At 39.6% G+C, this 288,358-nt stretch overlaps 1 protein-coding gene and 3 non-coding genes across 6 annotated transcripts; 1 reads left to right on the top strand and 3 right to left on the bottom strand.

Annotated features, from left to right (window-relative positions):
- Positions 1–24,999: 24,999 nt before the first annotated feature.
- Positions 25,000–25,064, bottom strand: LOC115837401. The gene has a single exon (XR_004032445.1). It is a non-coding gene; the product is annotated as a U7 small nuclear RNA (small nuclear RNA).
- A 37,165-nt stretch (positions 25,065–62,229) lies between these two features.
- On the bottom strand, positions 62,230–62,336 carry LOC115837467. The gene has a single exon (XR_004032499.1). It is a non-coding gene; the product is annotated as a U6 spliceosomal RNA (small nuclear RNA).
- Positions 62,337–72,762: 10,426 nt separating this feature from the next.
- Positions 72,763–72,868, bottom strand: LOC115837478. The gene has a single exon (XR_004032510.1). It is a non-coding gene; the product is annotated as a U6 spliceosomal RNA (small nuclear RNA).
- An 8,503-nt stretch (positions 72,869–81,371) lies between these two features.
- Positions 81,372–286,057, top strand: SLC25A13 (solute carrier family 25 member 13). 3 transcript variants are annotated; one of them, XM_012510470.2, is made up of 18 exons: positions 81,372–81,574; positions 106,784–106,837; positions 127,057–127,199; positions 169,846–169,961; positions 196,739–196,878; positions 212,449–212,595; positions 214,380–214,518; positions 215,908–216,001; positions 216,215–216,299; positions 220,571–220,655; positions 221,146–221,304; positions 234,051–234,103; positions 235,451–235,531; positions 259,097–259,237; positions 274,408–274,546; positions 284,277–284,435; positions 284,529–284,619; positions 284,902–286,057. In XM_012510470.2, exons 1-18 carry the CDS (start codon positions 81,560–81,562, stop codon positions 285,086–285,088), a joined length of 2,028 nt encoding a protein of 675 aa, XP_012365924.2. In that variant the 5' UTR covers positions 81,372–81,559; the 3' UTR covers positions 285,089–286,057. The 3 variants fall into 3 exon arrangements, with proteins under 3 accessions (XP_012365924.2, XP_003252575.2, XP_004089611.2); XM_003252527.2 differs by having other exon boundaries at positions 220,568–220,655; XM_004089563.2 differs by lacking the exon at positions 169,846–169,961 and having other exon boundaries at positions 81,384–81,574.
- The last annotated feature ends 2,301 nt before the right edge of the window (positions 286,058–288,358 follow it).

Raw genomic sequence — 288,358 nt, 5'->3', positions numbered from 1 at the left:
GTAGCTGGGACTATAAGCATGTACCATCATACCCAGAATTTTTTTTTATTTTTATACAGACAGGGTCTCACTATGTTGCCCAGGCTGGTCTCGAACTCCTGGGCTCGAGCAGTCCTCCTGCCTCAGCCTTCTAAAGTGCTGGGATTACAGGTATGAGCCACCACTCCCAGCATTCATTCTTATTTATATGTAACACTAAGTTTCACTCATTTCTTTGCCCACAAGTGTTCCTGTATCCCATTACTTATTACTGAATTTATTTTTCTTCTTTCTGGAGTAAACTCTCTGTGAGAAGGTCTGGTAAATTTTTTAAGTCTTATATGTTTCCATTAAAAAACTTTTGGTTGCAAGTAACAGAGAAATCCATACTCAAATGTTTTTTAAAAGGCAGCTCCATGCACAAAGGTATCAAGTAAAGGAGAGGTCCTTTTCATCATCCCACCCTGCCATCCTCCACTTTTCTATTCTGCTCTGGGGTTAAGTCCTCTCTTGGCAATGGATGTCACAGTCCCAGGAATCACAGTCAGTCATGACAATGTCCAATGGAAGCAGACTCTGCTTCTTCTTCTCTTGATCTCTTTAAAGAAAAGAAGACCTTTCACATAAGCCTCTTGGCAGACTTCTCACATCTATTTGGTCAGGACTAAGTGAACCAGCCCTTTCTATAACCAATTACTGTCAAAAGGAATGGGATTACTACAATTAGAGTAGCCTAATTAAGATTTACCCTTTATTGGGCCAGAAGGTGGGACAAATGCCACTATCAATTTGGGATATGGATTATGCGTGGTTGGTTGGAGAGCACTTGCACAAAAGGCTCTCCAGAATGCCCTTAGTCTCTACAGAGAGTTGTGCTTGAAACAGACAAAGCAGGCTGCAGCATGGGTAGTGCCCTGGGACAGAGAGCTTGTGCTTGTACTGTGTTCACATTTATGGGGAAGCTAGGGCAGCACGGAAATACTTAACCAGTCCTGTAGCAATAGGAGTTTCCCATCAGGGCAATGGCCTTGTTGGTGAGAATATGTGGAACTTGGACAGCAGCCATCGAGGGGAAGTTTGCTTTCCAGTTCTGGTGTCCCAAAAGACAAAGTTCCAAACAGCATACTCCCAAATGTTGAAATCTCAAAAGATCAAAATCTCTGAAGTCCAAACTTCCTAATGTCTTAAATCCAAGAAATCACTATCACAGAATAGTTGTCTCATGAAGGGCTAGCTCTTATGGACTTTCCAATTCCCCAAAATCTATCCTTGAAATGTGTTTTTTCCATAAGTCATATTTTCTCCTTAGTTTTTTTCTTTTTCTTTATTTTGTTTTTTTTCACTATTTTAAACTGTCAACACTATTTTTTACAATTTCTAATGCTCTGTATTTAATCTTCACATTATTTCCAATATTGGAACTATGAATTATGTAGAAACTTATAGAGAATTCTAATGTTTTATGCAATTTCTTTGCAAATTTGACTTCATGAAAGTGTTTTATCACAATGTTTACTTTGTGTGTAAACACTATGTGTATATGTGAAAATGTTGAAACTTCCTCAATAAATGAAGCACTATTCTTTTTGTAACTCCTCAGTGAAAGAGAAAATTTCTCAAGATCTCAGCTCTTTGGATGACTGTATAGCCAGTGGTGACACATCATGATTTATGATCAATCTCATCAAAACACTTAGGTGGTTCATCAAGGTATTTCAGATGACTGCAGTTATAAAAGTGGGTGTACACAACTAGCACTATAGTGATATGTGTTTAGACATTTTCCTTTTTGACCTATTTATGAATACAGTTTATCTGCTCATAACTGTTATACCCATGCAACTGTCATTGGTATATACCTGAGTGTTTATGCTTGCAAAATTATGTATGTTATTATTACCTATTTTATGGGGTAAAGTGGCCTATGAAGTGTTCTGACATGTTTTATATGTTTCTCAAATAAATCCCATTTTAAGAATGTAAATAAATATCTTTTTAATTTTTTTTAAAATTTTTTCCAGAATTATAGTTTGGGGATGTTTATTTTTCAGAATTTCAACATTCAAGGTTTTGGTGTTCAGAATTGTGTCTTTTAGATTAAAATCAACACCCACCTCATAGGTGTCCCTGGTGAGCCAGCCTGTTTGCTAGGATGCCTAAGGAAGTAGGCACCAAGGCGTGGGATGTGTGACCAAGTTTGTCTCGCCTCATCCCTGAATCACATGTACACCTCTATCAAAGAGGACTCTACCAGCAGCAAAGAATACTCGTTTGACTGGACTATGGGGTGTAGTCTATACCATAAATTCTTGAAACCCTTACCACCTATGGCCAAATCTTTACTCTAAACTCAAAAGTTATTTTCCTTCAATATTGAAGATTTTGCTTCATTATCTGTTTTCATCCAGTATTGCAGATGAAAAATCTGTGGATTTTCAGTTTAATTATCTAGAGTAGCTTTTTAATTTTCTCTTTTCTTGAATGAGCCAAAATGTCATACATTTGCGTGCATTTGTGAAGTTGTTTCATTCTGTTTGGCACATAGTGTTAGCTTTCAATCTGAGAGCTCATTTCATTCTTCAGGTGTTATTTCTTTTATTTATTTAAGGATCTGCTTCATTATCTCTATTTTATTCCTCCAGACCCACCTTAGGTAACCATATAACATTAAAGAGACTTCAAAACATGCAGACATTTCATTCAGGTTTCTTAATTTATTTTGTATATTTATCATCTATTTATTCCTTTGTGCTCTATTCTATAAGAATAGAATACTTGGCCCCAATTTTTTTTTTTTTTTTTTTTTTTGAGACAGAGTCTTGCTCTGTCGCCCAGGTTGGAGTGCAGTGGCGCAATCTCGGCTCACTGCAAGCTCCGCCTCCTGGGTCCACGCCATTCTCCTGCCTCCACGCCATTCTCCTGCCTCAGCCTCTCCGAGTAGCTGGGACTACAGGCGCCTGCCACCATGCCCAGCTAATTTTTTGTATTTTTTAGTAGAGACGGGGTTTCACCGTGGTCTCGATCTCCTGACCTCGTGATCCACCCACCTCGGCCTCCCAAAGTACTCGGATTACAAGCGTGAGCCACCGCGCCCGGCCCCCAATTTCTAACTCACTACACTTAGCTCTTTAGTTTGACCTTTCTAGTGCTCACCCTAATATATTTTTTTTTTTACTTTATTATTGAAATATAACATAAATACAGAAAAGTGCATGAACCCAAACTATACAGGTGAGTAAAGAATCACAAAGTGAGCCTGTATGGCATCTCACATCTGTAATCCCAGCACTTTGGGAGGCCAAGGTGAGAGGATAACTTGAGTCCAAGAGTTTGAGACTGGCCTGGGCAACATAGCAAGACTCCATTCCAAACAACAACAACAAAAAAAATCATAAAGTGAACCCAGCTGTGAAACCCTCACAGCTGAAGAAAGAGGTCTGGGCCAGGAATGTTTTCTTTGCTCCATTAGAATATAGTGTACGTTTCTGATACGGCAACTTAGTGAAGTGAAAAAACAAAGAGAAAGTGGAAAGTACTACTAGAATCATCTTTAATTTAGTTTGCAATTAAGGCAAGTGCACATTCCATAGGAGCAGACATTCTGGTCCTGAGACAAAGAGTTTGTTCAAATGACAGAACCCTGAGATCCTCTATTTCTACAAAGATCTAGTTCATTCTGATATTGCTGACAACATTCCTAATTATCTCCCTTCACTTGTATGGTTACTTTCTTCACCCCTTTTCCCTCTCTATCCTATCAGTTCATACTATTTTATGGAAAAACCCAATCAAGGGAATATTTTTCTGAAATGTCAACCTAAAAGTAAGAAGCTGAGACAAAATTAATACAGAGTTTTTTCAGGCTAAGGTTGAAGACTGCAGCCCTGGACACACTTTCAAATTGCTTTGGGGAGTCATCCAGAAAATAAAATAGAGGTTCAGTTTTAAGGAAAAAAGGACAAATCAGAAGAAGGGCGATTACAAAAGTCGTTTGTCAAAAATGTTTATTGGGACAAGGCAGGGCAAGATGGCTGAATAGAAGCCTCCACCAGTTGTTCTCTCCACAGGAACACCAAATTAAACAACTGTCTATGCAGAAAAGCACCCTCATAAGAATCAAAAATCAGGTGAGCAATCACAGTACCTGGTTTTAACTTCACATCTCTCAAAGAGGCACTGAAGAGGGTGGAAAAGAAAATCTTGAATTGTCGACACCATCCCTCCTCCATCCCCTGAGCAGCAGCCATGTGACACACAGAGAGAGAATCTGTATACTTGGGAGAGGGAGAATGCAGTGATTGTTGGACTTTGCATTGGAATGCAATGCTGCCCACGCCAGCCAGAACTCAGTCTGCACCCATGGAGGAAGCATTGGGTCCAGCCTTAACCAAAAAAGAATCACCCATCCCAGTGGCTGGAACTTGAGTTTCGGCAAGCCTTGCCACTGTGGGCTGAAGTACTCTCGGGTCCTAAATAAACCTGAACAGCTGTCTATGCCACAAGGACTACAACTCCTAGGCAAGTCCTAGTGTTGTCCTGGGCTCAGAACCAGTGGACTTGGAGGGTATGCAGCCTAGTGAGACACCAGCCAGGGTGGCTAAGGGAGTACTTGAGCCACCCCTCCCCCAATCCCAGGTAGTGCAGCTTGCAGCTCAAAAAGAGATCCCCTCAGGCCGGGCGCGGTGGCTCACGCTTGTAATCCCAGCACTTTGGGAGGCCGAGGTGGGCAGATCACGAGGTCAGGAGATCGAGACCACGGTGAAACCCCGTCTTTACTAAAAATACAAAAAAATTAGCCAGGCGTGGTGGCAGGCACCTGTAGTCCCAGCTACTCGGAGAGGCTGAGGCAGGAGAATTGCTTGAACCCGGGAGGCGGAGCTTGCAGTGAGCCGAGATTGCACCACTGCACTCCAGCCTGGGCCACAGAGCGAGACTCTGTCTCAAAAAAAAAAAAAAAAAAAAAAAAAAAGAGATCCCCTCCTTCCTCTTCAAGAGAAAAGAAGGAAGGGCAAAGAGGTCTTTATCTTACAACTTAGATCCAAGCTCAGCCACAGTAGCATACAGCACTGGGCAGAGTCATAAGGCCCCCATTCCAGGCTCTAGCTCCCAGATAAAATTTCTAGATACACCCTGGGCCAGAAGGGAATCCACTGCCTTAAAGGAAATGACCAAGTCCTGGCAGGATTCATCACCTGCTGAGTAAAGAGCACTTGGACCCTGAATAATCAGCAATGGTAAACAGATATTACACGCCATGGGCCTTGGGTGAGACTCTGAGACATGTTGGCTTCACATGTGACCCAGCACATTTACGGCTGTGGTGGCTATGAGGAGAGACCCCTTCTGCTTGAGAAAAGCAGAGGGAAGAGTAAGGGGGACTTTTTCTTGAGCTTAGGTACGAGCTCAGTCTCAGTGGAGAAGAGCATCAAGAGGGCTCTTGGGGTCCCCAGCTCGAGGCCTTGGCTCTTGGATGGATCTCTGGACCTACCCTGGGCAAGAAGCAAGCCCACTTCCCTAAAGGGTGAGTCCTGGGCTTGGCAACATTAATCCCAAGCTGACTAAACAGCCCTTGGGCCTTAAGTGAACATTGGTGGTACCCTGACAGTACTCCCTGTGGGCCTGTGGTCGTTGTAGAAACATGGATAGACTCCTCTGCCTGAGGAAAGGGGAAAGAAGAATGAGAAAGACTTTGGTGGTTTTGGTCCCAGCTTAGCTGCGGTAGAATACAGCACCAGGTAGGCTTCTAAGGATTCTGACTATAGGCCCTGGCCTCTGGACCGCATCTGTGGACCCGTCCCAGGTCTGGGGGAAGTTGGGATGCTTAAAGGAAGGACATAAGCCTGACTGGCTCCACCACCTGCTGATTATAGAGCCCTAGGGCCTTGAGTGAACATAGGCAGTAGTGAGGTGGTGGTTACAGTGGGCCTTGGGCAAGGCCCAGTGCTGTTCTGGCTTCAGGTCAAATCTAGTGCAGTCCCAGTGTTGGTGGCCACAGGAATGCTTGTGTCACCCCACCCCCAGCTCCAGGTGGCTCAAAGAAGAGATAGAGACTTTGTTCATTTGGGAGAAACTAAGGGAAAAGAACAAGAGTCTCTGCCTGGTAATCTGTAACATTCTTGCAGATATTATCCAAGAGCACCAAGGTGGTACCTCTACGAGTCTGAAAAAACCACAGCATTACTGTGCTTGGGGGTGCCACTTAATGCAGATATGATTGCAGTGAGCAAAAACTTAGATTGCCACACCCAAGTCTCTTAGAATACCTGGAAATCTTTCCCAAGAAGGACAGGTACAAATAAGCCCAAAGTGCAAAGGCTACAATAAATACCTAACTCTTAAATGCCAAACACAGATGAATATGCACAAGCTTCAAGACCTCCAGGAAAACGTGGTCTCACCAAACAAACTGAATAAGGCATCAGGAACCAATCCTGGAGAGAAAGAGATATGTGAACTTTCAGACAGAGAATTCAAAATTTGAGGAATTCATATTTGAGGAAAGTCAAAAAATTCAAGATAATACAGAGAAGGAATTCAGAATCCTATCAGATAAATTTTAGACAGAAATGTAATTATTAAAAATAATCAAGCAGAAATTCTGGAGTTGAAAAATGCAGAAGAATGCATCAGACTTTTTTTGTTTGTTTTTGTTTTTTTGAGGCAGAGTCTCACTCTTTGCTCAGGCTGGAGTGCAGTGGCATGATCTCAGCTCACTGCAACCTCCACCTCCCGGGTTCAAGCGATTCTCTTGCCTCAGCCTTCAAAGTAGCTGAGATTACAGACATGTGTCACAACGCCTGGATAATTTTTGTATTTCTAGTAGAGATGGGGTTTCACCATGTTGGCCAGGGTGGTCTCCAACTCCTGACCTCAGGTGATCCACCCAACTCAGCCTCCAAAAGTGCTAGGATTACAGGCGTGAGCCACCATGCCCAGCCTAGAGTATCTTAATAGCAGAATTGATCAAGCAGAAGAAATAATTAGTAAACTTGAAGACAGGCTATTTGACAATTCACAGTCAGAGGAGACAAAAGAAAAAAGAATGAAAAAGAATAAAGCACACCTGCAAGATCTGGAAAACAGCCTCAAAAGGGCAAATCTAAGAGTTACTGGCCTTTAAAAGGAGGTAGAGAGAGAGAGATAGAAGAAGAAAGCCTATTCTAAGTAATAATAACAGAAAATTTCCCAAACCTAGAGAAAGATATTAATATTCAAGTATAAGAAGGTTATAGAACGCTAGGCAGATTTAAACCAAAGAAGACTGCCTCAAGGCATTTAATCATTAAACTCCCAAAGCCCAAGGATAAAGAAAGGATGCTAAAATCAACAAGAGAAAAGAAACAAATAACCCACAATGGAGCTCCAATACATCTGGCAGCAGACTTTTCAGTGGAAACCTTATAGGCTAGGAGAGAGTGGCATGACATATTTACAGTGCTAAAGGAAAAATGCTTTTATCCTGGAATAGTGTATCTAGTGAAAATATCCTTCAAAAATGAAGCAGAAATAAAGAAGACTTTCCCAGATAAACAAAAGCTGAGGGATTTCATCAACACCAGACCTGCCCTACAAGAAATGCTAAACAGAGTTCTTTAATCTGAAAAAAAGGACATTAATGAGCAATAAGGAATCATTCAAAGGTAAAAAGATTCACTGGTAATACTAAGTACACAGAAAAACAAAGAATAGTATAACACTGATTGCAGTGTGTAAATGGCTCATATTTGAAATAGAAAGATGAAAAGATGAATAACATTTAATAACTACAACTTTTTAAGACATAGGTCATACAATAAGATACGAATAGAAACAACAAAAAGTTAAAAAGCAGGGGTATGAAGTTAAAGTGTAGAGTTTTTATTAGTTTTTTCTTTGCTTATGCAATCAGTGCTAAGTTGTCATCAGTTTAAAATAATGAGATAAGATAATATTTGCAAGACACATGGTAACCTCAAATAAAAAAGAACACACAATAAATACACAAAAAACAAAAAGCAAGAAATTAAACAGCAACCTGAGAAAATCAGATCAGAAAATCACCTTCACTAAAAGGAAAACAGGAAGAAAAGAAAGAAGAAAGAGAAGACCACAAAACAACCAGAAAACAAATAACAAAATGGCAGGAGTAGTTCTTACTTATCATTAATAATATTGAATGTAAATGGACTAACTGACCAATTAAAAGACACAGAGTGGCAGAATGGATTTTTAAAAAAGACCCAATGATCTGTTGCCTCCAAGAAACATATTTCACCTAAAAAGACACATATAGACTGAAACTAAAAAGATGGAAAAAGATATTCCATGCAAATGGAAACCAAAAGGGAGCAGGGGTAGCTATACTTATATCAGACAAAATAGATTTTAAGACAAAAACTACACAAAGAGACAAAGAAGGTTATTATATAATGATAAAGTGGTCAGTTCAGCAAGAGGATATAACAATTGTAAATATATATGCACCCAACAGGGAACACCCAAATATATAGAGCAAATATTATTAGAGCTAAAGAGAGAGGCCCCAGTACAATTATAGCTGGAGACTTCAACACCCTACTTTCAGCATTGGACAGATCATTCAGACAGAAAAGCAACCAATAAACATTGTACTTAATCTACACCATAAACCAAATGGAACTAATAGATATTTACCAAACATTTCATCCAATGGCTGCAGAATACACATTCTTCTCAGTACATAGATCATTTTCGAGCATACGCCATATGTTAGACAATATGATCATTTCAATTGATACTGAAAAAGCATTTTATAAAATTTAACATCACTTCATGATAAAAACCCTCAAAACACTGGGGATAGAAGGAACATACCTCAAAATAATAAAAGCCATATATGATATATCCACAGCTAGTATTATATTTAATGGGGGAAAACTGAAAGCCTTTCTTCTAAGATCTGCAAGACAAGGATGCCCACATTCACCACTATTATTCACATATTACTGGAAGTCCTATCTAGAGCAATCAGACAAGAGAAAGAAATAAAGTGCATCCAAATTTGAAAGGAAGACATCAAATTATCCTTGATTGCAGAAGATATGATCTTATATTTGGAGAAACTTGAAGACTCTACCAAAAAACTATTACAACTGGTAAATTCAGTAAAGTTGCAGAATACCAAATAAACATACAAAAATCAGTAACATTTCTATATGCCAACAGCAAACACTTCTGAAAAAGAAAATGACAAAGTAATCTCATGTACAAGTTACAAATAAAAGGCCGGGCATGGTGGCTCACGCCTGTAATCCCAGCACTTTGGGAGGCTGAGGTGGGCAGATCAAATCAAAATGGATTAAATACTTAAATTTAAGATCTAAAACTATGAAACTACTGGAAGAAAACTTTGGTGAAAGTCTCCAGGACATGGGACTGGGCAAAGATTTCTTGAGCAATACCCCCACAAACACAGGCAACCAAAGCAAAAATGGACAAATGGGATCCCATCAAGTTCTGCATAGCAAAGGAAACAATCAACAAAGTGAAGAGACAACCCACAGAATGGGAAAAAATATTTGCAAACTACCCATCTGGCAAGGGATTAATAACCAGAATATTTAAGGAGCTCAAACAACTCTACAGGAAAAAAATCTAATAATCTGATTTAAAAATGAGAAAAAGATCTGAATAGACATTTCTCAAAAGAAGACATACAAATGGCAAGCAGATATAAGAAAAGATGCTCCACATTATTGATCATCAGAAAAACACAAATCAAAACTACAATGAGATATTATCTTATCCTAGTAAAATGGCTTTTATCCAAAAGACAGGCTATAACAAATGCTGGCAAGGCTGTGGAGAAAAGGGCACGCTTGTATGCTGTTGGTGGGAATGTAAATTAGTACAACCACTATAGAGAACAGTTCGGAGGTTCCTCAGAAAAATAAAATTAGAGCTACCATATGATCCACCAATCCCACTACTAGGTATATAAGCAAAATAAAGGAAATTAGTATATCAGAAAGATATCTGCACTCCCATGTTTATTGCAGCACTATTCACAACAGCCAAGATTCGGAAGCATCCCAAGTGTTTGCCAACAGACAAATGGATAAAGAAAATATGGTACATATATAGAATGGAATACTAAACAGCCATAAAAAATGAGATCCTGTCATTTTCAACAACATGGATGGAACTGTAGGTCATTATGTTAAGTTAAATAAGCCAGGCGCAGAAAAATAAATTTCACGTGTTCCCACTTATCTGTGGAAGCTAAAAATTAAAACACTTGAACTCATGGAAATAGAGAATAAGACAGTTACCAGAGGATAGTAAGGTGGGGCAGGGGCGGGGGCCGAATGGGGAGGGAGGGGGGCAGAAGAGAAGGAATGGTTAATAGGTATAAAAAATAGAAAGAATGGACAAGATCTAATATTTGACAGTACAATAGGTTGATTATAGTCAACAATAATTTAATTGTACATTCTAAAATATCTAAAAGAGTATAATTGTACTGTTTGTAACACAATGGATAAATGCTTGAGGTGATGGATACCTCAATTACTCTGATGTGATTATTACACACTGTATTCCTACCTGTACTAAAATATCCCATATTCCCCACAAATGTATACACCTACTACGTACCCACAAAAACTAAAACTAAAAATATTAAAAAATTAAAAACAATTTTTTATTGGTTTATAAAAATGACATTGGTTAGTGATTGGCTGTGCAGTGGCAATTTTTAAAGTATGCTATGGAAAACAAGACCACAGGTGCCAAATTGCCATCCCTTTGACTTGAACCTTATGCTGTGAGACAGAGATGGAAAAGTCCTTCACCTGAATCTCTGGTCCTGAGGGAGAGGCAGAAAAAAGGCAGTTTTTTTCCCTGCAACCCAAATCTCTTACCCACAAGATAAATACCAAAAACCTTTGTTCTAGAGAGAGTTTGAAAGAATAGCCCAAGTAAAGTCTAGACTTTAATCAACGAGTGGAAGAATTAAGTCTGGAATTTTAGTAATATCCACCACTTTACATCTAATAATTTCTCTCAGAATAGGAAGAACACAAAGGTTTCGAAGGCTGACCAGGGGTCAAGTTCGGGAAAAATGTTAGAGGATGGGATGGGTTGTTGTGAATCTTGTTAACGGCACCAGAAATGTTGACCTAAAAGGAATAAGTTGAGGCAAAATTAATATGGAGAATTGGGCCAGAGTTGAGGACTGCAGCCCAGAACCCACTTCCAAGTTTCCTTGACGGGGTGCTCCCGAGAACAAAATAGAGGCTTAAATTTTTAAAGAAAAAAGGACAATTAGAAACGTTATCAGGAATTCTCATTGGTTAACAGAAATAACATTGCTTCGTGATTGGATATATATTCTTACACGGTAAGGTATATGACATTATAGTTATTTAGCATCAGTCTAGAGCCTACATAGTAAGTGTCTTCAAGAGATAATTATTTGGCTCAAGGGAGAGTGAGATGTAACTGCTGTTACATTTTAAATGCCTTTCTGGGCCTAATAATTTAAAAGGGCTCACATTCTTCACATTAAAAGGTTTTTTTCCTTCTCAGAACCACACTTCTAGAAATCCAAGGGCTCTTTCCTGGCTTAAGCTCCGCCCTGAACACAGGGGTTGGGAAGGCTAAAAGGAAACGAATATTCCCACTCAGTAAGAGAGATATGGAAATGACAACTCTCCCTGGACCATCAGGTTAACTCAGCCAGCCTGCCTATTCTCAGGAGTGACCTGAGAGAGGATGGTAGAGAGGTGTACTGTTCCCCGATCTGATGCTCTGCCTGCTGCTCTCAGTCAGTGTCATTCATTCTTCTTATTGGGGACTGACTGCCTCAGAAGAGACTTCCAAAAGGAAAAAGATCTCAAGAAGTTGATCAAAATTTGCAGCACTCACGTGGGTCCTATGAAGTCTCAAAAAATATCTAGATTCTTCAATGACTGGAAAATTTTGTGATTAGTTCACTCTAAAAGATGCTTATTGAGTACCTCTCATTTGTTTTCATTTATTCAACAAATATTTATTGGCCACCCACTCTGTAGCAGGCTCTGTTTTAGGAGCCATAGCAGATACAGTAAGTAAGATAAGATCCTGCTTTGAAGGCAGTTCTCATTTATTTGGAAGGGAAAGGCATACAGAAATAATAAAAGCAAATAACAGAAAAAGGTATGTAACCTATAGCAGTATAAACAAATGACATTGTGAGGGAGGGGTGAAAACAGAGAAATCCTACTCAGATTAGTAAACCAGGATGTCTTCATGGAAGATAGCATTTAACATGACCCTTGAAACTACACAGAAATTTGACAAAGATGGAGTAAGAAAGAGCATTCCAAGAGAGAAAACTGCATAAAGAACAGGGTAGTCTGAGCGCGGTGGCTCACACCTGTTATCCCAGCACTTTAGGAGGCCGCGGAGGGCAGATCACTCGAGGTCAGAAGCTCGAGACAAGCCTGGCCAACATGGTGAAACCCCCTCTCTACCAAAAATACAAAAATTAGCCAGATGTGGTGACAGACGCCTGTAGTTCCAGCTATTCAGGAGGCTGAGGCAGGCGAATCACTTGAAACTGGGAGGCAGAGGTTTCAGTGAGCCAATATCTCGCAACTGCACTCCAGCCTGGGTGACAGAGTGAGACTGTCTCAAAAAAAAAAAAAAAAAAAAGAACAGAGTAGAACTAAGGCACATAAAGTAGTTGGGTGTGGCAGGAATGATAATAGAGACAAATAAGCAAAGCACGATTATTTAAGAAAAAAAAGGAGTTGGTCTATGTGCACCATACTTACAGAACACAACTCTAGCCAGTAGCTAGTGGAAGCTGTAACATCCAAAACAAGCTATTTTGTAGACTTCTGTAAGGTTCCTGAATAAATATAAATGATATTTTTGTTCATGAAGTTTAACCTGGGTCAAATGCTGTAAGCCAAGGCAAAGTGCTAAGCTGAGCCCTTTCCTTAAGGAGTCTTCTTTTTAGTGGTTAGATTCGAGGAAACAAAAACATGCTGAGTTTTCCTAAATAAAAACATGGATAAGCTAAGGTAAACATTGATGATTAGGGTTAGTTCTGACTGAAAGGAACGTGGAAAGCTTGTGAAAAATACCCATTTAAATGGATTTTGAATCGGGGGACAGGGACTGGAGAAGATGGAAGTGGGAAGATCAAGGTCCTAGCTCAATTTTAATAGAAAAATCAGCACAGAGCTCCTGGAGGTGTGAGTGCTTCTGATTAACTTGCAATCTGACCACAGAAGCAATCTGACATAGCCAATTAACTGTGGATGTTAAATTAGCTTTTCATTAGCATTAATTGTTATGATGGATAGATAATTTATGAATTCTGAGGAATACTCCACACATTCAAACAAGGGCTTTATCTTTTAAAAGCATCATTATAACAAAAATAATATTATATGTGGTTACTATTCCCTCAATGTGGGGAAAGAAAGAGGGGGTTGTGGAAGGGTTTTGGAGAAGTGGATGATGACCTTGAGATCTAAAAGATAAGATATAGGGAGGCCACATAGAGAAGGAGGTATAGGGAGGATATCCCAAGCAGAGACAGCAGCAAGCGAAGGGGGCAACAGGGAATTTAATGGAATCAAGAAATGCCAGTAGTTGTGAAGGGCTGCAGTACAGAAGGGTTAACAGAGAGGAGTGACCATAATGATGTATGATCCACATCTTCTAACGACTCATATACCACATGAAGTTTAGCTCTTATCCTAAAGACAACGGAAGTCACCCAAGCATTTTATACAAAGAACGGACTTTCACTTTAGAAAAATCCCTCTGGCAGCTGGAAGAAAAGGAGAAGAGTAATATGTAGGCAGATTGAAGGCAGAAAGACCAGTCCACATTCCAAGAGACGAGTTGGTGGCCAAAACATGGTGGGGGCCCCTAGCCGAGTGTATAACTAAGGCTTGTTCTGAGGAGCTGGAGAAAGAACCTACATTCAAACTGCCTGGTTATATCATTAAAGTCTCTCGCCACCCCTTGTTTGTCAGAACATTGCTTGAGCCAATTTTTTAAACCATAAGCCTGAGGAACAAGAATATCACGTACATTGAGGAAATTTTAATTTAACTTTCCTGAGAGCTGGAAACCAACTTCTTGCAAAGTTCAGCACATTCCTCAAAGCTGCTCTCACTTCCCTGCCTGGCTGAGTCAGGGAGGAAAAGGGCTTCGTTGCTAAGACAACTCCATCCAAGGCCTTCCACATTGCCTGCCCTCTGCTTAAACCCTCTGGGATTGCTTGGAAAATTACAGACCTAAATTATAAATGCCTCTTCTTCACTTATCTTTTCCAGAAACACCACTTAGATACCGCTTTCTAGCAACCATTTTATTTCTGTTACCAGTTTCACCACCCCCAGACTCTCTCTTTCTAAGGAAACCTGGACTTTCCAGTCAAATTGGATTTTATTTTCTGAAATTTTCAGACTTCATTTGCTATTATTCTATTTGTTTGAAAACCATTCTAAGAAGTAGATAGGGAAAGAGAAAGGATGCTTCTGATCTAATATATTGCTCAAGTCTAGGTGCTATGAGGCATACAAGTACCAAATCTACACTCATTTCCTTGTTAAAACATATGACACCATATATTGAGTAATAGCAATATTATATACTAGCATCTGGATTTCAATAAAGTGTTTGGCAAAGTTTCAGGATAAGGAACAAGGTGAGGAAATGAGGACTGGATAAGGTTGTATGGTTAGCATGATTCAAATCTGACAGTATCCACAAGGTGTTGATTAATGAATTGCTGTCATATTGTGGGAAGGTTTCTAATTTTAACCCTTTCCTGTTCCTCAAATTTATAGTCACTTAGCAACATATGCGGGTTGGTTGTGCAAATGACCCAATTCATTTAGTGCAACGCTAGGCACTTAGCAATTGTTCAATAAATGTTTGTTGAGTTTAATGGAGAGGAAACTGTTGATACTTTATGTGACCAAATCACAATTGTAAATGAGTTCATTAGGCTGAAAGTCAAAATACAAATAATGATGATACTGAAAATGGATAAGTGAATTTTGTTCTTTTGGACTCAAATAATCAATGGTACAACTATAGCAGTTGGGAAGCCCAATTTAACATATAAATTAAAACATGTCTTTAAAAAGTTAGCACTACAGGCTAAATATGAATTAATAGGCTGTTCCCTTCTCCTACAAAATTAATATAAGTTACAGAATGTCATGTGCTGATCAAGGGCAATCATAGCCTGTTGTTCTCTACACTGTTTAGATAACATCTGAAAACTGTGTTTCATGATAGGCACTGCATTTTAAGAGGATTATTAATAAAGAGACCATAATGCCAAAGGGATTCCTATAAGAAATGGGTAGAGATATTTGGATAATATGCCTAGGTTATTTTTTAGAAACTTTTTTTTTTTTTTTTTTGAGACAGAGTATTGCTCTGTCACCCAGGCTGGAGTGCAGTGGCACGATCTCGGCTCACTGCAACCTCTGCCTCCCAGATTCAAGTGAGTCTCCTGACTCAGCCTCCCAGGTAGCTGGGACTACAGGCATGCACCACCACACCCAGATAATTTTTCTATTTTTAGTAGAGACGGGATTTCACCATGTCAGACAGGCTGGCCTCAAACTCCTAACCTCAGATGATCCACCCACCTCAGCTTCCCAAAGTGATGGGATTACAAGTGTGAGTCTCCACATCGGGCCTATTTTTTAGAAACTTGAGCAGGAGTAGGGGTGGTAATGGGAGTCTTCATGATAGCTACCTCCACATATCCAAAAGCTATCATCTACAAGCAAGATTTATTCTTAGTAGCTCTAGCTTAGCTCGACTAAGCTAAATTTAAATTAGCTTAACTAGGAGCTTGAAAAAAAAAATGACAAGCAAATTTTTGGCTCTAGATAAGAAATATTTCTTTATCAAACAAAATGATTGACAAATGAAGCAGTGACTACCCCAAAGTAATAGTAAAATGCAGATAATTTTTAAAGCAAATTGTTGCATGAAATAGTTTCACGGGTTTTTTAATGTTTGTAAATTTATTAGGTAACCCCCACTCAACCAGAATAGGTTCAAAGCAACTCCTTAAAGTACTCCATATTTTGAGGTTCCATCCACCTCTAAGACTGTCTGATTGTGATCACAGTTGTGTTGCCAGAAAGCCAAGAACAAAACAGAGTTAAATCACTGTCCACCACTATCATCATGCAGACTAAGAGACACAGGGTTTAAGAAATATTAATTCAAGGCCAGGCGCTGTGGCTTATGCCTTTAATCTCTGCACTTTGGGAGGCCGAGGCGGGAGGATCACGAGGTCAGGAGTTCGAGACCAGCCTGACCAACACGGTGAAACCCGGTCTCCACTAAAAATACAAAAATTAGCTGGGTGTATAAAAGCGCCTGTAATCCCAGGTACTCAGGAGGCTGAGGTAGGAGAATAGCTTGAACCCAGGAGGCAGAGGCTGCAATGAGCTGAGATTGCACCACTGCACTCCAGCCTGGGCAACAGAGTGAGATTCCATCTCAAGAAAAATAAATAAATAAATAAATAAATAAATATGAATTCAGTTGAATTCCACAAGTGTTTTTGGATTTCTTCTTTTGTACTAGGCACTTGTAGTTACTGAATTTATAACTGAATAAGACATAGTACTTGGCCACAGAAAGTTTATAGTCTTACGTTGGAAAACGTCCTGAATAGATAACTTCAAGATGCTTTCTATAACAGTGCCTGCCATAGTTGGCACTTGTGTTAGTCTCTAATTGCTGCTGCAACAAATTACCAAAATTTAGCACCTTACAACAGCACAATTTTTTTTTTTTTAAATCTTGTTCTGTTGCCCAGGCTTGAGTGCAGTGGCATGATCATGGCTCACTGCAGCCTCGACCTCACAGGCACAGGCAAAGCTCCCACCTCAGCCTCTTGGGTAGCTGTAACTGTGGGTATGTGCTACCATGCCCAGCTAATTTTTGTATTTTTTGTAGAGATGGGATTTCACGCTGTTGCCTGGGCCAGTCTTGAACGTCTGGACTCACGCGATCCACCAGCCTTGGCCTACCAAAGTGCTGGGATTATAGGCATGAGCCACTGCACCCGGCCAACAACGCGAATTTATTATCTTATGATTTTTGGAGGACAGAAATCTGAAATGGCCACAGAGGTGGTATCTGCGAGTGAAGTGAGCCAGCTGGGACCTAGGGCAGAAGGGCCCATGCCGTGTGTATGTGAGGAAGCTGCAACTGAGCTCCAGCCAGTTTTAGCCATGTAATATTTAGCCCAGTGTTGTTACATATTTCAATTTTTCAAGAGGAGCTGCAAATCTGGCTATTTATATATAAATAATCAACAACTTTAACACTGGCAACTCCTATCAAACACCTCTGTGGACCAATTTGGCCCATATTCTACTAGTTTGCAAACTCTAGTTAAAGACAAAGAGAAGACTTGGCTAATTAATCAATAGTTCTAAACCTGGAGTCTGGAAGAGAATTCAGGAGTCTATGAATATGAATGGGAAAAAAAAGTGTCTTATTTTAATTTATAGAACATAATTTGTATCTGTCTTCCTACAACTGTATATTTAAACATAGAAAATAAATACTATATCTTTATTTTACTAACCTCTAATAGAAATTTAGCATCTCCTTATTTATGAACATCAGTCATAGACCACAGTACTATTGGGAATACCTGTAAATATCACCCATAGAAATCACAAGTATTTTCATATTACACTACAGTGTTGCAGTGTCTCAAAATGTCTTCTCTGCTCATCATCACTTTGAAATGGGCAATTTGTAGATCTACTCTAGATCTTGTGTAATATACTAATGAAGAATCACATACAACACCATCATCATGGATTTGCTTTTATTTTAATATTTCGATAACTGTATTTCATCATATTTGCTTACCTTTGTAATGATATTTTATTTAATAAACTTAGAAGGATTATTCTGAGATTTCAATAGATGTCATAAGACTACAAAGGGATTCATAGCACACGTGCCTCTGTCTGTCTCTCTCTCTCTGTCTGTCTCACACAAACACACAGACACACACGCACATACAGACACACACAAACACATATATGCACCAACTCTTGAACCAACTGAGGAGAATGAAGAAGAAAGCAAGACAAAAGACTCCTCAAAAATCTTTGATTAAATGTGTGTGTGTGGCTACCTGGCCCTTGTCAATCTGTAACTGTCACTGACGCATTCTTATTAATTCTTTGAGCCTCTCAGGTGCTGCAGTTAAATCTAATTTCAGTGACTAGGAATAACTGAGCCTTGGTCAAAAACAGAAGCCTGCTGTTGTTAAACTATATTATTAAAGTGGGCTACCCTAGGAAATGCATTTTATTCAGTAAGTAAGTCACACAGTAACTTAGGCTGTATAGCTAGAGATGCTGTTCTTTTGTTTGAGATCTTGCTGGGCTGTATAGTTAGAGATGCTGTTCTCTTGAGATCTTGCTGGGCTGAGGCGCTTCTGACGGCTTGCTCACCATCCCATTTAACCAAAGACTCTCTCTCTCTGCTGATGGATGATCACTGGTTTCTTTGCAGGTCTGGGAAATGTGTTTGGCTTGCTCCCTGATATGACATGCCTGCTCAGCTTGCTGGCTTTTGCAAAGTTTAGCTCAGTTGTGGGTTTTTCTTGCTTCCAGGAGACTTGGGTTGGCTTTTCACATTCCTAGGTCTCCTGTGTCTGAAAACCTTCAGTTTGGCTTTACAAATGATCCTATAATGTAACACTAGCTCCTGAATGGTAACGTAAGTTTGGTAATAATAATAAAATAGAAATAGGGAGCAATCAGAGATTATTAGCATGGGCATATGAATTAAGCCATATTGCAACAAATCTGTTTCAAGAGTAATAATCTTAGTTTGGACAGAATTGAATTCAAGACCTCAGCCTTGCTGGCATTTCCCACATCCACTTCCTCTAACTATGAAACTTTCCAGATATGTACTTGAATGATATGTGTTCCCAACTAGACTTCATGTGGTCTTCTAAAAGAAAGTCTCCTCTCAACCTCTTTTTTCAAATGCCCTGATATTTTTTGAGTCCTAGGTAGCTGAATATCCTTTAAAGTTATATATAAGAAGGTCCTCATACCTCTATGGTCTCCAAGAACAGAGATTATTGTTTCTTTTGTTCATCAGGTATCTCTAGCCTGGCACATGAAAGATGTTCAAAAAATATTAGTTGGTTTAACTAATAAATGAATAAATGCAATATGAATAATTATAATTACAATTATAATACTTTCCTCAAAGATTATTGAAAGAATTATTTGAAAACATTCATGAACTTTTAAATCTTATGAAAGTGAATAAATTGGATTTGCTAGTGCCATAAACCATGGTTAATTCCACACCTTCTCTTTATGTTATGTCCAATAAGAAGTGCAGAAAGCACATTTACACAACTCTAATCGTCTTTTGTTTATATAAAAACCTGTTTCTAAGCAAAATTATACAAGTGACATATTTCATGTTTGCTGCCATTCAAACCTCCTTTTGTCAGTGCTACTCTATTTTGAGGGGGTATCAATTTCCAGGGGCCCAAGGCCCTCAGAGAATCTTGTACATTTTACATAATTAGTTTTGAAGATTCTCTCATCCTTACTGCAGACACTGAGCATTTGCTACCATTGCCTCTTCATCATCACAACTTATCTTTCCTATCTTATATTCTTTTTTATTTTTTATTTTTATTTTTTGAGACAGAGTCTCACTCTGTCACCCAGGCTGGAATGCAGTGGTGCGATCTCAGCTCACTGCAACCTCCACCCAGGTTCAAGAGATTCTTCTGCCTCAGCCTCCCGAGTAGCTGGGGCTACAGGTGCACGCCACCACACCCAGCTAATTTTTGTATTTTTAGTAGAAATGGGGTTTCACCATATTGGCCAGGCTGGTCTCAAGTTCCTGACCTCATGATCCACCCACCTCGGTCTCCCAAAGTGCTGGGATTACAGGCATGAGCCACCATGCCCAGGCTCCTATCTTATATTCTTTCTCAGCAGTAAAAAGCCAACCTTAAAACTTTGTGTATGTGGTCATGTTATCCGCGGGTTACTACTTAATGCGATATTTCCCGCGTGGTGTGTGTGTCTTTCATTAGGAGCAGCTACTTCAGCCCTCCTGGCAAAATGGCAGGAGAATATTGGCTCTTCCAAGAACACTTCATATGGTGCCACATTGGCAGCTACCTATTTTATCTGTGCATAAATCCTGCCCCAGTAACACACACTAAGGTGTTTCTCATCTGTGCTCTAAGTGGATGAGAAACTAGGTTCAGATGGTGAACTAGGAGACTCGGGCAAATTGCCCCCTCTCTCTCTGCCTTAGGTTCTTTACCTATAAATTGAAAAGTGGGAAAGGTAGTGCCCCAGATTTTCTCATCTTTTCTGCACCTAAAACAGTAATGATTCTGAGATTCATTGGAATATGCTTCATATAAAATAAACCAGGTTAAAAGGGAAATCCTTAAGAGATACTGCTGTTTTTCTCACGCTTGCCATTAGACTCTTTATGATAATAGAATAATTTAGGAGCCAAAAGGATAATATATATTTTTTGCAGTACATAAGCTTTATGAAGACAACAAAGTGATTTTTGAAGAATGACCAGCCAGGCGCTGTGGCTAATGCCTGTAATCCCAACACTTTGAGAGGCTGAGGCAGGCAGATCACTTGAGACCAGCAATTTGAGACAAGCCTGAGCAATATGGCAGAACCCCATCTCTACAAAAAATTCTACAAAAAAATTAGCTGGGTGTAGCGGCATGTGCCTGTGATCCCAACTACTCCGGAGGCTAAGGTGAGAGGATCACTTCAGTAGGTAAGGTTGAGGCTGCAGTGAGCTGAGATCATGCCACCGCACACCAGGCTGGGTGACAGGGTGAGACTCTATTAAAAAAAAAAAAACGAACAAATTCATTCTCCAAAGAGAACTGAAGAATACAAATTTTACTGAACTATACAGAATATATTCCACAGTGCATTCTGATAACTGCTTTTATTTCCTCTGCTTTCAGGATCTTGTGACACCTAGAATGATTCTTCAAGCCACTTATTCTTTGTGATAACACATTTCTATGGTAGATCCTAGTATATCTAGCCTGAGCTGAGTCTTCAGCCTTATCAGGACTATCATCTTCAATGTGAGAAACAAAGATCTAAATTTCCATTTTTTTGTGGAGGGATTACTTCCTAGTTGAGATTCTTTCAACACACAAAAGCGGGAACACCATGAAATTTTCTCTTAAAAAACATAAAATATGCCTGTTGCAAGATGCGATTGTAATGCTGTTATTCAATCAGTTTGTGTCCTGCATAGTGAAGGCACATGTACACAGATATGTTCATCAGGGTAAGGCTAAACTGCTGCATCAAAGAGGATCTCCCACAACCAAAGCTTACAGGCTTAAAGAAACAAATAAATTAACTTTTTGGTCATGTCCCAACCTGAGATACATGTTGCCAGATGGTACCTCTGCTGCATGCTGGCCATTTAGGAACCCAAGGTAAAGGTGGCTCACCTGTCCTCAATATGTGTTCCCTAGTAACAACCTAAATTCCACGTGTGAACTTAAAAATAGACCACAAGCTGGTAATTTTATCACTTTGTAGTTTAAAATGTGATCCATAAATCCTCTTACCTCTTCGCCATATACGTTTGCCTCTGTTTTTTAAAAAGTCATGGCATGGTGACTACTTTTATGCCATCATATGTAGTGGGTAAACTGTTGATAAAATGTAATACAATTCTCACTTTTTTTAGGTTCTATTGAGGGAATTAATGAATCTGAAGATTTCCTTGTATGGTATGTATGATTCTCCTGTTCGATAAAAGATGTCAAGGATTCATAATAAAGATCTAGGTTTTCTAACATCTTATTTGCCATTGTGTTGATACACCAATATCAGGCTGTTGTTTCTGCAGCAGTGACCAAACTTCAAAATATAAAGGAATGTGTTCTTTTGTGTTCTGTTTTTGTTGACACTGGATTTTTGTTCTGAACAAAAATAAAAACTTTTCTTTTTTTTGGTTAAGTAGAGACTTTGACCAAAAAGAAAACATAAAAAGACAACAATGTGTTGGTGTAAGCCCGGAGACAGTGGTGACTGTTTTTATTTTTATAGTGCATTATGAAAGACAGTTTTCTAAAAAGTTTGAAGGCAGCTAAGAATGAAATACTTTTAAAGATCTATGGCTCTTTTAAAGATATGACTTGGATGATCAGCATTCGTCTTTGAGCAATGAAAAGTAAGTCAGTTTATACAGTAGCATATTTACCGGCCTAGAAAAGAAAAAGGTATGCTATTCACATTCATAGAATCCAAGTTTCTTTTCGCCATGGAGAACCAAGATGTTTTATTGGTTCAAACTGTCACACAGTTTTTTCGCAGGGCTAGGTCTCTTGGGCAAGGAGTCCCACAGCAACTGAGCAAACACTCTGGAGTTATATGTAGCTCAAGACCACCACAAGGGTTGCTAGAGGAGGGCAGGCCAACCACTCTGTGGGATCTGAGGGAGTGGCTTCTGAGAATTAGATGGTCTCAGGGGCATCAGAAGCCTGACGGTGCATGCCTGCCTTCAGCCTGGTGATAGATCCCTGCTAGGGTGCTGAGGCTCCCAGATCAGCAAGGTCTCACAGCCCCCCAGCCCCAATCAGGTTAAGCCTGGGATCCCCTGCCATGCCCGGTCAGACAGCCAAGACACTGACACTCGACACTTGGCCCTACCTCCCAGAAAACTGCTTCTCAGGCCTCCCATGGCTGTCCCACAGTAGTTTTGGCCCAAATCATTTCCTGCTACATTTCCTTTCTTCATTGCTGTGTAGAGAAGTGTGACAGGGCATGAAAAATAGAACTGTGAGCCAAATAACACACTGTATTTGAAAGGAATGATCTGGTATCCTTCAATAAAAAATAATTGTGCTTGTAATATCAAATGTGTGGCTACAGACTTGCAAAAAACCCAAAAGACCATGGGATGGAGTGGTATAGTGGTAGAGAACAGAGAGACAAGAGATCAGAAGCACCTGGGAAGAGAAGGTTCCTAATTAGAAGATGTGGCTTCAGTGTTCTTGAAGGCACTCAGCTATAGTCAAGGCCTGTCCATGACACAAAAGGGTGAGGTGAGGTTAGTGATACATATAATTTCTGCTTACATTAAGCCTATAAAATTAATTAGCCTAATTGGCTAATAATTAGTTTGTATTATTAAGGATGGTTAGAAACCAGTCTCATATCTTGTAGTATATCATTATTAACAGAAATATTTATAAACTAAGATTACCATGTATATGAATGTATTATTAGTTCTAAATATTCTTGGAAGGTAATTTAATTGGAAAGCAGACATTCTCTTCACTAGCATGTGCACTCATGTGCACACACAGAGCACTCAAGGAAGGACTGAAAAGAGAAAGACAAGTAAGGAAAAACAACTAAGGAAAAAGTAAAGCAGAATTGGAAATCAAAACAAAATTACATCTGAAATGATGTGATTAATAAAGTAGCCAAAGAAGGGCACTCAAATATCAAAGTAATACATGAACAGAGGCATTTTCCAAAACTCCAAGTAGAATAAGGGAATCATTTCACTGTACAACTACAACAATATACACGCAACTAGTCTTCCTTTCTAGTCATAACAAAAATTACTTGAAACATATACAGAATGAAGGAAAGAATTCCGGTTTTATACTGAGAATTCAAGGAGAGAAAAGTTATTTTCTCCAAAGGCTGAAAATCTTATATATATATATATATATATATATAGTGTGAATATATATATAATCAGTAGTTGCTGTATATATATACATATATACATATATACACATATATATATACATATATATATATTCTGTGAGCATATAGGTAAAATTCCTTTTATCTCTTTCATCTCGAGAGCCTGAAATAATTTAATCTTCTTGCAAAGTTTCTTAAAAAGAGACTGTAAATGTTTACATTATTAAGCATGTATTTAATGGAGAAAAACGAACAAGAACAAAAATTTCAGCTGAGGTATTTTTGCCAAGAAAAGATCTCCCAGAGTGAATTTTGTGACGGCTTGGAAAAAATAGAATAAGGTAGGTTCTGTGTAGAATAATGCTGTTTGGAAAATTATAACTGGATTTTAAATCCATTTTATGATAGTAACAAGTCACTTCAAGTTTTTCCTTACATGGTGTTAATTAAGCTACATAAAATCAGGTTCATAAAATAAACTTTTCTTCTTTCACAATAGAAGAATCAAGCAGTTATCACTTTAACCAAGTGATCAAATATATGATCCCCAGTAATGGAACACATTGTCATAATATGACTCTTGGTGTGATGGTATTGGAAGTACATAACATAATCTATATTGTATTTTCCCAAAAATGTTTAACCTAAATATTAGCACAAGAAAACAATCAAATCCAGATTGTGGAACATTCTCTGAAACAGATTGCTCTAACCCTTCAAAAATGTTAATGCCGTGAAACATAAACAGGAGAGGGAACTATTCTAGATTAAAGGAAACTAAAGAGACATGACAACCATATGCAATGTGATATGTGTTGGATGTTTGTTCCCTCCAAATCTCGTATTAAACTATAATCTCCCATGTTAGAGGCGGGGCCTAGTGGGAGGTGTTGGATCACAGGGGCGAATCCCTCATTAATGCCTTAGTGCCATTCTCATGATAATGAATAAGTTCTCTGTGTTTGTGTGAGACCTGGTTGTTTAAAAGAATATTTCTCTCTCTCTCTCTCTCTCTCTCTCTCTGTCTCTCTCCTGCTCCTGCCATGTGATGTGCTGGCTCTCTTCACCTTCTGCCAGCATTGTAAGCTTCCTGAGCCCCTCACCAGAAGCAGTTGCTGACACTAGGCTTTGTATATAGCCTGCAGAACCATGAACCAATTCTAGTATATGGGTTTTCATTGTACTATTCTTTCAACTTCTCAGCATGTTTAAGATTGTTTAAGGACACTGGGTTATTAAATAGTAAATGAGGACTGTTTCTCTCTTGTTTTGTGGGGGAAGGGGAAGTTTCCTGTGAAGACCAAAAAACCTGCTAGACAAATTCCATTAAGAGCTGTAACACTCTGTGTTTCAGGTAATAAGTGAAGAAGGGACAATACGCTATCTCCATTTTGCAATTTCTACTATACTCTCATGGATCTAAGTGTTGAGCATCGCTGGTTATAAAATAAAAGATAATCAGATACTATATGCCTTTTAAAAAAATACACCATTACTATGAAGTAGTCTTGCCAAAAAAATCAAACCTAAAATGGACCAAAGACCTAGGTCAGTCATTTGCAAACATCAGTGGGATTAGGAGAACCCAAAAGGCTTGTTAAATCAGATTGCTGGACTGCAAGTCCAGAGTTTCTGATTAAATAGGTTTAGGGTAAAGTCCAATCATTTTCATTTCTAACAAGCGGGAGTGCTGAGGCTACACCCCATGATCATCTTTTGAAAGCAAATTTTCTAGATTAACCTGCTAATTTACAGAAACTCCAAAGGACAGAGAAACATGTTAAATAATACCATGGGGATGTTATCAACAAAACCAGACTGTGGGCAAGTCTAAAAGAAAAAAACAGTCTGTGTGTCTTAAATAAATAAATTGCAATTTAAATAAAGATGAAAGGGGAATATATAGGTTAAAAGAGATTTAGGCCAGGCCCCATGGCTCATGTCTGTAATCCCAGCACTTTGGGAGGTCGAGCAGGTGGATCACTTGAGCTCAGGAGTTCAAGACCGGCCTGGGCAGCACAGTGAAAACCTCTCTCTACAAATAAATACAAAAAAGTAGCAGGGCATGGTGGTATGCACAGATCACCTGAGCCCAGGAGGTCAAAGCTGCAGTGAGCCAAGATCATGCCACTACACTCCAACCTGGGCAACAGAGCAAGACTCTGTCTCAAAAAAAAAAAAAAAAAAAAGAGAGAGAGAGAAAGAGATTTAAAAGATATGCCAATCAACTGCAATATGCAAAATTCTACTTAGATTCTTATTTAACATTACTTTTTTAAAGCGTATTTATTACATTTAAGAGAAAATTAGAACTTTGGCAATTGACTGGATGAATTATTACTTTTATAGATGTGTTAGTGGTATTTTTATTTTTTTGAAAGAGAGTTCTTCCAGCACTTTGGGAGGCCAAGGCAGGCAGATTGCTTGAGTCCAGGAGTTTGAGAGCAGCCTGGGCAACATGATGAAACCCTGTCTCTACAAAAAGTACAAAAATTAGCCGGGCATAGTGGTGCACACCTGTAGTCCCAGCTATTGGGGAGGCTGAGGCAGGAGAATCACTTGAGTCTGAGAGGCAGAGGTTGCAATGAGTTGGGATTGTGCCACTGCACTCCAGCCTCGGTGACAGAGTAAGACCCTGTCTCAAAAAAGGAAAATATCCTTTTATGTTGATGTCAGCATGTCTTCCAGGCATATTCAAAGTACACATGTATGTGATGATTTCTTCATTATTTTGACATTTGAGATGTCGAAGTACTAAACCACCAAACACACACATAATCAGTATAAGTTCTATTTTAATCACAAGCAAAAATATCAAAAATGATTTCATTTAATTGTGAAAATATCATATATAAAGAATACATTATAATAATAGCAGCATTGGAGCCAGGTGCATAATGTCATGAGAAATCGTGTCCAGCTCATGAAATAAATATCCACAATCCTAGGTGGCAGAAAGGAATGTATTATCAATGTGTAGCTTAAAGAATAACAATAAAATAAAGACCTGTGCGTCCATCACCCAGCTTAAGAAATATAATATTATCAGTACCCCTAGAAGATCCTGAGGGCTCCATATAAATCACCTCCCCATCACTGCCCCTGGAAGTAACTACTATGCTGAAATTTGAGCTAACTATTCCTTTGCAGAACTACATGCCTTTACTACCTAACACTATAGTTTTATCTGTTTAGATACTTATATAAATAGAATAATACCATATGCATTTTTCTGTGTATTACTTATTGTTGCCGTTGTACAACCTTATATTTTTGAGATTCAGCCATATAAATGTATGCATCAGTAATCCCTCTATATTCACTGCCATATAGTATTAATTTGAACAGATATTCCAAGATTTATCAGTTTTTGTGTTGATGGATGTTTCATCTCTTCCTTTCCAAATTTTCAAATGTTCTATTTGATTGCACTATTACCTCCATTACAAAGTTACACTAGAATAGTGATGGAGATCAGTTCTTCCTGACTTCAGTGGAATGTTTCCCATTAATCATGACGCTGGTTTTTGGGCTGAAATATACATTTATATCATGGTTAAAAAAAGTATTCATATATTGCTATTTAATCGAGTATTTTTGTCAAAAATGATTGCTGAGTTTTGGCAGGTGCCTGTTCAGCATTTACGGAGATGATGGTGTGATTTTTCTCATTAGTTCTTCCAATTTAATAATTTTTTAATATAGAAGTGTCATTGATTCATGAAATGAATTCCCCTTGCTAATGACACTGGAATCTTAAAATTTGTTCCTAGAACTTATTTAGGAGTTTAGTATCAATATCTACACGTCAAATTGATCTGTAGGTCTTTTCTTTAAAACAATATGTCAGAATTTGGAATCAATGTCATCTTCATGTCATAAAAATAATTTGGAATAGTACTTTTTTAAATGCTGCGGGCTGTCTAAATAGCACTAATATTGTCTTCCCTTTAAAGACTTGGTATAACTTCTCATAGAAACAAATGGGCCCATAGCTTTTCTTTATTAATTTTCTGTTTCTTCTAAGGGGATCATTTTGTTTAGATTTGTCTATATCTTTTCTGATTTCAGTGTGGATATGCTATATTTTCTTAGCTAAAAGTTATCGTTGGCCAGATGCCATGGCTATGCCTGTGATCCCAACACTTTGCGAGGCCGAGGCGGGAGGATCACTTGATCTAGGAGTTGGAGACAAGCCTGGGCAACATACAAAATCCCGTCTCTATGGAAAATACAAAAATTAGCCAGACATGGTGGCTGGTGTCTGTGGTCTTAGCTACTTGGGAAGCTGAGATGGGAGGATCGCTTGAGCCCAGGAGGTGGAGGGTGCAGTGAGCTGAGATTGAGCCACTGCACTCCAGCCTGGGTAACAGAGCCAAAACCTGCCTCAAAAAAAGAAAAAAACAAAAAGTTTCTCTTCTCATTCAGATTGCCAAATATATTTTCACAGAGCTGAGTGAAGTTCTCATGAGTCTTCTAATTTCCTGTTTCTGTCTTTATTTCCCTATGATCATTTTTTCTTTTATTTATTTGGGATTTTTGTTGCTTTTTTGATTAGTTGACTTAGTGTTTTATCTATTTTATTGTTGTTTTAAGGAACTTTTTATATTTAGTTATTAGTATTATATTTCTATGTTCTAAATCACTAATTATTTTGTTATTAAATTCTTCCATTTGCTTTGCTTAATTTTTATCTTTTTCATCCAGATGCTAAAACTTTATTGGTTTTTCACTTTTTTAATTCTAAGAAAATTATTTAGAGCTATTGAATTTTCCTCTAAATGTTGCTTTAGTTCTATCCCATATATATGGATATTTACTATTCCCATTATTGTTCTTTTATAGAAGTTCTGTGATACTAGTTTGTGCTTCTTTGTTAATCCAGTTGTTTAAAACTGAACTTAAATTTTTTCATGAATTAATTTGTACTTTATAATTTTAGTCATTGTATTACATAATGTTGGTTGTATTATTTCTACATTTTGGAGTTTATTGAGTTTTTTAACTGACGTAACAGTTACTTTTTTGTAGATATTGAGAAAGCAACTAAAAAGATAGATTTTATATTTTTGGAGTACAAATTTTGAGAAATACATGTGTATATATACCTTATCTATCCTATTAACTATGTTTCTTTTAGTTCTTTATATCTTTATTTGTGGTCCTTTTGATCTACATTGACTGCTTCTTCCCTTCCACACATGGCAGAAATGCTCCTCCCCACCCCTTTTAGGTTAAAGATAGCTATATTAATTGCTTTGCATGATGAAATGTAAGCAAAAGTAATGTTCATCACTTCCAGGTAGAAGCCTTTACAGGCTGATGCACAATTTATCATGTTCCCATTTGCTTGCCACAGTATCCAAAAGGGAACATTTCAAATGAAGGAGGAGCCATCAGCTTGCATCCCTCAGTAAAGAAGACATTGAAAACAGGTCCCTGCTGAACCATGATGGACATGTAGTATGAGCAAAAATTACGTCTTTGTTAGTTTAAGCTACTGAGATATAGGGAGTGTTTGTTATTTAGCAGAATAAACATAACCTACCCTGCCCTATTATAGAAGTAAGAACGCAACAGTCTTCAAGTTAGATTGATTCAGCAGCCCAATGACATTTATCAAAGACTCCATTTTTCCACCATTCACTCTTGAGTTCAGCTTCCTGCTGATAACAAGAGATGCATCAGTTCTAGAACTCATATTCAGACAAGAAACAGCAAACTCAAGAAGAAAAAGCATCTTTTCTCCAATTTTCTCTTAGGAGCAGGGAAACTCCCTGATGTATTCCAGCAGATAGCCCTTTATACCTCATCAAGTAGAATTATGTCACATACCCATTTCTGAACCAATCACTAGTAAAGGGGATGGAATTTTCATGATTGACAATGATCTAGGATTAAATAGATGTTGGGGTGCTAACCTCAATGACTTCTACCAATAGTAAACAATATCTATGAGTATGTACACACATATGGAGGAGCTATTATTTTTAAATATTTTAATCATAATAAGAAATACACAATAGAAGCCAGGCATGGCCTGCACTTGTAGTCCCAGCAACTAAGGAGGCTGAGGTGGGAGGATCACTTGAGCCCAGGAGTTCGAGCCTACAGTGAGCTATGATCACACCACTGCACTCTAGCCTGGGCAACTGAGCAAGACTATCTAAAACAAAAATAAAAATAAATTTTCAAATAAAAAAATTTTAAATAATAAAAAAATATAATTGCCTTGATAAATATAAGACATAATCTACATTTACCATTCCAGAGTCATTACTTTTCCCAAATTCTGAATTTAAAATTTTTTTGGTTTCCTTGGGGATAGTTTCTACATTTTGATTTGTATCTTTCTTTTTCTCTTTTTTCTATTTTATTATTATTATTATTATTATTATTATTATTATTATTTGAGACAGGGTCTCACTCTGTCACTCAGGCTGGAGTACAATGGCACAATCTTGACTCACTGCAACCTCTGCCTCCCTGGTTCAAGGGATTCTCCTGCCTCAGCCTCCCGATTAGCTGGGATTACAGGCGCCTGCCACCACACCCAGCTAATTTTTTTATTTTTAGTAGCAACAGGGTTTCACCATGTTGGTCAGACTGGTTTTGAACTCCTGACCTCAGGTGATCCACCCGCCTCAGCCTCCCAAAGTGCTGGGATTAAGGTGTGAGCCACCACACTTGGCCTGATTTGTATCTTTCTTATGTCTTTTATTTGTAATAATAGTCCCTTATATGTCATCAATAAAAACAGAGGCAAGGTTAGGCCGGGTGCAGTGGCTCACGCCTGTAATCCCAGCACTTTGGGAGGCCAAGGTGGGCAGATCACGAGGTCAGGAGATCGAGACCATCCTGGCTAACACTGTGAAACCCTGTCTCTACTAAAAAAAATACAAAAAATTAGCCGGGCGTGGTGGCGGACACGTGTAGTCCCAGCTACTCTGGAGGCTGAGGCAGGAGAATGGCGTGAACCTGGGAGGTGGAGCTTGCAGTGAGTCAAGATGGTGCCACTGCACTTCAGCCGGGGTGACAGAGTGAGACTTCCTCAAAAAAAAAAAAAAAAAAAAAAAAAAAAACAACAACAACAAAAAAAACCAGAGGAACGGTTAAAATATGTAAAATTATAATCCAGAACAACCAATGACTGAAGTTTACTTGTAAATTGGCATGTATCTGAAAAAGCCGTAAAATATCACTTTAACCAAGGTTTCCAAACTTTCTGACTGACAAGTCAGCTAAGTTTGGCTATTTTGTTTTACTTGGCTGAAATAAATGCTGAAATACTTGTTCTATCTAGACATCAATCAATTACCATGTATATTATCTCCTTGCCAAACACTGCTACTCCTGTTCTATTATGTACTTATTTATTACAAATGGTACATGATGTCATGATACTGAGTTATTTTCATAACTTAATGATCTTATATTACAATTTGCTTATAGGTAAAAATGTTTGTTCTATTATTTAAAGTACAATAAAGGTATTTAAATGCAATATCTTTTCATGTGGGTGATATATTTTTACTGACTAAAATGCAAATCAGAGTTTCCTAAGCATTTTAATGCACTAAATTTATATTAGAATCTAACGCTTAGGATAAATCAATCATTCCTAAACCAGATTACAAGGTCTTTGGGGATAAAAATCAAGTCTTTCAAACCATATTATCCGGTACACCGATTAAGGCTCCAGAAATACTTATTGATAATATAATCTAATGAGAAATAGTCAAATTTTAAAAATTAATTACTTATTGAAATAGCAATCCGTGCTCATAATTTTGAAAATGAAGCAAGTCAGTTTTCAGTCTGGCATATAAAAAGCTTGAAAATTGCTGCTCTAATAACAACAAACAAAAATATGAACAAATCGAAAAATCAACAATTCTTAGATCTATAAGAAAATGAGGTCACAGGGAGAAACACTGCCTCTCAAGTTGGAGAAACCAACAGGTAAAACAGAAAATCACAACTTACTGGAGGAGAAACTCATGAGCTGAAACTTCCGTGGGAACCGGCACCATGGTAGGAAAATCTAAACTTTAATTGGCAAATTACTGGAGGCTTAGTGTGGACATATCTGAGAGATAAAGACTCCAGAGGGATTCAATCATCAGAGGGCACTTGAACTTTTGTAAGTTTTATCTCTTGGAGCTCTGTTAAGTTCTCATAATGAATAGTAAAGAAAAATCCATTTATGTTTCTGGCAAGAGCAGGGGACAATAAACAACTGCGGAATACGTCATTGTGTTCCGTTCTCAGTAAGACCTGTCTGGCCAGTCGCAGTGGCTCATGTCTGTAATTCCAGCACTTTGGAAGGCCAAGGTGGGAGGATTGCTTGAGCCTAGGAGATCAAGACCAACCTGGGCAATATAGAAAGATCTCATCTCTACAAAAAAATAAAAAATTAGCTGCACATGGTGACAAGCACCTGTAGTCCCAGTGACTTGGAAGGCTGAGGTGAGAGTATCATTTGAGCCCAGGAGGTCAAGGTTGCAGTGAGCCATAATGGCACTACTACACTCCAGCCTGGGCAACAGAGCAAAACCCTGTCTTAAAAAAAAAAAAAAAAAAAAAAAAAAAAAAAAAAAAAGCCCTGCCCTCAGGAGAAACCATTTAACCAGAGCCTAACCTGCTGGGGTTTTATCAGAGCCTAACTGATCTGGGCTGGGGAGGATCACTGGTGGGGGCTAAGAGGCATGTGTGAAGTTCATAATTTAGAGGGCTAAGATTTAATCATGGGACTATACAATGCTTCCCTTCCTCCAAGACCTTAGCACCATGTTACTGGAGGCCTATTTACAGAAATTCCTTTTATTCAATACATTATGTACAGCTATCAAGAAATAATTACAAAACATACTAAAAGGCAAAAAAAAAAAAAAAAAAAGACAGAGAAAGTATCAGAGCCAGACTCAGATATGGCAAGGATGTTGGAAGTATCAGATCAGGAATTCAAAACAGCAGGGATTAATATGCTAAGGACTCTAACGGACAAAGTAAATGGTATACAAGAACAAAAACAGATGGATTGTGTAAGCAGAGACAGCAATGTTGTGAAGGAAATCAAAAAGTAATACTACAGAATAAAAGCACTGTAACTGAAATGAAGAATGCCTTTGGTGGACTGATTAGTAGAATGAATACAGCTGAGGAAAGAATCTCTGCACTTGAGGATATCTCAATAGACCTCCAAAACATAAAAGCAAACAGAAACCATACTGGAAAAAAAAACCCAGAATATAATATCCAAGAACTGTGGGACAACTATAAGAGGTGTAAATACATCTAATGGGATTACAGGGAGAAGAAAGAAAGAAACAGAAGAACAGACGACTAAGAATTTCCCCCAAATTAATATCAGATACAAAACCACAAATCTAGAAGCCCAGAGAACACCAAGTAGAATAAATGCGAAAGAAAAATACAAAAAAAAAAAAACAAAAACAACAAATAGGCACATCATTTTAAACTACAGAAAATCAAAGATAAAGAAAAAATACTGAAAGAAAGAAGCACAAGGGAAAATCATTACTTATGGAGGAGAAAAGAGAATTCCATCCAACTTTTCCTCAAATACCAAAAACAAACAAACAAACAAAAAACAGAAGAGAGTGAAGGTAGATATTTAAAATGTTGAGAGAAAAAACTACCAACTGTATTCTGTGAAATTATTCTTCAGAAGTGAAGGGGGAAATAAAGACTTTCTCAAATAATCAAAAACAGAGGGAATTTATTGCCAGTAGATCTGCTTTGCAAGAAATGCTAAAAGTTATTCCCTTTTTTTTTTTTTTTTTGAGACAGAGTCTCACTCTGTTGCCCAGGCTGGAGTGCAGTGGGGCCATCTCAGCTCACTGCAACCTCCGGCTCCCAGGTTCAAGTGATTCTCCTGCCTCAGCCTCCCAAGTAGCTGGGATTACACCTGTGGGCCACCATGCCTGGCTAATTTTTTTGTGTATTTTTTTTTAGTAGAGATGGGGTTTCACCATGTTAGTCAGGCTGGTCTCAAACTCTTGACCTCAGGTGATCCACCTGCCTCAGCCTCTCAGAGTGCTAGGATTACAGGCATGGCCACCACACCTGGCCAAAAGTAATTCTTTCTTTTTTTGAGACAGAGTCTACCTCTGTCGCCCAGGCTGGAGTGCAGCAGCATGATCTCAGCTCACTGCAAGCTCCGCCTCCCGAGTTCACACCATTCTCCTGCCTCAGCCTTCCGAATAGCTGGGACTACAGGTGCCCACCACCACGCCTTGCTAACTTTTTGTATTTTTAGTAGAGAAAGGGTTTCACCATGTTAGCCAGAAGGGTTTCAATCTCCTGACCACGTGATCCACCTGCCTCAGCCTCCCAAAGTGCTGGGATTACAGGCATGAGCCACTGTGCCTGGCCGAAAAGTGATTCTTAAAAATAAAACAGGCTTGGCATGGTGGCTCACACCGGTTATCCCAGTACTTTGTGGGGCTGAGGTAGGAGAACTGCTTCAGCTCAGGAGTTCAAGACTAGCCTGGGCAACATAGTGAGATTCTGTCTCAATTTAAGAAAGAAGGAAGGGGCTGGGTGTGGTGGCTCACACCTGTATTCCCAGCACTTTGGGAGGCCGAGGTGGGCGGATCACGAGGTCAGGAGATCAAGACCATGGTGAAACCCTGTCTCTACTAAAAAAAAACAAAAACACAAAAAATCAGCCGGGCATGGTGGCAGGTGCCTGTAGTCCCAGCTGCTTGGGAAGCTGAGGCAGGAGAATGGCTTAAACCCGGGAGGCGGAGCTTGCAGTGAGCCGAGATCGTGCCACTGCACTCCAGCCTGGGTGACAGAGCAAGACTCTATCTCAAAAAAAAAAAAAAAAAAAGGAAGAAAAAAGGAAGGAAGGAAAGAAGGAAGGAAGGAAGAAAATGATAAATGTCAGAAACTCGATCTACATGAAGAAAAAAGCATTGGAAAAGAAACAAGTGAAGGTAAAATAAAAACTTTTATTTTTCTTATTTTTAATTGATCTAACAGAGAAGAATTTTCTCTAATAATAGCAAAAATGTCTTCAATTATGTATACTTCTGCATATATATACATATATCTTTATTATACTCATGCAAAATGAATGACAGCAATGATACAAAAGGGAAGGGAGGAAAGAATTAGGATTATTTTGTTATTATAAGGCACTTACACAATCAGAGAAGCTGTAGAGTGTTATTTGAAAGTAGGCTTGGAGATATAAATACACATTTAGTTGTAAATTCATATTACAAACTCGAGGGCAACCACTAAAAAAAAGTAAAAAAAAAGAAGTATAACTAATATGCTAATAAAGGAGAGAAAGTGGGATTATACAAAATGCTCAATTAAAACCATAAAAGGCAGAAAAAGAGTGGAAGACAAAATAGAAACAAAGAACAAAGCCAGCATATAGGAAATAGTAACAAATATGGTGGATATTAATTCAACTATATCAATAATCACTTCAAACATTAATCGCCTGAATACACTAATTAAAAGACAGAGATTGTCAAAGTGAATCAAGAAACAAGATTCGACTATATGTTGTCTACAAGAAACTCACTTTATTAAGTTACAATAGATGCTGGCATGAAAGCAGTGAAAAGGGAACACCTACACACTGTTAGTGGGAATGCAAATTAGTACAAACTCTATGGAAAACAGTATGAAGATTTCTCAAAGAAACCAAAAGTACATCTACCATTCAATCCAGCAATCCCATTACTGGGTATCCAAACAAAGGAAAAGGAGTCATTACATCAAAAAGACACCTGCATATGTATATTTATCACAGACAATTCACAACCGCAAAAATTTAGAACCAACCTGCGTGCACATCAACTGATGAGTAGATAAAGAAAATGTGGTGTATAGGCACCACTGTAGAATAATAGCCATAAAAAAGAACAAAATAATGTCTTTGGAGCAACTTGGATAGAGCTGGAGGTCATATTCTAAGTGATGTAACTCAGGAATGAAAAACCAAATACCGTATGTTCCCAGTTATGAGTAAGAGCTGAGCTATGGGTACAAAAAGGTATACAGAGTGGTATAATGGTCACCGAAGATTCAGAAGAGGAGAGGGTGGGAGGGCCGTGAGGGATTAAAAAAACAACATATGGGGTACAATGTACGCTACTTGGGTGATAGGTGCACTAAAATCTCAGACTTCACAACTACACAATTCATTTATGTAATCAAAAACTATGTGTATCCCAAAAGCTGTTGAATTATTATTATTATTATTTTTTTGCCAGAGTCTTGCTCTGTCACCCAGGCGGGAGTGCAGTGGCGCCATCTCGGCTCACTGCAAGCTCCGCCTCCCAGATTCAGGCCATTCTTCTGCCTCAGCCTCCCAAGTAGCTGGGACTATAAGCGACTGCCACCACACCCGGCTAATTTTCTGTATGTTTTAGTAGAGACAGGGTTTCACCGTGTTAGCCAGGATGGCTTCAATCTCCTGACTTTGTGATCTGCAGGCCTTAGCCTCCCAAAGTGTTGGGATTACAGGCATGAGCCACTGCGCCTGGCCGAAATTTTTTTGAATGTTAAAAATAAGATAAATAATAAATACAAAAATAAATAAATAAGAAACTCACTTTAAATAAAGACACATATAGATTAAAAGAAAATGGATGGAGAAAGATGTATCATTCTAACAGTAATCCAAAGAAAGCAGAGTAGCTCCATTAATTTCAGATAGAGTAAACTTCAAGTCACAGAAATCCATTGAGAATAAAGAGGGGCATTACATAATGATATAGAAGTCAATTCTTCAAGAAGACATAATAATCTTTAATGTGTATGTGCCTGACAACATTGCATCAAAATACTTGCATCAAAAACTGATAGAACTGCAAGAAATGGATAAATCCACTGTTATCATTGGAGACTTCCACACTCCTCTATCAGAAATGGACAGATCCAACAGGCAGAAAATCAGTTAAGAACATAGTTGAATTCAACAATACAATCAATCAAGTGCATATAATGAACATCTATAGGCTATTTCATCCAACAACAGCAAAATGTACTTTTTTCAAGCTCACATGGAACATTCACCAAAATAGGCCATACTCCGGACCATAAAACACATCTTAACAAATTTAAAAGGATGGAAGTCATGCAATGTCTGCTCTCAAACCAAAATGGAATTAAATGATAAATCAATAACAGAAAGCTGAAAAATCCCAAAATACTTGGAGATTAAGCAACATAACTCTAAATAACACGAGTCAAAGAAAACTCAAGAGAAAGTTAAAAAATACTTTGAACCAAATGAAAATGAAAACACAAATTATCAAAATTTTGTGGATGCAGTGAAAGTAGTACTTAGAGGAAAATTTATAGCATTGAATGCATATATTAGAAAAGAAGGAAGATCTAACATCAGTCACTCAAGCTTCTACCTTACGAAACTAGAAAAGGAAATGTGGAATATATACACCATGGAATACCATGCAGCCATAAAAAAGGATGAGTTCATATCCTTTGCAGGGACATGGATGAAGCTGGAAATCATCATTCTCAGCAAACTATCACAAGGACAGAAAACCAAACACTGCATGTTCTCACTCATAGGTGGGAATTGAGCAATGAGAACACTTGGACACAGGGTGGGGAACACCAGGGCCTGTCAGGAGGTGGGGGGCTGGGGGAGGGATAGCATTAGGAGAATCACCTAATGTAAATGATGAGTTGATGGGTGCAGCAAACCAATATGGCACATGTATACCTATGTAACAAACCTGCACATGTGCACATGTACCCTAGAACTTAAAGTATAATAAAAAAATTTAAATACTTGTAAATATTTGATGTGTGTATGCTAAACACAGAGCTGATCCACATAAAGATTTACATAAAGATGTTAAAAAATAATAATAATATTAACCCTTTATGTGTAATATTGTGTGGAAAAAAAGGAAAAGGAGGAGCAAATTAATTCCAATGTAAGCAGAAGAATAAAAATTAGAGCAAAAATTGATAAACTTGAGGACAGGAAATTAATACAGAAAACCAAGAAAACCAAAGTTTTTGCTTTGAAAAGATGATAAAATCAAATAGCCTCTCACCAGGCTAACTAAAAAACAAACAAACAAACAACAACAAAAATAAGACAGAATACAAGTAACTAATATCAAATTAGTAAGCCTCTACCCAAGTTAAGAAAACAAAAACAGACGACACGAATTACTGTAATTCCTAGAGGGGATATCACTACAGATTCCACAGACATTAAACAGATAATAAAGAAATACCATAAACAACTATGCCCACAAAACCTAGAAGAAATAAACCAAGTCCCTGAATGATACAATCTGCCAAAACTCACGTAAGAAGAAATAGAAACTCTGAATAGGCTGATATTTAGTTTAAAAATTAAATTAATAATTAATAATGTTCCAAAACAGAAAGCACTAGTCTCAGATGGGTTCTTTGGTGAATTCCACAAAACATTTAAGAAAGAATTTATACCAACTTTGGACAATCTTTTTCAGAAGATAATAGCAGAGGCAATACTTTCAAACTCTTTCTATGAGGCCAGGTTTGCCCTAAACCAAAACCAGACATAGATATTACTAAAACAAAAAACTACAGATCAATATATCTCATGAATATAGATGCAAAGTCCTCAACAAAATAGTAAATTTAATCCAACAATGTATAAGAAAATTATGCATCCTGACCAAGTAGGATTTATCCCAGGCATGTAATTCTGGATCAACTTTCAAAAATCAATTAATATAATCCAAAATATCAACAGGCAAAAATTACATGATTATATCAATAGATGCAAAAGAAGCATCCCACAAACTTCAACACCCATTCATAACAAAAATATTCAATTTTTGGAATGAGGAGGACTTCCCCAACTTGATACAGACAATCTGTAAAAAACCTTATTAAAAAATAAAAAAAAACCTACAGCTAACATTATACTTAATGGTGAGAAACTCAGTGCTTTCCCACTAAGATCAAAATGTTCCTGCCTCACCATTGCTTTTTAACATTATACTAGAAGTATTAGCTAATGCAAGAAGATGTGGAAAAGTACACAGATTGAAGAGAAAATTATAAAAATTCTTTCTTCACAGGTGACATGATTTGTTCATATAGAAAATCCAAAGGAATCAATCTACAACCTCCTGGAACTAATAAGCCATTATAACCAGGTTACAGGATACAACATTAATACACAAAATTCAATTGCTGTGTTATAACAGCAGTGAACAAATAGAAACTGAAATTAAAAACACAATACCATATACATTAGCACCCCAAAAATGAATTAGTTACATATAAATCTAACATAATATTTACAAGATATAGATGAGAGAACTACAAAATTCTGATGAAAGAAATCAAAGAAGAACTAAATAATTGCAAAGATATTCCATGTTCATGGATAGGAAGACTCAGTATTACTAAAATATCAGTTCTTTCCCATTTGATCTGCAGATTCAATACAATCTCAATTAAAATCCTAGCAAGTTATTTTGTGGATATTAACAAACTAAATAATTACTACTAGTAACAAACTAAATGATTATGAAAATATCAGTTCTTTCCAATTTGATCTACAGATTCAGTAAAATCTCAATTAAAATCCTAGCAAGTTATTTTGTGGATATTTACAAACTAATTCTAAAGTTTATGTGGAGCAGCAAAAGACCAAATAGCCACAAATTTGAAAAGCAGCAAAATTGAAAAACTGACACTGACTTCAACACTTACTACAAAGCTACAGTAATCAAGACAGTGTGGTATTGACAAAATAATAGACAAAATGGAACAGAATAGAGAGCCCAGAAGAAAAACCCACATAACTGTAGTCAACTGATCTTGGACAAAGGAGTAAAAACAATACAATGCAGCAAAGATAGTCTTTTAACAAATAACGCTGGAACAAATGGACATATACATGAAAAATTGAATCTAGATACAGCCTTCACAAGACTTAACTCAAAATAGATCACAGATCTAAATGTAAAATGTAAAACTATAAGACTCCTAGAAGATAACCTAGGAGAAAATCTAGATCTCCTTGGATTTGGTGATGACTTTTTTGATGCAACGCCAAAAGCATGATCCATAAAAGAAAGAATAGAGAAGCTGAATTTTATTAAAATTTTAAAAATTTCTGCTTGCAAAGACACTGTCAAGAGAATGAAAAGACAAGTTATAGAGTAGGAGAAAATATTTGTGAAAGACATATAAAGAACTGTTATCTAAAACATATTAAGAACTCTTAAAATTCAGCAGTAATAACATAAACAAATGGATTAAAAAATGGGTCAAAGACCATAACAGACCCTTCATCTCACCAAAGATGAAATACAGATAGCAAATAAGCATATGAAAAGATTTTCCACATCATGTCATCAAGGAAATATGAATTACGACAACAATGAGATATCACTACACACCTATTAGAATGGTCAAAATTCAAAACACTGAAAACCAAATGCTGGTGAGGATATGGAGCAACAGGAACTCTTATTCATTGCTGGTTAGAATGCAAAATGGTTAGGCTGGGTGCGGTGGCTCACGTCTGTAATCCTAGCACTTTGGGAGGCCAAGGCGGGCAGATTGCCTAAGCTCAGGAGTTCGAGACCAGCCTGGGCAACATGGTGAAACCCTGTCTCTACTAACATACAAAAAATTAACCAGGCATGGCAGCGTGTGCCTGTAGTCCCAGCTACTTGGGAGGCTGAGGTAGGAGATTTGCTTGAATCCTGGAGGTGGAGGTTGCAGTGAGCCAAGATCATGCCACTGTACTCCAGCCTGGTGACAGAGCGAGACTCCATCTCAAAAAAAAAAAAAAAAAAAAGTAAGAGTAAGACTGTGTCTCCAAAAAATAAATAAATAAAATAAAGAATGCAAGATGGTTATGGCCACTTTGGAAGACAGGTTGTTATAAAACTAAACACCCTATGGTTTACCGTATGATCCAGCGATCACACTCAATGGTATTTACCAAGGAGTTGAAAATATATGTCCACGCAAAAATCTGCACACAGATGTTTATAGCCACTTTATTCACAATTGGAAAAACTTGAAAGCAACCAAAATGCCCTTCAGTAGGTGAAAGAATAAACTATGGTACATTTAGACAATGGAATATTATTCAGTGCTAAAAAGTAATGAGCTATTGAGCCTTGAAAAGACACAGAGGAAACTTAAATGCATTTTTCTAAGTGAAAGAAGTCAATCTGAAAAGCCTACATACTATATAATTCCAACTATATGTCATTCTCAAAAATGCAAAACTATGAAGACAGTCAAAAGATGAGTAATTGTCACGGGCCAGGAGGATAGGGAGAGATGAACAGGTGGGCACAGAGAATTTTTAGGACCGTGAAAATACTCTGTACAATGCAATAATGGTGGATACATGTCATTATTAATATGAGAAACCCATAGAATATATAATATCAAGAACGAGCCCTAATGTAAACTATTGACTTTGGGTGATAATGATATTAATGTAGGCTCATCAGTTGTAACAAATGTACCACTCTGGTGGGGATATTATAATAGGGATGTTATGCATGTATGAGAGGCAGGGAGTAAATGGGAAATCTCTGTACTTTCCTTTCAATTTTGCTTTGAATCCTAAACTGCTCAAAAGATAAAATATATTAAATAAAAATTATTTAAATGAGGCGACTATCACTATGGATACCTTGCATAGCCTTACAGAGATAATGTACGCATTCAGGTAAAAGCCATTTGTTTACAATGGGAACATAGTGTTTGCACTATGGTAAACACTTGGTAAAATATTTTAGAGATTATTTTGAAACTGCTTTTGCGGAAATTATAACAGTAAAAGAAATCTGACATGGCTGACTCCATCTTGTCTCAAGCCTCACAAGTTGGCTATCTTTGCTCATTGCTGGGCATGAGCCAACCTAACTTTAGGAGAAATTTGGTTTATAGTTTAAATAATAGCCCTTCCCTCAAACTAAACTGTACTTGTAAAACTAACAAAAGGTCACCAAGTTAGCATGAGAGGGGCCTGAATTCTAAATCATTACCAGCCATTATTTGGAGGTCATAAGATTTGCAACTTCCCCAATTACTCTGGAAAATATCGTTATTGTAGATCCTAAGATTGACCTTTCGAGATGTCTTTGCAGATTTTTGCATTTCTGACTACTGGACAACCCCACATGGACCTGCCAACCAGTCCCAAGTCTTCCACCAGGAACTGACTCAGCACAAGAGAACAGCTTCCACTCCCTATGATTTCATCTCAGTGCCAACCAATCAGCACTCCCAATTCACCAGCTCCCTACCTACCACATTATCCTGAAAAACTCTGATCCTCAAATTCTCAGGGAGACTAATTTGAGTAATAATAAAGCTCTAGTCTCCCATACAGCCCCCTCTGCGTGAATTAAACTCTTTCTCTATTGCAATTTTCCTGTCTTGATAAATCGGCTCTGTCTGGGCAGTGGGCACAGAGACCCTGTTGTGGGGTTACAAACTGGAGAACCTGTTGGACAGTTACAATTTTCCATTAGTACATAAATCTTTTTAACATTTGCATTTTATTGTTTTGTATGAATGCATCTTAATATAATCTGTCTATTCCCTGCTCCATTTATGTGTATAGAAGTTATTTTCAGTGTTTTGTTAATATAAATAATGTTTAAATGAGGACCTACTTTTGCACACTTATGTAATTATATCTGTAGGATAAATTCTTAGAAGTGAAGAGTATGTTTCCATGAATTTACGTATACCAATGATGTATAAGTCAGGCTTACCAACTTTAAGACATTATCCAGAGTATACATCCTCAAATAAATGGCTATAAGTAAGAAGAGATAAATGTTGAATTAACTTTGTCCTTGTATAAAAACACATCTCTGTTTTTAATTTACCACTTTTTAGGGTGAGTTTAACCAGTTGACATTAACACATAATGATTTATTCGCAATTTTCTAAGCAATTTAATTAATTTTTAGGTTTTATAGATATTTCATAGACTTTCAAATACGAGAGCAAATGGCTGTTAAAAATAGCAGGAAAAAAGCTATCAGCAGGAATCTGTGAGCAAAAAGAGTAGTTTGAAAAATTATACTTTCCAAATTTTCTCCTATTTATTTCAAAGCATATGTTATTCACAGTACCTTATCGTGTGTTAAAATGTTTTATGGGTCCTTTGTGAAATACCAAAAGTTACTGAATATATGACTTATTTTTGCAAATCAAATGTTTCTTTAAAATTCAAAAAATTTTCAATGAGGTTTAATTAGGCAGAGAAGTGGTTCAGAACTCATTTGAAAACTTGCATGATAATTAGGAAACATCAAAGAATATTGTTATACTCTAAACTGTAAACAACCCTTAATGATTTCATAAATTCCAAACATTATCCTACAGCACAGAGAACTGAAGCTTATTTTTTAAAGGCGAGTGTAGATTAAGCTAATGATTGACTCAATTCCTCTTCTCAACAAATAGTTTAATCAGAAACTGCATCTATCACTGCAAGGGTCAAAGTTCATGGAATTTTGGAGCTGGGAGAGACCTTAGGTATCTTCCTATCCAGCAGATGAGGAAACTGATTTAGCCAATGTCAGATTTGGTTACCAACAGACTGAATGCGGACACAGTTTTCCTGACTCTCCACCTGGGCATTCTCTACTATATATTGCTGTATCTGTATTGACATATATAAAAGCACTCACAACAGCATCTAATAATTTTAGCATGGCATTTTTTTATTGATATTTTAAAAATCTTTTATGTTGGATGGGTGTGGCGGTTCATGCCTGTAATCCCAGCATTTTGGGAGGCCGAGGCGGGTGGATCACAAACAAGGTCAGGAGTTCGAGACCAGCCTGGCCAACATAGTAAAACCCCATCTCTACTAAAAATACAAAAAATAAATTAGCCAGGCCTGGTGGCAGACACCTATAATCCCAGCTACTCTGGAGGCTGAGGCAGGAGAATCCCTGGAACCCGGGAGGTGGAAGTTGCAGTAAGCCAAGATCACACCATTGCACTCTAGCCTGGGTGGCAGAGAGAGACTCCATCTCAAAAAAAAAAAAATCTTTTATGTTGAGAATTTCTGTGATAAGTAATAGGGATACATCAACGGGGAAGAAAATTTTTCTCTCATTCAGGAATCCATATTCTGGTGGGAAAACCATATTTCCATAATTAGACAATGTTCTAGAGAAGAATAGGACAGTCTGCTAGGATTGATTAGCCTTTCTCCTTGGCTTGTTGAGAGTGGTGGCATGTCCCATATATGTCATGACTGCCCTAAAGGAAACCTAAAGGAAAAAAAAAAAACCTGAGTGCAGTGGCTCACACCTGTAATCCCAACACTTTGGGAGGCCAAGGCAGGCAGACCACCTGAGGTTAGAAGTTCAAGACCAGACTGGCCAACATGGCAAAACCCTATTGAGAGACAGGACTAGCTATAATTCCTAGGCCGACTAAGAATTCCTAAGCCTAGCTGGGAAAGCTGATCACACCTACCTTTAAACATGGGGCTTGTAACTCAGCTCACACCCAACCAATCAGGTAGTAAAGAGGGCTCTCTAAAATACAAATTAGGCTAAAGCAGGAGGTAAAGAAATAGTCAAATCATATATCTCCTGAGAGTGCAGGGGGAGGGACAATGATCAGGATATAAACCCAGGCATTGGAGCAGGGAGTGGGCAACCCCCTTTGGGTCCCCTCCCATTGTATGGGAGCTCTGTTTTCACTCTATTAAATGTTGCAACTGCACACTCTTCTGGTCCATGTTTATTAGGGCTCAAGCTGAGCTTTCGCTCACTGTCCACCACTGTTGTTTGCCGCCATCGCAGACCCGCCCCTGACTTCCACCCCTCTGGATCCGATACAGTGTCGGCTGTGTTTCTGATCCATCGAGGCACCCATTGCTGCTCCTGATCCGGCTAAAGGCTCGCCATTGTTCCTGCACGGCTAAGTGCCCAGGTTTGTCCCAATAGAGCTGAACACTGGTCTCTGGGTTCCATGGTTCTCTTCTGTGACCCACGGCTTCTACTATAGCTGTAACACTCGCCGCATGGCCCAAGGTTCCATTCCTTGGAATCCATGAGGCCAAGAACCCCAGGTAAGAGAACAAAAGGCTTGACGCCATCTTGGGAGTGGCGGCCCCATCTTGGGAGTGGCCTGCCACCATCTTGGGAGCTCTAAGAACAAAGACCCGCCCATAACACCATCTCTACTAAAAGTAAAAAATTAGCCAGCCCTGGTGGCGGGAACCTGTAATCCAGCTACTCGGGAGGCTGAGGCAGGAGAATTGCTTGAACCCGGGAGGCGGAAGTTGCAGTGAGCTGAGATCACGCCACTGCACTCCAGCCTGGGTGGCAGAGCACAACTCTATCTAAAAAACAAACAAACAAAAACCCTGAGGCAAAATTAATGTAAGTAGACAGTTCATTTGGGCCAATTATTCAAATTGTCCTGAATGTAGATTCTAATTAGCAGCAGTTACAAGTGGGTTTTTAAAAGAAAAAAGACCAGACATGGTAGCTCGTGCCTGTAATCCCAACACTTTGGGAGGCTGAGGCAGGAGTATCATTTGAGTTCAGGAGTTAGAGACCACCCTAAGCAACATGGCGAAACCCCATCCCTGCTAAAAATACAAAAATTAGCTGGGTGTGGTGGTATGCCTGTAGTCCCAGCTTCTGGAGGCTGAGGTGGGAGAATCTCCTGAACCTGAGAGGTGGAGGTTGCAGTGGTGCGGTTGCGGTGGCACAGTTGCAGTGAGCACTGATGGTGCCACTGCACTCCAGCCTGGATGACACAGTGAGACCCTGTCTCAATATAAATAAATAAATAAATGCAAGCAAAGAGGCAGTTCCTAAGTTGTTCACCAAGAATTTACATTAAAATAACATAAGCTATTGATTGGTTACACATTGTGATATTCTTTGTATCACATGTCCCAGGAACATGAAGATAATGGGTGAGGCAGCTAGTCAGAAACAAAATGTCTTTAAATAATTGCCCCAGACATAGGTTGGGACAGGGACATGACTGATGTCCCATACCCAGGTCTCTCTAGGGCTGATACATTTTTCATACCTCACATATCTCTCTCTACTCTGAGCTATTTTTCTTTTCTCACATTTAAATTACAATGTTAATTTTTTACACTTTTACTGCCCTTTATAAGTTTTGTTTTGTTTTGTTCGAGACAGAGTCTTGCTCTGTCGCCCAGGCTTGAGTGCAGTGGCACCATCTTGGCTCCCTGCAACCTCCACCTCCCGGGTTCAAGCTATTCTTGAGCCTCAGCCTCCTGAGTAGCTGAGATTATAGGCATGCACTACCATACCTGGTTAATTTTTGTATCTTTAATAGAGACGGGGTTTCACCATATTGGCCAGGCTGGTGTCAAACTCCTGACCTCGTGATCCGCCTGCCTCGGCCTCCCAAAGTGCTGGGAGTACAGGTGTGAGCCACTGTGCCTGCCGCGTAAGTTTTTAAAGCATGTATCCATTACTGTACCTGATCCTTGCAGTAACTAGCTAGGCTATATTATTGTCTCCATTTTTCAGTTCCGGAACACATAGCTCAAAAGGGTGACTTCCCCAATGTTTCACAACCAGTAAGCTGTAGAACTGGAACTAGAATCCCAGGCTTCTGCCTTGAGTCCAGTGAGTTTGTGATAATATTAATCAACTTGAATCTCTCAAGTCCCAAATATTTAGTTTTCTGGGAATTCTGAGGTCACTTTAGAAGGAGATCCTTCTGTGGAAGTTTGGGTAACCTAAATATCCAAATTATAGCATGCTTTCTTGGAAAAGGAAGATAGTAGCGCCCAAAAATTCCATGGAAGTGCTTGCGGCTGTTAGTGAACTGTGAGGATGGTATTTTGCTAGAAGCATGAAACCACAGTCCTCAGTTTGTTTGTTCCATTCCTTGTCATGGGGATAAGGAAACTTGAACATAAAATATCATTGAAATTAAATGAGTCTGGAAAGAAGCATACCAAAATATTACCAGTCTCTGGGTGGCTGAATTACAAGTTAATTTTATTTTCATTTTCTGCATTTTCCACATTTCCTACAATAATTGTGTTACTTTTATAACAAGAAATTATGCAATTCATCCGTATCTGTATATAATTCTCAGGCTATTCAAAAGAAAGAAGTTCAAACTTTCTTAAGCTTGATACTTGGACAGACACATACTAGGAACTGCCTCTGATAAATAAATGTTCTTTAAAAAAATTAGCCTGAGTTGGCTAAAGAATTCCTTCAGGCATTTGTACGTTCTTTTAACAAATAGTTATTGAGCACCTACTGTGTGCCAGGCAGTTTTAGGCACTTGGAACACAGCACTGAACAGAACAGATAAAAATTCTTGCCTCTGGACCTTTCACCCTAAAGGGGGAGACAGACCAAAGTAAAATAAAATTTAAAATCACCGTATGTATAATACAGTATGTTAAATAACGGTAAATGATTGGAAGAAAAATAAAGCAAGGAGGAATAGAGTGCTTGGAGGGTGGGGCATTTTGCATAGGGTATTCAGGGAAGACCTCAATAAGGAGGTGACCTGAAAGAGGTGAGATGTGAGCCCTGTGGGTTTCTGAAGGAAGAGAACTCCAGGTAGCGAGAGCAGCAAGTGCAAAGGCGTGAGGCAGGAGTGTGCCTAGCATGTTCTAGATACAGCAAAGTGGCCAAGTCTGGAGGACTATGGGTAGCAGAAAGAGTAGCAGTTGCCACCAGCAGGCAAAGAACATGATCTGACTTATGTTTATGGATCATTTTCGCTACTGTGGTAGGGACAGATTAAAGACAGGCAAATAAGATGGTGCAGGAACACTTTTGTAGGGGCCTGTGGGCCACAAGCTTGGAAATAAAAGGAAATCTTGAGTTCTTTGAAGGGAAATGGCAGACACCTAGCTAACCCTGGAAGTAAAGAAGCAACTTGATAAGCAAGGAGGTAATAGTAACCTAAAATAATAGCCAAGAAAGTTAGAGTCAGGAGAATTTTTATTCTCCTATAGAAACTAAAGATAATATCTTTTTTTCCTTACTTTCTTTCTTTCTTTCTTTTATAGAGACGAGGTCTCCCTGTGTTGCCCAGACTAGTCTCGAACTCCTGCATCCGCCCCCTTGGCCTCCAAAGGTGCTGGGATTACAGGTGTGAGCCACTATGTCTGGCCAAGATAACATCTTAAAAGATGTCCTGAGTTGTTTTTCAGAAACCTGGACCCCCACTGATATGGCCTAGCTCTGTGTCCCCACCCGAATCTCATCTCAAATTGTAATCCCCACGTGTTGAAGGAGAGGGGTGATTGGACCATGGGGGTGGCTCCCCCATGCTGTTCTTGTGATAGTGAGTGAGTTCTCACGAGATCTGATGGTTCTATAAGTGTTTGGAAGTTCTTCCTTCATGCTTCTCTCTCCTGCCACCTTGTGAAGAAGGTACTTGCTTCCCCTTAGACTTCCACCATGATTGTAAATTTCCTGAGGCATCGCCAGTCATGTGAAACTGTGAGTCAGTTAAGCCTCTTTTCTTTTAAATCACCCAGTCTCCGGCAGTTCTTTATAGTGGTGTGAGAATGGACGAATACACCGTTCAAATGGATTCACTGGCAGGTAGACCTCAGATAAGAGAGAACTAAGGCTGAACTCTGACCATTGTTCTTTGTTATTAAATTTCGTCCTGAGGGTCCTGGAGGGAATTACTCCCTCTCCTCAGCCTGAGCTAGTATTCTTTTCTGTTGATCCGAAATTTTTGAACAAAATTTCTCTTCCTTTACCAATTGTAAATCAGAAAAATCTTTGAATCGGTCTATGACCTGTAAGCCTTCCCCCTTCAAGTTATCTTTATCTTGCACTTTTAGGCCAAAACAAATGTATAAGCTCCATGTATTGATTTACAATTTTGCCTACAACTTCTGCTTTCTTGAATTTTACCTGTGCCTTTAAAACCTCTTACCTGTAAGCCAGGGGGAGGTCAAGATTTGGGCATTAGCTGCCTAGTCCTCCTTGCTTGGCACCCTGCAAATAAACACCTTTTTTTGTACTGCTGCAAACTCGGTGTGGATATTTGGTCTTAGTGTGCCAAGCAAGCGGGCCCCAGTTTGGTTCTATAACGCAAAGGCAGAAGCAGGGGAAAAACAGTGGGAGATTATATATATATAAAAAAAAAAAAAAAAAAAAATATATATATATATATATATATATATATATATATAGCTCACTGCAGTCTCAACCTCCTGGGCTCAAGTGATCCTGCCACCTTAGCCTCCTGAGTAGCCTGGACTACAGGCATGTGCCACCACTCCCAGCTAATTTTTGTATTTTTGGTAGAGATGGGGTTTTACCATGTTGCCCAGCCTGGTCTTGAACTCCTGAGCTCAAGCAGTCCTCACACTTTGGCCTCCCAAAGTGCTGGGCTTACAGGCGTGAGCCACTGCACCCGGTCACCTCTGGATATATTTTTTTAAGATGGGGCTGCTTATGGATTGAAGGAGGGTTGTAATAGAAAGAGTCAGTAGTAACTCAAAAGTTTGTAACTGAGCAATTAAAAAATTGGGGTTGTCGTATTCTTAGGAAGACTATGAGAAAAACAAATTTGAGGTGGACAGAATTTGGAGTTCATTTTTGGACATGCCAAGTTGAGCTGACTCTCCTCTATCAAAGTAGAAATGTTTATTTGACACTTGGATATACTCAGGAGTTCAAGGGAGTAGTGAGGTAAAGCTGGGACTTGTGAGCATGTAGATCGTATGTAAATCCATGAGACCAGATGGGAGCAACAAGAGCAAGTGAGAATACATAAGAGCAGAAATCCAAAGTTGACCCTGTGTCCCACCTACATATCGTGATCAGGGAAATGAGGATAACCACCAGACAAGATTATCTTGGAGGCCAAGTGGCAAAAGAAGTTATGATCTGTTGATGGTAAGTGAAATGCAGCTGAGAATGACTGTATTTGGGACCAATTATTTCCCAGAAAATTCTGAGTAGTGTTTGTTCCAAGGATTAACAGGCCATAACAACTATGCCAGAGGAAAAGCATTTTAGAGGCCACAGTATAATGGAAAATGAAAGTTGGAAACATGAATTTGAGGGCCAGCTCTACCGCTTATTGGCTGTGTGATCTGGGGAAAGTCAATTAACCACATCAATCCTAGGTTCCTACATTGTAAGATGGAAGCAGTAGTAGCTGCCTCGTTCTGTTGCTAGGAGGAATAATGGAAATAAATCTTTATCACTGTTTCTCAAAACAATGGGCACTCAATAAATGTTAGCCTTATCTTTGTCATTAAACAGAATAGTTCTTGGTGTCAATGTAATGGATCGTTATAAGCATACTCTGTATTTTAAGTTCTATGAATTTGTTCCTTGGTAATCCAATTCCCTATTTTCACTTTTTCTAATTACTCAGGTACCAAATATGTGCCCCTTGCTAAATTTTTAACTTGTCTTCTCAAGCTAAAAAATCCCAGACTGAAGAATATTTATAGACTAACTGGTCCATGTTCATCAAATTCTTTATGTCAAGAAAAGCTAAGGAGTTATTCCAGATTAAAGTTGAACAAAATGACATGAAAACTAAATACAGTATGTGATCCTGGACTGGATTCTATACCGTTGAGGGCAAAATGCTGTAAACACATAATGGGGACAATTGACAAAATTGGAATATAGATAACTAGGTTTGGAGAAACTTTTTTTCACATACATTTTATATGTTCTTTTACAAATATAAGAAACTTTTCACAACAAAAACAGTAAACACAATAAGAGATGTCCATATGTCTGTATTCATATGGAAATGTATTGTTAAACGAAGAAAAGAAGTTGCAGACCTTTGAATTATGTGAACATCTTTGGGTAAAGAAATACATCACACACACACACACACACACACACACACACACACACACACACGTTATGTTTGGTCAATGTCTGAAAAGATACAAAATAAATTTAAACAGTGATTACCTCTGAGGATTCCAAATGTAATTTTCTTCTATAACTTTCTTGCTGGTTTGAAATGATTATTGCTGTTCTAATTTTAAATATATTTTAAGGTAGATAATAAAAGAAACTTAAAATCTAAGAACCAAATGACACTGTTAGAATTTGTGAGCCAGTAATGAGGGAGTAGGTTTTAAAGAGAGGAGTAGGGTAGTTTCACCTGCTGCAAATAGAAAGATAAGGAAAACTGGATTTCTACAGTCTTTGTCTGTCACCAAAGACCTCGTCGTTCAGGAAACAGAATTATGACTACGCATGGACAATGCAACTGTAATTTGGGACCTCACTGGACTTTGGATATTTAGGTAAATTAGTCTTAAAATTTCCTGGGCCTCTGCAAATCCAGAGTTTCCTCATGATTTCCGCTAATGTCTGGCCTTTGGATCCTGTTTTTCTCTGCATCTCCATCATCAGAAACCACCTTGTTTCTGCCTAGAGTCACTCTGCTGCTTTTCACAAGAAATCTCAACACAGTCATGGTTCAGAATTGAGTAACTTAAGAAAAGAATCGAAGAGTAGTGGAAACACCTTCACTAAGCATTGTCAATCCCTCCACTGTTTCCCCCTCTCACATTCCACTGCCATCCAAAAATGTACCCTACCGCCCTATGATCTTGCAGTTGTGTGCACTCCTCAGATGCGTAGTCAAATTCTGTCCACAGTTTCGTCTCTATTAGACCAGCTGGGCTAGACCAACTTCCCTGTCCCAGGACTCCCCACTTCCCTTGGAATTTTGATAAATAAAGTGCTCATCAATAAAAGCTGAAGATGATAAAATGCTCATCATAGATGATGTAAAGTGATAAAAAGATGACTAAAGTGCTCATCAAAAAATCCTCCCTACCCTTGGAATTATTTATTTATTTATTTATTTTTATTTTTATTTTTTTTAGAGACAAAGTCTTGCTCTGCTGCTCAGGCTGGAGTGCAACAGCGTGATCATAGCTCAAGTCCGCCAGGATTATAGGCAAGAGCCACTGCACCTGGCCTGCCCTTGGAATTCTGATGAATAAAGTGCTCATCGATAAAACTTTTCTTTACAAACCACAATCATGGTTTTTGGTTTTTTTAGACATGAATCTCACTGTGTTGCCCAGGCTGGTCTCAAACTCCTGGGCTCAAGCAATCCACCCACCTTGGCCTCCCAAAGTGCTAGGATTACAGGTGTGAGCCACCATGCCCAGCCAGACAAAATCATGATTTTTAAATGAAACATTCGATCAGGCACTTTTGTGGTAGGAAGTGGAACTGATTCATGGAAGCCATGCTTTAAGAATTGAGTTTGGGGTTACTTTCCCATGGAAAATTTTATAACTCACCCCCTTCTGCAGGCTGATTGTCTTTGGACACACATATTAGTTGAAATCACTCAAATAAGTATGGTGGTTTTAAAGATCTACGAAATACAGAACAGCAACAATAAATAACCGTGGCTAGAGATGAAGGTTACAGAGCCCAGCTGCCAGGCTTCAGTCCTGGATCCCCTAATTAATAATATTCTGTCACTCAGGGGCTTGCTAGATAAGAAGGGGAGAAGAATTACACATATGTCTTTGAGGATTGTGTGGAATATAGTTTATTTTCATATAAAAGAGAGTGTGTAAGGAAATAAGGGAAGTTTATAAGGATATCAATCAACAAAGATTAATATGTCTTCAAGTGAATTGCTGCCCTCACTTCTCATTCTTAAGTATTCCACATCTTTTTTCATTCTTTTCCCAGTTATAGTCATTGACCAAAACATTTGCATGTTTCTCACCAGACCAAAACCAAAAGTCATAAAGATCTTTAAGGACCTGTCTCAGTAGGCATCTTGCAGCTAATCAAAATCCAAGATAAAAGATAGTATCAGCCGAGCTTGGTGGCTCATGCCTGTAATCCCAACACTTTGGGAGGCCGAAGTCGGTGGATCACTTGAGATCAGGAGTTCGAGACCAGCCTGGCCAAAATGGTGAAATCCTGTCTGTAGTAAAAATACAAAAATTAGCCAGGCGTGGTGGCAGGTGCCTGGAATCCCAGCTACTCAGGAGGCTGAGGCAGCAGAATTGCTGGAACCTGGGAGGCAGAGGTTTCTGTGAGCCAAGTTTGTGCCACAGTACTCCAGCCTGGGCAACAGAGTGAGACTACGTCTCAAAAAAAAAAAGATAATATTTACCTCCAAGTTGACATCTGCCCTATCCATCGAATCTAGGGAACTTCTTGCCAATTGTAACAGGTAGAATAATAGGTAGAATGTTGCCCCAAAGATGTTCTCATCTAAATCCCTGAAACCTGTATGTCTGTTACTTTACATGGCAAAGGGACTTTGCAGATACGATGAGATTAAGTATCTTGAGATAATGGCTTGACTATTCTGGATAATCCAAGTGAGCCCAGTGGAATCATAAGGGTCCTCGTAAGTGATGGCAGGAGAGTAGGCGTCAAAGAGAGATTTGAGAATGCTGTACTGCTGGGCTTAAAGATAGAAGAAGGAACTTTGAGCCAAGGACTACAAGTGATCTCTAGAAGCTGAAAAGGCAAAGAAACAGATTCTCTCCTACGGAAGGTTCTCTGCCTATTGCATGAATCTGGTGAGAGAGAAACCTTGCACAAGTTAGGCAAAGCAGATTTATTACTCACAGATAAGCAGCAAGGATAAACAGAAGCCAAGGATCCATGACAAACTGGTACCCCAAGACTCAGGAAAGCTGCTTAAGGCAGATTGTCTTGTCTGCACATGCTTCCTGCTGTACTGCAGCTGAGGGACTCCAGTGGCGCCCCACCCTGGGTTTATATGCCCTGGGTGCCACTCAGCTCACTAAGCTCAAGCATTGTAGGACATCCTGTTCTAGGAGGAATGAGGACACACCCAGGTTGTTCTGGACATTTCTTCCTTATCTCAGGATGTTGTATTCTCAGCACAGTCTGCTTGAGAATTGCAAGTAAGAGAGGATTGTTGATTAGGCCGAGGTCATCTGGGGACCTGTCCTCCTGTACACTAGAGCCCCCCAGAAGGAACAGAACACTGCCTACATCTTCATTTTAGCCCAGCGAGATCCAGTTTGAACACTTCGGATTTTCAGAACTGCAAGGTAATAAATGTGTGTTGTTTTAAGCTACTAAGATTTATTACAGCAACTGGAGGAAACTAATATATCAAGTCACCTATGATTTTCTTCTCATGCTAATCACTAGCTGAAATGCTGTTGTTCAATTTATTCATTAGTTTTCTCCTCACCACTGTATTCCATCCTCCAGGAATACAAGTTCCTCAAAATGAGGTGGACTGTCAGAGTGAGCCCCTTGCCTGTGACACCCGATACCCAATAAATACATGAATTTCTTTGTATTTACATGAGTGCATGAATTGCTAATAATGTTGCTGAAATTTTTTAACATTAGTAAATGGCACCAGAGATCATGAATGAGTATTCATTAGGACTCTGTGTCAGGTAACATGGGAGATGCTGGGCTTTGAGAGAGGTATAAACGTAGGTCCTGACACCCAGGAGATCTCCATCCAGTAACACAGAGTAACGATGTCATATTGATTGTAATTCTGTATTAGGCCATTCTCACACTGCTGTAAAGAAATATCTGAGACTGGGTAATTTATAAAGAAAAGCGGTTTAATTGGCTAATGGTTCTACAGGCTGTACAGGAAGCACAGGGCATCTGTTTCTGGGGAGACCTCAGGAAGCTTCCAATCATGGCAGAAGGCAAAGGGGGAGCAGGCACATCACATGGGGAAGTAGGAGCAAAAGAAAGAAAGTGGGAGGGGCCACGCATTTTTAAAGGATCAGATCTCACAAGAACCCACTCCCCACTTGCAAGGACAGAACGAAGAGAATGGTGTGAAACTATTCATGAGAAATCTATCCCCATGATCCAATCACCTCCCATCAGGCCCCGCCTCCATCGCTGGGGATTACAATTCAACATGCAATTTGGGTGGGGACACATATCCAAACTATATCAACTTCTGAGATTTTACTACATGTAAGATTGTTTTCGAGAAATCAAAATGCTAATTGAATAGCAATGTTTTGGAAGTCAGTGTTATAGAAGGGAGGCACTGTGGGCTCAGTGGTTAACGGCAACAGCCTTGAACTCAGGAGCCTCAAAGTTGAGAATCCTGACTCTGCCACTACTTTGCCCCAGTGTGACCTGAGGTAGTGACTTAATTCCCACAGACCTTATTTCCTTATCAGCAAAATGGGGGCAAGGCGCAGTGGCTCACCCCTGTAATCCCAACACTTTGGGAGGCGAAGGCGGGTGGATCACCTGAGGTCAGGAGTTCAAGATCAGCTTAGCTAACGTGCCAAAACCCCATCTCTACCAAAAATACAAAAAATAGCCAGGCATGGTGGCATGCACCTGTAATCCCAGTTACTCAGGAGGCTGAGGTAGCAGAATAACTTGAACCCGGGAGGCAGAGGTTGCAGTGAGCTGAGATCACACCACTGCACTCCAGCCTGGGAGACAGAGCAAGACTTCATCTCAAAAATAAATATAAATAAAATAAAATGGGGATAATGAGATCCATGCCACAAGATTGTGATAATTCAGTAATAAAATGTAGACAAGATACTTTAATGTAATGCCCTGGCACAAAATAATAGCTCAATAAATGATAACACAGAATCTGATTCATTCCTCAATATGCAGAAGCAATTTTTCTGAAACTAAATGGTTTCCCAACTTTCCCTCACCAGGAACCACTGAAGCTGAGTTATCTTATTTTGAGGAGCCTCACTTCCCACATTCCCACTCCTTTCCCCATTCCCAAATTCATAATTTCTGCTTAGTGTTGAAATGGTGTGCCAAACCAGATTCTGTCAGCTAAGGTTTCCCTTTGCCTATTTTCCTTCAAAGGGTGGGCCCCAGCCAGAAAAAGGGTTTTGGAGGTTAGCTAGGAGCCTTTCCAACTGAAAACGCAAATGTGGCTTTGGGGGCACCATAAAAAGGCAGAAATATAAGAACAAAATAATTCTTTCTTTGTGGTCAAAATGGATCAGCTACATTTGTTAGGACAATTTTGTTTGCCTATGTTCTTTTTTAAAAAACACTATACATTAGCATAAAATCTCTCATTGTTCATTTTCTACAACCGAATCTTTGTCAATACAGTATTTGCTGTTTTCTTTGCAACACCTCACTGCCAAGAAGATGGGAAAGGCAGTAATCCTATTTCTTACTGGTTAAATTGTGAAGTTATACATACATGCCAGATTTTATCTTTATTAACACATAAAATTGCTTTGTCTTATTTCTCTCCCATGTAACTTGACACACACAAATTACTTAATCTCATATTTTGAATACTCAGTAGCTGATGGGAGGAATAATTAAGAATGATCAAGTCCACTGAGTCTTTGGGAGTTTAAATGGTGAATTATTACAATGTGGAAACAGATGTATCTCCTCTCCTTTGTTTCCCAAGGATTAAAAAAAAAATTAAGTAGCGGAGGAAGTTGGAGCTATTGAATAGGGTTTATCACTGTAATGTGCTCACATGCTGGAGTCTTCCAGAGAATCCAACCTTCCCATGGTACAAAGAATCCTTCCCACTGAGTGAAGGGTCTCAGCAAATATGGTGTCTCTCTCCAAATATGGCAGCTCTTCAGGAATCTATAATAGGGTCATATTCCTTTTAGGGAGGTGGGAAATTCTAGGAGAGTAGTCAATGGAGTCATGCTTCAAAGGACAGACCCCTGGGAGGACTCGTATGATTTCTAATGGATGGTAGCTGGGACTGCTGTTGACCGCAGCATGTCCTGCCTGGGAGATCACAGTGACTACTGAGTCAGCCTTCTGGTGCCTGCTGAGACCCACATGGAACCTCGGTAGGCACAGTAGGCTGGATATAATTCCTGGGCTCTCATAAGGCAACAGAAGCCAACTTCAAACCCTTAAAAGAATTCAGGCTGTTTAACAGTGGGGATCTTCTAACAGAAGTGTGTGAATAAATGTCAGCCTCCCTCATGTAGAAATGTAAACCATAGTACATTTTGCCAAGTGAGTGTGTGAAGACTGGAATCTGTCCTATCTCAGCCTACTAAATTCAACTCAATTCATCATAACTATTTATTGAACGCCTTCTTTGTGTCTAGCTCTTTGCTTTACTCTGTAGTAAATACAAAAAGGAGGAATGAAGTCAGAAAGGTAGGCTATACAAAGTCTGTTTTGTATATGTGCTTTGATTTTTTCTTCTTAAACATTTCTCAGAGCAACCTTGAAAGGCTGTGCAGTTTAGATGAAAGGTCCAGCTTCATGTAGTGGAGAGTCAAAGTATTGACTTAAATAAGGTATAGATTTTTCTCTTTATAATCTAAGAGTCCAGAAGTGGTGGGGCGTCCAGGACTAGTATGATGGCCCTGCTCCAGGGACCCACACAATCTGTTCCATTGCTCAGCCTTTGTGAGATGCTGCTTTCAGCCACACCGTCCAAGATGGCACTCCCCCCACCCACAGTCCCTTCCCTTGCAAACATCACTTCTGCTCACAACCTGTTTGCATGGCCAAATCTTTCTGAGAAATAGAGGTTTTGTTATGGGCAGCTACATGTCCAGCTACATAGCATAAATTCATTTATATGAAAGAAAAGAAAATGACCCAGATCTTGCAGAACATAGGTGATTATGATGTTCCCATTTTCCAGTTAGGAAGCTGAGAATCATACAGCTTAAATAACCTTTCTAAGTTCCACAGACGTCACTACACTCCACTGCCTCTCTGTAATACAGTCCTATAGTTGCTTTAGGCTTTTGGCTGAGCTATTCCTGCCAGTATGAAGCCAATATGTGCATTTCTACAGTAAGTTCTGTATCTTTTCTTTTCTCTTTCTTTTTCTTTCTTTCTTTCTTTCTTTCTTTCTTTCTTTCTTTCTTTCTTTTTCTTTTTTCTCTCCTTCCTTCCTTCCTTTTCTCTTTCTTTCTCTCTCTTTCTTTGTTTCTCTTGCCTTTCTCTCTCTCTCTTTCTTTTTTCCCTTTCTTTCTTTCCCTTTCTTTCTTTCCTTTCCTTCCTTCCTTCCTTCCTTCCTCCCTCCCTCCCTCCCTCCCTTCTTTCCTCCCTTCCCTTCCCCTTCCTCTTTCTTTCTTTCTGTCTGTCTGTCTGTCTGTCTGTCTTGCTCAGGTGCCCAGGCTGGAGTGCAGTGACACAATCTTGGCCCACTGCAATCTCAACCTCCTGGGATTAAATGATCTTCCCATCTCAGCCTCCTAAGTAGCTAAGACTACAGGTGTGTGCCACCTTGCCTGGCTAATTTTAAAATTTTTGTAGAGATGGTGTCTCCCTGTGTTTCTCAGGTTGGTCTCAAACTCCTGGGCTTAAGCAATCCTCCCATCTCAACCTCCCAAAGTGTTGAGATTACAGATGTGAGCTACTGCTCCTGGCTCATATCCTTTATAGAAGGGGAAACAAGGCTGTGATGAAAAACTATTTCAGGTAGAGAATTTAAAAAGCTTAAGAGCTCTCGCCGGGCGTGGTGGCTCATGCCTGTAATCCCAGCACTTTGGGAGGCCGAGGCAGGAGGATCACGAGGTCAGGAGATCAAGACCATCCTGGCTAACACGGTGAAACTCCGTCTCTACCAAAAATACAAAAAATTAGCCAGGCGTGGTGGCAGGCGCCTGTAGTCCCAGCTATTCAGGAGGCTGAGGCAGGAGAATGGCTTGAACCCAGGAGGCGGAGCTTGCAGTGAGCCGAGATCGCACCAGTGCACTCCAGCCTGGGCAACAGAGTGAGACTCCATCTCAAAAAAAAAAAAAAAAAGCTTAAGAGCTCTCACTTACCAAAATAATAATAATATATAATAATAATAATATTCTGAGTAAGTGGAAAGCCCATGAACTATGGGGAGAAGTTCAGCAAACCAAGCAGAGGCTGCCAAGGTGGGTAAGGCTGCCTAGAAAAAGATCAAGGAATTGGCCCTCCATTGCTCTGCTTTCATACTGTCATCTCCATCACAGTCACTATCACAACTACTTACCTCTGCCATTGTAACATGAAAGTAGCAATAGAATACATAAGCAAATGGGTGTGGCTAGGTTGCAATAAAACTTTATGATCATTGCAATTTGATTTTCATATGATTTTTCACATTACAAAATAGTCGTTTAATTTTTTCAACGTTTAAAATGTAAAAATAACATTGAGCTCATAAGTCATTTAAAAGAAAATGGTGGATACATCTGTACAATGGAGTACTATTCAACAATAAAAAGAAATAAATTCTTGATACAGGCAACAACTCGGACAGACCTCAAGGACATTAAGTTGAGTCAAAACACCCAATCTCAAAGGTCATGTGCTGTTAGATTCCATTTACATAACATTCTCAAAATGATGAAATTATAGAGATGGAGAACAGATGAGTGGTTAGGGATCAGGCATGACTGGATATAGTGCATAGCTGTGACTATATAGAGGTAGCTTCGGGGAGATTTTGTGATAAGGGAATAGTTCTGCATCTCGATTGAGGTGGAGGCTGCGTGAATCTACACATGCGATAAAATGGCATAGACACAAACATATACTGTACCCATATGAATTTCCTGGCTTTGACACTGTACTATAATTATGTAAAATGTAACCACTGGGGAAAACTGGGTGAAGAGTACATGGCACCTTTCTGTACTATCTTTGCAACTTCATGTGAGTCTATAAACATTTCAAAATAAAAAGTTAAAAAGATGAAAAACAGTGGGTTAGATTTTGTTCCTAAGCTATATAGGTTTTGAACAATTGGAATAGGAAAATTACATTTGCAGTATACATAATAGGGAAAATTAATATGCAGAATAAAGAACATACAATTCAACAAGAAAATAACAACTTTTCTTTTTTCTTTTTCTTTTTTTTTTTTTTTTTTTAATGGAGTTTCACTCTTGTTGCCCAGGATGGAGTGCAATGGCATAATCTCGGCTCACCACAACCTCCACCTCCCGGGTTCAAGCAGTTCTCTTGCCTCAGCCTCCCCAGTAGCTGGGATTACAGGCATGCGCCACCACACCCAGCTAATTTTATATTTTTAGTAGAGACGGGGTTTCCCCATGTTGGTCAGTCTGGTCTCAAACTCCCGACCTCAGGTGATCTGCCCACCTCGGACTCCCAAAGTGCTGGGATTACAGGTGTGGGTCACCATGCCCGGCCACAACCCATTTTTAAAAATGGATAAAGGATAAAGTAATTCACAGAGAAATATAGACAATAAAAATATTTTTAAAATTGCTAAACAGTACAGTTATAAAAAGTTAACTATGGCAAGCATTTTCCCACAGTAACAAAAACATACAAGATGAATATTGTCAAGTATTGACAACACTGTGGAGAAATGTATAGTGACAGACACTGTTGATAAGAGACTATATTGGTGAATTAACTTTAAAAGATAATTTGGTGGTTTATATAAAAAATTTGAGTAAGTCCACCATTCCATATCTCAGAATTTATTCTATGGATATACTTATACAGGATCACAAAGATGTAAATGGAATGATGTTCACTGCTGTTTAGTTTTTTTTTTTAAAAAAAGGTTTATTGAGGTTTAATTTACATAACATAACATTAGCTCATTTTAAGTATGCAGGTCAATGACTTTCAGCAAATTTAGTCATACAATCCTTACCAAAATCCAATTTTAGAACATTTCATCAAAATGATCCTTCACGCCCATTTTCAGTCACTCCCTGTTCTCACCCCTAGCCCTAGGCAACCACTAATTTACTTTTGTCTGTATAGATTTGTAGTTTCTGGACATTTTATATAAGTAATACATTTTAGTTTTAATTGGGGTATGGCCAATTCTCAGCATCATAAATCATCTTTCACTAATGCTGTAGTACCAGCTATGGATATGATTTAAAATCATGCTCAAATTTAGCTTTAAAATCAAGAATACAGCTTCAATAAGGAGGAGATTAGGGAATATTAAGTGGCATGTGATAGAAATTGATATTAATACATTTATATATATACTGACTTTATTCAGAATTTGATAAGCAAAATCAGTTGAACTTTGTCACAGAGTAATTCCGTGCAGCTGTTACATTTTTCCTCATCTGTAGGGGGATACAAAATTGATCTGTGCGTTTTCAAGGCAGGAGGCATTGGTACTTTGACAGAGTTCTATTCTGGCGACAGTATGCCTATTATGCCAAATGTCTAATGTACACCTAATGATTGTATTATACACAGAAAGCTGTTACACACTGATTACCAACTGCTGTTTATAATCTTTCGAATACATTTTTCTCACACTGGAAGAAAATGATGGAAAAAAGTCACACGAGGGAGAAAATGGAAAAGAAAGTGATCCATAAACAATGGGGCTTCATATAGCTCTATGTGGCTACATCAAGCCTCATGTGTTTGAGAATCACTGACAAGTTTTAGGAGAATAATGAATTTTTAGGTTTAAAAGCAATAAAGCAAATAGTAGCCTCTGATTTAATATGTACATAGGGGCCAGGGGTGTGGCAACACTTGATACTATGAGTCCAGTGCTGCTTGGGTCTAACGGCAACTGCTGGGCTGACTACACCCAGCCATAAATCATCAATCATCCTAATCAATGAGACATCAGTTTTCCCATGGGGAAACTGCTGGTTTAAATGTTCAGGGCTGCTTTTTATGTTTGTTATCCAATTATGTTTTCAAATATTTTAGAGGTTCAGTAGAAAAGAAAATAAAGGGATTTGGTTCATTTGAGAATGGTAGGCACCAGGAAATTGAGCCACCCTGGTAGGAAATCAAGAAGGCATGGGGTATTCCCAAATGGGACTAGATCCCCAAAGCGCTACTTTCTTTCTATGTTGCATTAGAAGGCTACCATTTTGGAAGAAAAGTGGAAGGCAGTAAGAATAGATGAGTCGGTTCCTCAAAAACCTGAACACAGAATTACCACATGATCCTGAAATACCACTCCTAGGTGTATATATAAATACACCCAGAAGAATTGAGAGCAGGGACTCAGATACTTGTACACCAATGTTCCTAGTGGCATTATTCTCAAAAACCAAAAGGTAGAAATAATCCTAGTGTTCGTCACCAGGCGAATTGATAACCAAAATGTAGTATATCCATACTATGAGATATTATTCATTCTTTTTGTTTTTTTAAAGAGCCGGGGTCTCACTATGTTGCCCAAAGCTGGTCTTGAACTCCTGGGCTCAAGCAATCCTCTTGCTTCAGCCTCCCAAAGTGCTGGAGAAATACTATTCATCCTTAAAAATGAAGGAAATTCAGATACATCTACAACATGAATAAACCTCAAAAATATTATGCTGAGTGACATAAGCTAGACTTAAAAGGAAAAATATTATATGATTTCACTTACATAAGGACCTAGAATAGGCAAATTCAAAGAAGCGAACAATAGAATGGTAGTTAGCAGAGGCTGGAGAGTGGGAGGAATAGGTAGTTATTGTTTAATGGATACGGAGTTTCTGTTTGGGCTGATTAAAAAATTCCGGAAATGGATAGTGGTGATAGCTACATAATACTGTGAATGTATTTTTTTCTTTAAGAATATGGAACACTTCATGAATTTACATGTCATCCTTGCACAGGGGCCATGCTAATCTTCTCTGCATCGTTCCAATTTTAGTGTATGTGCCGTCAAAGCGAGCACATGAATGTATTTAATGTCACTGAAATGGCTAAAATGGAAACTTTCATGTTATGTATATTTTGCCACATTTTTTTAAAAGGACAAAAAAAGCATAATTGGGCAATAGGAAGATATAACAACAAATGTTACAATTAAACCTTTTGACAGCTGATAGTCCTGTTTTAACCTTCTCTGGGGTCTTAAGAAATTAGAATGCCAATTCTGGCCATTTATTTTCCTAGTGGGAGGAAGAAATGAGCTACTTTAACATTCTTTTTTTTTCTTTTTTTCTTTTATTTTTTTGAGAAAGGATCTCCCTCTGTTGCCCAGGCTGGAGTGCAGTGGTGCGATCTTGGCTCACTGCAAACTCCACCTTCCGGGCTCAAGTGATCCTCCCACCTCAGCCCCCTAAGTAGCTGGGACCACAGGTGCTACACCCAGCAAATTTTTCTATTTTTAGTAGAGACAGGGTTTCACCATGTTGCCCAGGCTGTTCTCAAACTCCTGAGCTCAAGTGACCCACCTGCCTCAGCCTCCCAAAGTGTGGGATTACAGGCATGAGCTACCGTGCCTGGCTCCTTTAACATTCTAGATTACAATTAATTTTTTCCTTTATTGCTTCAATAAATAATTATTAAAGGCTTGCTATGTGCCAGGCACTGTTCCAGTTGTTAGTAAACAGAAAGAAAATGCTCTCCCCCAGCTTAGTGGAAGAGATATAATAAACAAAGAAATATTTATTTATTTATTCACTTATATTTTATTTTTAATAGAGATGGGGTCTTTATGTAGCCCAGGCTGGTCTCAAACTCTTGGGTTCAAAGGATCCTCCCAAAGTGCTGGTACTACTGCCAAATGTGGTGTGAACCACCACACTGGGCCATAAACAAGGAAAGCTTTAAATGAGCAAGATAATTTCTGATAGTGAAATGTCCCATGAAAAAAATTAAACAGAGTGACAGGAAGTGGGAGTGAAAGAGGGAAAGATGCTAGTTTTGAGAAGGAAATCGGAAATATCGAGACCAGAATGATGTGAAAGCAGCAGCAGGTCCCAGACCTAAAAGCGTGCATTTCTGTTAGAGGACACACTTACAAAAAGGCCTGATGGTGGGAAATAGATTGGCATTTTCAGGAAACAGAAAGAATGTTCTTGTGATGGATCACAGGGAGAAAAGAGAGACAGCCAGGAGATGAGAATGGAAAATTAGGGCACTATGTGCTATATTGAGGAGTGCCCAAAGGGAACTCACTGGAGGGCTTTAAGCAGTGTAGTGACATGATGCAATTTATGTTTTGAAAGGTAACCCTGGCAGCTGCATGGAGAATGGAATGACTGAGTTAAGAATGGAAGCATGGAAAACAGTTAGCATGGAGGTCAGGTTTGAGTCTAAGGCAGCAGTCCCCAACCCTTTTGGCACCAGGGACTGGTTTCATGGAAGACAATCTTTCCACAGCCTGGGGCCAGGGGTGGGCGGGCCAGGGGAGATAGTTTTGGTATAAAACTGTTCCACCTCAGATAATCAGGCATTAGATTCTCATAAGGAGCACTCAACCTAGATCCCTGACGTGTGCGGTTCACAATAGGGTTTCCGCTCTGCGAGAATTTAATGCCACTGCTGATCTGACAGGAGGCAGAGCTCAGGCAGTAATGCTCACCAGCTGCTCACCTCCTGCTGTGTGGCCTGGTTTCCAACAGGCCACGGACCAGTACCAATCCAAGGCCCAGGAGTTAAGGACCCCTAGTCTAATGCAATAGTGCAGGTGAGAGATGATAGTAGTTTGGAGCAGGGAAGTGGTGATGCTAATGGAAGGAAGTAGAAGAATTAATGGCAACTGAGAATAAAATGTGTCAGGGATATTTCAAAGCACTTTAAAATATCATTTTCTTTAATTTATAATCTGAATTGTGACTGATACCCTACAGCTTTTTCATAGCATATCAGGTGGTTAATATTTGAAAGTAAGCATACACTTTCATAGGAAGAAAATAAATAATTGGGTATAGTAAATCTCCAAGGCTATGAGATCTCTTTGCTATACACTATTAATTATTAATTAATTTGTTTATTTACATTTTTTGAGATGAAGTCTCACTCTGTCGCCCAGGCTGGAGTGCAGTGGTGCGATCTTGGCTCACTGCAACCTCCACCTCCCAGGTTCAAGTGATTCTCCTGCCTCAGCCTCCCGAGTAGCTTGGATTACAGGCATCCACCACCACAGCTGGCTAATTTTTTGTATTTTTAGTAAAGACGGGGTTTCACCATGTTGGTGAGTCTGGTCTCGAACTCCTGACCTCAGGTGATCCACTCTTCTTGGCATTCCAAAGTGCTAGGATTACAGGTGTGAACCACCGCACCTGGCCACTTGATTTATTTTTACATAACACGTTCACGTAACAATTTGCTATGCACTTTAACAGTTCAACACTAACCAGTGACAATTATATAAATGGCATACATAAGTTCTTAAGGAGATATTTGATGAAGAAGAGAATATGCCTAAATAATTAAATTCTTCTTCAAAGACTTCACCGTTATATTATTCATTCAAATGTGACAGAAGGTAATTCAGTTCCACATGTATTTTGTGTCCAGCTCTACATTAGGTGCTAAAGATGCAAAATTAGATAAGCAAGAGACTTTGATTACAAGGTCTACAGTCTTTGTGGATCCTATTTTGTAATGATGATGATGATGATTCAAGGAAGCTTTTACAGGGCAGATTCCCTTTCCTTCTTTACTACAAATAAGTCCCTTCATGTTTAGTTTAAAATGCTCTATTCTCAAAACAGTTGTAAGACAATTCATTCACAAATAAGTTTAGGAAGTGTGAATTTTAAAAATGTTAAAAGGATTTAACTCTATTGCAAAAATCTCAGTCTATATTAATGTGCAAAAGGAATGTAGCCTGCATACTTATTTAACATTGTAACTCTTTCTCAAGGCACTCCTTTAAACATTCACTTAAACAATGTCCTATAGGACCCAGTTTAGGAAATGTTACTTTACACAGTCACTTTACCTTACGCTCTGCACCATTCCCCTTTTCCTTTGGGACATAATCCAGTCCCCTTCACTCCTTGACCCTTGTGTTAGGGTGTTTCTATTCTTAAGGCTATAGGAGATTCGTTCTTTTTCATGAGTTAGTTTTCTGCTTTTCTGCGAAAGCTTTGCTTCCTAGTAAATAGTTTCTGACTTTTACAAGTTAAATATGAGCTACTTGCTGGATTGGTCAATTCTTATTTTATTATTGGGCTTCAATAGACTCTATTCTAGAAGCATATGCTGGATCTATCTCTGTAGGGTTAATATGACCAAGGAAATTCCCATATTTTTCTCCACACTGATTCATGAGGACCATAACCTTTCAGATCAGGAAAAATGTTCTATGGCACCACTCTCCAAACTTGTCTGTGTTTCCAAGTCATCTGAAGAATTCTGCAATAACACAACTTTCCTGGCCCTATCCCAGGCCTAACAGAATCAGAAAAACATTCCAAAGTGATTCGAATGCAACTAGATCCTAGTCACTCAAATTCAGTTTTATTTCTCCTGCCTTAAATTTAGGAGTAGAGCTAAGTTTATAATAAAGTAACTAATATTTGCTTATTTTATAGATTTAAAAATGTTTTCTTAAATATCTCTAAAACCTCTGAGATGTAGGCTAGGCAGTTACTATAATTTCCATTTAATAAATGAAATCTAGCTGGGTGCGGCAGCTCACGCCTGTAATCCCAGCAATTTGGGAGGCTGAGGCAGGCGGATCATGAGGTCAGGAGATCGAGACCATCCTGGCCAAGAGGGTGAAACCCCCATCTTTACTAAAATGCAAAAAATTAGCCGGGCGTAGTGGCACACACTTGTAGTCCCACCTACTCGGGAGGCTGAGGCAGGGGAATCACTTGAACCTGGGAGGCGGAGGTTGCAGTGAGCCGAGATCGCGCCACTGCACTCCAGCCTGGCAACAGAGCAAAACTCCGTCTCAATAAATAAATAAATAAATCTAAATAAATGAAATGTATAAAATGTCTAAGAGCTCCTGACCAATAGCAATCAAGGCCAAGGTTCCTGACTTTAGTCTTCACAGTCTACCTGTGTCTAATGACAAGCAGTAACAGTAAGAAATGAAAAATGCTGTGATGAGGCAATGGAAGGAGCACAGAGGTATGATGACAGCACATGGCAAGGGCAGCCAACACAGTGTGGGGATAACCAGACAAGGCTTCCGACTCAAAGACTGAGTAGATATTAGACATTAGAGAAGATGTTCTCCAGGTTGGAATGATAAACATTTGAGAAAAACCAAGGCAAGATATTGAGAAAGAGTTTGTTTAAGAAACAGAAAGAGTTCAGAATGTCTAAAGCAGAGGCTCCAGAGAGGAAAGTGGCAAAAGATGAAGATGAAGTAGTAGACAGGAGCCAGGAAGCAGTGTTAAGGTCTTGGAAATATATCTAAGGACAATGGGGAATTATTGAAAGATTCTGAGCAGAAGAGTGGCCTGATGAGGTTTAGTTTTAAGGGTTCACTTTGGGTGAAGGATGGAGAATGGTGTGCAGGAAAGTAAGGCTGGAGGTGAGGAAAACAGTTCAGAGACTCCATGTCAGAATTTCTTAGGAGAGGTGATCATAATTGCACTAGCACAGTGGTGGAGGTGGAGAGAAGAGATAGATGGTGGAGTCTATGCTCCTTGGGCAACGAGGTGGCTAGTGGCACCATTCATTGAGAAAGAGATCAATATGTGAGGAGCTGGTTGGGATGATGTCTAATTTGGACACATTGAAGTGTAAATCTCCATAAAGCAAATACTTAAATATTATGGGTCTGAAGTCCAGGAAGAGAGATAAGGAAAGCAGCAAAGACTTGAGAGTCAGACATGAATGCCATGGGGGTAGGTGAGATGAGAGTATGAGGAAACTGGGACCTAAGAGTAAAGATGTCATGGAGATAATATTATTGGAGCTGGGATCATAACCCAGGTCTTCTGACTGCTATTATATGGTCTTAGCAAAGAAACTAAAGAGAGAATCCCAGCATAATAGCTGAGAGCTCTGACTCAGAGAGCAGAAAGAGAGCAGTCTGAATGCCAACCTGGCCACATATAAGCTAAGTGATATTGGGCAAGTGATCTATTCTCTTTATGCCTTACTTTCTTAAGCTATAATGAGGAGGCAATAACAAGATCAGCCTCAAGGATGTTGTAGAGATTAACTGAGGAAGCATATCTAGGCCAGGCGTGGTGGTTTACAGCTGTAATTCCAGCACTTTGGAAGACCAAGGCTGGAAGATCACTTGAGGTCAGGAGTTCGAGACCAGACTGGCCAACATGGCAAAACCCCATCTCTAGTAAAAATAAAAAAATTATCTGGGCATGGTGACATGCACCTGTAATCCCAGCTACTAGGGAGGCTGAGGCATGAAAATGCTTGAACCTGGGAGGCAGAGGTTGCAGTGAGGAGGGATTGTGTCACTGCACTCCAGCCTGGGTGACCGAGTGAAATTGTGTCTCAAAAAATAAAAAAAAGTTTTAAAAAAGAAAGCATATTTAAAGCATCCAGTTTAGTGTCTGACATATAGTAGGGAATCAATAAATGGTAGTTCTTACTATGATAATCAATAAACAAAAAGTTTCTTTGAAGATTCCTACATATAGATCATGTTGGATAATATTGATTTTAATATTTTAAGTTAAACTTAGTTAACTTGTCACTTTTAATTTTTACTTAAAAGGTTAATATTAATTTACACAAATTGTTGCTTTTCCTTTAAGCAGTAGTTGTACTATCAGGGATTGTTTGACCAAACATCAAAGTTGATGTGGCCAGAGATACAATTTGTGTTCTATTTTAAAGTAGTTCTGCCTAAAGCTGGGAAAGACATAAGAACCACCAACAAAGTCACTCTTATTTACATTAGGGGCTACTGGTATTATATATAAAAATTATATATATGATGTGCAGGATAAAGTAAGGCTGGAGGTGAGGAGAACAGTTCAGAGACTCTGCGTCAGAATTTCTTAGGAGAGGTGATCATTCTTGCACTAGCACAGCATTATAAAAATGGTCAATTTCTCTATAAAGAGTTAAGTATCATGTTTGGAAGGAAAATTGCCTACAAGCATGGGCAGTACTGTTTAATCTCTCTTGGGGAAGAAATGTCCGATATAGAAAGAACATAATAAATATGCTAAGTTTATACAATATGTGCTCAGTGATAAATATTCTAAGCATGTACTTTGATAATTCTCTCATCAGAGCAGCCTTGTTACCCCCACCATCAGCAGATACTGATAATTAATCAACTGAAATGAATAAACAAATCTGTTATACATGAATGATGATTATGTCTCTTTCAGTTGTGAAGGCTTTTCATAACTTATTCATGCCAATGTTACGAAGACTTTTCCCTTAGGGAACAAAATTTCCTTTTGGGTGAGACCTCTTTTTATATTGTTTTTGGCAATCAGTGGTATTTCAGCCATATGCAGTGGCTGTAGATTATGGTAGGGAACATATGGGGGTTCTGGGGTATTCTTTCATTTCATTCCCAAGAGGGAGAGAGTAGGCCCCTTACTCTGTCTCATGTACACTTACAATCTTATTAGAAAAGCAGGGATGGTTTTCCCTGATCTGTGCTTATGGAAATGGACATAACGGCTGTCTTTTCCAGATAAAAGCAGACAGCCCCACTGATAAACTGCTGTATAGGCTGCTTTGCAGACTATATATATATACATAGACATTTACCACTATGATTAAGGAATAGGAAAAGAAAGTAGATATGCCAGGCAAGAACAGGTCTCAGGCTGGTCATGAAGAAAAGAGCATCCATCAAATAGACAAAATACGTGCTATACTCTAATTAGTTCCTAATACAGCAGTTATTCTTATATTAAAGATAATTATCCACAGATGTCTTGCAATTTTTTTTTTTTGCATCATATGTATAGAAGCTCAGATGGCCTTTACTCCAAATTATCTTATCAGGATGTTTACATAACCAATAGCCTTGGACACTCCTGAATAGGACAGCATTCTTAATGTCCACCATAAAAAATTCAGGTTCCCTATATTCAGAGTTCCTCTCCTGTGTTGTGACCTCCCGCATGTACAGGTATCACCTGTTCTTCTTTCTGTCATCCTGTGGGAATTGGGGCTTGAAGAACCCAAGGTGGTATTCTGGCTGTTGATATTGCTGTGAGTAATAAACTGTGCTTTGTCTCTGACCCAGGCATCTCATGTCTCATGTCCCCGTGAGCATCCATGAAACTTGTGAGTTTGCAGCTATGTAGGTAGGGTAAAATCTCAGACCTCTTACAATTCTTAACACTAGATTTCAGTTTGTCTAATATTTGTTTTTAGTTATTTTAACATTTAATGTTCTTTAGCCTAAAAATTTGCCTTTATGGTTCATTCCTTCTAAAATGAAATTTAAGATAGAGAATAGACCTATAGTCAGTACAAAGGGAATATGTTTTTGAAAGTGATATTAAGAGCTAAGTAGTCATAACATGTTCTAAATTATCTACAGTATGGAAAATTAGAAAATTCTTGCCTATACTTAAATGGCAAAAATATAAAGAATGAAAAAAATGGAATAATATTTTCCTAAAGAGTCAACATAAAATTCCATAGTAGAAAGATAGCTTAAAAATCAGTTGCTTAAACTCTCTGCCTCCACTAAAAAAATAAGCCATCTGAGAACTAACTCACATTGAGTTCCTTTGCATTCTCCATAATGGCTTTTATAAACTTCTTCCACTTTCCTTAAAAACCCAGAACACATTTGGTGTACAAATGTATTCATCACATTTTACTTATGATAGATAAAAAATGATAAATGACTTAATCACCCATTCATTAGAGAATGGTTGAAGTGTGGGAAAATTCTTATGATATAATATTAGCTAGCCATTCATAATTATCTTGTTCAAGAACAATGATATAATAAAATACTTATGACATATTGTTAAGTGAAACTGTAAGAGCTAAGAATTGGATATTTCAGTAATAGAACATATCACTATAATACACATTCATGTCAATAAAGAAAATAACTAGAAAAATTACCTTAAAATATTAAATTAGGTATAACTGAGTTCTGGGAGTTCAGATAATTTTTATTTTTCTTCTTTGCTGTCTTCTTTCTGTGTTGCCAAAAGTCTTTTTAATCAGAAATTTTTAAAATTATCCCTTTTGCAATAAAACCAAAATTCTATACTTAAATAAGTAACTTACACTAAAGTGAAGAGGCTCAATCTTTGTTTAATCCACCATGTGGCTCATTTCAGCCTTTTCCTTTCCCATTTGTAACTCTCTTCTCCACCAGTGAGAAACTACACTGTGCAATGTAGTTTTGAAGGGTGGGGTGGGGTTATAGAATCTGATCTGCTCCCTCAGCCTCCTACTCCATCCTGCCCCTCCAACCCAATTCATCATACCTGAGCCTCATGTTAAGTCACATAACCTGAAAATCCCTACAATTTTTACCTCTGGTAATTCCAGTTAGTGCCCTGGCATTATGGAATGTTTCTTACCCTGCTGCCTAATGGTGCAATTGAATCCAAACTAGAGATAAATTAGGAAAAATGCTTTCCTGACTCACTCCCATCTCTATCAAGCTCCTCCTTTGCTATATGAACTCCTCCACCCTCTCTCTCTCTCTACACACAGACACACCCACACACACACACCCACCCCTCTAGCTCTAGATCAGCACCATCCAACAGCAAAATATTGTCAGCTGATAAGTAATTTAAGATTTTTCCAGTAGCCACATTAAAAATGTTAAAAGTGATGCAATTAATTTTAAGATATATTTTATTTAACCCAACATGTCTAAAATATTGCTGTTTCAAAATGCAGTCAATATAAATGTATTTAATGAGTTATTTTACATTCTTTTTTTATATTAATCTTTAAAATTCAATATTTGTTTTATGTTTTCAGCACAACTCAAATCACAGTGGCCACATTTCAAATGCTCAGTGGCCACATGTAGAGAGCAATTATAGTATTGGACAGGACAGTCTGGAGAAATATTTTCTCTTCACTACTTCTGTTCCATGTCCCCATAACCTTGGACTTCTAAAAATGTGAATGCCTAGTGGTGGCTTTTTGAGCTGGCTCCACCAGAAGAACTGTTTACCATTAACCAAGGGCTTTGGGGAAAATTGCCTGTCACAGATTGTGACACCCAGAATGAGGGACATAGGTAACTTTTGTTGTTCTACCACATGCAGCAGGCAGTCACCTACCTATCTGGCTTATGAGTCCAACCAGGGTAAACAGGACCGAGCAGAGGTCTGCCCCCTTATGAAAAGACACTTTGCAACTTCAGGGCAGGGCCATCCCTGTCCTTAATACATACCACCTTGCCCCCAAAGTGAATGACTTCCTATTCCACCTCATGCCTGAAGTTGGCTGGCTATCTAAGTGAATCAGGAGAAGAAAATAGAATGTTAGTTATTTATCTGAGCCTCTTCAAAATCAACTGCAGTCATTTCATTGGTGAAGAAACTGAGCTTTGGAGAGGAGAAATGATTTGCCCACAGTTAGACAGCTGCCAGAACTGGATTGGAACTAGAATCAGGTCAGTCCATTCCATCAAGTCTCAAGTCACTTCTGACAATGTTGACAGAGCTAATGATTCACGTCATTTACCAATAGAAAGTCACAGGACCTACTCCAGAAGTACAGGCCACTCACCTTCCCCACCTAGCCCCAGTCAGGCTTTCCAATGTTGTCTCCTGACAGCAAAGCTAAGTAAACAACCAACCAAAAGTAATTACTCACTGTGATATGTGCTAAAAAGGTCAGAAATGGGATGCAGAGATAATGACAAGGAGGTTCCTGCTTTAGAAAGGGCGGTCAGAGAAGGCATTCCTGAGGACCTGAAGGATGAGAAAGATGATGTAGAGAGGGGCTGATGGGGCTCCAGGCTGAGGGGCTGGCAAGTGCAGAACCCCAGGGCCAGGAAGGGATTGGCCTGCTGAGGAACTGGAGGAACAGAAGTAAGGGACAGGAGGGCCCGAGAGGCAGTAGGGCCACATTATGTGAAGTCTTGCAGAAGGGAGCTGGACATTCAGCTAGAATTTTCTTTCCTCTGTCTCTCTCTCTCTTTTTTTTTTTTTTTTTTTTTTTGAGATGGAGTCTCACTCTGCTGCCCAGGCTGGAGTGCAGTGGCGCAATCTCGGCTCACTGCAACCTCCACCTCCTGGGTTCAAGCAATTCTCCTGCCTCAGCCTCCGGAGTAGCTGGGACTACAGGCCTGCACCACCATACCCAGCTAATTTTTGTATTTTTAGTAGAGACGGGCTTTTACCATGTTGGCCAGGCTGGCCTCAAACTCCTGACCTCAACTGATTCGCTCACCTTGGCCTCCCAAAGTGCTGAGATTACAGGCGTGAGCCCCCGCACCTGGCCAGTCTCTTTATGTTTAATTTTTAATAAAAAATATGAAACGCTTTGTGGATTGCCTATCATCTTTGGGCAGGGGCCATGCTAATCTTCTCAGTATTATTCCAATTTTAGTATATGTGCTGCCAAAGCAAGCACCTTCTGTCTCTTTTGATATAATGGTGAGTTTCATTTCAATCTTAAATTTTGCTGTTTCAAGATCTTCTTTGTTGCATTGCAACCTAAAAAGAATTAGCTCTGCCACCTGCAAGAGTCATTGGAGACTGGATGTGCTACCTCCATTTCTAGCAGTGGGTTCTTAATGGACTCAGGCAGTAGCAGCAGGAAATAAATGAATGTGCTGCAAAGGCTAGCAACCCTGAGGCTAGAGTTGTGATTGTATCCAACTGACAAACAAGTTCAGACATGAATAGTCTGGCCCAGTATCTTCCAATTGGAAAGCTACCGCTAACACTAATAGTTTGTTCTTAAATACTCAAGTGCTTTCATGTTCTCCACTTTTTCCGAGTTTAAATTTCCAGCTTCAAAGGTAGATTTTTCCACTTCTAAAATGGATCTATCTCCCTCCCTTTCTCTGCCCTCCTCCCCTTTCTGCTTTAGAAAGATCCTGGGAAAGCAAGCCTAGGTGTAAATGGTCTTCATCTGTGTAGCAGAATACTAGAAGGTTAGCTGGAAGGCATCTTAAGAAACAGTAGCTCTGACCTCATTCTAGTATTATTAGTAGAATTTATAATAGATTCCTATGTATCAGATGATTTATGTACATTTAATATCACAGCAACTTTGCAAAATGGATTTTTCTAAATCTCTGCTTAACAAATCAGAAGACTGAGGCTCAGAGAAGTTAATAACTGACAAAAGGTTGCATAGCCATAAATAGCAGAGGTGGGCCTCAAATAAAAATCTGTCTGATTTCTAATTCACCATGCTAGCTTAGGTTATTTAGACAGACAGAGATTGATGGGGAAATAATAAGAGCCAGTCTCTCTCTCTCTCTCTCTCTCTCTCTCTCTCCCTTTCTCTTTCTTTTAACATCATGATTAATTGTAAAGGAGAATACAAAAGAGAGAAATAATATTTGAATACAATGTTTTTTATAAAAACACAGGTCTCCTTCCTTAAACCAGTTTTGGTAAGATTATTTTACTTAACACTTAATTTCTTAAAATTTTGTAGGACTTGTGATAAAATTTCAGGAATTCTTACAAAAGGAACTGCTATACTTAAAAGAAATGTCCCTTGCTGTGAGATGGCCAGGGTCCAAGAGCTCACTGTGTACATCTCTGGCTGCTGCTCCTTCTTATTGGTCACATGATGGGCTGCTGAAGCACCTGCCAGTTCTGATATATGCCTCTGAGTGCACTGAGAAACCAGGGTGGCCTAAGCTTGATTTGTCACTGCCTTGAGTGGTATTGCTGGGCCCAGGGACCTTAGCCAGATTCGTAAACACAGACTTAGGCTTGGTGCAAGACCAAGGGGGATTCTGGTTCTGGGCCAAAGAAACTGGGTTTGACCTCTTTAAATACTTTTGCTGTAATTCCCCTGAGGAGTCAGTTTTACTTTACTGGGCTCATATAGGACTGTGGTTAAACCAAATATTCTACTCAAAGAACTAATACTTCTCTAAGGTTTGCTATGGACATTGGCAACATTTTCAGGACAAGGTGTGTTAGGCAAAATAATGGCTTCCCAAATATGTCCATGTCCCAATCCCTGGAACCTATGAATATACTACATGGCAAAAGATAATTCAGATAGCAGATATATTTAAAGTTGCTAATTGTTACGGGTTGAATTTTGTCCTCCTAAAATTCCTATGTTGAACTTCTAACCCCTCAGTACTTTGAAAGGTAACTGTATTTGGAGATAGAGTTTTCACAGAGATAATTAAGTTAAAATGAGGTCATTAAGATGGGTCTTAATCCAGTATGACTGGTGTCCTTATATGCAAAGACTAGGACACAGATATGCACAGAGAGAAGACACAGGGAGAAGATGGCCATCTGCAAGCCCAGAAGAGAGGCCTCAGGAGGAAGCAACTCTGTTGACACTTGACCTCAGACTCTAGCCTCCAGAAATGTGAGACAGTGAATTTTTGTTGTGTAAGCCATCTGGTCTCTGGTATTTTATTTTGGCAGCTCTAGCAAACTAATACACAAATCAACTGACCCTAACATTGAGAGGCTACCCTGGATTATCAGGGTGAGCCCAGTGCAATCACATGGATCCTTAGATGTGGAAGAGGGAGGCAGAAAATGAGATGAGAGTGATGTGATATGAGAACTAGACTCTCTGCTGCTAGCTTTGAAGATGGAGAAAGTGGGTGAAGAACCAAGGAATGTAGACAGACTCTGGAAACTGAAAAGGGGAGGGAAAGGGATTCTCTCCTTGAACCTCCAGAAAGCAACACAGCCCTGCTCTGCTCTCAGGAACTAGCTTGTTCAAGCGTTTGCTCTCAGAGCATTTTATCTCAAAGCTTTGGGTATTTGTTTTCAGTTACACTTTCCCAAGGTGTCTTATGTTTCCTCATCCTGACTCACTTCCTACCTCCCCTTCCTTCCCTCTTAACTCTAAAATGTTGGCGCAGCTCTCTCCTTTGGATCTACTAAGAAGCTAGGTCATATTCATTTCTGATCTACCTTTACTCCCTTCTCAGGGAAGTCTTGTTATGTGTGATCTGACACTTGGCAGGATTCCAGACCCAAATGAATGCAACAGACAGCCTCTCTGTGTCCTTCAGTTGCAGAGTCTCAGTTGTAAGGTCAGAATTTGGGAGCTTCTTATTGACATGGTGCTCTTTTAGCTCTGTCACACCATGTCCTTTAACAGCCCTGGCATTACCTTTGCAAACTGCAATCCACACAAGGAATCATTATTGCAATCCATAGCTAGTTGTCTAAAATTTTGAGTCAATGATGTGCTTGGCAAGCATTGTTGCTGGATATCCTTTCTAGGAATCTAATCTGGGGAGCACGCTGGTAGTAGTAATGGTGACTTTTGTTTTCTTGTTTGTTTTAAATGAAGTTGAAGAGAATAAGATAGCTTAAGAGTATGGTCAAAGGGCATCTACAAGGCACAGGTATTCTGGAAAAGGTGAAAGCTCAGAGCGGGCCATGTTAGTCACTCTTCTGAACTCCCATGGCTTGGGCTCATGCTTAAGCTGTGTGCCTTGTTTGCATATAGCATTCCCCATGATTTGAGTTGGCTGCTTTCCCAGCTGACAAGGTTGGCATATGGTGCTATAAAACACAGGTGGCTTTGGGGCCTGTACTTGTTTCCCAGGGCAGTTTTAACAGAGTACCACAAACTGGGTGCCCTCACACAACAGAAATTTATTCTCTAACAGTTTTGGAGGATAGAAGTCACAAACTGAGTTGTCAGCAGGGCCACGATCCCTCTGAGACTCTGGGTAGCATCCTTCCTTGCCTCCTGCTAACTTCTGGGGATGGTTGTTGATTCCTGGCATTCCTTGGCTTGCAGCTGCATCCCTCTAATCTCTGCCTTTGTTAACACATGGTACTCTCCCAGAGTATCTCTGTGTCTTCTTACAAAAACACCAATTTATAATGGATTAAGGACCCAACCTACTGTGGTATGAAATCAACTAATTACAACTTTAATTTCCAAATAAGGTCACAATTGGAGGCTGGTATAGTTTGGCTATGTCCCCTCCCAAATCTCATTTTGAATCGTAGTTCCCATAATCCCCACATGTTGTGGGAGGGACCTGGTGGGAGGTAACCGAATCATGGGGGAGGTTACCACCATGCTGCTATTCTCATGATAATGAGTGATAATGAGTGAGTTCTCATGAGATCTGATGGTTTTATAAGGGGCTTTTCCCCTTTGCTCAGCACTTCTCCTTTCTGCCGCACGTGAAGGACATGTTTGCTTCCCCTTTTGTCATGATTGTAAGTTTCCTGAGGCCTCTCCAGCCATGCTGAACTGTGAGTCAATGAAACCTCTTTCCTTTATAAATTACCCAGTCTTGGGTATGCCTTTATTAGTAGCATGAGAACAAACTAATACATAGGTACTGGGGGGTTAAGACTTTTGGATGACACCATTTAATCCATAACAGGGCCTTTTCAGTAAAAATTCAGTGCCAGCTACTGTTAATGGTAGGAAAGAGGGTAATCTGGAAATAGTGAAGAGGGACAAATATCAGGAGGGCACGTAAGCCTGTAATGATAAGAAAAAATGGAAGATGCCTAGCCAGTTCACACTTTATCTTCTTAGATGATGTTTCACATCATGCTATTATTTACAGGTGAAATGGAACCCAGGGAGCATCTTTGACTTCTTTATTTCTAGGTTCATGACAGTTTAACATTTTTAAAATTTCATATTTTGAGGAATTCTAGAATGAAGAGGGGAGCTTAATCAACTAAGTATGACTCCAAATGTAAATTGAAATATACTTTTTACAATATGTATCCATAGTGTGGTAGGTTTGGTAGACTGAATGATAGCCCCTCTAAATATGTCCATGTCCTGATCCTAATCCCTGGAGATTTTGAATGGTACTTCATGCGGTACAGACTTGGCAGATGTGTTCAAATTAAGTATCTGGAGGTGGAGAGAGTACTTTGGATTATCTAGGTGGGCTCTAAATGCAATCACACATGTCCTTATAAAAAGGAGGTAGAGGAAGGTTACAGACAGACAGAATAGGCCATGTGATAAAAGCAGAGTCAGAGATATGGTGCTATGCTCATTGGCTCTGAAGGTGAAGAAGGGTGCCATGAGCCCTTAGACAAGACAAAGAAACATCATTCTTCTGTAAAGCCTCTGAGAGAGAACAGTCCTGCTGCCACCTTGATTTTAGCCCCACAAGACTCACTTTGGACATCTGGCCTTCATAATGGTAAGAGAACAAATTTCTATTGTTTTAAGCTACCAAGTTTGTGGTAATTTGTTATGGCAGCCACAGGAAACTAACACAGAGTATAATTCATTATTTTAAATGCAAAAATATGGTCAGGGGGGTGGTTCATGCCTATAATTTCCGCACTTTGGGAGGCCAAGGTGGGTGGATCGCTTGAGTCCAGTAGTTCAAGACCAGGCTGGGCAACCTGGCGAAACCCCATCTCTACCAAAAGATACAAAAATTAGCTGGTGGTGTGTGCCTGTGGTTGCAGCTACTTGGGAGGCTGAAATGGGAGGATCGACTGAGCCCCAGAGATCAAGGCTGCAGTGAGCTGAGATCACGCTACTGCACTCCAACCTGGGCAACAGTCTTAAAAATAAATACATAAACAAAATAGGCCAGGCACAATGACTCATGCCTGTAGTCCCAGCACTTTAGGAAGCTGAGGCAGGAGGATTGCTTGAGCCCAGGAGTCTGAGACTAGCCTGGGCAACATGGCAAAACCCCATCTCTACTAAAAATATAAATTTAGACGGGTATGGCAGCACATGCCTGTGGTTCCAACTACTTGGGAGGCTGAAGTGAGAGGATCCTTCGAGCCCAAGAGGAGGAGGTTACAATGAGCTGAGATCACGCCACTGCACTCCAGCCTGGGCAACAGAGTGAGACCCTGTCTCAAGAAATACAAAAACAAAAAATAAAGTAAAATAAATATGTCTTAATACACACACATAAGCACAGCAAGACATGAAAAAATACAGTAGAATGTTAACAATGGCTAACTCTATTGATAGGATTATCAGTGATTTTTTTGGCCATTACTATGATTTTCTGAATTTTCAAAAATGTCAAGAAAAAGTATAATGGACTTGTGATTCTTTTTCTATTAAAAAAATTAATGGAATATTGTTCAACCTTGAAGAGGAAGGAAATTCTGACACACGCTATAACATGTATGAAGGTTAAGGACATTATGCTACAAAACACAAATACCATATGATTCCATTTATTAGGTACCTAGAGTAGTCAGATTTACAGGAGCAAAGTAGAATGGTGGTTGTCAGGGGGTTGGGAGATGGAGTGGTTGTTTAATGAGTACAGAGTTTCAGTTTTGCAAGATGAAAAGAGTTCTGGAGATCGGCTGCACAGCAATGTGAAAGTATTTCACTACTAAACTGTACATTTAAAAACGGTCAAGATGGTACATTTTATGTATATTTATTACATTAAAAATTTTTTATTTCATTTACATTATAAAAGGAGAGCTTTAGTGATGCCCTTAAAAATAAATATGTGGTACATGATGTAATTTTGTTCTTTACATGAGGTTGTATTTTCTCACCTCCTTTTACACTCCCCTTGTAGCAGCTGGGGCCATCCTCCACAGGAGCTTCAGACTTGTCCCCTTGTCATAATTTTCTCTAACAATTCTCCTGGTTTTCCTTTTGTCTTTTTTTTTTTTTTTTTTTTTTTTTTACTTTTTGCTGATCTTTCTTCTCTGCCTATGAACATGGTCAAGTCTTCCGGGCTTTGTTGAACCTTTTGAGAGTAGGTTAAATAGTTGCTTCTTTCTGTAATGCTTCTTTCTTAAGCTTCTACAACATAATTTGTATGTTGGACATACATTCTCCTTACAGACAGACTCACACACCTCAAAACACTCCTCTTGAATTACCAATCTCAGGTGTTTTTCCAGACACCCATACCACAAGTCTATGTGCAATATGGCACAACTCCCTTTTTCCCTCCCAACCCCACTAATTTTACCTTCTATGTATTCCTCTAGTCCTAGCCCATCCCCAGCCTGTCTCGTCTGGATATCCTGGTAGTTCAGTTGGAAGCCATCCTCCATACTGCAAGCAGTATTTTAGTCCATTTTGTGTTGCTGTAAGGGAATTCCTGAGACTAGAAGAACAGGACAGAAATGTGTTTCTCACAGTTCTAGACGCTAGGAAGTCCAAGATCAAAGTGCTGGCAGGTTATGGCCTAGTCTCTCTGCTTCCAAGATGGCTCTTTGAATACTGTGTCCTTCAAAGGTGAGGAATCCTATGTTCTTATATGGCAAAAGAACAGAAGAGCAAGAGAGAGTGAACCCACTCCCCAAATCTCCTTTTATGGCAGCATTAATCCATTTATGAGGGCAGAGCCCTTGTGATGAAAATACCTCCCCAAGGACCCAACCTTCCAACACTGATGCATTAGAGATTGTATCCAACACATCAAGTTTGGGGGGCACATTCAGACCATAGAGAGATCTTTCTATAACAAAAACCTAGCCATGCTGCTTCCTGACTTAAAACCCTTGACTTAAGGTGCATACCCTTCAGCAAGGCACCTAAGACCCACCATGACACAGCCCCTACCTGCTGGGCCAGACTCCATCCACCAGTCCTGCCACTGCCCCAGTCCCATAGCTCAAGATCAAGTTACCTTTTGATATGGTTTGACCGTGTCACTACCCAAATCTCATCTTAAATTGTAGTTCCCACACTTCCCACATGTCATGGGAAGGACCCGGTGAGAGACAACGGAATCATGGGGGTGGTTACTCCTATGCTGTTCTTGTGATAGTGAGTTGATGGTTTTACAAGGGGCTTTCCCCCCTTTGCTTGGCACTCATTCTCTCTCCTGCGACCCGGTGAAGACGTGCCTTCCACCATAACTGTAAGTTTCCTGAGGCCTCCCAAACCATGCGAAACTGAGTCAATTAAATCTCTTTTTCTTTATAAATTACCTAGTCTCAGGTATTTCTTCATAGCAGCGTGAGAATTCTCAGTATTCTTATTGTGCCCTGGGAGCAGTCTGCTGCCTTAACAGGTTATACTGAAGTAAACATTTATGTGTCTCTTTCCCAATAGCCCTGAAGCTCTTTAACGGTTGGAACCAGCTCTTAAGTCATTTCGGGGTTTCCAGCACCAAGCACAGTGCCTAGCACATAATAGGAAGGCACTCAGTCAATGTTAATGAATTAAACTGATTACTAATAAGTGCTTTTTGCTGACATATTACATCCACAACCTACAATACATTAAAAGTCCTTTTCCCTGATCACCACTGTCTTATAAATTTTGATTACAAGGACAAAAGAATGAAATCTTTTGAAGAGGAATAAGGCCTGGAGGTCATATAAGCGAATTTTCATTAAAATGCTGGTTTATTTATTTTAGTAGGGCCTATTTGGGGGAAGTCTTTTGACCCCAGGCCTTTTGACTTCTACCGTTTTAACAGGTAGGGCTGAAATGGAGTAGTTCCATGAATGTACGTTCTGCACGACATTCACCTGTTGGGTTCTTAAGAGTTTACCGATTTTAATCTAAAAGTAGGCGTGCCAGCAATATTTACAATCTCGCCTTCTAAGTCAATGCTTTTGGATCAAAGTCTTTTTGGATCCAGTGTAAAGTGGAGCCCCTTCAAAGGGAACGCACAGGGGAAAAAAAATCCAGCAAAGTATGTGTCCTAGTGGAGTTCTCAACTTCCCCAGGCTGTGCACCATCTATCGTTACTTGCCCCTCCCATCGGTCCGAGGGCCCAGTAGCCCCTGGTATCAGCAGAAGCCAGCAGCTTCCCTGGTGGGGCCGCCTGCCCACAGGTAACGGGCTTGCACACGGCCAAGGTACCTCTGCCCACGCCGTAGAGGCCGCCGCTGCTGGACAGCTCAGCGGGGCTCACGTGTCCCTGTCCCGCCACTGCCCCAGGCTCTGAGCCCTCCCCGGCTGCAGGGCAGAGGCCGCTGGATCACGCGCACCCAGGCGGCCAAGGCTGGGCCCAGCCAATGGGCGGGCTGCATCCGCATGACCCGCGCCGGCGGGAGGGCGTGGGGAGGCAGGCCAGGCGCGCACGCTGCCGGGCCGTATCGCCGCCCCCGCCGCCGCCGCCGGGACTGGAAGTGAGCCGGCCGGGCCCCAAACGCCAGCCAGCCAGTGAGTGGGTCCCGCAGTCGCCCGCAACCGGGGCGAATCATGGCGGCCGCCAAGGTAACCGCGGGCCCGAGGCCGGGGGGAGCGCGCCTGCCGGATCAGCCTGGGGGCGCGAGAAGCTCGGGCGCTCACGTGTCTGGGTTGGTGCCACAGGCGGAGCAAAATGGGGTGCCGGGCAGCCGTTCCACCTTGCAGCTGCGGGAGGGAGGGGGCCACTCCTCCCGGGCAGCACAGGCGGCCGGTGCAGAGACCGAGGCCCTACCTCGCAGCGGAAACTTTGCGGGCCGGACACTCCCACTTGGCCCGGGAGGGAAGTTGGTGCCTGACGGGGCTGAGCCAGGGCCCACGAGGAGGAGCGGGCGCGACTGGGGCCTGGTGCACCCTGGGCAGGCAAGCGCTGGCGGTCCTCTTGACCTTCCCAGTGCGCTCCTGCTCCTGACCCCGCTGGTTGTTGACTCCGGCTTCTTCCAGGGGCCACAGCCCGGGCTGAAGCCTGATCCTATTACGTTTCAAGGGCTCCGCCCTCCCGCGGGTAGGGAAGTCACTTTGACTTCCGTTTTGGAAACTGCCTGGGAGACTTGGCCTGCGCCTTTGTGAATAAAAAGTCCAGGGACTCTCCCCCTCCCCGTTTTCCCATCATTCCCATCTTCCCCCTCCCTCTCTCCATCTGACAACACTTAGATACCCGCCTCGGAGCATTTGAGAGGCTTCGTTTCGGAAACGATGGAACAGATTGTCCTGGGAGCCTGTCACTCCTGTGAAGTTGTACTTGAAAGGGATTCTGTGTAATGTGAATCATTCACTAACCCAGAGGAAAGGCAACTCCAACACTTGACCTTTCCTCTTTCACCATTTCTTGAAACCTGGACACCATTTCATTCTCTTTGGACTGCATTTTAACTTCTCTGGTAGAATACCATATTTAGTCCCAATCACTTGAGTGATTTGGAATTTATTGCTTTTAATTTAAGTTCACAAAGGCAGCCCTCTAATCAAGCCTATACAACTTCTTAGCTCATTTTAAGTGCAGTGAACTTAAATATACCTAACATTTCAAACATTTGTCCTTAATCAAAACTCTGTGATAACCCTCAAGAGGAAAACATGGCCAACACATCATATTCCTATTTATTCAAGCAAACTAATCACATTTGCAATGGAAATTGTAAGCAGACAAATACATTTAAATGCTGTTCTATGACTTAAGTCTCTCCAGGCTCCCCAAATCCGTAGGCTTCTTCATGTTGTTAGTCTCTGTGGCCTAAGTGGCTTTTCTCTTTTCTGTAATTACTCTGAGTTTCATCCTTAGGAAAGTACTCTGGGTGTGTGGGCTCATATATGTGTGCATATAAACACACAGGTGTGTGTGTGTATATTTTCACCAGTGTCTCTGAGCATCACTAGGATTCAATTTTGGAAGCTACCTTAACCCTTTCAAGCCCAATAGCCCTTGACCTTTTTTTTGCATTAAATTTGCATGCAACCAAGGTACAAGGCTTGGTATGAACTAATTCCCTAGAGTAGGTGGGACTAAGTACCCATTCTTTACTGTTAGTTTTGTATCTGCAGGTGATGTAAATACTTTATTAGGCGATAAGGTAATTGAGGAACATAAATTGAGATGTGTGCATAGAAATGGAGTATAAGGCTTGAGTAATATTAAGTAAAATAAGTGACCTGGTGCTGCGGCTCATGCCTGTAATCCCAGCACTTTGGGAGGCTGGGGTGGGTGGGTCAGTTGAGGCCAGGACTTCGAGACCAGCCTGTCCAACATAGCGAAACCCTGTCTTTACTAAAAATACAAAAAAGCTAGGTGTGATGGTGGGCACCTGTAATCCCAGCTACTCAGGATGCTGAGGCAGAAAAATCGCTTGAACTCAGAAGGCGAAGATTGCAGTGAGCCGAGATTGTGCCATTGCACTCCAGTCTCGGCAACAGAGCGAGACCCTGTCTCAAAAACAAAAAACAACAACAAAAAAAACACAAAATAAGTGATATGGAAGTTAGTTCAACTCTTTGGTTGTACTTCTACATAATAGTAGAAGTATCACATATCAAGGGCAGTTGATTTTTAGCTAAGTATTGAGTCAAGGAAAATGAAATGTTCATTTTTACTACTTGGGAGCTTGTGTTTTTGTTTATGTCTTCATTTGCACTCGCCTCTTTCTGTGATATCTGATGGCTCACATTGTATATACTTATTTTGCAATCCAACAAGATTATAAAAATCAAGTCCAAGTAGATGGGAAAAACAGGACAAAGGGAAAGTAAGACAAAGCCAGGACTAAGGTTAGTGGAACACTATGTGCTTACTAGAGGTGATTGCATTTTCTCCCAGCCAAAGCAAAGAGGAAATGATCAGTGAGGTCATTTACTTGGGAGAGAAGTCTCCTTATACTGTTCTCTGAGAGCAGTTTTGTTTTTGTTTTTTTTTTTTTTTTTTTGAGATGGAGTCTTGCTCTGTCCCCAGGCTGGAGTGCAGTGGCGTGATCTTGGCTCACTGTAACCTCTGCCTTCTGGGTTCAAGTGATTCTTCTGCCTCAGCCTCCTAGATATCTGGGACTACAGGCACGTACCACCATGCCCAGCTAGTTTTTGTATTTTTAGTAGGCCAACATCATGTTGGCCAGGCTGGTCTTGGATCTCTTGACCTCGTGATCTGCCTGCCTCAACCTCCCAAAATGCAGGGATTACAGGCGTGAGCCACCGCGCCTGGCCGAGCAGTTTCTTTTATATGCTGTGAGTGAACTGCATTTGAAACTACCTTGTGACCACAGATATATGTCTGTGGGTTACATAAGGCCATTTCTTATCATGTCCTTCATTATAACTCAATGGCAGTGCAGTAAATGTGGCCTTAAAAGGTCCCTCAATGAAGCTGCTGGTCTAACTTATTCCAAGAATGTCCCTTATTGAGCTGCCTTTGGGCATCATCTTTATCGGTTGATTCTGTTGGCAGCCTGAGTTAAAGGCTGTGTTCCTTGCTTTTTCCCTGGAACATAGCTATTCTACGTTGCCAGCTGAACACAGAGCCGTAGGAATAGGGTTGGCATTCCCTCTTAAAAGGTGAGGAGCCTGGATAGGAGAGGACTTCACCTCAATGGAGTGTTAGGAAATTGGGCTGAGACTCTGGGGACTCAGCAACTCTAGGAGAATTCCAACACTCACTGCACTCACTGTGACAAATTGTTTGAATATTTAAGCAGATTTGATATTTTCTGGATAGATGTAGCCACAACTAGCAATTAGTTTTCTGATCTCCTCTTTTTTTCTTTGGTCTTTATACTTATTTAAATACAACTAATTATTCATGACCTTCCTTTAAATAGTTTTAATGGGGAGATGGAGAATCCAGTCTTTGGCTGCTTTTTATTTTGAATTTTGCTATGAAGATTACTAGTTAATGGTTCAAGAAGTGTTTGTTTTCTTTCGTGAATGAACATTAATCTAAAACTCTTATTATTCTGAGATTAACTCAAAAAGTGTCCATTCTCTTGCTGCCTACTTTTGTAGGAATAATCCTTGTGGGTTCCCTTGTTAGATCTGCCTGTACTGTTTGTGTTGTTTGAATATTTCTTTTAAACATTTCCCAAAACTGCCAGCTCCATAAAAAACAGTTTTAAAAGGTGGTAATTGAGAGGTCACCCTTTTCTTCATCTCTGCCCTTTTCTTGGTTAAAGGAGAGCTTTCTTCTTCGTCATTGGTTAAATTTATGTGTTACGAATGGTATAATTTAACTATATGAACCTACTAAAAGTTAGAATATGCTCCCTTGAGTTCACACCTGTGAGATGTTCTGGGGTAAAACTGAACACAGACCAATAATTTGGGTGAAATTAGCCTAGAACTAAAAGAAGGAAATTTGGGGGCACATTAACGCATTAATAATAATGACAATTTGGTCTGTAGGACTAGTACACTTTGTATTGACTTTTCATTCTTGGATGAGTTGTTGCTGTGATCATTGATTCATTTATGTGTATTGTGTTCTTTCCAGTGTTGCAAATGGGACTAAACTGAGAATAGTAAAATGAATTGTTAGCTGGGCATGGTGGCACGCATCTGTGGTCCCAGCTACTTGGGAGGCTAAGGCAGGAGGATCACTTGAGCCCAGAAGGCAGAGGTTGCAGTGAGCTGAGATAGCACCACTGTACTCCAGCTTGGGTTACAGAACGAGATCCTGTCTCAAAAAAATAAGATAAAATAAAGTAAAATAAAATAATAAAATAAAGTAAAATAAATGAAATGAATTGGACTCCATTTTGGTGTTCAAGAAAACCAAAACCATTCCAGGGGGCTAAGTTCTCTGATGGAAATGCCCTACTACAAGGTTTGTGGGAGCAGTAGGAGAAAAGCCCATTTCTGAGGAGGTGAGGGAAGTCTTCTGAAAAGTGCTAGTATTTCAGAAGGAATGGATGGGGAAGAGTAAAGATCCAATCCAGTGGTTGGAAACAAATGAAAGGCTGGGAGGTGAGAGCACAGGCTACATTTAGGTAACAGCAGGTAATAAAAACTAAAAGCAGCTGACACTTACTGAGCGCTTACTAGATACCAAATTCAGTTCCAAATGTGTTTCCTTGTTGATTCATTTAAAATTCAGTTCCAAATGTGTTTCATTGTTGATTCATTTAATGCCTCAGCCTTTTGAGTTAGTTACTGTCATCCTTTTTTTATAGATGAAGGCTCTGAGATACCGAGAGGTGATGTTAGTGGCCTAAGATCTGATAAGTAGGGCCGGGCACGGTGGCTCACACCTGTAATCCCAGCACTTTGGGAGGCCGAGGCAGGTGAATCACCTCAGGTCAGGAGTTTGAGACCAGCCTGGCCAATCTGGCCCATCCCTACTAAAAATACAAAACAATTAGCCGGGCATGGTGGTGCATGCTTGTAATCTCAGCTGCTCGGGAGGCTGAGGTAGGGGAATTTGCTTCAACCTGGGAGGTGGAGGTTGCAGTGAGCTGAGGTCGCGCCATTGCACTCCAGCCTGGGCGACAGAGCAAGACTCTGTCTCAAAAAATAAAATAAAATAAAATAAAATATAGGCCGGGCGCAGTGGCTCATGCTTGTAATCCCAGCACTTTGGGAGGCCGAGGCGGGCGGATCATGAGGTCAGGAGATTGAGACCACGGTGAAACCCCGTCTCTACTAAAAATACAAAAAATTAGCCAGGCGTGGTGGCGGGCGCCTGTAGTCCCAGCTACTCGGAGAGGCTGAGGCAGGAGAATGGCGTGAACCCGGGAGGCGGAGCTTGCAGTGAGCCGAGATCGCGCCACTGCACTCCAGCCTGGGTGACAGAGCGAGACTCCGTCTCAAAAAATAAAAAATAAAAAAATAAAATAAATAAAATAAATAATATCTGATAATTAGGAAATTATTCAGCTGGGGTTCAGTCCTGCCAGTCTGGCTCCAGCAGCTGTGGCCTCACTCTGTCCACCATGTGTGCCTGGTAGTTTAGTGTGGTAGAGAGTAAAGTATATGGGAGAGGTGTGGGAGATGACTTAGGAGGGGGGTAGGTGTCTCAGTGTAAAGCAGACTTTTATTTGAGAACTGCCTTACCTGGTGCTTATTGCATGCCAGGTACTTTTCCAAGAGCCTTACAAATAGTAACTCAATTAATTTTCTTAATTCTAAGAAGTAGGTGCTTTCTGTTTTTGACTTCGACTTACAGGTGAGAAAACTGAGTTAGGGGAGGTTAAGTAATTTCTCACGCTTGTACAACAAGTCAGTGCTACAGTCTTGATTTGAACCTTGCCAATGTGTCTTCAGAGTCTCTGCTCTTAACCTCTGCACTGCTCTCCCAGGCCTTACCAACAGTTCCATTTGCGAAGGTGTATGTGTGAGAGTTCGCATGCCATCGGGTATGGATGTGTATATTTCCTGATCATCCCAGTCCAGTAGTTCTTATCTTAGAACACCTTTGTCACTCTGTATATGCTTCATTTCAGTGTTTATTAAGTGTATTTCTCATCTCTCCAACCAGATCGCAAATCCCTGCAGGACAGGAATTGTCATATACCTTTTATTTAATTGCTTTATTGAGATATAATTCAAGTACTATACAATTTACCCATTTAAAGCATATGATTTATTGGTTTTCAATATATCCACAGAGTTGTGTAACTATCACCACTGTCATATACCTTTGTAGAAACTTTAATCCAGTTTCCATTAGGATTTGGACTATTATATATATATATATTTGGGACAGGGTCTCACTCTGTCACCCAGGTGGAAGTGCAGTGGTGTGATTATTGCTCACTGTAGCCTAGACCTCCTGGATACAAGAGATCCTCCCACCTCAGCCTCCTGAGTAGCTAGGACCTCAGGCACACACTACCACACCCAGCTAATTAATTATTTTTTTTTTTTTAGAGACAGGGGTCTCGCTATGTTGCCCAGGCTTTGGGCTGTATTTTTAACCTCCATGTTTTCCACATTGTTCACCCATCATAAAACCCTCTTCAGAGGTTTGTCATTGAGGATAAAATATATTGAGGTTATTAAAGATATTCTTCAAATGGCAGGGTTTTTTCTCCCCAGGTAAAAACTCTACTAAGTATTTGGTGATATCATAATAAAACAAATCAGTTTTTGTGCTAGGAATAGAGGAAAGAAGGTTTGAGTTGTTTTTATGCTACCATGATGATGATGATTAAAACAAATATCTGTGGCTCCACTGTTTGGGTTTTAGGGGTTCTTAACTTGTTAGAGCTGGATGGCCTTGGAATTTATGTTAACACAATGATCTTTACTCTTTCCCTCCTCAGTCCTGTCCCCTTTTACCAGGAGAGTCCTAGAAATGGAGTCCCAGAAACATTTGTTATTGGTCCAAATTCCCATGAGTGCCTTTGCTTTTGGCACTGCTCTAGGCCAGTGATTCCCTGCACGTTGAAGTCTTCTGGACTGTTATAAAAAACTACTAATGCCTGGATCTCACTCCAGAGATCATGATTGAATTGGACTTGGGTATGGCCTGAGCCTCAGGATTTTTGAAAGCTTGACAACCACTGTTATTTTGGTGCACATTGCTCCAAGAGACCTGCTGGCTCCTTCTTGGAGTAAGAAAGGAATGCAGTGAGATTAAGTTAAAGTCCCTGGTGTGTCAGTTCAAAGGAGGGGTATGTAGGGGTTTCTCCAAATTTCTCTTCTTTCTTGACAGTTTTGTCTTAGTCCTGCCTGGTGTCCCCAGGGTGCTTAGGCATCAAGTTTATACAGTTTTGTGATAATCCTAGAATAGAGGTTTTAATCCCAAAATTGACTGAAAGCTCCATTTGTCTCCTGCAGAGTCTCAGTGGTTTTTTGTGATCAGAGAAGGTGCTGGAGGAGGGAAGCATTACAAAGAGTAAACCTGGTCTCAGAGCCCTCTCTTGAGCTAACCTCACCCAGAGCCGTGTGATGCCAGTGTTCCCTGGCTTAGGTCATACGGCTTTACAGCAACTATAGGGTTGGAAAGGTGTGGGGAGAGTTGAAAGGTGATGTGTAGTGTAAAAAAGTCAGGGAGCAGGTCTTTTTTGAATATTGAGTTCTTTTAGAAGATTGTCAGAGGAGCTCTGACTCCTCTGTGCTTTGGTCTCTTGGACCTTTAGTCCCATGACCAGTCTCTGCTTTTGATGAATTCTTAGACGGAACCATTCCTCCCTTTGTTCTCCACTATGTGTGAGGATTATCTATTATGGCATTCCTGCTGAGCGCTTCCTCCTCTCTGGTTGGCATTTGCTGCCTCATAAACACCTACATATTTCCTCATAAGACTCTGCGGGTTTGCCTTAGGGTGGACCTTGCAACAGAGGAATGTGTGACGCTGAGACGTGTTGGTTCTGCTTGGCGGTAAGAAGGGGGATATGCCTTTGTGTAGTGATACAATTCCTTTAGCAAAGTATTTAACAACTACTGAGCAAACCCTATTTTCATGGCCTGTTTAACCAGACAGACCCTCTAATTGGGTGAAATGAACTAAATTAAATGTCCTTCTAAAAGTCACCAGTAACCTCAGTTCTAAACCTGTTGGCTTGTCCTCATTTCTGGCCTCACATGACCCTGTGTCCTACCTTTCCTTTCTTGCCATCTGCTTTCATGATGTCCCCTCTCATTATTGGCCTCTAGCCTCTCATATTACCCCTTTATTCTCCTTTGCAGGCTGCTTCTTCTTCTTCTTCCTTCTTCTTCGTCCTTCATCCTTTCTCCTCCTTCTTCCTCCTTCTCCTTCCTTCCTTCTTCCTTCATCTTCTTTCTTCCCAGCAAAGATATATTTTTATTTTAGTGTTTAGCAGCATGACATATGCATATAGAATGATAGTACACTTTACCTTAGTCTTCAAAACAGAATGTACTAGTTTACCAATGAGGAATTTTGGCCAAAAATGTAGTGTTTTTCCCTTCCCTGTACAGGTCAGGTATATGTAGGTCCAGCACGAATGCTGCACCTTTTGAGAAGCATTACTTTAGCAAAAATCTAGAAATCTTTCACTTTTTCTGAATCTAACGAAGGGTCTTACTTTCTTTTTTTAAAAATTTACATTTTTAAAAATAATTTCAACATTTATTTTAGATTCCGGAGGTACATGTACAGATTTGTTACCTGGGTATATTGCATGATGCTGAGGCTTGGGGTACAGTTGACCCCATCACCCAGGTACTGAGCATAGTACCCAATAATTAGTTTTTCAACCCTTGTCCCCCTCCCTCCTCCCTCTAGTAGTCCCCAGTATCTAGTGTTGCCATCTTTGTGTTCATGAGTACCCATTGTTTAGCTCCCACTTATAAGTGAGAACATGTGATATTTGGTTTTCTGTTCCTGCATTAATTCACTTAGGATCATAGCCTCCAGCTGCATCCATGTTGTTGCAAAGGACATGATCTTGTTCTTTTTTATATCTGCATGGTATTCCATGGTGGATATGTACCACATTTTCTTTATGCAATTCACCATTGATGGGCACCTAGGTTGGTTTCCTGTCTTTGCTTCTATGAATAGTGTTGCGCTTTGTGGGCTTCTCTTCGTTCTGCCTGGACACCTGGAAGGTTAGTGTCCCCCAAGGCTGTGCCTGAGATCGTCTCCTCCCTCCAGTTCCTGCCGCTCTACCTGCCCCCTTAATGGGGATTGGCTCCTTGACACTCCTTAGCCTGGGTGGCTGTGTCAAGCTCTAGCCCTGCACTTTTAGCTGTTTAGTTTGAGCTGGAAAACTCAACTTGTCTGTCTCAAAGATATTTCAAACTCTGCTGACCTAGAACTTACCAGTTCTTATAACTGAATGCATCTTTTTGGTCATTCCTGACTTCAGCCTGCAGCTTCACTTTCCTAATAAAGTTTCTAGTTAGTTCAATTAAGTACCTGTTATGGGCAGATAGGAGAGACACCATCGGCCTAAATTGGATGTGGGAAAAGAGGTGGATCAGTGAAACCCTTCTATGGCCATGGAGCATGTATGTCCTATCTTCTCTGTTCAAATTCAGGTCGTCTTTATTTTGTAGCTGTACCGTTGCTGTAGCTCCCACTGATCCCCTTGCCTTTGATCTCATCCCTACACCTTCCTCTCCATTCTGTCCAGACTGCCAAAGGACTTTTCTAAGATTGGCTCTTGTTGCCATGATAATAGCAGTACTGTGTTCATGGGTACAGTACTTAACAGCTTTAAAAAATGCAGTAGTGATGACTAGTGCCTACACTGTGCTGGGCTTCCAAAAACAAGTAAGCTACTAGATCTGTTTTCAAGAAGCTCAAAGTCTTCAGGGATTAATATAACCAGATAATATAAAGACCCAAGCTTCATTATTTGATCTTTATAATCATCTACAAGGTAGCAGGGAAGGTGTTGATAACCTCATTTGTCAGATAAAGAAACCTAAGGCTCAAAAAGGTTATGCAAATAATAATAATAATAATATTAGCATATATTTATATAACACTTGTAAAAGCCAGACACTGTTCCAAGCACTTTATATCTACTAATGCAATCTTCATAACAATCCTATGACATGTAAGTGCTCTCAGCTTCATAATACACATCGAGAAACTCATCTGTACAGAGTAGTTAATTTCTTTGAGGTACAGAGAGATTACATAACTTGCCCAAGATCACATAGCTTGTAAATAGGAGAGCTATGATTTCAACACAGGCAGCCTGGCTCCAGAGCCCAAGCACATAACCAGTGTGCTGCATTGCCCTCTTTAATTTACCTTGCTATGCAGTGTGGCTTCTGTTGCCTGCAGAATAAAATTTAAACTCTTTAGCCAGCTAAAATCTCCTTGGTCTTGGCTGCATTTTCAATACTTTTAATTTAATACTTTCCCAGTATTACCCCAGACTCATTCGATTTTCATATTCTTCACAGCAGTTTGTGAATGGGACATATCAACCTCTGTTCATATTTCTTGCCATAAAGCTATGGCAACAGGGTAGCAGGATAAAAGAGAGCCTGTTTATTTGTTTGTTTAACATAGAGGTCAGTCAGAGACAGAAATGTTTCTTTTTTTTTAGCCTTTGTCAGAAGGAAATACTTCTTTTCATTTCTCTGTATTGGTGGGCAGATATATATATATTTGTCTGAGTTCTTCTCTTCAGTTTTCAGAAGGGGTTATGGTTCTAGTTTCCCATTTCTTGAAGCCCCTGTAGGAATGCTAAAACCTATGTCCTAAGATTACAGTTTTTATAGTTGGTTTGTTCTAATCAATATTCAGATACAGTCCACACATGGCTGGTTGATACGTCTTTTAAATCTTGTTAATCTATAGGTTTTCCTGCCCCCTTTTTGGTTGTTTCCTTGCAGTTTATTTGATGAGGGAATTGGGTCATCTTTCCTGTAATTTCCCACAATTTGGACTTTGCTGATTACGTCTTTGTGGTGTTGCTTGGTCTCAGTATTTCCTGCAAGTGACAGTTTAATCTAAAAGCTTGATCAAGTTAGAGTCTTTTTTGGTTTTGGCTAGAATACTTCCTAGATGGTGCTTAGAGCTTCTCATCACATTGCTGGGTACCTGGTACTGGGTACTCACATGAGGAAGCACCTAATTCTTGGTTGTTTCTTGTGATGTTACATTTTGGTCAGTGGTTTCAGATGTTGTCATCTTAAGTCCACCAGCTTTTTGCATAATGGTTTTAATTAGCTAACTTTAAATATTAACATTTGCCCTTCCTGGTGCGTTGAGTTAAAAGTGATTTTCATTATTTAGCCTCTCCGAGTAGCTGGGACTACAGGCGCCCGCCACCACGCCCGGCTAATTTTTTGTATTTTTTAGTAGAGATGGGGTTTCACCGTGGTCTCGATCTCCTTACACACTCTTATGTGTATGTATGCATATTAGGTATGTATGTATGTCTATATATGAGTATATATCATTGTTATAAAAAGAGGCAATTAAAATTCAATTGGATATTAATTAATGGGTTTAGAGTTTATGTTCGGGATGATGAAATGGGTAATGGTGATATAGAACATTGTGAATGTACTTAATGCCACTGAATTGTATACTTAAAAATGGTTTCAATGATAAACTTTATGGTATGTATATTTTACCACAATGAAGACAAATTAATTGGAAGGGATTGTAACACATTGAATTAAAAAAATCCAACACAACATAATGAGTGATAATTATTGCTCCCTAAAAGGAGCCAAAGTGAGATGGAGAGTAGACTGATAAAGCTTTCTTTACTGAAGAATGCTAGCTAATAAAGGTAGAAGCTATGCTAGAATTAGAAAAAGGAAAAAAAATTGACTTTGCCACCTGCAAGTAATAATTGATTCAGGCATGGATTGTTATTGGATGCTGAAGCCTTTCAGTAAAAGACTGTTGGAATTCCCATTGTCTCAATGCATCGCCTAGTAAATTACTTGCTGTTTACAGAGGGGAAAAAGTACCCTTACAATGGAGAAATCTGCTTCAACCAAGTGATCATCAGCAAATGGGATAAACTAGCATTATGTTACTGACTGATATTATGCAATGGGAAGTATACAACGTGAACCTAAAAGTGTTCTTGCCAAAAATATTTAATCTGAATGTAATTGTGAGGAAACAATCAGACAAATCCAGAAAGTAGGACATGCCGCAAGACCTCTGGCTTGACTTCAAAAATGTCAGTGTTATGAATGAAGAAGGCTGGAATAAAGGCGACTCCCAAAGAGACCTGATGACCAGATACAATGCTTGAGCCTGGATTAAAAACAAATAAAGAAAAGAATTGGAACAGCTGGAATATGGGGACCATATTAAAAGATACTGTATTAGTTTGCCAGGGTTGCCATAACAGTACCAGAGACTGGATGGCTTAAACAGCAGAAATTTATTTTTTCACAGTTCTGGAAGTTAAAAGTCTGAGATCGAGACCCCAGCAAGGTTGGTTTCTCCTGCGGCCTTCTCTCCTTGGCTTGTAGATGGGTGTCTTCATGTGGTTCCCTCTGTGTCTGTATCCTAATTTCCTCTTCGTATAAGGACACCAGTCTTATTGGATTAGGGTCCCCTTCATCATCTCATTTTAACTTAGTAACCTTTTCAAAGACCCTATCTTCATATATGGCCAGTCATCTTCCGAGGGGCTGGGGTTGGAACTTCAACATATGAATTAGGTGTGGGGGACACAGTTCAGCCCATAACAGTTATTGAATCATTAAAAATGGCTTAGGTGAGATAACAATGTCAAAGTTCTGAAGGGAAATGATCTTTGCTGCTGATTTATTTTGTGTTTCCTCCTAGATTTTAAACTCTTGAGGACAAAGACCTTCTCTGGACACAGATATGCCTCAGAGTAACTGTTGCATATCATTCAGACACTGCTGGTTGAATTGTCCATTTACTTGGCATGCCAACACATGGCAAAGTAAAGGGGGAAGGAGATTTTCTGCTGCATGTATGTGGTTTGTTGTAAACCTTTTTCTAATAATTCATTTGCTCAATCCCCTCCATCCCCCAACAAAGTAATATGATGAGAATTTGGAAATACTTGAGTTGTGCATGGGTAATCGCCAGGTGAGCACATGATGGAGAATCAGAACGTCAGAACAGACCTTGGCAGGGGTTGTGCTGTCCCGAATCTCTATGACTGCTTCAAAAGGAGGCACCTAGAGAAACTCTCCCTTGTGATTAAAAAAGCCCAGGTACATTAGAGGGCAAAATTCCCAGCAGGTCCAAACAATGTGTTCCATTGCTGCTTGGAAATCAGCAATCAGGTGGCTTGAAGGACAAGAGGGTGATATCCTGTCTCTTCTTTGACTTTATTGTGCCCACTGGCAAGGAGTTTCATTCACTTCGGAGAATTCACACACTCATTTTATTGCAGGCTGATGTTGATTCTGAGTTTGAGGATGCCACCATCTTTTCATTGCCTCCCAGCTCAGTTCCAGAAGTGAAAGCTCAGTCCTAGATTCTTATTTTATGGTGGTTCATGGAGATTTCAGTTAATCCATTTGTGGTGTCCAACAGCAACTTGAGAAGAGCCTGGTCTTGACCTTTGCCCAATTTTCTATTGTTTATTTGCTTTTTCACATTGATTTGTTCTAAGAGTGCTTGTAAATGAAGAACATTGCCCCTTTGTCCTATCTATTGCAAATTTTGTTGTTGTTTTTCTTCTCAGTTGTTGTTTAACTGATTTATATTCACTTTTTAAATTGTTATGTCAAATATTTATCATTTTTTTCTTTATGGCTTCTGGATTATATGGTTTCTGAGTTTGTCATGTTTGAAATCAGCTTCCCTACTTAATATTACACAAGAAACCACCTGTGTGTTTTTCTAGTGCTTTTTGGAATTCTCTCTCTCTCCTTTTAAAGATTAACTCTGATCCAGCTGTAGTTCTTTTGGTATAAGATGAAAGGTAGGGAGCCAGTTTAATTTTTGTTGCTCAACCCCAGGAGTTCATGACCCTTCACTAGTGCCACATCATCAGCTAGAGAGACCTGCTGCTAATTCAGCCTGAATCTGCTGGTTCAGCCTTCAGAGGAAATCTGATTAGTTCAGAAAGCCAAGATCACCTCCCTGCAGGGCTCAGGTATCTGCTGCTGCCTCAATCAGCTAGGCTGCTCTGAATATGAAGAGTAACTGGGAAGCAAGGCACTGCTAGATTGTCTCAAGTTGTGCTGTTTTCATTCAATTGTTATTCTCTTACTTTTAGCAGATGAGAAAACAAGAGGTCATGCTGCTGGTTAACAGTGGAGTCAGATTTTTGTTTTGTTTTGTTTTGTTTTTTGAGATGGAGTTTCACTCTCGTTGCCCAGGCTAGAGTGCAATGGTGCGATCTCTGCTCACTGCAACCTCTTGAACCCTGGTTCAAGTGATTCTCCTACCTCGGCCTCCAGAATAGCTGGGATTACAGGCATGTGCCACCGTGCCTGGCTAAATTTTTGTATTTTTAGTAGAGACGGAGTTTCTCCGTGGTGGTCAGGCTGGTCTTGAACTCCTGACCACAGGTGATCCGCTCGCCTCGGCCTCCCAAAGTGCTGGGATTACAGGCGTGAGCCACTGCGCCCAGCCGCAGTAGAGTCAGATTTAAATGTTCCATTGCAAAGCTCATGAAATAGGAAACATTCTATGAGGGGAATCTGGTTGGAGAATCCTGGAGGAAGAGGCATTTGACTTAGTCCTTGAAAGAACAGCATCATTTTTTAAACTTCTCATTATGGAAATTTCCCAAAAAGTATAAAACTGGAATAGTATAATTAACCCTCATCTCCCTATCTAGCCAGTAGTAATCATCAATTTATGGCCTCAGTATTGTTTCATTTATGCCATGCCCTCTTTCCTCCTTCCATCCCTACTTTTTTTTTTTTTAATTAAATTTTTATTTTTGGAGACAGGATGTTGCTCTGTCACCCAGGCTGGAGTGCAGTGGCGTGATTATGGCTCACTGCAGTCTCAACCAACAGTCCTCCCACCTCAGCCTCCTGAGTAGTTGGGACTACAGGCACATGCCACCATGCCTGGCTAATTCATCCCCACATGTTTTTCAAAGCAAACTCGGCCATCATATCTGTAAATATTTTATGTATCTCTAAACAAGATTTCTTCAAAGCACAATCACAATATCATTATTATACTTTAAAAAAATGTGATAATTCTTCAATATCTTCAAATAGGTGTTCTGTACACATTGTACACATTTCCCATATTGTCTTAAAATTTTTAAAATAGTTGTTGAATTGTCATGTAAATAAGGTTCATGCATTACAATTGATGTGTCAATTTTCCTTTTTTTTTTTTTTTTTGAATTACAAAGCTACCTTTAATACTTCTAAGCCCCACAGGAATAAAAAACACTAGGAAGGGGAACCGCCTCACCCCAGGAGTGGCCCATAGGGAGAGAGGCTACCTGAGGGGAAGGAAGTACAAAAGGGACCCACTGCAGACACATGGCAAAGGGAAGCCATCGGTGCTTGGACCTCTGGTCACTACGGGAGGAAACGCGAGTGTGGTGGGACTGGCTCCAGGCACACAAGTGAAGGGCAAGAGAGATTGGAGTGAAGCCACAAAGCTACTTGGGTTCCTCCTTCTTCTCATTTGCCTTTTTCTGCTTCTGCTGCATGATCTCCCGAGTCCCTGGGGGTAGAGATGATAGGGCACTAGGAGGTATCAGAGGGCAAAAAGAAAATGCAGGAGGATGAAGGGCACAAAAGAGAAGATAGAAGTGGATGGGACTAAGCTCAACATTTGGCTGCTGTACTCGCATCCTAGGAGAACAAGAGAAAGAGAGCTGAGGCTCAAAAGGCAATCAGTCTCCATCCTGCAGTTGCCCAAGAGGTCAGAAGTCTGGCCACACAGGCCCAAGGCTCTCTATTCTTACACCAGTAAGAAGGTTGGGAGAAGGGAGGAGAACCGGGAACAGCAAGGTGGGTCAGAAGCACTGGGCTGTCGTAACCACAGCTGTATCTGAAATGGGAAGCTCCCTGCCCTTGCCCTGAAGGTCAGACTGGGGGATGCTCAGAAATCAGACTCTGTGTCCTAATTTTCTTTTGATCTCTGGATTCTGTTGCCTGCTCAATCCTGTGCTTTCTTTTCCTCTGAAGGACAGTGTCACATAATGGCTTAAATCATAGATTTGCACTCAAATTAGGGCTCTGCCACTTGCTAACTGTGTGACTTGGGGAAGTTACTCAACCGCTCTATGCCTCAGTTTCCCCATCTGTAAAATGGGCATAACAGTGTCTACTCCTCGGGGCTGTTGAGAGTATCAGTGAGCTAATGTTTGCAAAGCGTTAGAGTCATGTCAAAAGTTGTGGAATAGGGCCCAGGAGGGCTCACTCAAGTGAGATGGTGTGTCGTCTTTGAGATGAGCCTCCAGCTGTGCAGAGAGCCCCTTTCCTTTTCCTTTTTGTTTCCTTCTGGTTCTTGACTGTGCTTCAGTTAGATGAGGTTGATACATAGCAGAATTTTGGACAGGTAAGGCATATTTAATGGAAGCAACTTCTTTATTGTCCTTTCATTTTTGGCTTCCTCTTCCTCTGTATTTATTAAATTAGCTCCTCTCTCTCAGAAGCGTTTAACTTTTTATGGCATTATCTGGGCTTCAACAACTTGTGATCTCCTAAGTAGAGCCTTTCAGCACTTTATAAATACGTCATATACTTTTTATATTCCTTTGTTCCCCATCAGGAACATACATCCCAGTCTTCAGAACAGCACAATCAGTTTTTATTCATTTAAGGAGCAGTAGTAATTTGACACTTGCTAATATGTAACAAATTATATTGGGCGTGGTAATTACAATTGCAGCTAGTTCTTAATTATACTGTAACCTTGATGCTTACAAAAATTGAGACTGAATTCAGCATAAAATACTGGAGAATAATATTCTGCACTAGGCATTTCTGCCTTCTACTGAGCCATGGGCATTTATGAACCATAATGCCAAATTAAAAAGAATTTATTTTAAATTGGTTATGGTTACAATGTTGTCCAGTGGCTCGATTCTTAAAGGTAGCTTTAAAGTCCCCCTTTTTGCTTGCTAAACTCTGGGAATATCCTCCAGGTATTATAATTAGTGTCTAAATAACCTGAGCTCAGGGGTCATTTCTGGCTGTGTGATCTACTAGTATTCACTTAAGACTCTTTAGTACCTCAGCTTTGTTATTTGAAAAATGGGGATATTACTCACTCTTCCCCTTAAAGAGTTTTAATGATATAGTATTTAAATGAAATAAGATATAAAGTCATTAGCATAATGACTGGCATAGAGTTAAGGACCCAGTAAAAGTTAGCTGGTCATTGTTATGGTTATAATTAACAATAAATGATCCGGCTCCAAAGACCACCTCTGTGACCCTCAACTTTAGCAGAATTAGTGTATTAATTCTCCTGCCACTCTGCCTTATGATAGCATGTATCATCATACATTTTGTACCAACCACTTGTCGATAAGTCAGCTTTCCCTGCTTGGGGCAGGGTTTCTGATTTATTGGGTGTTTTCTCCTCGATGCCTGGCACTGGGCCTGGTACACTATAGCCTTCCCATAGGTGATTGTGTTGCATGGATGAGCAAGTAGAGCATCACCATCTAAGGAGTGGTTGTTAGCTGGTTGGTGGGGTCGTTTGGCCCCCAAGGGGATTTCTTTTAGCAACCTCTGGAGACAGTTTTTTGGTTGTCGCAGCTTGTTGGGGAAGGGGTTGCTACTCACATCTAGCGGGTAGAGGTCAGCTTAATAACAATAATAGTAAAATCCAGAACTAGTATGTTTCAGGCTCTTTTGGCATAACAGAACCCAGCTAAAACACCACCATTCATTCTTAACTTATACTCTGCCTCTTAATATCGGAATTTTAATGATGATGGCTTTATAGTTTGTCTACAACAAAGCAGAGTGAAATCTAACATACATCACAACCTACTGAATCCTTCTGATAAACATCTCTAGTGCTTCTGAAATGACTTGCTGGTGTGGTTACCCAGTGGGTTAACATTTGTGGTGTCTGATACTTTGTAAGTCAACTGTTGAGTGAAATGAAGTTTTGCCAGCTGATTACATAGAAATGTTGTGGTTTGAAGAATGCTTAACAGAGCATCTTGTCTTTATACTAATTTATATTTCAGTAACTTTTTCCATAATGACTGCTCTTCATTTATTAGGTCTTAGGGAAACTGTAGGATGAAGGATGAGTGACTCAGTGGTTTCAATAAAAAATTATTTTCTTAAGTTTGAGATACCTTTTTCTTCTTCCCAAGTTAATGGTAACTGTGGTTTTAGGGAATTCCAAACCTTCTTTTGCAATTACTGATTGTATTGGTCAGGGCTCACTTGCAGAGAACAGAATCTACTCTAGCTGGTTTAAGCAGAGAGAGATTTATTACAGGGTATTAAATGGCGTACACAACTTGTTGGGAAGGTGAAGAAACAGACTTGAGGTTGAGCTCTAAAGAATGATATCTAGAGTCTCAAGCAGAGCAGGCCACCAAGACAGCAGTGACCTTCTGTGCAGTCACAATGCTGCCTGCCAAGTGGAGAGTGTTTTAGGACCATGTGGTCACTGACATGGGAGGGCAGGAGGTTGCCACAGGAAAACTAGACACTTCTAGCAATGGTTCTTGCTTGGCAGAAACAGCAGAAGGTAAACCCCAACTCCCAAACGTTTGCCAAATCTCACTCAATTTCATCTAATTGATGGCACATAGGCTGCATAGCAGCAAGGGAGTCTGGGAATTGTAGTTTTAGCCTTCTAGTGTCTCTAGGATAGGAAGATAAAGAAGGAGGTGGGCCCTAGCTTCTAAGTGGTTAGATTACACCCAAGAATGCTTTTCTTTGGGATTCAGGACCACCTAATGCACTATTTCCTCAGTTTCAAAAGACTAAGCAGGACTGTTTCTCCTTCTGTCTCCCTTTCCTGCTTGTCACTGCATGCTTATTTACATCCACCCACCCACACACACACCCAGAAGCTTGCTTTTGATGAGCTACCTCTTTGAGTTTGTATTTCTCATCTAAGGCAAATATTTACTTTATGATGGTAGAATTTTCAGTGTAAGTCTGTGCTTGTCTTGGCTTTCAGATGCTTCAGGTTTGGGAGGGTGACTGGGGAAGTATTGCCGAGGAAGGGCTGTGCTGTACAGTTGGTGACGTAGCAGCTGTTGTTGGGCCTTGGGTTCTAATGCAGTTGTTCTCAGCCCACCCACACATCGTAATTTCTTGAGGGAGCTCTAAAGATACCCATTCTAAAAATTCTTATTTGATTGACCTTTGGTATGGTTTGGGTTTTGTAAAATCTAACAGTACCTCAGGGGACTTGAATATGCAGCGAGGATTGAGAACCTAAGTCTTGTAATCAGTACATTAAAATTGGACATTATCTAAAGCTGTGGTTCTTAAACTTTAACTGCATCAGGGTCACCTGGAGGGCTTGTTAAATCATAGGGGATTGCTGGGCCTCACCCAGTTTCTGATTCTGTGGGTCTGGGATAGGCGTGATAATTTGTACTTTTAAAAGTTCCCAGGTGATGCTGATGGTCTCCACACTTTGAGAACCATTGATCTGAAGACAGTTGCCTGTTTTCATTGTAAATGTCAGATTTTTACCGACCTGAAAGACTTTATTCTATATTCAGCACTTCCGGAGCATCTACTTTGTTTCCTGATCTTTGCCAGAGCTGGAGATGATCTGAGGAGTAAGGTGCCCTCACAGAGATGGTGGTCTCATATCTCTAGAGCTTCCCAGTGAAAGAGAGCTTTGCTTTTCTTTGCATTTTATTTTTCAAATTAACATTTCTTATTTTCATGTAGGTTTTCTTATATTCTTCCCCACCATCCTCTGTTAGATCTGACAACTATTTTGAATACACCATTCTGTACCACTGTGATTTGTTAAAGTAATGAGCCCGCAACTGTGGCTTGATTCCATTGTAAGAAAGTCTGTTTAAAAAATATTCCTACAGGTAGGAATATCTTTTCTGGTGACCGCTTACCTATGGCTGCTCTAACTCATATTAGAATGAGAGTGAATTCATTTGTCCTGAAAGATAACTTTCTTATTCTTCTTGCCATGTTCTCCCCCACCCCCTGCCTTTTTAAAAACACCAGTTCTTGAAATTATGTTATTGTTTTTCTTTTTATTTCTAGGATGTACCTACCTAGTATGTGTTTTGCAAACGCTGTTGATGACTTACACAATTATAACCAGTGTTTATCTTGTCAAAAAGTTTTACATATTCAGTGATTCTGAAATTTTGCTCCTGTGGAGCATAGACTCATTGAATCGACCTGAAATTTCCATACTAAAGTTAAATAATGATAGGCTTTTCCCCGTTTATGGAAGAAACTATGCATAGAGTTTTTCTGTTCCAACGTTGCCCCTTCCTGGGCCAGACATGGTGGCTCATTCTTGTAAACCCAGCACTTTGGGAGGCCAAGATGGAAGGATCACTTGAGGCCAGGAGTTTGAGACTAGCTTGAGCAACATAGTGAGACTGTCTCTACAAAAAAATTAAAAAATTAGTGGGGCCTAGTGACACATGCATTTAGCCTCAGCTACTCAGGAGGCTGAGGTGGGAGGATTGTTGAGCCCAGGCGTGTGAGGCTGCAGTGAGCCATGATCGCACCACTGCACTCCAGCCTGAGTGACACAGTGAGACCCCCAACGGAAAAAAAAACCACCAAAACCCTCTCTTTTTCCCTTAAATTTGGAATCAGAGTAAAATGTTATCAAATTTCAACAAAATTCTTTATCCTGTTAGCAAATAATATTTCATAGTAATCTGTAAAGGACCCCTTTCTTCTTAGTGATTTACTCTGTATGTTTGAAAACCAGTTACTTGATTTAAAATTCTTGATATAAAATTTTTGTTTTAATGTCAGAATCTATTCTTACAAATGCAAATTCAGAAGAAGAATGATAAAGAAAATCAGGCAGTTATAACAATAGTAGCTGTAAATATTTACATGCTATTAATATATGAGAAAAAAATGTAACAGTGAAAGTAAGCCTTCTGGAAACAATCTAAAGTTTGGTGACTCTTCTAAACCCCAAGAATGAACTAAGTCTAATAATTCCAGGCTTCTAAAGCCCAAGAATGAACTAAGTCTAATAATTCCAAGCTTATGTGATGCAAAGTATGCATGCTGAGCAGCTGTTCTGAATTGACTTTAAAAGGGTGGCTACATTTCTGTGGCTTCCTTTTTCCAGCTCATAGAACTTCCTGGGTATTGGTTTTGCCACCAGGTAGAATTCATTGAAATACACCTTCAGAAAACTGGTACATCTCATTGTAACTTTGCATTGTCTTCAATTAAGTTGTGTAAGTGTTCTTCATTCATAGCAATGACACTTAAGAAGATAGGAATGGGAGGTAGCAGTATAAATGGAAATTCCAAACAGCCACACAGCATTTGACTGGTGAATAATAGATGGAATTACTGTAGAGATGAGGCCCAGGAGGCTGGTAGTAATTTTTCTGAATCCATCCCCTGTTGAACCATACTTATCTATCCTTAAATAGAATGTACCAGGACCTGAGCCAAATTTTAGTGGGCCTCAGAGAAATCTTGTGGTGATCATTAACCATTTGCTGTACTTGGAGCTCTGGGTTGGGTGTAGGGTAGCTGAGATAATGATGAGTTAGGATGGCCACAATGTTTATTTAGTGGTTTGGTGAGTGTGTTTGAAGACCCATGAGTTTCTTTCTCTTCTCTTTTGCTAATTTCTCCCTTCTAAATTGTGAGCCAGTTTACCCATCATTTAGATTTCTTAAGGAGTAAACATGGTAGAACATAAACATCTTTGGATAAATAATACAAATAGTAATAGATACCATTTATTGAGCACTTTAACTGTGTGGCCCTTTTGGTGCTAAGCACTTTGTGTAATTATCTCATATTACTTTTCTAGCTGTCTAGGACTCCCCGTTTTATAAATGAGGAAAGTGAGGCTGACAGATCAGGGCCTCCAAGTCACATGGCCAGTGAGTTTATGAGGGTGGTCCTGCTCCCTATTTGAGGATGATCTGACACTAAGGCCATGTTCTTTTTAAATGAAGATGGGGTGTCACTGTGTTGCCCAGGCTGGTCTCAAACTCCTGGGCTCAAGTGATCCTCCCACCTTGGCCTCCCAAAGTGCTGGGATTATAGGTATGAGCCACGATTCCTGTAAGATCATGTCCTTAATCACAGCATTGGACAGACACTACACACTGTTAGGAGAAATTGGGAGAGTTTTGATTTTTAGGCTTGTACTGTATTGCAGTCATGTACCACATAAGGATGTTTTCATCAGTGAAGGACTGCATATATGATGGTGGCTCCATAAATTATAATGGAGCTGCCCTGTACAGGTGTTCCACTTTTTATCTTTTAAAACCATATTTTTACCATACCTTTTCTATGTTTAGATACTCGTTTTACAGTTGCCTACAGTACTCAGTATAGTAACATGCTGTATAGATTTGTAGCCTAGGAGCAATAGGCTATCTCATTTGCCTAGGTATGTAGTAGGCTACACCATCTAGGTTTGTATAAGTACACTATATGATGTTCACACAGTGATGAAATCACTTAACAATTCATTTTTCAGAATGTTATCCTGTTGTTAAGTGATGCATGACTGTATTATATTGCCAGCTAATGCAAGTTATCATCTCTTTGAAGCTGCCTGTAATGTGGGTCTGTAGGAAGGCCACTGCGGTAAGAGATGGAGTATTTGGGATCTGATCTCAGCTCAGAAAACATTTAGAAATGTCAGCACAGATGGGCACTTAATCTGACTTTTTGGGGGAAATAATTGATGCTTTCTAAGCTTTGGTTTCCTCTTCTGTAAAATTAGGGCAGTAATATCCATCCTATCTGACTCTTGATTTGCAGTGAGAATCCAATGAGATAATAGTCATGCTTAGAAAACTGTAAATGTTAGGCAACATGCTTTATAAGTGTTGGGTCATTCTCTTTGTTTTGATTTGTGTTCTGTGCCCTAGACCCTGAGAGGGTTACAGAGTGAACACTTCTTTTTCCCCCTTTGAGGTGTAGTTCTGATGGGGAGCACTGAATATACATTTCAGGATCCTTAAGCAGATATGTGCTATGAGAATTTAGGGCAGGGGAAGTTCACTCTGAAATAGCATTGCCCAGGGAAGACCTTACAAAGTTCATGGCATAAAGAATTAATTCTATTTTAAAGGATGTGGTATTTAGAGACAGCAAGAATACTTCATTTTGTGGAAAATTTATTTTGCTTTTAAGAGGAAAACAGTTAAGAACTTAGGGTGCCATATGCTTTTGAAAAATGTGTTATGCACTTCCATGAGATGTGGGACTCTTACCATCAAGGAGGGGATTTTTCTGCTCTTAAAGTGGAGGATGGAGGCATTTTTATGCTGTCCCATCTTCTCTTGTGTTTGTCCTACCCTACCTTTCTCAGAATGGAGACCTGAGAGGAGGGAGTCCTCTCTGAAGCTTTTAGGGCAGCAGAGCCATTCATCTTAGGTTAACTAGCAGTACATTTTCTTCTCCTCTATTAAACAGCAGAGAACACTTACTAATTCAGGATTTTTTAAAAGATTAAAAATTCATGGCTGGGCACAGTAGCTCATGCCTGTAATCTCAGCGTTTTGGGAGTCAGAGGTGGGCAGATCACCTGAGGTCACGAGTTGGAGACCAGCCTGGCCAACATGATAAAACCCCATCTGTACTAAAAATAAAAAATTAGCGGGCCATGGTGGTGCATGCCTATAATCCCAACTACTTGGGAGGCTGAGGCAGGAGAATCGTTTGAACCTGGGAGGCTGAGGTTGCAGTGAGCTGAGATTGCATCATTGCACTCCAGCCTGGGCAAGAAGAGTGAAACTCCATCTCAGAAAAAAGAAAAAAAGTATTACAAATTCTTATAAATAGAAATAGCCTTGGTGGTTACAAGCACTCAGCTGAAATGAAGAGTTATCAGTCTTGCTTTGGGAAACAAGGTGACCAACCATCTGGTTTCAGAAACACTACTCCCATTCTAGTGATTAGTTAATAAAATTATTCCTGACAGCGGAGAGCCTAGGAGCTCAGGCAGTTCCATATTTAGAGACAGAGAACTCATTGTCCAAAGATCTCAGAACAGCCTTTGCTAGCTCACAGAAGGGATTTAGGACAATTTGCATAAGTCTCCCTGTGGATAGCAACATGGGTCCAGTGTTGGGTGGTTCCAGGAACCTCTCCTTGGCTTCATCATGGGGTGACTCTGTGCTTGGTGAGAACCCAGTCTCATGACGTTTTTTGCTAGCAGGATTGGGTGTTGGGACATTGAATAAACCCACTGTTTGGTTCCACATAAGGGCTCTTTTGTGTTGGCCTGGGGAAGCCATGTTCAAGTTTGTCTTGCTTTTCCCCAGCGATGTTTTTGGACTTTGTGGCCTGGAGAATTAAGCACAACACCCATTCTGAGCTAATCTGTCAATTTTTGCTCTTCAAAGGTAACCACAGCCACTTGTATTTCTAAAATATGTAGAATAATATCATACCTTTGGAGACTTATGATTTATTAATTAAAAACTGAGGAGAGGAGGAGAGGTTCTTTGGCATGCCCACGTAGTGAGGTATACATGTCTGTTCATGGTGAAACAGTGAGAAGTAACTCCCTTGAGTTAATATGATTTCCCTAGTTCACTGACTTCTTTAAGAAATATGTTCTCTTGGCTGGGCACGATGGCTCACGGCTATAATCTTAGCACTTTGGTAGGCTGAGGCGGGCAGATCACTTGAGGTCAGAAGTTTGAGACCAGCCTGGCCAACATGGTGAAACCCTATCTCTACTAAAAATACATAAATTAGCTGGGAGTGGTAGTACACGCCTGCAACCCCTGCTACTCAGAAGGCTGAGGCAGGGGAATTGCTTGAACCTGGGAGGCGGAGGTTGCAGTGAGCCGAGATTGCACCACTGCACTCCAGCCTGGGCAACAGAGAGAGACTCTCTCAAAAAAAAAAAAAAAAAAAAAGAAATATGTTCTCTTGCATAGTTGACAAACATTTGTATACTTAAATTCTCCTGTGAAAGGGCATGGTTTACACTGGATTATAAGTAAAAAATGCCAGGTGTTTGCAATGTTTCACCTTTTCTTTTTAAGAAATGATATACATTCAACATTAGCTATTAAGAGCTTTTGCTACTGGTTCCTTGCATCACATTTTATCATTTTAGAAGCTACATAAGGAGTCTAATTTAAAATGGGAAGGAGGCATAGTTTATGCACTGGGGCAACATGGTATTTAAGTACAAAAATGAAATGCACTGATTTTTAATCTGAGATTTATTTTCCTTTAGTCGGCTAGCTTGATTTCTCAGCTTTGTTGTAATAACATAAACATTTTTATGTTTATTTATAGGTGGCTTTAACCAAGAGAGCAGATCCAGCTGAGCTTAGAACAATATTTTTGAAGGTCAGTATAAAGGAATGTATTTTGTTTCTTGTTTGATTTGTGTTCTATAACTTTTAAAGATGATTTTCAAACAGCTCTTTATTTCATTGTCATATTTTTTAAAAATCCCAAAGTGTCAGCCCATCACGATGGCTCACGCCTGTAATCCCAGCACTTTGGGAGGCGGAGGCAGGTGGATCCCCTGAGGTCAGGAGTTTGAGACCAGCCTGGCCAACATGGTGAAACTCCATCTTTACTAAAAGTACAAAAACTAGCCAGGTGTGGTGGCACGTGCCTGTAATCCCGGCTACTCAGGAGGCTGAGGCGGGAGAATCGCTTGAACCTGGGAGGCGGAGGTTGCAGTGAGCTGAGATCGTGCCACTGCACTCCAGCCTGGGCGACAGAGCAAGACTGTCTCAAGAAAAGAAAAAAAAAAAGAAAATCCCAACATGTCTTAAGAGGGGAGAGCCTTACAAATACATCTGCTTTTTAAAATGTAGGCGACTGTGATGACACCATGGTTTATATTTTAATTTCTTTTATCTCATGTGGTGTAAGGTATGTGAATAAAAGCAGTTGCTGGAGTATTGAGTTTTGCAACCCATTTACCTTTCCAGGATTGACCCGTATAGCTTTTTCTCCTAGGAAGTTTAAAGCTCATTGTAAACATCTCAGTAATCCTTCACTCATCCATGGGACTATCCTGTCTCTCCCTGGTAGAAGCCTATTGTTGTTGTTATCATCATCATTATCATCACTTTATGATGATTGCGGTATCCTGAGAGGAGGCTCCAGTATGGATAATAGTGGATACTAGAGCACAACAGACACCATGGAAGTTTGTGTCTTATACTGGCATCTTACATTTCCACCTATTTTGTGATAATGGGCAGTGAATGATTAATAGAATAAAAGTCTGTCTCAGGTTCCAGACACTGAAACACCTTTATGTTATTCAGTGGAAATTAAAGTACTCAGAAAAGAAAAGGCCACTTTTGTAAGATCATATATATACACATATTATATATATATATATATACACACATATTATATATATATATATATACACACACACACACATATTATATATATATATATATGTGTTTCTAAACATTATGAAAAGGCAGCTGAGTTGTATGGAAAGAGGACCAGGGTGTCAAATGAGAAATTTGATGTGTACTGAATATGGTGTAGAAAGGTATTAAATCTATGAGCCTCTCTTTCCTCATCACAATGTGTTGCTATTAAAACTAATTGAGACATAAAGGACTTTGGACGTGGACAGGATATTTGATATTAAGGAATTGGTATTAATTGATGTTTAGGCTGATAATATTCTCATTATGGGAAATACAGAGTCTATGTTTTAGAGATATACACTGAAACATTTACAGATGAGACTACCATTTCTGAGATTTGCTTTTAAATAATCCAGTTTTGTTGGGTTGAGGAAAATGAGTAGGCAGTATGATGATAACTTTGGAAATTGGGAAATGGAATATTGGGTTTATTATACTGTTCTCTCTACTTTGTATATGTTTGAAAAATTTTCTTTTCTTTTTTTTTTGAGACAGAGTTTCACTTTTGTTGCCCAGGCTGGAGTGCAGTGGCACTTTCTCAGCTCACTGCAACCTCCACCTCTTGGGTTCAAATAATTTTCAGGCTCCCGAGTAGCTGGGATTACAGGCCTGCGCCACCACAGCGGGCTAATTTTGTGTTTTTAGTAGAGACGGGGTTTCACCATTTTGATCAGGCTGGTTTTGAACTCCTGACCTCAGGTGATCTGCACGCCTTGGCCTCCCAAAGTGCTGGGATTACAGGTGTGAGCCACCACACCCGGCCTGAACATTTTCATAATAAAACATTTTTTAAAATTGTAACGATTCAGTGAGGTAACTTACATGAAAGGTGTCCTGCATCTGGTATGTGTTACATATTGATTCAGTAAATGCTTGAAATTAAGTAATGATTTAAGTAAAGGAGAAATAAAGACTCCAAAAGAAAATGAATTAAAAGCAGGGATAGTTTTGTGGCGAGGAAAAAAAAGGACACATTTGTAAGGAGATTTGGATTATACATAAAAAATCAGGATTCTGGACACCTGTAATCCCAGTGAGAGGCTGAGGCAGGAGGATGGCTTGAGCCTAGGAATTTGAGGCTTCAGTGAGCTATGAATGTGCCACCACACTCCAGCCTGGATGACAGAGTGAGACCCTGTCTCTTAAAAACAAAGCAAGATTCTTTATAAATTTGTTTTTAGCCCAGAAATACAGTGTAGAGTTTTTTTTGTTTGTTTGTTTTGTTTTTTTGAGACGGAGTCTCACTGTGTCTCCCAGGCTGGAGTGCAGGTTGCTCGATATCAGCTCACTGCAACCTCCATCTCCCGGGTTCAAGTGATTCTCATGCCTCAGCCTCCCGAGTAGCTGGGATTATAGTCATGCACCACCATGCCTGGTTAATTTTTGTATTTTTATTTTATTATTATTTTTTCTTATACTTTAAGTTCTAGGGTACATGTGCACAACGTGCAGGTTTGTTACATGTGTATACATGAGCCATGTTGGTGTGCTGCACCCATTAACTCATCATTTACATTAGGTATATCTCCTAATGCTTTCCCTCCCCACTCTCTCCACCCCACAACAGGCCCTGGTGTGTGATGTTCCCCTTCCTGTGTCCAAGTGTTCTCATTGTTCAATTCCCACCTATGAGTGAGAACATGTGGTGTTTGTTTTTTTGTTCTCGTGATAGTTTGCTGAGAATGATGGTTTCGAGCTTCATCCATGTGCCTGCAAAGGACATTAACTCATCCTTTTTTATGGCTGCATAGTATTCCATGGTATATATGTGCCACATTTTCTTAATCCAGTCTATCATTGATGGACATTTGGGTTGGTTCCAAGTCTTTGCTATTGTGAATAGTGCCGCAATAAACATACATGTGCATGTGCTTTTATAGCAGCATGATTTATATCCTTTGGGTATATACCCAGTAATGGGATTGCTGGGTCAAATGGTATTTCTAGTTCCAGATCCTTGAGGAATCGCCACACTGTCTTTCACAATGGTTGAACTAGTTTACACTCCTACCAACAGTATAAAAGTGTTCCTGTGTCTCCACATCCTCTCCAGCACCTGTTGTTTCCTGACTTTTTAATGATCATCATTCTAACTGGTGTGAGATGGTATCTCATTGTGGTTTTGATTTTCATTTCTCTGATGGCCAGTGATGATGAGCATTTTCTCATGTGTCTGTTGGCTGCATAAATGTCTTCTTTTGAGAAGTGTCTGTTCATATCCTTCGCCCACTTGTTGATAGGGTTGTTTGTTTTTTTCTTGTGAGTTTGTTTGAGTTCTTTGTAGATTCTGGATATTAGCCCTTTGTCAGATGAGTAGATTGCAAAAATTTTCTCCCATTCTGTAGGTTGCCTATTCACTCTGATGGTAGTTTCTTTTGCTGTGCAGAAGCTCTTTAGTTTAATTAGATCCCATTTGTCAATTTTGGCTTTTGTTGCCATTGCTTTTGGTCTTTTAGACATGAAGTCCTTGCCCATGCCTGTGTCCTGAATGGTATTGCCTAGGTTTTCTTCAAGGGTTTTTATGGTTTTAGGTCTAACATTTAAGTCTTTAATCCATCTTGAATTAATTTTTGTGTAAGGTGTAAGGAAGGGATCCAGTTTCAGCTTTCTACATATGGCTAGCCAGTTTTCCCAGCACCATTTATTAAATAGGGAATCCTTTCCCCATTTCTTGTTTTTGTCAGGTTTGTCAAAGATCATATGATTGTAGATGTGTGGTATTATTTCTGAGGCCTCTGTTCTGTTCCATTGATCTATATCTCTGTTTTGGTACCAGTACCATGCTGTTTTGGTTACTGTAGCTTTGTAGTGTAGTTTGAAGTCAGGTAGCGTGATGCCTCCAGCTTTGTTCTTTTAGCTTAGGATTGACTTGCCAATGCGGGCTCTTTTTTGGTTCCATATGAACTTTAAAGTAGTTTTTTCCAATTCTGTGAAGAAAGTCATTGGTAGCTTGGTGGGGATGGCATTGAATCTATAAATTACCTTGGGCAGTATGGCCATTTTCACGATATTGGTTCTTCCTATCCATAAGCATGGAATGTTCTTCCATTTGTTTGTATCCTCTTTTATTTCGTTGAGTAGTGGTTTGCAGTTCTCCTTGAAGAAGTCCTGGCCGGGCGCGGTGGCTCACGCTTGTAATCCGCACTTGGAGCGAGCGGCGATCACGAGGTCAGAGATCGAACCACGGTGAACCCGTCTCTACTAAAATACAAAAATTAGCCAGGCGTGGTGGGGCGCCTGTAGTCCAGCTACTCGGAGGCTGAGGCAGGAGATGGGTGAACCGGGAGGCGGAGCTACAGTGAGCCGAGTTGCGCCACTGCACTCCAGCCTGGCGACAGAGCGAGACTCCGTCTCAAAAAAAAAAAAAAAAAAAAAAAAAAGTCTCACATCCTTGTAAGTTGGATTCCTAGGTATTTTATTCTCTTTGAAGCAATTGTGAATGGGAGTTCACTCATGATTTGGCTCTCTGTTTGTCTGTTATTGGTGTATAAGAATGCTTGTGATTTTTGCACATTGATTTTGTATCCTGAGACTTTGCTGAAGTTGCTTATCAGCTTAAGGAGATTTGGGGCTGAGATGATGGAGTTTTCTAAATATACAGTCATGTCATCTGCAAATAGGACAATTTGACTTCCTCTTTTCCTAAATGAATACCCTTTATTTCTTTCTCCTGCCTGATTGCCCTGGCCAGGACTTCCAACACTATGTTGAATAGGAGTGGTGAGAGAGGGCATCCCTGTCTCGTGCCAGCTTTCAAAGGATGCTTCTAGTTTTTGCCCATTCAGTATGATATTGGCTGTGGGTTTGTCATAGATAGCTCTTATTATTTTGAGATACGTCCCATCTTTACCTAATTTATTGAGAGTTTTTAGCAGGAAGGGCTGTTGAATTTTGTCAAAGGCCTTTTCTGCATCTATTGAGATAATCATGTGGTTTTTGTCTTTGGTTCTGTTTATATGCTGGATTACATTTATTGCCTTTCATATGTTGAACCAGCCTTGCATCCCAGTGATGAAGCCCACTTGATCATGGTGGATAAGCTTTTTGATGTGCTGCTGGATTCAGTTTGCCAGTATTTTATTGAGGATTTTTGCATCGATGTTCATCAGGGATATTGGTCTAAAATTCTCTTTTGTGTGTGTGTCTCTGCCAGGCTTTGGTATCAGGATGATGCTGGCCTCATAAAATGAGTTAGGGAGGATTCCCTCTTTTTCTGTTGATTGGAATAGTTTCAGAAGGAATGGTACCAGCTCCTCTTTGTACCTCTGGTAGAATTTGGCTGTGAATCTGTCTGGTCCTGGACTTTTTTTGGTTGGTAGGCTATTAATTATTGCCTCAATTTCAGAGCCTGTTATTGATCTATTCAGGGATTCAACTTCTTCCTGCTTTAGTCTTGGGAGGGCTTATGTGTCGAGGAATTTATCCATTTCTTCTAGATTTTCTAGTTTATTTGCGTAGAGGTGTTAATAATATTCTCTGGTGGTAGTTTTTATTTCTGTGGGATCAGTGATGATATTCCCTTTCTCATTTTTTATTGCGTCTATTTGATTCTTCTCCCTTTTCTTCTTTATTAATCTTGCTAGCGGTCTATCAATTTTGTTGATCTTTTCAAAAAACCATCTCCTGGATTCATTGATTTTTTGAAGGGTTTTTTGTGTCTCTATTTCCTTCAGTTCTGCTCTGATCTTAGTTTTTTCTTGCCTTCTGCTGGCTTTTGAATGTGTTTGCTCTTGCTTCTCTAGCTCTTTTAATTGTGATGTTAGGGTGTCAATTGTAGATGTTTCCTGCTTCTCTTGTGGGCATTTAGTGCTATAGATTTCTCTCTACACACTACTTTAAATGTGTCCCAGAGATTCTGGTATGTTGTGTCTTTGTTCTCATTGGTTTCAAAGAACATTTTTATTTCTGCCTTAATTTCGTTATGTACCCAGTAGTCATTCAGGAGCAGGTTGTTCAGTTTCCATGTAGTTGAGCGGTTTTGAGTGAGTTTCTTAATCCTGAGTTCTAGTTTGATTGCAATGTGGTCTGAGAGACAGTTTGTTATAATTTCTGTTCTTTTACATTTGCTGAGGAGTGCTTTACTTCCAACTATGTTGTCAGTTTTGGAGTAAGTGCCATGTGGTGCTGAGAAGAATGTATATTCTGTTGATTTGGGGTGGAGAGTTCTGTAGATGTCTATTAGGTCTGCTTGGTGCAGAGCTGAGTTCAATTCCTGGATATCCTTGTTAACTTTCTGTCCCGTTGATCTGTCTAATGTTGACAGTGGGGTGTTAAAGGCTCCTCGTTATTATTGTGTGGGAGTCTAAGTCTCTTTTTAGGTCTCGAAGGACTTGCTTTATGAATCTGGGTGCTCCTGTATCAGGTGCATATATATTTAGGATAGTTAGCTCTTCTTGTTGAATTGATCTCTTTACCATTATGTAATGGCCTTCTTTGTCTCTTTTGATCTTTGTTGGTTTAAAGTCTGTTTTATCAGAGACTAAGATTGCAACCCCTGCCTTTTTTTTTCCATTTGCTTGGTAGATCTTCCTCCATCCCTTTATTTTGAGCCTATGTGTGTCTCTGCATGTGAGATGGGTTTCCTGAATATAGCACACTGATGGGTCTTGACTCTATCCAATTTGCCAGTCTGTGTCTTTTAATTGGAGCATTTAGCCCATTTACATTTAAGGTTAATATTGTTATGTGTGAATTTGATCCTGTCTTTATGATGTTAGCTTGTTATTTTGCTTGTTAGTTGATGCAGTTTCTTCCTAGCATCAATGGTCTTTACAATTTGGTATGTTTTTGCAGTGGCTGGTACCGGTTGTTCCTTTCCATGTTTAGTGCTTCCTTCAGGAGCTCTTTTAGGGCAGACCTGATGGTGACAAAATCTCTCAGCATTTTCTTGTCTGTAAAGTATTTTATTTCTCCTTCCCTTATGAAGCTTAGTTTGGCTGGATATGAAATTCTGGGTTGAAAATTCTTTTCTTTAAGAATGTTGAATATTGGCCCCCACTCTCTTCTGGCTTGTAGAGTTTCTGCTGAGAGATCAGCTGTTAGTCTGATGGGTTTCCCTTTGTGGGTAACCTGACCTTTCTCTCTGGCTGCCCTTAACATTTTTTCCTTCATTTCAATTTTGGTGAATCTGACAATTATGTGTCTTGGAGTTGCTCTTCTTGAGGAGTATCTTTGTGGTGTTCTCTGTATTTCCTGTATTTGAATGTTGGTCTGCCTTGCTAGGTTGGGGAAGTTCTCCTGGATAATATCGAGCAGAGTGTTTTCCAACTTGGTTCCATTCTCCCCATCACTTTCAGATACACCAATCAGATGTAGATTTGGTCTTTTCACATAGTCCCATATTTCTTGGAGGCTTTGTTCGTTTCTTTTTACTCTTTTTTCTCTAAACTTCTCTTCTTGCTTCATTTCATTCATTTGATCTTCAGTCACTGATACCTTTTCTTCCAGTTGATCGAATCTGCTACTGAAGCTTGTGCATTCGTCACGTAGTTCTCGTGCCATGGTTTTCAGCTCCATCAGGTCATTTAAGGACTTCTCTACACTGGTTATTCTAGTTAGCCTTTTGTCCAATCTTTTTTCAAGGTTTTTACCTTCTTTGCGTTGGGTTTGAACTTCCTCCTAGGCTCAGAGAAGTTTGATCGTCTGAAGCCTTCTTCTCTCAAATCATCAAAGTCATTCTCCATCCAGCTTTGTTCCGTTGCTGGTGAGGAGCTGCGTTCCTTTGGAGGAGAAGAGGCACTCTTATTTTTAGAATTCTCAGTTTTTCTGCTCTGTTTTTTCCCCATCTTTGTGGTTTTATCTACCTTTGGTCTTTAATGATGGTGACGTGCAGATGGGGTTTTGGTGTGGATGTCCTTTCTGTTCGTTAGTTTTCCTTCTAACAGTCAGGACCCTCAGCTACAGGTCTGTTGGAGTTTGCTGGAGGTCTGCACCAGATGCTGTTTGCCTGGGTATCAGCAGTGGAGGCTGCAGAACAACGAATATTGCTGAACAGCAAATGTTGCTGCCTGATCGTTCTTCTGGAACCTTCATCTCAGAGGTGTACCTGGCTGTGTGAGGTGTCAATCTGCCCCTACTGGGGGGTGCCTCCCAGTTAGGCTACTCAGGGGTCAGGGTCCCACTTGAGGAGGCAGTCTGTCTGTTCTCAGATCTCAAACTCCGTGCTGGGAGAACCACTACTCTCTTCAAAGCTGTCAGACAGGGACATTTAAGTCTGGTTTCTCCTGCCTTCTGTTCGGCTATGCTCTGCCCCCAGAGGTGGAGTCTACAGAGGACTCCTGGAGCTGTGGTGGGCTCTACCCAGTTCGAGCTTCCAGGCTGCTTTGTTTACTACTCAAGCCTCAGCAATGGAGGGCACCCGTACCCCAGCCTCGCTTCCGCCTTGCAGTTGGATCTCAGACTGCTGTGCTAGTGATGAGCGAGGCTCCGTGGGCTTGGGACCCTCTGAGTCAGGTGCGGGATATATTCTCCTGGTGTGCAGTTTGCTAAGACCATTGGAAAAGTGCAGTATTAGGGTGGGAGTGACCCGATTTTCCAGGTGCTGTCTGACACCCTTTCCCTTGGCTAGGAAAGGGAATTCCCTGACCCCTTGCGCTTCCCGGGTGAGGCGATGCCTCGCCCTGCTTCGGCTCATGCTCGGTGGGCCGCACCCACTGTCCTGCCCCCACTGTCCAGTGAGCCCCAGTGAGGTGAACCCAGTACCTCAGTTGAAAATGCAGAAATCACCTGTCTTCTGCGTTGCTCATGCTGGGAGCTCTAGACTGGAGCTGTTCCTATTCAGCCATCTTGGAACCACCCACCAATTTTTGTATTTTTAGTAGAGACTGGTTTCACCATGCTGGCCAGACTGGTCTTGAACTCCAGACCTCAAGTGATCTGCCTGCCTTGGCTTCCTAAAGTGCTGGGATTACAGGCACGAGCCACCGTGTCCGGCCACAATACAGTATACAGTTTCTAAGTTGGAAAAGGATTCTGGAGGATGAAAGTCCAGAAAACAGAAAAGCATTTGTTCCTTACCTAAGCTGATCTCTATGGTTGTGCATGTTGGGACAACCATGATTGGAATGAGGTGTGTATGAGAGAACCAGAGAAGATCTTCATATGTGTGTTTAAGGTCTGTTGATATTGTAAAACTCCAGTGACAGAAATCTGAAACATCACTTGCAGAAGAGTAACTAAGTGGGCTGCCAAAGATCCTATCAAAATGGATAGTAGCTCATTAGCTTAAGCTGGTAAAGTAGTCATCGTTCTTTGAACTGAGGACCTATCTGTTACTTCTGTTTTCTAAACAAGCAAGAGTGGTGGGCATCCTTCTGACAGGAAGTGGGAACACTGTAGAGGGTGTCTCAATAGATGGTGCATCTTAGAATTTCACTGGTTGGTATGATCCATTGATAAGACTCCACTTAAAGGCTGTGTCCACCTTTCGAGGAGGCCATATGGTCCCTGGAGAAGCTAGGCTGAGACCTTAGTTTGGAATGATGTATCTTTGTCAGCTGCTACATCCACTTTCAGCAGCCAGCAGGACTATACTGGTGGATGGAGAGTCTAACTGATCAGGTAGACCTAGAGAGGGTGAGAATTCATGCAGAGTTCTGGAGAGACACCTGTAGTGTTTCTGTTTAAGTGCACTTGAAGGGCGAGGGTGGAATCTTTGGGATAGATGGGGAAGTACTCTCTTCCCTTTGGGTGGCTGGGACTATGTGACTTTTGAGTAACAGTTTGTGTGGCTTGGGGTCCTAAGAGATGACGCCGGGAGGACCATACCTGAAGAAAACAGCAGCCAGCAGTTTGTGAAAGGATTGTGGATCTGGCAAAAGTTCTGGTGATCTCATCAGGCCTGGATAGTGTGGTACCAACCCAAATCTGTCTTGGCTTAGCATGCTAAGAATGTCAGGTTTACCATTTATCACAGATGGTATTGTGGTGAGGGGAAGAACAGCAATGTGGGGACCGTGCCAGGCCGAGCTTCTTAGTTAATTATGGATCAGCAGTAAGCATTCTGTAAACCTGTCTACTTTGCTGATTTTCTGTGACTTTTTCCTGACTTGACTTTCTTCCTAGTAAAAATTCCGTGTGAAATATCCCAACCTTCTCTCTGCTAACCTATGTAAAGAGAGGATTCTTCTGTAGCTTGGGAGGTGGAAGGGAGCTTCATTGCAGCCTTCACACCGGGTGTGATGGTAGCAGGAAAGTTGGCAGCTCTGTAGATCAGCGACAGCCAGTGGAACTAAGCCAGATAAGGAAAGAGGGCTCCTGGGGGATTAAAATGAGCCCAATTCTGCCCTTTTCATTTGTTTGAGAATTTAGAATTAGTTCCACTGTTTTTTTGAAGGTACCTAGATACAGTGTCAGGGACTGGGTATATATCAATGCATACATCATGGCTCCTGTCCATAAATATCAGAGTGAGAACTGTGTGTAAGTGTAAAAAACCCCAAAAGCCATGATATGACTGATAAGTAGTGTACAGCATTAATTAGCAGAAGATGGTGTGGTCTAATTATATCTTTCTATGGAGAGTCATTAAGTTATGGAGAGGTGGTAATGTTTGAATTGCGCTCGAAGATGAGTAGGTAGAGAAGGGTTTGTTGGCAATGGAAGACCTTTTTAGGCAAAGAAAACAACACATAAAAGGTAAAGAGCTGTCAGAGTGCCACACATGTGGAGGGAATGGCTAAACACTTGGACTGGCTCAGGACACAGGGTCCTGAGTGGTGGTAGTCAGGGCAAGACTTGTTATAAAACATGCGGGGCTAAGGCATACAACAGATTTTTTTTTTTTTTTTGAGATGGAGTCTTACTCTGTCACCCAGGCTGGAGTGCAGTGGTGTGATCTCTGCTCACTACAAGCTCCGCCTCCCCAGGTTCATGCCATTCTCCTGCCTCAGCCTCCCAAGTAGCTGGGACTACAGGCGCCTGCCACCATGCGCGGCTAATTTTTTGCATTTTTAGTAGAGACGGGGTTTCACCATGTTAGCCAGGATGGTCTCGATCTCCTGACCTCATGATCCTCCTGCCTTGGCCTCCCAAAGTGCTGGGACTACAGGCATGAGCCACCATGCCTGGCCAACGACAGATGTTTTCATATGGAGGATGTTCTTGTGGCAAGTGGCAGGTAATGTTTCATCTAGATGTAGAAGTTAAAGTCTAGGAAGTCAGTTTTGTTTCTAGCCTAATGACATGCATTTTTCTGTTTGCCTAGTGCTTTTGGTGTTGCTTCCTGTTAAACAGATGTGTATTGAGTGCCTACCATTTAAATAAAACACCATGAAACTCTGTGGTGAGTGGGAGGTGCAAAAGATGTATAACAATGACCACTTCTTAAAGGAGCTCAGATGTTATATAAGAGACCAGATGGAGGCCGGGCGCGGTGGCTCACGCTTGTAATCCCAGCACTTTGGGAGGCCGAGGTGGGCGGATCACGAGGTCAGGAGATCGAGACCACGATGAAACCCTGTCTCTACTAAAAATACAAAAAATTAGCCGGGCATGGAGGCGGGTGCCTGTAGTCCCAGCTACTCGGAGAGGCTGAGGCAGGAGAATGGCGTGAACCCGGGAGGCGGAGCTTGCAGTGAGCTGAGATTGCGCCACTGCACTCCAGCCTGGGTGACAGAGCGAGACTCCGTCTCGAAAAAAAAAAAAAAAAAAAAAAAGACCAGATGGATAGGCATGCAGGAGGTAACAAAGAATCTTAAAGTCGGCATACTCCAAGGGCCTGCGTTGTGGTTAAAGCAAATGCTGTAGGAGGTGGAAGGAGGGAGCAACCCCCATTGTGGGGAGTGGTCAGGGAAGGCCCTTAGGAGAGAGAACTCAGGAAGTCTCAGGGACAAGTGGGAGAGGCGACAAGGAACACGTTTGAGGGAAGGCCTGGAGATGAGTCAGGGAGAAAACAGCCTCTCCAGGTTGAAGGAGTATTGTTCATCCTTTAAGTGTTTATTTAAATACAACTCTATGTCTCAAAGTATGCTGAATTTCACAGGGTGTGGGTGACAGGATTGGAAAGGTAATTGGGCGTTTGGAATTCCACTAAACAGTAGAAAGCATTCGAGGTTTTTTGATGAGGAGGTGGGTGTGAGATTTGATTGGTGCATCAAGGCCACAAGTTAGGCAGCCTTAGGGTTGTGGCAGCAGGAGGAATGGAGAATGGCAAGATAGCGTCACTTTGAAAGAATATTTGATTAAGATGGCTGATTTTTTTATAATGGATAAGAGAGAGCAGAGAGGAAATACAGCCTGAGTGCAGAAAGGTGCCAGTAATAAGAATAGAGAAAGTGAGAGGGAGCCAGTAGCTCCAGGGAGGAAAAGAGATGATGCATACTATTGTATTAGTAATAGAGAAAGTGAGAGGGAGCCAGTAGCTCCGGGGAGGAAAAGAGATGATGCGTACTATTGTATTAGCAATAGAGAAAGTGAGAGGGAGCCAGTAGCTTCGGGGGGGAAAAGAGATGATGCGTACTATTGTATTAGTAATAGAGAAACTGAGAGGGAGCAGTAGCTTCAGGGAGGAAAAGAGATGATGCGTACTATTGTATTAGTAATAGAGAAAGTGAGAGGGAGCCAGTAGCTTTGGAGAGCAAAAGAGGTGATGCATACTATTGTATTAGTCTGTTCTAATGCTGCTAATAAAGGCATACCCGAGACTGGGTAATTTATCAGGCAAAAAGGTTTAATTGACTCACAGTTCCACATGGCTAGAGAGGCCTCACAATCATGGTGGAAGGCAAATGAGAAACAAAGTCTCATCTTATATGGTGACAGGCAAGAGAGCTTGTGCAGGGGAACTCCCATTTATAAAACCATTAGATCTTGTGAAACTTATGGGGAGACCACACCCATGATTCAGTTATCTCCACCTGGCCCTGCCCTTGACACGTGGGGATTATTACAATTCAAGGTGAGATTTGGGCGGGGACACAGCCAAAACATGTCAACTGTTTAGAAGTATATAGTCTCAAGTAACTAAATCTCTGTAGTGAAAGATGGGAAAATTGGGGAAAAGGGCTGAATGAGAAACAGAAGACATATTACAGAGTAACATAGTGAATTACACTTGGATTTTTATAATTGTTCTGTCAACAAAAGCATGGTATCCACTTTTAAAATGTCTGTAGGCAAATTTTGAAAAACAGTTAGTTCTTTTTTTGAAACTTTTTATCACATCAATTTTATATGCATTGAAAATTTAAAAGGCAGATATATACACAAAAGTAACTTGTGATCTTTGTGTAGGAAGAAGATGCAGATATTTATATATTTATTTATCTCTCAGTCTATGTGTCTCTCTGTATGTATATAATTTTTTTCCTTTAGGAGAAAAAAATACTGTTTTGTATCTAGTTTTTTCCCTTACCTGCTATGTTACAAATAGTTGTTCGTATAATTCAGTGTGCTTCTACTTTTTTTTTATTTTTGTAAATTATTTTGTTTCTTCCATGATGATTTAGAGGAACTGCTTTTAAACCAGTACAAATATGTCATAAATAATATCTGGCCATCTTCTAACCAGTTGAGTAATTTCTTGCACAGTAAGTTACCTCACATCTTTTGGTAAGCAATACATTAAATTTGATTAATAAAAACATTACACAATGAATTAGGACACAATTAAAGTTTGCTTTAAATATTTCTTTGAGGGAGAGGACACCACATTCTGCTCAATGAAGAGAAACATTTTTACAATCCAGAGGTCTTTTTTTTTTAACACCTATTATGCCATGAAGTCATAGGAGATAGTTTCCAGCAACGCAGGCTCCTTCCCGTGAGTTCTCACGAAGCGTGCTTCTCTGCGTGGAGCAGGCTGACACCAGGTACACCTTTTTTCTGATCATTTTTCTTCATGCATTTCAGAAAGCTATCTCAGCTCTTAGAGTGCTTAATATGCCTAGCACACACATTGATTCTCTTGGAAAGAGTCTTGCCCTTAACTTGTTTGTTTACAACAGTGCCAACAGCATGCTGGGTGGCATTGTAGACTCCTCTACTTTTGCCATGGTAACACTTGTAAAGCATTCCTTTTTGAACAGTACTCATTCCCTTCATGTCTACAATATCACTTTTCTTATAGATTTGCATATATGTGGCCAAAGGAACAACTCCATGTTTTCTAAAAGGCTTAGAGAACATATATTGAGTGCCTCTCCTCTTTCCTTTTGTGTTCATCCCATTTTGGCGAATTACTGGAAGATGGTGGTTCCGGCTGAAAGGAAGCCTACTACAATATTTTTAATGCTGCATAATATTCCTACCTATGGCTGTTTCTGTTTTGCCCTAACTTATTGAACCACTATTTATTATTGAATATTTAGTTGTCTCCTGTGCTTTACTATCATAACAGCACTATAATGATAGTGTTGTACCTACATTTTTGCATATAGCTAGCATTACTTTCTTAGGATAAATTCCTAGAAGTGGCACCATTGTGTTAGAATGGGTTTACAACATATTAAGGCTTGTGATTCCTCTTGGTAGACTGCCTCTCATGAAGGTTGTTTCAATATATATTTTGGGTGGGAACATGGAAGTGTTCATTTCCTACATTATATCAACTGAGATTATTATGAGTTTTTGTTGCAGCAGCAACAAAAAAGACTTTATGCCAATCTGTTGAAAAATTGTATCTTATTTAAAATTTTCATTTTTAAATAAATAGAGCAATATATTTATTGGCCATTTATGTTTCTTAAATATGTTTTTAACTTTATTGTGACAATTTTCAGACATACAGAAAATAGTATAGTAAACACCCACATAACCACCATCTGATTTAAAGTAATACTTGTCATATTAGTTTATACATTTTTTTCTGATTTATGTTAATGTAAATATAACTTAGCTATCACTATAATTCACCCTAAATAATTTAGCATAGAGCTTCAAATAATAAAAACAATCTCCCACACAGTCATAATACCATTGTGCACCTAATAAAGTTAATGGTAATTCCTTAATATAAAATACCCAATCCAGATGCAAACCCTTAATTATATATTGTGTTCCATCCCTATAACAGGGAATCAAAGTAAAGGATGGGCAGATGCAGTGACCTGTTGTGTGCACCATCTCAGTGGTTGGAAAACCATGTAGTGGTGTCCTTCAGTCCCAGGATATGAGTGATTCATGACAAAATGGGCAGCTGGATGATTATGGTTCTACCCTGGCTCATTCACAGCTTGCAAACCTTTATCAATTTACTGTGACTGATGGTGGGCAGGCCAGATAGGACCCTTGCCCTTGGGGAATGGGCATTTGTAGTGATAGGTTCCTTCTGGTTTCCTTTGTCATCTTCACTGGGTATGGTGGTATTTCTTGGTGATGACAATAAGTATTATACAAGGTTGCATGAGGAATCCTAAAACTCTTCCCATTTTGCAGGCGTATGTTTAATCATAATAAAACTCCTGAAAATTGCAAGGGAGGAAGGCTTCAGGTCACTAGTGAAAAATATTCCCAAAGAAGGATTAATGACATTTTAAAGATGTGGTGGATATAAGGATATAGTCCGTTCCCCCTATAGGGACCCTCTGCTCACTGCTGCAGGGAGAGCAGAGCTGCATTTATCACTACCCTCATACATATTTTTATTGTGGTCAGCCTCTGTCCATCAGTCCTAAGGAGCAACCTTTGACATGTTTGCTTAAATCACAGAGCAGACTGCCCAGCTGTGGTGATGAGCTTGTTTTAAAAACTGGAGAAAACTATTTCTGTGCCCAGATTAACATGCTCTTATATTTAAGAAATGACTTCTTCATTACATCTAAAAAAATGAAGCTGATAATATCTCTCAGAGACTTCTAAAATGTAAACTGTTGAAATATAAATTGAATGCACACATCACAAATGTACAGCCATGAATACTCAGAAAGTGAGTAGGCCCATGTAACGAGCATCCCAGAGGCCCTCTGATGCCCCTTCTGATCAACACCCACCAAGGGTAACCAGTTGTCTGAATTCTGGTCACTGTATGTTAAAACTAACTGTATGTAAGTTTTGCCTGTTTATTTCACTTTGCGTGAATGGAATTATACGCTAGGTTTTCTTATGTTTCTCCTCTTTTACTCTTTTATTTATAGGATTCGTCTGTTGTCATATGTAGTTGGGGTTAGTTTATTCTTTTTTTTTTTTTTTTTTTGAGATGGAGTTTCGCACTTGTTGCCCAGGCTGGAGTGCAATGGGGCAGTCTCAGCTCACTCCAACTTCTGCCTCCCGGGTTCAAGTGATTCTCCTGCCTCAGCCTCCTGAGTAGCTGGGATTACAGGCCTGTGCCACCATGCCTGGGAAATTTTTGTATTTTTAGTAGAGACTGGGTTTCACCATGTTGGCCAGGCTGGTCTCAAGCGCCTAACCTCAGGTGATCCACCTGCCTTGGCTTCCCAAAGTGCTGGGATTACAGACATGAGATGCCGTGCCCAGCTGGAGTTAGTTTTTTCTTATTGCTGTGTTGTATTCCATTGTGTGAATTCACCGCAGGCCATTGATGTATCCTACTATTGGTTGACATTTGTGTTATTTTTAGTTTTTTGGATACTACAAATAATGCTGCTGTGGGCATTTTCACATAGTTTTGGTGTATATGCACACTTCTGTTGGTGATATACTTCTGATTGAAATTGGTGGGCTTGTGGTTGTATGTTCAGCTATAGCAGATATTGCCCAGCATTTTTCTAAAATGGTTTACTCCTTTCTTCTCATACCATCAGTGTGTGAGAGTAACATTTGCTTCACATTTTTGCCATCACTTACTATTCTTTTTCGTTATCTTGGGGGTATGGCATGGTATTGCATTGTAGGTTTTTTGTTTTATGTTTTGAGACAGGGTCTCACTTTGTTGCCCAGGCTGGAGTATAGTGATGCAAACATGGCTCACTGCAGCCTCAATCTTTTGTGCTCAAGCAATTCTCCTGCCTCAGTCTCCCGAGTAGCTGGGACTACAGGTGCACGTTACCCTACCTGGTTAATTTTTTATTTTTTGTAGAGATGGAGTTCTGCCATCTTGCCCAGGCTGGTCTTGAACTCCTGGGCTCAAGCGATCTGCCCGCCTCGGCTTCCCAAAGTGCTGGGATTACAGGCATGAGTCAGTGTGCCCTGCCTTGCATTGTTTTATTTTGCATTTCAGTGGAATTTTTTTAGGGAGCAGCAACTTGATAATGATTCTAAAGGTCATTTGTGGAAAATCAAGGAGTGATCATGGCCAAAAAAATTTCAAAGAGTAAAATAATTCAACGTCTCTCTTAAACCTTTCATTCTTTTTAAAAAATATTTATTTGAACATGTTTCACTGGGAATTTGAGGGCACAGCAGTAAAAAAGAGAGAAAAAAAGTTCTGTCCTAACAGAACTTTCCCTCTAGTTATACCAGGTAATCTTGCAAGAGTAGATGAGACAATTGAAAAGGATGGTCCTGAAACATTTCTGACTACAGTGATGACAAGAGCTGTCATTCGGTCCCGGCATTCTCCCATGGAGTGTAGGTCAGCCTCAGAATACATGTTGGCCCTAGGAAGCCTTTGCCAGTTCATCAGAACTGGTACTGCAGATGGAGCCATTTTGTCACACCTTTCCCTGGTGACCATATAATTAAGTATGTGATAAACATGGCATCCTAAAGACCTGGAAGAGAGAATGATTTGCTTTGTGTTCGTGGGACAACCAAGAGATTAAGTGGAAAAATTAAAGTTGGGGGATTCTTACCTTAGATCACACACAAAGGTAAAGTACTAATGTACTAAAACTTAAAGGTAAAAGATAAACCTACTTTAAAAAAACTCAGATAAACTCTCTGATATTTAGTCTTGAAATGAAGAAAGACTGGTGATATGGTTTGGCTGTGTCCCCACCCAAATTTCACCTTAAATTGTAGTAATCCCCACATTTAAAGGGTGGAGCCAGGTGGAGATCATTGAGTCGCTGGGGTGGTTTCCCTCATACTGTTCTCGTGGTGGTGAATAAGTCTCACGAGATCTGATGGTTTTATAAATGGGAGTTCCCCTGCACAAGCTCTCTTGCCTACCGCCATGTTAAGATGTGACTTTGCTCCTCATTCACCTTCCACCATGATTGTGAGGCCTCCCCAGCCATGTGGAACTGTGAGTCCATTAAACCTCTTTTTCTTTATAAATTACCCAGTTGCAGGTATGTCTTTATTAGCATTGTAAGAACAGACTAATACAACTAGTGTCTAAGCTTAGAAAAGTAATGGAAGAAATTTCAAAGGAGAAAAAAATTCTATAGACTCAATTATATAAAAATATCAAACTGGAAAAATATTTGCGACAAATATAATAGACCATAGTGAGTAAAGGGCATGTTCACACACTGTTGGTGGGAGTGTAAATTGGTACAATTTTTTCCGGAGAGCAGTGTGATAATAAGTACCGAGAGCCCAAAAGTTCCTCTCCTTTGACTCAACAATTTCTCTTCTGGGAGCTTAGCCTTTGAAAATTGCCAGGAATTTGGACAAATGTTATATACAAAGCTTACTACCTTAGCTTTATTTAAAAATACAAAAAACTGGAAATATCTACTGGTAAGAGAAAAGTTAAATTGTATAGTAAAATAAATTATTCACTATCAGGGGCAAACTTAGGTATAACTCGTAAGTCATAGGATTGTTGTAATTAGCAGTGATACTTCCTTTATATTTTCATCTTGTTTTGGCTCAATTAGCAAAATCAAAATATAATTCTTTACATGTCCAAAAAGCCGAATCAAGTGCAGACTGAAGAATAGTGGGATCACTGGGGCATCTTTGAGCCTTTCCCTTGTAGTGTGCTAAAAAAATGTTAACTGTAAGACAATACTATAGAACATTTATTTAATATAAAGTACTTATTGTGTATAGGGCATTGTGCTAAGTATATGACATGATTATCTCATTTAAATATTTCTAGCATCAGTCTTATGAAGCTGTAATGTTGTTCTACTCATTTTACAAATGAGGAACCAGAGGTACCAAAAGCTTTAGTTACTTACCTGAGGCCATTCAAGCGGTAAGAGGCACAGTCCAGGCCCGTGGGATGCCAAAGCTTATTACTACTGAGTATCTGAGCAAAGCCTTAGTCTGCATTGGAATTAAAATGTAGAAATAACAAGTGACTTTTAAAAACAGTTTTAATCAGGTTTAACTCAGATTAGAGAGAGAGGGGAGACACTGCCCTGGCACTTCACTGCGCACCCTCCATCACTATGGCTACCAGTGTGGTTCTTGTCACCCAGCTAGGCTTGTTCTTGTAGATGCACTATCCTTGCCTCCCCAGTCCCCAAACCACTGCTTTGTCCCCAGGATCAAGAGGCCGTCTCCTGCTTCATAAGGACACCACATGATCCCATGTTGTTTCTCAGCATTTCTGCCCTTAGGGCTCCATGCAACAGAAATTAGTGGGCTCTCTCTTATCCAGGCTGGAGTGTATCACATTAAAGGCCAGACCTAGGAGAACACTGTGAGGAAGCGTTGTTTGCCACCTAATTCTTACTGAGCATTTCTGCATGGTAATGCTTGAGAATGGAGAGGACAGTAACTAGAGCAGCATTTACTGCCTCCCTCCATAAGATTGCCCAAGATGACACGCACTTAGTAGTTTGCGGTCCAGCTTAGCTTGTTTGCCATCCTTTCTTGTATCATTGATGCTCTCAAAGCAGAAACGGGGCAAAGGAATTAGGTTGTTTGCCTCCATGACTTCGTAATTCCACTTTTTTCTTTTTTTTAAAAAAGCTATGTGCCTTTGCTAAAAAACAAGACGTAGTTTGTCTTTCCAAATTTCTATAAACCAGGGTTTCTGAACCTGGACACTGCCCACACTTTGGGCTGGAGAACCATCTGTTGCAGAGAGTCATCCTGTGTATTGTTAGATGTCTAGCAACATCCCTGGCCTCTACCTGCTGGAGCCGGTAGCACCCTTCCTCACATGTTATGACATCTTAATTGCCATCAGATATTGCCAAGTGTCCCTGTGGGAAAACATTGCTCCCAGTTAAGTTTATAAACATAAAACTTGACTTGTTTTTTCTTTGAACTGTTGGGAGATAATGGTCATTGTGAAGCGTACATGATCATATCTGATATTTTATCGTTTGGATATTTTAAGCTTTTTCACATATCACTTTCATGATTATATACTTTTGAAAATCAAATATATAAAATATTGTTTTTCTTTTTTTTAAACAGTATGCAAGCATTGAGAAGAACGGTGAATTTTTCATGTCCCCCAATGACTTTGTCACTCGATACTTGAACATTTTTGGAGAAAGCCAGCCTAATCCAAAGACTGTGGAACTTTTAAGTGGAGTGGTGGATCAGACCAAAGATGGGTATGTTTATTTTTAATTATCTTATTTAATTCTTTTTGTTTGAAACAGCTTTCTTTTGCTCTAATGACCAGGAAGTCATTAAATGTATACCTTCCCATCTCTTAGGACCATTTTCTGTACTTACTACTATTATTATTACATTATTTGAGTAATAATGTATTTCCTTCAATCATTGTTTCAAGTTGGGGATTCAATATGTATATGTTTGACTCTTTTGAAGAATGCTTTATCATTTCAGAGAACTATTATTGTCAAAAAGGTGGTGATGTGCAGATATATGAGAGTATTTATATGCCTTTGGTATTTTTCAAGGCAGCTGTAAAATTGTGAGTAAATGTACAACATAGCTCTATGAACGTTACTTTTCTATAATCTTTCTTTCTGATCAAATCGCCTTTAAAAATTCACATGTGATTCCAAAGCCCCAAGAAAGGCACTCTGCAAAAGCTAGAGGAAAGAAACCGTACCATATAGAATTAAATAGGACACGTTGCAGAATGCCTTTGGATTCCTTTTTTCCCTACCAGTCTTCTCTGCTTCCATTTTGTTGGAACTTTTTCCCCCGCTTCTTTTGAGGCAGAGTCTCACTCTGTTGCCCAGGCTGGAGTACAGTGGCATGATCTTGGCTCAGTGCAACTTCTGTCTCCCGGGTACAAGCTATCCTCTCACCTCAGCCTCCTGAGTAGCTGGTACCAAAGGCATGCGCCACCATGCCCAGCTAATTTTTGTATTTTTTTGTAGAGACGGGATTTTGCCGTATTGCCCAGGCTGGTTTCAAACCCCTGGGCTCAAAGCCATCCGCTTGCCTCAGCCTCCCAAAGTGTTGGGATTACAGGTGTAAGCCACTTCATCTGGCCTTCTGCTTACATTTTAAAAATGGGTTTTCCTTAAGCTGTATAAGATTGCAGTGGCTTTCACCATTAAACGCAGAATTTTGGACTCTGAACTCTTGCTAGTCAAACACCAATGTCTGCTAATAGCCAAAGTATAATGTGCAAGAACTAACCTTCTCTAGGTAAACTGTAAAGGACCTTGCCTTCTTCTTTTTCTAGGTAAACTGTAGGAGACTTTGCTTCTGTCCCTGCTGCTTGACAGCACCCTTTTGACAGATTGCAGTTACCTATCACTCTGAGGTGGAGTTCTCTAGCTCTGAATTTTCTCTATTTATTGGAATCTTCATGTGTCTGATTTTCCCACATGCAGCAGTTTGAGATATAACCCACGTATAATGTCTTTATGTACTTCGAATACTCTCAGTTTTCACTAGCACTTTCCTTTTCTTATTTATGCACTTGTCACCCCATTTTTTTATTATACTTTAAGTTTTAGGGCACATGTGCACAATGTGCAGGTTAGTTACATGTGTATACATGTGCCATGTTTGTGTGCTGCACCCATCAACTCATCGTTTAACATTAGGTATATCTCCTAATGCTATCCCTCCCCCCTCCCCCCACCCCACAACAGGCCCCAGTGCGTGATGTTGCCCTTCCTGTGTCCATTGTTCAATCCCCACCTATGAGTGAGAACATGCGGTGTTTGGTTTTTTGTCCTTGTGATAGTTTGCTGAGAATGATGGTTTCCAGCTTCATCTCTGTCCCTACAAAGGACATGAACTCATCATTTTTTATGGCTGCATAGTATTCCATGGTGTATATGTGCCACATTTTCTTAATCCAGTCTATCATCGTTGGACATTTGGGTTGGTTCCAAGTCTTTGCTATTGTGAATAGTGCTGCAATAAACATACATGTGCATGTGCCTTTATAGCAGCATGATTTATAATCCTTTGGGTCTATACCCAGTAATGGGATGGCTAGGTCAAATGGTATTTCTAGTTCTAGATCCCTGAGGAATCGCCACACTGACTTCCACAATGGTTGAACTAGTTTACAGTCCCACCAACAGTGTAAAAGTGTTCCTATTTCTCCACATCCTCTCCAGCACCTGTTGTTTCCTGACTTTTTAATGATCGCCATTCTAACTGAACTTCAAACCACTGCTCAATGAAATAAAAGAATATACAAACAAATGGAAGAACATTCCATGCTTGTGGGTAGGAAGAATCAATATAGTGAAAATGGCCCTATAAGGTAATATATAGATTCAGTGCCATCCCCATCAAGCTACCAATGACTTTCTTCACAGAATTGGAAAAAACTACTTTAAAGTTCATATGGACCCAAAAAACAGCCCACATTGCCAAGTCAATCCTAAGCCAAAAGAACAAAGCTGGAGGCATCATGCTACCTGACTTCAAACTATACTACAAAACTACAGTAACCAAAACAGCATGGTACTGGTACCAAAACAGAGATATAGACCAATGGAACAGAACAGAGCCCTCAGAAATAACGCTGCATATCTACAACCATTGATTTTTGACAAACCTGACAAAAACAAGAAATGGGGAAAGGATTCCTATTTAATAAATGGTGCTGGGAAAACTGGCTAGCCATAGGTAGAAAGCTGAAACTGGATCCCTTCCTTACACCTTATACAAAAATTAATTCAAGATGGATTAAAGACTTAAATGTTAGACCTAAAACCATAAAAACCCTAGAAGAAAACCTAGGCAATACCATTCAGGACACAGGCATGGGCAAGGACTTCATGTCTGAAACACCAAAAGCAATAGCAACAAAAGCCAAAATTGACAAATGGGATCTAATTAAACTAAAGAGCTTCTGCACAGCAAAAGAAACTACCATCAGAGTGAACAGGCAACCTACAGAATGGGAGAAAATTTTTGCAATCTACTCATCTGACAAAGGGCTAATATCCAGAATCTACAATGAACTCAAACAAATCTACAAGAAAAATACAAACAGCCCCATCAACAAGTGGGCAAAGGATATGAACAGACACTTCTCAAAAGAAGACATTTATACAACCAAAAGACACATGAAAAAAATGCTCCTCATCACTGGCCATCAGAGAAATGCAAATCAAAACCACAATGAGATACCATTTTTTTTTTTTTTTTTTAATGGAAAGAACCTCCTGTAAAATGAAGGCCTTGACGACTGGGAGGGAGCAGGCAGGGAATTAGGTGATCTACTTGTTGCAGTATTCTGGAGGATTGTTGGATTATGCCTTCTCTCTCTGTTCCAGTGGCAGAAGGTTTCCTTTTTAACCTTCTTACCTTTATTTTCTACCCTCACTCCAAGGTGGATTCTTTGCTTGGTAGGAAAATGTAATGTATGAGCAGGGTGGCACAGGAAAAGGCTGGGCTATATTTCACACTAGTTCATTTAAGCTGAAACTATGCAAAACATAGACTTATTCCAGCAAGCATTTTTCTGTGGAAAATCTGGTTGTTTTTTCACCCTCTAGAAGGGCTCATGGTTCAGAGTAAGTGTGACCAAGTTCACATGCAACATGGATTATCTGTCTTAATATTTGAGATCTGTTTTTTGTAATTTGGAAAAATTTTAAACTACAGAAAAAAAATTCTGAGCCACAAAAAAGTTGAGAGAAGAATAGTGAGCACACAATCTATACCCTTCACCTAGATTGACTTTTTATTAACATTTTTACCATCTTTGTGCTCTCTTTGTACACACACATTTTCTACACACAAACACGTACACACATAATTTCTTTTTTTGGTTGTAACACTTAAGTGTAAATTGTACACATCACAATATTTCAGCATTTATCTTCTGAGACTAAGAATATTCTGCTGCATAACCCCCCATGCTATTATCGCACTTAGGAGAATTAATGATCATGTCAAATATCAGCTAATGTCTAGTCCATATTTAAATATACTGGAACTTTCAAGTATATTTGCAGATCTGGTGTCTTCACCTCCCTTCCCAAACTCAGATGGCTCTTTGCCTATTCTTGTTTCTTTCTTTTTTGTTTTTGATTGAAGATTATACTGCAGTTAGTTATGTCTCTTTTACTCTAAAACAGAACAGAAATATTACATTGTTTTTCATGATACTGACTTTTGAAATCCAGGCCAGTTACTTGGTTGAAGGTCCTGCATTCTGGACTTGTCTGATTGTTTCCTCATTGTCTGATTCAATTCAGGATAAATTCTGGGGCATAGGTTAGGAGCTATTCTATACTACCTATTGTATCTCCTCAGGAGGGATTGTGTCCAGGCGTTGGTGATGCTGTTTGATAAGTTGGTGAAGCTGGCATCCACCTGATATTTCCATTGTAAAGGCTCCATTTTGTTGTTATATGAGTAGATAATTTGTGAGATGAGATGTCAAGATCACACGGATATTTTCTCCAGCAACCTTTCACCTAATGGTTTTAGCATCCTTGATGATTCTTTGCTGAACCAGTTATTCTATTGATGTTTAAAAGGTGGCGATTTTTCTAATCCTGTAATTTCTCCTGTATTTATTGTCCAACATTCCTTGGTAAACAGAAACTTTCTTTCCTCTTCCCCCTTTTCTTTTTCTTTTAATCTTTTATATCAACATAAATTACTGGATTTGCATACTTTAATTCTGTATTATATTCCCTTACCAGTATGCCCTTACATGCAAAGTGTCTCAAATCTGGTCAGTGGGAGGGCTGGGCTTCAAGCTGGCTTCTTATTCTCAGCTTTCAGATGCTCCTTGCTTTTGGCAAATTAGTTGTTCCAGGCTCACCTTGGACCGTTCCTGCCTTTGACCTGGAAATCACTTTTCCCCCCAACAAGAAGCTCTGATTCCTTTTATTTAGGAATGGTGCTTAGAAACAAAGCTTATTGTTACCAGGGTGTTACTGCTTCTCTGACTTTTCAGTGAAAAGAGCTGGGAAATATATAAACTTAAAAAAATTAAAAGTTCATAATGACATCTTTCAAATTTAACATTACAGGATTTTTCTTTGTTTTTTAAATTTTGTGTCTCTTTATCTCTGAAAATTTTGGTTGCTACATACATTAATATGTTTACGGGCCTTTATTTGATAGAATTGGAAGACCTCTGAAGGTATAAGAAAGAGCAAAAATGTTTAAAAATAAATGAATAAATAGGCTGAGCGTGGTGGCTTACGCCTGTAATCCCAGCACTTTGGGATGCCGAGGCAGGCAGATCACCTGAGGTCAGGAGTTCGAGACCAGCCTGGCCAACATGGTGAAACCCCATCTCTACTAAAAATACAAAAAAATTAGCCAGGCATGGTGACCATCGCCTGTAATCCTAGCTACTCGGGAGGCTGAGGCAAGAGAATCGCTTGAACCCAGGAGCTGGAGGCTGCAGTGAGCCAAGATCGCACCATTGCACTCTAGGCTGGGCGACAGAGCAAGACTCTGTCTCAAAAATAAATAAAATAAAATAAAATAAATAAAATATAAAATAAAATTGGAATACCTTCTGATGTACTTTGTGTTCTATTTTATCCCCCTTCCCATTAATAGACATGCTTTTTCTTTTTTTTTAAACATATAATCTCCAAAAATACAGCCTTACATTTATCAGATAACAACAATGTAACATATATTTTACATATGTAGTATAACATAATGTGTGTATTTTCCCAAAAGCTTGGACAGATTTGAAAGGCCGACTTTGTTTTCTTGGTTTTATCGATGAGATAACTGAAGCTCTTGGTATTTAAGCAGTTTGTAGCTAAAAGGTGCTCAGGCCTGTCAGGTTTTAAATTCCTTGGCCTTTTCAGTGTTCTGAGCTGCCTCTTCTCATAATCTCACAGTCCTCTTTTGTTTGACATTTTCTTTTAGATTTTGTATTATCTTAAATCTCAGTGTTTTACTGTGACACGGAAAATGTTAGATGGCCTTAATCCTTTGCCCTATAATGAACCTTTTAGTTGCAAAAACTGTGAACATCTCAGTTATTTTTTTCTATTTCCAGTTGGCGTATAGTAATTGTACATATTAGATACAGAGTGTTAGTTCAGTACATGTATATAATGTGTAATAATCAAATGAGAGTTTTATATCAATTTGCTGACTAAATTTAGTTAAATGTACTAAGAAGCATTTTCACAAAAGCCCAGGAATGGAAGCTGTATTTCGAATTCTGTTACTCACCTTAACAGGCTGAATAATGGCCACCCAAAGAGATCTAGTCCTAATCCCTGGAATTTGTAAATGTTACCTTATTTGGAAAAAGGGTCTTTGCAGATGTGATTATATCAAGAATTCTGAGATGAAGATATTACTCTGGATTGTTTAGGTGGGCTCTAAATTCCGTCACAAATGTCATTAGAAGATAGAGGCAAAGGGAGAGTTGACACAAAAACGTAAGAGGAAGAGACAGGGTGACCACAGAAGCAGAGATGGGAGTGATGCAGCCATAAACTGAGGAATGCCTGGAGTCACCAGATGCTGGAAGAGGCAAGAAGGGATTTTCCGCAAGAGCCTTTGGAGAGTCTGTGGCCTTACTGAACTCTTGATTTAGGGCTTCTCATCCCTAGAACTGTGATAGAATAAATTTTATTGTGTTATTATGGGAATTTGTTTTATTTATTTATTTATATTTATATTTTATTTTATTTTTAGACAAAGGGTCTTTCTCTGTTGCCCAGGCTGATCTCAAATTCCTAGGCTCAGGCTATCCTCCTACTTTAGCTTCTGGAGTAGCAGGGATTACAGGCATGTGCCACTGAACTCAGGTATTTATATTTTCTCTTTTTTTTTTTTTCTGGAGATGGAGTCTTGCTCTGTTGCCCAGGCTGGAGTGCAGTGGCACGATCTCAGATCATTGCAATCTCTGCCTCCTGGTTCAAGTGATTCTCCTGCCTCAGCCTCCTGAGTAGCTGGGATTACAGGGGTCCCTGTAATTTTTTGTATTTTTAGTAGAGACAGTGTTTTAGCATGTTGGCCAGGCTGATCTCGAACTTCTGATCTCAAGCAACTCACCTGCCTTGGCCTCCCAAAGTGCTGGGATTATAGGTGTGAGCCACTGCACCCAGCCCCAGCTATTTATATTTTCTAATTGACGACAGTTGAATATATTTATGATATACAACATGATGTTTTGAAATATGTATACATTGTAGAATGGCTAAAGCAAGCTAATTAGCATGTCCATTACCTCATATACTAATTTCTTTTTGTATTGAGAACACTTAAAATCTACTCTTAGCAATTTTCAAGTATACAATATATGATTATTAAGTATAGTCAATATATTGTACAATAGGTCTCTTGAGCTTACTCCTCTAACTAAAATTTTGTATTGTTGGACCAACATCACCCCAGGGCCTTTCCCCATACTGTCCCTTTCCCCCAAGCGAGGCCCTGGCAACCACCAGTCTGCTCTCTGTTTCTATGAGTTTGACTTTTTTAGATTCCATGTATAAGTGAGATCATGTAGTATTTGTCTTTCTCTGCCTGGCTTATTTCACTTAACATATTGTCCTTCAGGTTCATCCATATTGTCACAAGTGAGAGGATCTCCTTCTTTTTAAAGGCTTAATAGTATTCCATTTTGTGCATGTATCATATTTTCTTCATCCATTCATCTGTTATGGGCACTTGAGTTGATTGCATATCTTGGCTATTGTGAATAATGCTGTAGTGAACCTGGAAGTGCAGATGCCTTTTCCGTGTACCAGTTTTATTTTCCTGGTGTAATTTGTCACAGCGGCCCCAGGAAATGAATACACTCATGTAGCTGTTTTTTCCGGGACGTTAGAAAGCTTATAGTTGTGAAGAATTTTCTTTGCCAAGGGCCAGCCTGATCCAGAAAAAACCTTTTTCTAGTGGTAGTTTTGGCTTGATCCAGACATTTTCCAGGCAGAGACCCCTCTTGTCAACTGTCTCTGTGAGGGCATGGCTGCTTCCTAAAGACTTCACCTATGTGTGGGCTGGGGTGGAACTCTGGGCAGGGAATTTAAATGCCTGTGCACTTACGGCCTTAACACCTCCAGCTTGCTGAGAGAGAGATCCTGTTTTCTGTAGCACTCGTGTTTCTAGTGGAATGATGCATGAGTACCTTGGATACGTACCTTGGTCAGCCTTGCGTGCTGGAGCTTCTCTCTGAACACTCTCCAGTCATTCAGCAGCTCTTTGGGAACCTCATCTCTGCGCTTAGCACAGTTGTGTATATTGAAGAGAACATGGTGAATGGAAAAAAACAAAGTGCTTGTTGCCCTCTTGGAGCTTCTAATTTAATGGAGCAGATAGGTATTCATCAGGGAGCCTGAAATAAATGTGAATTGATGTTGTGATACTGCTATGAAAGAGAGAGATGGTGTGAGTAACACCAAATAAGGGCTTCATTTGGACTAGGAAGTTGGGAAGACTTTCCATGAGTGACATCTGAGTTGCGGGAGTTGGAGGTGGGAGTACAGAGGACAGAAAGTTGCAGGCAGAGGGAACAGCAGTTGCAAAGGCCCTGTGTTTTGAAATGCAGAGGCTGGCATGCCTGGAGCATGGAGGTGCAGGGCATGGTGGTGGGAGAGGTGGGTTGTGCCCAGACTGTGTAGGGACTTGTACCTCATATTAAGGATTGGGGTTCTTTATCTTGAGAATGCTGGAGAGCCATCAAAAGCTAATTTGAATGAGGGGATTGGCATGATTTGCCTGTGTAACAGCATACTTGCTGTTAATACTCTGTTGTGTTTAGACCTCCCTGCATTCCACTGTTTTAATCTACTTAATGATGTGTTTAATCAATTTATGAAGTTCCGTAAGGGAGATGAGAGGAGACTTTGAGTGTCTAGGGCTGGAAGCCTTTTGTTTTTGGTGGGCCTTAATGAGTGAAGAGGGCTTGTCCCAGCATTTGAGGAGGAGGTGGGATCTAAGGACTTCTCAGGGCCTAGATCTCCTTATTGTACCACATAACTGAACTATAAATTTGGTTGTGATTATTATTTTTTCATTCAAAATGAGAATAAAGCTTTGTATATCTTCTAGGTATAATTTTTATACATTGTTCACACAACTTACCTGTTAAGAGCAAGGTGAAAATTTTTCCTTTGATCTTTGCACACATTCTGTTTGTTGTTGTTACTGACTGTTATCTCGTTAAAGGGAGTCAAGGCTAAAAAACTGTCTTCACTTGTGACTGACCTTCTCACCTGGGAAGACCACATGGGACTAGAATAAGCTGGAGGTGTTGAGTGCCTGACTTACTGAGGGTTACGGGTACCAAGCACTGTCTGTGGGGTGGGCACCAGGTGGCTCAGGGATCCAGTTGGCTTGCTAGGGTCACATAGGAATTTACCACACATATGTCTTTCATCTCCAGTGTGGAACCTCTTTATACTCCATGTGCAAACAGAAGTTGGCACTTCTTTTGGGAAAGGGAACGTTAGATATCTCAATTTGCTAGTGATGAGGCTGACAGATTCACCATACCACCTTGTCAGCCCCCTGCCACTTTGTTGTACCAAAATGACAGCTGTATAATCAAACGCTTAAATTTTTTTTTTTTTTTTTTTTTTTTTTTTTTTTTTGAGACAGAGTCTCAGGCTGGAGTGCAGTGGGATGATCTCAGCTTATTGCAACCTTCCCCTCCTGGGCTCAAACAATTCTCCTGCCTCAGCCTCCCCAGTAGCTGCGATTACAGGCATGCACCACCACACCCAGCTAATTTTTGTATTTTTAGTAAAGATAGGTTCTCACCATGTTGGCCAGGCTTGTCTGGAATTCCTGATCTCAAGTGATCCACCTGCCTCAGCCCTCCCAAAGTGCTGGAATTACAGACATGAGCCACTATGCCCGGCCTCAGATAATTCCTTTCTGTTCAGAGTAAAGAGATTGAGTCCTGGGACAGTTCCTGTTTTGATGCATGAAGAATAAAGGCATCAAAGAAGAAAAGATGAAAAAGAAATCTAAAGTTTAGAAATGTGTGGCCTATATAAATAAAGCATGTTCTCTGCCTTTCCTATGTTTGCTATTCTTTTTCTGAGGAAAAAATATATGGCCTTTTAAAGATTTCACAAGGTGAAGGAGGATATAGTAATGTTGATGATAAAATCATTTTTATATACCTGTTTTCATTTTGTGAGGCTGTCGTGATGAAATCCAGGCCTTGGCCGCATGCTGGGAGTTAATGAGGTTTACAATTGGCAATACTTAAAGAATATTAGGGTAATATATTTAAACATCAGCAGTTCACAGCCTGAAATGCTCATCATCTGTCAAGTTATAATACGGAATCAGTAAGGGGAGGTCTTTCAATTTGCTAATGAGGAAAGTTTTCTATACTATTAGGGCAGACATAGATTTCAGATAAACATCTAAAATTCATAAACTATAGAATTTAGCAAAAGCATCTCTTCAATTAAAAAGAAACCTTGATAATAATCAATAGCAGTCACCTGAGAAGCTTAGATTTTCGTCTTAGTCATCAGACTCCCAAATTAATCTACCAAAACAAAAAGCCTCATTAAGAGCTCTCATTGAATCAGTGTTATTTTTTCCTTTCTCTCAAGGTGTCTGATTAACCCCCTTTCTTTTTGCATTACTCACTTTGTGTTAATATTTGATGTCTGAAATCATGGGGCTGGTGGGGTGTGTGCAATGTGGTGGCTAGACACTGTCTATAAGCAGTAAATTAAAAAGAATTTTTAAAAAGGTTTGTATTATGTTGCTGATGTATTAGAAAATCTCTAGGAATGTCAGGTGCCTGGGTTTTCTTTTTCTTTTTAATTTCAGAAAGGGTTGATTGCTGATTGGGTGCTGATTTTGCTTCTCATTCATATGTACAGATAGCGCTCCTCCTCCTCTTACCCGGCTCCTCTTGCTTACCAATCCAAGCCTTCTTTTGGAGAGTTTTATTGAAAAGGAAAGGTGAGAAATAAGGCCATAACTGGAGGGAAAAGGGAAGTTGAAGGAGGGTCTTTTCTAGGTGAATGCCAATGGGAAAGACTCACTTGAGAGTAGATAACATTGACAATGTAGGAGAGAAAGGAAAGACATTCTGGAGCATTGTCTAGGAGGTTGGCCTCTTGTAAGAGCATGGAGAGTTCATCTACAACACCTGACCTCAAAGTGTAGCCAGTGGACTCCTGGAAGTCCCTGAGAACTTTTCTGAAGTCCAGGAGGTCAAAACTATTTGCACAATAGTAAAAGCATGATCTACCTTTTTCACCATGTTGATATTTGAGCTGATGTTTCTAAAAGCAATAGTGCATAAAACTTCTGGTGGCTTAACGGCAAATAAGGTTTTGTCTGAACATTGATGTCCCTCCAAAATTCATGTTGAAACCTAACCTGCATGATGATAGTGTGAAGAGGTAGAATTGGGGAGGTGATTAGGTCATGAGGGCTCTGCTCTCACAGATGGGATTAGTACCTTTGTGAAGGAGGCTTGAGGGAACCTGTTTGCCCCTTCTGCCATGTGAGGATGGAGCAAGAAGGCACCATCTATGAAGGAGAAAGCCTTTACCAGACACCAGACCTGCTGCTGCCTTGGTCTTGGACTTCCCAACCCCCAGAACTGTGAGCAGTAAATTCTGTTACTTATAAATTACCAAGTACTAGGATATTTTGTTATAATAACCTGAACAGAATAAGACAGACACCAATCCAAACAGAGTAAGCAATCATTATTTTCTTCATTATACATTCATGATCATCATCATACTGATTCTGCTTCAGAATGTCCTTGAAGAAGCAGTCAAAATCATTGATTTTATTAAATCTTGCTCTTGATTACACAAGATTACATTTAAAAATTTTGAGTAACTAAATGGTAAGTGTGCATAAGGAACTCTTTAATGTAGTATGGTGGTTGTCTGAGGAAAAGTACTTGAGCAGTTGTTTTGAGTTGCTAGTTGAACTAGTCTTCTTCTACTAGGGGATATTTTTATTTGAAAGAATGACTTATTTGAAAGATTTAAAATTTTCATGTTTCATCTTCCTAATACTTAAAGACTTTCTGATGTCATTGGTGGTGATGTTAATGAATGTGGCTTTTAAATATAGTTTAATGAAGTTTCCTAACATTTGGATGATCTGCATAATATAGAGAAACAATATTTTCCCAGTTGACCGGTGTGCATGGTGTTACAAAATTATGCATGGGTGAAAGATAGTTTGAAAAGTGGGTCACAGACCCATGAATGAGAGGAGAAAAGTTCACTGATACAGTTTCAGATTGCACATTGCCACTAGTCTTTAAGAAACTTTACTTGTTGGGATTTGGTGTTGTATCAAAGAAGAACATCCCCAGTTATCTAAAAAGGCCATTAAAATACTTCTTTCTTTTCTAACTATGAATCTGTGTGAGGCTGAAATCCTTTCATATTCTTCAACCAAAACAACATATTACAGCAGATTGAATGCAGCTGTTTTCCGTTAAAGTCAGACATTATTTAAGAGATTTGTAAAGATATAAAACTGCTTTTCTCACTAAATTTTCTGTTTTGGAAAATATAGTTCTTTGGCTGGGTGTGCTGGCTCATGCCTGTAATCCCAGCACTTTGGGAGGCTGAGGCAGGAGGATTGCTTGAAGCCAGGAGTTTGAGACCAGCCTGGCCAACATAGCAAGACCCTGTCTCTACAATTAAAAAAAAAGGTATAGTTCTTTTTCATACAAATGTATTTATATTACCATGTAATAGAGTTACTTTTTAATGAAATAAATATTTTCTAAATTTTCCAATTTTAATTTCTAGTACAGTAAATATGATAGCTATAATTCACATAAAAAGCTCTCTGGAGACCTCAACAATTTATAACTGTGTTAAGAGGCCCTGAGACCTAAAATTTTTGAGAAATGCTGAGCTAGAAGAGAAGGTAGAGACTAGGGTAGAGAGAGAGTGTAGATGCAGTGGTAAGATTTGGGGACAGGTTGTCTTTTGGTTTCTTTGATTTTTCTCCAGGAAATAGATGAGATGGAGGTGCAGGTTGAGGTATTGGCAGTTTGTGGAGAGAGATTTGTATACTACATAGTTATCTAGAAGTGGGAGGGTGAATGTGTGAGGAACAGCATGATGGCTGGACAGGACCCACTTGAGTGCTTACCTGAGGATTAATGGTCATGAAATTTAAAGTGAGACCAGTTAGTGTGGCTGTGTGTTTTTCAGATAAGGCCAGCTGTTCAGGCCCAGGTAGTAAGGGTTGGATGTAGCTAGGGTTGAGGTCATGGCCACTGAATAATCCAGAGTAGGTGAGGTTCCAGGGAGGTAGGTACAGGGGCATGCAAGGGAGTAATTATGATGATAGAGTATAGATTTAGTCTGGGCAAGGAGCAAAGAGAGGACATTGGGTAGGACGCAATGAAGGATGGTGAGAAGGTGACATGCTTAATGAATTGTGAGTTTCAGCATGGTTGAAAGTTGTTGATCAATTGGGATGTGTTTATGAGGGACTGAACAGGAAGACTAGAAGATAGTGGCCATAAAGTGAGATGCATGAAATTGAGAAAAAGGAGTTTTTGGTAATGGCAAGTAAAGTCTAGAGTGTGACCGTGGGAGTGAGTGGCTGAGGAAGGATGAAAGAAAGGCCATAGGAAGAGATGAGTTAATGTAATTGGAGGCCTTAGTGTTTGAAGGATCAGTATATTGAAGGATAAGTATATTGAAAATATTGAGAACTAAGATAGAAGTTGAGAGAGTGTCATCGAGCCAAAGGCTAAAATACGGGGTGAGAGGGGAATCCAGGGTTATTAGGTCACAGAAACAAGAGGTATGCTGAGTGGTATAGTCAGCTGAAGTGAATATTTGAATGGATGGGGGTTAGGAAGGAGAATATGGGATCTACCCAACCTGCTTATAGGCCTGGTGCAACCTAGGACTGCAAGAGGAAAGCTCATCCCTACCTAAGAGGGGTCTACAGTGGAAGCAGTGTCCTCAAGGGACAGCCAGGTATTGGTTAGAGCAAGAAAGTGAAGAGAGATTTTATGGAAGGATTGAGGAGATTTTGGTCACTGTACACTGAATTCTAGAGAACACAGTTGGAGGGTTTCTGGAAGATGGTGACAGAATAGGAAAAGTCCAGGGCCTCTCGGGGATTAGATGTGAGTGATAAAGGGTAACCTGGATGTCTGGGACTGTTGGTCAAGGCTGACATTCACAGAATAAAGAGGAGAATGCAGTTAGTCCTGGTAGACTCCAGATTGTGCCTGCTGGTTGATAGGGATCTTTGCAGAGAGGCAAGGAAGCTTGGAGAGGGGCAACTTTTATTACTTAAAGAACTTTTAAAATAAAAATATTTTGTGAGCAGTAGCTCTGCTGTTTTTTTTTCCTAGATGGTTGGACCAAAGGATGAAGGAAATGAATAGTTACTGAGCATATATAGGGTTCCATATCTGGTGCTAACAATTTCCACCTGTTTTCTTATTTAATCTTCATACAAGACGTTAAAATAAATATTTTCACTGCCCATATTACAAAGGGAGGTGGAGAATTAGAGAGGTTAAATAATTTGCTCAAAGTCATATAGCTAATGAGTGGTAGAACTAGCATTTGGACCCAGTTCTTTCTGGCTTGCGCCCAATCTGCTCTACCATGAAACTTTCTATGCATAGAGAAGAATATTTAAAATTGAGCTTTGCATGAGAACTTTGCATATGTCTTTGCTTAGAAGTTCTGATGGCCTTTGCAAGATTCTTCGCCCTTGAGACTAGTCATTTAGCCCTCATATTTGGCCAACATGAGTTGAACATAAAACCTCCATGAGAGCCTCTTTGTCACCCATACCCACACTTATGAAAAACTGGCCTTGCTTACCTCTTACTCTCTTTTTTAAACTGAGGAGTAGTTTTTGGAACACTTTTCCCTTTTTTACTATTCTTGTATTGAACCTTGAGTTACCATTGCAAATCATATTCTCAGAATAAGAATAAGTATCGTTACTGGGCCAACTTAATACCAACAGTTCTTCCATATTCTTCCCAGCATATGATGCTGCTCAGTGAATGCTTGAAAGAGCAGATACTGTTCCTTTCCTCTTTCCTTGTTTGGTATTAGTGTAGAAAGATAAGCTGGATTAATTGTTTGGTTTGCTTGATCTACACTATAGGTGTTTAACACATAAATCTAAAATTTTAAAGGAAAGGAAATCAAATGTAAGCTCTGTTTCCTAGCTACTTGCAAATCTGCTTCTTTACCAATGTCAGAATTTAGAGGTACAGGATGTGGAGTTGCTTAAATTAAAACAGTCTTGTACTGAGCTATGAGGAATTCATGAAGCAAAACTGCTATAGTTTGAATGTGTCCTGAAAGTTCATGTGTTGGAAACTTAGTCTATTGCAACGGTGTTGGGAAGTGGGGACCTTTAAGAGATGAATATATTAATGCTTTTATCGCAGGCATGTGGTATGTGGGAGTGGGTTCTTTATCTCAGGAGTGGGTTTCTTATCAAAGGATGAGTTTGTCCTCTTCCCCCTCTCTTTCCCTTGCCCATGTGATGCCTTCCATCCTGGGACAACCCAGCAAGAAAGCCCTCAATGTCAGTGCCTTGATCTTGGACTTCCAAATCCCAGAACAGTGAGGAAGTAAATTTTTAAAATGAATTACTCAGTCTCAGGTAATTCTGTTCTAGCAGCATAAAATGGACTAAGACAAAAATGTTAGGAGATGTAGTACCCAACTTTCCCATTGATTGTGGCATAATTGTGCCATGATTGTCAGTGAGTTGCTTCCTAGTAAATACAGTGAGATTCACAGATTTTAATGAAGGTTTTTGAGAGTAAAGTAAGACTTCTCTTGCAATCTGATGTAAAGGTTTTGAGATCTTCAGTCTGGAATAAGCAAAAGGTGAAAGAAGATAACTGATGAAAGAACTTAATTGTCAGAAATTTTAGAGTAACTTAGTCTCTGAAATAAATGATATATGGTAAGGTAAAATGGCCTTCTGCTACAAATCTGAGAGAACCTTGATACTTGAAAAATATAGATTAATTTCAGATTTGGTAACACATTTAACAAATATATATTGACACCAACTATGTGCCAGACACTGTTCTAAACAGTGTGCTTTTATATAGCAAACAGATAATGTAAACAAAAGATATATATATATATATATCATGTATATATCACATGATCTATATCACGTGATATATATATGATATAGAGGTAGGTTGTTATATTTATTAAAGTGCTATGGTTGATAAAGTGGTCAGGGAAGATCTCTCTGAAAAGTGACATTAGGGCAAAGACTTGAATGAAGGAGTAAGCCGTGGGAGACTCTAGGGATTGAGCCTTCTCAATAGAGAAGGATAGAGGGGATAACAGGTGCAAAGAGCCGGAGAGGGGAGGGTGCTTGGCATGTTTGAGAAGCAGCAAAGAGACCAGCTAGTAGAGAGGTTTGATAGGAGAGTGAAAGAAGTATAAAATGTATCCCAGGGCCAGGTTATGCAGATGTTGTAGAATTGTATTTTGAGAGTAGCAGAAGTCATTGGAGGGTTTTGAGCGTGGGAATAGCATGATCTGCATTACATTTTGAAAGGTTTTGCCTGGCTGATTTGAGAGAATGGGATGAAGTGGGTGACAGTGGAAGAAATGGAAATTAGGACTGTGCTGCAGTAATCTGTGTAAAAAGTGGAAGAAATGGAAATTAGGACTGTGCTGCAGTAATCTGTGTAAAAGGTGATGGCAAGACTAGAGTTGAATGGTAAGAAGTGGTTGGATTTGGGATTTTATTGATGGATTAGATATGAAATATGGGGAATGGCAATATAAGCAAATGAGATAGGGAATGTTGGGGGAAGAGTAGGTTTGGAAGCAAAATTAAGAGTTCTTTAGGACATTTGAATATTGACATCCCTGTTAAACATGCAATTAGAGAGGCAGGCTGTGAGATGTATGCTTAGAGATGAGAGTCAATGCAATTACTTATTTGGTCTGAGCCAATTCTCAGCATAACGAGTTGGTGCTGTTGTAACTTCAATGAGTTGTGTTTTGTAGGGTGGGGGAATTGGGGTCTTTTTTGTATTGATTATTATGAACTTACAGGTTTTTATATGTTTGTGTTTTAATTGCAATATCTCATCTTTGGCCAATAGAAACCCTTTTATATTATCTCTTTTGCCCTTTTTGATGTGATCCATTGATTTTTGGTAGCTTCCTTGTTTCTGGCAAAATAGGTTGTTATTTTATATATTTCCTGCCCCAAACCTGGAATCAGTTGCTCTTCTTGAAGTCCCCCCCCCTTTTTTATTATTATATTTTAAGTTCTGGGATACATGTGCAGAAAGTGCAGGTTTGTTACATAGGTATACATGTGCCATGGTGGTTTGCTGCACCCATCAACCCGGCATCTACATTAGGTATTTCTCCTAATGCTATCCCTCCCCTTGCCCCCCAAACCCCCGACAGGCCCCAGTGTGTGATGTTTCCCTCCCTGTGTGCATATGTTCCCATTGTTCAACTACCACTTATGAGTGCGAACATGCGGTGTTTGGTTTTCTGTCCCTATGTTAGTTTGCTGAGAATGGTGGTTTCCATCTTCATCCATGTCCCTGCAAAGGACATGAACTCATTCTTTCTTGTGGCTGCATAGTATTCCATGGTGTATACGTGCCACATTTTCTTTATCCAGTCTGTCATTGATGGGCATTTAGGTTGGTTCCAAGTCTTCGCTATTGTGAATAGTACTGCCATAAACATACGTGTGCATGTGTTTTTATAGCAGAATGATTTGTAATCCTTTGGGTATATACCCAGTAATGGGATTGCTAGGTCAAATGGTATTTCTAGTTCTAGATCCTTGAGGAATCACCACACTGACTTCCACAATGGTTGAAGTGATTTACACTCCCACCGGCAATGTAAAAGTGTTCCTATTTCTCCACATCCTCTCCAGCATCTGTTGTTTCCTGACTTTTAATGATCTCCATTCTAACTGGAGTGAGATGGTATCTCATTGTGGTGTTTATTTCCATTTCTCTAATGACCAGTGATGATGAGCTTTTTTTCATATGTTTGTTGGATGATAAATGTCTTTTTTTCAGAAGTGTTCTGTTCATATCCTTTACCCACTTTTTGATTGGGTTGTTTTTTTCTTGTAAATTTATTTAAGTTCCTTGGAGATTCTGGATATTAGTCCTTTGTCAGATGGATAAATTGCAGAATTTTTCTCCCATTCTGTAGGTTGCCTGTTCACTCTGATGATAGTTTCTTTTGCCGTGCAGATGCTCTTTAGTTTAATTAGATCCCATTTGTCAATTTTGGCTTTTGTTGCCATTGCTTTTGGTGTTTTAATCATGAAGTCTTTGCACATGCCTGTGTCCGAATGGTATTGCCTAGGTTTTCTTCTAGGGTTTTTATGGTTTTATATCTTACATTTAAATCTTTACCATCTTGAGTTAATTTTTGTATAAGGTGTAAGGAAGGGATCCAGTTTCAGTTTTCTGCATATGGCTAGCCAGTTTTCCCAACACCATTTATTAAATAGAGAATCCTTTCCCCATTGCTTGTTTTTGTCAGGTTTGTCAAAGATGAGATGGTTGTAGATGTGTGGTGTTATTTCTGAGGCTTCTGTCCTGTCCCATTGGTCTATATATCTGTTTTGGTACTAGTAGCATGCTGTTTTGGTTGCTGTAGCCTTATAGTATAGTTTGAAGTCAGGTAGCGTGATGCCTCCAGCTTTGTTCTTGTTGCTTAGGATTGTGTTGGCTATACGGGCTCTTTTTTGATTCCATGTGAAATTTAAAGTAGTTTTTTCTAATTCTGTGAAGGAAGTCAATGGTAGCTTGATGGGAATAGCACTGAATCTATAAATTACTTTGGTCAGTGTGGCCATTTTCACGATATTGATTCTTCCTATCCATGAGCATGGAATGTTTTTCCATTTGTTTGTGTCCTCTCTTATTTTCTTGAGCAGTGGTTTGTAGTTCTCCTTGAAGAAGTCCTTCACATCCCTTGTAAGTTGTATTCCCAGGTATTTTATTCTTTTTGTAGCAATTGTGAATGGGAGTTTGCTCATGATTTGGCTGTTTGTCTTTTATTGGTGTATAGGAATGTTTGTGATTTTTGCACAAGAATTTTGTATCCTGAGACTTTGTTGAAGTTGCTTATCAGCTTAAGGAGGTTTTGGGCTGAGACGATGGGGTTTTCTAAATATACAATCATGTCATGTGCAAACAGAGATTATTTGACTTCCTCTCTTCCATTTGAATACCCTTTATTTCTTTCTCTTGCCTCATTGCGCTGGCCAGAACTTCCAATACTATTTTGAATAGGAGTGGTGAGAGAGGGCATCCTTGTCTTGTGCCAGTTTTCAAAGGCAATGCTTCCAGCTTTTGCCCATTTAGTATGATATTGGCTGTCGGTTTGTCATAAATAGCTCTTATTCTTTTTGAGATACGTTCCATGAATACCTGGTTTATTGAGTGTTTTTAGCATGAAGGGATGTTGAATTTTATCAAAGGCCTTCTCTGCATCTGTTGAGATAATCATGTGGTTTTTGTCATTGGTTCTGTTTATGTGATGGATTACGTTTATTGATTATCACATATGTTGAACCAGCCTTGCATCCCAGGGATGAAGCTTACTTGATTATGGTAGATAAGCTTTTTAATGTGCAGCTGGATTTGGTTTGCCAGTATTTTATTGAGGATTTTCATATAAATGTTCATCAGGGATATTGGCCTGCAATTTTCTTTTTTTGTTGTGTCTCTGCCAGATTTTGGTATTAGGATGATGCTAGCCTCATAAAATGAGTTAGGGAGGAATCCCTCTTTTTCTATTGTTTGGAATAGTTTCAGAAGGAATGGTACCAGCTCCTCTTTGTACCTCTGGTAGAATTTGGCTGTGAATCCATCTGGTCCTGGACTTTTTTTGGTTGGTAGGCTATTAATTACTGCCTCAATTTCAGAACTTGTTATTGGTCTATTCAGGGATTCAACCTCTTCCTAATTTAGTCTTGGGAGGATGTATGTGTCCAGGAATTTATCCATTTCTTCTAGATTTTCTAGTTTATTTGTGTGGAGGTGTTTATAATTTTCTCTGATGCTAGTTGGTATTTCTGTGGGATCAGTGGTGATCTCCCCTTTTTCATTTTTTATTGCATCTATTTGATTCTTCTCTCTTCTTCATTAGTCTGGCTAGTGGTCTATCTATTTTGTTAATCTTTTCAAAAAACCAGCTCCTGAATTCATTGATTTTTTCTGAAGCGTTTTTTTGTGTCTGTGTCTCCTTCAGTTCTGCTCTGATCTTAGTTATTTCTTGTCTTCTGCTAGCTTTTGAATATGTTTGCTCTTGCTTCTCTAGTTCTTTTAATTGTGATGATTAGAGTGTCGATTTTAGATCTTTCCCGCTTTTTCCTATGGGCATTTAGTGCTATAAATTTCCCTCTAAACACTGCTTTAGCTGTGTCCCAGAGATTCTGGTACATTGTGTCTTTGTTCTCATTTGTTTCAAAGAACTTATTTATTTCTGCCTTAATTTCGTTATTTAGCCAGTAGTCATTCAGGAGCAGGTTGTTCAGTTTCCATGCAGCTGTGTGGTTTTAAGTGAGTTTCTTAATGCTGAGTTCTAATTTGATTGCACTGTGGTCTGAGAGACTGTTTGTTTTGATTTCCATTCTTTTACATTTGCTGAGGAGTGTTTTATTTCCAATTATGTGGTCGATTTTAGAATAAGTGCTATGTGGTGCTGAGAAGAAGGTATATTCTTTTGATTTGGGATGGAGAGTTCTATAGCTGTCTGTTAGTTCTGCTTGGTACAGAGCTGACTTCAAGTTCTGAATATCCTTGTTAATTTTCTGTCTCTTTGATCTGTCTAATATGGACAGTGGGGTGTTAAAATCTCCCACTATTATTGTGTGGGAGTCTGAGTCTCTTTGTAGGTCTCTAAGAACTTGCTTTATGAATCTGGGTACTCCTGTATTGGCTGCATATGTATTTAGGATAGCTAGCTCTTCTTGTCGGATTGATCCCTTTATCATTATATAATGCCCTTCTTTGTCTTTTTTGATCTTTGTTGGTTTGAAGTCTGTTTTATCAGAGACTAGGATTGTACCCCCTGGCTTTTTTTTGCTTTCCATTTGCTCGGTAAATATTCCTCCAACCTTTTATTTTGAGCCTGTGTGTCTTTGCATGTGAGATGGGTCACCTGAATATAGCACACTGATGGGTCTTGACTCTTCATCCCATTTGCCAGTCTGTGCCTTTGAATTGGGGCATTTAGCCCGTTTAAGGTTAATATTGTTATATGTGAATTTGATCCTGTTATTATGCTTGCCATTTATTTTGCCCATTAGTTGATGCAGTTTCTTCATAGTGTTGATGGTTTTTACATTTTGGTTTGTTTTTGCGCGGCTAGTACCGGTTTTTCCTTTCTGTATTTAGTGCTTCCTTCAGGAGCTCTTGTAAGGCCGGCCTGGTGGTGATGATATCCCTCAGCATTTGCTTGTCTGTAAAGTATTTTATTTCTCCTTCGCTTATGAAGCTGAGTTTGGCTGGATATGAAATTCTGGGTTGAAAATTCTTTTCTTTAAGAATGTTGAATATTGGCCCACACTCTCTTCTGGCTTTTAGGGTTTCTACAGAGAGATCCACTGTTAGTCTGATGGGCTTCCCTTTGTGGGTAATCCAACCTTTCTTTCTGGAGCCCTTCTTTTTAGTAGGCAGTTGTATTTATAGACCACAATCTGGGGATTAGGTGTGCTTCCTTCTTTTGTGTTGTCACTACTTTGAGACCTTTTGTTTTTCTCTTCTCTTTATTTATTATTACTATTTTTAGTTAGGGTTTTGCCCTGTTGTCCAGGCTGAAGTGTAGTGGCACAATCATGGCTCAGTGCAGCCTCAACCTCCCAGCTCAAGTGGTCCTCCTGTCTCAGCCTCCGGAGTTGCTGGGACCACAAGAACACACCACCATGGCTGGCTAAATTTTTAAATTTTTTTGTAAAGATGGGGTTTCCCTGTGTTTCCTAGGTTGGTCTTGAACTTCTGGGCTCAAATGATCCCGCCGCATTGGCCTCCCAAAGTGCTGAAACTACAAGTGTGAACTACCGCACCTAGCTGTTGCCTTTTCAATTCATTAGAGAAAAAGTTTTCCATTCATGCTGATATTTCAAATGTAAAGATAAATTGACACAGTTAAATCCAAAGTAATTTTATTTTTTTGATTTTTCTATCTCTGCTCTTTCATTGAAAATTCCTGGTTACCACCAACATTCACAGTATTACATATTTGCCATGTGTAGGATATATCAAAAATAGTAACACCTTTATTGCTGCCAACAGTTAGGTACTGAATGAAGTTTAAGATTTCTTTTCAGATCTGTTGTACTTAGACTGTGCTCCACAAAGTATATATAGTTAAAATACTGTATTCTAAAGTTATTGGAAAGAATTCATTTAATTCTGTGTGGTTTTGCCACCAACTTAATATATATAGGTAGGTTCATTTTTTCAGTTTATTTTCAATTTTTAGGGATTGCCTTTTTTATTTTCAACTTAATTTAATTTTTGAGTATGTAAAACATATGTTTCCCAAATCAAAACTATACAACAGAAGGAAGGTATGCTCAGGGAAGTCTGTCTTAACATGCCCATCCTTTTCACCCTGACTCTTCCTTCCTTTTTATAGGTCATTCTTTTTTGTATTAGTTTTTTGGTTTCTCTTCCCACAGGGTATTTTTTTCCCCAAATATAAGTAAATTGATATGTGTATTTATGTTCATCTTTCCTTCCCCATTCATATCCAAAAGGCAGCTCTATCAACTCAATATACTATATATACGCTCCTTTGAGGGAGTGTGTATGTTTGTGTATATATGTAGTATTTGTGCATGTGTACTAGGGTTTGCCCATGAAACAGATCCAATAGGGTATATATACACACACATATGTGGGTATATATGTATATTTATATAAAGAGAGACAAATACACATGTAAATATACATGTAAATAATAAATAAAGACATTTATTATAAGGACTTGTCTCACATGACTGTGGAGGCTGAGAATTCCCAGTATCAGCTGTCTGCAAGCTGGAGATCTGGGAAAGCCAATGGTGTAGTTCAGTTTGAGTCTAAAAACCTGAGAACCAGGGAGCCAACGGTGTACTTCCCAGTCTGAGAGCAGGAGTAGATCCATGTTCCAGCTCTAACACTTGGGTGGAGAAAGCAAGTTATCCCTTTCTCCACCTTTTTGGTTTATTCAGGACCTCAGTGGATTGGATGTTGCCTACCACATTGAGAGGGCAATCTACTTTACCCAGACTGCCTATTTACATGCAAATCTCATCCAGAAACACCCATATAGACACACTCAGAAATAATGTTTAATCTGACTGCCACATGTTGCTATCGAGGTAACACATAAAATTAACCATCACAGCATTTGTGTAATATTAGTCTCCAGGGAAGACAGACAGACAGACATGCACACACACACATAGCACACACACACAGTTGCTTTTATCTCTTAGTCATATGTTTTGAAGATCATTCTATAAATATGCAAAGAAATCTTCCTCATTCCTTTTTATGGCTGCATAATGTAAGCGTATACATTTAAAATTATTTTTCCAGTTTATTCCAATATCTGTTAAAGTTTACAGACCAGTGCTTTTAAGGTTTACATTATTTGGGTCATCAGGATCTTTTCCCAAATCATTTTAGGGCTGTTTTCAAAGAGCAATGGACAAACCCTAATGATGAGATGAACTTTACTCTCAGAATACCATCTCACTCGCTCCTATGTTCTGCATTCCTTGCACCGAACACTTCCTATGCTGTCTGCTTCCCTGTCCACTCATACAGGAAAGGGCTTCGATGTTAAAGAGTCACTCCTATTCCTCCTGCTAACTGCTATCCTGATAACAGTGGGTCTTTTGCATGGGAAAAGCATTACATAGTGAAAGGATCACTGATAGTAGTCAAAAAACACATGTTACTAGGTCTCTTAAAATCTGTGGGATCTTAGACAAGTGACCTATCCCATGTGAGCCTGCTTTCTCATCTGATTAAATGGGGTTGTTACTTGCTCGGCGAATGCTTGTGTTGTCACCCAGTGAAATAAACTCCAGGGAAATTTAGTTAGCTTTCCCTTCTCAATTTACCTACAGATATTGTTCCAACATTCCTTCCTCCTCTCATTCCTTCCCTCCCTTATTCCTTCCCTCACCTCCTACTTTTCTTCCCCAATTCCTGGCATCTTTCCTGGTGGCAAACAGACCTTCCATGTGAAGAAAAACTCATAATTGCACTTTCCTCTTCAGATTCTGCTCCATTTCTCTTCTTTCTGCAACACTCATCAAAAGCACTGTCTATTCTGGCCCTTACAATTAATTCCTCTGCCCATTCATTCTTTTTTGAGATGGAGTCTTGCTCTGTCACCCAGGCTGGAGTGCAGTGGCATGATCTCAGCTCACTGCAGCCTCCGCCTCCTGGGTTCAAGCGATTCTTCTGCCTCAGCCTCCTGGGTAGCTGGAATAACAGGAGCATGGCACCATGCCCAGCTAATTTTTGTATTTTTAGTAGAGACAGGGTTTCACCATGTTGTCCAGGCTGGTCTCAAACTCCTGGCCTCAAGTGATCCACCCACCTCTGCCTCCCAAAGTGCTGGGATTACAGGTGTGACCCACTGCACCCAGCCTGCCCATTCATTCTTGAATCCACTCTCCCCAAGTTTCCTCTGCTGCTCTACTATGCTCTAATCTGCCCTTGTTGTGATCTTCACAGCAGAATCCAATGATAATATTAGTTCTCAGGTTAACACATTTGCCTCTTACCCCTTTTTGCAATACTACTTCATGTTCAGTACACCATGTTCCCTTGCATCCCTCAGACCTTACTGGTTCTCACATCTCTAGTTTTTCCTAACTACTTTTTGGGTGATCTTGTCCCATCTCATGGTGCTAAATACTTCATAACTTCTACTTTTATGTCTTCAGCCCTCTCCTCCCTGCTGCTTCTGTGATATTCCATTTGCATACCTAATAGGCCCCTCAAACCTCACATGTCCTGACCTAGGCTCCTGAGCCTTCACTCTCCAAGCATTCTTTCCTATTGCTTGCTCAGTAGATTCTGTCTTGCAGTTGCTCAGGCCCCAAACTCTAGAGACATCCTTGCTTGCTTCTTTTCTTTCACACCTCTCTTCAAATCTTACATCCAGTCTAGTTGGCCTCACTCTCAGTATATGTATCGTCCTCTGCCCAATTTCTTGGAAAGGAGACAGTAGCAGCAACTGCTGTTCAGGCTTCACGACACCAGCAAGGATAATACAAAAAAAGGAAGATGCTGGAAAGTTGACCAAGAAAGAGACCCAGTAAATAAGTCTGGAGTCAAGTCCCTAAATAAGAAAAAATTCAAAGGCAAACTCTAAGACAAGCTCTGTTTTTGGTCTTGTTTCATAAAGTCATATAGAAAAAAATATATAAAGAAGTTTCCAACTGTGGTTCATAACTGCTGTGGTCATCTGTGAAGGATTGATGACTTGAGGCTCTCTGACCAGGGTGTCCAATAAGAAGTGCTTAGTAAAAGACTCATCAGGTTGGTTTCCAACACACAGCCCACATTCAGTCTATACCCAAAATAGCAAAGATGGTGCTACACCAACTGCTAGTGAAGATGCTTCAAATGGGCAGTAAGATAGTAAATGTACACACCCCTGCAGGTCTGCTTCATTTTTATTTTCTTTGCAAGTACAGTTTCAAGAACAGTTTATTAAATAAAGCAAAAAAAAAAAAAAAAAGAAAAGAAAATAGTACAACTCAATTAGTTCACTCTATATCAATGCAAATTCAGATGTAATGCAACTGGTGATTGGTGCGTGGCTTCCAGTTGGCTAGTTCTGTAGAATCATTCCCACTGAGTGATCGAACACCCAATGACGTGACCCTGCATTTTACTTGATTTACTTTTTAAATATTCTACTCAGCATTATGGAGGATATTACTCCATATCCAGATGCAGGCATGACCATCTCTCACCTGGATTATTGTAGTAACTTCTCACCAAATCTTCCTGTGCAGCCAGAGTGATTCTGTTAAAATCTGAGTTGGATTATGTCACTCTCTGGCTCACAACCCTTTATGACTCTCCATTTTCACTCAGAGTAAAAGCCAAAGCCCTTCTCGTTGCCAACAAGGCCTTGTGGTACTCTCTCCTTACGTTACCTCCCCAGCCCCTCACTTCATCTGCTGCTCTTTCCCTTAATTACTTTGTTCTGGTGACATTGGTCTTCTTGCCGCACCTTGAACACACCGTGCTTGGTCCCACCTAGAGGCCTTGTACTTCCTCTTCCTTCTGTAAGGCACTTCCCCTAAGAATCTCACTCACTTCCTTTAGGGTTTTCTCATGGTAGTTATCTTGTGTAATACATGTGGGTTTCATTAATTGTTTTTTTGTCTCCTCCTCTTTCCCACACACTTGACTGTAAGCTCCAGGAAAGCAGGGATTTTTGTCTGTTGTGTTCACTGCTGAGTCTGCAGATCCTAGAACATGGCTGGCACATAGTAGCACTCCATAAATATTTGTCTAATTTGAATGGATTGAACACATAATGTTCCATGCACATGTGAGGTATTATCCAGAAGAGGTGGGATTCTTAGATTTCTCTCTATGGTTCCTTCTTTGAATTTTTACATGTTAAAATCTCTTCTGTCATTTTTCTCCCAGGACCACTGTAATATTTTATGGAGCCTCTTTTTTTTTTTTTTTTGTAACAGGTCTAAAACTTTGAGCAAATCTTTTTTCTTCTCCTGTCTTCACTTTTCTCCTCCCCAAGTAGGCTGCTTCCACAGTATTTTGGGGTTGTTCTAGTTTTTGTAAACTTATTCCCAGGGATTCTTTGTGTCGAAAAAACCACCTATATATAGGATTAGATTCTCATATTTTTGAGAATCCTGCCGCACTCTTCAGCATCCTTATAAAGGACTGGACTCATGTCCCAAAGTGTTGGTGGATTCCAACCATTTGGCACGTCCTCACTCATTTATGGCTTATGGTCTGGTAAGTTAACTGCCTTCTGCAGTAGAGTTAAGTAAAGACAGCCATGTCACTGCACTTTTAGTGAATTTTGGCTGTTCACATTATTCCTCAAGTTATTTAGAATATAATTTTTTAGATTCACTGAGGATATTACATCTACTTGGGCAAAACCCTGAAAGCACCTAAGGATTTAGCTGAACATGTAATTCATATTGAAACCCACCTTCTCTTGCCTTAAGATTTTCTGATTCAGTACTTTCTTCTAGAGTTTTTTTCTTTTTTTTGAGACAGACTCTCACTTTATCACCCAGGCTGGAGTGCAGTGGTGTGATCTCAGCTCACTGCAACCTCCGCCTCCTGGGTTCAAGCAATTCTCCTGCCTCACTCAGCCTTCTGATTAGCTGGGATGACAGGCGTGTGTCACCACACCTGGCTAATTTTTGTATTTTTGGTAGAGACGGGGTTTCACGATGTTGGCCAGGCTAGTCTCGAACTCCTGATCTCAGGTGATTCGCCCGCCTTAGCCTCCCAAGGTGCTGGGATTACAGGCGGGAGCCACCATGCCTGGTATAGAGTTTTGTTTTTTTTTTTTTGCTAAGTTAAGAAATAAAGCAGTAAACAATTTCTGAAGGAAAAAGCATTAAAATATTGATGTTGCTTTTCTGCAATACTTATACCGAGAAAATGCAAGAGAGGCCGGGCGCGGTGGCTCAAGCCTGTAATCCCTGCACTTTGGGAGGCCGAGGCGGGCGGATCACGAGGTCAGGAGATCGAGACCATCCTGGCTAACACGGTGAAACCCTGTCTCTACTAAAAATACAAAAAATTAGCTGGGCGTGTTGGCGGGCGCCTGTAGTCCCAGCTACTCGGGAGGCTGAGGCAGGAGAATGGCGTGAACCCGGGAGGCGGAGCTTGCAGTAAGCCAAGATCGCGCCACTGCACTCCAGCCTGGGGGACAGAGCAAGACTCCGTCTCAAAAAAAAAAAGAAAAAAAAAAAAAAGAAAATGCAAGAGAGTCTCAAAAGTTGTGTAGCTTAATTTCCTCTTGCAAAAATATAAGGTACTCCCAACAGTTTCTAATTTTGATGATCTTTTACAGTTACTGTTCTGTGTTGTAATGGCCTGCGTTTTTAAAAAGCTTGAAATTGTTAGGAGACCTTTAGACATAGAACTTGGTAAGAAGTGCAGAGACAGCATGGCATAGGATGGGGAAACATGCCAGATCACTTGGGACAGAAAATTTTTCTTAACTGCTTTTCAGCATTTATATAGGTTCTTCCATGAGCAAAATAAAATATGAACCTAAATAGAATGGGCTCAAACAGTCATAATAAATTCCTTTGGTTATTTTCGGAAAATCTATATTCACAGGTGGCCTGTGTTAATAGGTGAATTCATTGTATTTTGGTGTGGCTATTTGTATAACAAAACATGACTAAATATGAAAGATGTGTATATCTTTTTCTTTACCAGATCTTGTGCCAGTTTTTAAGCAAGCAAATTATGTTCATGTAGTAAAATTTTAATCTGTATTGGGAATAGAGGTGGGAATAGTAGTATTCTGTTTATTGTGGATTTGGAGTAAAATCTAGAAATGCTACTTAATCAGAATATTGTAAGCAGAAATTACTTTTTACCTTTTTTACAAAAAATGGACATGAGAGCTCACTTTGTTGCCCAGGCTGGTCTCAAACTCCTGGGCTCAAATGACCCTCCCACCTTAGCCTTCCGAGCAGCTGAGAACACAGGCACGTGCAATTGTGCCCGGCTTTAGAAATCACTTTTTATTTTAATTCTTATTTATAACATTTCATAAGGTATTAGACTACTTTTCCCAGTCACTACCGTTTATACAATTTAGTTTTAATTTCTTAAAATTTTATTTGAAGTTGTAGAATGTCTTAGATAATCATTCAGAATGTGAATTGTCATGGAGGTATTAGAGATGCAACTTAATTTCTCCTGATACCAGTATATCTTGAAAATGTTTTGCTTAAAGATTTATTTATCCTTGCTGTCAATTTGTTTTTTGTAATTTGCCTCATAGAAACATTCATTCAAAACAGAGTGCTGAAACCAAAATGGAATACACAATTAAAACCAAATAATTTTTTTCCTGCTAACTACTTCCCAGCCCCTGGACTGAACTCGTGATTGAGGTTCTATTTACTTTTGCAAACAGATGAATATTTTTGGAGCAGTGGAGGTAGGAGCATGGTACCCAAGTCCAAGTTGCACCATTTTGTGTGGCTATTTCTTTCTTACTCTGCATTAGGAAACAGGTGCAAGAAAAAGAAAAAAAAATTCCACTTCATCATCATAGTAGTATCTGGAATCTCATTCCCCATAACCAAGAAGAACTCATTTATTCTTGGCCAACCTCTCTCTTTTGTTATTCTAAGTTGACTGTGGACAGCTTTGATGCTGACCTTTGAACTTCTGTGAGTCCCCCTGCCCTTGCTGCCAGGATTTTAGAATCTACCCTTCTCCTATACTAGGAGTGGTAAGAAAATAAATTGGGGTAGTAGTGCCATTTGATGATTCATTTTCTTTTTATATGTGTCTTCTAAAATTAACATTGACAATTTGGAGCCCCTTTGTAATGTGGATAATAGAGGAAAAGCTGTGATTGCTTACAGGCTGAATTTAGGTTCATCTGAAATTATGATGTATCTCAGAAACATCATAATTCCTTGGTTTGGGAGTGGTAATAGGATTAGGACTGTTGAGACTGTAGAAAAAGCACATTGTTTCTCTTAGATGTGGATGCTTGTTTGGGGTGGTGTAGGCTGATGGAGAGTGAGACAGCGGCTACTCTTTTTTTTTTTTTTTTTTCCCCAGCTGCTACTCTTAATGCAGACATTGCTCTAGAACACCCTGTATAAACTATATATTGCCACATCTAAACCATATAGTACTTCATTAAATTTTGAACATTTAAAATATTTTAACTTTATGAGACAACTATGTGGTGCATGTGTTAATTAGCTTGATTGTGATAATCATTTTTCAGTGTATATGTATATAAAAATAACACATTGTACACTTTAAATATATACAATTTTTGTCAATTATATGTCAATAAAGCTGTAAAAAAATTTTAGATAATGCACAATGGATCCCATACTTTGTATTTATTCCTATATACCTCGATTTTTAAGCACCTTATTCTTTAAGTTCATTTTGTTGCCGAATTTGAGTGCATTCTCCCCAGTCCTTATTAAAGAGGGTGCAATAATCTTTCATCTGAGATACAATTGATGGAATTATTTTATAGGATCGAGTATGTCTTAAAACCTAATCTTTCTTTGCTTACATTGAATATTATGACCATAATATTATGAAATATTATTCTGAAACTTGGTCTGAGTTCTCTTATGTCATCAGAAATTTCTGCAAATTCAATCTGAAATCAACACATGGGCACTTTTTTTTTTCTTTTTTATGGTCTTAAATACAGAAAATCATAATCTATTTTAAGCTTAGATAAATGATGGAACACTTGTTTACATGGGTAAAATGACTCTATCTAAGTAGTATATTGAAGTTCATGTTAATGTTTGCTATTTAATGACACCTAATGATATTCAATGAAGGGTTATGCTAAACCAGAGAGAAAATGTGTTACCCAGGCAACTGCCTCTGGCAGACTAGAGATTCAGGCATATGGCTCTATAGTACACATTATTTCAGCATCTTTAAGCATAAAGAACCACACATGTAATTGACTGTGAAAAATTACTGCTCAGTTACTGTATTGTATGGTCATAATAGAAGTAAATGAATACGTCATTGTTGTTGGAACAAGTCTGTTGGGAATCACTTGTAGACTCTACTATTTAAGAAGCAAAAATACAATAAGAAGAAAATAGCTGGTTTAATTAACATGTAAAAATTGGGTTAATTTGAATTCAGCTGGCACAGCAGATATTAATGTTGGCTTTTTTTTGTGATATTCTGGCTCAAGCCTGGGTATTTTTATTTCTTCTTGCCCACACCATGAATAATTTTATTTCTTAAAATGATAAGGCCTATTTCAGTCATTTAATTTTTGCTTTGCCAAGGGCTTTTATTACAGTCACATCAAGAGAGGTTTTGTGTATATCCAAAATGTAAGAATTATAGTTGAATGAAAGAAAATGCTAAAATGTTCCCGAGTAATTGATAATGTTTCTTAAAGAGGAATCAGTATAATTTTGATTTCATGTATTTTTTAAAAATTTTAGTTTACTGCCGATGTATTTTTATTTTTTTAACAGTGACAAAATTGATCAACGGCAGTTGCAAGAAAATAGCATGTTTGTTCTTGTCACTTTTTGTGTGCCGATGCTTATATGCCTTTTGTTTGTTTTAGAATATTGTTTTAATCATCATTACCTTGCTTCAGAGATTCAGAAAAACCTATTGAGAAAGGCATTGTGTTCCAATTAAAAAATCATTTAGCTCAATCAATTTTTGGTATTTTAAAATGTTATTTGAGCTGAGAACAAACATAGGTAATGTGGGCATTGACTAAAAGTATGTATGGGAAAATTCTGTTCCTCGGGCTGTGCCTTCGGTACCCTGTAGGTACTTTTGTGCTTTTCAGCCCTAAATCAAGGGAATGATCATACTGGAGACTATGGTTAGAGAAGTGAAGGATTTGGCAGTGTGTGCCCTTGCATGCAGGCCAGTCTTTCTGTCCTTGGGTGCATTCAAAGTACTTGGTTATCCAGTGGTAATGAGAATAAACCAACATGCTACTTTATATAGTGTAGGCCAGTATATGCTAACTAACAAATTCATATGCCTGCTGGCTTTTCAGTTACTGATTTCTTATTTGTGGTTTCCCCATTATCCTTCTTCATTTGCCATTTTAATAACATTGAGACCTTTTTATCCAGCCTTAATTAGTAGAACAAAGAAAGATTTAGGAAACCTACATTTTTAAATCTGCTTTATTTGCCTTAATCAGTTTTCCATCATGGTTTACAATTACTTTTCCATTTTTTCCTCAATGGTCTTTCTCTACCTCTTTTGATTTCCTCCTGCTTTGAAGGCAATACGTAATTTAAAATGAGGTGTTTATGGTGTTTTTTGTTTGTTTAAACTTAGTAGACTTTTCCTTTAAAAAGAAGTCTTTGGTAGATCTCAAAATATCCATGATGTAATTAAAATGCAGACTATTTGTCATGCACATTATTAAATTCTGCTCTCAGTGTTGGTAATTATACAAAATAGGAACAATGTAGTATAATAAGATAGCTTTTCGGGGTTTTTAAATGATGTCTACTAGTATTTAAGAAATAAAGGATATTTATCTAAAGAATTATGGAGATGGTGAATATGATTTGTCTCTAGTTTTAAAAGCTTGTAGTGGTTCTTTTCCTTGATGTAGTATCATCTTTTTAGGGATTGGCTATGATTGGAGCATTTTTATGACTTGAAGGTTAAAAGATGAGAGATTGAAGGAGGTGGCAAGGACACTGGGGCAGATTCTTCTCATCTCATTGGGCAATGGTTATTTTACAGGGAGGGAAAGAATAAATGGGGTATAGGAAGAGTAAAGACATTTTTTAGTGTTACTTGAATTAACTACGTACTAGCAAGTGAGAACTAGAAAAGGGATGAATCATACCTGTCAAATGTGCTTGATCCATCTTATAAGAAAGAGAATGTTGGGGGTATAAGAATACCCCAGTAAATCCCCCTGGTTGGCACAGTCAGCCTTGGGCAACTTGACTGCTGTTTGGAGTCAGCTGCAAGGCGATGGGCTGCCAAGTAGAGCTGGCAGTATGGACAGATCACTTACTGAGTTAAGCTCACAATTATGAGAGCGTATATATATATGCTTTTGCCAATATGGAGGCAGTGATATATGCAGAGGTGATATTTATAGGCCAAATTCATGATGACAATACAGTAAAATTGCCAATAAAAATCTTTAATAGGTTTTTAAAGCCAGGCAGTAGCCTGCTTGTTTGAACAATATTCAATCTGCCAGATTTCATTGGAGCCAATGAATTTAAATAGGCCCTTGGCAAACACTGCAGTGAGATTTGAACCAGAGTACATAGTAGAGCTGAAGAGCCCTGCTGGCCTCAGAACAGATGCACTCCAGGGAATGCCAAGGTCCTTTCTGGAGTCAGGGTGGGTACAGAATGGCTGCCTGTAACCTAAAATGGAAGAAAACAGGATTTTAGAATGAAAGGCATCCGAGAAAAGCACCTTTTATGGAACAAGAAAGGATATCTGTTCCAACTTGTCCGACAAGGTCATTCAGCCAGTTAGGCAAAGGTAAGACTAGGACTCGGCTTCTGTCCACCTTATTCCTGATGGTTTTAGAAGATTAGGTAATCGCTCATTGTCTCTTTTCAGATCAGATTAGAAACAATAGTCATGAATTTGCAAAATTGGGGCCATGAGTCTTCGTTTGTGTGCTTGCTGACCATCAACTAGCATATTAAATAAAAATCTTTACTTAGGAGCACCCTCTTCATCTGCCTAACTGGTAGTTTTCATATCCTCAGTGACCTCCAAGCCTCCGAGTCTGTGCCTGTGACTGCCATAGCCCCTGCAGCCCCTGGCCACTGGGCCTCCTCTTGATGAGGAGGGGCTGACCAGCTCCTGGGCTTTAAAACCTGCTTGCTGTGACTTCCAGGACAGGACCCCCGCAGACCCCACATAATTAAGCCTTAACAGCCGTTTAGAAAATGTATCCCAGATTTGACTGCTCCTTGGTTCTCTTGCTACGACCCAGGTTTAGCCTACTGCAGCCGCTTCTAACTGGGCTCACTGCTTCACCCGGCGGCCCGTGCTCCACAGTGTCTTGAGTGTTCTTCGTAACCTTTCTAACTCTGAGGCGAGTCACATCACTCCCCTGCATAAAACCCTTCAACAGCAGCTGATTTCCCTAGGAATAAAATCCAGGCATCCTTTTATGCCCGGCACCTTCCTCATCCTTATCCCCTTTCCCTTCCCCTGCCTTCTCTACTCTCCAGCTGCTCGAGGTCTCCCTGCCCCTTGGAACTTACCAAGGGTGGCCTGCTTTGGTGCGGGCACTGATGTTTCTCCTCACATCCCTGTCCTCCAACTCTTGGCCGCTGCTTTTCACCATTCAGATCTCAATACCTCCTCAACAGAGGCTTTTCCTGACCATTTTAGGCAAAGTAGCTTCATCTCCCAACCCCATTACTCTCCTGGAGTTGATTTTCAAGCCTGGCTATGTAGTACAATCACTTGAGAAGTTAAAAAAAAAAAACAATTGAGTGTTTAGGCCCCTCTACAGACCAATGAAATAGAATATCTGGGGCTGAGAAGCATGATTCCAAGGCATTGCTCTATTTTACCCTATGCAGTGGTTGTCTAATTCTGGAATTTTTATGTATGCATGTGCTCATCCTCCACCCACCTGCAAATGTGGTTCCCTGAGGACATAGATGTTGTCAATTTTGAGGTATCCTTAGTGCCTGGGGCATGGCTTATCATATAGTAGGAACAGGGTACACATTTGCTTTGTTATCAAAAAGGGTCAGACTCTGGGGCCGGCGTGGTGGCTCACACCTGTAATCCCAGCACTTTGGGAGGCCGAGGCGGGTGGATCGCCTCAGGTCAGGAATTTGAGACCAACCTAGCCAACATGGTGAAAACCCGTCTCTACTAAAAATACAAAAATTAGCCGGGAGTGGTGGCGCACACCTGTAATCCCCAGCTTCTCAGAAGGCTGAGGCAGGAGAATTCCTTGAACCCGGGAGGCAGAGGTTGCAGTGAGCCGAGATCACACCATTGCACTCCAGCCTGGGCAACAAGAGTGAGACTCCATCTCAAAAAAAAAAAAAAAAAAAAAAAGAGTCAGACTCTGTAAAATATTTGAAGAGATTTATTCTGAGCCAGGTATGAGTGACCATGGCCTGTGATACAAGCCCTCAGGAGATCCTGAGAACATGTGCCCAAGGTGGTCAGGGTGCAGCTTGGTTTTATACATTTTAGGGAAACATGAGACTTCAATCAATTACATTTAAGAAATAACATTGATTCTGTCCAGAAAGGTGGGACAACTCGAAGTGGGGCGAGGGCTTCCAGGTTATAGGTAGAGGTAAACATTTTCTGGTTGACAATTGGTTGGAGTTTACCTAAAGACCTGAGATTATTAGAAAGGAAATGTCTGGGTTCAGATAAGGGATGGTAGAGACCAAAGTGTTCATTGTACAGATGAAGCCCTTAGGTAGCAGGCTTCAGAGAGAATAGATTGTGAATATTTCTTATCAGACTTAAGATATAATGAGGCATGTCCAACCCCCACTTCCCGTCATGGCCAGAAACAGTCTTTTAGGTTAAATTTGAAGAGTGCCTTGGCTAAGAAGGAAGTCCATTGAGGGGGTCTTAGAATTTTATTTTTGGTTTACAGCTTGGTTGCCTGAATAATATGTATTTGCAAGGAATATGGGCGGGAAAGAGAAGAGCTATAAAAGCCAAAAGCTATTAAAAGATGTTAAAAATCATGGAGACCAAAGCTTTTTGGATAAATTTGGATAAACTGGTGATCACAGGAGAGTCCAGTTCCAGATTTTTCTTAACACCCACATATACTTAAACGTGGGTGGTCTGATGGTTAGAACTGTGATTTTGGAGTTAGATTTTACTTTCATCTCTGCCATTGACCCTGGACAATTGCTTGGCTTCTGTTGTTACACACAGAAGAGGTATAAGGAGAAGTTATTTTTGTGAAGTACTCTTGTGGTTAGGAACCTTCAGTAAAAGTGGTAATTGGATTTTGATGGTACATTGTCTACAATCAAACTTCCTGAAGTATGAACAGACCAATTCCTTATGTGCTGTTGCTTAAACTTTCGTAGCCACAGAGTTGGCCTGGAGATAGGAGCCAGGCAGGAGATGAAAGGGATCACATGGGGTCTAAGCCTCTGCTGAGTGAGAATAAGCAAGGACAGAGAGGAAGAGAAGAGCTGGAGGTTGTCTGTTAGTGTGATTCTTTCAGATCCTTCGTTTCTTTTTTCAATTTGTCTTCCTCTCCCCAGATCTCTTATATAGTCCTCCTGACACTAAGTTGAGGACTTTGCTATTTTGTTTCATACGAATTTTTATTTTTTTCTTACTATAAGAACAGTGCAGTATGTATATTATTGAAAGGATTAGAAAATATGGACAAGCAGAAAAAACATCTTAAATTTCTAACAATTTAACCACCTAGAGATGATATCCACTGTCAACACTTTGGTGTGCCTCCTTCAGACTTTGTGTGTGTGCAAAATATTATTGTCCATTTTTAAGAAACAAATCATTTTCTACACATCATTGTGTAAATGATTTTTTACTTACTACCATGGATTTGTTTATAACACTTTTAGTGGTTGGATAGTATCCTGCATATCAATGTTCTGTATTTAGTCCATCACATATTGTTGTATATTGAGGTTGTTTGTACTTTTTTCACCATTACCAGCTGTGCTGGGTAAATATCCCTATAGATTAAAGTTTGCACCCATTTATAAATAATTTTTTAGGATAAACACCTAGAAGTGCGATTGTGGTGGTCGAGGAGTAAAGAGGTGTTTTTTTGTTTTTGTTTTTTTCTAACTGCTTCTTGTGGAGCAGGGCTAACCCATAGGCTACCCAGAGTGGCCATAAAGACATCTTTGAGAGTCTTGCTGTGTTGTCAAATTGTCCTCTGGAGATGCTGCACTCCCAGCCCTTGGTATAAAGTGCCCTTCTTTCTTTCTTTCTTTCTCATTCAGGCTTTCCTAGCTCTTCCCTGGATTCTGCCATCGCATCTCCTCAACTCCGGTCTCTTCCCCTTAAGTTCATTTAACACTCCTCTGTCAGATTAAATGTTCCGATACACAAATTGATCACATTGCTAAAATTATCAGATCTTGTTCTACCATCACAGGACCTCATAATCAGGATGTGAGCAACTTTGTGGGGATTTTTTCTTTCTTTTCTTTTCTTTTTTTTTTTTTTTTTTTTTCTAGTAGATGGTGTCTCACTCTGTAGCCCAGGCTGGAGTGCAGTGGTGCAATCATAGCTCACCGCAGTCTTGAACTCCCGGACTCAAGTGATCCTCCTGCCGTGGCCTCCCAAAGTGCCGGAATTATAGACATGAGCTGCCACGCCCAACCCTGGCACTATATTTTCTGTTCTAGTTTTTCTCCAGCAAATATGCATTTCTTGTGATTCTTCATCTCTGGTCTTCCTTCGTTGGTTCCTGGCTTACCTTCTGCCCCTCCGGACTACCAGTTCTGGGGAGCAGAGATTGTGTCCCTGGAACTGCCCTCTGCCAAACATGTAGAATAGGCACTGAAGTCAAACTTCAGCTGGTGGACTCTCCTCCCCAATCTCCCATCTTTACTTGATCACATTTCACTTTTATTGCAAGACTGCGCTCATGTTCACTGAACACATCTTCCTTCTGATGTCATGTGTTCCCAATTTCAGTAAGGCTTTCTCCATCTCCTTTCACTTAACATGACAGTAATCTTTCCCTCCTCTGAATTCATTGAGTCGTTTATTTCCAATTCTCCTATGTTACTTAACCCTTTTTCCATAATATCATAATTTTCAGTCTGTATTCTGTATTATATTTCAAATATCTCCAGGCTAACTGCTATCCCTTGCAAAGCTGGGGGAGCAGGGACCTAAAGTTATGCTACAGTGAAGAAGCACCATCATCATTTTGGCATATATCTTGTAGTACCTTTCCACATATGTGATAAATGATTAATATTTACATTGTGTAAGCATAGCATACAGATGCAATTCACTTTTCAATTCTTCTTTCTTTGGCCCAGTATTTTATAGTACTATGCAGTGCTTTGGCTATTTTATTATTACTTGGACTATAAAGGAGTTACAAAGTCGCTACTGTTATAAATGGCTTCCAGAAGGAGAACAGCAGCTTTAGTGCTTTGTAAAACAAAAATGACTGGCTTACAAAAAATATCCAGTAGCATCGGAACCATGAAATAGAGTAGTTAGAAACTTACCCTCCCCTAATCTCTGAGTGGTATAGGCCTGTGGAAATGTGACTTGTGCATTTGCTTTCATGTTAGCTGACCCATGTTCTACTATTAGTTCCTGCAGATGAGTGTGGTGGCAAATACTGTTCCTTAGATTGTAGTCATAGAGTTAATCAGAGCTGCATGATTCGTTTTAAAGAGAATCTAACATTGTCAAAGAAGTTCTGGAAGTTGCGGGGTGGAAAAGGAACTAAGTGAGTTCACCAGCCGGGTCTGAACTTGATTAAGCCTGAATTCTTTGTTGTAACTTATGTTAATGCTCATTAAATCTGTAAAGCAAGACGGAAGCACTGTTTGTCTATATATATATCATATATATGTATGATATATATGTTATATATATCATACGTATATACGTATGATATATATGTTATATATATCATATGTATATACGTATGATATATATTATATATAATATGTATATAAAATATAATTTATATTATATATAAACATTTTTAGGTATCGTGCTGTAAAGTAATATAGTACTATATAATTATTCTCATGGCTTTCTAGTCAGATTACCTTGAAAATCCAAAATGATCTTGGTGAACAATAATACATTATGATTTCATGGTTCATCTATACACCTCCTGCATAGATGTATAATACTCATATCTAACAAGATTACCAATTACATAACTTTTGGTATCAGTAACATGCCTAAAATACCAGAGTATTTATTGGCCATTATCAGTTATGAAACGTTGACATTGCCAGACAAGGCTTTGTTCATACATATATATATATATTTTTTATATGTATGTATAGTCATATATAAAATATATATTATATATATGCCTTTAAATATTATAAGCCTTGCATATGTATATGGTCTCCTATATATGCCTTTTTTTATATAAGCCTTTCATATATATATTAAGCCTGTCTTTATTCAGACTATGAAACCAAAAACATCCTTTTTCTAGATAACGCATAGTGTGATTCTGTTTAATGAACCTAATGTCTGTGAAGGGGTAATTAAGCAAATATGATTGTTTTCTGCCTCAACAAACTGCCAGCAAGTTCCCCTGGAGAGCAGCACTGTGTGGCTGTGTGGCTGTGGGTGCCTGCTTAGCAGGATTGGGGGATGTGGGAGGCGTGCCAACTGGGAAGCAAAGGCCAGAAACACATTGTCCTGTGTCCTGCTTCAGAATTCTAGAGTGTGGCAGGCCTGCCGGTGATTACTTAAGGTCTTCTTTTATTAGAGCATGTCTTAAGAGGAAAAGGAAACATCTCTAAATGAAATGCTTGTGGGCACTTTTATTCACAGCTTTAAGTAACCTTTCTTTAAAAACTGCCAGATCTGTGTTTCCAATCTTGGCCTCTATATTAGTTTCCTCAGGCTGCTGTAACAAAGTACTCTACCGCAAACTGGGAAGCTTTAAAAAAAAAAACAAAAAACAAATTAGTTGTCCCAAGTTCTGGAGGCTAGATATCCAAGGTGGAGGTTCAGCAGGGTTGGTTTCTTCTGAGGGCTGTGAGGGAGAATCTGTTCCATGCTTCTTTCCTGTCTTCTGGTGGTGGGCGGACAACCTTTGGTGTTCTTTGGCTTGAAGAAGCATCACCCTGATCTCTACCTTCATCTTTACTTGGTTTTGTCCTTGTGTGCATGTCTGTTTTTAAATTTCCCTCTTTTATAAAAAAGACTCCAGTCACATTGGATTAGGTGCCTGCCCAACTCCACTATGATCTCATCTTAACTGGTTCCATTTGCAGCCACCCTATTTCCAAATAAAGTCACATTCTGAGGTTCTAGGGGTTGGGGTTTTGGGGGATGGGGGACACAGTTCTGCCCATACCAGCATCTCTCTTGAGTCCATTGAGTCTCTTTTGGCTTCTGGCTGGACACTGTACTACATGTCCCACTGGTACCTCAAACACAGTCACAGTTGGTTACATTCTCCCACAGGTCCCTTCTTTCCAATTTTTACCTTTTTTTCTTCTTTCTTCTTTATCTTTGGTGGTAGTATCATCATCCCACTCAGTTATCCAAGTTGGAAATGTTGGGAGCATCCTGGCCTGTTTCCTTGGTCTTGGCCTCCAACATCCAGTCCTAACCATATTTTATCATTTTCGCCTCCGCTGTGTTTCTCTAGCCTTTTTTCTGCTTCCATTCCTAGGGCTTCCACTCAGGTTTAGAACCCTGCGATCCCTGGCTGCCAGGCTGTCTCCCACATCTCATCTCTCCTTTAAAGTCATCTTCCACACCAGTTCTTTTTCTAAAACAGTTTTGAATGTGACATTTCTTAATCCAGAAACCTTGAGTGATTTTTAACTGTCTGAAAAAAAAGTCAAGATTCTGTTGCTTGGCCCTTAAGGTCCACCCCAGGTGGCTGGCATCTCGCTCATGCCAGTCTTTTGCTCCTCATGACCTGCTAGATGGAGAATTGGTAACTCCTACATGCTTCTCCAAATACAGCACATCCATTTGTTTTCATCTCTGTACTTTGCGTCTACAGTGTAGAATGTCCTCTCTATCCTTCCCTCCTCTCTCCATTGTCACCAAATCAAAGTGGGTCCATTTGCCTGCACACAATGGAAGGCCAAACACAAAGCACCAGTTTTTTGTAGCAAGAAAGTTTATTGCCAGGCAACTGAGTAAGGGGACAGGAGTCAGGCTCAAGTTTGACTTTCTCTACCAGCCTTACAGCCATAGATTTAAGGGAGGGCTTCTGAGTGTGGAGTTTAGGTGCTGAACAGTGATTAGTGATTGGCTGAAAGGAAAGGGGGTTTGGAAAGTGTCTTGGGCATGCTGTTGCCCTTCCATGCTGCTTCATGGGTTGCACCTTTGGACAGTGGTGGCATTAGCTTGAACTGAGGGTGAGTTTTTGGCCTTCTAACGTCAAAAGGTTACTCAACAGGGGAGGAAGTCTATTCTGCCCAGACTCCAGTCAGCTATGTTGGTTCCAACTAGCCTCAGTCTGTCAGCCAATTTTGTGGCAAATAGAGAGAACTGTAACAAATGGTTTTCTTCTCTGCTGTCCTGCAAGACAAGCTCAATAAATTTTTGTTAGTTACCAAATTCTTTAATCCTGTGGGGCATGGTTTCACCGTCTTCCCACAGCAGTTGGAATTCTACCCAGGTTAAATGGAAGCCAGGAGACCTGGTTTTCAGGCCAAAATGTCAGAAGCCAGTTGTTTTGCCTAACCCAGGTCATTAACTTTTTCCAGTTTCTGTTTCCTCACAAGTAAAATTAGGAGGTTGAAGTAGATAATCCCTGAGATCTTTTCAGCTTTAAAATTTGTTCTTCAAATACCATGCTGCCATGAAGCAGTCCCCAACTCTTCCAGGCAGAATAATTCACTCCTTTTATGCCCCTTAGTGCTTTATTTTTTCTTTTACAGTTAACTCTTAATTTCTAGTGGTTATGTGTGCTCATGACTATCTCCCCTTCCTCCAAACAGCTGGTGGTAAGCTCCTTGAGTTCAGCCAGGAATGTTTGACTCATATTTGCCCCCGTTCTTGCTTCGTACACAGAGAGTCTCGGTGAGAGAGACCTTAGTAGAGGATAAAATGTGCTCGGGAAGTACTCACCTGTAACACATGCTCTTCCTGAGTGTTCCCAGGCATTGAGAAGGATGTGTTTTGGATGGTTAATGATACAGAGATATTATATTGAACACACTGAGTTTTTCCTTTCTTTGTAGCATTATTGTAATTGGGTGACATTCTGGGAAACAGCTAAATTCACTTTGTAACAGTTTTTATAAAAAAGTGTGCTCTCTATAGGATGTTTAAAAGTAACTAAGTTTTCTGTAAAAGACATGAAAAGCATTCCTATTTTCTTCCTCCTTCTATATCCTCCGGAAACTTAGAGTATCTCAATGTGTCATTAAAGTATTTGGATACTTAAAATAGCAGTTGTTAAAAAATAAAATCTAGGAAAGCTTTTATGGACCCATTTCCTCTTTGGAAGTCAAAACATCCTTGGCCTCTCATGTTCTTCCTAAAGCTTAGATTTGACCCACATTTTGACCTTCAGAAAGTTAAAGTCACTCCTTTTTCCTAGAGAAGAATGACCAGGCCCTTTTCTTGCTTCAAGGCCACCTCTGGTCCTATATTTCTAATCTAATTTTACATTGTTCTTTAATGCACTCCACTGTCCAGACAAAATCTGTCACTCATCAGTTTCCCTGTACGCTCCTTAGCTTTCTTGCATTAGCCTTCTGCCTGAGGTGCCCTCTAGTCTACACCCATTACTGCATATCCAAGTTGTACTCATTTTTTAAGGCCTAGCTCAAATGCCATTTCTGCCACAAAGACTTTTGTTACCATACTAGTTCTTGTGTTATGATTTGTCCTTCCTCTATACACTAGTCTATTTCTAGACTAGTGCTATCTGCCTCACTAGACTAGAAGTCCCTTGGGGTCATGTTTCATGTGTCATTTATCTGTATTCCCCTTGTACTAGCCCTAGGTCAATTCACACGTGGTCAGTAAACACCAGTAGTGAATCAATATCTGTGAACCATTTTTTGCATGGTGTATAAGGGTACTAATGCATAACAAAGTTGCTCTATTTTGCTGTTAGGCAGTCACATCTTAGGCTAAAGTATCTGCACTTTTATTATAGAACCCAAAAACATGCCTGAAGGAAGACTGAAACATATATGATCCTGGATAAAACAGTTACATTTGAAATTATAGTGTATTTAGTGTGTAACTACATGGTCAATACTGTCATGTCTTTTAGATTCTGTGCATTATTATTTCAGTCCACTCTATGTAAAAGTAAATGCTAAATGTTTATAAATGTTTTCAGTTTGAATTTTATGTTTTGGCAGTGATACCTTATTTTTTCCCTCAGTGTATGTTTGTATATGCTTCTGTTTTCCACAAGCTACTGATTTTTGCTTTATGTTTGTTTTATGTTGCAGATTAATATCTTTTCAAGAATTTGTTGCCTTTGAATCTGTCCTGTGTGCTCCTGATGCTTTGTTTATGGTAGCCTTTCAGCTGTTTGACAAAGCTGGCAAAGGAGAAGTAACTTTTGGTAAGGAGCATGATTCTGTGCACATCTCTGTAAGTGTGGACTTGTGTGAGCATTTTCTTTTTTTTTTTTTTCTAGGAACAAAATAAAGTGTATGGAAATGCTTTTAAGAAGATAGTATATCCCTTTTAGTAAAGATACTTCAATGTTTAGGAGCTCCAGTTCAAACGTCTTCCTATTTGAAAAAAATAAGTTTCTGGCTTAGTAGTTTTGATACTCTGATTTAGTTTTAAGGTGAGGGAGATGTGGCATGACTGTTTTCATAGAGTCATGGCATGTGAGAGCCAGACAGGACTTCTGTTTCTTCCCTGGACCATCAGTAGTGCTTTCCACTGATAGAACGAAGAAGTGAATAATCTGCCTACACACAGAAGTTACTTATGCACCCTGTACTTCTTGTCTTCACCTTGTTCCCATGGAGTAGTTTGCAGCCAGAGCCGCTGCACAAGATGGTGGTTCAGAATGGTACATGAAGGACCTTGTTCTAAACAACCCCCGCTCCCCCCACCCGACTGCTGTGCTGGCAGTGTCTGCTCTGCTGTGGCGTTCTTTATTTTGCAAGGCACAAACATCATCATGGGAATTAGCTACAAAGCTGCAGAAAAACCTGACGTTTTTCAAATACTTAGAAGAAAGGGAAGGCTTGGAAGTGGTGGGACAGTGGTAAGTTACTTTTTAAAAAACTGGCTACTAAGGACAGATTTAACAGAAAGTACCATGTTTCCCTCGGACTCTGTGGTGTCCAGCATATGTTGTCTCTGCATGCAAATCTGCAGTAGCATTGCTCATGAAGAATTTTGGAGCCCTTTAGGCATGTGGATTGTGCTTTCATGAGAGATGGCTTTAAAGATTAGGGAGAATGTGGCATGACTATTTTCATAGCGTCATAGAACGTGAGACCCAGACAGGACTTCTGCCTGTCTTGTGTTTGGCAAGTGTCCATTTTAAGTGTCTTTATTCTTAGTTTCCAATTCATTCAGACCTTTGGGACTTGTCTTATTTTATGTATTGTGGAAAACATACAGATATGGGAAAAATACAGGTGGTGTAAGAGTGTTGCTTCCAGAATCAGATAAGCTTAGCCCCTTCAAGCTCTACTGCTGTTGTCTCTGAGCCAAATTAGTGATCCTCTCCAGTCCTCATTTATCTTACCAAGAAGTGAATATAATTAGATAAAGTATTGGTAAGATAGTATAATAGATTTATTGTGCCAACCCCCTTCACCATTCCATCATACTCATTTGACATGACAGAATAAAAGGTTAAATCATCTTGAGCAAAGACAAAAAATTATATACTTGCCTGGTTTTGCTTCTAGAAGATCAGATGCTTTCCATTAATACTTCATGAGGATTATTTAATATTTACAGATCCTTAGAAGAAATTTATTTCCATCACCCAATTCCTCTTAGCACCACTGCAACCACAACTTTTTAATGGAATACCAATTTAAAAAAAGTCCCCATTTAAATCTTCAAGTAATGAGTAAGCAGCCAGCTCATGGTGTTATTGATTTACTCAGTGGAAGTGAGTTTGGTGACAGTGTTATGATAGCGTTTCCTGGGGATGAGCAGAGGAAAGCCTGTGAGTGTAAGCATGTTCAACATAGGTGTGTTCTGTCTTGTCCTCCTACTTTCCCCAGCAAGTCTGGATGTGAGGAATGGAAGAGAGCTCGATTTGAGATTAGAGGACTGAGAAATGGGCTTCAGGTAGTTCCTTGATATAGATCCATCTTCCCTTCATGCGTGTGAAGTGGCAAGGGATATTGGCGACACCAGCTTTACCACTTGTCCTAGAAAGACATAGGGACTTCCACCATTGCAGAGGAAAGTGTGTGTGTTAGTGTGATTAGAAGAAAATGATAGTGAAGAAGCAGGATGTAGGAAACAAGAGCTATCTTTGAATTGTAGAAGGCATAGTTGCATAAGGATTTTGTTTCTGCTTCTTACTAGCTAAAGGATAAGTCATTTCAACCCTCTGAGCTTTATTTTCCTCATCTCTAAAATTGGGGTAATAACTACCTTACAGGACTATGTAAGGATTTAAAGATTCACTGCATAAAAGGCACTGTCTGGAAAACAAAGGCCTTTATACAAATAGTGATACTAAAAGAAATAGCCTAAAAGATTCTCTGTATTTCTTTTTTTCATTTTTGTTCTTTGGGAAGCCCTTTTTTTTTTTTTTTAACGTAACTTCAGGGGTACATGTGCAGGTTTACTATATAGGCAAATTTGCTGTACAAATTATTTCGTTACTCAGATATTAAACCTAGTACCCATTAGTTATTTTTCCTGATCCTCTCCCTCCTCCCACCCTCTACCCTCCACCCTCTGGTAGGCCCTAATGCCTGTTATTCCTCTCTGTGTCCCTGTGTTCTTATCACTTAGCTCCCACATATACGTGAGAATGTTTGGTTTTTGGTTTTCTGATCCCACATTAGTTTGCTAAGGATAATGGCCTCCAGCTCCATCCAAGTTCCTGCAGAGGACATGATCTCGTTGTTGTTGTTGTTGTTGTTGTTTTTAATGACTGCATAGTATTCCATGGTGTCTATGTACCACATTTTCTTTATCCAGTCTATGATTAGTAGGCATTTAGGTTGATGCCATGTCTTTGCTATTGTGAATAGTGCTATAGTGAACATATGTGTGCATGTGTTTTTATGATAGAATGTTTATATTTCTTTGGGTATATACCCAGTAATGGGATTGTGGGTCGAAGGATAGTTCTGTTTTTAGGGCTTTGAGGAATCGCCACACTGTTTTCCCCAGTGGTTGAACTAATTTACACTCCCACCAGCATTTACACTCCCACCAGCAATGTATACATGTTCGTTTTTCTCTGCAACCGTGCTAGCACCAGCTATTTTTTGACTTTTTAATAGTAGCCATTCTGATTAGTGTGAGATGGTACCTCATTGTAGTTTTGATTTGCATTTCCTTAATTACCAGTGATGTTGAGCCTTTTTCCGTATGCTTCTTGGCCAGGCATATGTGTTCTTTTGAAAATGTCTGTTCATGTCGTTTGCCCACTTTTTTTCTTTTCTTTTTTTTTTTAAGACAGTCTCACTCTGTCACCCAGGCTGGAATGCAGTGGCGCGATCTCGGCTTAGTGCAACCTCCACCTCCTGGGTTCAAGCATTTCTCCTGTCTGAGTCTCTCGAGTGCCTGGGAGTACAGGCGCCCGCCACCACATCTGGCTAATTTTGTATTTTTAGTAGAGACAAGATTTTACCATATTGGTCAGGATGGTCTCAAACTCCTGACCTCAGGTGATTCACCCGCCTCGGCCTCCCAAACTGCTGGAATTACAGGCGTGAGCCACCATGCCTGGCCTTTCCCCCACTTTTTAATGGGGTTGTTTTTTCCCTGTTAATTTAAGTTCCTTATAGTTAGTTGCTAGATATTAGACCTTTGTCAGATGCATAGTTTGCAAAAATTTTCTCCCATTCTTTAGGGTGTCTGTTTACTCTCTTAATAGTTGCTTTTGCTGTGCAGAATGCCCTTTAGTTAATTAGGTCCCATTTGTCAATTTTTGTTTTTATTGCAATTGCTTTTGGTGTCTTTGTCATGAAATCTTTGCCCATTCCACTCTCCAGAGTGGTATTGCCTAGGTTGTCTTCCAAGAATATAGTTTTGAGTTTTACACTTCAGTGTTGTTTGTGTTTTAGACGGACTCTTGCTCTGTTGCCCAGGCTGGAGTGCAGTGGTATGATCACGGCTCACTGCAACCTCTGCTTACCAGGCTCAAGTGATTATTGTGCCTCAGCCTCCCAAGTAGCTGGGAGTATAGGCATGCATCACCATGCCTGGCTGATTTTTGTATTTTTCAGTAGAGACAGGGTTTCACCATGTTGGCCAGGCTGGTCTCGAACTCTTGACCTCAAGTGATCCACCCACCTTGGCCTCCCAAAGTGTTGGGATTACAGGTGTGAACCGTCATGTCTGGGCACATTTAAGTCTTTAATCCATCTCGATTTATTTTTGTATATGGCTTAAGGAAGGAGTCCAGTTTCAGTCTTCTGCATATGGCTAGCCAATTAACCCAGCATCGTTTATTGAATACAGAATCCTTTCCCCATTGCTTGTTTTTGTCAACTTTCTTGAAGATCAGATAGTTGTAGGTGTACAGCCTTACTTCTGTTTATAAGTTTCTTGAGATATCAACAGGTATATGACAGGATGTTGGTATGACTGGTAAATTCTAGTTAATTTGTGATTCTGTATGTGAGGAGAAAAAAATTAAATGTTTCCATTTGTATTTTTAGCCTATTGTATGTGACAGTGATTTTTTGAAGTCTACTTTGTTGAATGACAGCATACATGCAGAAGAATATACAAATGGTGTTAAGTGTACATCTTGTTGAACTTTTACATCTGGATCTGCTTACCACAAGCCAGATCAGAAAGAGGATGGTACCAGCAGTCTAGAGGTCTCATCCCAATCACTGTTCCCCAATCCAAATGGTAACAACTGACATTTATCACTATCAATTGGTTTTGCCTGTTTTTAAACTTAATTTAATTGGAACTATATAGAATGTACTCTTTTGGTCTGGCTTCCTTTGTTCATTTTATTTGTGAGATTAATCCATGTCGCATGTATTTTTTGTTTTTCTTCACTGTATTGAATTCCATTATGTGACTCTATCCTAATTTATTTATCCATTCTATTGTTGATAAACATTTTGGAACATTTTCATTTTGGCTACTACAAGCAATATGCTTTCGACATTGCTTTACGTATTTTTTGGTGTGTATAGACATTTCTAGGAATAGACTTGCTGGGTCATAAAAAATATGTATATTTAGCCTCAGTAGAGCTTGCCAAAATCTTTCCCAAAGTGATGGTGTGTCTGGAATTGGTGGGTTCTTGGTCTCATTGACTTCGAGAATGAAGCTGCGGACCCTCACAGTGAGTGTTACAGTTCTTAAAGATGGTGTGTCCAGAGTTTGTTCCTTCTTATGTTTGGACCTGTTCGGAGTTTCTTCCTTCTGGTGGGTTTGTGGTCTTGCTGGCTTCAGGAGTGAAGCTGCAGACCTTTGCAGTGAGTGTTACAGCTCTTAAGGCGGCGCTTCTGGAGTTGTTCATTCCTCCCGTCCGGAGTTGTTCATCCCTCCCGGTGGGTTCGTGGTCTCGCTGGCCTCAGGAGTGAAGCTGCAGACCTTTGTCTGAGTGTTACAGCTCATAAAGGCGGTGCAGACCCAAAGAGTGAGCAGCAGCAAGATTTATTGTGAAGAGCAAAAGAAGAAAGTTTCCACAGCATGGAAGGGGACCCGAGGTTGCCACTGCTGACTTGGGCAGCCTGCTTTTATTCCCTTATCTGCCCCACACACATCCTGCTGATCAGTCCATTTTACAGAGAGCTGATTGGTCCGTTTTGACAGAGTGCTGATTGGTGCATTTACAATCCCTGAGCTAGACACAGAGTGGTGATTGGTGCATTTACAATCCTCTAGCTAGACATAAAAGTTCTCCAAGTGCCCACCAGATTAGCTAGATACAGAGTGCTGATTGGTGCATATACAATCCTCCAGCTAGACCTAAAAGTTCTCCGAGTCCCCACCCAACTCAGGAGCCCAGCTGGCTTCGCCTAGTAGATCCCGCACTGGGGTTGTGGGTGGAGCTGCCCATCAATCCCACGCCATGCGCCAGCACTCCTCAGCCCTTGGGCAGTCGGTGGGACCTGGGCACTGCGGAGCAGGGGGCGGCACCCGTTGGGGAGGCTCGGGCCACACAGGAGCCCATGGTGGGTGGGGGGGGCTCGGGCATGGTGAGCTGCAGGTCCTGAGCCCTGCCCTGCTGGGAGTCAGCTGAGGCCCGGTGAGAATTCGAGTGCAGTGCGGGTGGGCCAGGAGTGCTGGGGGACCCAGCGCACCCTCTGCAGCTGCTGGCATAGCTGCTAAGCCCCTCACTGCCCAGGGCCGGCGGTGCTGGCCATCCGCTTTGAGTGCAGGGCCTGTGGAGCCCGCGCCCACCCAGAACTCACACTGGCCCACGAGCACCGTGGGCAGCCACGGTTCCCACCCACACCTCTATCTCCACACCTCCCTGCAAGCAGAGGGAGCCGGCTCCGGCCTCGGCCAGCCCAGAGAGGGGCTCCCACAGTGCACAGCAGGCTGAAGGGCTTCTCAAGTGCAGCCAGAGTGGGCGCCGAGGCCGAGGAGGCGCTGAGAGTGAGCGAGGACTACCAGCGCATTGTCACCTCTCAGTGGTACCAGTTAACACTCATACCATCATTGCATGATGGTTTTATTTCAGATCTTTGCCACTTGATATCAACCATTTTTATTTTAGTGATATCTCACTGTGTAGCTTCAATGAGCATTTATTTCCCTGATTCCTAATGGGTTATACAACATTTTTCCATATTTATTGGCCATTTGGCAATCTTCTTCAGTCACATGCTTATTTTCTGGATACAAGACCTCTGAGGGTTATATGTTTCACAGATTATTTACTCTGTGACTTGCACTGTTACTCATTTGAGTCTTGAGGAACATAAGTTTCTAATTTTAATGTAGTACAAATTATCAGCATTTTCTTTTGTGGATAGCTCTTTTTGTGTCCTGTTTAAAATATCTAGCCCAGGCACAGTGGTTCCCGCCTGTAATCCCAGCACTTTGGGAGGCCAAGGCGGGTGGATCACCTGAGGTCAGGTGTTCGAGACCAGCCTCTCCAATATAGTGAAACCCTGTCTCTACTAAAAATACAAAAATGAGCTGGCTGTGGTGGCAGCACCTGTAATCCCAGCTACTTAAGAGGCTGAAGCAGAAGAATCGCTTGAACCCAGGAGGCAAAGGTTACAGTGAGCCGGTATCATGCCATTGCACTCCAGCCTGGGCGACAAGAGCGAAACTCTGTCTCAAAAAAGAAAAAAAAAGTCTTTGCTTTCCTCTGGGTCGGGAAAATATTCTCCTATGTTATCTTCCAGAAGTTTGTTTTCCTTTCAGATTTAAATTTTAATATTTCTAGAATTTGTTATATTTTTGCATGGTACTAAAGGTAAAAGTCAAGATTCTTCCCTGGCCCTCTTCCCTAAGGATATGTTGATCGCCCAGCACCATTTATTAAAAAGATGGTTCTTTATTGCACTGCAGTGGTACTACTATCATAAATCCAGTATGGGGCTGTATCTGAATGCTCTGTTCTTTTTACATAATTGTATATTCTCCGCTAATACTATACTATCTTAATTACTATAGCTTTATAAGTCATATCTGGTTAGGCTTTCAACTTTATTCTTTAAGATTATCTTGGCTATTCTTGGCCCTATTCACTATCAAAACAATTTTAGAGTAAGTCATTAATTTCCACAAACATCCTGCTGGGATTTCACATGCTATTGCCTTGAATATGTATAATATCTATATGTATATGTATAAATAAATGTTTTATTCCTTTAAGAATTTTTAAAGTTTTAAAATAAAAGTTTATTTAATAACAAGTGTTAGTCTGTCTATATCTCACTACTCTGGAAATTTTGAATTGATGAACACTACAAATTTTGAAAGAGAAAGGAACACATCTATGTTATTTGTTATCTAAAGATGCTAGTGCATGTTTACAATTTTGCAGATAGGACTACTGCCAAGGATGAATCAGTGCTAAGTGCCTCAGAAGGAAGGTAGTAGAAACATGAGCTGAATTTTATATTTGAGATAACAAATAAGCATTACCTTCTTAAAAGTTCATAAATATTTCAATAGATGTATTTTACTACATATTGAATATAATACATTTAAAGAAACTTCAGAATTCTGTGAGTTGGAATGTTACCAATACTGTCAAATTTTGGTTACCATAGTGGATGGGAGGGGTGTTCAAAGGGAGTAAATCATGGTGGAAGACAAGCAGGGTAAGAAGAGGAAAGAGAAAATGATATTAATTGCCTAGTCGTTTGAAACTAAAGCAGAGAAATAATAAATAAGGGAATAAAGTATCATTATATTAATTATAAATCTGTGCTATTATGTGAGGAGACATTTACACAAATTTGTTTTTGAAATTTAAGGTCTTTTTAAACTTAGTGTTTCGAAAGTGAACATAGTTTTCTTTTTCTTTCTTTTCGTTTTTACGGTGTTATTTTTTATACTAGATCGTGGGTGGCAAACTTTTTCTATAAGGGTAAGATAGTAAATGTGTTGGTGCAGTCCCTATGGAAAATAGTTATGGAGATTCCGACAAAAATTTACAAATAGAGGTACCATATGATCCACCAATCTCACTTCTGGATATTTATCTAAAAGAATTGAAATCAGGATCTCAAAGAGGTATCAGCACTCTCATGTTCATTGCAGCACTGTTCACAATAGCCAAATGTGGAAATGACCTAAATGCCCATCCACAGCTGAATGGGTAAAGAAAATTTATATACATGTAATAGAATATTATTCAACCATAAAGTCCTGCCATACATGACAACATTAATGAAACTTGAGGACACTACGAGTGAAATAAGCCAGCCACAGAAGACAAATACTACATGATTCCACTTACATGAGGCACCTGCAATAGGCAGATTCATAGAATCAAAGAGTGGTGGCTGCCAGGGGCTGTGAGGAGGGGGAATGGGGATTTACTAATCAGCTGGCATAAAGTTTTGGTTAAGCAAGATGAGTAAGTTCTAGAGATCTCCTGCCCAACATTGTGCTGATAGTTAATGATATTATTTTGTACACTTAAAAATCTATTAAGGGTAGATTTCATGTTAAGTGTTTTTTTCCACCAAGAAAAAAAAAAGATTTTATTTTATTTTTTTTGAAAGAGGTGAGGGAATTGGTCATATAGATATGGGAATGGAGGAGGGGAGACTGTCGCAGGCAGAAAATAATAGCCATTTCCCAGGTTCTAAGGGTGGAGTCCGTTTGATACATTTGAGGAACATTTTAGGGAGAGAGACTATAAACAAATACAAAAAATATGATGTCAGAATATCCTGTTTATATGTAAAGCAGGCTAAGTGGGTAGAAAGCATGGAAGCTACCTGAGCAGATCTAGAGGAGTGACCAAAGATGCGTTAATACTGAACTGGCATGATATAGGCTGTGTATTCCATGAAGGGTTAGAGCTGTGGGGGTCTGGAAGTGATGGCCACTTTGGAAGTGCCACAAACAGTGGAGGCTGGGAATAACAGAGGCCTGGACCGGAGTCATATCTCGAGACCCCACCTGGGCCATTCCTTTTTTTTTTTCTTTCTTTGTTTCTTTTTTCTTTCTTTTTTTTTTTTTTTTTGAAACAAGGTCTGTCACCCAGGCTGGAGTGATCTGGGCTCACTGCAGCCTCAACATCCCTGACTCAAGCGATCCTTCCACCTTAGTGTCCCAAGTAGCTGGGACTACAGGTGGCGCTACCATGTCCAGCTAACTTTATTTTTATTTTTGTAAAGATGAGTTTAACTATGTTGCCCAGGCTTATCTCAAACTCCTGGGCTCAAGCAATCCTCCCACCTTGGCTTCCCAAGATGCTAGGATTACAGGCATGAGCCACTGCACACTGGGCTATTCCTGAGAGCTAATCTGTATGACTTGGCTCCCGACTGGCCATGGGTGAGAGGAAGGGGGCCAAAGGAAAGGAAGAAGGACCAGGCAGTAGCTACTGGTCTTGTTCTGTTCCCAAGATACATGGTTTTACATAATCTCATGAGAGAAATAAGGTAACCATCATTTTTATTTTTAAATACATGCCAACCTCTGGGCTAAGTACTTTTGATATAATTTATTATTTAATTATTGTAGCCTAGAAGGTCTATACTATTACAATTCTCATTTTCTGAAGAGGAAATAGGCATGGGGAGGTTGAGTAAGTGGCCACAGTCATAGTGTTGCCTGTGGTGGAGCCGGGAGAACAGCCTGATCCTGGCTGACTGTTCTTCAATGTGCCACACTGCCTCCCTCTGGTGTTGATACTCATGCTTTTGGAGTGAGCCCACCATAATCCAGATGGGTGTCAGTTAGCCCATTGTGGTCTCAGTCTATATCAGACATTAAAAGGATTTAATATTTTTCATGAAGTAAAGAACAATAGGCAAATGCATTAGTTAAGATTTTATTTCACTATGGTGGAAAGTGATAAGAAAGAGAACGTACCTGGCTTAGAGTTACCAGTGTACATAGAAAGTTGCCTTGGTTCCAGCTATGTGGATAACTTGTTGAGATGCACACGATGTGAGTTTTACCCAGAAAAGCTTTATCTTTTGATACGAACAGACTTCTGACTGAGGGAGAGAATCACAGGATGATAGGGAAGGGTGAGGAGATGGTCTGTGCCCAGGTTGAGGATAGAGGGCAACCATAGTAGAGGAGACCCTTGATTGGGGGTGCAGCTTAAGAGACCTGGGTACTTGGGAGGATGGTTGTCAGGGCACCAATGACAGGGCCGGGCCCTTAAGCAAGAGTAATTATTTCATATGAGAAGCAATTAGGAGTCACCACAAGGTCTTTGGAGGACAGGGATAGGATCAGAATGATGCTTGGAAGAGATGATTTTTGTTGAGTTGACTAGAGTGGGGCAAAGCCAGGGGTACCGTGCCAGTGATCATTATTTAGGCTTCACAGTATCTATGTGAAGCCAGTGGATAGTCACCCCACTTTGTGAGTGGAAGAGCTGAAAGTCAGGGTTTGGAAGGACTCACCTGGTGTGTGAGCAGGTTGATACAGACATGTTGTGAGTGATAGTTTCTCAGACACTTTCCTGTTACTGTATTTCTTATTTAATGTTGTGGGGGAAGCAAAGCATTTCCATTGTGGGTTTTAAGAAAGAGTACCTGTGTGGATGTGTGGATGTGTTTAATGCAACTGTTGATCTGAACTATTTGGCATATATACCAGTGATTTATCTTATAATGCTAGTTTAAGACATTACCTATTCCTACTTACTGGTATTTCTTTTTTTTTTTTTTTTTTGAGACGGAGTCTTGCTCTGTCGCCCAGGCTGGAGTGCAGTGGTGCAATCTCGGCTCACTGCAAGCTCCGCCTCCCTGGTTCATGCCATTCTCCTGCCTCAGCCTCTCCGAGTAGCTGGGACTACAGGCGCCCGCCACCTTAAGTTGTTGTACCACATTAATAGCCTAGCTCCACAGTAGCAGAGAGCTTGAATACTACTTTTTTTTTTTTTTTGGAGATGGAGTCTCGCTCTGTTGCTCAGGCTGGAGTGCAGTGGCACGATCACAGCTCACTGCAAGCTCCGCCTCCTGGGTTCAAGCGATTCTCCTGCCTCAGCCTCCCGGGTAGCCGGGACTACAGACACATGCCGCCATGCCCGGCTAATTTTTGTATTTTAGTAGAGATGGGGGTTTCACTGTTGTTGCCCAGGCTGGTCTCGAACTCCTGAGCTCAGGCAATCCACCCGCCTCAGCCTCCCAAAGTGCTAGGATTACAGGCGTGAGCCACCGCGCCCAGCCGAGAGCTTGAATACCTACTTTTACCTGAGGAAAGTAGGTATTCAAATTCAAAGTATGTTCTATACAGTATGAGTTTCTTAGGTTAAACTCCAAAATGTTTTCTTGCATTATGCTATTACATGTTTTTCTCTTCCTTGACTTTTTAAATTAATTTTTCAATACACTGAACAAGATTTCATGCAATATGTTTTATGTGCAATTTTAAAGTTATCCTTAATACCTGAATGTAACCCAATTTCATTACCAGTGTTGGTGGTAATGATGGTGTGTGCATGTTTATGTTCTGCAGTTTTTAATTAAACTTTAAAGTCAAGGGTTCTCAACTCTTTGCCTAGATAAGTATCAGGGAGTCTGTGAATGGCTATGGTTGTTTGTAATATTTCGTCCAAATAAGCATTTTTTTTTTTTTTCCTGGAGAAAAATTGTGTAGGTTTTAGCAAATCTCGCAGAGGTCAGTGACCTGCCCTTTAAAGATAAAAGCTGCTTTTTATAGAGGGGCAGTTGAACTAGTAGACATATATCTTATTTAACACTTTTCCAGCATTGCTGTTAAAGACATTGATTGTAGAATAGTTTATGTATGACTTCAAAATGTAATGATAATCAGTTTTTGGATGCCTTTTGATTTTGGATATATGAAGAAACAAAATGTATCAGACAACCTATATATAATACAAGAGACAGATTGGAAAATACATTTTTCTGTAACTGAAGTAAATGTAGAGTAACTAACGAATTATTAAAAATACAAAAAGAGCCGGGTGCGGTGGCTCACACCTGTAATCCCAGCACTTTGAGAGGCTGAGGCTGGCGGATCACAAGGTCAAGAGATTGAGACCATCCTGGCCAACATGGTGAAACCCCGTCTCTACTAAAAATATAAAAATTAGCTGGGGATGGTGGCATGTGCCTGTAGTCCCAGCTACTCAGGAGGCTGACGCAGGAGAATCACTTGAACCCAGGAGGTGGAGGTTGCAGTGAGCCGAGATCGCGCCACTGCACTCCAGCCTGGTGACACAGCAATATTCTGTCTCAAAAATAAATAAACAAAATAAAATACAGAAAGAACTGTTTGGTTGGCTGGTTAGTGAGACCTCTGAAAGGGAATTGGTTCTGATTCTCATGAAGATCAAAATGGAAGAAACCAGTCTATACCCTGTGCCACATTGGGAGGCCTGGGCTGGCTCGCCACTGCAGCTCTGCCAGTTAGCATGGAGTCCAAAAGAAACTGGTGCAGTCTTGCCCTTTATTGGAAACTACAGTGACCTTTTGTCCTTTAATCTTCACTATTGAAATATATTGTAAGTTTAATTACTATAGAGAAGCGTTTCTTGTTTATGTTAATAAGTGGCATGTGGAAAAGGACTCTCCTAAGAGAGAATCATAAAGCCTAGAACTTTTAATTTATTAAGGCTCTGAGAAGTCCTGTGGAAAAAGAAATCTGTTTAACTTTGTTGAAATTGTAGTTTAGCAAACTTACTATATTTGCACCAACTTTTCTCTTGTGTCTCTCCCACTAAACAAAACCCACAGAACCGGGGCGATTTCTAAGCTAGTTAATTCTTAATTCTAAGCGAGTCCTCAGTTAGTTAATTCTCTGACGTGGATGTAATTGGAGGGACCCTTTCTGAGTTCAAGTTAGATTGTGTCCAGGAACACCTGCTATGATGAAATTGGTGTGCTTTGGGAAAATGGGTAGGCTAGATGACATTAGGAAATGTGTGGAAACACCCACTCAGTCACTTTGATTCAGGCTGCAGAAAATGATGGGAGTTAAAAGTATGGAAATGAGAAGTTTCGAAGTTAAGCACTCAAATTTAATATTAAATATATAAAGCTAGATGAATGCTGGTATTGGATTGGAAGAAGGCAGACTTTACCCATCATTTTTAAGCTTGCTGGAAAGGAAGGTCATTTGTTACTGTCTTTGTAAAGGCACTTTGAAAATGAAATATTCAAAAAAATAGCTGAGGGGGAAGATGGTGAAGAATCAGAAGAAACGTTACTTGGGGAAAGTTCTTTATTAATATTGGTTCTGATTTTGGTGTTTCACAAAAATAATGTGTCATTTTGATGAAAGAAAAATATTGCCCTGCAGTAGATTTTATTTTATTTTATGAGAGGTGAAGAGGGGGCTGAGTATATTCTTTTATACATGCTTACATCCCAAATAGAGAGTAAGAATTTCGAATAAGAACAGTATGAGTTTTGAAAGCAAATAATCTCTATGTTGATAAGAATTGTGGCATGCCTGGGTACTGAGTATCTTTTCAGAGATCCTAGAGACTGTTCAGAAACTGTTCCAGTTCATTGGGTCAAAAATCCACTATTTACGAAAAGCTAAATACGGATTTGCACGATTGACCATAATGGCTTCAATTTTGAAAGATAGTAGTATCAGAGAGCACTTCCAGTTGGTGGGATAATTTAAGAATCGCCCATGCTCAAATGGCTAAAATATTGTACTTTTTGCTACTTCATCACTCCATTTTAAAAATAGAGAGGGGGAGAAAAGAAGGCAGACCTGTTGAGAAGGTGGAAGAATGTCAGTTGGAGAGTAAATCAAAATAACCATGTGAAGCCACTCCTTAGTTAACTACTGCCTGAAGGTTAACTGTTCCTTAGAAGCCTGTCAGAGAGTGGAGAGACTGGACTGGGGGCTGCTGTCCCTGTGCGTGCATGTGCACCTGTACCTGTGTGTTAGTGTGTGCATCTGTGTGTGTATGTGCATGTTCATGTGCATGCATGATGAAGAGTGAAGAGAACTTGTGAATAGGAAAGAAGGTGTAGAGAACAGAAAGCTAACAGAAAATCCTAAAGCTTAGAGCCCTAGGAAAATTTGACTATTTTAAACTAACTGTACTGCTCATTTAAAAATAGGAAAATTATACCATTCTTCTTCTGGTATAAGAGAGAGATAAAAATACAGTTTTTCTAAATTGGAAAATTTGCTGTAATCTTGCTGCTAATGACTGATTTCTTCCAACAGTTGCAAGGCAATTTTTGCTCTGATAGGTTGATAAAGGAAACAAAATCAAGAACATATTGGAAATTCTCAGAGAAAATTACAGTTTAGGTATATGTTGGGGGTGGATACTTAGACATTTTAATTGAAATAAAACAGTTTTATACTAATATGGGATCACTGTGGGTGTACGTTTGTAGTACATCTGCTCTTGAAGCATTTAAGTAGGGTTAAATGTATGTTAATGCTTTTGCAAGAAAATTTTTGATAACATCCGTCTAAGGAAACTAGCTTAGGAAATAGGTTTTTGAAAACAATATAGATATTATGTTTGCATTTAGAGAGTGAATTAGGACTCTGTAATGCTTTAAGAATTGTAAAACATTAGTTGTATTCTCTGGTGGTAATGAAAGTTAACAATAATTAACACACAACAGATGATTAAAGCAAGCTTACACATCTGGAGAGTGACCACAGTCTGCTGTATGCCTCTAAACACCATTTTAATTGACCTACTTTTGATATTATGAAAGGCTAATAATGATTTATTCTACCCAGTTGAAAATACTTTTTCTAGCAGATAATTGGAAACATCTCAGTTGGCCCCTCTGTTGATTTAGTTAGTGTGTGTGACAGATGGTTAATATCTTACGCTAAATATCTGCCAGCCTTAAGCCATTTTGTTGTTGTTGTTGACTCACAGTCACTATGATGACTTAAATAGTGTATAAATCTTGAGAATTGGTAGATCCGTCAGATTATAGAGGAGGAGGGATTCTTATCAATGAGGCAGACCATGGGTTCTCATTGTAATAGTGTAGAATGTTGGTTAACTGTGGACTCCCTAGCTTTGTCTCAAATCTACTGGTTCAGAATTTTTGGGTGTGGGGCTTGGGAATGTGTTTTAAACAAGTTCTCCAAGGGAACATAGTTCATTCTTCAAATGAACAATGGCTGAGTATAGTTTATGGCTTTCTTTCATGGATGAGGAAACAGGCCCAGAGGGGAAAAGGTGACTAGTTTCATAAGAATCACAACTTTGACTTCTGGCACTGGAAGGATAGGATTCTTTCCTGAATGCTACATGACCTTAACTCAGGCTAATTCTGTCCCTAAGTACAGAACTAAAAGAGTTTTAAATTAGCCCTAATTTTTACATACACCGATACCACATATGACTTTAGTATAATATTTGGCTCAGCTTGGCTGTGTGTGTGCTTATTTTTGAAAGATACCTATCACCACTGTACCTACATGTTCAGAATAATAATAATAAAAAGTTTACAGGGGATTATAGAGAACTCAATTTTAATGTGAAGTACTTATGCACTACTTACTATGTTTTAATGGCAACCATTTTCCCCCTAGAAGTTTCTTGAGCGACTCTGAATTGTAGCCAGAATACTTCTTTCCTCTTCAGACCCTTAGCTGTGATTAATGTAAAAAGGCACTTGTCAAAAGGGTTTGAAATGGCAACCTTGATATTGGAGCATATGGCAGTAGAGATAGGTCCGCATCCACTTACTCCATTATGTTATTTAATGTACGAATTCAACAATTTGTCTTTTGCTCCCTGCTTAAAAGATGATGGCCATAGAAGCTGGTTGTTAACCATATCAGCAGGGTGGAATATTACTTCCCTTAGAGAAAAACCACAACTTTCTTTGAGGATTTAGCATGCATTAGAAAAAGCATGAAACTGTTCAGAGATAAAGTGCTGGGCCGTTCAGCAGTCCTCTCTTTGCCTCCAAGAGGGGTTACTTTTATGTTTAACACAAACATCCTTTTTGCGTTTATTGTATTAATGGAATTTTTAAAATCCATGAGAAAGAGAGAGAGATTATGGTTTAGTGTTTGAAATAATATAGCTTGATGAATCTTTTTTATTTTAATGGGAAACTCTTTTTCATAGATATGCTGCTTCAAAAAGTGAATCTTTTAGAAATTAAAATGCATTAATTTAGTTATTCTGTATGGAAACAAAAACATGGAAAGTTAAAATTTGCATAAGTGAAGACCTTGATGATTTCAGATTATAGTGTGGTGGAGGTTAAGGAATAAGAATCCATAGAATTTGTAAAAACAAATTCAGTCTAACCACTTAATGGCATGTGCAAGTAATTTGCCAATTAAATATCTCTAGTGTCTGAAAGATCTTCAGAGAAAAGAGTGGAGGTTCTTAATCTTTCTTAATTTTATACTTTAAGAAACATAATAGAAAATTACTTAGTTTTTGATCACTTTTCATTCAAAATTTTAGTATATGAGCTCAAGAAAGGATGGATTTTAAATATTTGAGGAAAATTATTGCTTTTTGAGAAATTAAAAACTATGATACTTCCAAATCACACTGTGCTCATTTAAAAAATAGTATTTGTAAATATTTGGTGCCCAGATAATAATTTTCATTATAATTAAGACTTTACACTTTGGAGTTTTATGATTTTAATGGTCACCTACTATGTTTAGAACATGGTACTAGTCATGCTTAACTCCAGAACAACTGTCTAAGATAGATATTTCCATTTTAAAGATTGAGCGAATTGAGTCAGAGTAAGTAATTTGCCCAGGTTTACTCATTAGTAAGAGGCAGATCTCTGACAGTTCTAGGTGGTTTTTTTTTTTTTTAGAGAAAGCTTTGTTGAGATATAATTTACCCTTTTAAAGTATATAATTAAATGGTTTTTAATATATTCACAGATTTGTACAATTATCACCACATTCAATTGTAGAACATTTTCATCACCCCAACAAGAAACCTTGCACTGCACCTTAGCAGTCACCACTCTCTTCCATCGAGTCCCTCCATCCCCTGGCAATTGTTAATCTACTTTTTGTGTATATGAATTTGTCTATTCTAGACATTTCATATAAATGGAATCATAAAATGTGGGCTTTCATGATTGGCTTCTTTTACTTAGCATAATGTTTCCAAGGCTCATCCATGATGTAGCACATATGTTATTCCTTTTTATTGATAAATAATATTTCACTGTGTAGATATAGATAGGTCACATTTTGTTTATTAATCAGTTAACAGTCATAAGAGCTGTTCCCAGTGCTTGGCTATTATGAATAACATTGCTGTGAACATTCATGTACGTGAGTTTGTATGGGCATATGTTTTCATTTCTCTTGAGTATATACCTGAGAGTGGAATTGCTGAGTCATATTATAATTCTATGTTGAACTTTTTGAGGAACTGCCAGACTGTTTTCCAAAGTGGCCACACCATTTTCTTTCTTTTTTTTTTTTAATTTTAATTTTTATTATTATACTTTAGGTTTTAGGGTACATGTGCACAATGTGCAGGTTTGTTACATATGTATCCATGTGCCATGTTGATTTCCTGCACCCATTAACTCGTCATTTAGCATTAGGTATATCTCCTAATGCTGTCCCTCCCCCCTTCCCCCAACCCCACAACAGTCCCCAGAGTGTGATGTTCCCCTTCCTACAAATTTACAAGAAAAAAAAACCCCATCAAAAAGTGGGCAAAGGACATGAACAGACACTTCTCAAAAGAAGACATTTATGCAGCCAAAAAACACATGAAGAAATGCTCATCATCACTGGCCATCAGAGAAATGCAAATCAAAACCACAGTGAGATACCATCTCACACCAGTTAGAATGGCCATCATTAAAAAATCAGGAAACAACAGGTGCTGGAGAGGATGTGGAGAAATAGGAACACTTTTACACTGTTGGTGGGACTGTAAACTAGTTCAACCATTGTGGAAGTCAGTGTGGCGATTCCTCAGGGATCTAGAACTAGAAATACCATTTGACCCAGCCATCCCATTACTGGGTATATACCCAAAGGACTATAAATCATGCTGCTATAAAGACACATGCACACGTATGTTTATTGCGGCACTATTCACAATAGCAAAGAGTTGGAACCAACCCAGATGTCCAACAACGTTAGACTGGATTAAGAAAATGTGGCACATATACACCATGGAATACTATGCAGCCATAAAAAATGATGAGTTCATGTCCTTTGTAGGGACATGGATGAAACTGGAAAACATCATTCTCAGTAAACTATCGCAAGGACAAAAAACCAAACACTGCATGTTCTCACTCATAGGTGGGAATTGAACAATGAGAACTCATGGACACACCATTTTCTTAAATATATTCCCACCAGCAGTGTTTGAGGGTTGCAGTTCCTTCACATCCTCACCAGCACTTCTTATTATCTCTTTTTGATGATAACCATTGTAGCAGGGTGAAGTGATTATCTCATCGTGGTTTTGGTTTTCATCTCCCTGATGGCTAATGATGTTTAACATCTTTTCATGTGCCTCTTGGCAATTTTATGCTGTCCATCTGGAGAAATGTCTATTCAGATCCTTTGCCCATTTTTAAATAGGATTATTTGTCCTTTTATTGTATTGTGAGTTCTGTGTGTATACTAGAGTCTCTTATCAGATATGTGACTTGCAAAGTTTTTCTCCCAGTCTATAGGCTGTTTTATCTTTTTCTTTTCTTTTTCTCTCTCTTTTTTTTAAACTTTTTTATTTTAAGTTCAGAGATACATGTGCAGGTTCATTGTATAGGTAAACTCGTTGTCATAGGGGTTTGTTGTACAAATTATTTCATCACTCAGATATTAAGCCTAGTACCCATTAGTTATTTTTCCTGATCCTCTCCCTCCTCCCACCCTTTACCCTCTGGTAGGCCCCAGTGTCTGTTGTTCTCCTCTATGTCCATTTGTTCTCATCATTTAGGTCCCACTTAAAGTGAGAGCATGCAGTGTTTGGTTTTCTGTTCCTGCATTAGTTTGCTAATGATAACGGCCTCCAGCTCCATCGACGTTCCTGCAAAGGACATTATCTCATTCTTTTTTATGGCTGCATAGTACTCCACCATGTATATATACCACATTTTTTTTATACACTCTATCGTTGATGGGCATTTAGGTTGATTCAACCTCTTTGCTGTTGTGAATAATGCTGCAATGAATGTACACATGCATGTGTCTTTATAATAGAATGAAGTATATATGCCTTTGGCTATATACCCAGTAATGAGATTACTGGGTTGAATGGTGTTTCTGTTTTTAGGTATTTGAGGAATTGCCACACTGTATTCCACAGTGGTTAAACTAATTTACACTCCCACCAACAGTACATAAGCGTTCCTTTTTCTCCACAACCTCATGGGCATCTGTTATTTTTTGACTTTTTAATAACTTTTTAATTCTGAGTGGTGTGAGATTGTATCTCATTGTGTTTTAACACTTTTTTGTTTGTTTGTTTGTTTTTTGAGACAGTCTCTCTCTGTCGCCCAGGCTGGAATGGAATGGCATGATCTTGGCTCACTGCAATCTCTGCCTCACGGGTTCAAGCAGTTCTCCCTGCCTCAGCCTCCTGAGTAGCTAGGATTACAGGCGCATGCCACCATGCCTGGATAATTTTTGAATTTTTGTATTTTTAGTAGAGAATGGGGTTTTGCCATGTTGCCCAGGCTGGTATCAAACTCCTGACCTCAGGTGATCCACCCGTCTCGGCCTCCCAAAGTGCTGGGATTACAGGCGTGAGCCACCATGCTCAGCCATTTTAATACTTTCTTAATGGTATCCTTGGAGTACAAAGTTTTAAATTTCGATGAAGTACAATTTATTTTTTTTCTCTGTTGCTTGTAGTTTTGGTGTCAACTAAACCATTTCCTAATCCAACATCACAAAAATTATGTCTATATTTTTTTTCTAAAATTTTCTTGAAAATATGCCCATGTTTTCTTCTAAAACTATTCACAGTTTTAAGTCTTGTAGTTAGGTCTTTGATCCATTATGAGTTAATTTTTGTATACAGGGTGAGATAGGAGCCCAATTTCATTATTTTGCATATGGATATTGTCCCTGCACCAGTTTTTTCTTATTGTCTGTTACCTTTGTTGGAAATCAATTGACTATAAATGTGAGGATTAATTTTTTTACTCTCAATTTCATTCTGTTGTTCTCTGTGTCTATCTTATACCAGTACTACATAGTCTTGATTACTCTAGCTTTGTAGTAAGCTTGAAATCCAAATTTGTGCCAGGCGTGGTGGATCACACCTATAATCCCAGCACTTTGGGAGGCCAAGGTGGGTGGATCACGAGGTCAGGAGTTCGAGACCAGCCTGACCAACATGGTGAAACCCTGTCTCCACTAAAAATACAAAAATTAGCTGGGTGTATCAAAGCGCCTGTAATCCCAGGTACTCAGGAGGCTGAGGCAGGAGAATTGCTTGAACCTGGGAGGCAGAGGTTGCAGTGAGCCGAGATCGTGCCACTGTACTCCAGCCTGGGCAACAGAGCAAGACTCCATCAGTTCTTTTTCAAGATTGTTTTGGCTCTTCTGAATCGCTTGAATTTTCATAATGGATTGTTGGATCAGTTTGCCAGTTTTTGCAAACAAGCCAGCTAGGATTTTGATAGGGATTACATTGAATCTATAGATCATTTTAGGGAGTATTGCCATTTTAAAATTAACTTTGGAGAGTTTTGCCATCTTAACGATATCAAGTCTTTTAATCCGTGAACAGGGGATGTGTTTCTATTTATTTAGATTTTCTTTAGTTTCAACACTGTTTTGTAGTGTTTAGAGAATCAGTTTTGCACTTATTTTGTTAAATTTATTTCTAAGTATTTTATTGTTTTTGAGGCTACTGTAAATTGAGTTTTTTTAAATTAATTAATTAATTAATTTTTTTTTGCGATGGAGTCTCGCTCTGTCGCCCAGGCTGGAGTGCAGTGGCGCAATCTCCGCTCACTGCAAGCTCTGCCTCCCGGGTTCATGCCATTCTCCTGCCTCAGCCTCCCAAGTAGCTGGGATTACAGGTGCCCACCACCATGCCCGGCTAATTTTTGTATTTTTAGTAGAGATGGGGTTTCACCTTGTTGGCCAGGCTGGTCTCGAACTCCTGACCTCAAATGATCCGCCTGCCTGGGCCTCCCAAATGCTGGGATTATAGGCGTGGGCCACTGCACCTGACTGAGTTGTTTTTTAAATTTCATTTTTGGATTGCTTATTTCAAATATATAGCAATACAGTTGATATTTGTATGTTGATTTTTCTGTCTTCCAACCTTGCTAGACTTATTTATTAGTTCTAATAATTTTTTAGTGACTTCTTAGGACTTTTCTGTATATAAGATAATGCCATCTGTGACCCAACTTTTAAAGGTCTCAACTCTTTTCACTATAACCATACCATGTAGAAATAGGTTGACTTTTTGAGGTTATCTTTAGGAAGGAAACAACTGCCACTTTGTAATTGTCTTCTCATGATATAAACAAATGCAGCAGACTTTTAAGATGGAAACTTGTGTGGTGAAAGCAAAGTTCCACAAATAAAAGGATCCTTGAGCTTATTTGGTGAGGTCTTACTTTAAATAATATCACTATTATTTGGTGATATTATGGGAACTACAGGCCTTCCAAACATAGCTTGTTTGGCACAGACTGAAATAACAGCAATTATACTTTACTTTAAAAAATAAGCATTCTAATTTGGCTTTACTTTTAGGAGGAGTGGCTGAACTAACAAAAATATGACTTTATATATCCAAAATATATACTAGTGCTACATGCACATTTTAATGCTAATTAGTTTTGTTTCTTTGCTTATATGACCTCAACATGGGGAAAAGAGTTTAAGGCTTGTATTTTAGACCAGAAGAGACCTAATTCTAATTATTTTTACGTTTGAGATAGATCTAGCGGGTGGTTCTTATCTGAAAGTCTTCCACGACTGAGTTACGAGTTACTCTGAACCAAGTAAGCAACCAAAAAGGCTAAAATATTTTGGGTTTCTTCTTTCCTCTCCAGGACTGCAAGTTAGGTTTGGAATGGTAAGGGTTTGGTGAGAGGGCAACTCTAAGTTTGACTCCTGGAGTCTTTCATAGTAAAGCTCATGGAATTGCCCACGTGGGAGCCAGAGTATAGAGTAGAACTGGGCTTGAAAATCGCTTTGGATTTTCATTTCTGATTTTTAAGCTATAAAATGAGAGCGGAACTTGTTCCTCTTACCTCTCAGAGCCTTACAAGACATAGAGGAACCTTAAACAATCAAATGTTAAGTGAGAAAGCTATTTGTGCCTCCTAAAAGGAGAAAAGAATATTAACCTGACGTGGTATTATAATGTCTCCCAGAGTGAGGGAGAAATGCAAGGAACCCATAGTGATTATTGAGTTTATAGATGTTTCTATCATGAGTCTGCAGGAAAACGTAGAGACCAAACATTTCAGAAAATGAATGCCCCAGGATGATTCATAGAGCAGAATGAAATATTCAGAAACTAATGAGTCTATAAAATATTTTTGGAGAAAATGTGTGAGTTTTCCAGAGGAACAAGATTTAATATTTTGTTTTAAAAGACTTTATTAGTCGTGAGATGAATAGAAATATTGGTAGGTTTCCTTTAATCTTTTGCATATCATTTGGCTCCTCCAATTAGAATGGCTTGGCAGTCGTATGATATTTGAGTACATAATCCTGCTAGGTAGGTCAAGAGAGTAAAAAGTAAATTTTGTAGAAATTATGCCTAGTGGTAAACAACTTCAGGCCTTTTTTTCCCTGCAGAGTCCCATGGCCAGCTGTTCTTTCGATAGCAAACTTTTCTCCACCATAAACATAGCATCATGCCCTGGGGGCTTTAAAATAATGTTTGCTACTGGCAGGTGATGCCAATGTCTGTGGCTACCTGGAGCAGGATCTATCATGTCTCAGTGATCCCAGGTGGCTTTGGTTCAAAGCACTGTAACTGGACCTTTGATTCACTTCAAAAGAAATGAACCTTTCTTCATGCTGTTGATCTCCACTGATAAGCTCCCTCAAAGGTCCCTCAAGGTGTAAATCCTTGACACCTTTCAGGGCCCAAATCATGGTTTATCTGCTCCAATAAGCTCTTCTCTCTTCTCTCCTTAAATCTCCATTTCCTTACCATGAGGCCACCCTGTGGTTTAGTGCTGATACAGTGTACTGTTTGAATCTGCTGTTGAATTATTTCTTATTTATTAGACTTGGATATAGCCTCTTACCTTTTACTACCCTTCCTCTTCCCACAGGACCTAGTACAGTGCTCCCAAGCTGTGCTACTTAGAAGGTTGATAGCTAGCTAGCTAAGCCCTGACATTCCTACAATAGCCAGCATATTGGAACAACCACAAAGCTAATAATGGGCCTACATCCTCAGGGTCATGTGGTTGATACACTGCCCAACTCCAGGAGGCACCAGTCACATGGACCATGAAGTGAGTGCCATCCACTGGAGTTGTGCAGCATGGGAGCCCTGGATGACCTAGGTCTACACATGATCTGTGTTTACACATTTCTGCATTACACTGCTTGGTCTGGAGAGTCTTCTCTACCTCCTTCCTTTTAAATTTTTATCCATTTCAATAAGAAGTTAAAAATTAGGAGTGAATCTAACCCTTCCATACTCCTAGATAATGCTTTCAGAATGAGGTCCTGGACCCTTGCATCAGGAAAACCTAGAGTGCTGGCTAAAATGCAGTTTTTTCAGCCCCTCAACATGTTTAAATCAGTTTAGGACTGAGCCTGGGGATTTTGATAAACGATGTTGACTGATGATTTGTATGCAGTGCACTGAAGTGGTGAGAAATGACTGTTGAATAGTTTCTCAGCAACGGAAACTGTAGCGCCCCAAAGTGTTAATACCGCTGTCCTTAACCTGTTGCATTATCTATTGTAAACCTTTCCTGGCTCATTTAAATTCAGCAACTGCTTAGTGAGTAGTTGCTCTCTGCCTACCACTGTGCCAGCCATAGTGGTAGAATCAGATGTGAAGAATGGGGTCTTTGCTGTGAAGGGGCTAATAATCAATTAGGAAATAAAAGATGTGCAATAAATATGCATAAACACATTAATATGTGCATACATATGCATACTATATAATGATTTATATTACATCATATAGATATCTTTTATATACATCTAGTGTAGTATACTCTAGAAGATTTATAGAGAGATCTTTTTTCAAATCATTATTGGTAGTACAGGCCTATAGGATTGTCAGATTTTAGACCTGAGAGATATCTTAGGGATAATGTATAGCTCTATCCTGCAGAGCAGATTTCAGTACATCAGCCAGGCATTTCATAGAGACACACATGCAGTCTATGGTATAGTCCAAAAAACTATAGCGTTTAGAGTTTCAGATTCAAATGTGAGCTCTAGTAAGCAGTAAATGGTAGTTACTTTAATCATAGATAAATAAGATTGTTGTTTATGGTGAGACACATTTTACATGCATTCACTAATTTTAGAAAAACCTACTTTCATGTATATTTATAATTTTAGACCATATAAATATAAAAATGGATAGTAAGTGCTTTAGCTTTATATACCAACTATTTAGTAAATACCTTCTGTTACTTTCTATGGGAAACAGAGATTGCAGGAGAGATCAAGAAGGGGAAAAATCTTATTTTTGACAATTATCCTATGATTGTTACGTTAAAACTTTATTTCACTGGAATGCTTGGCAGAAAGGAATCTTTAAGTTAACTGAGGATAAACCAGAAAACCATTTTTTCTTGCATATTATTTCTCTAAAATTTTATCCTAGTGTAAAATTGTATTTATAGTGTGAATTTTTTTTTCTTTCGGTCACATCTTTATCATTTGAACATTATTTTCATTAGATAATTTATTCATCTAGATTAGAAGGTTATGGGAGCCTTTATTAAAACTTTATTGGGCCTGCTTCCTACAGAGATACAGATGCTTACACCTGGAAAGGAGTCACAGATTATCTTGGTTAACATGTTTTGCACTGAAGAAACTCATGTTTTAAGATATTAAGGGACTTACAGCCATTAGAACAATACCTGGCACATGGTGAGCGCCCAAGAAATTTTAGCTGCTGTTAGTAGAATTTGAATCCAAGTCATTTGAATTTCAGTTTGGTGATTTCTTCTCAGAAATCTTCTTCTACTTAATTCCTTTTATTGACCCCTGGTCAGACTCGCTGAGAATCTTTTTTGTTTGTTTATTTTTCCTTTAAGTGCTAATTCTGGATTCACTTCATTTTCCTTACATCTTATCTCTTTTTTCCCTAAAAGTAAAGAAGACAGAATAAATTCAGTACTTATACTTTAAAACTTTTATTGTCCTCATCAGGGCCAGTCTGAGGATTTCTGCCACCTTTTATAAAATTTTATAAAATTTATGCCCAGCATAATCCTGATTTTTACTGCCTTCTCTGTGCAAATACACACCTAACCTTATGCTAATGGTGGCACTACTATTTCTTCATGACAAGACTTTAAAAATTTCTGGAAACTTTAAAAACATGGAATAAAAACTGTGGGTATAATGGGGGTGGGAACAGGAAATTTGGGGGGAAACCATAGACACATATGCCAAAGGTTTTGGCACTTTTCAGAGGACTAAATAACTTTCTTCTTCTTTTTTTGTTTTAAATAGAAGCAAAAGAGAAAAAAGGTATCAAGTACAGTTTGCTCATAAAAATGAGCAGGTTTGGTAGATATATTTAAAGATGTGAAAGCCAGGAAAAATTATTAATATGCTAATAATTTGTATTTCCTGCACTCTCCAAACATACTTTTATCAAGAGGAGGAGGCTAAAAATAAAAATATGAAGCTTTAGAAAAGTAAGGTTTTCATGTTTTTGTTTGTTTGTTTGTTTGTTTTTTCTCTGTCAGTCCTCTTACAGTTTTTCTGTAGAGGCTAAAAAGAGATCCTAAGCCAGGACCAGCATATTCAGTGGCCCATCTTAAATGGGATTATTTGAACAATCTGAGAACTCTTGGGTCAAGCCAAAAGAGTGCAGTAGAAAATCAAAGACTTGGGCTGCTGCTGGCTTTTCTCCCCATTTTCTTTGTCTTCACATGCAGCTCGATAAAGTGTTGGACTTTTTCAAGCACAGAAACAGCCTGAGGGGTGTTAAATATGTGTGTCAAATTTTTTCCTAATGGATTTCTAAATCTTCCAAAAACTTTTAAATAACTTGTTAAAGGCTATATGTAATGCTTGTATCGTGTGTGCGTGTATGTATGTATGTGTTTCCTGCCACTAAGATTGAATTCTGTCCTCTGTACCTAGAAAATAATCATTATTTGTTGAAACAAAAACAAATGAGATGATAATAGTTTTAGCTTTCTACTTGGGTTTCCTACAGCCTTTAGGTTGTGTGTGTGTGTGACTTCTTGATTTTTCCCCCCAATTTATTTTATTTGGTGGGATTCTTGACCTTGATTTCTTAACTGATTCCTTGAGGATTCTTTTATTTCTGCCATAGTTTGTAATCTGTGTGTCTGTTTAAAATTGAATTACTTTTTTTAATAAGAGAAAGCGATATCCATTCAATAACAGATTTTATCAGAAAGAACCTCATTTACTTTGTTTTAATCAACCTGTCTTTTCTCTTTTCAGAGGATGTTAAGCAAGTTTTTGGACAGACCACAATTCATCAACATATTCCATTTAACTGGGATTCAGAATTTGTGCAACTACATTTTGGAAAAGAAAGAAAAAGACATCTGACATATGCGGAATTTACTCAGTTTTTATTGGTGGGTGTAGCTCTTAAAAAGTTAAAAGGGTATGGCCGGGTGTGGTGCCTCACGCCTGTAATCCCAGCACTTTGGGAGGCCAAGGTGGGCGGATCACGAGGTCAGGAGATCGAGACCATCCTGGCCAACATGGTGAAACCCCGTCTCTACTAAAAATACAAAAAATTAGCCGGGCGTGGTGGCAGGCGCCTGTGGTCCCAGCTACTTGGGAGGCTGAGGCAGGAGAATGGTGTGAACTCAGGAGGTGGAGCTTGCAGTGAGCTGAGATTGTGCCACTGCACTCCAGCCTGGGCAACAGAGAGAGACTCCGTCTCAAAAAAAAAAAAAGTTAAAAGTGTAAATAAGTAAACCTGGAATCAAATTGTGTGTAAAAGTCCTGATTGGAGTCTTGAACTGTGATTTACTTACTACATACTTTCCAGCCTGGCAAAACTGTCCCATTGAGAAGTATTTCTTTATCAATATGTTGAAATCATAGAATTTAATGGGATTTCCACAGATTTATGTAGAACTCCTTCATGTTTAGAAGCAATACACATTGAGGCCCCGGGAAATCAAGTGATTTCCTCAAGGTCACTTAGGTCAGGAGGGGAAAAATTACAACTTAAAATTTTGGCTTGTGACTCGCTATGTTACTACTTACCAATATTTTGTTTTCCCCTGGAAATGGACAGATTTGTCTTCAGCTTCAGAATCATTTCATCTGACACCTTTTATAGATAAGACACTAGTTTCAAACTTGGCTACATATTGGAATCACCTGGAAGCTTTAAAAACTAATGTTGCCTCAGTCCCACCTCTAGAGATTAGATTTAATGCAGGCGAGGGGGAAGCCTGGGTATTTGGGGGCTATTTAAAGCTTCTTGGGTGGCCCTAATGGAGAACCAGTGTGCTAAGGGCACTTGTGCACTTTCTTCTGTGGGTTAACCGCTGTAGCAGTTGTCTACATTTCTGGGGTGCACTTTCCCTAACCTAGTCCCTGCTGCCCTGCTGCTCTCGTGACCCCCTTCCCCCACCCATATGATCATATCATTGGGCCACTGATGATGCAAGGAGAAGAGTATTCACAAAATACGATTATAACTTAGTTTTCCTTCAGCAGCATTATTTAAAAATACTTTAAATACAACATTATCATTTAGTCACTCGAGGTCAATATCTATAGGCTATATAGATGTTTATGCATTTGCTTTGTTTCTAACAGTTACATTTTATTTATACTTTATTACATATGTTTAAAAAGACTCATGTAAGGGGACTCATTTGGTATGTTTACATTTTGGATCTTGAGGAAAATTTTCAATTCTTTGTTACTAGAAATGTCCTTAGTGAGTATCCTGGTGCCCCTGGCTTTTTCGTGTGTTCCAGACCTTGCCAGAGCCCTCTGGGGAGTGGTTGGAATCTTGTTCTGGGCGGAGGTGGAGGGTGCATGGGTTGTGGTGCTCACTTGGTAAAGATTTTGTGGTGTCCATTCTTAGCAACTAGCATTTGTGATAGGTTAACTTCAATAGGTGCTTCTCTTTTTCACTTTTAATGGTATTAACTATGATTCATATAATTTGTCCTGCTGTCTAGTTTGCTTGTATTTTCCAGGCCTTTGGAAACATAAAACAAGATGCCCTAAACCTGCCTTTGTATTTTTTAAAAACAAAGCGTTAATGTCTGTGAATCCCTGTTTTCAGTTCTCTGTAAACATAAACCTACTTACATAACTCAGATGGAGAATGTAATGTGAGTTGCCGGATTTTTGCTGCTGTTTCCACAGGACGTTGTTGTGCTGTAGGAGGTGGTATTCATTTTGATGAGGAATAATTACAATAATGTTATTGAGACAAATGCCTCAAATTGACTTTATGGAACACAGCCTAATTAACTTTTAGTCTTAATGGGATGTTAGCAGTAGTGAGGATGATCGTCTTTCCTCCTCTAAGCGAGTGTCAATTATACTGAATTGAGTAGATTTTCAACTGCTCGCAGCAGCCTCTAGGCCTTCCTCCAGATATGGGAAAGCCAGAGTCCAGGATTAAATAACTCGGGGATTATGGTTATGTTTCCAAACAATTTGTAAGGTGTTCACTTAAACTTGACTTCATTCTATAACGGTAAATGGAAACATCCCACAGTGTCCTGCGTGGGATGATTTTGTCTCTGTAGCCAGAATAGAAGTACTGAACTTTTACTAGATTACAATGGTTATAGTGGTTAATGATCTCAGTCAGGGCCTTGCTTTTGTGTCCTACTCCAGATCCGGACTTACAGGAATTAATAGATGGACCATGATAGGCTTTACCTGAATGCCAGTTTTAATGTCTACCATTGGGTTCCTTCCTTCCTTCCATTTCATATGTTTTGTTTCCTTCATTTGAACTCTTTTCTGAATGCAGGTAGAGCTTCAGACCTCTACTTCAGATACTTTGTTTGCTTCCTTTGGGCTCTTTCTGTATGCAGGTAACTTCTTAAAGATATTAGAGAATTTAATCTGCTGTGTTTCAGGCTCTTACTTTGTCAGGCAGGCATCCGCCTTTCTGCTCTAGGGCAGGACTCAGAAATAGGCACCAGCTCCCTGGCTGATGCCAAAGCTGTGAAGGCAGATGCTTGGTTGCTTGAAATATGAACGAGCTGCCACCATGCATGCTGCTACCTGTCACATGATGAGGAAGGGGAGCAGCTGTAGGGACAGCCAAAAAGTGCTTGTGATTTCAGGGAACTTGTATGGCATGTAGAGACAGCACTCCTCTATTCCACTGAGGGTCCCTAGAAGGTAGCTCAGGTTGGTTCCGGCCAGCACATTACCTGTGCTTATGTATGTGTATACATGTGTGTGATTGGTGGGGCAGTGCAGTTCTCTGCAGCTCCTTTTTTTTTTTTTTGTCATTTAATAAATGTTTTACTATATGTAAGCAAGTGTGAGCTTCTTAGAAACCACCATGTGGCTGTGAGGATCTTACTTGGGTCATGTGTTTATCTGTGTAGAGTCTGGACAGGTCCCCACCCACTAAGGTGCTGGCAGTCCTGGGCATTGCTTACATGGTGAGTTGCTATGTCCTTTTCTGTGCTTTGGTTGTAAAAGTCATAAAGTGGTGAATCCGTTTGATATTATTTGAGCTAAACTTGACTGATTTGTACTTTGCAAGTGGTAAATCAATTTAATATTATTTGAGCTAAACTTGACTGATTTGAACTTTGCATCTAGTAACATTGAAGCAAGAGGCAGGGATACAAAGCCTCCTTCCTGTAGTCTTCTTCCTCATTGGAATGGAAGGATTTCAGCAGGGAGTGGGGTCACATTTCTCTTACCCCATTATTTATACTGTTACATCTGTTGCTGCTATTTTTTAATGCCCAGTTAACTTCATCTCCATGTAACTTCATGAATGATGGTATGTGTGAATGTGAATACAGTTTTATATGTGGGTAAGTATGTGTATTTTAAAATATTCTATAAACCTCTCCACATATGTCTACTCCCAGCTCCTAGAGCAAAGCTCTAATTTTATAGCCGCTAGTTTTAAAATAGATTTTAATATTCTTTGTATTTTAGAAAATATTTTGGAGAAATTTTTCTATTCTAACCTGATGGAACTGCAGTTGATAAATAGTAGTAACGGGCTTTGCGCGGAGGCTTACGCCTGTAATCCCAGCACTTTGGGAGGCCGAGGCGGGTGGATCACGAGGTCAGGAGTTCGAGACCATCCTGGCCAACATGGTGAAACCCCCATCTCTACCAAAAATACAAAAAAATTAGCTGGGCCTAGTGGCGTGCGCCTGTAATCCCAGCTACTTGGGAGGCTGAGGTGGGAGAATCGCTGAACCCAGGAGGCAGAGGTTGCAGTGAGCCAAGATCAGGCCGCTGCATTCCAGCCTGAGTGACAGAGCAAGACTCCGTCTCAAATAAATAAATAAATACATAGTATTAACCTAAAACTCGGTTTTTTTTGTGTGTTGTGATGATTACTCATATCGGGCAAACCATCCAATTCAGCAAATATTTGCTGAGCATGTTGGGTTTGTCAAGAGGATTTGTGCAAAGGTTTGAAAGGTGCAGAGACTATAACTCTTGAGACACTCATAATGTGAAAATCTAGGAGTTGTATCTGGGTATATCCACCTGACAGTGCAAAAGGAGCAACTACAAGTAAGTATAAAATGTTTGCCCTATGAGTTTGTTGTTTTGTAGCAGAAACCCTTAAAGGTTTGTGGCGTAAACCCTAATGGCAGGTATTCAGATCCTTTGCCAACTTTTTTTTTCCTTTTTCTTTTCTTTTCTTTTTTTTTTTTTTGAGACAGGGTCTCACTCTGTTACCCAGGCTAGAGTGCAGTGGTGCATTAGTGCTCACTACGACTTTGAATGCCAGGGCTCAAGTGATCCACCCGCCTTGGCCTCTCAAAGTGCTGGGATAACAGGCATGAGCCACCGTGCCCAGACTGCTTTGCCAATTTTTTTATTGGGTGAATGTCATAGGCACTTGGGGGCACAGAATGAAAGGTTTCTAAAACTTTTATGCCAAATTATTGTGTAGTCAGTACTGAGTCACTTTCAAAAAAGTTACAATAACTAATATCTGTATAATGTTTATAATTTACAAAGTGCTTTTAAATATTGTTTCTGATAATAGCATCCTCCCAGTACCCTAAAAGGTGATTATCATTATCACATATGCAAAATAATAAACGTACTCTATGGTAAAATTTTGCATTTACCAGTAATTTTCCAGGGAAATGGCCCATAGCTTTCATTATGTTTCCAAAGAAGTATCCCAAAAGTGTGGTAAAGAGCAGCTGTTCTAGAGCTTAGCTTCTGCAGTCAGATGACAGGTGTGTGACAAATTCAAGAATACGATGCTGTTCCCACTCTATTGCACTTTCTCCAGGTCTAAGGCTATAGATAGCTATTTTCTGTTCCTAGAAGTTACCATGCATCTGAATGGCAGTACCCAGTCATGCATTGCTAAACATCTAGCATTCCTGACCCCTACCCATTAATTGCCAGATGCGATCATCAACAAGTTCTTAGGGGTGCATTGTACTGTCATTTCCAGGTTTTTTTTGTTTGATACTGTTTTATAATCTTGGCTATCTATTTTACATGTAATTATTTTAATTTGAAAACAGTCTACACATAGGAGTTTCCACTGGTTCCAATCTCAGGATAAAAAAGTCTAGGATTACTACAAAATTTAATATTTCTGTTCACTAGAACAAGATTGTTATTAGCTACCTCTCATATAGCATTTTCTAGCTAAGAAAGTTCTTGTATTAATATTTGTCCTTACAGTCACCTTAGGTGTTAAGCTAAGTAAGGCAGTTGGTGGTGTTTCCCTGTGTAAGCTGAGTGAACAGAAGCCTAAAGAAGTTTTCTGGATTTGTTCAAGATTAGACAGGTGGATTTGAAGTTGAAATTAATTTTTCTAAGTCTCCGGCAGTTTTTTTTCCCCAAGGTGCTTATTTAAAAATGCAGAGTCCCAGGCCTCTCCATCCACCTCCCCTCCCAAGACTCAAATTTAGTAGTTCTGAATAGGGCCTAAGAAGCTGCCTTTCCAGTAAGCATCCTGAATTGCGATGCTCTGGATGGTTCAGGAACCATATTTTGGCAAACTTTGGTCGGGACTAGGCAACCCTGAATGTGTAAAGGTAAACGGCTCTTTATCCTAAGACTAATGGGAAGTCTGTCGAGGCAAACCTCATAAGATTTGTGCTTCAGAAGGATCACTCTACTATTGTGTGGTAAATCTAATGGAGAGGGACATGACCAAGGACAGGGAGACCAGTTGGTTACTTTTTAAGCCAAGAGTCAAACAACTGTGGTCTCAGTTGGATGGTAACAGTGATGGGCCAGAGTAAATGGAGTCAAGAGAACTTACAGGGATAGGCCAGACAAAGCTTCATGATTTAATGGGACAGGGACAGTCAAGGATTTGCAGAACTCAAGGTTGACTCCTGGGTTTTAGACTTGGGCTAGTGGGAGGATGGTGGTGTTTCATTGAAATAGGGAGCACAAGAAGAGGAGATTTTAAGGAGGGGCTACAGAGTAGTGCTTTATATGTAAGAGCTGTTCATGTGTGTTGGTGTATTGGCTCTGCTGCCTCTTTTCAATTCTTTGGTGTTGAGATGATCTACTGTAGGAGCCCTACCTATGGCCCATGTATACTTGGGCTTTTTGAAGGAATTTTGTTCTGCACTTTATGTACCCAGGAAATTTCTTCTGTTTCCAGGGGTCATCCACCTATTGCTCTAAAAGCATCATCCAGAAATTTGCAATGCTCTGAATTGGTGGAGAGGTCTGATTTTGAGGTTGTGGATTCCATTGGCTAGCCAAGAGACAGGATAGCTGACCTGAGAGGGAATGAGGCTAAAAATCCTATCTAATATCTTCTCATCAAATAGAGTTTAAGAATGAGGTTACCTGACCCAACAGAGAGCTCTAATCACAAGGGCGTGAGTATTTTATCATAGTTTTACTCTGGTCCTCATTTTGTCAGAAGAGGATGATGAAACCCAAAGACATGAATTGTAGTAAATGGAACTAGGAATAGAATCTGGGGATCAAAGCTGTGTCTGGCATCCCAGACTGCTCATTCATATTAGTAAGGATCCTTGTCCTCAGATCATGAGTCCCGTGATAACTTGGTTGGATGCCAAACATACCCATGCTAGTAATGCAACTGAACAATTTTGGTTCTTTTTAAGAAAGCAGATTGACCATTATTTTGGCTTCTTGGTCAGCACAGTGTAGAGGTCAGCCCACTTCTTTTCTGTGTAACATGAACATTTTGGTTATTTAGATCCTGAGCCCTAGAGAGTAGGACCCTAGAAGTCTGCTGCTCCCAGGTGTTGGTAGTTGCCACATGTCCCTCTACAAGCCAGAGATTCACTGCTGCTGGTCAGCTGTGGTCTTGGCTTTATACTCACCATCAGTTACGGTTTGCTACTCTATTTGTCGTAGCATCCTGGTGTAAGGCAACAATTTCAACACAAGAGGCTATAGGTGTTAAAAACAAAATTGCTACTACCCCCGCCCAACCACCACCAAACAAAACATACCTTCAACCATGGCAACCCCAAATTTCTAGCTTTAGAATTAATAAACGATTTCATGTGTTCATAAAAAATAATCCCTTGTAGTAGAACTGGCTGAAGCCATAATTCTTTACAGATGAGTGGACAATTGAGAAGGTCCTTGCTTAGGTTTAGGTTTCAGTAATCTGAGCCATTTGCCCCTCCCTTTTGTCCCCCAACTTGTCTTGTCTGTATTAGTGGAAGTATCTAGACCATGAATTTTTTTTTTTTTTTTTTTTTTTTGAGACAGAGTCTCACTCTTGTCACCCATGCCGGAGTGCAATGGCGTGCTCTTGGCTCACTGCAACCTCCACCTCCCAGGTTCAAGTGATTCTCCTGCCTCAGCCTCTGGAGTAGCTGGGATTACAGGCTGCCCACCCCCATGCCCAGCTAATTTTTTGTATTTTTAGTAGAGACGGGGTTTCACCATGTTGGTCAGGCTGGTCTTGAACTCCTGACCTCAAGCAATCCACTCACTTCACCCTCCCAAAGTGCTGAGATTACAGGCATGAGCCACCGTGTCCAGCCCGACCATAAATTTTTAGTGGCCCAAGAACCCAGTTGTATTTTCATTTTCACTATGTGAATGCCTTTTATGTTGATTCTAAGTTGTATCTGGTGGGGTCTGTGATGTAGCTTTGGTATTGTTTCATAAACACAGCATCATTTGGTGTTCTCAAATGAACTAGTGAGTAGAGCACATTAGTGTTGTTTGCCTTCAACTCTTCCACTAGATGAGTTTCTGTTTTGTGTCCAAATGGAAGCCATTGCTAGTTTGGTGATGAGTAACTAGAGATGTGATCACTTGGACAGTAAGATGCAGGACACGTTCCAGCCACAGCACACACTTTCTACTCTCTGGGCAAAGGAAATCAGGATTCATCCTGCTGTTGTATCTGTGGTGTTAGCTTGCTGTTTTGTTGAGCAGCCTGTTGTGCAGGGTTTTTACAGTAGCCTCCTGGTAAAAATGAGCACTCTATACAGCATCTCCCCAGCTGTTACCCACTGTGAAGTTTAACATTAAATCAGAAGAGCAAGGAAATTGAGATGGAAAAGCTCTGTATTTCGTTTCTACCAAGGTGTTGCAGTGCATGCTGAGCCACATGTGACACTGCTTCCAAAGACCCTTTTAATTAAAGGCCTCACCCAGTGAATTGGGGATGGAATTTCACCCTGAACTCTGAAACTGACTGCATGGCCAAATGGGGGGTGGGGGTAGGTGCACATAGAACAAAATTAAGAATGGTAACTACTTATCTCTCTACCTATTTTATTGCTATGTTTCATTTTCACTTTGTTAAAAAATATGTGAATCTTCATTTTAATTAGAATGTTTTTCTTCAAATTAGCATAGATTATGAAAATAAAGTGGATATTTATATGCAAACTAGTATGCAGGTACTGTTATGTGATGTAATATAGAAATTGTTTGGGCTAAATGTGATATGGTATTTTTTAGGCAAATCGTCTTTATACATTTTTGTTTCCTGTTTCGATAAACAATTAGCTGCATTTTGCCCAGAATTCTTCTATCACCATGTCTAAAAAGGAATTATTTTGAATCATTTCCTTATTAACTCTTTGCTTTTATTAATATTTTAGATTTTGTTAAAATTTCAAAACACAAAAATGCAAATTAACCTGGGTTCAGAAAATACATATATATATTTTTTGGCGTTTTTGGCTTTATAATATAAATCACCTGGATCTCCTGCTTGTTTTGAGGGGCTGGGTTTTTTGGGGTTTTTGTTGTTGTTGTTGTTGTTGTTGTTCCTGATAAATTATTCTCAGGCTAAAGCACAAACTTGCATGTCTGAATAGAGATGGAGAGAATATTTTATATTCAAAATATACCTACCTGAAAATTGGAGATTATTAAGGAAATTACAGGCCTGGAACTATTAGAAGCACGAATGTTAGACCTAAAGTAGTGTAACCCCTATATATGTTTATTCTGTACAACTAGCAATTTTGAAGAGTTTGATTTTTTTTTCTACAGCAGTCTGAATGGGTGTGTTGAAGTAGTTGGAAACTGCTGCAATAAAAGCCTGTTCCATTAATCATCATGCACCAGAATAGAGGGAACAGAAAATAGTTCACTGGCACATATTAAAGAGAAATTGGGCCTCCTTTCATGTACTTGAGTGGAACTGCCTTAGAGATAGCTGCAGAACTCCTGCTCTTGGGCCTTCTGGCCTTAGGTGATAGGAAGGGCCATTTGTCTTCAGTTGGTAACTGTTTTCGGCAGCAGCATTTAGTAAGCACCCATTGCCTGGTACTGTTAAGAGCTCTCTTTAGAGAGACACTTCATTTTCTCAGCTTTCTGGATTTGCTACAAGGTTTCAGGCCCTCTGTCTTATTTTCTTTACTCACTTATTTAGGTATCAGTTTGATTTTTGTTGTCTTCCTGCTCTTTGTATGCACTGTGGGATGATCTCACCGATTTCTACAATCATCTTTTACTTCTTCTGGTTTTTGGTAGGTCCCCTCTAAAAGGAACAGTCTGTGTAGGCTAAGATCATGGCTCCAGAAGCTGACTGCCTGGATGCATATTCAGTTTCATCCTTGCCCGTGTCACCCTTGGCTCATTCTTACCTCATTTTTCAATCTTCAGAAGAGAGGTGATGGTAGGACCACCTCGGTTGTGGAGAGGATTCAAAGAGATGAAGCAGGGAAAACACAAAAGTCCCTGGGACATAGCATGCACTTAATAACGTAGTAAACGTTCGCCTTGTGATGTTTTCTCTAAAATCCTGTTATCTGAATTTCCCAGATCTGTATTTCTACCTGTACCTCCAACTTTCTTTTGTGTACCTCTTAACTTTTTATTTATAACTGAAACTCATTTCATTCCAGGTTTTTCATCATGGTCAACCACCTCATCTCTTTCCCCTTAAGTATTTTCCTTTGTGGTAGAGTATCTTCCCCATCATTCAAAATGTGGATTTTTGAGATATATCTTCCTTCATTTATATATTCAAATCATCATCAAAATTTTCTTAAAGTCTCTTTTCCTATTACCTGTCCAAATCTAGTTATGACCCCCTTACTTATGATTTTGCCTGAGGCAGCATAAGTTAATAGTTAATAATCTCAGTTTTAAAAGCTGACATCCCTTGCTTTGGATCTTAACTCTTCCACTTCTTAGTTGTGTGACTTTAGGCTAGTTACCTGACCTCTCTTCAGGTGCCTCTGTAAAATGAAGATAATAATCATTACTTCACAGAATTATTGTGAGGCTTAAGTGAAATGCTGTCTTTGAAGTTCTTGGCATAGCCCCTGGTCTATAGTGAGTGTTGAAGCATTCAGCTGTTGTCATCCTCCATCCTGGCTGATGTTCATTTTTCTGTTCCTGTAGCTAGTTCAGAATGATTGAGCAGAACCACTGTTTCATATTGCAAGAGACTTTAGAGGTTTTTAAACCTTTCACCTGGGCAAAAATCAAAGCCACTGTTTATTAAATGCCTGTCATGCATGACCTCTGGTTTTTACAACCCTGCACATTAGGTGGTGGTGTGCCTATTCTGTAGAAGAAAATCTGAGGCTGTAAGATGCAATCACCTGAGCTCTCCTGGGTAGCAGTGTCGTGACTTCTGTTTGCGCTCTACCCATGCCTGTTCCAGATTTCATATTGTCATCATAATGTATGGCTTCCATAACTCCCTCTATTAAAGATAAGGTAAAATTCTTGACATGTGTTCCTCAGCCTGTGGTTGAACATGTATTTCTGGTGTCAGGGAACCTGCTACTTTTCAAGGTAGCCCATTTTACTGCTGAATAGTTCTATAGGTTAAAGACTTCTGTGTACTGTGCTAAACTGTGACCCCTATAGCATCTCTCCATTTTTTCAAAAGAAATAGAGGGGCAGCCTAATAATTTTTTAACTTCTAAATATATGAATGTAATGATTACTGCCCATATTGTTCTCCCCTCCTCTGCACAGATGACTCATTTACTTCTGATCCCCTTCATTTTAGAAATAAATATTATTTTGTATATGCTATATTTCATGCATACTAAAAGCTCTCTGTCTCTGTTTTATCCCTTCTGAGTTCAGATCTAGGAGCTGTCAGTCTCCTGACAGCCCATAGTATACATTTAGATTTTCATTAAATAGCTTTTGAGGTGCAAATCAGGAGCTTCGATTTTAAGTCATTCTGCCATGAGTAGTGAGCCTGGTCATTTATTTCAAAGACCACACATTTCTTTCATATTTACGGAGTAACCTGTGTGTTAGCTCCCACTGGCCTCCTGATTTAATTTTTTCCTCCTTTGTCTCTTGGGGCTATGGGAAAGAGAGCAAAAAGGGAGTGAGGCCAGGAGAAGGCCTTTTAGATTTGGTTTCTCTCCTCCTTGGTCTCTGCTACTATTGGTAAAACAATCCTGATGCTCTGGGTGTACAGAAGCCCTTTGCCTTAATGGAAAACTTTAGGGAATTTTATTATTTTTCCACAAAAATAGGCAACAGTAAAATCTAGAGCATTAAATGCAAATTGAGTTTTTATCTTTCCACAGCTGTTAAGATTTCTTAGTGTCAAATTTATCTTTTAATCAAATTCCTGACAGTAGCTTTGTCTGAGGTTCCCCATGCAGTTAAGTGAAGTATTAGGACCATGGGTAGATAGGGGGCTGAGGAGTAGAACTGCTGAGGCTTGAATTCCAGCTTTACTGCTTCCTGTCAGTGAGACTTTAGTTTGCTCAACTGCTATAGTGAAGTTTATAATAGTACCTACCTTATAGGCTTGCAGTAAGCATTCCATGAATTAATTCCTGTAAAATGCTTTATAGCAGTGCCTGCTGCATAATACATGTTTGCCAAGTGCTATTGCATGGTTGTCGTATTGGTTGAGGTCATGGTTTCATTTCTTCACCCAGAAGGAGAAACAGTCACGACATAAACAGATGATCTTCAGAAGGCAACCCATGTCTTCATAAAGTTGGAGAGCCACCTAACTGCATGTTTTCGTTCTGTCCTGCTATTTAGAGAACTACATAGATCTAGCATTTTGTTCTGTGTGGAACTTATAATGCCCCCAATCTTTAAGAGCTGTTGGAAATGTATTCTCAAGTTGTTCATCATCAGGCTTAAAAGAACTTTCTTACTCCAACTTGAGGGATCCCCGCTCGTAGATGTTTAATCATGGAAGCATGGGCACAGGATGTGTTGTGACACTTCCTCATCACAGGTGTGTCCCCTGTCCTGCTATGTGAGCACCAGCCCCCACCTTGACATCCATTCCCAATCTGTAATTCTGGACAGGTTGGTCTTAGCGTTGTGGCTTCCTGCTTTCTGAGGAGGTGGGGTTGCCAGAGAAAGTGGTGCCATTTTTGGTATAACTGAGGATCTCTAAGTTGAGTTATAAACTAGGGAAAATGGTAAATTGCTGAACATACCTTCTACGATTGTTGAGAGTAATCTTGGCTCATGTTAGCTTTAGCAGTGGGTCTGGTAATTCAAAGGAGACTGTTCATTTACTTTCAATTGAATACGTACTGTGGTCATTTTTCACTACAGGGTGTTTAACGGTTGATTTCTTCTTCCTGAATTGGAAGCACTCATATAGAGAACCTCCCTTTGTTCAGTAGCTCACGATTTATTCATTCAGTTGGTTTTACAGAATACTTTTCACTGATGAGAATCCTGTCATTTATTGAGCACCTACTATATATCTAAAGCATTCTGCTGAGCTGCATGTATAAATGTAAATAGATGCTTACAGGACTTCAGCAGGTTTTACTGTCTTTTCCTTAGTAAGGTAGGTGTAAAGGCAGGAATGTGAATAACTGATTATGATGTAAGATCAAATAAGACAAGTCTTATAATTGATATTCAGACAGGGGACCACCGGAAGGAACATCAGTTATTTCCAGTTATAAGGCCTGGTTATATTTGCCTAAGTGGTACCATTTGAGCTAAGCTTAAAGGAAGTGGCAGGATTTCAGGAGCTGGAGAAAGGGGCAGCAGTCTACACTAGGTGGAAGGAGCGAAGTGGGCAAAAGCCCAGGTATGTAGGGCAGGGGTGGGCATGGGTGACAGGAGATGAGGCTAAGAGTAGTTCCTCTGGGTGCTTGTATGCCTTGCTTCAGAGATGGGTCTGTATGATGAAGGGTCATTGGAGATTTCCATGGATGGAGAGGGAGTCACATCTTTAATTCTGAAAAGCAACTTTTGATGTGTGCATGGTAGACCACAGAGGTCCAGACTGCAAGCCCAAGCTCCAGACTGACAGTCAGAACCACTGACTCTCAGTGATAATTCAGATGAGGTCTGAGGAAAGCCTGAACCAGTAGCATCAGGAACAAAAAGGAAAAGGTGCATTTGGGCAAACTTCCAAAGGCCTAAGGGACAGAATTTGGTAACTGGTTTACTCTGGGAGAAAGGAAGCTTGAGCAATTTAGAATGACAGCTTTCTGGGCTAGGTGGCCAATAAAACTGCATGCCTAATAATTAAGCTGTGAACATAGAAGAGAGACCAGGTTTGAGCACTGGGTTGGGGGATCAACAATACGGGGTTAGCGATGTGTCATTCTACAGCCTTTACACGATACCCACGTGGATATATTCTCTAAACGGAAATTCTGGTCCAGCAGAAAGGAATGAGACTTGAATATGGGAGTTAAGCCTTAGCTTTTAAGAAATCCTTGAGGGCTTAAGAGAGAGAGCACTCTGTCTAGGAGAGTAGAGTGAGAAGGTGTGAGGCCAGAGGGCCAACAGATGCTTCCCATTTAAGGAGCCAGTGGTGGAGGCTCCAGAAAGATTGGGATCCCAGAAGAGGGCTTCAGCTGAGACAGGCTGGTTCGAAACTGGCAGATAGCTACAAATGAGGAGATTCTTTTAAATAGGATAAGAACTCTGATTCTTACTATTAAATGTCTTATCTTAAAATTTTTTAAATGTAGGCATTTTCAAACTGCAAAAGTAGAAGACTATAATGACCCATCATGCAACTGCTATTTGGCTTCCATTATTGCAAATGCTGTATTTCTTCTTTCATCTCCCTGCCTTTCTGGGGAAGGAAAGGAAGATCAAGTACTTTAAAGCAGTATCAGACTCATGTCATTTCCCTTACACTTTAGTTTGCACAAATTCATAAGGACAATTATTTTTTACGTAACTTGAATAAATATGATGTCATTATCTCACTAAAGTTAAAAATTAATTCCTTAATATCATCTAAAAATACTCTATTATATTCAAATAATTTGAAGTTTTTGAGAGCCCTATTGTTGTTCCTTTTTTTCTTTTTTTTTTTTTTTTTTTTGAGACAAGGTTTCACTCTGTCACTCAGGCTGGAGTGTGGCAGCATGATCTCAGCTCACTGCAACCTCCTCCTCCCCAGGCTCAGGTGATCCTCTCACCCCAGTCTCCCAAGTAGCTGGGACTACAGGTACGCACTTCCATGCCTGGCTAATTTTTTTTTTTTTTTTTTTTTTTTTGTAGAGATGGGGTTTTGCCATGTGGCCCAGGCTGGCCTGGAACTCCTAGGCTCAAGGATCCATCCACCTCAGCCTCCCCGTGTTGGGATTACAGGCATGAGCTACTGTGTCTGGCTGATGTTACTTTTTAATTGCATAGAAGTTAGCTGTCACTGCAAGGGCTCATTTGGGAAATGGGCAGAGTGTTGCGAGGAAGATAATGCTCTCTGCAGGAGAAATGCTCCTCCCATATGGTGCATAGTGAGTTTCGATGGGAGTCTGTTTTCTTTTGTGTACACACTTATCCCCTAGGAATAGCAACAGAGCTCTGTGATTGGACTTTCTGTCTTTAGATCATTTTAATTAAACATATGCAATGATACCATGACAGATTTACCTCCCCTGATCCACATACCATCCAACTACTTGGAGCAGTAGTCCTTAATCAAGACATATGGCTCTATGCAGAGACATTTTTGATTGTTATGACCTTAGAGGGAAGGGGCTACTTGTATCTGGTGGGAAGAGAATAGGGGTACACACGACAGCCCTCCCATAAGAAAGACTTACCCTGTCCATAATGCCAATAATGGCAAGGCTGAGAAACCCTGTGTTGGAGAAATAGCAGAGAAGAACCACCACTCTTTTCTATCTATTGTTACATCATGTGTTTGTGTACCAGTTTGCAGTTAAGAATTTTTCTGTTTTCTTTGGAGAGAAGTTAAAGTCCCTGGCAGTGTTTTTCCTTAGATCATCTGCATCACCTAAGCTGGGTTTGGCCAGATCTTTGAACCTACCAAACTTCATTCCGGTTTTCATTTTCTCTGTGTTCATGGACTGTAGAGAGCACAGAAGTAATTGTGTTTCTTTGGGTAGCAGAGTAAGGTGGAGTACACTTTCTCAAGACATGTTCATTGGTCTGAGCAAAGTTCGCTCTTGGAAGGAGACAGTAGCCTGGTGGTGCTATTAGGCAGATGAGGGCTTGTTAGATAAAGATGTAAACTCTCTTTCTTCAGTCTGATTTTAAAATGAACTGTCATTTGTAGTAATTATTAAATGAGAAGCATAAATTAAGTATTTTACCTTCTTTATTTGTAGGAAATACAATTGGAGCATGCAAAGCAAGCCTTTGTGCAACGGGACAATGCTAGGACTGGGAGAGTCACAGCCATCGACTTCCGAGACATCATGGTCACCATCCGCCCCCATGTCTTGACTCCTTTTGTAGAAGAATGTCTAGTAGCTGTAAGTTGTAACTTGCCCTAATGAAGTGGTTTAGCTCAGTAAATAAGGAATTATAAAAACAATTTTTATAAGTTATGTAGTATTTTTTTTCTGTTGCAAACACTAACATTTTAATGTGATCACATACATTACTAAATTCAAACAAAGAGTGTGTTTTGGCTAGTTTTAGTGGGTAGGTTAATTTGTTGTCTGGGTAATATGGAATATCTTCAAGAAATATATTAACATTTTAAAGATAAAAGGAAAAATAGATTTGCAATCTCATGTTAATTTTGCTTTAGATTTTGAAGTATATCAAGTGCTGATTTTTGCTAATCATCTTAGATGCTCTAAGGCAAAAAAAAAAAAAAAAATAGTGCACATGTATATCATTTGTTAGAGTAGTTAGCACAACAGAAACTCCAAACCTTAGATTCCCTTTCACCGTGTATGTGTCGAGGCCACAGAGGTACATGTGACAGCAGAGCCCTGCAGTTGTGTTTCATGGAGCCTCCCTCCTCCTGGTGTCAGCTGCTGTCCTTCCCTCATGGGCCCTGGGGATGTCCTGCAACATTCTGTGGTGGTGGTTCTTAAGCCCTGCTCGTGGAGCACCAGAATCACCACTAAAAACTATTAAAACTACAGATTCTGAGATCTCTTCTAGGCCTATCATACACCATCTATAGGCGATGAGGTCTTAGAATCTAACTTTGTAAAGCTTCTGGGTGATTTTGGTAATAACTCAGTTTTAGGACCAATACCCAGTGGTAACTCTTCTTTTGTTAATCCCAGGGAGAATACTGTTTTCACCATCATCTGAGTTTCCCACAATGCTTACCATAGGCAGGAACTCAGAGTAGTCTTTCAGTTTCCTTTCTTCCCCTGAGTGCTTAGTTCTAGAGACATGGCATTCCGACAAGGCCTTTTCCATTCTGGCACTGTGTTAATCTAACTCCTTTTCTTGGGCGCCCCCTTCTCTACTCCATACTAAACTTTCATGTCAGCTATTTTAAATGATTACTAAGTGAAGATTTATGTGGTTGTTGCCTTGTAAAGAAGTGCTTTCCTAATAAAAATATTTTGCCTTGTTAGGGAAGGATAGAATTTGAAACTCCAAACTGAAGTCTCATTCATAATGGACATTCTGTCTGTTTCCCTTGTCCCCTGTAAAGAAATATAGTTTCTTAAAAATTCTGAATATCAGAATTTTTACTAGTCTTAACCCCCCATGAAAGTATATGGCATCTCATAATTTTACCATAATATGCTTGTTTGCTAGAAATCCCACCAATGTAAAGTCTGTACCTAAATGATTATTTATTACTGGTTATAAGTAACTTGACAAGTCTTGATATTAATGTTACATTGACCACTTTTCATAGTATGTTTGCATTGATATAATACAGTTTTTCATGCATAAGCACACACGTGTGCATATGTACTTATAGTTTTGCATGTTTAAGCCTTTAAGATTTGCTCATTAGATGAAATAAACCAACTTATAAAACATTTCCAATTGAAATTTGAACTCTAAATTACTACTAGTCCTGTTATAATCCTACACATGTATTTATTTAGTTTTCTAGGAGTTGTGTACAGAGAGTACAAGTTCTGGTCATGATTAGTTGCAGTTGCTTCTAAAAATCATTTATAGTTTTTTTTTAATGCAAAAGAAAAATACTTATAATTTCTTCTTGTACATGCATTTTTGATTACTTTCAAACTAGTATTAGATGTACGTACTTCTGAATCATCTATAAATCTTTTGTATATTTTTCTTCTCTCTTGTTTTCAATTTATTTGAGGCTGCTGGAGGTACCACATCCCATCAAGTTAGTTTCTCCTATTTTAATGGATTTAATTCGCTCCTTAACAACATGGAACTCATTAGAAAGATCTACAGCACTCTGGCTGGCACCAGGAAAGATGTTGAAGTGACTAAGGGTGAGTGAGAATATATCTGAATTCTTGCCTGCAAGTATTGTGGTGTATTATTATTAGGGTGAAGAAGGCAACTAGTACTTTATTATTTTTCTGCCCCATTGACACATATTAACCATATGATAACATGTGTGTTTTTCATCCTTTGATCAGACAAACAAAACAATCTTCACCAAGTTTTAAACAAACTGGGCCTGGCTTGGTGACTCACGCCTGACATCCCAGCACTTTGGGAGGCCGAGGTGGGTGGATCACCTGAGATCAGGAGTTCGAGACCAGCCTGGCCAACAGAGTGAAACCCCGTCTCTACTAAAAATACAAACATTAGCCAGTGTGGTGGTGGGCACCTGTAATCCCAGCTACTCAGGAGGCTGAGGCAGAAGAATCGCTTGACCCTGGGAGGCGAAGGTTGCAGTGAGCCGAGATCACGCCACTGCACTCTAGCGTGGGCAACAAGAGCGAAATGCCATCCCAAAAATAAATAAGTAAATAAACTGAAGACAGCCTTTGAATAAGGAAAACGTGTAAAGTTTCTTAAATATTTTCAAATCTTGCTGCAACTTGAGCTAAATTGGCAACCTCTAAGGAAGCCTTCAGATGTATATGAGGAATTCCATAAAGTTGTATTGGTGACAGTGTAAGTTGATCTGTAGGCTTGGAAAAGGATATTGTCAGCATTGTAATGGGATTAAGAAAAGAAATCAGAGCCGGTGCGGTGGCTCCCGCCTGTAATCCCAGCACTTTGGGAGGCCGAGACAGGCAGATCTCCAATCCTGGCTTAACACGGTGAAACCCTGTCCCTACTAAAAATATATATATATAAAAATTAGCAGGGTGTGGTGGCACACACCTGTAGTTCCAGCTCCTTGGGAGGCTGAGGCAGGGGAATCACTTGAACCCAAGAGTCGGAGGTTATAGTGAACCGAGATCGCACCACTGCACTCCAGCCTGGGCAACAGAGCAAGACTGTCTCAAAAAAAAATATCAGAATTCCCTTAGGAATTCCACAGCTTAATTAATATAACCACCTAAATTAATATAATTAATAATCCTAATTTAACCAGTTAATTAGATTAATATAACTTCCCCTCCTAGGACCTATGCATATGAAGTTTCATATATGATACCTTATTTTCTCTGATTGGCAATTTGAATAACATCAGATGACATCAAGCTTTTAAACTGTATGTTCAAGAACATATTCTGCACACGCTTTCCAAATGAATGCAAGAACTGCAAAAATTCTTACCTTATTTGGATTGACTTGAATTCTACAACTGATGATAATAATAAAGTGTTGTGATATTCACTCATTCCAGTGCCTTGAGTTAATGCTGAATTTAGTGGCTATTTCTTCTTGAATCTTTCCCTTTTAACTTTTCTTCCATACAGAGGAGTTTGTTCTGGCAGCTCAGAAATTTGGTCAGGTTACACCCATGGAAGTTGACATCTTGTTTCAGTTAGCAGATTTATATGAGCCAAGGGGGTAAGTTGGCTTTTTTTTTTTTTTTTTTAATTAGCTTAATAAAAGGAGGTTAGGAGTTGGGGGTAAGAGGAGGGCAGCAATCAGGAGAAAAAGAAGCCAAACTGAAGGCTATACTGAAATATGAGAAATGAAAAAAGGAGTGTTTTTAAATTTTATAATGTAAATTGTAATAAATTGGTATATTTGTTGCTTGTGTTTGTTTTTCCCCTACAGACGTATGACCTTAGCAGACATTGAACGGATTGCTCCTCTGGAAGAGGGAACTCTGCCCTTTAACTTGGCTGAGGCCCAGAGGCAGGTGAGCAAAGAGGAGCAAACTTGCATTCTGGTGTTTCCCTAGCAGTATACCCCAACCCTGTTCCACTTGCAGTTGTCTTTGTGGCATTGGTATCTGACTTAACCATTTTTCTGTTTTGCACCAAAAATCTCAATAAATGTTAAAGGCTGTAAAGAGAAACTGCTTAGAAATGGTGTGATAAACAGATATTTGGCATTTGCTCATTTCTTGCTAAGGTGGAGTGATTTCCTAACTGCACCAGAAGCCTAACGCTCTGAAAACATGAAGGAGGTCTTTCCTCCTTCCTTCTTGAAGTCTCATGTTGAGAGATGTAGCCAAGGAATCCCGTGTTGGTGTCACCGTGCCTGTCGGCAGCTGCATGTTGCTAAATGAAAGCCGTCTTTGCTCTGTGGAGCAGCCCTTCATCAGCGCATCGTCTAACTGCCATGCCTTCCGTTTTTCTGAATATCAAAATGAGATAATTTTGTTTAGTCTGGAGTTACAGTTTAAAGGCTTTCAGACCTATTTTCTCTGTGAAAGGATTCATAAGTTATGTGGAAACAATTTTAGGAATGCTAAATTTTATTTTATGGTTAACAGAAACCAAACTCTTGAAGTCGTGGGAGTCAGAAACTTAAGACATGGAACCTCCTCCTTTAACTCTTACCCAGCTTTCTGTAGATCAGGATTAGAGAAGAAAAGCCTTCATAGCATGTGTTAGTAAAATAAATGGTATTTGTAAAATAAATCCACTCACAGGCGAGTGTCGTTTTTAGAAAAATTTCTCCTTTTAGGCAGAGCCATCTCTGAATCCTGTGAGACTTCATAGTTTCTGGCATAGAGCTCTGGGTTTATACAGAGACGCCAGTGTGACCATAATGGGTTGCTGCGGGCTACACTTTTAGGACTGTCAGACCTTGAGCCAGGGCCCCCTTCCTTTAGCTCTTTCCCACCCAAATGTAGCGGTGAGTTTTGTGTGCAGCGTGCAAGTCAAAGTAGTGGGTGTGTGCTCAGTAAATTCTAACGAGCACCTCTGGAAAACCAGCTGGCCTTGCTTAAAAGAGGAAGCCGATTTCTCTGAGTGTAGGAGAAAGAACTATAATCACGTGTAGAGGTGGAAGCAACACTGCTCTCCCTTCCCTTTGATTTTTAACACTGCTTAGGAGATGATTATCTCTTCGTCTGTATGCCACCAGCTATTGTAGAAATTTGGGGATTAAGAGAAGCAGAGAAGTTTTTTTTAGATCCCTCCTACTCTTCAGCTGGCTGCGGCTTCCCACAATTTTTCCTTTATGCTCTTTGCAGCTTCTGAGAGTTTATGATGGGTGCTTGTTGATACTGGCCATAAAGGGTTAGACCAGATTGATGAGATTTATAGCAGGAAATGATTGGCTGCCGCTTAGAGGTTTAGAGCAATTCACAATGGCCTTACCTGGAATAGGCTTTTTACTGCATGAACCCTAGTGGGCCCGACAAATTCAAGCAAGGGAGGTCATCCACCTGTGTGGGCACAGCACTGCCTGTCCAGCACTGTGCAGCACTTGTAGCATTTATCCTGGACAGAGGAGTGAAGGAGCAGAGTTTTGTCTCTTTTCAAGAACATGCTACAGTGCTGGCTTTGGAAAAGTTAAATAACAGTCTGGGATTTCATTTGTTTTTTAGGAGAGGAATTAATGGTGGTAGATCCCTCCTCCCCCACCTATAATTTTCAGAGTATTTTCACTCATTATTTTGATGCCAGAACATTTCTAAGTATTGCATATTTATATCCCTGTAAATAAAATATTGCTTCTCTTTTGGATGCATCTGTCAAAATGAAGGTACTATTGATTTCCATCTATATAGGCCTACAGTTGGAAACAACTCATAGAATTTGCAGAAGAAATGTTTTGTATCTTAAAGAGGCATATTTCTATGTAAAGCTATTTTTAGTTAAGTGACTTTGAAGGAGATTCCAAATGATCTCATTGTATTAGAATTGTGCTACATTGACAGCAACTAAAATTCAGTGGGTTGATAGCTGGGGTTGCTGATTATTTTCATTGTTCACTGATTTTAATTATCATGGATTCTGAAAAACAAATTTTATTGAATGTATGTATTCATTCAACAGGTATTTATTAAGCACTGACTATATGTCACCCTCATTTGACAACTCTCTGTGACATAAAATTACTGTTTTATTTATGCAGACAGAGAAGTGCAACACTCTGAAATGTTCTGGTATCAAAAATACTGTAAGGATAATAGGTCAAAAGAACCAGAAAACAATGACTGACTGACCTGAAGTATGAATTTAGAAAAGATGGGCAAAAAAAGAGAAAAAGTAACAATCAACTGTAATACAGCCACCTAGTTTTAGCTACTGTAAATGTTTTGAGTATCTCTGGGTGGTAGGGAGGCAAAATGTTAGTATTAATTTTATATGCATATATATGTAAACATCTTACAAGCATTTTTAATAAAAAGTGACATCATTTTGTATATAGTCTTAAAAATTGTTTTTAAAAAAATTACCAGGAAATATGTCAAACATTTAAATAGGTAAAAAGAATCATATGACAAATACCTATCTACCTACCATGCTCTTTTTAGCCTGTGTTTTCTTTTATAATTCCTTGTGAACATTTAATATCAGATATTCTTTTACAGTATCATTTTGAATGATAGGCTTTTGTTTTAAAGTTATTATTTTTAAAGGCTATAGTCCTCCATTATTGGACATTTAGAATATTTCCCAAATTTTTGCTCTTTTTGTTTAAAGAGCAAAAATTTGGGAAATAATCGAAATTTCCAATAAGTACTACAAATGTTTTTTAAGTGCTACAATCTTGTAGCTTGTTGCATGCATGATTATCTTCTATCCTAACTTTTTTCTTTTTGAGACGGAGTTTCACTCCTCTTGCCCAGGCTGGAGTGCAGTGGCGCGATCTTGGCTCACTGCAACCTCCGCCTCCCAGGTTCAAGCGATTCTCCTGCCTCAGCCTCCCAAGTAGCTGAGATTACAGGCATGTGCCACCACATCTGGCTAATTTTTTATTTTTAGTAGAGACAGGGTTTCTCCATGGTGATCAGGCTGGTCTCGAACTCCTGACCTCAAGTGATCCACCCTCCTCGGCCTCCCAAAGTGCTGGGATTACAGGTGTGAGCCACTGCGCCCAGCCTATTCTACTTCAGAGGTTATGTACATTTTAAGGGTTTGGGTGTATATTACTAAACATCTCTCTATTTATACTTGCTTTAATGGCAAATTTGAGAAGGCTTGTTATCAACTTTTGCCAGGCTGGGTATTGCCACTTAAAACAAAAACAAAAATACATACAAACCAAAAACCTGCCAATTTGATGAAAAATGATGTCTCATTGATGTTTTTATTTGTTTTATTTACTTTATTTTGTTTTATTTTTTTTGAGACAGAGTCTCTGTTGCCCAGGCTGGAGTGCAGTGGCGCAATCTCAGCTCACTGCAAGCTTCACCTCGTGGGTTCATGCCATTCTCCTGCCTCAGCTTTCCAAGTAGCTGGGACTACAGGTGCCTGCTACCACGCCCAGCTAATTTTTTTTTTTTTTTTCTATTTTTAGTAGAGACGGGGTTTCACCATGTTAGCCAGGATGGTCTCAATCTCATGACCTCGTGATCCACCCGCCTCAGCCTCCCAAAGTGCTGGGATTACAGGCATGAGCCACCACACCCGGCCTATTTTTATTTTTGAGATAGAGTATTGCTCTGTTGCCCAGGCTGGAATGCAGTGGCGTGATCTCAGCTCACTGCAACCTCTGCCCCCTGGGCTCAAGTGATTCTCCCTCCTCAGCCTGAGTAGCTGAGACTACAGGCACATGCCACCATGCTGGGCTAATTTTTGTGTTATTTTATAGAGATGGGCTTTCACCATGTTACCCAGGCTGGTCTCGAACTCCTGCGCTCAGGTGATCTGCCCGCCTCGGCCTCCCAAAGTGCTGGGATTACAGGCGTGAGCCACCGTGCCTGGCCTCAGTCATGTTTTTAAGTGTGCGTTTTTTTTAATGAGAATTTGAAAATAGGCTTATAACATCATTTTTGTCAAAGGATGGTTTTGATTATATTGAAATTTGATTTTAAACATTAATAGCACTAAACTTTTTATTAATAAGAACTTATGAAATCCATTCCTACTTTTTTCCTTGACATTTTAGTTGTATCATGGATTTAGAACCCAGTGAATAATGTTTAAAATTAATGTATGCTCATTTTTGTTTTATCTTGTTTTCTATCACCTGTTTTCCTGCTCTCTGATTCCTGTGCATGCAAAGCAGAAGGCCTCAGGCGATTCAGCTCGACCAGTTCTTCTACAAGTTGCAGAGTCGGCCTACAGGTTTGGTCTGGGTTCTGTTGCTGGAGGTTAGTCATGGATGAGAGCAAAATTTTCACTTTTATTATTCCTATTATCTTTCTCTGATTTTCCATCTTGAAATGTTAAAGGACAAAGTCTTCTCTCGTCTTTCCCAATGCCAGTTATCAGTCTCTACCTATGAAGTAGGGCAAGAGCAAAGGGAACTCTTTCCCATACCTGCATGTGATCAGGGACTTACAAGTGGCATTTTCCTCTTATCTGCAGATCAGGCCTTCCAAAGACAGGTTACTAATGAGGTTGGGCTGTAGCAATGTGCCTTAATTTAAAATATCTATGACATCCTTTTATTAGGGAATACTTGAATGAAAACCCTCAATTGTTTATTAAAGATATAAGAAAGGTAGTACTGTTATAAAATCTGTATTTAAAATTCAAAACACATTTCTTTTCTCAGTCTTTTCCTTGACTTTAACTACCTTCTCCTTTCTTCTGACCTATCTTACTTTCTTCTGAGATAATGATATTGTTTAATTTTAGCTGTTGGAGCCACTGCTGTGTATCCTATCGATCTTGTAAAAACTCGAATGCAGAACCAACGATCAACTGGCTCTTTTGTGGGAGAACTCATGTATAAAAACAGCTTTGACTGTTTTAAGAAAGTGCTACGCTATGAAGGCTTCTTTGGACTGTATAGAGGTTAGTGCCACATGCTCAATACCTGTTAGGTGAAATAATATTCAGAGGTTTGGTTTCTCATCTTAGTGCCTGACATGAATTAGCAAGACTGCATTAAAATGGAAATACAGCAGATTTTCAGTTATCCATGCTAATGGGAGTAGGCTAGAGGCATCTAGGGCTTGGCTAATCAAAACAGCCCATACTCTGAAAGTTATTTATAGTGCTCTGTTGTATGTTTTATTTCTTAAAATAATAAATTATTTTTATAAGCATCTTCCGTGAATTTTTGAAAGGCTCACATTGTTTGCATCCTTGAAGTACTCTGTTCTCCAGCTAACAGGGAAAGGTATTCTGGGGCCAGGACAAAGCCTACTCAGGATTCATGATTTTCCTGGAATATACCACAAAAAAGATAACCAAGGGTTCAGTAGAGCTCTCTTTTGCTGCTTCATCCTGAATTAAAGTTGCCCCTTTTCTTCATCTGATTCTCAACCCAGTGGAGTTGATTCACACACCCCTCTAGCCAAGGTTTCCCCCAACTGAGACAGCCTGAAACAGGTAATCCTTCTGTCTCCACCTTTGTCTTTAACCATCTAAGGTTCATTAAGCAATGGAAGTAGTAGCAGAGAGTATGTCATCACTGATGGAAAAGATCCCACAGACCCTGACTGCTTTTCCACTGGCATTGGCCAAAGGAGACCTCTCAACTGTTCTTTTGGTGATTGCCTTCTACGAGAAGGAAAAAGTGTTTCTGCATCAGTTAAAATACAGTATCACAAGGCAGTTCAAGCTCAGCTGCTTTATAATTTGGCAGCTGCAAAGCTGGCAGGGTCTTCCCTCCTCTCCCCTACTAGTGCTCTCGATGAAGAAAATAGTATTTAGTACTCTGCTGAGGTGGACAGTGAAACTGGCAGACATGGAAACCTGTGCCTCTGGGCCTCTTCTGCCATCTGCTGACTCTAGTCTTCAAATTAATTACCCCAGTTAAAAAAAAAAAACAAAAAGGATAAACCTATCTTGAAACCTCTCACCTTAGAAGCAGAAAGTTTCAAACTCCAGAGAAGTTCCATTTTGCAGGTCCTATTGTGTAGGTAGATAGCCCCCATCAAAGGCCTTTTGATCTTTGCTCTGCCCTCTTTTCCTTATCCCCTGCCTCTTCTTACAATTTGGAAGGTCTTTGACCTCAGGTGATTGATGATGACCCTTTCAGGGTCACTGCCTTCTATTTGAAATACTTTTCTTCCCTGATGACAACAACTTTGCAAATGAAATGGCTTCCAAGTAGTACAAGGTTAATGTCACAGTTCCTATTTTGCAGTGAGTCAGGCAAAATTGACCCCCTTACCTGTCCATATGGGTGGTTTTTGGAAGGGAAATCACTTGAGTGTCAGGTCTGGGCAGACATCTGAGCATTGCTTCATAATTACTTTTTGGGCTTTTCTTGCTATTAGATTCAATGTCAAGGGTGCCTTTAGAATTGTAAGAACACTTCCCAACACTGCTCAGTGTCTTTAATTTGCTTAAGTTGATTTTTTATTTTGAGTCCCTTTTTCTCGATCTTTGACCATACCTGGCAGGTCTGATTTTTGGTTACATCTATATTTCCCTTTTGCAACCTGTACTGTTGGCAACTAGAAGTGTGCCTGAGTACTGAGTGCTGAGCTAATGTGAGCTATGCAAAGAGGCTTCCACTCTTGCCGTTTTCAGTTCTTTTATCTGTAAGATGGGAGTGACTGCTTTTAACTTCTCAGGGAAGGAGTAGTAAGTCAATGTATTAGTTACAGACAGAGGCTCACTGTAAACACCCAAGTGGCAGCTCTTCACCATTTTCCTGGTTTAAAAATGGCCATTTATCTTTGGGTGCCCCGACCCTAAGGGCAAGAGACAGAGCTGTCTGTCAGGATGACGAGTAGAGTGTGAATATAAGATTATTTCTAGGAGTCACCTGTGTGCATTTCTTCCTGATGTCTTTTCTAGTAAACCATTTTAAAACAAAAGATTTACTGTAAATTTTTGTTTAATCCCATTCCGTAATTTGGATCATCTTGAGAGCAAAGAGATGACTGACAGTTCAGGTTAAAATAATAATGATACATAACTTTGCCCTGAAAATGACTTGTTCCTATTCTTGATTGGTCAAAGATCAGTTCTCTTTGGTTTCTTGTACATCATCAATAATTAATAATTGTATATAACTGCATATTTGTAAGTGCTTATTGGGTAAGAGAGAGATCAGATGAAAATGTAGGTAACTCATGGGAAACCATTGTTGTTAATTTAAAAAATTACAATATAAGTAAAAAAGACCTGACATATTTCTGAGACTCAGTATTATCACCTTTATGTACAAAGTCAAATTATGAAATACCTTTATGTGATTCTTTTTACATTTCTCATAAAATGTAACTTTATTTTAAAATTATATTATTCCAGAGGAAAACTGTTACTTTTAAATTAGGAAAATATAGTATTGCTGCTATTAATGCTTTCACCTAGCAATATTTGAGAAGGTATCAGAGTACATCTTTAATTTATACATGTTTTGAAATATTAAGCATAGTTTTTAGTATAATTTTTCTCTATCAAGGCCTATGTAATTGCTCATATTTCCTGAATGGGATAATTTGGGAATGTTGCAGTCGTAAGATCTCTCTCCTACTTTAAAATTACCTTTGTGTCTACTTCGAAAAAAAGTTGGCATCTGGCCTCAAAGAAGGTGTTTTTGTAGCATGCGATGTTATTATGAGGTTAATAAATATCTCTTTTTCTTATAACAAGAATATCAGAAGCTGTTTTTGCATTTAAAAGCCTTTCCCTGTGGCGTTAGAATGAAGGTTATTTTAAAAGAACTCTTGTAGTGCTCCACCGCAACTTGTTTTGTTCTTTGCCTCCCCCGCAGCTGGCTGCATCAGAACAGTTGTGGAAGTTGCTTGGTAGTCATCAGAGAGTGCCTAGCAGTGCTCTTCAATAGAAATGTGCCTCAGAGAGTCATGAGAGGTGTGAATTGGTTAATTCCTGCTCTCCATGTATTGGTATAACTCCCTGTTTTCTTTATTTCCAAGAGCCTCTTTCCTATTTTTGTGTAAGTTTTAGTTGCTGGAAAAGAGCTCGTTAAAAATCCCATGAGTCTGGCTCTGCAAACCTTCTCTGCAATGCAAACTACTTTTTTCCTAACAAGAAAATGGCGAATTTTCCTATTTTTGTTGTTGTTGTTGTTGTTGTTGTTGTTATTTCTGAAAATCCAACCCCCAGGCCAAGCCTGTCTTGTATTAAGGGAAATCACACCTGAGATAATCCAGGTCTTCCTGAAGTCACTTGCAAAATTCTTTCTCTGTTTCCTCCCCAGTCTTCAGAGTGATTTAATGCGCTCAGGTATTTGAAATCCTTAATGAATTACCTGACAACTTGCATGGTTTGAATGACCGGCATAACCAAATGAGTCAGTCATTGGCCTGCTATAGATGTGGCATATTAAAGAACAACAGTTGATTGGGTAATCATCCATAATTAAATGCTCTTAATGTTCCAGGAATAAATAATTTCTGTTTTTAAACTTTGTTGCAGTCTTCTCCCTCAGATGTTTCAGGTGATGAGATGAGCAGCCTTAGACACTGGAAAATGTTTTGGGAGAATGTTGGGGAAAAAGATGTGTTAAGAGAAATACGGCCAGGTACGGTGGTTCACGCCTGTAATCCCAGCACTTTGGGAGACCGAGGCGGGTGGATCACCTGAGGTCAGGAGTTCAAGACTAGCGTGGCCAACATGGCCAAACTCCTTCTCTACTAAAAGTACAAAAATTGGCTGGGCATAGTGGCGGGCCTGTAATCCCAGCTACAGGCTGAGGCAGGGGAGAATCGCTTGAACCCAGGAGGATGCAGTGATCTGAGATCGTGCCATTGCACTCCCACCTGGGAGACAAGAGTGAAACTCTGGCTCAATTTAAAAAAAAAAGAGAGAGAGAAATCAGGGTCTATCAGAAATACTTCTTAGAGGAAGATTTTTGTTTCTATTGATGGGAGAAACCCTAAAGAAAATCTCTCAGAAAGAGTAATTAGATCATTTTATGAATTAAACTTAATTTAGAGCAGTGCTTAACCTTTGAGGAAACTGGCAAAAAAAAAAAAAAAAATAAACATTTTTTAATCAGCCCATTGATCCGAGCTGCAGAGTTGTAAATATTTCTATTTCAAGTTGTCTGTGCAGTACAAAGCAGTCATCTTCCATCCTGGAATGTTCTCAAGGTGACATCTAGAGGATGTTGTGGTGATATCTCAGGGAGTTATTGATACTTTTATATTGCAGAGGGAAGTTTTGGCAGGCAGCTAGTTTAAGCCAGGTCCCTTATCGTTGATGGTAGTATAAAAGGGAGTATCCAAATTCTTTAGAATCACAGTGAGATTCTTCATTCTTGCATAATTCATGTGGATAAAATAAACTTTAAAATTCTGGCACCAAAATAAAGTGATTGAAATTTCCATGACTGTTTTGCATTACTTAAGAACACATGCATCTTGGAACAAACCACAGTTAATCTGTGAACTGCACTCATGTCCATCCATGTCCACCAAAACTTTTAATGATTGCAAAATGGATAGGTTTGAGTCTTTATTTTCTTGGCCAATTTCTGCACATTTTCATTTAGAGCATTAAGTTATAAAAAGATCAGAAGACATGTATTTGGTTATAGGAAGCCACATAAGAATGAGCAGAAGATTTCAACAGATCATGTATTGGGTTAGCCAACCTCCAGATATCTACAGTGAGCTAACTTTAGTGAGCACAGGGCATTGTAATCTGAGACTAAGATGACACCCACTGGATCTAAGGTGGATGAGAGAATTGTTAGAGGCTTGAGAGTGCTATAGTAACAACTGATGACCTTAGAAAATTGGAAAAATATGACAAAAAGATAGATGTGTAGGTATCTTAGAGAAGAGGTTAATGAATGAATTAGTTCCACACCTCAAGAATGATAATTTATAACCAGCTACTGTTGCTGAGACTAAAACAAGGGAGATAGATTAAACTTCAGCAGGAGGGAAATAGTTTAGATGAAGAAAAGATAACCAGGATCTTGAACCTTCTCATGTACTACGGTGAAAAACTGCAGGAGTATCTGATCATTTTCCCCAATTCTCTTTACTTCTAGAAAGCCCCAGAATAGAGGAGTTGAGGAACTGATTTTTTTCTAGACCATAATCATAATCACTGATTTTATGTTTTAACACTTTGTCTCCCAAAGGCATCCTGAGCCATAGCTAAGATAACAGACAGTGCTTGAAATTTTGAGTGTAAAACATTTAACCTAGATAAACTGGCATGTAAATCTTCATTTCTGTGTTTGTCCCTGGCTATTTCCCCAGCTCCACTGTACAGCCACCTTGGGGTAGCAGCCCAAAGAGCCTGTCAGAATTGGGTTGTAATGAAGGCTTTGAAAGGGGATAGTGTAGTTGGGAAGGTGGAAATGCCTCCTGCCTAGGGGCAATCTGAGTCAAAAGCAGACAGACAAATGAGGAGGAGGAGGGAGGAAAGAATGCTTGAGCAAGTGAAGAGAGAAGGGCATGGCAACAGGAGCAGGAATAAAAGCTCTAAGGCAGGGCACACAAAGTGCTGATAGCTGCAGAATGAAGGTTAATCTGATGTTGAAAGCAAAGGGGTTTCTCAGGGAAGATGGGGACAAGTGTTCTGGTTTCAATAGTGAGGTCAGAAGGGTAAGAATTTGACATCGGAGGGGTTGCCACCAGGTGGAAACTAGATAACACAACAGTGTGCTGGCTGTGGCTTCAGCTATAGGAATAGGGTGTCTTCTGGATTAATTTTTCCTGCCAAAGTTTACTGCTCATCTCTGCCCTGAATACCTTCTACCTCTGTTAGATGCTCTCAGCTGTCTTTCTCCGGGTTGGGCTGGTCCCTGTCCCAGTTCTATGCTGAGATAGAACTAGTAACTACTGCCTTAGTTACCAAGTTTCTTCCTTGGTAGTAGCCCCTCCACCTCTGTGGTCCTGCTAGCGTTGCCCAGCGTGGTCCTTTGGCACCCTGGCCACTCTGGGTTACAGTAGCCGCTCAGCCTGGCTTCAGCCCACTCCTGACCCTGCGCCTTCTTCCCAGTGTATTCTTGCTCTCACTGGTGCACCAGGTTATAACCTACAGCTTGGCTCTGACATTCAGTGCCTTCGAGGTTTTAAGGAGTCTAATATTCACCATCTGTAGAGACAGGGGAAGCATGATGTGGATGCCTGCTACATGGGCACCATCCTTTTGTTGTGTAAAAGGGTCAGTCAGGGCAGGGTGCTGGCCCAGCCTGAGCTGAGGCCTAGAGAAAAGTTTCAGAACAGTCTAGTCGGGAAGAAATGCCTTTCCAGGGCCGAGGAGGAAGTTGGAGCAATAAGTCTGTTAGAGGAAACTGGATACCGCAGAGAATTAAGGAGCACAGAGCCCTAATTTGACAGTACTGGCAGGCCTGAATTCCACTCTGAGTGCTACTACATAGTCGCTCAGAAGTTAGTGACTTGAAACAAGCTGCTGAGCCTCTCTGGATTCCAGTTTCCATGAAGGAGGAAGAGGAAGAATAAGTGATAGTGATGATGAAGGTCAACAACAACAACAACAAAAATCCATTTCTATAGTCTTTACTGCCTGCACTTGGTACTGGTCTGTGGATTTTGTGAGTATTAACTCATTTCATCTTCACGACTGCCCCGTGAAAATGGCATCATGATTATTCCCATTTTACAGATGTGGAAACTAAGATACAAAGATATTAGGTAACTCGTCCACAATTACACAGCTAACAAATAGCAAAGTCAGAATTGAAGCTCAGCAGCCTGGCCCCAGACCCCATGTTCCTAATCACTTGGCTCTTTTGTCACCTGGTAGAAATTACATTGTGGAAAGTTGCTTGTCAGCAGAGGTTAAGGATCATTTAAGTTTTTAACTAAAATATTTTATTTCAGCTTAATAACATAGTTGAAATGTGTTGTTTTGTCTGTGCTACTACTTTACCTTGCCCAAAGTATACAGGGCCCCTGGACACTTTCAGACCACATGTGCTGTCACTGCTTGGGGACAGCTGTTCTAAGATAGGCGTAATGTCATGGGCACAGCACGATACTCCTTAGCTAATGGTGGACCGTGAACATGATTCAGGCTGAATTGCCTCTTGCAAACAAAAGAAATCAGGGCTATGTATTGAAAAGATAGGTAGAAAGAAGCATTATGTCTTTTGGAATACATAATGTATGAGGTAAATAGTATCTGGTTCTTTGTACACTTATTCATATAATTACCAAAATAAACCAATAGATAGTAATTAGCACCCTTGTTTTGCCAACGGGGAACCTAGAATTCAAAGAATAACTACCTAAGATCACTCAGTGTGAAAGATGCACAGACCTAGGATTCTAGCCCAGGTCTGTCCACCTCCAAAGCCCATGCCCTAGGTTGTTCATTTTGCTGCCAGCCCGTTGGAAATAGCCTAAAATCAGTTTAAATTAGGCCAGCAATATTAATGAGTTTCTTTCATAATCCCTTCCAACCCTGAAATTCCAGTTGTATTTCTAACAGGTTCTTAAGAATAGCATGCTAGCCCTCTAGTTGAACACAGTGGGCCCAGGAACCTCTTTTGGGGATGTCCTATGAAGCTTGAGTTGGAGACCCCTGATCTGGGCTTGGTCCCCACACCTCCAGCTCCTTGGTTTGCACAAGGGACTGGATTCAGAGGGGATAGTGTGATTTATATCTCCAACCCATGAAATGTGAAGACAAAATACTGCATTAATACTGTACCCTGTAAATCTTTTCTCGCATTAGCAGCCTTCTGGTAGAGTCGAGTTGCCAAGGAAGCATTGCCATATGTGCTGATGGAGCTGAACTAAAAGGAGAAGATTGGAAAACTAACCACACTAATAAATTTCATTTGAGGCAGTTGGAAGATGGACTGCTGTTTTGACAAATTAGAAACAACACACACATCCATTCTCTGTTTCAAATGGTTAAAGTGAATTTCCAAGACCCAACAGAAACATCTTATATTAGAAACCTGATTTTTCTGCTGAGTTACCCAGATGTCAGATATATACGCACTTTGGACTTAAATGTGGTTGCGATGAAGTGCCTCACCTAGACTCCCTGCTTTAGGCATTACTGGGCCATGCTACCTGTCCTCCCTCTGAGGTCAAGGTACAAGGAGGGAGTTTGGAATTCCCACCTCTTTGACTTTTCATTGTTTCACAGATCATGACCTTCTTACAAAGAGCATTTACCCAAGACTAATGTTTTCAAGGCCCACATCTGTAGTGGGCCTCAGATTATAATCCAGTCACCTTCATTTTCCTGTTTAACCAGAGAAGATAGTCACTACAAGAATGGTTCTTATCAACAGCTTCCGTGAGTGCCAGCATCTGGCCTAGGTCTTAGGAATGGATTTGTGCTTTGGTTTTATTCCAAGTTGAAATTAATCTTTTAATATAAGGAAGCTCGGGGCCTCTAATGTATTACTTTAAACTCCTAGTTTCTCTAACTGCCTCAAGTCTCTGCTCTTGCAAACTATCCTTCACCTGCCCCTAGAACTTTTTACTTTTTGAACTTTACTTTTTACCCTAAAAGCCACCCCATGCATCTACAGAATTTGATGCATGCTCCTTAGTGGGCCTGGGAGAGAAGTTGTGCAGCGTACCAGGTAAGATCGCAGGCTGGAGTTGGACAGCCTGGGTTGAACCCCGTTCCCCCATCAAACAGCTGAGCCACCATGGGCAGCTCCCTTAAAGTCGGCCTCAGTTTCTTCTCCAGTTGCTGTGGATAAAACAAAAGCCACTGTCTAAGTAAGGTGTTGCGTGGATTAAATGTGTTCATTCACATAAAACACACAGAGTAGTATGTGGATGTAGCAAGTGCTCCCCAAATATTGGCTGTTGTCATTATCACTACTATTAATAATAGTGTTATTTATTATCTGGTCTTCTGTGATCCAAGCACAGCCTCCAGTGCCCTGACTCCATGCCATGGCCTTAAGATGTTGGTGCCTTTGCACACCAACTGTTTCCTCTGCCTGGGTCACCTTGCCCTCCATTCTGCTCATTGTCTTATCCTTCCAGGGAACCTCTGCTCATCCTTGAAGTCCCAAGGCAAATATCTCCTCTTCTTTGATGTTTTTTCCCCTCCTGCAGGCAGAAGAACTGGTTCTCTCCACTGGGTTCTCATAGTCCTGTGATGCCCCTGGGGTCTGGTATGCAGCACCTGCTGTTGTTAGGTGTTTTGTCCCCCATCTGGCAAGTGGAGACAACTAGCATTCCCTTTCCCTCTAAACTCTGAATTTCTTAAGGGGGAGGCATCAGTCTCACTGTGTTCATCCCAGTTCCTCTCAGTACCAGGCACACAGAGAAGGCATTTGGTAAATGTTTGCTGAACAAATAGCTACTTGTTGCCTTCTTTGTAGTCCTAAATACAGGGTTTTCCCTTTTGTTTTTTGCCGTTCACAATGCATTACTAAATTTATGGTGAGAAGGATAAATTTCAGTAGTTTGAAAGGCTGACTGAAGTGATTGTATCTAACACTGTAGTCATTAGGCTCTGTGGCCTGTTTTTTTATTAGTCGCTTAAAAAGACTGTCACAGGATAGTTATGGAGACAAGAGTTCATCATTTAAATCACAGTGCTTTCAACCCATCCACAATTTTGGTCTACAATTTAATGATGAGAAAAATACATCTAGCAAGTAAATATTTAACTAAACATTTTGGTACTTGACGTGAATACAGGGAGAAAGATGAAAATTTCAAATGTAAAGAGAGTTTAAACAGGTGTATGCCCACATATTACTAGTAGAAATTAATGTTTTACTTTTATTAGGTAATAACCAAGCCTTCTCTTATTATGGATATCTTATTGAAAGATCAGTGAGTAAGTGTCATGAGTATAGTTTAGGAGAGAATGCCTGCTTTGGATAAGAATGCTTGCTTTGCCCAAATGGTTGCATATTCCCGTTTTTTTCTCATGCTGCCTCAGCTCATTTAGATTCTAAAGAGCACAGCCCCACTCAAGCTAGCAAGAGCTTAGGGGAGCTTTTGATAAACATTCACACAAGAGAGAAAGAAGGTAGAAATCTCAGGGATCCAAGAGCAGGAGCTGCATTGGAGCCTGGCCTCAGTGGGACCCGAAGGTGATGGGGACGGGCGCTCCCACCTGTGTGCCTTTCATGGGCTATGTGCATTCTCTTTTTAGAGTCTCCATTCCTTTTGCTCCACATTCTCATCTGTCCACCAATGCACTTCCTCTGCTTATTCATGGTTTCTGCTTCCTTGTGACATTAGCACACACATGGCTTCCAGTTGGCTGCTTTCCTTGCTCCACTCATGACATCTTTTCATCCTGTTGCTTCTGTGCTAACTTGTCCCCTCGTCTCTAAAGACTGTCAGTCATCCTCCTGGGGAAGGCATCTTAATTGGCGAGCTCCATTTTTGGTAGCAGGCTCAGGTTGCTGAACTCTTGATTTGCGAATCTTTTAGGTGTTTTACATTGTCCAGTCAGCTGTGACCCTGCAGATGAAGCAGGCGTAGATATTATAGTTGCTTAGTGAAGGGCTGCAAACTCAGGCCAGGTGAGATGGCTCACACCTTTAATCCCAACATGTTGGAAAGCCTAGGCAGGAGGATTGCTTGAGGCCAGGAATCTGAGACTGGTCTGGGCAACATAATAAGGGCTTGTCTCTTTGTTAAAAATAAAAAATGAGAAAAAACAAAAAGAAGCATTGCAAACTCAAATGCTGATAGGATCTAGGCAGGTTATATAAGTGAACAAATGCAGCTGGGTGTGAGATTCAGATACACATTTGCATATTAACACAGAGTTGAGTGGTGTATAAAGATACAGATTTTTTTAGTAAGCTTCTATCCCAGTCTCACCACTTACCAGCTAGGTAACTTGGAACAAATTACTTTATCTCTCTATGCCTTGGTTTCCTCTCTATAGAGTGGTTATGAAGATTAAATGGGTTAATAAAGTTTGTAACATGGTACCTGGCATGTAATAAACATGATGCACTTTTAAAGAAAATTTTCATTAACATCACCATCCTTATCCTTGTTTAATTCCACAATGAAGGACTTTCTCCCATTTTTCCAAAAACATGAAGCTGTATTCATCTTTTTAGTTTTCCCCCTTTATAAGGCTATGAGCAAAGAAAAAATTTTATCAATTGTGATGGTATCAGTAGAGCAATAAAAATAGAAACTGGAGGCCGGGCGCAGTGGCTCACGCCTGTAATCCCGGCACTTTGGGAGGCCGAGGCAGGCGGATCACGAGGTCAGGAGATGGAGACCATCCTGGCTAACATGGTGAAACCCTATCTCTACTAAAAATACAAAAAATTAGCCGGGCATGGTGGCGGGTGCCTATAGTCCCAGCTACTCGGGAGGCTGAGGCAGGAGAATGGCATGAACCCAGGAGATGTAGCTGGCAGTGAGCCCGAGATCATGCCACTGCACTGTAGGCAAAAGAGTGAGACTCTGTCAAAAAAAAAAAAAAATTCAAAATGGCACTTGTCCTCATTGAGGTACAGGCCTCAAAGCAGGGTGGGCACCACCTTGCATGGTTTCTGTCTGAAGGTTGGAGCCTCATGCAATAGAGCAGATGGCTTGGATGTCAGAAAGAGGCCTGGGGTCAGTCAGTTCGGTCAGAACTGAGCCTATGAACTGACTGTTAGGTCAGTGTGTTCATTGATCTTTTTTTTTTTGAGGCAGAGTCTCACTCCATTGCCTGGTCTGGAGTGCAGTGGTGCAATCTCAGCTCACTGCAACCTCCACCTCCTGGGTTCAAGCAATTCTCCTGTCTTGGCCTCCCAGCTAGCTGGGACTACAGGTGCCTGCCACCACACCCAGCTAATTTTTGTATTTTTAGTAGAGACAGGGTTTCACCTTGTTGGTCAGGCTGGTCTCGAACTCCTGACCTCAGGGTGATCCACCCTCCTCAGCCTCCCAAAGTGTTGGGATTACAGGCATTAGCCACCGTGCCTGGCCTCATTGATCTTTCTTACTAGGAGGTCAAATTATGTTTGAAACTTTTTGTTACTCAATAAAACACACCTATAGGTTGGATACATACGGCATTCAAGCTAGTGACCTCTCAGGCTGCTCCTTTAGGAAGAGAGTGTGGGCAGGGCTGGTCCCTCAGAAGAGGCTGTGAGTGGACCTTCTTACATAGATAAATTAGAAAATTGTACTTCCAATGAAGAATAGTACCATGAACCTCTCTGAAAGTATGACACAGGGTGCAACATGCTCCTACCCTCAGGGTTAGCTTGTTGTGTGTTTCCAAGAAAAAACAATTGTGATTTAAATTTTTTTTCTTTAAGAAGAACAAATGAAAATGATGACATTTTTTAGTCCAGATACGTAGCTCCACTAAATGTTCTAACTGCCTTCCCCAAAATTGGTCCTTGATTTAGAAAATCAAATGGTCCACTGATTTAGAAGGCAGAAGGGAAGGAGCAGACTTTGGGGGAATAATGAGATTTCCTATATCACTAATACTGTTGATTTACCCAATGTGCAAACGATCCAGAATGTGAGATGGAATGTACTTGGGCCTGATGCGGCTGTTAGAAGTTAGTACTTAAACATTCCATTTCAAATATTCTCATTAAGGGTAATAGCAGAAAATTGCAGCAGAGATTAAGCAGTTTTTAAGTAGTAATCCCCTCTGTAGAACTGTTGATTTGTTTAGTTAATGCTAATTTATTTAATATACTTCTACTTTTTGTTGATTTTTAGGTCTGTTGCCACAGTTATTGGGAGTTGCCCCAGAGAAGGCCATAAAACTTACAGTAAGTCTTTTGAGTTGGTGCTTCTTATTAAGGGATTTTGCACATACTCAAGAATCTAGCAGGTATTCTTATAGGAAACAGCAGGTTTGTTTGCTCAGAGGTGCTAGCTAATTTGAAAGCAGGGGAACTCACCACACACATTTTTTCATTATTCCCCATTTAGCAGTGGACATCCAAAAATGTGATAATAAACTTGAGAACTTTTGGTAGTTGCTGCCATCATTGTTGTCATCACAGCAGTAGCAGCTAAATTCCCTTCAGTATCTACCATATTAGGCACATGACATACATTACCTTTTACTGGTTTAATCTCAAGCAAAGCATGATCCACAGTTTACGGATAAGGAAACTGAGGCCTATTGGGCTTAAGTAGCCAACCTGTGTTCACACAAATCATGAGTGGGAGAACTAGAATTTAAAATCAGACTTGTCTGACTCCAGAGCATGTCTTTCTATTGCATCTGCTGTTTTTATAGGATTCATGGTTAGGGTGTGTTCTATAAAGCCAAATGTGCAGGGATCTGGGTTCTAGTTGAAGTTGATCCTTTATCAGATTATTTGCCCAGTGCCTGGCTCACATTTGACAGATGGTTGATATTCAGTTTAAGCGTTTGTGGAATATACAAATATTTGCATCACTAAGGCCATAAAGCCCCAGAAAGTAAAACTCTAGCTTTAGGTTGGGCTCTGTAGCTTTGGAGCCTGAAATTCTTCTTTTACCCTTTTGTTATGTGACCTTGAGATAGCTAATCTTCTCTGGCCTATGTCTGCCAAAAAGATATGACTGTTTCTTAAAATTTCTTGTAGTACATACCATTTTGAGAATATTATATTAATTAATTAATGTAATTTATGTTCTTTGAGAATCCTTGAGGAATTTTTAGATACTGAATTTCTTCTAAGCTGAAAAAGTCTGCTCAGCCAAACTTATCTCCATGATGAGTACTGTTTTAGATTAATTCTTGTTAGAAGACTTGAAAGTGATTTTTAATCAAGCCTTATAAAACAGTTTTAAGTTGTAAGATATATGTTTTTATGTTGTCATTATTGTCAGTGTGTCTCCCTTCTTAAGCTATTCTAATTGCAGAACATATTTTGGCTTTCATTTGTCATTTAACTTTTCTCCTGAAACATCAGTGACGCATACATATTTTTCATTTTTAAAAACTGTATTATACTATTAAGAGTACTTCTCAAACTATTTTAAGATCTGTTAATTTGTGCAATTTATGATTACTCCAATAGACTGATAGAAAAAAATAGCATATATTGACAGATGCATATTTATAAGTGTTTAATGACTTTCTTTATGTTTTTCATCAGCTTCTATAAATATTTTTCTTCAAGGTGAACGATTTTGTGAGGGATAAATTTATGCACAAAGATGGTTCGGTCCCACTTGCAGCAGAAATTCTTGCTGGAGGCTGCGTAAGTACCTTTTGAAGATCTCTACATTGAAAAGACTTGTTTCACATATATATCACTACCATGGTCAACAGGTGTGGACTAAGGCTTCTGTTTAACCACAGATCCTGCACAAGGGCAGAGTCTACTAGGGCACCTCGGCTTTTCCTAGACAGGTGAACCATTCCAGAGGTGGAAGGGTAAATGTTTCTGATCTTACTGCTTGTTAAGTCATGCCTGTTAAATTCGTCATTGCTTATGGTTTGTTCTGCAACCGAAGTCATTTGTGGCAGAAGTGTTTGGCCTTTGAAAAATCTTTGCTAACCTTTTCTAAAGTTAATTTTTAGTACATTCTTTCCTCATGGCACCCTCTGCTGGGTCAGGCACTAAAACTTGTAGTTTGAAGTCAGCAACCATAGCTCTCTGCTTGGCTTTGCGTTGCAAGTGGCAGCAGCTGTTCAAGCTTCCACTGCTTTTGGGAGAACAATGCTAGGAAATAACTGGCTGAGTGTGCTCTGCATTGTCAAAAATGCTTGGAATGATTGTTTCCTTATATGGATGAACAACCTGCATCTTGTTCTGAAGCTCAGCAAAACATTGTGTCTCGTTTTATCTCATGTACTGGTTTGTTCATGTGAATGTAAATACTTTAAGTAAATTAAACTCTTATACAAAGACTAGTGTTATTTAAAGATAAGATTGGTTAAATAACAGGCTTTGATCACTCAGGCAGTACAATATTGGTATTTTTTTTTATCTGAACCTATTTCTTATAAAAAAGATTAAGTCACTTTTTTAAATTGGCTTACTCTGGGCAGGAAGTAGTATTCCTGAAGTAATTTTTTTCTTGAAGAGCCTTGAGTTTAGACGTTGGGCAATATTTGTGTGGAAAGGGCTTATTGTCCTATCTAATGTTGAACGATGGTTTCTTAAATGTAGCAGGACCTAAGAAGTCCTAGCTCCTGGTATTCTTTAGAGATGGATGGAATTTGGCTACTGCCTGACTCTCTGTTTGATCACTGACCTGTCGGAGATGGCCAGGCAGGATCCCCTTGTTCTGTAACTTTAGGAGCGTTCAGGATGGAAAAAAGGAGCCTTTAATGTCCTAAATAAAAAGGGCACACAATAATAATCAAAGAGAATTTTAGAAGTTGCTCTTCTCCATAAGTACTCTCCATTTAAAACAACTCTATAGTTTCCATTTGAGCAGGCAGGTTTTCTAATTTTTGAACAGGTATATCCATAGGCTGTGCCTCGCCTAGTCCTTCAGGTTGTTGCAGGGCCCAGGATATAGCAGGGCTTTTTGGTAGGTCAGGTGGGGTTGTTGTTTTTTTAAGTTACATTTTAAACTTTCTGAAAAGATATGATTATAGATTTCTGTAAGAATTAAAATGTAAAATTAATTATGTGATACTACTCAAGATGTTGGCAATCATCATGGCATGGTGCCCAGAGGTTTATTTTCTTTTTAATGAAAGCATTTTGCCTGCACATACCTCTAGGTGCCAAGGAGATTGGTTGTGGCACGTATTTTCTAGGTGCCATCTGTAGGTGGTCTTGTTTTTGCATATGCGGCCGCCCATTTCAAACACAAAGCACATTGGCATCAGAAGTGGTGCCTAGTTATGTAAAGAGATGTAGCCCTTTTCAAACCTCATCTAAACACAGGCTTAAAATTGGAGCCACTTAGGCTTTACAGCTACTTAAAATATCTGTGAAATGAGGTTTGCCATCCTTCATCTCAAAGAGGTAGACAGTGGTCCTTAGCTTTTCAAGTCTTCTCCCTTGCCTTTTTCCCCCCCCCCAGTCATTACTTTAAGAAGTAGGAGTTTATTTTCAGGTAAGCAATCCTGTAGGTAGCAGACAACCCAGGTCCCTTTAGATCTCTGAGTAGATGAGTGGATGGTTCCATCATTTTCTGTGTGTGCGCACATGCTTTTTTTTTTTTTTTTTTTTTTTTTTTAGACAGAGTTTCGCTCTGCCACCAGGCTGGAGTGCAAAGTGGCGTGATCTCGGCTCTTGGCTCACTGCAGCCTCCACCTCCCGGGTTCAAGCGATTCTTCTGCCTCAGCCTCCGGAGTAGCTGGGACTACAGGCACACACCACCATGCTCAGCTAACTTTTTTGCATTTTTAGTAGAGACTGGGTTTCACCATGTTGGCCAGGATGGTCTCAATCTCCTGACCTTGTGATCCGCCTGCCTCAGCCTCCCAAAATGCTGGGATTACAGGCATGGGGCCACCCCGCCCAGCCATGCATTTTTTAAGTAACAGCAGCATCTTTCTTTGCAGGCTTTGTCAAAGTTTTCTCTATAATTGGAGTCAGTCACACACCTTAGAGGGTTGTTCTGAGTTCTACAGCCTCATCTGTCCTATTGGGAATACAAAGGGTTTTGTAAGGTTGTGTCACATGAGTGGTTCCTCATCTTAGTTCATCCAAGCATTGCTAGGTGTTGACTTTTAAGTCCCTGGGGAGCTCACCTTGCTTCATTATTACTGAGAATTAGTTCATATGGTTGACTTTTGCACTTGTAACCAAAGCTGCTCATTTCTTTGAACAAGGCTTGTTCTGTTTTATGATCTGTTTTCTGCAAAAATGAGGAAAGTATGTAGGGAGATCTTTGTCTTATAACTTCATAGTGTTTAGCTAAACAGCCTGTTTTATCGTATATATATTTTTTAGAATGAAAGTGTTAGTAAATTTGGAGGGGAAAAAATGATTGTCACTAAAAAGGAATAAAGTTTATCCCATTTCTTATTTATTATTTTTGGTATAATAAAGCCTGTAACTGAAGAGATTAAAAAATAATCTTCAGCTTCATTGATATATGTAAAAGGGCTAACTTTTATATCTAACTTTATTTTTAAACTTATTTTTTGCATTTGAGATTAGTTTTAGTTTAGAGCACTGTTAAAAAATTGACTTCAGTTTTCTGAGCATTTTTATAGATTCACACTTTAACAGTAGTGATACATTCAGCATGTTTTAAGACAAAACTTGATGCTGAGACTAGGGTTTACAAACTCTAAATCTGAAAGAATTCTTTGTGGTTTGTGTTTTCTCCATAAATTGGGTTTCTGCATTCTAAATTAGGCTTGTAGTTGTGGGAGTTCTGATGGAGACCTGGACCTTCAATCTTCCCTGCATGAGATATTTATATATGTATACCTTCTGTTTTTTTTCCATCTTTTCCCTTCTTAGATAAAAAACTTGGCACCTTTAGAGGGATGTGATTGAGTACCTGTGTTAGTGACTGTGGAAACTCTCAGTCAGTGTGTCAGAAGACAGAGGTTCTGTTACCACTAGCCACTTCCAGTTAGGTTCCCAGTGATTCTGAAAATTGATATATTACCTCTGAATATATTGTTTTTATTGCTTTTTTGCTGTTACTTTAAGAAAAAAGAAAAAATAATGTATGTAATGCAGTATGATCTGTAGGCTGCAGTGCTTCATTCAACAAAGTAAGTGTATGACTTTTATATATCTAATGTAATATGCATCTAGGTTGAAATCTTGAGAAGCCTGGGATCTTTAGCTTTTGATCCTTTATCTTAAAAAAAAAAGTCACCAGGTAAGGAATACAAGTGGTGCAATGACTAGTTTCAAGGAAGGAATATAAATATGATGATTAATTTATTTGGCATGAAAATAAATCTAATATTACCAAGAAAGAAAGTCATAAAACTATGAACATCTGTCTTACAAAACCATATTTAGTAAAAACTGTTTATATACCAATAGAAAGTAATAGTATTGTGTAGTAATTTTTGGAAAGACAAATTAACATGTTTTAAACTACGGTCCTTTAATAATGGGTCCAGGGTATTTTTTCATTGTGATGCACATGTGTGTGTGCATGTTGTAAATATAATTGGTGTTTATAGAAGTTTATATTCATTTTGAGTGGATTTTGAGTTGGAAAAACAATTTATATGCTTGTGTCACTGGTGCTAAAAGGGACTGGTGAGAGTAAAACTGTTGGGAAAACATGGAATGAAGAGTAATCTTAATTATACTCCCCTATAAATAAGTAGGACCCTAATGCTGTTTCCTGCCTGATTCCTACCATAATGGTGGTTCCCATATGCATGATGTGTTTATGCCAGTTTGTCCAGCCACATATCAAATACTGTTTTTAAGGCAAGTGCCACCTGACAGTGGTGTTTTTCATTCTAAGCATGTCTCTCTACTTTTTATTACCTGTGAATATCCTAAGCAGTATAAATGTTTGTTTTTGAATGCTTCATCCTAACCCAGTGCTCTAGGAACAACTCATATGATTCCCAGATTGATGCCTTTGCATTTTTTCCCATTAGTGCAACTCATGTGCTTTGCTTATCAGAAAATAATAGTAAATGGGAGTATTACGTTCAAAGTGTTGGAATGTGGCAGATACTGCATATGTCTGTTACAGTTGTGTGGGTTTCTAGATGGACTTATGGTTGGAACAGTGTATTCATTTAACCAAGTTTTTGGTTACTTGGGGTTTCTCCATAGACAACAGTCATTTCTTCAGTCTTATGATTTAAACTTATACATGATATTTAGTTTAAAAATGTTAACCCTCCCCACTGCCAGCATATGCTCCCTATCTACCTATCAGCCTGCCTTCCCATCATCACCCCCTTCTTCTCCTGCTGCCATGGTTCTTACCACCTTCAAACATTCTGTATAACTTACTTATTTTTCATGATTTTTGTTTATTTTCTGTCCCCTTCACGGTAGAGTACAAGTTCTGCAAGGGCAGGGATCTTCTTATTCATTGATGCATCCTGGGGACTGCAGGCATTGCATGGTAACCTGTAGATTCTTTGTAAATATTGGTTAAATGAAAGAATTTTAAAGCTAAAATCACTCAAAAGTGATCTTGTCAATCTTCACAGCCAATCAACGACAGATCTGATAATGGACTCATTTATATATTTTCTTTAATGTTAGTCAAACCCCTTCCCGTCATTAACAATAAAACTTATCACCTTTCTCTCCAAGCCATACTTAGTGATAATTCCCAAATCACCAAGAATAGAAAGCATAGAGATGGAGATCATTTTACAAAGTGAAAGTGTTCCTTTTAAAACCTTGCCATTCTAATTTTTGAGAATTGCCAACAGGGATGATGCTTCTTTTGTGTGTGTGTGTGTGTATGTGTAAAGTTAATCCTTTTGAAAATCATAGCCATTTGTAGTAAAAATAATCACATCTAACAAGAGGCAGTCCAGTTTACTGGAAAGAACATGGGCTTTTAGTCAGTTTGGGGTTTCACCTGCCAGATGTGAATCAAGGATTAGACAACTCAGTTGACTTCTCTGAGTTTCAGTTTTCTTGTCTATAAAATTTAGATAGCAACTTTCTCTTTCAGTTATCTATTGCTGTATAACAAACCCCTCCAAAACTTAGTGGTTTAAAACAATGATCTGTTCTTTTTCATTAATGCTGCCTTCTTCCCATGGTTTCTGTCTCTTTCCCATGGTTTCAGCTGGAGTAGTGAGGCAGCTAGAAGGTCCAAAATGTCCTCACACAAATGGCAATCAGCTTGGAACTCAGCTGGAGCCATGGCTGGGGGAACAGGTTCTCCACATGGCATATCTGCGTGAGCTTCCTCACACTGTAGTGTCAGACTTAAGAAGGTGAGTTCTGAGAGCAGACTAAGAAGCCGAGAAAAATCTCAGGCCCAGTTTTTGAGGTTATGCAACATTAATTTAGCCACAATGTGTTTGTTAAAACAGGTTATAGGCCAGCCAGATTCAGTGCCAGGGAAAATAATCTACCTCTGAATGGGAGACGTGGCAGTGATGTTGCAGCCATCTTTAATGCGCCACAGTTACTTTGCCTGATTGTGGGAAAAATTAGATAATATGTATGAAAGAATTAAATCATGACTTAAGTGCTAGTCTTCCTCCTCTTCTAGTGTCTACTTTTTAACTTCGAGAGAGAGAGAGAGAGAGAGAGGATTTTGTGAAAATGAATGTTTTAGTTTGGCTTTTTGGGTGGAGGGGAATGGAATAGGTGTATTGGAGTTTGGATATGGCTGTTGAGGACCTCAGCTACCTCAGGCGCTCCTGAAATCTCTGGTCTTCTTTGTGAACCTGCTTATTTGTCATTTCTCTACTGATTGATTTCCTCTGCTGGGTAGCATAGCATCTTTTTCTAGAAATGACTTTAATTTCATTCTGTGTCCACAGTGCATGCCAATCCCAGTTCTAAGGCTTTACTCGTAACAGGAATGATCTCAGTGTTTCTCCCTCATTGAGGAGGAGAGGTGTTCTGATTATTGCTGCATAACAAATAATCTGAAAATTTAGTGGCTTCAAATAGATATTTATTATTATTCTCACTTGTGGTTCTGTGGATTGACGGGGCTCAGCCTGGGAAGGTTTGTACTTGGGATCCTTATATGGTTATGGGCTAGTGGCAGCTGGGGCCAGACTCATCTGAAGGGTCAACCGGGATAATATCCAAGGTGGCTCACTTTTGTAACTGAACAGCTGGGGCTGTGCTCCAGAGCACCTGCTTGACTTCTCTGTGTAGCTTGGTCTTTTCAAACATTGACAGTTTGATTCTTAGAGGGAGCCTCCCAAGAGCAGGCATCTTAAGAGTCCTGGGCAGAAACAAGACTTCTTATGACTTGACCTTGAAGGTCACTGCCAGTGCATTCTGTTGGTCAGACAAGCCAGTTAGGCTGGCGCAGATTCAACAGGAGAGAAATTAGACTCTACATCATAATAGGAATAATAGCAAAGGATGTTTCAACTACCACTGGAGGATTCAGTAAGCCGTGTTGTGGGCTGGGAACATTTTCATTGCCCTTCACCTTGTGAAGGTTTCATAGCCCATCTCATGCCTTCTCTGAGGGTCTGTTGCTGATCCTAGAATGCATTCATTCTCTAGATTGCTTCTGGTAGCAGGGGGCAGAAACTCACCAAAGTTGGAGATAATCAAATGAAGGTTTACTTTAAGGGTACTCATTAAATGAAATTGAAGGCTCTTGAGAATGGAGGCAGCATTAGGAACTGGCTACTCTCTCCATTTTCTCTACTTGGCCTTTGTCTCTCTCACAGTGACATCCCTCTGCATATCTTTTGACTATTCTAATCCATAACTTCTTCTCTTCCTGAAGAATTGGTGTTGACTTTCTCAAGAATTCCCTTCATGTTCTTGCCAGCCACCTAGCCTTTCTCTGCAGTAGGAGACAGCCTCTTTTCATCCCTTGCCCCAGCCCCAGCTAATTAGCTCAAGTTGTTCAGTTTTGTTTTGTTTTTCATTTAATTATTGAGAGAGGAAATCTGGTTGGCAAACCTCATCTTTGTGTGCCAGGCCATACATATGGCAGCCTTGAGTCATGGCCCCACCCAGATATTAATGACTTTGCTTAACATTTCCATTTGTTTCAACTATCTATAAGTGTCTTCAAACCTTTCTTGTACTGTTTTGTTTTTAGCTCTGAATTCTGTAAGTTTGCCCTGAATAGTATTGTATATACTTTGGTCATAAAATATACTCAAAGTCACCATTCCTTATGATTGAACTTGAAACCCCTGAATACTTCATACTCAATCATATCAAACCAGGAAGAAAATTTTCTCATATAATGAATACATATACTCTGACAATCAGAGCTAGTGAGACAGATTGCCTGAAGTGGATTTAAGTCTTACTTTGCGATCTTTTTCTTCCCAGGATTTCCTGTGGATACGTAGCCTCATAGTGTGGTTTTCTTAAGGTAGAATTTTTATTTCACTATGCAAGTCTCTGCACATATCTTACCTATAAATGTAAGATGATGTGAGGCTTAATCATTAGGTTGAATTTTTATGAAGTCACTCTTGTGTGACATGTGAATTAATCAAGATACATTATGCATTATAGTGATGCTATAGCAATAATGTTAATTTTTTAATGCTTGTATATAGCCTCTTGTAGTTCAGTGAAAATCTAGTGATTATATTGTTTTCAAATGTTATTATTGTTATTATTTGAAATATTCCCTGGGAGAACTTTTTGCGTACTCCCCCAAAATGTAAGACCATATCAAAGATTTTCTTGATTTGTACTTACACTTTATCCCTGCCTTCCATCTCCTCTTGACTTGGAGGGTTGGAGACTGTATCTGGTATTATATGACCTGCTGTCTTTGTCAACCATGGTCACTGCTTTGCCACTTGAGGAGATCTTCCTTCATAACTTCGTGCTGACAACTAATTGGATCTCACAGACCTTGAATAAATGGCTGAACTGAGACATCTATAAATATGGATGACAGGGCCTATGTCACACTGTTATAGCTGTGTGTCTAGCATTGTGTCTGACATATGGAAGAAACAAAAAAAATCTGTTGAATGAATAAATGCTTGACTACAAGGTATTGGTCATAGATTTGGAAAGGAAGGGTAGTGACTCTGTATACCATGTTACTATTAATTTAGAGACTGATGGCCAGCAAAGAGGAATTAACTCCAAAAATTGGTGGGAGAGTAGGGGTGCAGGAATTGAGGGAATAGCTGTAACCATGGCTGGGTGTCTACATATCCAGGATATTTCACAAGAAAGTATTCCATGATCACCCAGTAATAGAACCAACCTTTATAAGGCTCCTATTTATTTTATTTGACTTCATTTCTAAGAATGACAAATAAATAATCCCCAAATATATTCAGAATCTTAAGAACAGGATGAAGATAAACAACTTGGAGCATTTGGTATAGCTTATTTATTATGGCTTGTATTTTAAGTAGAAGAGACTTTGTTGAATGATTAACATGAAATTATGTCAGAGTCATGAAGTTGGGCAATGTGTTTTAATTTACTCCATCCACTGCTATTTGCTGAATATCTCTTTTATCTGTGAGCTCTACATACAATAATAATAGTTGTGCTACATACAAATTATTTTCATGTCTCTGTTTAACATTGAGTTAGTAAGAAAGTAAATGGAAAATATGTTGAACCTTAGATTCCTTTACAAGTCTTTATTTTCTGATTTATTCAAATGTCAAACACTGTCATCACTTGTGTATTCATCTTAATGAAATATAAATCACTAGACATTTATTACTATATATCTTGTTTGTAATTACAATTTTGTTTGTGTCCAGATAATCATAGAAAAGAGGAGCTTTAAAAAAGGAGGAGCCAATTAATAGCCAAAAAAAAAAAAAAAATGCTAACCTCATGGCACTATCTAAATTTGCAGATTTCTGAAAAGCCAAAAGGCAGCTCCATCGGTGTTCTCAAAAAGTCCTCTAGGCAATGGGACTAAGGCATTGGTCTTGAATAGAGTTCTGCTGCTTGCCTACTCCAATGAGAGGTTCTTTCTCCAGATGATTTCAACTTGGACTGAGGGCAAAAATAAAAGAAATATCTGATGGTACTAAGGGCTTATGGGTGCTATAGATTGAATGCTTATTTTCCCCACAATTGCTATGTTTAAACCTAACTCCCAGTGTGATGATATTAGAAGAGTGGGACCTTTGGGGGTGATTGGGTCATGAGGGTGGAGCCTACAAGTTGAGATTAGTGCCCTTATAAAAGGGATCTCAGAGAGGTCCCCACTCCTTCCTGCATGTGAGGACACAGTGAGAAGACAACATCTGTGAGCCAGGAAGCAGTGCTCACCAGATTCCAACTGTGCCGGCACTGTGATCTCAGATTTCGAACCTCCAGAACTCTGAGAAATGAATTTATGTTGTTTATAAGCCACGTAGTCTGTGATACTTTGTTACAGAAACCCGAACAGACTAAGACGGTTAAGGATAGCCTCCCTGGCTAAGGGCTGCCTCCAGTGGCTCAGAAATGTCATCTTATTAGGGGAAAGTCCAACTCTCATGCTAGACACTGGGCCAGCCAGATATTTCCTTTCTGTTTTTCTCCCTTTACCCTCTTTGGGAAAGTCTCAGAGTTGTTTGACTCAACACAGTTCAAATATTGGGCCATCTTTCTGGATTTCTAGTAAATAGGGAGGAGTTTGTTATGATAGGAAAATCTGAAGAAAGACTGGGTCATAGCTTTCATACAGTTAAGGTACTTTAGACATTGGAGGTCTGTAAATCATTAAACTATTCTGGTAGTAGTAGTCAAAATACACATGTATAACAGGCAGACCCCAAATGTTAACATATTTGACAGGCCTGTAACTTAATTGCTTTTTAATGTCAGTCAAATGGATTCCACTTTGGTTTCTTGGCCAGGCTTCTATGGGCCCATTAAAACCCCATGAAGCTGAAAACATGAAACTTAATATTTGTAAAACATGTAAACAGAATAGCCTTTTTCTGCCTCACCATGTGGTTAAGAAATTAGGACTAGGATATTTTCAGTTTGGTATCTTTCTCAGAATCTAATTAGAGTAAGAATCTATTTTATTATCTTTTCAATATTGTTAATAATCTAGTAACAGATTTTTCACTTAAGAGTTTTATTTTCATACCAAATCAAAAGAAAAAATATTCTGTATTGCTTTATGTTTAGAGATGTGCGTTTAGTCAGACAGTCTAACTTAGTGTATTCGTTTGGTAGGGCTGCCGTAACAAAATGCCTCATACCACAGAGTGGGAGGCTTAAACAACAGAGACTGGAAGTCCAAGGTTAAGGTGTTGGCAGTTTTGGTTTCTTCTGAGGCCTCTCTTCTTTTCTTGCAGATGGCCGCCTTCTCACTGTGTCCTCACATTGTCATCCCTCAGTCCATGTGTTGTCTGTGTCTTAATCTCTAATTATAAGGACACCAGTCATATTGGATTAGGGCCCATCCATTTGACTTCATTTCTTCTTAATTACCTCTTAAAAGGCCGTAAGTCCAAATCCAGTCACATTCTGAGGTCCTGAGAGTTAGGACTTCAGTATACAAATTTTGGAGAGATGCAATTCAGCCCTAATGCTAGGGTTTAAGAAAAGGTCTTTCTTTCAGTTTGTGAGGACTCAAGTTTCTGATTGCAGGAGGGTGATGATGTATCTTGTGAAGGCAGTGGGCCCAACACACTTCCCTTCAGAGCTGGACAGGGTGAGTGGCCTCCCAACCTCATGCCACCTCATCTTTGCTAACTTCTTTGTGAGGTTGCTGAATGCCGTCTTCAGCACTTGCGAACAGTTGTGGACAGCACTTGACTGCAGTTGGGCAATGTGTTTTAATTTACTCCATCCACTGCTATTTGCTGAATATCTCTTTTATCTGTGAGCTCTACATACAATAATAATAGTTGTGCTACATACAAATTATTTTCATGTCTCTATTTAACATTGAGTTAGTAAGAAAGTAAATGGAAAATATGTTGAACCTTAGATTCCTTTACAAGTCTTTATTTTCTGATTTATTCAAATGTCAAACACTGTCATCACTTGTGTATTCATCTTAATGAAACATAAATCACTAGACATTTATTACTATATGTCTTGTTTGTAATTATAATTTTGTTTGTGTCCAGATAATCAAAATAATGTATTTGGGTTTAAGTAAAAGTCTGTTCTATAACTTTATATTAATCTATTTTTGACACATGTAAGCACACATTTTAGAATGTCAGTGTGCAATTAGATATTCTTAGCACATGTCATTTGTGAAAAGCACTTTAAATCTAAGTACATTCAATTGAGCATAATTAAAATATCAAGATACATATTCTTCATATACATTTTGCCACTTAATTTTTTAAGTAGCTATAAGTATCTACCATGTGAATTCAAATTAAAGGAGGGTGATTAAATTACAGTTATATTTAATGCTTTTAGTTTAAAATATAGTTGAAATTGCGCTATATTAAAAAATATACCGCCATGTTTTCTGTGGGCAGCAGACTGATGATGGGTTTAATTTTTTTTAATGCAAGACTATTAATATTCTCTGAACATTCTCCAGACTGTTGACTAGAATGATTGGGGGTTGGGAGGCATAAGAAGGCTTGTATTTTTATCTAATGAGTTCTTTTGACTTGACTCCTGAAGTCTCAAGAAAATGTTCAGGAATACTATCTCATTGAATAAAGAAGCATTGGAGAAAGCCTTGTTTTGTTGATACAGATGAAAGGAAATGGATCATGGGGAAATATGAACTGGAGCTCCTGAACCCTTATCCTTTAGATAATGTGTTTAGGCTACTGATATTTCCTGTCATTGTGAAAATGAGCAGACAGCCTTGGTGAGTCAGTTTTAAGGCACATGTAACTGTTAAACCTACTCGTCCACAACTGTTGGACCTAAAGTATATTATCATTTTAGTGAAGGCCATTGTTCTTGGAGTACTTAGAGAAAATGGGGCTGTACATTAGAACTCTGGATTATGTTGCCTTTCTAAAATATTTGATTTCTTAAAATTCTGTTTGTTTGTTTGTTTGTTTGTTTGTTTTCCAAGATAGAGTCTTGTTCTGTCGCCCAGACTGGAGTGCAGTGGTGTAATCTTGGCTCACTGTAACCTCAGCCTCCTGGGTTCAAGCAATTCTCCTGCCTCAGCCTCCCAAGTGGCCAAGACTACAGGCACGCGCCACCATGCCCAGCTAATTTTTGTATTTTTAGTAGAGAGAGGATTTTGCCATGTTGGCCAGGCTGATCTCCATTTCCTGACCTCAAGTGATCCGCCTGCCTCAGCCTCCCAAAGTGCTGGGATTACAGGCGTGAGCCACCGCACCCAGCCCTTAAAATTCTGTTTTTAAAAAATAAATAGCTATATCACTTCCCTATGCGAAACCAGAAGTGTCAACAATGAAGTCATTATGTAACATGGCAAGAGGGATTCGGGTGGCAAAACCATAAGGAGGAGAAGAAGAAATCAAGCTTATAGAAGCATGTAGACACTGAGTGAAAGATGCAGTGATAGGAACCACAGTTTGGTTTCTTTGCAGACTAGCCCATTTCAGAGAAGGGGGTATTAGAAGAAAAAACCTATAATTTTACTTTGAGCCGTGAAGACTATTTCACGTGAAAAAAAAAAAAAAAACAGATCATTTGGAAATAATGATGCTTTATATCAGTAGAACGCTGTGCGTTTGAGAAGCTTGGTGCTTGGACTTCATGCTGACATGGTTGTAGTCACAGTCCTATTGCCCTTTCTGGTTGCTCTCAGCACTCCTGGATGCAAAGGTGAATTTATGAAGATCATGGACTTCTGATACGAATTACAGCAGCCAAAACTATCATATGGAAATGTGAACTTAAGATTGTATTGGTAGATAGGTGAAGCACCCATTGCTCCTATCTTGAAACGACTATGCTATATTTAGACAAAATCAGTATAATTATTTTGCAAGCCTATTTGAATAAAATTAAAACTGTCACTAGTTATATATTTTTGAGCCTAAAATATTTCTCACGGCTGGGCATGGTGTATCATGCCTGTAATCCCAGCACTTTGGTGGGCCAAGGCAGGTGGATCACTTGAGGTCAGGAATTTGAAAACAGCCTGGCCAACATGGTGAAACACTGTCTCTACTAAAAATACAAAAATTTGGGAGGCTGAGGTGGGCGGGTCACAAGGTTAGGAGATCGAGACCATCCTGGCTAACACAGTGAAACCCCATCTCTACTAAAAACACAAAAAATTAGCCAGACGCGGTGGCGGGCACCTATAATCCCAGCTACTCAGGAGGCTGAGGCAGGAGAATGGTGTGAACCTGGGAGGCAGAGCTTGCGGTGAGCCAAGATCATGCCACTGCACTCCAGCCTGGGCGACAGACGGAGATTCTGTCTCAAAAAAAAAAAAAAAAAAATTGGCTGGGCGTGGTGGCGAGCACCTGTAATCCCAGGTACTTGGGAGGCTGAGGCACGAGAATCTCTTGAACCTGGGAGGCGAAGGTTACAGTGAGCTGAGTTTGCACTACTGCACTCCAGCCTGGGTGACAGAACGAGACTCTGTCTCCAAAATAAATAAATAAATAAAATATTCCTCAAGGATTCAGATTTGGAGATTTTACTGTCCAGTAGCCTAGCTTTCTCATTATTGATTAATCTACAAAGAAAAATTTGATATATCTGATGAAAATCAGTTATATTGTACCTAGAAAAACATCTCTTCCATATTACTTGATGTATTTTAATGTCACTGAATCCATTAGTTAATCTTTATCTCTTAGAAGCTCTTAAAGTCACAGGAATTCTAGTCCATATGATCAGATTAACCAAAAATTCAGGCAGCTACTCTGTTCAAACAGGAAAGAAAAAACTGAAAATGAATTGTTTTATTGAATCTGCTTTTTCACAATAGACAACTAGGTGTAATGGTTCTGAGCATGGGTTAGAAATTGGGCAAGTCTGGGTTCACATTCTTTTACTACCTTGAAGAGAAGTCTCTTGCTTCCATCTCATCTCTAGAAAGACGGGAATAATATAGCTTGTGTCAGCATGATTGGGGGAATGAAGGAGATGATGTCTGTGAAGAGTTTAGCACAGTGCCTCCTACATCAGAAGTGCTTGATACATGTCTGGCTCTTGCTTCTCTAGGAAGGAGAGGAGGGGAGAAGAGAGAGTTTGCAGGGCCATAGTTATTCAAATAGTTACAGCTATCTCTTCTTTCTGGTCACACTGGTGGGTAATTTGTTCTTGAAAAGTGTCTCAAGATGACTGCTCCCACATCCTTCCGGAAAGGGATCTAGAGGACAGACGTGTGTGAAGTGTCCATTGTTAGAGGGCTGACTGGAAATAATCAGTGCAGAGATCACTGTGGGCAGAGCCACAGCCTTCAGGTCCCATAAAGGGCAGAACGATAGGAATAATCTACTGCATAGGAAAGCCAAAGAAAGGAAGGAGGACGAAAAGCACTCTGGGGAGGAAAGAATAATTGGGGTTCACTACTGGGATATCTTTCCCTCTGCTGGAAGATCCTTCATACATAATGAATCACAGTTTGGAAATGGAGCCTTTGAAAAAAAATCCTTACACAACTGGTAAGAGAGAAGTCTCATACCAGCCACTGAATTTTTGCAGCAATTTGGGCCTCCCTCCACAAGTGTACTTTCAGACTCAAATTCCTCCAGCATCCAGGACCTCTTGATTAACTATGTACTCTCGATAAAGAGAAAAAGATGAGACCTCTGGGAAGCAAGAATTGGTTGAAGCTGGGCCCGGTACAGTGGCTCACACCTGTCACCCCAGCACTTTGGGAGGCCAAGGTGGGTGGATCACTTGAGGCCAGGAGTATGAGACCAGCCTGGGCAACATGGTGAAACCTGTCTCTACTAAAAATACAAAAAAACTAGCCAGGTGTGGTGGCGCACACCTGTAATCCCAGCTACTCAGGAGGCTGAGGCACGAGAATCTCTTGAACCCAGGAGGTGGAGGTTACATTGAGCCAAGATAGTGCCACTGCACTCCAGCCTGGGTGACAGAGAGAGACTCTGCCTAAAAAAAAAAAAAAAATTGATGCTGAAATGCATCAAAACCAGCCTGCTCGTCATCCTCTTTTAAAAGAAAAATATGAGTAAACCATAGCATTACTCATTAGGATGTTACCAGATATACGAGTTGTTCAGAGGGACTCCTAGCTACAAGTAGAAGGGGTCCACTCTACCATTGACTGTGTGCAAAGTAGCACTTTTTATCTACCTTTTAAAGATACTCGGCCCGATGCAGTGGCTCACGCCTGTAATCCTGGCACTCTGGGGGGCTGAGGCAGGCAGATCACCTGAGGTCAGGAGTTCAAGACCAGCCTGGCCAACATAGTGAAACCCCGTCTCTACTAAAAGTACAAAAATTAGCCAGACGTCGTGGCATGCACCTGTAGTCCCAGCTACTTGGGAGGCTGAGGCCTGAGAATCGCTTGAACCCAGGAGACAGAGGTTGCAGTGAGCCAAGATCACATCACTACACTCCAGCCTGGGTAAGAGAGTGAGACTCTGTCTTAAAAAAAAAAAAAAAAAAAAAAAGATACTCAGTGATTCTGTGACTCTGCATATTTGGATCTTTCCATTTATCTAGTCTTCTGCTAAACTTTAAAAATTTCTGACACTTTATAAATGTGTGTAAATGTGTACTGATATAAGATCCTCTACACGATTTTTTATTCAGAATATTCCTGTCTTCAGACATCTTCAGGAAACCCTGTTGGGGTTTTGTTTAGGAGGATTGCTTTGAATTTAGATTAACTTAGGAAAAAGTTATAATATTTGACTGTTATAATCATTTTTAGGAAAATTTGCATTTTAAATTTATAGCCCAAGTGACGTATTTGCAACATTGAATCTAATGATACTTACTTCTCTTACATTCAAATGTTTATGTGCCTTTAAAAAATACATTTTTTCTTCATTTTTGATCCTATACATTTCATGTTAAGTTATTCTTTATTAATGCCACTTGTAAAAGAATAAAAATATGTAAGATTTCTTTTGGTGTACCAGTTCCATTGTTCTCCTCTAATAAAGATACATAATGTTTTTGAATGTCAGGTCCCCTTTTGAAAAATGCTACAAAAAATTTGTTCACACTGGTGCTAGTATTCAATACTAATAGAGTGGGCAATAAAATGTTCCTCAGTTCCTGATAATAGCCTGGGTGAGAGTCCATGTGGCACTGAACTTAGTAATTTATCTTCTACAGTCGTGGGTGCACACAGTGACTCTTAATAGAGAACCCGCTGTGGTGCTGCCTGCAGCTCTGGCTCCCCTGCGACCAGGTGCAGGTATGCAGCCCAGTGCAGATGTGCAGCCCTCAGCCCTGTTTAAACACATGGCCACCTGCTGTACCTTCTAACCTCTTTTGAGTTGAGGAACAGAATGCGTGAGCCTATGAACTCACCTCTGTGGTCATCAGCTGCTTCATCTTCTCTTCTGTGTTACAGATCACAGTAACTTAATCATAACTTCCTATGGAGAGCCAGAATATTATTTTACTATTGATTCCGAAGGGGTCTTTTGTTGCTGATGTGGTTTATGCATCAGAACTTTACTTGTTCTTGTGCCAAATTCAATTCTGTTTGATTTTTTTTAATCTTCAAAGCATAAATAGTGAAGACAACTATGATTTGTCAGTTTGTGCTCTGTAACAAATTTATTCCCCAACTCTATGTCACTAAAACAAATCCAAACTCTTCATGTTCTACCTTTCACTCTTCCATTCAGAACTTGTACTGTTATGCATAAGCATAGCATCATTATCCCTAGTAGTTTTATCTTTTCACTGTCTTTCCCCTAGATATTTTCTCCTTAATTACCCTAAATGAATTGTCATTGTTTCTTGATTGCTCTCATAAACTACTGTCATTTTCTCACTTTCCCTTCCCCTGTAAGTAGACTACACAGCTCTCTCATTCCCCAGCATCCTCCTTCCAATCCTAGGTCACCTCATGTGCTGGACGTTGCCTCCCTGTGTCAGTAGACGTTGTTGGTCCTTTCGCCTTCTCACTTCTGGAAGCCCTGTTCTTAATTCTTGTGCCTGGATTGCTGTACCACCAGTGTACAGCAGAGGTTTTTCATCACTTCATGGTCTCTCACCACTTTCCGTTTTTCTTCATCCTCCTCCCACCTTATCTAAGCCCCTGCCTTCAGTTATGTATATGGGGTGATGCCCTCATCTGTGTCTCTCATCCCTCTTAACCCACCCTTCCACTGCCTTCTAAATGTGTCATTCGTCTTTCCAACACTTTGTTCCTATTACACAGATGCAAAAACTTGGATCCTTTCTTTGAGCTTACCCACTCTTTTTGCCCTATATTCAGCAGCCAAACCCTATTGGTCTCTGTTGCATCCATTACCCAGCCACCTCTACTCAGTATAGATATGATTGTTCTAATTCTGGCCTTTTATCACTCATCTAGTCGGCTAACACCCTAATTGTGATCCCTGCCTCAGGCTCTGCCTCCCTGATGAGCCCTCTCCCCTCTGCTCCTTAGGCATCTTCCCAAGGCATAGATAATGCTCAGACTTCTACAGCTCCTAAGCTGTGTTTACCAGCTCTCCTGCTGCTACATAGTAGCACAGACCATCTCCAAAATGCAGCCTGTTCTTCTAGGCAGCATCCTGGACCTTCCATGAGTTGGCTCCAGCAATCTTATTTTCAGCCACCTTCTTTCATACCCCTTCTCCATGCCATCTAGAGCAAAAGGCTGCCATGGTAAGAACTGTAAGTGTGCCACTGGCATCCAGCCACTCAAGCTTGGAATCCAAGCTTCACCTTCCTAGCTGCATGACTCCAAGCATGTTAAATAGCCTCCTTTACTTTTTGTAGCCTGAGTTTCTTCACTGAAACCAGGATTTTATTCATTTATTTATTTTTATTGAGACAGAGTCTTGCTTTGTCACCCAGGCTGGAGTGTGATGGCACAATCTTGGTTCACTGCAACCTCCGCTGCCCGGGATCAAGTGATTCTCCTGCCTCAGCCTCCTGAGTAGCTGGGATTACAGGCACCTGCCACCATGTCTGCCTAATTTTTTTGTATTTTTAGTAGAGATGGGTTTTAGCCATGTTGGCCAGCCTGGTCTCAAACTCCTGACCACAGGTGATCCACCTGCCTTGACCTCCCAAAGTGCTGGGATTACAGGCGTGAGCCACTGAACCTGACCTATTATTTATCTTATTACTTACCTTATAATATTATGAAGACCAAAAAACAATTTTTTTGTTTTTGAGACAGAATCTCACTCTGTCACTCAGGCTGGAGTGCAGTGGCACGACCCTGGCTCACTGAAATCTCTGCCTCCCGAGTTCAAGTGATTCTCCTGCCTCAGCCTCCTGAGTAGCTGGGATTACAGGTGTGCGCCACCATGCCCAGCTAATTTTGTGTATTTAGTAGAGATGGGGTTTCACCATATTAGCCAGGCTGATCCTGAACTCCCGACCTCGGGTGATCCACCCGCTTTGGTCTCCCAAAGTGCTGGGATTATAGGTGTGAGCCATCACACCCGGCCCAAGAATTCTTATAGAACTCTTACCACAATCCCTGGTACTTAGTAAGCTAGAGGAGCCTTAATAAATGCTAGAGGATGATGATGTTGATCTCATCATAATTATCATCCTTATTAAAATTTCGCTTGACAGAAGTGATGCTGGGTATATTACCCATATAAGTGTGGTATGCCCTTGTCACTGTGCCTTTGTGCCTTTCTCTGCCTGGACTACCAAAATCCTAGTCACACTGTAGTCCCCAGCTAACATGTTACCTTCTCACTGGCTTAATCACCTCCCAGTCAGGAGAGCTCTTGCCCTCCTTTGAACTGTCATATCAGTTTGTCTGGACCTTGGCTCTTATCATATAATTATCTGTTCTCATGTTCCATTTTCTGTTTTTATGAAGCATATAGTTATTGAACTCCATTGAAAATCCTTTCCTCTGCCTGCTGGCTATATAGCCCTGGGTACGTTGCTATATTAGTTTGCTAGTGCTACCAAAACAAAATACCACAAACTAGGTGGCTTAAACAACAGAAAATTTATATTCTCACATTTCTAGGGTCTGAAAGTTCAAGATCAAGGTGTTGGCTGGGTTGGTTTCTTCTGAGGTCTCTCTCTTTGGCTTGTAGATGGCTGCTTTTTCCTTGTGTCTTCTCTTTGTGTCCTACATGTCTGTGTCTCAGTTTTCTTTTCTTATGACAAACCAGTTGGATGGGATTATGTGCCACCCTAAAGACCTCTTTTTAACTTAATTTCTCTTTTAAAGGCCCTGTTTCCAACTATAGTCACATTCTGAAATATTTGAGAGTTAGAACTTCAACTATGACTTTTGGTAGAACACAGTTCAGCCCGTAACAGTTGCTTTAATCTTTCTGTGCTTCGATTTCCTCTTATGTAAAATCTGCAAAAAGTACCTCTTGAGTGGACTGAAAATATGTAATATATGCAAAGCAACACCTTAATACCCCTTAATAGATGTTTATTGAATATTCATTACTTCTACCCTTACTACTTCAAGCTCCTTGAGAATGGGAATAAAGCATCTTGTGTCCTTGCAGTTCCTAGGACAAACTTTGAATTGCTTATAAATATTTGGTAAATGAAAAATCAAATAGCAGAAGTGAGTCTGTAATAATTGTATGCATTTCTCTTTCTCTCTTAGATGGATCCAGATACTAGATGATAACTAAGATTTCAATAACAAAAAGTATACCAGGAAACATGTAGAAAAGTCAGTGTTACCACTGTAAATATAATATGCCACACTGAGCCAGTTCAGTATGGAATATTTTCCCGTGTCCTACTTGCCACAGACTCCAGAAAGTCATAGGGAAATGATTTGTGACAAAATTGCACACACAAAAAAAACAGTATCTTCACACAGCCAGAGCTCTCAAGTGATGAGGGACTCAAAGACATTGTGTACAATAGGTGTTCCTGTCTGTTGTCTGCCGATTCAGCTATCTTTGATCTCTGTAAAAGAGGAACCATGGGTATGGTACTGTGAATGGATAATAGACCAGGAATTTGAAGAGCGGCAGGCAGTGTGCTGCTCAGTGATCAAGTCATGGAGAGACCCAGACACCATGCATCTGATGATAAGCATCTTCTCTTGGTGCCTTGGAGTCTCTCATTTCCTTCCAGTTTGACTCCAAAGGGCCTGTTTCATCTTCAGCACCTTTACAATGTGCCACTTTGAGTCTGTAGGTTCTTTCTTTCAGAGGCCACCACAGATAATGGGTACATCGTTATGTTTTCTTGATATCACTACATTCTTTCTTCCCGGTGCATCTGCCTCCTGCAGCTCTCTGAAGTGGATTTGACTCCTTATCATCCCTAGTGATAACTAACTCTGTTTTAAAAGAATTGGTATCTGTTGGTTGGCTTGGAGTCAGGGAGTTGAGTGTAAGTTCTTGTTTTATTGTATGTAATGCTAGCAACTTTTACCAGTGTTAGTAAAGATAAGAGATAATAAGACAATTCTGTACCTAAGAATTGTACGCTTTCATAACAGCACCATTTGGATATGTAGAAAGAGTTTGTTGTGAGATCAGATGTAAAACAAATAAAAGTTATTCGTGAAATGATATGGAAGACTGGGATTAGAAACTGTGGCATTCAGGAAGCCAGTTAAGCTGATTCTCAGAATTGACAGAGATTCTAGAGATGGTGTAGTGCAGATGGTGTAGTGCAGGGATTCTCAGCCTCACTGCACATAATAATCTCATAGGAAAATTTTAACAAGGACAGATGCAGAAATTCTTATTAAACTGTCAGGACTGAAGTCCAGAGGTCACTATATTTTAAAAAGGTCTGCAAGTGACTGTACCATGCGTCTATGGAGGAAAACATCAATGTAGGAGAAAAAGGGAAAGAAACCAACTGGAGTAAAGGCTCTGTCTTGAGCACTGTGCTGGCTCCTGTACGTTCTCCATCTCTTTTTATCTTCATAGTAAGTGAGATGGTTTGACAAATAGGGAGACTGAAGCGCTGCCTTCATGGCACCAAGAGAAGATGCTTATCATCAGATGCATGGTGTCTGGGTCTCTCCATGACTTGATCACTGAGCAGCACACTGCCTGCCGCTCTTCAAATTCCTGGTCTATTATCCATTCATAGTACCATACCCATGGTTCCTCTTTTACAGAGATCAAAGATAGCTGAATCGGCAGACAATGGACAGGAACACCTATTGTGCACAACTGCCTCCTTCCCTGCTGTTGACAGTGCTTGGATGAATATGCATTGTATGCCTCTTCTCTCTTCCAAGAAGACTGGTGTTCTCTGATTACTTTGCATTTTACCCTGGATAGAGATGGTCTTACCCTCTTTTGAGCTTCAAAAAATCAGCCTTCAGGCTAATTCCAACCTGGTGAATCTTTCTCAGCAATTCTACCCCCATAAAACACTCTTTACATTTTAAATTTCTATTCATTTTTCTAACTATTTGTAAGATTTTCATATGAAGAGTTCTGGTTCAGAAACACAGAGAAAATCCTTACTATGCCTCTCACGTGGTTACTTGGCTAGGTGTGTTTCAACTCATCATTCTGCCAACCGTAAATAGCTGAGTCCATATCACATGGGAAATGTAGGTGCAAATTCACAAAACACTCAAGGGCTGTAAACAACCAGGGGATTGTTCTTCCCATGGACCTGCAGGTTGCAGCAGCAGCGTCTGAGCAAAACAGAGCTGTTCTGAGCGGTAGGGCAGGGAGCAGCACGTCTTTGTGTGGACCAGAACGCACCAGCCTCTGGGTGTATCATCTCACACTCTGCTTCCTAGAGTAAGGCCCTTTCTTGGGCCTTTTAGTGAATCCAACCCAGGTTTGTATTTTGTGTTGTCTCCCCGCCCAAAAAAAAATTCATTTGCACTTAAGGAAGAACAAGAGTGTCTTGATTAAGGTATCAAGTTGGTAAAAATGGAAAAACAATTGGATTTAGAGAGTTAATGAACATCTTTCTTTGATTCTTTTCATTAACATTACACATATTAGGTAAACTGTGTATAGGTGTTTATTTTTCTTTATGGAAGTAACACATGATCTATATAGAAAAAATTTCAAATACATCAAAAAAAAAAAAAAAAAGGAAAATAAAGATATTTGTAATCCCACCACTTCAGAAGCACCACCTCGGTGTATTTCTTCTACATGGTGGTAGGGGATGGCAGGGGGAAATGTGTACCAGTATTTTAAACATATGAGCATTTTTACTTAAAAGTATATATTGAACATTTTTCACTGTTGACTGCATAGTGTCTCCATGCATGAACGTACTCAAATTCATTTAACCCATCCCTTACCATTAGATATTTATGTTGTTTCTAATTTTTCTTTCCTGCTTTTATAAATAATACTTCAAAGGCCATCCTTGTAGCTAGTTCTAATTAGTACAGTATAGTTTGGATGATATAAAAATTTCATATATCTGTGACAAGGAATAACAAGTTGAAGTACAGTAAGAAAGAATGTAATTGCTTGTGATAAATATAGGCTTAGCTTCAAAATAGCTGGCTTAAAATTTCCCTTACGTGTACTTTAAAGATTTCACTGATGATCTTGGAGGTGAGGTATCTAGCCATTGCTGGAATGAAATAACACACAGTGTTCAAAGTTTGATTGGTAATTGACTTAGTGCATATTTTTGCTACTTTCACATACCATTTATCTCATATGAAAAGAGCAATTCTGTACACAAGTAATACATAAATAAAAATTATAAGAATATGCAACTCCATAAAATGAGATTTCATAATCGATTTGAGTTTTTAAGAGAAAAAAATAACTTTCATCTAAGTTTACGTGTTCGCTGGCAGTTTTTGAATCATTGCCAGAATCATGAAATTCATCATTCAAGAGCCTCCTAGTCCCCCTTCTATTCTGTGTCTCCTCATTTGGATACGATCTGTGTCTCCTCATTTGGATACGAATGCTTTTCATTTTATTACTGCCTTTGTGCCCTTGGCTTTGAGTCCTGTGGTGGCAGTTGTTTGTGCTTCAAGGAGCATTTGTAATTTCAGTGTGAGGACTTGCGGAGGTCAACAGAAATCTCTGGTCTTTGCCCTCCTTCAGCCTCCACATCAAGGACGTAGGGCTTCTTCCTAGACAGTAACTGTATTTTAATTCATACTTGTAATCCCTAACCATTTTGATTGATGGGACAAGGGCTGAAACTGCATCCTCTTGAGGACAGAATATTCTTGTCCTTGAGAATAATCATTCATCTCTTCCTGACCCACCTTACCATTTCTTTGCTTTGATTCTAAATCTTTTTTGTTCTTTTTAGGCTGGAGGCTCCCAGGTGATTTTCACAAATCCTTTAGAAATCGTCAAGATCCGTTTGCAAGTGGCGGGAGAAATCACCACTGGTCCCCGAGTCAGTGCTCTGTCTGTCGTGCGGGACCTGGGGTTCTTTGGGATCTACAAGGTAACTTTTTCTTTTAGTCATTTATTTGATTACTTTCTCATCTCCTAATGTAGAAACTATTTGTTCAACATGAAATCCGTTTTTTTTTTTTTTTTTTTTTTTTTTTTACATTTCTACACCTGGAGAAGATGTTCTACCCAAGCTGCAGAGGCACCTTCATGCCAGTTAGAAGGAGGTGCCCTGTCCTGCCATCTGCCAAAAAACTATCCTCATCAATACACAAATCTAGAATGACTATGATAGGAATCGTGCCCTCTAGAGTTGTTCAGTGCAGCTCTTTGCAGCAATACTGGCTAGAACTTTATTTGGATTTGTTATTGATACGCTGAGTTCAGTTCAAGGAGAAACCTGTATCATAATTTATTTTCTGATCCTATACATATGGTCTGATCCATGTTTTCTCTATATATGTATGCCTTGTCTTAATTATTATAAATCTTAATCATTTTTCATTTAGAAAATGTTTTTTCAGAATGATTACAAAACCAAACTTCTAGAAGATTCTTGAAATTTGTTATTCATACTGCTCTACCAAAAAGATATAATGGAATTTACTAGAACTGTCTGCCTATATGCCAACCTATAAGGCTTTATCGAACACAAAGTGTACACAAGTTTTCAATGAAGAATTTTTTAAAAAAACATTTTACGCTAGCTTGACTAAGTAAACCTTTAGGGATATGGGAGAAAAATAAAATGTCTACTTAAGATAGTTTCATTTTTTTACACAGAAATGTACACAGTCACATTATATAAAATTAATACTGCTTTGTTTCTATAAACACATATCAAGAAATATTAAAATTATTCATGAATTTTGAATCAGCGTCTTGATCTCCATTTAACCCACTTTTTAGGTCATCTGTTGGCATGGTTTTGCAAAATACATTGTCTTCATTTTTATCCCAAGCTTTGTAATTTGAAGCACTTGACTTTTATGTATGATATGGTTCCTGCAAATTTTATCCCATAGACACATAACATTAAAACAGTCAATTTCTTTTTTCCTATTCCCAGTTAATCCTGAATGGATATAACTGGTGCCCATAATGTAACAACTTACTCTACTGCTAGAGTAAACTTGAAATGACTTGTTTTGACATTTGACACAGTATTTGTGAGATCCTCCTCCCAGAAATACTTTTTTACTCTTTTCTTTCTAACCTGAGTTTTGCAAGTGACCTCAGTAAACATCCAGAATTAGTAATAATTGTGGCTGTCTCAGGAGAATCTGCCTTCCCCGAATGGTACTCTGCTTCTCCAGGTCAAGTGATTGGAAAGAGTACTCCATGATCTGAGACTTTGTGAAGATCAAATATAAAGTGATGCCCTCTTTTCTGGGATTAATTTTAGCAGGGGAAAATTTTGCCTTATATTTAGGCATATGTGGTACTTAGGAATAAACCTGCTGATTTTTTAAGTAGAACTTAAAATGCTCCATCTGTGATTCTACAATGTAACACAATGTTCTATAGCTATTTTGCTTACCAATTTATTACCCAGCTGTAAAAAATAAACACTGTTGTCATGAGGCATAGCATTGATCAATTTGAAGAAAAATCATCTTTTCTAAATTTTTAGGCTCTTGCAGTCTGTAATATGATGTAGCAGCATGTCATTTTGACAAGATGCCAGGAGTCTTTCAATGGGTTGTCTGGTAAAAAGCACTTAGGTACTATGGCAGTGACTGTTATCGAAATGTCTACATGAGTAAAATGGTAGGAACTTGTTTGCTGATACAGAAACAGAGACTGTTAAACTACCTGCAAATGATACAATACTGGGACTTAGTGCTTTTCATCTTCACATTATTTAATAATCTTAATCCCCTTTAACACTTCTTGGAAGAAGTTGGTATCCTGATTTTGTAGTTCGGGTGAATAGAGGCTGCCAACCATGGTTTCTGAGCTGAAATTGAGGCTCAGAAGTTTCTTGTTTCCACTTTCGTGCTAAAATTGCTTTCCTGAAATGAGCAGGATTGCTCAAGTTTGAGCAAGAAAACTCTCCCATATGAAGTTAGTTTAATTACTAGTCTAGTAGTTTAATCTAGTTCAGAAGCATTCCACAGGGCTTGGTGCTCCCTTCCAAAATTCTGTTTTTGGTGTACTGGTAATTACCAAGAAAATCAGTAATGTTTTGAGCTTCTGGAACCTTGATTTTGTTGCAAGAAAGTGGCCTAGTAATCTCTATCTTCCTGTATCAGCTCAGTATCAGCTACATTCAGAGACCAGGAGTCAGGATTTCATTCAGCAGATGTTGACCTCTGTGGTTTGGTCTCCTTTCAGTCTGATTAGCTCTTGTATTACAAGTCTAGTTGGTCCTCATTTATATTTTCCCACCGTTCTGTCTTGGGCTTTGTTTCTTGTGAACCTCTCTTCTCCAGCCCCACCCCACTTCACCTTTACGTGGTCAGACATCACAGCAGGTTAAGATCCATCTTTCTAGGGAGCATCACAGCATTAGCATTGCTTTGTAGTTTAATGTGTTTTTGTTTCAGGATAGCACTTTTTAGTAATAAAGCTTTTCTGTTTCTAGTCCTGGTTGGCTAGAAAAATGCAAATGACTAGGAGTGACCTCACACAGTACTTTTAAACCTGGTATGTGTCCCTCCAGGTGGGTCTTTAAAAAGAAGAACCACTGTCCTAGATTTAGTTGAGACAGGTAATCTTCCTCCTTCCCTCTGTTCTTTTGTTTCTGTTGTTAACATTACAATGCCAGACCCAAGAAGGGTGAGTGGTTGGCTCTGTCTGTGTGTTTAGGCCTGCTGAGCTTTAACCTTACCTAAATTGGAAAATCAGGCTTTCTGTTTTTCTTCTGTATTGACTTGCAAAATAAGCAAACTACTCTGACTTCCCAGTAAGTGGCAATTAGAATACTTGCCTTAGAAATACATTTGCAACTGAAAAAAAAGTGGAAAACGGTAAACATTTTGCATTCCTAAAGTAAGAAATAGTTTAGCACAAATATAGTAAACAATGTAAATAAAGCCCCCCTCTAAAATGCTAACATTTAGAGAGATTTAGTTATAGCACAGAGGATGTAGGTGATTGAAGTGAAGGCAGCATAATTAATTGCCTTTGAAAGAGCTATTTGAATGTAATGTAGCTAAGAAAACAAATCTGCAATGTCTACTTTTTAAAAAGAATTATGAGAATGTATTTCCCTTTCCCCGCATAACTTCTGTTTTGTTGCATAAACCCCTGGAGCATAAAAATAAAAGTCAAATAAACTTAACATAAAAAAGAAAGTTGTATCCATCTACTTTTGAACATTACCTTTTCCGTATGAGCTGTCAGAGCATTAATGAGGGGACAAATTATACTTTAGGAATGTAATGAAACTTATCATTTAACAGTAAATGGCAGCACAGCTAATTAAGCCAAAATGATGCTTCGTTAGGAAGCAGTGGAACCGTCCATGTCTCTTTTTGAGTACAAAACATGGTCAGTGAAGCAATGACAGCTGGGATCCATCAAGCACTGTTGAAAAGTTTTCAAATTCTATAATCACAAATTAAACCTTGACTCTACCTTGGAAGGTCACTTAGGAATATGGACTCTGTCTGCTGTGTTCTAATCAAAGGCATTGGTTTTTTCCACTGCATTGGCAGTATTCAAATATATTTTTATCCATATACATAAATGTTGTATACATGTGTTCATCTATAATGTGTGTATAAATGATTCATTGGAGCTATTGTTCATAAACACAGAAAGCAAGTTATGATATATCAGTACATTCTTGTTTATTCTGCCAGTTACCTCAAAGAGAGATTGATTTTTTTAGTTTAAAAAGTAAAATATAATTTATAAAAATCAAGTAATTTAGGAAGGTGTATGAAGAAAAGTAAAATTATCTCTCTACCCTTTACTGCTCCATTCTCTTCAAAGGATAGCCACTGCTTAAGATTTTATATTAATATATCCTTAAAAAAAGAAAAACTTTCTGCTCAGATTAGTATTCTCTTTCAAAAATTTTACCAGTATCAGCATCAGAAAAGTATGTATGTTTTCAATAGCAAAGACATAGAATCACCCTAGGTTACCATTAACAAGAGATTGGATAAGGAAAATGTGGAAACTACACACAAGAGAGTACTAGACAACCATAAAAAAGAACTAAATTATATCCTTTGCAGCAACATGGATGCAGCTGGAGGCCACTATCCTAAGCAAATCAATGCAGAAACAGAAAACCAGATATCACATTTTCACTTGTAAGTTGGAACTAAACCTTGGGTACACATGGGCACAAAGACACCAACAGGAGGAAGGGAAAGAGGAAAGGAGGAAAGAGCTGAAAAACTTCCTTTCAGGTACTCTGCTCAGTACCTAGCTGACAGGATTAATAGAAGCCCAAACCTCAGCATCACACAATATATCCTTGTAGCAAACCTGTATATGTAACCCCTGAATCTAAAATTAAAATGAAAGGAGAATATTTTACTTTTCTTAAGTAAAATTGTGTTTTAACACAAATAGAATCTTTTCAAACACAATATATCTTAAAGCTCTTTCCTCATTTTATTTAATAACTGTATAAATTTTTTTGTTTAACTGTTTCCTGTTGATGAATATTTATGTTTCTAGTTTGAAGATATTACAAGCAATGCCATGGTGATTATCCCTATGTATATTTTGACATACTTTTGTGATTGTTTAGAAAAGATAAATTCCTAGCATTGAAGTCGTTAGGTCAAAGGACGTGCACTTTTTAGTGTTAATAGATTTTATCCAGTTTTATCAGTTTATCCCTTTTTTCTTGGTAACATGTAAGTACTCATAAGATTAATTCTTCAGTTTATCATCTTTTAAAAACTTGTATTAAAACCTAAAGTATAATAATAAAATAAAATAAAAGGAAACAAAGAAAAGATTGCTAAATTAAAAAAAAAAAAAAAAAAAAAAAAACTTGTATTTTTATGTGCTCACAGCCGGACCTGAAGGAAGCAATTGTTTAGTCTACTTTGAGGACACATTGCCATTCTAGTTTTCTGATACCCAGGGACATGCTGTGGTTTTACAACCAGCCTAGTGGTAGTTCTCACCCATCCATTTCTACTTTTATCCTTCATCTGAGCCTCTGTGAAAGCCTCTTCAGGGCTTTCTTTATTTTGACTCTTGACTCTCCTAAATCCACTGTTCCCACAGCAGCCATAGTGATCCATTTAAAATGTAAATCATATTAATTCACTCACTCAACACACTCATTGAGAGCTTACTGTGTGCCAGGCACTGTTCCAGCCTTTAGGAGATGGCTGTTTAAAGCCAAGTCCCTGCTCACAGTATATTGGGTAGGACAGGGCAACTATCAAGAAAACAAAGATACGGCTGGGCATGGTCCCTTACGTCTGTAATCTTAGTATTTCAGGAGGCCAGGGCAATCTCTTAATGCCAGGAGTTCAAGACTAGCCTAGGCATCATAGCAAGACACCATCCCTACAAAAATAAATAGAAGTTAGCAGGGCATGGTGGTGCACATCTGTAGTCCCAGCTACGTGGGAGACTGAGACGGGAGAATCACTTGAACCCAGGAGTTCGAGGCTGCGGTGAGCTATATGATTGTACTACCACACTCTAGCCCTAGCAACAGAGTGAGATGCTGTGTCTAAAAAAAAAAAAAAGAAAGAAAGAAAGGAATACACAAAATGAATATGACATCAGCTGGTGCTACCGTGAAAAAAAAGAAGCTGATTTAAAAAATGAGCAAAGGACTTGAATAGATATTTCTCCAAAGAAGACATACCAATGGCCAACACATATGTGAAAAAAGGATGTAAAAAATTTTCAACATCACTAATCATCAGGGAAATGCAAATCATAACTATAACGAGATAGCACTTCATACCTGTTAGGATAGCTATTATCAAAAAAAAACACAAAAGATAAGCAATGGTGAGGTTGTGGAGAAATTGAAATCTTTGGTGGTAGGCCAGGCGCAGTGCCTCACGCCTGTAATCCCAGCACTGTGGGAGACCGAGGCGGGCAGATCACGAGGTCAGGATATCAAGACCATCCTGGCTAACACGGTGAAACCCTGTCTCTACTAAAAATACAAAAAACTGGCCGGGCATGGTGGCACGTGCCTATAGTTCCAGCTACTTGGGAGGCTGAGGCAGGAGAATTGCTTGAACCCGGGAGGTGGAGCTTGCAGTGAGCTGAGATCATGCCACTGCACTCCAGCCTGGGTGACAGAGGGAGACTCCGTCTCAAAAGAAAAAAAAAAAAAAAGGAGATCCTTGGTGGTAGAAATGTAAAGTGGTACAGTCTGTGGAAAGCAGGATGGAGTTTTCTCAAAAAGTTAAAATAGAACTACTATATGATCCAGCAATCCCACTTCTGGGTGTACATCTAGAAGAATAGAAATCAGATATCTGAAGGAGATATCTGGACTACCAGGTTCATTGCAACATTATTACAATAGACAAGCTATGAAACAACCCAAATGTCTATCAACAAAGGAATGAATGAAGAAAATATGGTATATTATAGCCTTAAAAAGGAAGGATATCCTGCTTTTGCAATGAGATGGATAAGCCTGGAAGACATTATATTAAGTGAAATAAGGCAGTCACAGAACTTCAAATACTGCATGATTCTATTCATATGAGTTATCTAAGTGTACATTTCTTGATGTATGAGAGAGAGTGACCAAGTCTTTTCACAAATATACCAACATCAAAAATTGAAATAAGTAAATAAATAAATAAAAATGTTGTGCCTTACTCCTGATGGACTTTTATTCTCTCATTTAAGGAAGGATTTTTAGAAATTTAAGGAGAGGGTATCAAGTATACCTCAAGGAGTCAGGTTTTGTATCTAATACGTGTGAACATTTGAAAAATACTACAGGTCATGTAATGTCCATAATCTCCGCTTAAAGATTGTATTAGACAAAAACTGGAAAAAAAAAGAACTTTTAAAAAATAATTTCAAATTTTATTTTACATTGGAGGGAACATGTGCAGGTTTGTTGCACAGGTATATTGCATGATGCTGGGATTTGGGATATGAATGACTCAGTTACCCAGGTAGTGAGCATAGTACCCAACACTTAGTTTGAAAAAAAGTATTTTTCTTTTTACGAAACTTCCTGTCCCTGTGCTTCAGATGACTCATTGACTTGTCTGTAGAAAGAGGATAATAATCGTAGGATCGTTGTGTGGATTTACTAAAATAATGCATGTAAAGCATATAAGATAGAGTTGAGCACATAGTACACATGATGTGTTAGTTGTTGTCAACTTTTCATTATTGAGTGTCAACTAAGGGATTCTTGCAGGAATACCTAGTTTCTTCCACATTATTCCAGTCCTGGGTAATTTCCAATGCTGTGTGGTCAATAACCTCTCTAGGCCAGGTCTTCTGCTTTGGACTTTAGAATAGCAAATTAAAAGGAGATGGCTTGAAAAATATTATTTTTATAAAACAATGCCCAGAGGAATTGAGTGTACTAAAGACACCAGAAAAAAAGGATTCCTTAAAGTAACAGCAAATGATCAATTTCTTTTAACCATTCTTTTATTCTTTCACCAAATGTATATTGAGTGCTAACACTATTAGATGCTAGAGTACCAAAGATGTGTACAGTATAATTGCCTTAAAAGTGATCTACGTTAAGGGGCAAGAGAAGAGAAACATATAATTTTAGTGCTAGCACTTTGGGAGTGCAGGAGTTCAAGACCAGCCTGGGCAACATAGTGAGACCTCATCTCTACAAAAAAAATTTTTTTTTAATTAGCTAGACATGGTGTCATGCACCTATAGTCCCAGCTACTTGGGAGGTTGAGGTGGGAAGATCACTTGAGCCCAGGAAGTCAAGGCTGCAGTGAGCCATGATTGCACCACTGCACCCTAACCTAAGTGATAGAGCAAGACTCTGTTTCAAAAAAAAAAAAAAGAAAAAGAAAAAAGTGCAACAAATTGCAGGTGTAGGATAATTGAAAATAATCCAGACTAGACACATCAGAGGAAAACTGCTGAACACCAGAGCTAGAGAGAAGCTCTTAAGTGGCCAGAGAAAAAAAGTCAATTTGCCTTCAAAGGGGTAGCAGTTGAACTGACAGCTAACCTAAAAATGGCAACAGTGGAAGCCAGAAGACAGTTGAACGGGGGTGTCTTCAGTATGTGGAGGAAAAAAACCTTTCAACCTAGACTTGTATACCCTGTAAAAATTGCTTTTAAGAACAAGGGTAAAGATATTTTTTAGACTAGCAAAACTCAGAAGGTGTATCACCAGTAGAACCTTAACGAAGGAAATTCTAGAAAGTGATCCCAGGTGGAGATGTGACAGGAATGAATAGCAAAAAAAGTGGTAAATGTTTAGTCTTGTTAAAAGTAAAACTTCAGCCAAATTAAGGGAGTTTAATTGCACAATGAATGATTCGTGAATCAGGCAGCCCCTAGAATCACAGCAGATTCAGAAAGACTCTAGTGCAGCCACGTGGTGGAAGCAAATTAATCAACAAAAAAGGGAAGTGACATACAGAAACTGGAAGTGAGGTACAGAAACAACTGGTTTGGTTACAGCTCAGTATTTGCCTTATTTGAACACAGTTTGAACACTGAGCAGTGTATGAGTGGTTGAAGTATGGCTGCTGGAATTGGCCAAGACTTAGCTGTTGTTACAGATGCATACTGCTAAGTCAGGTTTTCAGTCTTGTCTACGTATTAAGTTAGGTTGTAGTTCGTCCACAAGGACTCAGATGTAGAAGTATGGAGTCCTTCTCAGGCCATATTTAGTTCACTTTAACAGTCTAAATAACACTGCCATAATTTAAATATACATATAATTTAAGCAATATTAAGCTATTTGAAATGCTTAATATTTGTGAAGCCAGAATTAAAGTGCATATTGATAAAATGGGGATACTTTTAAGTAGTCTAAAGTACAAATATTTCACAGAAGGAAGGAAAAGAAAGACTACAGTAAGTTCTGTATGCATGTTAAAACTGTCAGAGTAAACAGACTAGAAATAAACTTTACATCTTCTAAGCAGGTGATGAAGCAGAGGGAAGGGAGAAAAATGATGAGAGGAGGGCATGAAAGGAAAGGAAAGAATAATTGAAAAGGTCGGGGCTGGGTGCAGTGGCTCATGCCTGTAATCCCACTACTTTGAGAGGCTGAGGTGGGCAGATCACAAGGTCAAAAGATCAAGACCATCCTGGCCAACATGTTGAAACCCCATCTCTACTAAAAATACAAAACTTTGCTGGGCATGGTGGCGCATGCCTGTAGTCCCAGCTACTTGGGAGGCTGAGACAGGAGAATTGCTTGAACTAGAGGTAGAGGGTTGCAGTGAGCCAAGATTGCACCACTGCATTCCAGCACTGTCTCAAAAAATAATAATAATAAAGAAATAAAGAAAAGGTGGAACATGTTTTACAGATGAGCTTTGTGAAGGTGACATGACTAGCAGCTTCAGGACTAAAATTCCATGTGATAACATTCCTCTGTACCATGTCTAGGGTTTTCAGTCCATCTCAGTGATGAGCATTGTTGATGGCAAAGCAATGTACAATACTAGAACAATAGAGAACTAGTACTGGCACAAGCAGCATTTCCTATAAGAAACCCAGAGTTGTCAAGATGATTTTGTTAGAATTGCAATGAAATTAAGGAGAACCCATATCCCTAAAGTCCCTGGACTAAAGAAGCCAAGTAATGGTCATTCATATTTTATATTCAAATTGAAGTAATTTCCATGTTCACGATATCAAGTCTTCAAATGTTGGCTGGCTATTTGGTTTTAACACAAGTGACACAATCACATAATAGGTCTTGGCACCATTGCTATTTCTCAGCAAGACACTGAAACTCACCCTCCTCAAATCTCAGCCATGTAGGTGGGGTCTAACCGTCCTTTGACTGGGCTGGAGAGGCACTGCCAAGCTGTGTATCTAAGGGTTAACTTGCTTGGGGGAAGCCAAGAGGAATGCTAAGGGATCAAGTCATGACATGCTGTCCATTGTTTGTAGCTCCAGGATCAAAATATATAATTATACATGCCAAATAAATTCTAAACCTGTAAGGTAGGAAAAGAGGGCTTGGTGGCTCTGACGACAGGTGCCAGAAGCATTGAATAACCTTCTCAGACAAGGTGCACCACTGTTGTCTTGAATGCTGCAGGGTCCCCAGTCTGGCATTTTCCCCGTGCTAGACAATGTGCATTCACTGCTGGAGTCTCTGTTAAGCCTCCGTCTCCCAGACCTGCTGGCTCCTGGTGCCCGGCCCGACACAGAGGTGCCTTTGTGAGTGTAATTACCTTTCCTTGTATGAGAAATAGTCTGTTTAGAGCTGTGTTTGCAGGTACAGCTAGAATAAGCAGGAATTAGCATGCGAAAAGACCTGCCCTGGCCCTGACTTCTTTATCAGCACCATCCTTCAGGACTGGTTTTTTCCCCACTTTGGATTGATTGGGCAGGTGGTTTACCATCGAAGATGAAGAGTTTTAAAAGAAGAAAAAGAGACATCGGAAATTGCTGTGCATGTGCGACAGCATGCGTGCCAGAGAAAGAGAGATACAAATCCTGTTGTGTTATATCTATTGACAGTTTCATGCCAGGCAGAGCTGGCAAAATAAACGTGAGTGGACGATCCTAGCAACTTGAGAACTGATTAGAGCTTCCTTGGGCTTTCAGCACAGTGTCCACATCAAAAAGGCATGAGAAGCAAAATAAATGATTCTTTTGCCATGATGATGCTGCCGCCAGAATCTCTAAGCTTGTCTAATTGGCCTGTGTCAATTGTGGACTATTAACTTGAAGTTAAGTGAGGCCTACCCTTAAAGAAGCTTTTCTGGATCTTAAATAGAATGATGATGGAGAGACTTTAGCATGATATATAATTGGAATGGAGGCAGAGTTGATAATTAAACTAGATCTGAGTTTTTTTTCCAGTTTATAACATAGGTCTACCCTGAGATGATTTCTGTTGTCCCTGTCTGGATATTAGTGTGCCTTTTATTTAAAAAGAAAAACCCAATAGTTTCTCATCTTTAGAGAGATTAGATGATTGTATTTTGCATTTATTAATTTTCCCCAAGTGATTGTAGTATATACTGAGGAAATTCAGGACCAATCAGAGAATGTTTTAAGGGCAGAGCTGCCTAGAAAACCAGTAAAAAAAAAAAAAATAAAATAAAATAAAAAATAAAAAACCCAAAGCAGGAAAATGCGGGGATTTTCTTATATGGCAGGAATGTTTAAATATTTTTTTTTAAGTGGCACACCTTTGTAACTTATTAATTCTTAAATGGCCAAAGTAATATTTTTGTGTTGCTGATGCAGGCTCTAGGGCAGCATGGAATGTTTCCCTATGTTATAAAGTTGCCTGTTCAGAATGGCTGATCACTTGGTAAAAATTATACTTGGGACAAGTAGAATTCAAGTCAAACAGGTTTATGTTTTGCTGTAGTACTGGAGAATGGGTGTTCACCACAAAGTGAAGGATTTATCAAGGAATCCGGGAGAGAAACATTTTCACCCTTAGAACTTTTAAGTCTTTTTAACATCCTGCTTCCCTTTTCATTGTGTAAGAGCAACAGGTCAGTTATTGCCTAAGGCAGTCTTACAAATTGGCATCTGCCTTTATGCCTAAGACCTAAAGGAAGTGGTGGGGAAAAAGAGGCCAGGGAAATTTAATAAGTCTGTGTTTTTCCTTGGGAATTGGGCTTTGATGCCTGGGGTGCAAGAGAGGTGAAGGGCCGCCTCCTGACGCAACTGGGTGAGGTATTTTCCGCAGAGAGACACCAGAGCAGGTGCTAGGAGAGGCAGGGAGACACAGCTGTCAGGTGAACACATTTGTGTCCCTTAATGTTTGTAATGCAGTGGATACCTTACAAGGACTTTCACACGTATTACTTCATTCATTCCTAAAGTTTCAGTTGTCCCAGTCACCTGAAGAAGGTGGTCTTTGCTATTTTTGACAGGTGAGGAAGGTTAAGAGCTTGATTTCTACAGGTGCTCATCACATGGCTGGGGTGACAGGATGATCACACCAGGTGGAAGTTCTTTTGCTTCCTTGACTTCCATTTCTTCCTTTTTCTCAGGTAATCAGACACCAAAGACTTCTTGCATATCCTAACATTTGTTCTAGTCTGCGTAAACACTTTGACCACATTGCTTGATTCCTGGAAAATGAAATACAACCCATTTCTAGGCATTTTTTCCTTTAGTGTTGCAATTCTACCCTTTCCTCAGAGTTTATATATATATATATATATATATATATATATATATATATATATATAATTGTTTGTATGTTTGGTTTTTGATCAAGCCATTTTTCATCTCAGCCATGTAGAGTTGTTTTCCAACATCTCTTGAAGTACATCTCACATCTCTTGTAGAATGCCTTTGTAATAGGGATACATGATTTACTGTCATGATTTCAGGAAAGGAAGAAGAAGGAGGCTCTCAGAAGGTGGAACACTCAGTAGGTCCTTCTTCAGAAAATCCAACTGATTCTTCATGTGCCTTTACTCTTCCTTTGCTTCAGGGATGTTTATAATTTCGGGTCATGTCTTCCCATGGCCTTCTGATCATATTGAAGCCACATAGCATAAGACAGGTTAATCTGCTTCTCTTTCTCCCCTCGCCCCCTTTTTTTAAACTTTAATGTTTCAGTACAAAATTAGTGACTGTTTCCTTCTACGTTTTGTTACATCCCCAACAAATAATATATCTTTGTTTGAAAAGCTAAAAGTGGCCAGGCGCAGTGGCTCAATGCCTGTAATCCCAGCACTTTGGGAGGCCAAAGCGGGTGAATCATCTGAGATCAGGAGTTGGAGACCAGCCTGCCCAACGTGGTGAAACCCCGTCTCTACTAAAAATACAAAAAATTAGCTGGGCATGGTGGGAGGCACCTGTAGTCCCAGCTACTCAGGAGGCTGAAGTAGCAGAATCGCTTGAACCCGGGAGGCGGAAGTTGCAGTGAGCTGAGATCACACCACTGCACTCCAGCCTGGGCAACCTGGGCAACAAAGCGAAACTCCATATCAAAAAAAAAAAACAACAACAACAAATGAAAGAAAAGCTAAAAGTTTGGTTTTAGTTTCTGATATATTTTTCCAAGAAATAATGTTTTTTTAATTTTTATTTTTTATTTATTTATGTTTTTTATTAAGATGGAGTCTTACTCTGTTGCCCTGGCTGGAGTGCAGTGGCGTGATCTCAGCTCACTACAACCTCCACCTCCTGGGTTCAAGCGATTCTTCTGCCTCAGCCTCCCGAGTAGCTGGGATTAAAGTGATCTTCATTTGAGTTGACTATTTGGTGTCTAATTTGAGTATCTTCTGGACTGAATCTACATGTGGATGAATAGCTAGCAACACTTACAAGAAGGCTTGGGGCAAAAAGGGAAAAGGAAGGAAAAACAGAAACTAAACGCTGATATTGTTACCCTTATACAATAACAGCCCGAATTAAAACTTTTTAAAAAACTAGTTGTAAGGAAAGGATTGGATGTTACACACAATTATTAACATTATACTATATGTTTTCCCTTTGAAAGAGCTGGGAGAAGTGGAAAAAACTCTTAAGAGTCTTGAGTTTTGGACTTGTCTCTGGAACTACCTCCAGGGTGCCCTCTGAACAAGCCAAGGGCATAGCCCTCAGTAAATGCACAATTGATAGATTACCCATCCAGGACGATAGATTACCTGTCCAGGACGTTAGTTTGTACATGCCTAAAATGAGTAGCTTGGTTGTGGTGGATATTGTGATTCTTAATTTTAATTAGACATCTAACACTTTGGGGGTGGAAAAGATACAGAAGCCTGAGCTGGTTGGCAGTACCTGAGGTAGATGAGTGCTTCTCTGAATACCTGTATACACAGAGTGAACAGAGGCATGCTTACACATCCATGGGTAAGTTGACTGAGGAAGAGCCAACATGACAGAATCCAGATTTCAAGCATTTGTTCTGGTTGGCAGGATGAGCCAAAGTAGGATGCAACTTAATAGGATTAAATCTGATGTCCTGCCTGTGTTACTTGTGTGAGGCAACTAATTAAGTTATAGTAGACTTGAGTTAATGGTAATTCATATGAAAAAGACTAAGGGTTTTATTACCCACAAGCTCAGTTTGAGTCAGGAGTGAAATGTGGGTGTCAGGAAAATCAAGGCTATAGTAACAGATACGTACTGTTAAAGAACTTTGACAGTTTGGAGCATCAGACAGAAATACCCAAGATCCAGCATTACTAGGCCTCAGTAAATGTCACTGGGTGTGGCTAGATCTGTTGACTCTGGCTGGATTCATTATTTTCTTTTGGGAATCTCTGTATTTGGTGGAAATTTTTAGTTATTAGAAATCTGTTAAAGAAATGGTATTAAATCATTACATGTTGAAAAGTGATGATTCCCTTCCCATTCACCCTACCCAAAACACAATATATGTGTTGTGGTTTTCATTATAATATATCATATTTCTGGGCACTCATCAATTCACGGGGCCTCTGCATGGCATTATGTTGGCAACAGAAACTATTTGTTGAATACTTTGCTGTAGGAACTGATTGTTCTACACACAGCTCTAAAATGTATCCAAATTATTGTGAATATTTCAGGCTTTAGAGCAGGCATTTATCAATGTTTCATAAACCCTGGGTGGCAGGTAAGTAAGTATATAAGAAAATTAGAAGGATCCACGAACCCCTGAAAAGATATAATTTTTTATGTATGTGTAATTTCTTTCTGGGAAACAGTCCAAACAGTACAAAAAGCAAACGCCTTTTCCCCCCACCTGTATAATTTGTCTACTTCCTAGTGTGTAAACAAAGAGGCATCTTGACTGCCGTTACCCATCTTTGGTGAAACCAGAGAACAGATCTTCCTTGAAATGCCAGTGACTTGCCACCAGTAGGGATTTAAAAGGATGTCACAGGCAGAGTTCCAAAAAGGTTTTAATTGAAGTCCTAGCATTAGAATAAATGAGAACTGCCCTCCTCCCCTCACAGCACACAACAAAACTAGTTTTTGTTTTAAAAACAAAGTTTAGATTTATTACTTGCAGAATTTGGGTTATTTTTTTCTGTTCCCCTTTCAATGTGTGAGTACAAATTTGGTCTTCTCCAGGAATATTTTGTTCTGAGGTGAGTTCCAGAGAAGCTTGATCTCCTCAATGGGATATGTGTTTCATGTGGTTTTTCTTCCTTTGCAAATGTGCAGGGTGCCAAAGCATGCTTTCTGCGGGACATTCCTTTCTCGGCCATCTACTTTCCGTGCTATGCTCATGTGAAGGCTTCCTTTGCAAATGAAGATGGGCAGGTTAGCCCAGGAAGCCTGCTCTTAGCTGGTGCCATAGCTGGTGAGTGTCCCCCATGGAGTTCTCTTACTTCCCCGACCCTTGCTGCCCCCATTCCCTAGCTGCATGCTACTACATTGAAATTTTTTTGCTGATAGTTCTTGACAGGGTGTGTGTGAGTTCGCTAGAGATTGAAGAGCTACTGAAAAAAAAGGGAAAAAATTAATCTTCATTCTGGCAGATGAGATTATTAGACAAGCTTAATTTCTTAACTCTAGAAAAGGCTTATTAAATATTGGCTTATTTTGTAGTATTGTGGAACTCCAATTCAAGTTCCATATCATTTCATAGTCTCACTTCATAGCATAAGAATAACTGTTTAGCCGGAAGTTTTTAAAGATTTGAATACGTTTGTCTTAAACATGTCTAAACAAAATAGTGCATAAAAGCCTGTCCAGAACTTAAACAATAGTTGGAGAAAAGAAATGTAGTAGAACCAGAAAAGACCTGGGCCAATTAGAGACACCTGTTTCCTCCCTGTGTTATGGGGGATGGTGGTAATTAAATCACAGATGGAAATAACTATCTTCTTTTTTTCAGTGCTCCATTGAAAACATCGATAGAAAATAATTAACCATGCCAGGATTCAGTTCACTTTTTGATGCTCCTTCTTGTCAAGGGTCCCTAAGAGCAGGAACAGTCTGGATTAGCTCTCCAAGTGGTGACATTTAATAAGTTAACAAACCCTAAGGCAGTCACAGGATGCCTGGATCCAAACATTTTTGATACCTGTGCTATTCTCATCAGATATGTAACTAGAGTCTCCATGCTTTTCTCAAAGATAGCATAAGAACAGCTCCCAGCTTTGAGAAGTTGTTTGCTGTTTTGTGCACACCCCACCTACCCTGGCTGCAGCCTGGGGAACCCCTGGATGCAGGAACCTGTGTAGCTCCTCCTTAATTCTTAGTTAATCCTTTTCCTTCAAAGGCGGTGATATTGGTATATGAGGCAGGGCTACTGTTTCCTGGCTGCTTAGAAACCTCGGTTGTGTTAGTAGCAGTGATACCACTGTATCTAGAGCAAGAGATCATGATTTCAGGACTTGAGTATAAAATTCCCAATTTTAATTCCAGCTTGACTCATGGTGGCCTATATGTAATTTCTTATGTATCTGTAAATGAGAAAATGTTTTGAACCAAAGGGTTATAATTGATTTCAAATTATTTACTTGCAATAAGGTAGGACCTAATGAGAATAACTAAGTACCACTTATTAATGTGTGACCTTGAGCAAGTTACTTCACTTCTTGTAAGCTTTGGTTTCCTCAGCTATAAATGGAGATCACAACTGCACCTACTACAGAGGGTGTGTGAGGCTCAAGTGAGAGGATCCATGTGAAAGACTTGGCATAGTTCTTAGCTAAAATGCTCAATAACCATTTCCCAAGTGTTACATTGAATCCAAAAGAATCTGTCTGTAAATCACTCCAAAAAATAAGTTGTGAAATTAGAAGTTAAGTAGTAGAGCTCAGATCAAGGTCTAGGACTCTTTCCTAAGCCTCATTTTCCTCACACCATAAAAATACCATCTTTAACTCTTTTCTTGGAGAAGACAGGTACCCAGAAACGATTCTGTCTCTGGGGAGGTAATCCATTCTACCAGAGCTATAGAAATGACTGGTGAGATTTTGTTTCATTTAAGGTTTATTTTTCTCCTTTTTTTATGATTTTGAAAGTAATATTACTCATTATAAAAGATTTGAAAAGTACTAGAACAGGCAAATAACAAAAATAGTATTCATTATTTCACTACTCTAATTGCTATTTAACATTTTTACTCATTTTTTCCATTCAGGTTTTTCACAGAGCTGTAATCACACTTTGTATAGATAGTTTTCACTTAAGGTTGTATCTTAAGCATTATTACCCATCATGGCAAAGTAGTTAATGACATGTGCCTGTGGGGTCAGACTACCAAGGTTCAAATTCCAGTGTTTCCACTCTGTGTGAACCACACAAGTTATTCATTCCCTCTCTGCCATTTCTCCATCTGTATTTGGAGGTAAGAATAGTCTTACCTTAAAAGATTATTATGAGGATGAAGTGAATTAATAGATGTAAAGATTTAAAATAGTGCCTGATATATAGTAAGTATTCAAAAATGTTCCATAATAGTAATTTTATTACATATTATTTAAAACTTTCTGAACATAGTTTCTAATTGCTGCATCTTATGTATTTCTCAATTTTAGATACTTTAATTTTTTCCAAAAAATTTTAAATAGCTAGTAGTATGCTTTTTCCCCTATTTTGAATCAGTTATTTTTTTTTCTTTTAAGAGAAATAGATTATCTGAAGTGAGTTTGTTGGTAAAAAGCATGGTTGTTTTTCGGCCACTGACCCATTATTCTTGAGAGTTTGAAGTAGTCGACATCCCTATGGTGATGTTAGTTCAGCCCTCTTGCCATCCTGTTGTCTTTATAAATGCCTTCTGTATTCGTTATCTATTACTGCATGCCAAATTCCCTCAAAACTTAATCAGCTTAACACAACTAATATTTATTTTCTCACATTTTCTGTGAGTCAGGAAATAGGTGTGGGGTAGGAGCAGCTCACTGGGTGCCTCTGGCACCAGGTCTATCATGAAGTCATAGTCACAATGGCAGCCAGGCTTGACTGACATTGGAGAAGCCACTTTCAAGATGGCTCAATGACATAGCTGTTGACAGGAGGCCTCAGTCCCTTGTCATGTGGGCCTCTCCATTGGTCAGCTTGGATACCCTCACAACATGGCAGCTAGATTCCCCAGAGCAAAGTCTGAGAGAAAGAGAGAGAGAGAGCAAGGCAGAAGCTGCAGTGTCTTCTATGACCTCACCTCAAGATGATAGAGAAGCAGAGGCGTGAATGTCACAAGGGTGCAGATCTTTGAGGGCCATTTTGGGAACTGGCTGCCACACTTACTATAGAGCATTGACTTTTATTATTATTATTATTATTATTATTATTATTATTATTATTATAATGTGCAGGTTTGTTACATACAAGTGCCATGGTGGTTTGCTGCACGCATCAAGCCATCATCTAGGTTTTAAGCCCCGCATGCATTAGGTATTTGTCCTAAAGAGCATTGACTTTCCTATTATCATCCACCTTCCTCCTGATCCCCCATTTCTGGTAAAATGGGAAAATACCGAGTTTGCCCCGTTGATTTTAGTCTTCAAAGAGTGAATAAGCTATAAAGCTTAATAGTCTTTGTGTATTCTACAAAACTATAAAAACTGTGTAATGCGAAGTAAGCTACTTTCTTAATTTAATAACAGATATCAGAAGCCAGTGGTCAATGTCATAATTAGCATTCCAATTAAAGTTAGGAATAAGACAAGGATGTCTCTCTCATCTTTGTTATTCAGCCGTATTTTGGAGGTTCCTGTCAGCATGGTAAAATAAAATAAAAGGCATAAATAAAAGAAGAAAGGAAGCAGTCATTATTTATAAATGATTATTTACCTGAAAATCAAAATTAAAATGTCTAAGAAGTATATTACAATTAGGAAAAAAAAGATTAGTAATGCATTTTGTTATAAACATAAAAAATCTATATCCAGTGAGCAGGAGTGATGTCATGGGGTGAGCAGGGCTGAGTGTGGAACCTTGCTGAGATGCTCAGGCAGAGCTGAGTTCAGTGTGGAGAAGGGCAAGAAGACTTGTCAGAAGTGTGCCCCATGCAACCCCAAGAAGGGCAGTGAGCAAGCACAAATGTGCACTAATCCTGAATGGGCTGTTGGGTGGAGGACGGATCAGGCCCCCACATTCCCTTTGTGGTTGCCAAGAAGAGCAAAGGCATTTCTTAGGGAGAGGATACATGGTATTCAGAGAATCCCAGAAAGTATTTAATAGGAGAAAAGCTTCTTTCAAAATGCAAAAGTTCTCCTTTTTAGATGGAGTTTCAGGCAACTACAATGAATAATTGTTGGCCTCTAACTTATAAAACAAAAATGTCTCATAGCTATTTTTATGTGTACCATATTTAAATTGATCACTTATACATAAAATATTTTTTGCTGAACATCAGTCTATTATAAGTAATATAGACCTGTGATTAAATGAATATGACCACGCTTTCTATGTTTAGATAATAATTTCAATTATTCAGTAATGTTATCTCACTTTTTTCTTTCCAAAAATTTGATTACCCTTGAGGTTAGATTGTTTTAGTAATATGTAGCTTTTTAGCAAAAGTGGTTATTGGTATCCTCACCTAGAGAATGTTGGGTTTTGGTGTTTTTGTTTTTGTTTTGTTCATGTATCTAGTTATAAACTGGGACTACATTTAAATACTGGAACATCTACTCCCTTATTTCACAAGATAGAACAAGACTAACCAGTATTTGAATTCATGTTCATTGGCCAAAGTACATCAGCTTTGTCAGAAAGTGAAGACCGAAGCAAGGATCCTGAAATTAAGAGATCAAATTCTAATTCTCTATAATTAACATGGTGCTTTATCATTAATGAAGGGCATTTCAATACGCCTTATGAATGATATCAAATAAAATATATCTAATACTACTCAAATTTTATAGAATGCTCTATCATATCAGATGATTTTTATCAGAGTGATAAGATAGAGGAACAAGTCAAACTGTAACGATGGTCTCACCTTTGAATTAATTAGCTTGAGATTAAGTTGTAATACAGAAATACCTTTAAAAGCTGTTCCAGTACACAGAAGTGGAAGTGTGTTATACATGTGTGATCATGATGCTTCTGCAAACATTAGATTGTGATTATGAGAAAAGTACTGTTGGTACAAATTTGTTAATTATGTGGACATAAAGCTTAAGGTATAATAGTTTAAAACCAGTCCTTAAACCCTTAAAAAAAGTAATGAAGAAATTGAATTAAGACAACAGACTGAGCATATTCATCCATCTCTCCTATCTTCCCAAATACCTTAAAATGTCAGGAAATTCATTTAAAAAAAATTCTTTATTGGCACTAGAAAATGCTAATCTGGCCCTCAGCAGAAAGGAAATAGCCATATTGACTCTGAAACTGGACTGAGAGATGCCACAGTCCAAAACAGCAAGAGAAACTACCTCTAATGCAAGAGCAGAACTGGAGAATGTTAACCTTTGAGTGAAGAATAGAATGCCTAGAGTGGAGGTGGAGGTTTTAGGGTAAATCATTAACATGAGCTAGGGAACTGTACTTTCTTCAGGATTGCCAGGCTTGGAGCTCTCTCCTGGTTTTCATATGGAGCTTCAGGAGACAGTTGTATCCAAGTTAAAAGCTCAGAGCTCAATTTTAAAGAGACCACTTCCCTAAAGAGGTTAAATGTAAGGAATGGACAGAAAGCAGGGCAGGACTTAAGGTAATTCAAGACTTCTACCATAGATGCAGGAAAAAATAAAGTGATGGCAGCTTTTCTCAAGAAGAATTAAGAATTTAAAATAAATTCTTCTACCCCCACAGTGAAGCTCCCTACATTTCAGCAGTTTGGAAGGTCCACACCCTGCCAGCATATCCTAACCCCTTGCACCCAGTTACACAAAGCCCATAGACCCTCCCATTCAGGAGAGAGACCTCTGGGTGAAGCATACCTAGAATATGGTAGAAGTCACCCACAACATTTGTATATAATACTAATCAGCCTATCCTTTGAACTTGAATAATATCAATAGACAGCCAGAGATCCCCAGCTGTGAAGGAGCAACAAAGGAAGTGAACAGAAGAATTACAGAGAAAACAGGCAATTCAGGGGACAGAAGACAACTTTTAAGAACTATAATTAATTAACATAATTAATTAGAGTCCTCAGAGAGATTTGAAAGAAATAATCAGTAAAGAAGCTTTCTTGAAAAGTAATAAAAGAACTGCCATAATTAAATATCGAGCATTAGTTCTGAATGATATGATATGATCAAAGACCAAATTTAGACATCTGGAAAATAAAGACATGCAAAAAAAAAAACAAACCCTCTAGAATGTAATGTGTAGCAATAATATAGAGATAGAAAATGAGAGAAAATTTAAGATACGGGTAGAATTAATCTTGGAAATCTAACATCTGTTTCATAGGAGTTCCCTAGGGAAAAGTAATAAGGAAAAGGAGAATAGAAAATGAATCAATAGAAGATTGACTTCTCATCTTCTAATCTGTAATACTGGATACTTTCAAAATCCCAAGGAAAGGATGCCTTGAGTCGTAATTATGTTCCTGGTCACACTAACACTCAGGAGGGGGAAGGCAAAACTAAAGTTAGTTTTTCACATTCAAGGACTCAAAGCTTTCTTCCCCACAGACCTTCTCTGAAGCAATTAAAAAGTGAATTTAAGGGCCCAGCGCGGTATACCGCTCATGCCTGTAATTCCAGCACTTTGGGAGGCCGAGGTGGGCAGATTACCTGAGGTCAGGAGTTCGAGACCAGCCTGGTCAACATGGTGAAACCCTGTCTCTACTACTAAAAATACAAAAAATAGCCAGGTGTGCTGCTGCACACCTGTAATCCCATCTACTCAGGAGGCTGAGGCAGGAGAATCACTTGAGCCTGGGAGGCGGAGATTGCAGTTAGCTAAGATCGTGCCCAGCCCCAGCCTGGGCATCAAGAGCAAAACTCTGTCTCAAAAAAAAAAAAAAAAGTGAATTTAAGAAGGAGGAAAATGTGGGATATATGAAACAGCAAATAGAAGTTAAACCTGTGGTAGGTCTCCATTATTGCTGACTTTGGTATATGTATTCATGCAAGAATGGTTGGTTTTTGGGAGACTGACAAATGAAAGGAAGGACAAAAGTGCCAGTGCGCCAAAGTCCTCCCCTTGCTGGAGGATGCAAATGCTAATTAATTGCACCTGTTGTAAACGTACACCTATATAACAAATGCATGTAACGTTTAAATATATTTAGTCAGGGAAGTGATGGGGATCAAAAGGGAAATAACTGGAAGCAGAGAAAATAGCAAATATAGGATGGCAGAAATAAGCCTAATAGTCACAAGCACTGTAAGTGAATTCAGTACCCCTAGTAATAACAAACACTTTAAGATGAGTTTTGAAAGAAAATCTAGTCATATGAAGTTTCAGAAAACAGTGACATCGAAAGATTGAAAGACAGCTGATTGAAAAATATGTAGGCAAATACCAAGAATAAGCAAGTAGCAATATTAATGCCATACTGAATGGAATTCAGGGTTTTAAAAAAGCGTTCAGAAGCACACAGGCATATTTTATAAAAGATAAAATTCACTATGAAGATGCCATCAATTTCTATGTAATATCAATATATAATGTCATCTCTCAGCTTAAAAGTATGAAGAAAATGTGATATTTTCTCATACCTGATGAAAAACTTTATCACACTGCTTTTAGAAGCTGACATATTAAGTAGATAATATAGATAGAGATGCAAAGGGGATTTGGAAAACAGCCTTGATCCAAAATAAATAGATATTAACCTTTGTATTCAATAAAAAGAAAAGCACTTTCCTTATAAATATAAATGGGATATTTATAAAAATTAACGATGACTTGTGCCCTAAAGCTGTATTTTGCCAGTCATGTTTTCTTTTTGTTGTAAATTATATTCTACTCTAGCTGGGCCCCCTTTGAAGACTTGTAATTTTTTAATTGGTTGAGACGTGCCCCAAGTTACTCCTGTCACGGAGGTGGTGGACGGCCCCTGGGTCTCTGTGTTTGTCTTGTCATTGAAGAATCAGGCAGGCTGCCAGTCCCTTTCCTGCTGAGGGACCTAGAGGAAGCATCTCTGTTTCCCAGTCTCCTCTTGCTCCCCTGTCTTTAGGAATAGAGAAAATTCAGACCACTTGATCAGCATTGTCTTAGCCGTTTGGAATCCAGAAGAGAGCAGGCAGATCTACCAGATGTCCCTGCCAACCCTGGCCCCCAAAATCAACAGCTCTCTGGTGGCCAAGTTCTTGCCAGTGTCTGCTGCTTTCCCGGCCTTGCTTTAGGGCAGCCTGGTGCAGTTCTCCAGGTTGACTTAGCAAATCCTCACACTGGAAATCTCCTGTCCACTAAGATGTCCAAAATTCCTTTTAGGCCTTACCAGATACCTGCTTAGGAGAAACTGGAGCTGACAATGGAGTTGATGGGAGTTATGTTCAAGTTGCCATATTCCAGCATTTGCCACAACTCCTATCAGTTTTGCCAGGCAACTTACTAGGTGGCATATACGTTTCTTTTGACATTTTTGTATTCCACTAATCAGTGGCTTTCATACCTGCTCCCTCCACCCCCAGTACCTCTGTTTTCATAACAAAGAACAGTTTATGAAAATTACCCTAGCCAAAGGGAACTTTTTGCCCATTTTATTGCTTGTATGTCTTTCACAGTCACACTCTGACATGCCTGCCCACCATTGCAAGGCGGCTTTTATTGCATGTCTAAAGCAGGCTGTCTTGCTAAACTCTTTCTAAACCAGGAAGTAAAACAAAATCGGTGGTGTGAACACAGTGGGTTTCTAAGCATTTTTCTTGTTTCCTTCCATTATGTTGGAGTATAAATTCCTGGCCCAAAGTTAAAATAATTCTTACAAATGAATAGGAATTTCAGTATGACTTATCCAGTGAAGCATTGGATATAAAGTGAGCTTTTTGCATGCAGAATTGTGATGTATTTTATAAAACCTCTTGAGATTAATGTTTGACGAGCTAGGTAAAGATGGAAGAGATACTCCCTCAGTAATATAAATGCAAGCATGCAGTATGCAGATTTACACCCCCCTTCCAACTCACTGTAACTTTAAAGCTGTCTGTTAGAAGGATGAAATGTAGTTGTGAGCCAGACCATGTTGGTTTGGACAGAAATTCTTACAGAATTATTAAGCCTTAAAAAAAGCAAAGGAGATTTATGCATCTGCATTTGACCAATTTGGTTTGGAATAAGTTCATAATGGAAAAGTAATAAAACCATAAGAGACAGTGTCTTCTGAGTACAGTCTCGCTTTTAAAAAATCTAAACATGCACTGCCCTATTTTGGATACAGTGACTGTAGAAAAATTTCCCATTGGTAACTTTGGGAGGGTTTTCTGTTGTTGTTGTTGTTCCTTTTTCATTGATTATCAGCCAGTATAAATTTTAAGCTTTCTGTCAAATATTTTTCTGGAGATGTCAGTCTTAGGGAAAAGAAATCCTAAAGTGTTATCTGTAGTAGTCTCCTTCTCCCAGTTTCACCCCTCTCCCCGAAACCTCCACCTCCCACCCCCCAACACACACAGTGTTTTTTTAGCTATCAGTAAAGTCTTTTTCTGGTGTACCTGGAGAGGTTGGGGTTTGGAGAGTAGGGGGTGGTTGAGTGTGTGAGAGAAAGCACCTCCTGTGACTGCCAGCAGCCACAGAAGACCATGAAGAGGAAGCGCATAACAAGCTTCACCTCTGAAAAATCGGACCTAATAACTTCGCAAGTTTTTGATTTCAACAGGAAAGAAAAAAAAAAAAAGAAAGGAAAACCGCTTTCTCCACTTACTCTCAACCACTTGAAGTAGTGTTATTGATAAACAATTTCTGAAAAATATTTGAAGATTTAGGAATAGAAACAAAGAAAGCGAAGGCTGAGTGATTTGGGCAAGGGAAGGTGTGAGTCAGGTGGGGAGGATTGTAGGAGCAGACATCTTGCACACAGGAGAGTCATGGTTGCGCTTCCCATAAAGGACAGCAAAATAGGCATTTTATTGAATCGGATTTTTAACTTTCTTTCCACGGCCAGCAGTTCAAAGCACAGTTATTTTTATATAGTGAGAATGTGACCAGACTGAGATGGTGTTGTGTCTCTCCTGCAGGTATGCCTGCGGCATCTTTAGTGACCCCTGCTGATGTTATCAAGACGAGATTACAGGTGGCTGCCCGGGCTGGCCAAACCACTTATAGCGGAGTGATAGACTGCTTTAGAAAGATACTGCGTGAAGAAGGACCGAAAGCTCTGTGGAAAGGAGCTGGTGGTATGGAAATAATTTGTTCTTAACTAACTCTTTGGTATCAGGTAAATTTTTTAAAAATCTAATTATATCTATGATTTCTCCATTTTTTTAAAGCTCGTGTATTTCGATCCTCACCCCAGTTTGGTGTAACTTTGCTGACTTACGAATTGCTACAACGATGGTTCTACATTGATTTTGGAGGAGTGTAAGTATCATGCTAAATCTGCTGCTAAATTTTGGCTGCTGCTAATACTCTGTTGTCGTAGGGAAAGGTGCATCAGTCTAGTCTCTATAATAAAATAGAAGAGATTTAGGGAAATGATGAAATTGTGTTAACAAGGTCATTTCCAAGGGGAGCATACAACTGATTAGAATGTATCAACTCCTTTACATTACATATTTGAACAGGTTTTGAATGTTATTTTTATCAAGTTAAAACAAAACAAACAAAAAATACAGCTTCTTACTCTGTTTTCTCTTCTTGTAGAAAACCTGTGGGATCAGAGCCAGTTCCTAAATCCAGAATCAACCTGCCTGCCCCAAATCCTGATCACATTGGGGGCTACAAACTGGCAGTTGCTACATTTGCAGGGATTGAAAACAAATTTGGACTTTACCTACCTCTCTTCAAGCCATCAGTATCTACCTCAAAGGCTATTGGTGGAGGCCCATAGGAAGATCAGCCCTGGGATAGTGCTGTCTTTTTGTGGGTACTGCAGTAAAGAACATCCCTCCTGGGAGTAAAGCAATGCTTCATCCCTTTTACGTCCATCTCTTGTTTAAATTCAAGTCTAGGCTTTTTTATCATGTGAAATCATTCATTTTCTGGGTGTTTTCTTAACCAGATCATTGTGAAGTTATTCATAATTATTCTTTGGCCCTCTGCCCAGAAACCTTTGTTTGTATCTGAAAATTGATGGGATTTGGTCAACACTAACATGATTTGGGGAAAGGAGCAAGTCAGAATAGAAATTAGTACTCCCCTCCTTGAACTAGGATTGTAGTCCCAAAGAGGCTACTGTAAGGCAATCATGGTGCTCGGAGCAGTGTTTCGTGTGTGTTTTAAACTGGTAGGAAACTGGGTGCATATTTATGAAAATAAAAAATGCTGGGAGAAATGAAAAAATACATATCGAATATATTCAGCCTGGCTTCAAATTTTAAGCATGCACAAATTCTGTCTCTGGATTCTATTATGAAGCTTTTATGTGAAACATGTTTCTTTATAATGAAAACCACATTGGAGATGTTTAGGAATCATATTGTTACTGGTACCAAGACTACTAGGGAAATGCCTTTGTACTTTAGGGAAGTACTTTTGGCATTTTATTATACAGACAGAAAAAAACTGAGATGTAGCCCCTCTCCTGGAAGTGCTAATTTTGAAAAACTGCTCATATGATGTACATGTACTGATTACTGCCTATTTTAATAAACACTCTTGAAAAATGCATGTTGCCCTATTGCTGCCTGCCCTATTCTCATCTCCCCATCATTGGCACCCACTTGCTTTTAAAATCCACTTTATCTTGAATTATGTAAGACAAATATGTTCTGACATAAGTATTTAATTCATGTTGCCTTGCTTAATGGTCAGAGGCGCATGAGTTTGTGAAGGTGGAAATAAACTATTTGTAAAGTGATTGAGTTGTTTGGTCTTGTGCATGTTGCATGGTGAGTGGCTACAGTAATTGTCATTATTGGCCTACATGTTATGTTTTGAGGGGAATTTTATTCATATTGGCATGGATATATCCTCAGTATCTTTCAAGGTAATGTGTTCCCTCATTTTCATGGTTCACAGTGAGTACAAGAAACTGTATTTAACCATAGATAAGCAAAGAACTAGCAAACTGACACCTTACTTCTAGGCATTCCAGCACTTTCGGCAGTTTATTGTTACGATGAAGGTCACATAGTTTTAGTAGAACTTAGCCATGAAAACTGGTATGAAATGGCAGTTGTATTTTCTAATCCAGTTTGACTCTTGCACACACCAAAACCATATACCACTATATCTAACATTGCTAATATTTGGGTAGCACTATAATGATTTGGGGAAAGAAGCTAGTCTTGAACAGAATTTAGGGCTATTCTTAGACCGTGATCATGCTTCCAAAGAGGCTACTAATTAATCTGTTGGCAGTCTGTATGAACATTTTGAATTTCCAAAGCTTTTCTCCATAGCAGACAGCCATTTGTCAGTCTGGTTCTGTAAGTCAACAGGCTGACATTTGAAGTTACAGTTTAAAATTGAAAAGAGTCAATACCTGCCATAAATGGCTGATTTTTTAGAGGGGGAGGGTCAGGAGGGGAGTGAAGAGCTTTGTCTTCTTCACTAGAAAGAGGACAGATAACATACATGGCCCCTTCTGTGATTATTTGACAAAACCAAAGGGGAATCCCCTCCCCAAATTCAGTGTGATAAATGATAAATATCTGTATTATAATCTCAGAGACTAGTCACAGAACTCCAAATATATGTTAGAAATGAAAGGTGTTAGAACAAAACATGTCAACTTTGGTCATTTGAATGTGGAGAAAAGGCGCTGCATCTCTGCATTCCTTTTCTTCACTTGTTTGAGATTTTATGGCAGATCAAGTTTTCATGGTAAAAACACTGACCAAAAATCTCATAACTTGTCCATGGCCCTGCCTGCCTCTTAAAGAGCAGTTGCATTTAATGAGAGAGCATCCTGGCTTCACTTAGCCTTGCCAGTCGCTGAGAAGAATTCTCTTTAGTGAATAAGAAGCCAGGGGCCCCAGGAAGCCAATGGAGGTAGAGCTACGTGTCTGTGTTTCCTTAAAATCCTTGCCTTATTCTGTTCAGGGATAGGCAGTGATGGGAGACTTTGAAGGAGGCCTAATTTCCCTCTGGGTTCTGCTCAGTGGGTGGTGTTACTGTGACATGCCCTGAACAGGACTGCAATCACTGTGTGGTGAAAACCACTGTAAAATTTGCTCTGGGTTTCCTTTCTTTCTGGTGACAGCACAATCCGTTGTCGTCGTCAGTGGTGTGGCTGTTGTCGGTGCCATGGGTCTTTTCCCTCTGTAGGGCTGAGGAACTGAAGGTGGTAACTCCCATATGCCTGCCTGCTTGCCTGCCCACCTGAGGGGGCCAGCCTCCTCTGCTCTGCCTGCCCCTAGTCTCCACTCTGCTCCTGGTCCACCACGTGATTCCTTGGTGGGGTGGGAGAGAGGTCTGACTTTCGTAGCAGCCTTTTTCTTTTTTTTTTCAAGGAGGGGAAAAAATGTGAAGCTGACCACAAAGTGAACACACTGATTCTTGGGTTCCAGTCATGGCTGGGTTTCTTGAGGCTGGGTGGCATGCTGTCGCCAAGCTCCTGCTACACCTCGTAACCCACAACCATTTGCTGAGCTCCCTGGGGTTGCCTTAATCCCAGAAGCCAGGGTCGCACAGAGGAAAATAAGAATTCTGGCACAGAAAGGAGTCATTTAAATGCTTATTGCATTTCAAGCTTTAGTTTCTACTTAGCTAAAATATTTACCATTGCTGGAAAACAATGTTTAAAATGTTGTGCTTATATGGTATTTAATGGCGTGGCCTATGTAAACCTCAGGATGCTTACATTTTGACAGTCTTCTGGAAATGTTTAACAGCACATAACCCAGTGAGTGGGGAATCAAAACGGGAACAAATGGTGCTTGAAACTGTTTGTAACCTCCTCCAACTAGGTATTCAGAATGCAGGTCATGCTGGAATGCTTCAGGTAGAGGGAGATCTCAAAAAAGAAATTTGATGAGTCCTGTCTTATGGCCCCATTTATCAACCTTCCAAATAAACTGTCCCTAAAAGTCATCATGTGCCTTTTCCTGCAGAAGGCATACTTGTGGGGATGAATTTGTATCCTTGCCACTGAGCAAAATCCCATTTTCAATTCAGGGTAATCAAATGCTTTCAGGATGTGGATTTTTCCAAAGAT

This window comes from Nomascus leucogenys, chromosome 11 (assembly GCF_006542625.1).
Source record: "Nomascus leucogenys isolate Asia chromosome 11, Asia_NLE_v1, whole genome shotgun sequence".
Lineage (NCBI taxonomy): Eukaryota > Metazoa > Chordata > Mammalia > Primates > Hylobatidae > Nomascus > Nomascus leucogenys.
This window is presented reverse-complemented; position numbering and strand designations above follow the sequence as displayed.

Coding starts and splice junctions, on each gene's coding strand:
- SLC25A13 (XM_003252527.2), top strand. Junction 212,596..214,379: donor TAGAAGAATGTCTAGTAGCT/GTAAGTTGTAAC, acceptor AATTTATTTGAG/GCTGCTGGAGGTACCACATC. Junction 235,532..259,096: donor AAATTCTTGCTGGAGGCTGC/GTAAGTACCTTT, acceptor TGTTCTTTTTAG/GCTGGAGGCTCCCAGGTGAT.